General features: G+C 44.7%; 1 protein-coding gene across 1 annotated transcript; it reads left to right on the top strand.

Annotated features, from left to right (window-relative positions):
* The first annotated feature begins 28,329 nt into the window (after positions 1 to 28,329).
* On the top strand, positions 28,330 to 208,915 carry PRPS2 (phosphoribosyl pyrophosphate synthetase 2). Its single transcript, XM_085622532.1, has 7 exons — positions 28,330 to 28,681; positions 64,856 to 65,039; positions 99,288 to 99,386; positions 132,698 to 132,822; positions 157,805 to 157,978; positions 164,862 to 165,021; positions 207,600 to 208,915. Exons 1-7 carry the CDS (start codon positions 28,560 to 28,562, stop codon positions 207,690 to 207,692), a joined length of 957 nt encoding a protein of 318 aa, XP_085478658.1. The 5' UTR covers positions 28,330 to 28,559; the 3' UTR covers positions 207,693 to 208,915.
* Positions 208,916 to 288,358: the final 79,443 nt, after the last annotated feature.

The following is a 288,358-nucleotide window of genomic DNA, read 5'->3' on the forward strand; positions in this document are numbered from 1 at the left end:
CATTTGTGCAGAGTTGACATACATGGGTGCAATAGGGTGTCATTTTGACACCCTTGCACCATCGAAATTGCGGGAGCAATTTGCGAGTACCTACTGGTACTCGCAAATGGCTCCCGCAATCTCCAATTCATTCCTATGGGACTGGAGGCCCATAGGAATGAATGGGAAGACATTCCTTAATTGCGACTCGCAATTTGCTAGTCGCAATTAAGGAATTTGTGGGAATCGCTATTTCTTTAGCGATTCCTACATGCATAGGGTTTTTCTATTCCTTAATTGCGATTCCTTAATAATCGCTATTAAGGAATCGTAAAACCCTATGATGATGCATGTGCCTGTATGTGAATAATAAAAATAATGAATTGGTACAAATAATATCTCACCTAAAATTGCACCTCAGAAAAAGCTACCCCATCACATCCACAGTCACCTCATACATAGCTAATTAGAGGACTCAGAAAGCATGGCTGAAGACTTGGGTTGCCTGTATCCTTTCCCCATTGCAGAGACATTGCAAAATACACTGCACAACTATCTAACAGAAGATAGGCACTTCCTATCTTATTCTGTGTGGAGTTCCCCAACCCAGCCACGGAGTCTCTGCAGTCATTAACTTTCTATTAACTGGTGGGTTGTTGACACCAAAGAAAATGTAAACTACACAAAATGTAAGTTTACCTTTGTGAATTAGGCACACTATGTTGGGATTCCAGCTGAAGCTGTGGGGTCAGTGGTTCAAAGGGAGAACAAGTTATTTTCAAGGAGGAGTGCATAGAGTAAAGATCACACTGTGAACTGAGCTGTGGGGCAGCTAGTAAATGCGAGGGCAGGACTCATCCAAGTTGTAATTGAGACCCAGGAGGACACAGGCGGGTCGATAGTTGGTTCACATGCACAGCATGCTCTTGCGGTTGACAACAGCACTGAGGGTCCTCCAGTAAGCAAAAGCATGTATATACCTGAGAAGTAGGTAGTGAAAATGATGACTCACCTTTCACGAGAAGGGAGGGCCTAAATGGAGGTAGAGTAAGGCACATCTGCTATGTCCATGTTGGTTGCAGACAACACAGAGATTCTCTCAAGTTGTAATATTCTGATATTTTTAGGATTAGGAATTTTGTTGTATTTTATGTGCATATACACATGCCCGTATCCGGGGGTTGGGAATCTCCGGCACCGTGTATCAATGGATTGCTTCTTTCTTGAAGGATCGGACACAAAAGGTCCAGCTGGGAGACTGTGTGTCCTGGAAAGGTGTGTTGCCTTGTGGTGTCCCACAGGGTTCCACGTCGTCCTCCTTGCTCTTCAACATCTATCTTCAGTCACTCGTGGCAGCATTAGCACAACTGGAATGTCAAGTGTTAAATTACGCTGACGATACGCAACTAATACTGCAGATCGACAATTCCTCACAGGCACAGTCCAACGTACAGAACATTCTCAGGTTTACTATGAACTGGATGACTACTAACTCACTTAAAGAAAATCCTGATAAGACTGAGGCACTAGCTATCACTACAAGGGGCAACCCCTGGTCCATCTCCTTTTGGCCATAAGAGCTAGGCCCCACTACGACACTGGTGCCATTTGTGAAGAGCTTAGGCATTAAGTTGGACACTAAGCTAACACTGAATAACCAGGTGACCGCTGTGGTAGGGAATTGTGTGGGCCTTATGAGGCAACTTCGGAAACTTGCACCCCTCCTGCCATTCTCTACTATGCGCACCGTGGTGTCGGCACTAACCGTGTCACGACTGGACTACGGTAATGCACTATATATTGGGCTACCTGATAAAGTTTCAGGGAGGCTTCAAGTAGTCATGAACGATGAAGCGAGATTTATTTTTAAGGTTCCGAGAAGATCACATACTACACCATTGCTGCAACACAAGGCCCTGCATGGGACGGCACCTGACTACATCAAGGACCGTTTGAAGAGTTACATGCCAGGACTATGCCTCCGATCATCTGAGGCAAGTCTTTTATCCTACCCACGGTTTCACAAAGTCACCATGGGGGGCCGAGCTTTTTCGGTTGTGATTCCCCAGCTTTGGTACAAGCTGCCGGAGAGCCTGCGTAGGGAAGCCACTTTACTTTCCTTTAGGAGAAAACTATAGACCTTCTTGTTTATACAGGCTTTTGGACAAGCTAAGCCCTGACCGAGCATTCACTGGGATGGGTAATCCTGTTTTTTCCCTCACAAGCGCTTAGAGACCATTGGTGATTTTGCGCTATATAAATGGCAGTTAACATAACATCCACCGGGAGTAATTAAATCCTAACTTCACAACATTCCACCACAAATAACGTCCGTGTTCGACCTTGACGCCTGTTCACCATAAACTTATCGCTCTAAAGAATTTTTCTTTGTGATATTGTCAATTATATTGTTGTTCTCTGAGGGAAAAGGAATTTTTTACTTCCCTCCCTGTATGATATGTTTTTAAATCTTGTATTATATTTTTAATAAAGTCAGTACATCAATGCATAAGTTGTAGGTTTTTGTGCCAATACATGGACTGTTGGTGTTAATAGTGATCCTCCTGGTTGAATGTTTAATGCTTGTTAGTCGAACGAGGACGTTATTTGTGGTGGAATGTTGTGAAGTTAGGATTTAATTACTCCCGGAGGATGTTCCTTTTAGAGTTTCTGCTTGAATCCTAGTCCTTTGGGTTTCAAAGGGTCCCTCTCTTTTTTAAGAAGTTAACATAACATAACATAGCATGACTAGGGAGGCTGACTTAAAAAGTGGTGAGGCACAATAATCCCTGACCTCCTCTTCCATTAACTATAACCTATTGGCCGGTAGTATAGCAGGCCTTGTCTTCCCTTTGATGGTCTGCCTAGTTTGGTGAAATAGTAGCCCTCCATTCTCTTTGTTGTGTGAACTAAAAAGGCTGCTGTCATCCTGTAGCAGCTCCATACTTTGCGCCTCATCTTTCTCCAACATTTTGCCTTCCCAACGAAGCGTGAGGGATGAATAACTTAGGGAAAAGGACTATGTTGCACTGGGGCTACAGGTAAGGAGATAGGCGGGGTATTCACAAGTGACAAACAGGAGAGTACCTGAAGCTTGGAATAGAATTGCCATGCATCCCATTGTGACATTTAGCCAGGCCCGCTATGGTGACTACCTACCATACCTAACCGACACGTGTCACCCTACCATCCGCGAAGATCGTCATGTGAGCAAGTGTTACTATGTTTCTAATGTATTGGACTACTGAAAACAGATCCCTTTAGGATCCAGTACAAAATCAGGTTTTACCGGATCACAAGGATGCGCTGAGCCTTCATTGTACAAAGAAATTCTGCACACTGCAGTGAAAGAAACAAGCTAAATTAAAATGAATGGTGGTGAACAGGGTAGGGCACCTTATAGCATAAGTGAAGAACACTAGAATGGACATATTGTATTGTATTATAGCATTGTATTGCATTTCAAGTGGTACGTTTTGCACTTGTCATTACGTATCATGCGAAGTTATTTTCAGGCATGGGTGAACCCAAAGATCATGATTATGTCACACAGACTGAAGATATCACACCCCACGTTCTTTCCAAATTACATTTTCTACCTTGCATTTGCAACAAGTCTGCTCTAGCTTTGCTAGTCATGAGATTCATTTTCCTCCTTTCTAATTCTCTCTGAATACTGCACTCACAAAATCATCTTGGAACACAGATAGCACAGAGGGATTCCGATGTGAAGAATTGGCCGCATTTGGTGTGCTGCCTACCTACCTGCCACTTGCTTGCACTAGTTGCTATCTGCAAATGTTTTGTATCATGGAGATTCACTACTAGTAATTATTATTGAAAAATAAAATTGTAATCACTTCCAAAGGTACCAACATTTAAAAATGTTGAACCCGAAAAATATTTAATCAGCCAATAGATGCTCGGTGAAGTTGGCCAAATGATAATTCATAGCTGCATTGTGAGATGATGGGTGTGACTGTAATTCATGTGGGATGTGAGTTGGAGGCAAGTGGTCAGGAAGAATAATGCTCTGAGCACTTTTCATGAGGATGATCAGCATTTCCATCCACAAAACAGTGCTGTTCCTGACACTGATACACAGAAATAGTACCAAGGCTAATTTAGATACCTGCCGAAACCCTTTTACAGAGTTACAGTCCATTTGTACTGTCTGATGCCGCGAGAAGCGATACTATAGACAACATGACAAAGGAACAAGATGTAGCTTCCTCTTTAAGCGGTGCAGACTGTGACTGAGTCTTTTGCCACCAAAGCAGGTTCAGGAGATATCGTAGGTGGAGGATCGACCATTTCAAGAGATATCAGAACAACTTGGTGAATCGATGGGATAGTTCTAGGAAAAGTGGGAGGATGAGTTAGATTAAACTAGACACGAAGAGAAGTCACAAGTATGCGCTCAAAAGGTTTGGCGGCATGATGATTTTTTATGATATCTATTGGCACTTCTTTTTTGCATTGGGAAGAGGAGTAAATATATAAGGTTGCGTGCCTTCTACTCCAAGAACTGGCATGGTTGGTCTGAAAATGGCGCAAATTGTGTCTTGGCAGGAATTTTCTCCCTGTGAAGCACAACCAGTAGCATTGGTTTCAGAGGTAGAATCTTATGGCCTTTTTTGTGAAGCTGGTTTCTCTTGAGTTTCTTGAATGATTGGCAACTGATCAGCCCAGGATATCTGGCACATAGATTACAATTTCAAATAACATTTTATAAGGCGTCTAATTCCCTTTTTCATAGAAAATATACAATAGTTAATTTTCTGAAGTCAAACTGTAGATATATTTAGCCATGAACCCTAGGGGAAGGGAGTTTCTCCTTTCAATGTCCCTCAAAGAATTGAAATCATGCACTTTTCAGTGTCCTGTACATGATGAATGTTTAAGTTTTCTCACAGTTTATGCACCTGACGAAGAGACCACCATCCCGAAATGCATTGGTCTCAAAGAAACTTCATGCTAATTTTTTTTATTACAATGTAACTTTGATGATGCAATATTGTTATGCTTTGTAAAAAATGCTGTCTTTTTGTTTATGTTCAAATCAATGATATAACATTGATTGACACATTCACATACAGCTGAAAAGAGTAAGATGAATGAATGAAGACGAAACGTATTCATGTAAGAATCTGATTAATTGAAGTCAAGAATTGTGATTGATAGCAGAGACATTTAGTCTCAGACAGTAGTGCACGCTCCAGTCCAAGTTACCGTAAGAACTTGTCCCCCCTTGTACATTGTCTTGATATATGCCCAGCAGGCATTGAAGGAGGGTAGCACGCTAAACTAAATACTGAGTTCATTTCAGACAAACTTCATCAAATCAAGGAGTGCGCCATCTATTTTTCAATTCTTCTGGAGATTGATTCATTGTTTACGTGTAAGGAGAAACATTAACTGAACGTGCCTTCGTTTCTTATGCAATTTTGTGAAACTTGCATGCCATTTTCTTATGTTAGCTGAGTTTTGTAGACCTGAAATTTATTTTTCCCTGGAAGTTCTGGCTTTAGAATTAGTAGCTGAATTACATGTGTGCTGTGGAATTTGTTCTTTCTCACGGTTTGCGTTGCAGGTGAAAGAAACCCTCATGTTAGCTTGAATATTGTCTTTGTTTTACTAGTCAGGCAAGGAGGAAAAAAGTTACATGATTCGGTTTGAATGAATAAGAGAAGGCTGTTGTCCTTCGCACAGGAGAAGGCTTAGGAACCAAGGATAGAAATGGTGAGAAGAAGAGCATCGCAATCCCATGGAAAATGACCTTTAGGATGATGTCCAGAGCGGATGGCGTCACACACAAGGACTCTTGGGAAGGATACCTGTAATGATGTGATGTTGAAAGTAGGAAGAGTGCCCACTTCTCCTTCTGTCTTCGGCGATAGAGCATCTTAGCACGAGCTCTGTCTCGATAGCTTTATGCTATTGGACCCATCAATGGTGGAGAGACTTCTTAGGAAGATTCCACGTGCTAACACCTTTTATTCCTGTTCCTGAAGATGCTTAAGTAGGAATGCCATTTTAGTTCTAGTGTAGGGATAGATTGATGCTTTATTTTCATCAACCCTCGATGCAGAGACATTTTGACTCATGCTTTCTGATCCTCTGTATCCTATTTCTTGAGTTCATTGTTTTGTGCATGTTGCATCGCCTCAACTTGATGCGCAGATTTGACTTTATGCTGATTCCGATGTATTTCTACACTCTCATTTTGAGGGGTCTTTATGTTCAGTTACTTTTGGCTTTGTAATAAATAAACTAACCATACGTAGTTGTCTGTGGTTACTATGTGTCCAGAGAAATTCCTGTCGAATTGATTGGCATTATTAATGACTTCGCCCCTCTACGCTTACATGCTGCTAAAAAGAACCATCGGATTGTGATTCTAGAATACAGCCAGAACGTATGGGCCCGGCCCTTTCAGTTGGTAGCAGAGGATGGTTAGCATGTGAAGCAAGAGGAGAATCCAGAATCAATCTAGAAAAGTAGAACCTAAAACCCCAGAGCCCCAAAATAGAGCCCAATGACTGAGAACGGAGAGAGACAGACTTCGGCGGAGACCGACGGAGTCTGATGTTCGGCAAAATCAGCGGCGAATGGAGGAGTAAGTATCAATAGGGTGTATGGCGTGCAATAGATTGTGGGAATTAATGGACTGTGTGATGTCTGGTGGAGTTGGTGTGAGAGTCGAGTGATTGGGGTTTCGAGCCGGACGTGGTCCAAGGATTGAGATTTGAGTTTCAGGTCCCGAAGTGGCCTAAAATCCCGGGATATATTAAATGGTGTAAAAGACACCAAGATTTATTGTGATTGTCTGACCGAAGATTTTAGGAGATGCCGTGTGATGTCATCGGCAGTTCCACCTGGGAACTTTGTGTGAATGGGACGTATGGGAATCCTTTAGTGGACCTTGTGTAAAGAGTTGAGCTATACTGATTCAGGTGACCAGTGCAGGTCGAGGGTCACTATGCGTGTATGTTCTTGGATGATTGAATTCTATCGATCCTTTTAGATGGCAGACAATTACGGAATTTAAGACGATTGTGTGAGTGAATGTGTACTGAGAAATTGTAAAAGAGGATGAGCCTCTGTGAAGAGTGAAGGTGACGTCAGAGTGTGCCACGCTGTGATAAGTCGGTTGGTGTAACGCTGCGCTGGGATTGGTTGCTAGTCATCTGGAGTTGTTGTTGGAAAATATTGTTCCATATTCAAAACTTTGAACAACTTGCAATTCAATCATGCGTTGTTTAAGGGTGTTGCTGGATCTTTTTAGGGGTGATCAAGGGGTTGTTACTCGAGTGGGAGAGAGGAGCCGCCCAAGGATACTCCAGCTCATTACATAGCGATAAAAGTAGGGCTCCACACTATAAATTTTGCTTCAAAATTGGCATAAAATCCCTGAAAAAAGTGGGTAAATTGTAATTTCCATGTTTTGGTTCATTTTGTTTGCATTTGTTGCACCAGTTGAGAGGAGTAATGTTTGCGCTGCGACCTTTGCTTAGACCAACACAGTTTGAGGTGTTAGACACATGGATATGTGCAGCACATGGAATGAAGTGTGAGATATACCAAGGGAAGATGAGGAAAGCTTTAAGGGCATGTCAGGAAGTGCAATGGGATCCACAGCTCAAGAGATGGAGAGTGGATACTATTGAGGGATAAAGGTTGTACCCAATGTTGGCAGGAGAGGGAGATTCTCAGAATAGGAATAGAAGGGAAAATGGAAATGACAGGAGTGATACTGATGACAGCTTATTGGATGGGTTGTTATCTGAGCGTCCACCACCTTATAATCACCAGTCAGAAGAGGGAGGCGAGATCTGGTGAATGCAGTGAATATGGAAAGTGTGTTAGCACCTCAAACAGGTCCTAGTACTGGAGTTGTGGGAAGGATATTCGCAGGAGTAGGGAGACATGAGTGTCCGCCTTAGGAGGTATGGAACTAAACTGAGTTCGTGCTGCTTCACGGGTGCCATTCACCATTGGTCCTGTTGTCACTGTGTATGACTAGAGTGGACCATATGTAGAAGCTGACATAGATGGTCATCCCATTACATTCTTGATTGATACTGGTGCTACCAGTTCTACTCTGAGATCTGCATTAGTCCCAAACCGGCCCCTCTCTGGAAAGTCAATCCAAGTTGTAGGAGTTACTTACAAAAGAATTACAAACCCTTTAGCAGAAGAGGTACCAGTGAAAATCTGAACTTTTCAGGATCACCATCAGTTCATAGTATGTGATTCTAGTCCAGTCTGTTTGTTAGGGCGTGATCTCTTATGCAAATTGAATTGAACCATCTATTGCACGCCGAAGGGAATTGAATTGCAGACTAATGATGAAGATATTGCCTTCAAATTGGCACATCAGAATCATTGCAAAGCTATGTTTCCTTTACTGACAGTGGGAGACATGCCGCTAGACTTGAGAGACACCGTCACTCCCATGGTATGGGACTTCACAGGAGAGGAAATTGGCCTGATTTGAGAAGTCGAGCCAGTCAGTATACAGATCAAGCCTAATGCAGAATTCAAGAGAAAACCTCAGTACAACCTGACCATAGAAACCGTGGCAGGGATTGAGTAATTGAGTCTATGATCGCTCAGGGCACACGGAAAAAGATCATAGGAAGCCCGTGAAATTCACCCAAAATTGGATTGCAGAAACCGAGCGGAAAGTACTGCATAGTTCAGGACCTTAGAAAGGTAAATAACACGTGATTCTATGTTGTCCTGTGGTACCAAATCCATCTGTGAGCCTATTTCAGATCCCTTGTGAAGCTGTCTGGTTCACAGTGATTGACCTCTGCCAAGCATTCTTCTCCATTCCATTGCATGAGGAAAGCCAATTTGTATTTGCTTTCCAACTGGAAAATCGTGTCTTAACATGGTGTTGTATCCCTCAAGGTTATATTGAAAGTCCATCCATCTTCAATCAGGTCTTGAAGAAAAACTTCAAGAGCTTAATTTTGCCCCGAATATCAGTGCTAGTTCAATACATTGATGACCTTCTCATTGCATCTGAAACACTGGAGGCTTGTGGGGGGGATACTATCGCTTTATTGAACCATCTGGCTGATAATAGGCATAAAGTGTCTTCGAGAAAACTTCAGAACTGTCTGACTGAAGTTCAATATTTGGGTCATCAAATTGAGAGAGGCAAGAGAAAAGGGTCAAAAGAACAAGTGGAGTCGATCATGAAAATGAATCCGCCTACTACCCAGAAAGAGGTCAGGATGTTTTTGGGAATGGTTGACTACTGCCGACAATGGATCCCAAATTTCTCCTTGATGGCAAAACCTTTGCAGATGCTGACCCACAAGGATGTGAGTGATCCGGTACCTTGAGATAACAACTGTTTACTTGCCTTATTGGAACTGAGAGAGTGTCAGTGCCACACTCCAGCTTTAGGACTGCTCATTACAACAAAGTGTTTTCGCTGATCTGTCATGAAAGGGAGGATAGTGCTCTTGTTGCAGGGATTCTGCACATACACAGAACTATGTGCAGTATTATGGGACTAAGCCTACTCCTACTGCCTTAGTACCCACGAGCCCAGGTCCGACTAGCTATAGTGTCTCATTCGCTCTCCTACTCACATATGGAGAAACCAATGATTAGACACCACAGAACATAACAATCCCGGATCTCTCAGTAATCGCGGTAACAAGACACACCTTTTCGCTCACATTCTTGTACTTGTCCACAATAAGATCAGACTGAACCGCGAAAATAGTTTAAAATATTTATTTTAACTAACGTGCTCGAAAATGCAGTATACGAGCCACCCCCGGCAGCAAAATGCATAATATTAATACAGTTAGCATTGCAGCAAGGCCTTATTATAAAGGGAGATGCCATTTTATAAAGACAGTGGCAAAGGATTATAAGGCCTAACTACCCTCCCCTTGGTAAGCAGAAGTATTAAAATATAATAGAAGATCTCTGGGCTTTGTCAGCAGACCCCATACCTCAGGCCATAGATCGTATTTCTACATCACAGGTGCGGGTTGCTCTTCTCCCTAGAAATGTTCCTCTCCAAGTGTGTGTTACCTAAACATGCATCCCCATAATATCGAAGTACAAGTCTCCAGCAAAAGCAGCTGCATTGGCATGTTTTGTCTAAGTGCTAGGGCCTGACCAGAACAGAATAACAAGAGTCCGTGTTTATCGACCTTGCTCACTATGTTCAGACTAAACTCCAGGAACAGGCAAAGAACGAGCACAGCAGAGAGTTCTCATGTGAAAGACATAAACAGAGTCGTGCAAAATAAAGACATGCAGTGTCGTGCGCAAAAGCAGCATCATGGCTACCGGGCTTAAAGATGTCGATAATGTGTCTAGTAACCAAGTGACACCCTCCCCTTGGCCGAGTTGTAGTGCATAAACAAACTGGTTCAAAGAGAAGCAGAGCCAAGATGCATTGTGATCATATGTGTATATATATATATATATATATATATATATATATATATATATATATATATATATATATATATATATATATATATATATATATATATATATATATATATATATATATATATATATATAATTCAAAATATCCAAAAGATTATGTGCACTGTAGAACACAAGGCGCTCCAAAATGGCATCATTGTCGTTAGGAAAAAAGCGGGGTGCCATCCAATTGAGCAGACCAAATTAACATGTTCCTCATAATCCAATGCATCCAGAAGCAGAATAGGGCAACTTGCTTGATATTCGATGAAACTTTCCTGCAAGAGGCGCTGTGTAGCCACACAGGTATCTCAACATGCCAACACTCCAAGTGCAGCAGCATGCATCATACGGGCATCACCAGAACAGTCCTGGTCATGGGCCAGCAAGGGACCCACCAACAGATCAGAATCTGGGTCAGTGCCTGATGTAGTGCAGAGGCAGATATCCAAGGCCCAATCGAACGGGCACCGTCGACAGTGGAACACTGGTTGCACGCAAGTGAAGTAAGCGAAACGAAAGATAAGCCTTTAGCTCATACTCAGTGTGGCCAATGGCAAACATCCAAATAGCTGTTGCATTCGTTCATGGTAAAGTCGCAATAGGCCTGGTCTGAGCAGAACCACAGGATGGTCATCCATTGAGAAACAGGAGCAGAAGAACCAGCACTTCACACGCCAATAATAGGATCAGTGGAAAACCACCGACAGCGTTGGAAAAATAGACTGTATAAAGACCGGTATTACTCCAAAAATAGTCTGAAAAGATTCAACAAGACCGGAGCCGACACGTTTAAAAAAATGTGCAAGGTCTTCAGTATTAGACGCATTAACAATTGGTGAATCACTTCCCCAAAATGTAGTGGGAGATTCGTATTCAGCAGTGACTGAATTTCACTAGACATTCTAGCTACCTGCAACTCGAAGGTCTCTCGAGCAGAAGTAAGAGCGACTTCTTGTTGAAACAATAGTGCTTTGAGTCTTCTTAGTTTATTGAAGTCTGTTTTCAAAGTGGGAATGGAAGGCCATAGTGAGCTATCTACAATCCCATGCGGGGGAGGAAAAAGAACATTGCTGCAACAGGTAACTCTTTCAGTAACCGTTACTACATACGGAATCCCAGACCGCAACCCGCAGCAGTTGTGGTTATTCAGGAAAAGATAACTACCGTTAGAAAGCAATGTGAGTGTGGGAATTATTGAGGGGACTGCTGTTCCTTTGAGAAAACAGGCCAAATTAGGCGCTGATACATTGCAAGCGACGTGAAGCTGAACTTGTGTACAAACTAAAGAGTGTCCCACTGTAGAATCACAGTCCTCCCCTGTCTGAAAAACCTCTTTATCTTCACGCAAACAGTGAAACGTAAAAGGTGAAGACCACCTTTCATGTAGAAAAGTACTACCCAGGGGTTCAAACCTCCTGATAGGAAATTGTTTCCTACATGCACTAAATTGAAAGAGGGAAATTGGTAAAGAAATAACCCCATGTATTAACTATACAGAGGAATCAGTCTCCGCTATAGAAAATGGTAGTTGTTCTAACTTCTCAATATGTAACAAGGTGTATGTGAAATCTTTTATAGACATAAGCTTTTGTTTTTCAGTCAAATTAAATGGTAAAAAATGGGGAGTAGTGTTCAAATAATCGCAAGGCACTTTCCTATTTTTCAATGTTTGCAAAGTCCAGCCAAATTGCATAACAGAACCCAACTGATTTTGTCCATGATACAAAACAGACACATCATTCTGCACAATGTCAATAACAGATGAAACAATATTGTCCAAAGTGTAAATACAAGAAGAGAGAGTTTTAATGATGTTGTCTACCACATCCAAAACTTTGCACAGGTTATCCTGATCTACCTGTTGCGATCTGAATGCTGCCTCCGCTTGGGACAGCGTCCAGATTTCGCCATATGCTGCATATGCAAAACGCCTCAGACGAGGAGACCAGGGTCCTAAATGGAAATCAATGTCACCATTTAAACATGAGAGATGTTGTTTCACAGATGATAACGATGACTGCCCCAACCACTGTTGACACAATTTACCCACAGAATATGTGGTAACTGTATGTGATTGTGGAAAGCGAGGGTCAGGTCTACTGAGCAGAAACCCCCCGTTGAATTGAAAAACACAACTGGCAAGCATTAGCAGTGAGCAGCCAAATTAACTGCCCAAGGTTGCAATAGTGGTTGAATTGAGGGTACCATTGTGGACCATGCCTTGTAAATCCTCACAAGAATAATTCTGTATATTGCTGCCAGTCGTCATAAACTGCTAATGAAGGAAACAATGGAAAATGTTAATTCTTAGCAGTAGCTAAACCAAAACATGTAGTTTGTTGCACTGTCTGATTCAAAAATAACAGCTGTGATGGTATCAAACATGAACAATGCAATGATTCAGTTCCCTGCACCTGCCAGCTTTTGGTACCCCATATTGATTTCAAATTAACCGTGTCTTTCCAATAATCATGACCAATGTTTCCTCTAATTATTTTCCTCTGTGTGTGGCAGAGTAAGGTCTCTGTGCGCTGCAACCAAGGCTATGTGCGCCAAGACCCCGACCGCGCGTGTAGACCGGCTTTGAGTGGGATGAAAAAACTAGGGGGTCTTTCAAAGGGGTGTAACCGATGCAATTAAGGGTGTGGCTTAAAAGCAAATAAGCTAAAAGTATGTGCATCCATTGTGTGTCACCTGACTGATATTTTGCTGCTTCTGGATAGATGGATGGAAACCTGTATGGAAGGGTGAAAGCATGAGTGATTGATAAAAGGTGGGTGAAATGATGGGTGGGTGGGTGGATGGATAGATGGAATGGTAAAGGAAGGAGGGATGGATTAGATGAAAAGACAGAAGCTAGGAGCATGAAGAGACAGGTGAAATGGGCGCCGGATGAAAGGCTTAAAGAGTGGATAGATAAATAGACAGAAGGAGGAATGAAAGGACCTCTTCTAGGGAGGACAGGCCGTACTAGCTTCACTCTCCTGATGGCATTTGAGGTACCAATCGAATTGGGGGGTGTATTATAGTTTGCTTTTTGGCTACCCCTTTGTCCACAATACATCTTCGACAACAGCTAAAGGCTGTCTATAAGCGAGACCTAGAAAGACCTGACTAGGGAAAGGTTCAAGGGTTAGTGGCCCCTAAGCCCAGGGGCATGAGGGGCCCACAGCCATCTCTCTCTTACTACCAGATGACTGTTCCGGGAGTTCTCTTACCTCCTTGCAGAACGGTGCCCGTGGAGCTCTTGCTTTACCACTGTAAACTGTCATTTCAAGAAATGCATAGTGGTGCTGATTACATCGAAATATAGGGCCCGATTCACAGAACTAACTTAAGACAAAATCCTAAACTTACAACTTTTGGTATTCACACAAGTTAGGATTTTGTCTTAAGTTTGTCTTAAGACGAACTTAAGACAGACTTAAGTTAGGATTTTGTCCTAAGTTTGTTTCAAGTCTGTCTTAAGTTTGTCTTAAGTTTGTCTTAAGTCTGTCTTAAGTCTGTCTTAAGTTTGTCTTAAGTCTGTCTTAAGTCTGTCTTAAGTTTGTCTTAAGACAAACTTAAGACAAAATCCTAACTTCTGTGAATACCAAAAGTAGTAAGATTAGGATTTTGTCTTAAATTAGTTCTGTGAATCGGCCCCATATTTTTTATTGCAACCACAACGTGGCAGTATCTATGAATAAAATCAGCTGTGAAAGATGAAATACAGAGAGCCAAGCGCCTGGTATATCTGGTATAAATACACTAAAAAACAACTAGAGGGGAATTTCACAAAATGTTAAGGTAGTTTCTAAGCAATTCAGTATGAGTGGAACAACTGAAGCGCCACAGGGTAGGGCACTAGCCACTAAACTGCCTCCGCAAACACAAAGTGCGTCTCCCACTCTTGTTCAAAGGGTGTGGGGGATTCTTTACAGTAGCAGCTGCAAAATGTCCCAGACTGTGCTAAAATGGGATTCTGGTTTAAACAAAGCAGTCGATGATGGAGATTCTCCTAAAGGATCAGACCATGTATTCCCAGTTAGCACCATCGCTTCCCGTTACAGGGCCTAAAGGAGCTGTAATTACCTGCTTTTAGTTATTAGAAAATTAGATCTGGTCGACTGAGATCCGAGGTTGTTCCGGTATGCAGATATAAAAAAAGTTGAACACTACAAGAAACACAGCATGCATGGGGCAAAATAAGCTGTGAGGTAGTGTATCATTCTCCCTAATTAATCTGGTCCAAACAGGTAGAGTAATGCTTAACTGTGAATGCACTAGACATTGAAACAGATGTAGAAAATCCTGACCCTGCTCTGAAATAAAAAAAACATGCTCTTCCTTCAAAGCTAGGTTTAAAAATTCACAATCTACTACTCAAATGGGTGCAATTTCTGATGTTTCCTTCGTCTTCATTGCTCGATTTTGCTCCTGAGAATGTGTCACTCATAGTCATTTGATGTCACTCATAATTTCACTGAAATCATGAAAATGTCACACATAGGCAACCTGAAACCTTGGCAGCTATGAACTTCTCACAATGCTGAGGAGCAGTCACGCTGCTTTACAGCACGGCTGCAATCCATCGGCACAGTCAGCAGTGCCCATGCTGTACAGCATGAACAAAAGGCAATGGCAGAGGCAATAGTCTCAAATCTGAGGAGACCTTTTGGCTTTACATTTCTGATCTGCAATGTTATGCATTGGAGAATTGCTCATTGCGTGCAACTATGTTTTTATCCACATCACTGGTTCTTTGTTAAACTAACAAAAGTGTGAATTTGAGTACCATTCAGCTGTTCTGTAACGCATTGGCCCATTACCGTAGCAACAAGCACTGCGAGAAAACAGGAGTTACTAGCAGAGTTTTGGATGGACCGTAAAAGGACCTCTCCTTACACAGGTAACAGCCCGGAGCCATCCTTGTCAGAGCCTCACAGCTCACAGACCCCGAGCTGTTACAAATATCAGCTGTGCCCCTCTCCGGTACCAGGGAGGCTGGCACCAACTGTTATTAATTCATGTATCATTGTATCAGTCCGGGGGCAGCCATAGACGTGTCCGCTGGGTGTGATTGGTGTTTGAGGGACTGGCATCTTCCTGTTGGCAAACAGCTCCTATATCGTGCCACCTGTGCCCCTCTGCCCCATGACGCACTCGCGCGAGATTACACTGGGCCGGGCTCAGCTGCAAGGGCGCAGAGGCGACCAGAAAGCTCAGGTTGGGAAATCTCTGAAAACAAAACTCTTACCCTAGACTGTCGGCCTATAGCGCCTGGAGTCCACAAGCGCTGCAGACTACTGTTTACAAACACAATAACATAGCTCAGCAAAGCACACCACTGTACTACACCTAGCTATGTTTTTGTCTGCTGGCCTATAGCGCCTAGAGACCCCGAGCACTGAGGTCTACATTCTGTACTTTGCAAACAGCACAGCAAAGCTCACCACTGCACAACACCTGGTTGTGTATGGTGTCTGCCGTCCATCAGCGCCAAGACACCCTGCATGTTGTAGTCTACGAGTTATGTTCTGCAAATAACATAGAGCACAGCAAAGCACAGTGCTCTATAATACCAGGTTATGTATTATGCCTGGCTGTGCATACCGCCTAGACACCTGCATAGTGCAGTCTACAAGCTATGCTCTGCAAATACATATCAGAGCACAGGAAAGCACACCGCTGTACAATACCTGGTTATGTATTGTGCCTGGAAGTCTATAGCTCCAAGACACCCGGTAAATTGCAGTCTATGAGCTGCGCTCTACAGATAGTGTAAGATATGTAAGCAAAGCACACCTCTGTGCCACATCTGGTTATGCATTCAGTCTGCCAGTGAATAGCGCCAAGAGTTCCTGCACTGTGCAATCCACAAGCTGCTGTCTGCAACTAGGATAACAAAGGACAGCAAACTACACCACCGTACAACTTGTCATATGTGTTGTCTTTTTCAGTAAAAAGCGCCAAGACACCCTGCATACTGCAGTCTACGAGCTGTGCTCTGCAAATACATAACAGAGCACACGAAAGCACACCGCTGAACACCAGGTTCTGTATTATGCCTGGCAGTGTATAGCGTCAAGACACCCTGCATACTGCAGTCTACGTGCTGTCCTCTGCAAATACATAACAGAGCACAGTAAAGAACAGTGCTGTACAATACCAGGTTATGCATTATACCTGGCAGTGTATAGCACCTAGACACCCTGCACACTGCAGTCTACAAGCAATACAATGTAAACCGCGGCCTGGGAAGCGCTAAGATCGCTGAGAATGACTGGGTAACCTTTACCACCGGTCACTTCCAGGTAGAAGAGCGGAGGCATCAACAGCGACAATATAAGGTGTACAGCAAACATCGACGGAAGAGGTCCCCCTCCCCCTCAAAGCTGGCAAACATCCTATCTAATTTACTAAGAAAATAGTAGAGCAAGTTTAAAAACACAGCGTGTACTTTCAGAAGGTACACGCTGTGTTTTAAACTTGCTCTACTCTTTTGCTAGTAAAGCGCGGTGCGGGGAAGATTGTGGGCTTTTGGTTAAGTATTCATGTTAATCACAGCCCCTTCACGAGCTGTGATTAACATGAATACTTAAACAAAAGCACACAATCTCTCTCGCAGACGCGCTTTACTAACAAAAGAGTAGAGCAAGTTTGAAAAACAGCCTGTACTTTCTGAAAGTACATGCTGTGTTTTTAGACTTGCTCTAGTCTTTTGTTAGTAAAGTGCGATGCGGGGAAGATGGTGGGCTTTTGTTTAAGTATTCATGTTAATCACAGCTCGTGAAGGAGCTGTGATTAACATGAATCCTTAAACAAAAGCACACAATCTGCCCCGCACCGGAAAATACAAGTGCCTCAAGCCTAAAGCCTCCAGCCTAATGCCCCAAGCCAGCCTTACCTGCACTCCTGACTCACGCTGGCCAAACCTCAGGAAGTGCCTGTTTCTCGCGCCGCTCGCTTTTAAAAGCGGCGGCGCTAACTCTCTTGCTGAATGTCCTGCGTGTGTGCGCGCTCTACACACAGGAGTGCGCGCTCACGGGAAGAGAGGTGTGCGCACGCACCTTAATGGGAACAGTGATCATAACCTATCAAGGATAAATTGGTTATGAAATTCAAAGAATATACCAATTTAGTATGGGTCAGCATGAATTTTGTGTGTGTTTGTGCATTCAGTTTATAATACTATGATCTTGGGTCCGATGGATTATAACCCGAAAAGTAGACAAACGTATTTTTCTGTGTCTACGAACTACTTTGATATGAGGCAGAACAATGTTCCCATTGTGTATGATTAACCTGACTACGTACTGTGTTTGATTTATGTAAAAAATAATGACCATAATGTTGAAAACAGAATAAATCAGCAGAATTGGCAGAATTCAAATACAAATCCTCAGTTTCAAAAGCAGTGTAATATTTTAAATCTGAAAATAACGAATGTTCGGCATTAACATCCCAGTCGTCGAAATGCAGTCCAGGTGTGATGACATCACCTAATGAGACACGAAAAATGTATCGCATTCCAATTGTCTCCGTCGGGCCGTATATTTTGTATTGAACCTTATCCAAAACAATGCCATCTTCTAGTGGCACAGCTGAAATGTTAACGTGGGATTGATCCCTTTTCTTCATATGAGATGAGGTGTGTGGGGCCAAAACACCATCAACCAAATGTACATTAGAACGTTCAGGTAAATAATGACTATTAATCAAAAGGAAAAAGATAGTTACAAACCAAATCCACATAAATAGAAACACCGTTGTAAGAACCATCCAAATGTAGGTCCATGGAGGATCCAGATAAGTTCTGAGAAACCAGCAAAAGAAAATGAAAATCGATTGGGGGGTTGCTCCGTAGTAGAATTCGATGAAGAAGACGATGAAGGTAACGAAAAATTGTCTCTGTCCATGTAATAACCCACAGTTCCTAGTCCATACAAAGGAGGACGGTCAGCATTTAAAGATGATTGGAGAGCCCATGTAGGAATGTCCACAGTAAGCTCCATTGATGGAGAGTTATATGTTTGAGGTGTCGCCATCAAAGATGAGGACAAAACAGGCAGCATATCAATTGAGGTTTCTACTTCACACTCCTGGTTTATGGTAGTCGTCATCGAAGACCTCACAGGAAGTGAAACATCTCTCTGTGTGGGGGTTTTGGGCATACTATTCAGTATCGGCCAAATGGTGCAACTTGACATGTTCAATGGAAATTTAGGGATTCTCCTTGCGTTCAGGTAGTGGAAGCACAATCACAGTTCAAGTGCCTTTCAATCCAAGAGCTGGGACTGGCACACGGTAGGAGGGACCAAATTATTTTTTGTTCTCTATCTTCTCCCGGAGCAGGTCTCCCACTTTAGGAAGCCACCCTGTGACTGGTATGAGCAATGCTGTGTCTTTGGATGAGTGCAACTCAGCTCAGCAAGAGTGTCTTGAGTATTTTGTAGATCCTGTAACATAGCACAATGGTTATCTACGTTGAATGTTGCAGCAGCCGCCACAATGTCTAGACCATCAAGGTCTGGCACAAACATTTTGATGCCAAAGAGCATTTTGTATGGGGTCTGCGTACCCAGAGATCTTCTCGGGAGATTATTTAGTGCATGTTGAACCCCATATAAATGAGTTAGCCAACCTCTGCCAGTACCTAAGACTCTAGCTGTCAAAGATTCCTTCAAGTCACGGTTCATTCGCTCCACTATTGAATTGCCCTCAGGCCTGTATGGAGATGAAAATTGTAATATCAGCGGCCTCATCACATCCGTGTAAGCCTTAGGGGTGAGCGCAGGATCTTGGTCAGAATGGAAAGTAGCACACACAAATGTTCCGATAAAGACACGCAAATCCCTAATGACATTTCGAGCATCAGCACTACGTTGCGGCCAAACCCAAAAGAATCTAGTGCATAAATCCACTGCAACCAAAATATATTTATAGGCAGTGTCTGATGTCAAAAGGACCTCAGTGATCAAGATAAATACATCCAAATGGTTCATTTGAAATGTATAGCTGCGTGTGTGGCGGACGTGTAACCGTGGATGGTTTAATGTGTTGACAAATGTCACAAGAAAGAACATAATTACGAGTTTGTTGATATAGACCACGCCACCAATAACGCTGCTGCAAAAGAGACACTGTCGCTGAAACACCAGCATGTGAAGAAGCCATGTCTTCATGTGCAGCAATGATCAATGGAAGCCTGCGGTCCTCATTGGAATCAGACGATCCCCAAGGACGGCATGGAAGCAAAGGGAACTTGTTCCGGTGATAAATGATAAGAAAATTTAGACGGGAAACCTTGTGGGAACGCTGTCCCATCACTCGTAGCAGTTATAGCTACCAGAATTTCATTATCAATTTTAGTCATGGACCTTGTAACTGCTGCTACTGAACACGTGGGAACTCCAGATTTTTCTGCTTCATCAGCCAAAGAATTACCAACAGAATGTACTCCCACACGCTGATGGCCAAGAGTATGTATAACATGTGTGAGTGGCAAGCTTTCCTTAAGAGCTGCCCTCCGAGCCCAAAGAGTTTTATGCTTGATTGTACTACCTTTAGAGTCCCGATAATCATTTTGAGACCAAAAGAATAGATTGTCATTAAAGGACTGAACACAATAGAAAGAATCGCACACTAAAAGAGTAGGTATATCTGGATCAGCGAACTCGAGAGCCAATACTAAAGCCCGCAGCTCAGCCAACTCATCTGTGCAGTCTCCAAAAGACTGTGCGTGGACTAAGGAAGACTTAAGCACACCGTCAACCATAGAGCCCGTCACAATAGCACAGGTAGCTGAGTAAGCGTGTTTGGAACCAACGACCGGCTGTGCAGATCCATCCGTATAAACTATACATCTGTATTAGTCAAGAGGAAGCACAAACTGTGGCGCAGGATGAACCTGTTCATACTGTGAAAACTCCTACGTTTACAAGGATGGGTCAAAGATGAAAGTGACATCAGCCGATGTCAAAGAGCTCGCCCACTAAATCCAATGCGGGTGTAAGGCTTTAGAATTCAATAAGCTCGCCTTTGTGACTGCTTCTAGAATAGGCACAGGCGATACCATAAGAATGCGTTTTCCCTGAGCCAAAGAGCGTTTCTTCAGGATCGCCATCTGTACTGCCGTAAGAATTTTCTCAACGGGTGAAAAACGCATCTCGGCTAAGGTGTACAAATGTGGTTTGTTGGCAATGGGGAACGTATCGCCCTCATTGAACGTCAGGTAAGTGAAACCCACTGTACATGGTACAATCCGAATGACTAAGATAGTCGCGTTGTCACGAATTAACAAAAAGTTAGTCGCCAGCAGATCAGACTGCAAGGACCGAAGAATATATGTATGTTCTGGAATCCAGCTGGAAGAAGAAAAAGAGGGTTGTATCAACGCATAAAGTGGTTTGATACGCTGAGCATAATCAGGAATGTATGTCCTCCCGAAATTCAAAAAACCCTGCAAAGATTGTAACTTCTTAAGAGTGGAAGAAGGATGTAATTGAGCACATTTTTCCAGAAAGTGGGGGGCTAACCCCCTCCCTTCACTGTTGAGTTTGTAACCCAAAAAGAGAACCGCCAAATAGGCGATGGTCGACTTAGCAAAATTACATTTGTACCCTAAGTCTGCCATGGACAATATGATGCGTTCAACACGCACCAGACGCGGTATTAATTCATCATGCGTCAAATGTCAAGAACGTAAGAGAAAGCATCAGGATCTATGTCATGTAAAAGTGACACAACAAGCGCTGCAAACACAACAGGGCTATTCTTATAGCCCATAGGCAATCTTGTAAATCTTGTTTGATTGCCGACCGCAGTAAATGCAGTCCAGTCACAGCACTCAGGAGCCAAAGTGTGACTGTAAAATCCATTGGAAATGTTCAAAGTGGTTTTATACCTTTTACGGACACTATTGTTTATTAACACATAGCTGTGGGTGTTTTGTACGACAAACGTGCGAACCTGACTGCTCAAATTTCTATAATCCAAAACCATACGATATTAACCATCCAGTTTTGATTTCGGAAAGAGGATTATTCATTGATGAAACACATGGTTCAATTACACCCTCATATTCTAACTGGGACAAAATGTCACTAACGGACGCTTTCGCCTTGCGTTTGATCGAAAACTGCGCCTGAGGCTGTGGCATCAATCGCAAAGGGATCTCATGTGCTGGTGAATCTCTATCCCAGCCCACCTGATTGCGATACACAGCCGGCGCTAGGGCTAAAGCCCATTCCGATGCAAAAGCCTGTTTAGTCTCATCAGAGACGTAACACAAAAAACTCAGAAGTATCACGTCCTCACCTCGAGAAGAAGTTAAAACAAATGGAGGAGACAATCCGCCTCCGCCAACAAAATGTCATAAGACGAGGTAAGGTTATCCCAAAAGATACCCTTAATTGTATGTTGTATATCACCTTCAATTTGGAGGACTATCTCATAAAGTCTATCTGGGGGTGCAACTCGTGTATCAGCTGTTTCCACTGTAATGAATGTGTCAGTTGCTCTCGCCTCCAGACAAGGACGGAGAGCCTCTCGTACTATGGTAACTTCTGCCGCACTGTCGAGGAGGGTCACAGCCCATCTCCAATCGAGGAGCAGGGTTCTCACCATCTGAGGCATACTTCGCTGTTAAAGTGGCAACTTTTTTATTTTGAAACGGGGCACGATATGGCAGTTGTCCCTCCGGTTTGGCCTTTACGTCATACTGGCGCGGCGGATCACGTTGTTGTTGCGTGGTCTTGCCTTTTCTACAATCTTGACGCTCCCCTCCCCTGGACTGTTGATCCGACGAGTCCTAGAAGGAGAGAGGAGTACGGGGATCAGGAACCTGAAACCTCTCTGGCGTCTTAAGCTTAGAGCGGTCACGCAAATCATACCTACGCTCTGAAGCATCAGGTGTCGGTGAACCAGCACGCAAACCTTGCTTCTGTTGTTGTTGTTTATTCTTGTTCCAATTCTTTTTAGGAAAGAATGGCAATTCACATCTATTTTGAGGACACTTCCCCATCACTGAATTAATCGTGATTGTGCTAATTACCATGCCTCCATGTCCTGGCTGCTGAGGCGGGGCTCCAGCCGGAGCCACCTGGATCATGAGGGACATATATTTTACCACACTTCTGTGAATACGAACTAAAGATTCATGTAAGTCTCGCAGTTCTACGTGTGAAACACCAAGATAATTTGGGTGTGGTGTAAAACCCGCCAAAACGGGCCATGTGGCCCCGTCAACCGATAAAGGGCCTAAACGGACCACTGTAACAGGGTGAGGTAGGGCACCATTAAACCAGATCGTGTGCTCCCAAATTGACAACGGAATTTCAAGTGACCGATAAGGTCTATAATCCCGGGGATCCGCGGTGTGTTCATATTCATGAAATAAATTATCATTCCTTTCCACCGCCAGGAACTTAACCCAAGAAAAAAAAAACTCGAAGCGAAAAGCAGTGTTCGCTTCAACCACAAAGATAATGGTTGCTCCCACAACTGGGACTCCATGTTGCATCAAATGAGCAGTCAGTGCTGAGCGATTATGAACAGCAATAGCTATAGCCATTATCTAATGAGAGAGGAAAATAAGGAAAACGGTAGCGCAACACTGGGTTTCAAATAAGAAAAAACAAAACCTTTTATAATCCAAGTTTGAAAAACCTATAATCTCTAATATAGGAGGTAAATCCCTCGCACCACGGACGTCTCCAGTAATTGGTGATAGGGTATCATGGACAAGCACAAGCACTACTCAGGGGTCTCGCGAATAAGTACCAGACCAAACGTTGGTGGCGCCATATTGCAGGGATTCTGCACATACCCAGAACTATGCGCAGGATTATGGGACCTCAGTGTATAGGGGCTAAGTCTTCCTATCGCCTTAGTACCAACAAGCCCAGGACCGATTAGCTATAGTGTCTCATTTGCTCTCCTACTCACAAATGGAGAAACCAATGATTAGAAACCCCAGAACACAACACTCCTGGATCTCTCAGTAATCGCGGTAACAAGACACACCTTTTCGCTCACATTCTTGTACTTGTCCACAATAAGATCTGACTGAAACACGAAGATAGTTGAAAATATTTAATTTAACTAAAGTGCTCTAAAATGCAGTATACGAGCCACCACCAGCAGCAAAATCCATAATATCAATACAGTTAGCATTGCAGCAAGGCCATATATGATAAAGGGAGATGCCATTATATAAAGACAGTGGATAAAGGACTATAAGGCCTAACCACCCTCCCTTTGGTAAGCAGAAGTATTATTATATAATAGAAGATCTCTGGGCTTTGTCAGCAGACCCCATACCTCAGGCCATAGATCATATTTCTACATCACAGGTGCGGGTTGCTCTTCTCCCTGGAAACGTTCCTCTCCAAGTGTGTTTTACCTAAACATGCATCCACAAAATATCGAAGTACGAGTCTCCAGCAAAAGCAGCTGCATTGGTATGTTTTGTCTAAGGGCTAGGGCCTGACCAGAACAGAATAAAAAGAGTCAGTGTTTATCGACCTTGCTCACTAATGTTCAAATTAAACTCCAGGAACAGGCAGATAATAAGCACAGCAGAGAGTACTCATGTGAAAGGCATAAACAGAGTCCTGCAAAATAAAGACATGCAGTGTCGTGCGCAAAAGCAGCATCATGGCTACCAGGCTCATTCTAACTTAAAGATGTCGATAGTGTCTCTAGTAACCACGTGACACTCTTTCTAAACTCACCCAGACACATGGGTTGCCTGTAGACCAGTGGCTAATTTCTCAGTTACATTAGAACCTGTAGCTTCAACGTTGCCCGGATGTCTCAAATCTGTTGCTTTAACAGGTGTCAGTATTGAACGATGTGAAAGCATTGTGAAGGGTCATCCACTTACTGTATTTGTACCGCACCCAGTTGAACTACTGATGACGAGGACCAAAACAAAGCATTTGACTAATAACAGGCTGACAAGATACGAACAAGTGTTGCTTGCAGCAGAAAATGTAACTCTGAAGCGCTGTTCTGAAATCCTGGTATGCTGTTACATGTTCCAAATGCTGATGGAGAAGAATGTGAAGACCATGACTGCTTGGACGTTACTGAGCTTTGCACCAAGCCAAGACCTGACATTGTCGATGAACCATTGTCTGATCCCAACCAAGTCCTTTTTGTGGATGGTTCATGTCTATGAGACAATGAAGGAAATCTGCGAACAGCATTTGCTGTTTGTACCATCTCTGGAGTTGTGGAAGCCGATTTACAAGGAGTACACTCTGCACAAGTGGTCGAAATCGGTTGCCTTGGCCCGTATATGCCTTGTCTTTGAGCAGATCCAAGTCACCATCTACACCGATAGCCAGTACGGTTTCGGTGTGGTTCATGACTTCAGACAGCTATGGTCGCAGAGAGGGTTCGTAACGTCATCAGGCTCTCCCATATGATACTTGGTATGCATTTTCCTATTGGTGGTTTCCTTACATTGTAAACCAACATAGATAGGGGCCTAGATAGGGGCCTGGTGTGTATATCCCAGGTGGCAATTACATAGGTTCATTTAAGAGTTAGTGAGTCACCTGATACACCTTTTTAGGTCTCACCTAGCTTTGGAGCGCACATGCGCTCCTCGCTCTGCGAGGCGTATAGTAATTGATAAAATTTCAGGAGGGGACTTGAAGCCACGCCCATCATTTTGATTGGCTGGCATTACCATTTATGCTAAACGCTGTGTCATGATTGTGAATGAGGCTTCTTTGTTACCACCCTGTCTCCTTCTCGGACGGCCCATCTGGACTCGATCGATTGCTTGCGGCTTTACACTGTCTCCTTAATTAGTCGGTAGGCACTATTTTCTTTTCACAATACTTTATTTCGGAGCGCGAAGACATTTGTAATTGTCTCCTCAAACAGGCGAGTGAAAGCAGGGTATGCTTATGAAGAGGCAAACTGATATCTTCATGACACCTCTGCACATGAAACTGCCGTTCAGTAGAGCTTTTCGTAGTAAGTTGACATTTTAAACACCAAATACTGTATTTTATCTGTTTTTCTGTTTAACAAGGTACGGGCAAACATTGTACTGTTCATAACGATTTCAAGCACGTTTACGCAGATGCAATGTTTTTAAGAAACAGTATACATTTGACTCTGAAGATTACTGAATATTAGAGGTTTTTTGTTTAATCTGCTTCTTTGGTCATGAGCAGACAAACTTTTACCTTCAAGTTTGGGGATGTGAAGAACAATGAAGGCCCGGGCCTGGCTCAGGTCAGGGGACTCGCCCACTGGGCTGGTGAGCTGAGCCCAGCGCCCTTGGGACTGCCCTCCCCCCTTCTTTAGCCTCTTGCTAAAGCGGGTGGGGCAGTACGGGTCTGAACCTAGGCCGTGTGTGTACCCTGAAGTGCCCTCATTGACGTCACAGTTTAAATGCACTAGAAAGGGGCGAGGCTGTATTTGCAGATAAAGATAAGGTGAACAAAAGCCCTCTACTTTATTAACAAGCGCAGGTGACCTCTGACCTCATTGTCTTTCTTGCTGATGTATTTCAGCCTTTAAAATACTTCTGTTTAAGTCAGCGCCTCGGACAGTGTAAATCCACGCCTCGGACAGTGTAAATCCAGTGCTCGCGCTCACTCTGAACTCGATGTGTTTTTACTGTGGATCGTTTTCTGGATTGCTTTATACATTCATTCTCCTGCCCCCCTTTGTGGCTGTGCCGTGGCCGGTTGGAGCGATTCCTTGAACGGTGTAAATGGTTTGTCTTGTTAAGCGTGTGTGTTGCATTGTCCCCTGCACTTACAGCAGTGACTGATTTAGCTCTTGAAAGACCAGGAAGTCCTAAGCATTGTTCTGTGCAGAGCTGGGGTGCAAAGGCGATGCCGCCCAGGGGAAGCCTAGACTGATCCTGGCTACCCTACTTAACCACATGGTGTGATCTGGGATAACCACTTTGCTTCTCTTTGTCTCATTTTTCTTCACTGTCAAATTATAAAGCGCCTAGAACTACAAAAAGACAAAAACTTCAATTGCACGTGGTTTAAAAGACCCAACTTATTTGGCCGTTGAAACCGTGCTCATTAAAATTTAATTGCTTTTTGGATCACTCGTGGTCTTAAATCTTTCTAAATATATCTTAAGAACTGATTAATCCAATTAATTAAACTGAAGAATTTGCAAATGCAAATAATTTGATTTTTCTGATATTTACATGGCCAATCTTTCAGTGGCTCCTTGGGTCTTATGGTGCTCGGCTCTGGCTCAGCTCTTCCTATGAATTTGCTGTTCTGTCCCCTGTAAATACTTTGATATCCTAGTAACATCACGCTGTGCTGGAATAAGCTACCAGGATGGCTAGGCGTGTTAAACCCCCGCTTCTGATATCTGACAGGTCAAGCGATGGCCCTGCTCAGATGTTCATGTTTCTGATATCGATACATTGTGTACCTTTGAGTTGTGTAATAGCGGTATATATTAATAATAGCTGTTTGGAATGGGAAAACTATGGTGATAAAACAATGTATAAAGGCAAATAATTATGGAGTACAAGACACGTCAGTCCTGTGTCTGGAAAGAAGACCGCTCATAACGTGGATTAATTTGCATTTTCTGGCTCCAAGAACAACTTCCTGAGCACACAACCTACATACCCATAAAAAGGTAGGTATGCAAGTTAGCAAAGAGCTCGCACGTTTGATAGGAGGGGGTGCGTATGGGTGGAAAAGGGTATAATGGCTTGCTGAAGTGGTAATAGGTCTCGCATTTACGCGAGTGTAAGCTATTGGCATTGTAAATTACAATGCCAATAGCTCAAACTTGCGTAAATGCGAGACTTACTGCATTGCAAATGCTTGTTCTTCAAGTGGGTTATCTGGCTCAAGTTTCATGACTGGCATTTGACTCTTGGAGATGCTACCTGGTGATTTTTTCACGGTTAGCAAATATTTGGTGCGTGTTTACTCTGGCAGTTTACCATGAGGAGATAGAGATCCTTCTAAGCCACAGCCACTAAGCCTACACTTCATGAGAGAAGCCAGTCTTAAGTAGACCACAAAAGAGATCAGAGGGGAAAGCAGGCTAAGGTGTATGTGCATGTGTTTGCTGTGCTTTGTAGTCTTTAAATGAGCCCACATACATGTGAATGTTTGCTCAGTACTACTATGTGTTATACAAGCCAAAGTACATTACCATATTTGGACTTGTTCCTGTGTCAGTCGCCTAAATACTTGAATGTTATTGTTTTACCTTCAAAGATGGGTCAATAAAATTGGCCTTTTGTCCTGAATCCTTACACTCACTGTCGAGAATATGCCTCCAAGGGGGTTACCCTGCTCAGCACAAGCCCCTGAAACTTTGAGGAACCCCAACACTTCCATTGCAGGAATTAAAGCTCATTAGAACATAACATGATCGGAGAATGCCAGCTGTAATAACGGCCAGGAAAATAAAAGTGTAGGTACTAACTATCCCAGAGTACCCGTTTCTTATTGAAAGTGCTGTTACTCTCCCATTAAAACCATTGGTCCTTTTCGGAGAAGTGCGAGCACTCGCCCTTCAAAATGAAAGAAGTGCCGATACCGAGTACTCGACCGTGCCTGTCCATTTAAAGCGCTGATAAACAACTCGAAATATGGCAGTACTTCCTGCCGACTAGGAGAAATGACACATAGCAAAACATCAACCACAAGTTTCAGTTTCAATTTAAAGCAAAGCGGGTTTACAAAATTCTGCATTATATTATATACTGTCTGTGAGCATTTAATGCCACAATATCGATGTGCTTACAGCTCGGCGTCGTGACGTAAGGCATTATGGAAGGTAAGAGTAGGGAGTGAAAGGGGCAGGGCAGTGGGTGTGGAATGGGAGTGGCTGTGGGAGGGAATCCTACAGCAAATGAAAGCATCACTTCCTCCCGGTACCTTAAAGCCCTCCTCTCCAAGCTCCATGGCCGCCGCGTGACACTGGCTTGCAAGAGCTGCAGCAGCAGGAGAGAAAGAATCCAAAGGAAAGGGAGGGGAAAACAAAAACCAACACACAGTATAAAATTATAAGGGAAAAGAGATAAGTAACACCGCGCCCCTCCCTTGTCTGCCGCTCTCCTTTGCCTCTCTCTGTCCTCCTGCTCTCCGCGAGAAACAATGCCCAACATCGTGCTGTTCAGCGGCAGCTCCCACCAGGACCTCTCGCAGAAGGTGGCTGACCGTCTCGGCCTGGAACTGGGCAAGGTGGTGACCAAGAAGTTCAGCAACCAGGAGACCAGGTGAGCAGCGCGACCGGGCTTGTTGACGTGAATCCCTCGCGCCCCGGGTAACTGCTCTCGGGAGGGCGGGAACGGGTGGTGAAAGTGCTGCTTGCCCATGCTGTCTCCACCGTCCTTGAAGTAAGCCGCCCGAGGGAGACTGTGCTCTCCACACATCCCATGCTTTCATTTCATGGGTGAGAATTTGAAGAACACAAAATAAGAGGTCAAGAAAAGCGTAGCGGGGTGGAAACGTGCATGCATGATGGGTGACAGTATTTTTTAATTTAGGGGTCTGTGGCACAGCCAATTTCAAATCTTTTGTTTTGATATAGCTCACGAAATGTTGGTGCTTATTGATGAAGTGTGAGGGTCACTGATTTATACTGACTTGAACTCGTTTGGGGTTTGTCTTCTTAACCACCCATAAAAGTTAAACGATCGTGACATTTCTGGTTGTTTTAACAATCTATTAAAAAACACTTTGACTTTAAATGCATCTTTTGCGTTATGGATTCCAGCGCCAACACTTGGTGGTGTGTGGATGAAGTCCCGTGTTGCCTTTCTCTTGCCAAGCGTGGTGGTTGTGTACTAATTTGAGCTTGGCGCCTGCAGGAAGGAAGGCACATTGTGGTGTGTATGTACTATATACTTTGCGTGCAACATCTAAGTGGCTCCGGAATCGGTGTACCGTGAAGTGCCGGAGCGAACTGGACCTCCAAGTTCCACTTCTAGCCACTCTCTCGCCATTGCTTGTTTCGACCTTCTAAAGTGTGGCATCGATGCACACAGCACAGCCGGCGTGAGCGGCAGCTCCAGGCCCTTTAGTTCTTATAACGTTTATTTGGGAGGTAAATATAAAAATATTGTCTTTGGAGTTATCTCCATAGACCAGGCTTACTTGCGATGGTGTGGACAGAGTTGCCCAAAAGCTTAGCTAAATTGGACGCCCCTCCCCTTTCGGATTTTCCCGGCTTGGAGTTAAAACATTGTTGGCGGCTGACCCTCCCCCCACCTAATGCTGGGCATGCCATGCGTTCTGGCCAGATCCCTTCACTGTTGCTTCTTTTCACTTCAAAAGCAGACTTTTCCTTAGATTTTTGCTGACTGTGTTGGTATTCGTGCAATAAAACTCTATACCACAAACAGTTAATAGCATAAAATGCCACTTTAAGGCAGGTTTGTAGTTGTCAAGTAATTCACATGGAAATACACTAACAACATTAACTAAACTAATGCATGAAAAATTCTGAACACTGCTCTCCTTAAACTACTCCAAAGTATAAATATTCCCCCAAACAACTTCCCTACCCTGAAACTTAGTTCTTTTATTCTTTTTTCTCCCCTTGCATTCCCCAGTATTTTGCTCTACGAATGGCATATCGCTGGGGTGGCGTAGTGTGCAAAAAACGATGGCTAAACCCAGATCTGTGACTGGGGGGTGAATGCTTAATTTTATCACCATTCCGTCCATCATCTGTTCTTTTTGCTGTTGTAGTCCTAAGTGTGCCAGGTATGCCCAGAGGTGGGTCCCATGCTCCCAGTGCCAATAGATTCAAGCTAGCCTGGCTGATGATGAGGGGATACTCTGAAACCGGACCAGGATGCGTGTTTCTGTCTAGGGACGACCTAGCTTGGCAGTTCGGGTTGGACTGTTCGCATGGAGAGCAAGGCCAACACTGGTAATTGCATATGGCTGGGTCCAAACTGGGGTGACGAGCGAGCAAAATAACAATGGATTAAACACACATCCATGACTTGGGTTGAGTGTTTAAAAGAAGTTTACCCCTTCCTCCATTTCATTTTGTGGTATTGCTATGTGTGCCCAAAGTAGCTAAGGGTAGGCCCAGATGTGGGTCCATTGCTCGCTTTGCCACTGGATTCAAGCTAGCGTGGCTGATGGGCCATACCCTGAAACCGGTACCAGGATGCTTGTTTCGGGTCCAGGGAGGGCCTAGCTTGGCCGTTGTTCTTGTGGGGAGCAGGGTCAAGAATGATTTGCATATGGACGCGTGCAAACTGGGGTGGCATGACAATCAAAATAATGATGGATTAAATCCAGATCTGTTAAATAGGGTGGACAGTGTAATCTTGTGTCTCAATGGCCCCACTACGTCGGAGAAATCTTTCGGATGACCGAGTTAATGGGAGAGTCGGGGAGGCTACATTGACTGAAAGCTTGGGGTACCTCTTATCTAAATGATGCAAGTGAACAGAATTTGGTAGTCTGTTGCGTTCTTGTCCAGCAAGCTCATAGATCCTTATTCCATTGAGTGGGCATATGCATTGTCCATCAAGGGACTCTCATTGAATAGTTTAATACAATGTTCTGTATGTGGTTCCCTCTTCCCACTGATTGTTCTTTTTTTTTTAATGCCGTAGATCGCTGTTGGGCATTCTGGACCCTATCAACATCTTAAAGTACTCATTGCTAGGACTCGGATGTGCTTAGAATATCAGATCAGTCTAGGCTACCAAATTGCCACAGCGCAGCTTTTGATATATATATTTTAAATTGGGTCCCTGATGACTTTAGGCTTAAAGGAGCATTCTTGTGCAGGAAAAATGTCTGGGGTCTGTGGTCCTGCAAAGATAGCTATATGCATTTTGTGCTCAGTGGTCTAATGTATCCTCTCCTGGAATCTGCGTTTGGCCTCATGCTCGCAGGTTGTAATCCTGCAGGCCCTGTACTTCAGTGGTTGACAAAACGAATACCAATGAGTTGGGTAACAAGAAACCTGTTCATGAGGAGACCCAAAGAGGGAACCTGCACTTTACAAATACTAGAGTTACTTGTTCATCCCTTGCATTTGAGTGTGGCCAGACCTACTCCCACAAGGTCGGCCATGTGCGGTGACACACACGTTGCTCACTTACTGTTTCTTCTGGTATTTTTTTTTAATGGCATGTCTTCATCTAGAGGCAAATGTAAAAAGAACAATTGATGAATGGAATGCTGAACAACGTAAACATTCACCCACTGTACAGAGATCTGGTGCTAAATCCATAGTTTTTTTTTATAACACCTGGCCATTCCATATGTAAATCAGTCTTGACCCTGCGCCCCATGGGAACAGCCAAGCCCGAACTGCCAGGCCAGGTCCTCCTTGGCCTGGGAACAATCAACCTATTTCTGGCTTTGTGGTATTACCCCTCATCAGCTAGGCTAGCTTGACTCCCATTAGCATGGTGAGCAAGGGACCCTCGTCTGGGCATACCCTTCCCACTTAGGGTAATAAATGCCAAAAGAACAATTGATGGACAGAATGCTAAACCATGTTAAACATTCACACCCAGTACAGATATTTGGGCCTACCTTTTTTTTTTTTTGTTGCACCCAATGCGTTAGAAATGGGGGTCTCTAGTTGGCAGAGGTAGGTACCTTTGTCCAAGTAAGGGCTCTTGCTTCTAGTCAGGGTAAGGGGCATACACCCTAAACCCCTGCCCCCACCCCCTTGGTAGCTTGGCACGAGCAGACAGGCTCATCTCGGAGGCAGTGTGTAAAGCATTTGTGAACACATACAGTAACACGGTGAAAACACTACAGATGGAAATCACACCAGTTTAGAAAAAAAAGTATCTTTAGCTAAACAAGATCTAATGGCAAAAGTCCACAATACAGTATCAGAAATAGGCTCTTCAATGGTAGAAATAGTTCAGTTCAATGCAAGCTGTAAATGCAACACTTTTCCAACAAAGTACCTTGGATGCGTCACGCAAAACAGACAAAAGGATCACAGGGAAGGCGAAGCGTCAGTTTCTTGCTTTGGGGGAGGTGGCGCACCTGTTCCTTACTGCAGGGGAGTGATGCGTCCATTCCTTATCGGAGAGGAGGGGGTGCGTCAGTTTCTTACTGCGTTCCGGTGTACGATGGGACAAGATGGCGCCTCGATGCGTGGTGACAAAATGGCGACTTGATGCGACAATTCGGGCGATGTGTGAATGTTTGCCGCCGCACCGCAGGTGCTCCGATGATCTTCTTGGCGATGCGTCGGGACTCTGTGCAGATGCGGCGCGCTTCTTCTCCGGGACTCGGCTAAGTGTTGGGACCAGGTGCGGATGCGACACGCTTCTTCCTCATTGTGTTGCTCTTCCGGCTCCCAACAACAAACAGTCTCTGGAGGTCCTAAACAGCAGCAGGCGCATCTTTGCAGGTTGGAATTGCCAGCAAGAGAATTCAGGGGAGCTGGAGGTGAAGTCTTTGTCCCTGAGACTTCTGACAGGAGGCCAGCTCGATTTCAAGCCCTTGGAGATCTTCCTCAAGATGACAAGGCAAACAGCAAAGTCCTTTTCTCCTTTCCTTGGGAACAAGTAACCACTGCAGGCCAACTGCAAGCAGCACAGAGGCAGTAATCCTCCTTCAGCTTCTCCGGTTTCTTTTCCTTGGCAAAGGTTCCTCTTAATTTCCCAGAAGTGACCTAAAGTTCTGGGGTCTGGGTCCCCCTTTTTATACACACACATCCTTTGTCTCTGAAGGCAGAGAGGGTCTGTACCCAGCCAAAACCAGTTCTGTCCTCACTGGTGCAGCTTTCTGGCAGGATGTGGAGACAGCATTGTTGAAAGCAGACCTGGCCCAGGCAGTTGAAAGGAAATCTCCTCCCCCCCCCCCCCCCCCCCCACTCTAAATTCAATCCCAGTCCAATTCAGCCCAGTCCTGAATCATCAGACTGCTGGAAGCGCATCCCTCTCCCAGCTCCTGTCACTCACAAGCCAGACATGCAATACACAAACCTAGCAGAGGCATACTGGATGGTTAGACAGAATGTTAGTCACCCACACTAAAAGATGCACTTTAATATTCTGAGTTCAGGCATACTAAACTTTATTTTCGTATCTTGTTCCCTGGGTTATAATCAAACTGCCCATTCTGGCTTAAGGGAACAGATAGCCTTGCAATAGTGAAACGAAATTGGCAGTATTTCCCTATCAGGACGTACCACACACATCGGGGGCATGTCCTACCTTTCACATAATATGCACCCTGCCCGAAGGGGTACCCTGGGCCCAACTCCGGGGTGACTAACATGCAGAAAACTGAAGGTTTAGGGACTGGGAAGTGTGTGTACTTAATAATCCAACAAAAAAGAACTGGCAACAAGCGGCACTTGTCGTCAAATTCTTACTTTAAATACGTAGGATTGCTCAAAGGGTAATGTATGTATCTATTTCCCCTAAATCAGTAATTCTTTTCATGAACTCTGAAATGATGCCATACAGATTAATATTTAATAAATCCCACAACATGAAGAAAAAACAGCCAAGAATTGAGTCACTCAACCAGCACCCATCAATTTCGAGAAGTGTAATATCACAGAAATTGTGATGTGCCAGAAAAAAGTGTAGAGAAATAAGAAAGTATCTCACGTGTGCACCACAAGAGGAGCTGCTGGCAGGTACTCACCATTTTGCCTACGTACTTATCATCATTGATAACTTTCTCATGAAAAGAAAAAATGTGTCCAGTGTAAGAGGTGTACAAGTAATTGGAAAAAATAGAAAAAATAAGCAAAAAACCCCAAAAGAAAGAGACGGATATAGTCTCATATAAAATTGGGTTCAACTAACGTATATACTTTCAACGTCTTTATGTCACTTTATTTCCCCAGCTTGTGATGAGTTACCTTTCTCATTTCAGCATAAACGATGAAGGTGTGAGCAACAGAGGTGCTTGCAGAAGGGGAGAGCTGGTATGTGGGCCCGTGGCTCACATTAGTCCCTCTTTTAAGTAAAAAGGTCCAGGGAGGTGAATGCTGACCTCAGATGCCCTGATGAGTTTGCTGTTAATTTTGAAATAGGCAATGAAACATGTTGGCCATCCTTGATGTGGTTAACATGCTGTGTTTTTAACCTTGGGATAATTCACGTAGTGAAATAAAGACGTTGAAAGTATATACGTGAGTTAAACCCAATTTTATTTGAGACTATATCGGTCTCTTTTTTTCTTTTGGGGTTTTTTGCTTATTTTTTCTATTACTTTTACACTTCTCTTACACTGGACACATTTTTTCTTTTCATGAGAAAGTTATCAATGATAAGTACGTGGGCAAACTGGTGAGTACCTGCCAGCAGCTTCTCTTGTGGTGCGCACGTGAGATACTTTTTCATTTCTCTATACTTTTTTCTGGCACATCACAATTTCTGTGATATTACACTTCTCGAAATTGATGGGTGCTGGTTGAGTGACTCAATTCTTGGCTGGTTTTTCTTCATGTTGTGGGATTTATTGAATATTAATCTGTATGGCACAGGAGATCATTTCGGAGGTCATGAAAATAATTACTGATTTAGGGGAAATAGATACATACATTACCCTTTGAGCAATCCTACGTATTTAGAGTAAGAATTGATGACAAGTGCCGCTTATTGCCTGGCCTTTTTTGTTGGATTATAATGTGAGTGGAGCGTGGCCTGGCATCCACTACCTCTCTATAGCTCCTTGTTGGATTAAAGTGTGTGTACTTACCAAGTCGACATGGCAGTCTCAGACTGCACACAGGCTCTGCAATGGCAGGCCTGAGCCACATTTTACAAGCTGCTTCTGTGGGTGGCGCAATCTGTGCTGCAAGCCCACCAGCAGCATTTGATTTACAGGGTGCACTGTACTAGGGTCTGACAAGGAAATCAGATAACCAATTATGGAATCACTAATCCATACAACAATTTATTATAGGGCGTGTTAGATCTGGGGGTCTCTAGTTGGCAGGGTAGGTACCACTGTCCAAGTAGGGACCCTTGCTTCTAGTCAGTTAAAGGGGGATACACTGTTAAGATAACCCCTGCTCACCCTCTAGGTAGCTTGGCCTGAGCAGTCTAGGCTATCCAAGGTAATGTGTAAAGTATTTGTACCAACACTCACAGTAACACAGTGAAAACACCACAGATTTACTCTACACCAGTTTTAGAAAAATAAGGGTTCTTTACTAAAAACTTCACAAGACCAAATACTACAGAAAAACCAACATACAATTAAAAAGGTTACTTTAAAGATAGTTCAAGAGTTTGTAGAAAGTACTCCAGGATGTAAAAATCAGTGTCCTGCACAATGCGACTCTCAATGCACAAAATGCGACACTCTCGTGCCCAACAGTACCTGTAGTTGCGCTAAGGTTCCCAAAAGCTATAACAATGAAGATGGCAAAGGCGATGTGATACTCCTGAGACCTTGGGGAGGCTTTGCAGCAGCCCTGATTCGCGCAGCAGAGGTGGATGTGCCGGCTCCGATCTGTAGGGGAAGGATGCGATGACTTTGGCTTTCGTTGCGTAGGTTTAGGGGGAAGCTTCACGCACAGGTATGGTGCGACGCTCTTCGATGGGGCACGATGCGTGGCACGGCGTTGACTTCTGGCGCCGCAACCCTCGATGCGCGACGGGACTCAGCGTCGACTAACGCAGCGACTGGATACTTTTACGCACCGGCAGTGGTGCGGCCCGCAAACTGGTTCTGCGACGACCTTCGCAGTGTCAGGAATCTTCATGCACCGGGACGATGCTCGACGCACTCGGCGATGCGGGGACTCCGGGTGCTGCGATGACGCCGCGATGAAATTCTTCTCGGTCTTGCGACTCGCAACCGGATGATGCGATGGGTACCAGTTACTCTTGTTCACGCTTTCTGCTTTCCAGCTCCCAAACACAGCAAAACGACCTCCTGAGGCCCCAAGACTAGGCAAGCACTCCAAGGCAGGTCAGAACTCCCTCAGCAGATTTTCAGGGGAGCTGGTGGTGAAGTCCTTTTGTTCCTGGGACTTCTTAACAGGGAGCCAGCTCTCCTCAGGCCCTTGGAGATCAGAATTTAAAGAAGGGGACGCCGCAGAGTCCTTCCCCTCTCCTTGGCAGCAAAGCAAAACAGCAAGCAGACAGTCTTCTCCTTTTCAGGTCCTTCCAGCTTTCTCCTTGGCAGAGGTTCCTTCTTAGTTCCACAGTGATCTCAAATTTAGGTGTCTGGGGTCCTCTTCTTATACCCCTCCAAGTATTTGTCTCTCTTTGTTTCAGTGGGGGGATTCCCCTGCTCAAACCGGTTCCTGGGTGTGCTCTGCCCTGGAGCACCTGGTTCCTTTCAGAGTGAGGGGCAGGGTCGTTGGACGCTCAGCAGGAGGTGGAGCCTTCTTTGTGCTGGAAGAGGCAGAGTCCTCAGCCTGGCCAGCAGGGGGTGGAGCCGGCATTGTGCTAGCAGAGGCAGCCCTATTCAAACCCAGGGGCTACTCCTCCCACCCATCTAGAGCTGATCTCCCTATTCACCCTGCTGCTGACTCATCCAGACTCCTGGAGCCACCTAGCCCATCACGTGACACCAGTCAGCCAATCTTCACACAGTAAGGTTAAACAGGAGAATAGCTACTTTCTAAAGTGCTATTCTCACACAGTGAATTTAAATAAACATCTTTCTAAAAAGATGTATAATTAAATTCTGAACACAAAGATACCAAACTTGGATTTTCTATCTTGCCTTTAGGGGAAGATAGGCATGTAAACAGCCTCCCCCATACTGTCCTATGGGCAAGATAGCCTCTCAGCAGTGAAAAACGACAATGGCTGTAATTCACTACCAGGGCATGTTACACACCTCAGTACATGCCCTACCTTTCAGATACACTGCTCCCAGCCCTGGGGGGTACCTAGGGCCACCATAGGGATGCCTTACATGTACAGAAAGGGAAGGATAAGGCCTGGTCAGTGGTTGCACTGGCCAGGTCGACATGGCAGTCCCGGACTGCACATAGGCACTGCAAGCAGGCCTAAGACGTCATTTTAGCGCTACTCCTGTGGGTGGCACAATCAGTGCTGCAGCCCACTAGTAGCATTTGTACTACCAGCCCTGGCACTCTCAGTGCACTTTACTAGGGCCTTGCAGGTAGAACAAATATGCCAAACATATATAGCCAATTATGTCACAATTTCCCTAGGGAGCACTTGCAATTTGACACTGATCAGCAGTGGCAAAGTGCCCAAAGCATCTATACCAGTAAAAACGACATCCAGCATAGCATCAAAAATCCAGGAGGTGGGGTAACCACGCCAAAAGATGCCAGGTCTAACAGGGAGCACTTGCACTTTGGTACTGAACATCAGTGGCAAAGTGCCCAAAGCATATAGACCAGCAAACACAGATGAGGCAACATCAAAAAGTGGAAGCGAGGCTCACGCCAATGGTGCCAAGTCTAACAAAATGCCATTCCAGTTTAGATCCAGCCATATGCAAATCAGTCTTGACCCTTCTCCCCATGGGAGCAGTCCAGGTCCTCCCTGGACCAGAAACATGCATCCTGGGACTAGTTTCGGGGTATCGCCCCTAATCAGCCAGGCTAGCTTGACTCCGGTGGCATGGTGAGCACAGGACCCGCGTCTAAGCATACCCTCTGCCATTTTAGCATTTATCACCCTAAGTGGGAAGACTGATTTACATATGGCTAGGTCCAAACTGGGTATGCGTGGTGGGCAGGAAAACCATGGATTAAGCCCAGATCTGTTGACTGGGGGGGTGAGTGAATGTTTGCATTGTTTAGCATTCCGCCCATCATATGTTCTCTTCACATCTGGAGCCAGGTAACCCACATCCTTGGGAGCAGTGGGGTACCAGGTCTTCAATGAGACCATCCTCCTCAGGATGTCTATCCTGGGGGGCACGGGACACTTTTCAACCCCTGATTGTGCCTATCTTGTGTCTAGAATCTTCATGTTACAAATCGCTGCGGTCAGCAACTGCACAAATGGTTTATTTGTTCAGGGCAGCTGGAGTCTTTCTAGTTAATTTGACTTGTAGGAAAACAAGCATTTATTTGCTTTTCAGTCCCAATGGCTTTATGGTACTGAAACCATCAGCTACTTATGTTTCAAAATAAGTTTGGTGGTGTTCGCCAGAGTATTTCGTAAGTAACACACTACAGACAGACCGTTGCTCTGGGCATCATTCAGTTGCAAAATGTGTAGATGCCCACCATTATCAATGACCGACTTATTGATGAGATACCTAGAAGATGCGGTTGAATAGATGTAGCTGTACATACTGTACAGTTCATCATAATGCAAAGAGTAATTTATTGCAGCAGCCAGAAATGTGGATGCTGTAGTGTGCTTCTGACTGAGGCAGGTGCGTAACTTGTTGCTGCTCTTTGCTTAATATGTAGAAGAATTATTTTCAAGGAACACCAGAGTACGTATTTAACCTCACAATTCGATGGTTACAATTTTGTGTCTTAGCATTGTTTTAAGATGGGTCCGCTATTCATGAGAATTAATGTAAAAAGTATAAAAAAAATTCAATACAGTCTCTTAAACATAACATTACATGTGGATTTGTAAAGCGCATGTATCTTGGCCCTGGATAACATGTTTTTTGTTACCCAACTCAGTGGTACTCAGTTTATCGACCTCGGATGTATGAAAGGCTGAGTGGACCCGCTGGGATTCGAACCTGTGACCGTGAGGTCCAACACAAGCCCCTTCAGTGGATGCATTAGTCCACTGAGGCACCCTTTACGTGCTATCAAAGGAGCAATTTCAGATCTGCAGTAACAGACCTGTTGCATAGGTTGTAGCCGATGTGAATTGCCTACATGGGTCATGTTTTATTTTGCGTTCAACTGAATTCGGGTTGAGAGTCTAGCGCTTATTAGAAATGTGTCCTGGAGCATGGGGCTGTGCTGCAATTTCTTTGCAGCATCTAAACTTGACTGCCATTCTCTTTTTACTAAAACATTTTTTTTAATGAAATGTAGTATTGTATACTGTTCTGCGGTTTATAAGTGCTATAAATCACACGTTTTATTACCCAATGTATTAGTCAGTTTTGCTGGCTTTGCAAGGCTGCATTGGCCCTCCAGTATTCCAAAGATTTTATCTTAATATTGCCTACATGTCAGTGGTGAGTGTTTAGCTCACTAAACCATTTTGACGTCTGGAGCCGGCAATAGTTTCTTGCAGTCCAGGTGATTCCAGGTAGCGGCGGAAGTGCTGGCACCGAGGGCTCCTCATCAACCCCCTTCCCCCTCATGTTGACCCTTGCTCAGTCAATTCGCGTTAGGCCTTGTGACTGGCTGACCATCAGACAAACTGCGATATGTTTCTGTCCCACCCTTGGGATAGGGCTCTAACAGCCACGTCACAGGAAGAAAACGCCAATGGGGCTGCGAACATCCGCTTCCAAAAAGGGTGTCTTCTTTAGATTCTCACCCAGGCTGACACCTACTACATAATATCTCAGCCAGGCAGACTCCATAGGCTTTCCGTTATCCACCCATCCAGCCAATCCACTCTAATCAAATCTTTTGGCCATAGAAGCTGGAAAGTAGCTGTAGGCGCATCCTAACTAGGCTGTCTGTAGCACTGCCATCTAATGAAGGAGATACACTTAAGGTAGGGCTGGAAACTGTTTTCTGTTGCGCAAGGACTGTGATATGAGGTGGTAATTTGTGACAGGAAAAAAAAGGTTCTGCCAGGTGGCTTAGGGTACCAGATTTCATTGCAGTGTATATAAACACTCACCTGCCCAGATTTATTGTGTACATTACTTGCTGCAGAGTGGAGGGAAGGACGGCCTTAGTTCCCTGTAATGCGCACAGTAGACTGGAGAACACAGGAGCAACCCTTAAATAGACTTTCCTGTAAATGCGGTTTCTACCTTTACTCTGTTGGTCACGCACGGGGGGGGGGGTCTTAATTTAATAAATATAATTAAACTTACCGTTCCGTTGACTGGGTCCTGTGTTTTCTTTGCTCTCCACAGAAATCAGAAGCAGGCAGCCAGGCTCCCTCCCCTAAGCCAATAACAACGCTGCAAGCAGCGTTGTGATTGGTCATGACGGCGCCCAGCCAGGGGCTTATAGGGAGGCCTTTGTCTCCATGTAGGCTGCATTGCAGCCTGCACGGAGAAGGGTAGAGTGCGCATGACTGGTTTGGGCACTATGGAGTGGGCAGGCACACCACTCCTGCCCTGCTCTCAGAGCGGCCCCGCCCACCGCAACCGAACATACAATGGTATTAACTGAAAGTTATTACCATCTTAGGTTTCTCCTTCTCGCACTGCGTGAAAGCAGTGGGGTGATGCTCCTCCCTAGTGGAGGAGCCGCCCCTGCATGCTTTGCTGATAGCCTGAGGTTTCTGTCGGACATAGTTGGATGTTTCAGGACCCCGTGTCTCATCAAGGTAGAATGATATTGGGAACACCTCTTTGAGAGAGGTCTTGGTGTCCCGAGTTCTTTACTGGTGGTGTGCATGGGTTACAGTTGGGCAGCTGCACTCGGTATTTTATCGGGCCAAGTCCGCTGCCTGCTTGATACTTCAGGGAACTGGGCTGCAAAAGGTGGAGTGCTGCTTAAGCAGCAGTATTGGTTTAGTGGAAGATTAAGCCACTTAAAATGGATTGGCAGTATAAAGAGTGAGAGTTGCAGGATTTGCACCTTAACTGTCACCTTAAATGTAAAAGGTGGGCAACCAGTTTTCTCGGTTCTGCTTCCTTGCTCTATTGAAGCCTTCTTTGTGTGGGTGTCCATGGGTCGGTGAGATTCCATTGCTGTGTTTGGGGAATTTCCACTTTAGTAAGTATTCTAGGATTAAAGTTGGAATGGTGAATTAGTCTCCTGTCATTCGCCACTGCAGTCTTCCAAGGTTGCTTCTGAAGGCGAAGAACTTGAACCAGTGGCATACTTACTATGTGTTCTATCTGTTTTTTTTGTTTTTGTTTTTTGTTTTTGTTTTTTTTTTTAAAGCTATTTTTCAGCTTGGCTGCATATTTCTGGATGCAGTAGCAAGGAAAGGATGAATGGTGGTTGAGGTTAGCGGATGCTTTGGTTGTAGGCTACAAATGGAAGATGTGCTTAGTGTCATTCAAAGCCATATATGACTACTGCAGCTCAGATGGCTTGCAGATTCCTGCTGGTTACTGGAGGCCTGTATCATTGGGAGTCTTTTTGACTGTGCACTGACTGACTGCTTGAACAAGGAGCAAGTTTTGAGCACACACCTCTGTGGGGCCCACATCAGTTTTCAGGCCGCTGGTAGCATCCGCGTATGCACGAGATGCTGAGCTGTGACGTAGGTAGACGAGAAGTAAAAGGAGGCTGAAAACAAGTAGGAACTCCTTCTATCCAAGTTTATTTCCATAACATAAAGAAGCCCACAGGAGTGCGTGCGTCCTCGTCCAGTGTCTTCCAGTCTGCAACTGCCTGGCAGGAGCGTTTGGAACACACCCAGCGAACCTAGTCACGAGCCATAAGTCCAGCATAAACGTGTTGAACGCATGCACAATTGTGAATAACCAAGCATAATAATTCCAGAACAGATACACTAGAGGGAGAGAGAAACAAAGGATGGACAATTTAAGCAATTTTCCATCATTACATCTTCTCCTTTTTGAAGCAAAGGCAATCTAATTAAGAAACTCTGTACTTCACTGGTACAGAACTATCACGTGGTGCCTTGGAGAGAGTATCAACATTGTTAGGCGGAGCACTTGTATCCCACGCATCTTGTGAAACGCCTGGAGTGACCCCAGTAGGATTCAGATGAACTTCTTTAACACCCACTCCAGTGGATGCTGACCCAAGATGAGTGTGCATGTCAATAATTACGGAGTCCACTTTCTTTTCCTTAGTTGACAGGTTATCGCACAACAAATGTGTAAAATCATGTAAATAAGTTCCAAGCAAGCTTTTATTAGACAAAATCCTGCTTGCCTGTTCAGGTGTAAGCTCGACTAACTATTTCCTACTTCTCTGCCTTTTTATCCAAAAAGATTGAACCTTTCGATGTTTTCGAGACCTAAACAGGTGTAGAAAACACAAAGGCCATTTCTTTTTCACCCTAACTGGGCTTTTTATTATGCCCCAACCACAAAGGCCTGATCTTTTACTTTGTGTTTGGAATTATAATCTTTTTGCATATTTTGCCGTTTTATGGGGTGATGCTCAACATTTTCTGTCACATGCACAACAAGAAAAACATCTCTTAAATCTTTGACCCAATTCATACAGACATTCACCCAAGGATCCCTTTTCCTCCAAAAGGTGGAGAGGAGAGATGACCGTGGTAGAATGTGGAGTAGTTGAGTAAGATCGAGTTTTCTGTGTGAGAAGTCTCCTACAGGTAAGTTATTGGCTAAGGCTGTTTGTATCCCGTCCTTCATGAACCTGTTCATCCATTCAACAAGGCCATTGGATGAAGGAGAATAAAGAGCCATGGAAAGGTGTTTGATATGATGCAGTAAAAGGAATTTATTAATTGAGCTGACACAAAATTAGTCCTGTTATCCTTCACTTGTTCTTTGGGGCTGCCCTCGGAGTTGAAGATTCTGCTTAAAAATTGAATGACCAACAAGGTGTTGGGTGCAGACGTAAATTCAAATTCGATCCATTTTGGAATAATGGTCCACTAAAACCATCTGATACTTTTTGTTGGTAGGCAACAGATCAAATGAGCCCCCAAAATCAAATGCCAATTTGGTCCAATCCTCCTTGGGTATAGGTACCACATGCAAAGTAGTGAGTTATTTTCCAATGTTTATCAGATTAGACCGGTTTGACAATTATGAACCCATTGCAAGACATTGTCAATGTAACGCCTATAAAAATGTCCTAGGTTTTTGCAGGTACCATCAACTCCTAAATGTCCTTCGTGCCCAGCCTCCATAAGCTTGTTACGCAGAGACGGTGGGAGAATGCTGAGGTTAGCACGCATGAGTATCCCTTTAACTTGTGACAATTCATTCAAAATCTGAGCAAACGATTTGAGAGGAGATGGAAGTGAACGCTATTTGGGCCAGCCTTTTCTCACCAAGTCCATAGCTATTTGTAACACTTCATTCTTTTTAGCGGCATCCAACCAATCCTTGTAACGTATCTCACCATGAGACTCCAATATGTCATCAGCACTAGCCAAAACACATTTTACACATCCTGCATGACATCCGGTACAGTGTGTTGAAAATGCAATGTGGAGAGACAAACAGCCTTGACATTACGTCCTCCAGCGATGTATCTGATAAAATTGCATTCTTGTAAGCGAGACACAAGTCTTGCGGAGGCCATGCCTATTACATTGCCATTTAATAGATGTAATAAAGACTTATTGTCCGTAAATATCTCAAACTGAGTCCCCCCCCAACAGGAATGTTTTAAACTTTTCTACAGCCCTGAACCAGGCAAGTGCCTCTCTCTCTCTCTCAATTGCACTGTAATGAGACTCTGCTTGTTTAAAGCTTCTGAATGCAAACCCAATGGTATGCTCATTAACTGAAATCCACTGACCCAACACAGCGCTTAGACCGTATTGGCTAGCATCAACCGTGAGAAAGTTTTGTTAGCAATTTAAGAAGACTACACCATTGCATTGAGAATTCGTTTTTTCACTTCTTGAAAAACAGAATTGGCAGCAGTTTGCTTAAAATGGGTGATCAATTCGTTTGGCAAAGCGCACAGGGGCTGAACAACCTTAGCATATCCAGGTACAATTCTAGAATAATACCTCCCCCCCCCCCCCCCCCCCCCTCCCTCCCAGTGATCTTAAAGTTTCCTTATACTTGGGGAGAGACACCTCTGAAATGGCACGAGTGAGGGAAAATTTGGATTTAATTCCTAAAGAGATTATGGTGTGTCCCAAATAATCGTGACTGTCAGTTAAAAATTTGCTTTTGTCACACCCATGGTGATCTTTAAAGATGTTTAAAACCTTTTTTCAAAATTGCCAAATGATTTAGTGCTGTTTTTCAAAACATCAGGATTTCGCTTGATAGTCTTGCACACCATCATCCCTCCTAGAATGTGGTCCATTAATTTCTGAAAAACAATGGCCGCTGAGACCAAGCCAAAAGGTAATCTAAGACATTTATACTCCCCTAAGGGAGTTGCAAAAATGGTAATATCACTTGATTATGAGGGGTCAAAGGTATCTAGTGGTATGCAGACCTTAAATCCAAAAGGCTGAACAATTTATAACCCCCAATGTTGGCAAGTAAATCATGAATTTTTGGGAATGGGTGACAACCTCAATATTTTTATTTAGCTTGCGTAGGTCTGCACATAGACAAATGTCCCCACTCTTTTTGCGAACTACTACATTGGGACTGACCCACTCTGAGGAATCTGTGGGGATACTCACTTTCAAGAACCAACTTTTCTAATATTTGTTTGAGGTTGTCCCTTACACTTTGGGGTATTGGCCTGACCTTATGAGCAAGAGGAGTGGCATTTTGTTTGTTTGAGTTTTGATATGTTCAAACTTGGGTGTTTTTACCAAATTTAACCTCAAACTTCAGTTAGCTTCCTAAAATCTTTGTAGGACTTCACCAACATCGCTCAAATCTAACACTAGGGCAACTTATGAGTCATTCAAGTGAATAGGTGTCTTTAAACCTGGAACAAGTTCCAAACCCATTTGAGCTATACTATATCCTGCCACCCTACAATGTTTTTGCCCTTTTTGCTGCATAAACTTTAGTGTTCATGTCTACCCAAACACTTCCTTTTCTAGAAAATAACCCATTGTAATCTCCGTAAGCTTTGGGAAAAATATTGGTTGGTTGTAGAAGTACCTTGGAGGAACAATGTTGTGCAAAAAGTTGATCGGAAATTATGGCGATGGGAACACCAGAGTATGCCATCGTGGTCAGAGTCCAATCTCCCAGCAAAATTTGGCAAAATGTCTCTTTTGCCTTGTGAGCTAAGTGAGGAACTACACCAGAATCTATTACTCAGATGTAAGCGAGAACCACACCTGTAACATACTATACTAGATCTTTTTGAAGCAGGTTTGTTTGCCTTATTTTTAAAAGAGCGCATTAACTGACTCCATGTATAAAATTAACTGTAGAATGACTGGATGACTCATTAGAAGTGCACTTGGATGAACTATTGTACATTCAATCCCGATGGCCATATTTATTACTTCAGCACGTGATGGGTCCCTACAACTTGGAATGCACTCTTCTATTTTTTTTTTTTTTTTTTTTTTTAGTAGAGCAACTATAAACACATTTGTCCCAGAATTGCAGTTAGCTGCCAGGTTTCTTATAACCAATATGTATTCTTCAACGGTTTAATCTTGTTCATGCTGTCTCTTCATAAAATTAAATTGTTCCAACATAACACTAGGTTGTTCCGAATATTTCTTATTCAAACTCTGAATTGTCCCAATGTACACATTCCAGCCATCCGCATCACCAGAAGGAGGATTTAAAAGAGATAAATTGTCAAAAACATGTTGGCCATTGCTGCCTAAGTACCTGAAGTGTAGTGCTAATTTTCTTTTAGGTGAATATTGTTCCGCATCAATTGCCACTACAAAGTTCTTAAAAGAGCGAAACCAAATTTCCCATAGTGTCTTTGGTTTCCCAGGTATAGGTAAAAATGATGGGAGCTGAACCACTTATTGAGAAGAAGCCATACTATGGAGCAGCAACAAAATAGTCACAACAAATGGAATGAGGCAACAAACCCACCACATAGTGTCAAAGGGATGTGCAAAGAGCGTTGTCACCTGTGTAGTATTGTGAGCCTCTTTTAGCAAGACAGAACGCCTCTTCCCAAATGAAAAACGATGCAAGAGGCCAATCCAAGATGGTCGTCATGCGGGAAGACCTAAAACAGCACCCTAAACAAATTGTGTTAAATGAGCAATTGCCGATACGCCGACTGTCAAGAAAGGAGCCAGATGCACAAAGCTCCATTTCATGCAGGCAAAATCCACTTTTCGCCGAAACTGGCAGGCCAGGGCAATTAGTTGCCAGTCTCTTGAATAACACAAACGGTGGAAAAGCACAAAAATAGTGGGCACCAGCAGAAAAACCAGTTGGCAGATGTAACATAGGTGTACTAGAAGCAAAGGAGGCTGAAACCAAGGAGGTACTTCTTCTTTCAGAGTTTATTTCTATAACATACCGGAGCTTGCTAGTGTATCCAGTGTCTCCTAGTCTGCAACTGCCAGGCAGTAGCATACAGTCGCGGGCCATACGTCTAGCATTAACCAATTAAACGCATGCACGCTGTGAATAGCAACCCAATAATTCCAGAATAGATGCACGAGAGGGAGAGAAACAAAGGAAGGACAAGCAGATTACTATCATTACTTGAGGATAGAAGGGGGGGTAGCTAGAGCCATGTGTAGTGCTGTTGGGGCCCAGCCTGGGTATTGCTTTTCATAAATATGGTGTTGTGTGGCATCTGAAGTCTCTGAGGAAGGATGTGGCTTATTGCAGTGTGTTGCAGAGTTTAGATAGCCAGATACGGTTAGGGATTCCAGCCTCCTTAGCAGTCACATGATGGTGATATAAGTTGAGCTTTTGTGGAAGCAGCGTGTAATGGGCTGCACTGTTGTGAGGTGCCAGTCTATCCTGCATTGGGTGGTAGTTCTACTTTTTAGCATTGGTGTGCCTGAGTGATGTGGGAGTGGGGGGTTGGTAGGCCCTTCATCAGTCAAGCAAGCAAAGAAGGGACAGAGTCCAGGTCGAGGAGGTAACCAGGCAAGGATGCATGATGAGCTTCAGTTTTCTGGCCTCATTTTCCTCTTGACCAGCTGACTGGTTTAACCGCTTTATAACTTCTGGGATCTAAATTGGGTGTGGACTTGCATGGGTGAGTAGACCCAGCAGGGTTTTAGGAATTTGACATGATCTGTTTTATTCCAGCAGTGCACTTTCATTCCAACCTTTTTGTGTTCCCACCCTGGAAATAAGCTGGGTGCAGGCCTAACTAAGACCTTATCTATGACGAGACTGTGGATATTCAGGAGCAAGAGGCTGGGGTGAGAACCACTATGTAAAATTCAATCTGAGATGAGGTGAAAATTGGACATTCAATATGGTGAGTGGGTTCTTCTTAAGAACCCATAATGATGAACTGGTGATTTCAATAATCATCTACCTCATTTGACAGTATTCCTGCCTTCAAATGGTTGCATTTAAAGCACCCAGTGTACTAGGGGCCGATTACCGTGCCATAGGAAACTGCTCCGACCCTCTGTCGGAGCCGTTCCTACGGCATTGTAATTGTTTGTTCGGATTGTTTCCGACCGACCTATTTGGATGGAGTTGGTCTGAATGGAATCCGAACTGGACTTCCGAATTTTATTGAGACTGGCTCAGAGAGCCTGTCTGCTATTCGGAAAGCCTCCTGTAATCTCGAGGGCCCCTCTTTCTGCCCGAGGGATTACGACATCTTATTCTGACAGACTTTCTGTGCCGGCCTTCTGACACAGAAAGGCTGTTGGAAGTTGACATTGGGGGCCCTCAGCATGACCCCCATGGGTTCACGACCTCTGGATGGCGCCTGTTGATCCCTGCACCCTGTGGCAGGCACCTTATGGTGCCTGCCACGGGTGCAGGGATGAACTGCACCTCTTTGCAATGAGAGCATGCATTCCGGTTGGAATGCATGCTCCCATTGTAAAGAATAGGATTGCGACCGAACAGTGATCGATCGCATTCTATTTGCTGGTTTGGGACCGCCGACAGGTCTGTCGGTCCCACAAGCGAATCGATGTAGGGTGTACTCCAGTCCGTCCGACATCGAATCAGCCCCATAGTGTTCCTCAGTACGAAATAGTAGAGTGCAGCAGGGGTGCTTGCCCAGTGCTACATGAGTATATTGGGATATTTCTCACCACCTACCTGAGCTCTTGGAACAATAAGCATGGTAAAGACTTTTCAGTATCTTGGTCCTTCTGAAACAGGAGCCCCTCTCTGAAGTTATAAAGCAGAGCAATGTATCTGGTGCACCTTCTGGCACTTGAGCAAGAACTACAACATTTTATGAAGCTTAAGACTTTGCAGAGCTTTGTAAAGTTCGGTATATTTTCTGGGGACCTGCTGCTTTCTGTTGGTTGCTCATTGGCTGCCTTTGGAATTTGTAGTTTTTCAGTTTCCACTAGACAGATGCTCTTGTGTGTGCGCTTTTTTTATTTTTTCCTCTCCTCCTTTCCTCCTCCGCCCTCTGAGTCCTATCAGAGGAGCTGTTGTATCAAAGCCACTTCCCAGCTAAAGTCACTATTCATTTGGATACTTAATGCACTGCTCGCTCCTCTTGTCACCTTGTTCATAGGAGAATCGAGTTCCTTTATCCAAAATGATGAAGGAACTTTAGCTGGGAGGTGTCTTTGATGCACTCTTCTTCTGGTCTGGACCTCCTTGTGCCCCGCTATGCTGTATTCCTTCTCTGCTAATTGCAGCCTGATTTAATTGATTTTATATGGGATAGACTCCTCAAATTCTCGAAGTGATGAGCATCGACTGAAAATTGATGGTGGTTCTCTACCTCTGTTTTTGTCCTGATGACCTAATAAGTAACAAGGTGGAAATGCCGTCGACGCCTTCCTTTGGCAAAACCAAGAGGAAGCATATATTGTGTTTGTCATCTGACAAACTTATTTCTGTATGAATTTTCCCTCTGCCATTGTTTTTGTTTACACCTACGTTTGTACTCCTCTTAATTGTATACCTTTGTGTAACCTTGTGAGCACCAGTTTAATAATGTTTATTCTTTTTGTACTTTTTCATTAACCAATTTCTTTTGACAAACTATTGTGGGTACCTTATTTTTCATTTTCTGCAAAATTGTTCCTTGGGTCATTGTTACAATTTTCTTATTTTTTATAATTCTTCTCTGGACCCTTGTTTCCATACAGTATTCCGATTACGGGCATGAAGCACCGACCACTCTGTCCATCTTTTTAATTGACCCCTGTCCTTTGTAAAATGGTTGTTTTTCATTGGTCAATAGGCTTAGTAGTCCCTCCTTAGTACCACCTTTTCTTTTTGTAACCTCCCATGAGGACTTCCCTGTTACGTGTGTTGTTACTCAGTAAGCTTTCATTACAGCCTCCAAGCACTATTTTCTTAAATAGTTTTGTCCTGCCTGCTATTTCAGGCAGGAAATTTTCTCCCTCGACCCCTTTTTAGGGCTCGTCTGCGTGGGCTGCGCACATGCGCTGTCTCGCTGGCGAGATTTAATGACTTAGACGGAATTCTGTAAAGGGCTTCAAGCCCCGCCCCTCTTTCCCATTGGCCGGCGTCACCGCTCATGCTAAACGGTGGCCAGCCATTGGGCAAGAGTACTGCGTGACATAGACTTTTCCATTTTTCGGATGGCCCACTTGGACGGGCTCGTCTGACTTCCTCCCGTCGCGGAAGGTTTCTTTTCTTTATGGGGCCATGTGTTTCAAACACATGGCCCCATAAAGACAAGAGATCCTCATTTACTTCAGAAGGGACCGCGCCACGCTTGTTGTTTTGTTTGGTAGGATGTGTGCTCCTTATTTTACATTGGCGTATACAAGACCATAAATCCCAGAATGCTATGTAAAACGTAGCCAAGACTAGTTTCAGAGGCATGGAGCTAGAAACCTTGCGGGCTCTCTGATGTCAGCACTCTGGGGGGAGTGGGGGCAGGCTAATGCCGCTTTTATGCCCATTTTGCTGGTGTCGTGAACCTTGTCAGCACCGAAGCATATAGAATTAATAAAATAGAGCACAACGGAATCGAGGGTTAATCGATGTTCGATTTGAGGGGCAAGATAAGGTCACTCTCTAGCAGGACGGAACCTTTGTTCAAGACCAGAACTTAAGTGACTGTGCCGCTGTTTCCTATCGGACTGGTTGCGCGCACTGCAGAGGAGCTTCCGGGACAGAATTCCGGGCACAGAGCGAGAGCAGAGGCACCAGAGCTGGGGCAGCCTGGAGAAGCATGCCGTGAAAAGAGTGGTAGACCTTCGCGCAGCTGGCACTGAGAGGTGAGGCGCACCCTGGTACAAGATGGAAGGAGGAAGAAAGAGGGGTACAGGGCAACAGAGGTGAAACGGAGGGATAAAGGATGGGGAGCGGGTAAACAGTGAGGGATGGAGAGAGGAGAGAAGGAGAAAGTGTGGCCCATGGAGGAAAGATAAAGGCATTGATTGTGAAAAGAGGTGAGGGGATAGCAGGAGAAAAGATTTACATGATGAATGTTTAGGATAGAATAAACTAATTCACATAAGAGAAAGTGGCGAAGCGATGATCAACGTGTTGGAGGCACGATGAGTGGATGATGGAACTGAACAGAATGAGAAAATATAGGTTAGAAAAATGTTAGACGGGGGTATGAGGAGAGCAGATCAAGAAATAGGAGGAAACCTGATAAAGAAGGAACAAAACAAAATGAAAGGAGGAAGGGAGTTGGTGTCTCAGGGCAGTTCTGCTTTAAAAAGAAGCTAGAGAGAAGGAAAGACCGTATTGAAAGAGTGATCTTATCAATTGGTGTACATACGTGAAAGAATATTTCATGAGTAATAAGTAGCTTGCTTTAATATACTGCTGGTTTCAACGGCGTGCAGTATTATATGGCTGTCTTGGTACCACTGTATGCAGGTTATAACTCTGCCAATATCTAGTACTTTTGAGAGCGAGCGGTGTATTTTATTAATTTGATGCGTTAAACACCATAGACTAATTTACAGGTAAGCGTCGGAGACTAAGGAAGAGGACCAAAACACAGCACTGTGTATACGTGGGAGCAGTCTGTCATATTGAAGGAACGTTAGACTAACACTTGTAGGCTGTCCAAGGGATTGAAGTTCCAAAGTTTGGGGATAGCAGAGAGAATCTTGTGTTTACCCTTTTTTTAAATTTGGCAGTGGCACAGCAAAAAACGATTATTGGATCTTGGGGGGCACCCTGTCGCGTGCACATGGGTAGAATTTTCTTTACCAATCTTGCTCTTTGGGGTACGATAAAGTGCCAACACTTTATGAATGAGCACAGCTTTCATGCTTCGGAGATGAACGTCTCTAATGGACTCAAGCAATTGACCCACCCCCTCTCAGTAGCTCTTGAGAGACTGAATCAATTTACAACTGCTGACTGTCTAGAGAAGGTTCGTGATAAACCCGTGAATTTGTAAAACCATGGGATTCTGAGCAGTGGCAGCTCTTTTCTAGGTCCAGATCTATGCTGCAGAAAAGTGGTTCTATTACCTATATGAAGTTTGCATTTCTTAGTAAACAAAATACTTTTGCAACCAACATCACTTAACCCACTCTTTCCTCATAATCAAACAGCACAGCATCCAGTGAGTGTTCACCTTCAGAAACTTGGAGATCACTAAAATCCTGTTATCCTTAAATACATCTTTGCCACCTACTGGCATCCTTATTGCTAAGATAGTCAACTTGTGCCATCAAACTTTGTTTTTAATCGTTACCACTTATGCTTCATATTCCACGGGCATGGATGGATCTTCCACAACTGACACTCAGCCATCGTTGCACATCTACTGAGAGAACCAAAATGCTTCCCATGAGCTTCTATCCAGTTAGGTAACCAGTTACATAAGCCGCATCCGACCTCTTCTGATATTTCTGAAATGGCACACTACAGTTGCACTGAACATCTTTAAACTGATCACCATTATGCATAACGCTCTGATTATGAAACCAGCCATATACCTTGCACGAAAATTGGCTGAATCACCATCTTGAGTATGCAAACCTTCTCCTTAGCAAAGGCAACCTCAATCTGGAGGTTCCAGAATTTAAGAAGTGAAAGACAATTGTATTGTTTTTCTCAGGAAGTGCACACAGGGATTGGAAATCTATCGCACCATCCATTAGCACTATTTCATTCTATGATCGTTTCAAGACAGAATTGATAAACTTGCTGTTATATTTGTGTTTTGAAAACCTGCAAGCGGTGCATAAACACACACTTTGTACTTCTAGTCGTTGCTTACGAGATGCAAGGCTGGCAGTAACTGCGCCTCTTTTACTGCCGGCTATTAGTACAAACTGCTTGTTTACGGACCGCTTACAGGTTTTCAAAACACATAAATGAAAGGCATTGTCATTTACAATGACAATAGCTCAAACTCTTACAAAGGCGAGACCTATTGCATTGCAAATGCTTGTTTTTCTCAGTTATACAGCACGGCGCGCCTTGTGGGACGCTCCTTTCTTTCATCATGTGCTGGCTTTATTTTTTTTCTGTTTCTCTTCGTGGTTTAAAAAAAAGCGTGGGTGCCACAATTGCTTTAAAAGTAAACAAATAGAAAAAAATGGGAATTTTTCAAATCTATTTTACTTTTGAAGCAATCGCGACACCCGTGCTTTAGCTTAAGATGTTCAAAGCTAAAGCGCGGGTGCCACAAAGGTCTCGCATTTGCAAGAGTTTGAGCTATTGGCATTGTAAATGACAATCCCTTTTTTTAAGTGTTACGAAACTTGCAAGCGGTGTTTATACACCGCTTGCAGGTTTTGTAAACTCTTAAGTATATCTTTGATAATGCAAATAGCTCAAATGCAAGACCAATTGCATTGCAAATACTTGTTTCATGTTATTGTAAAGGGGACAAGGTGTCGTCTAGTGTGAGCCCTTGTAAGAGAGGTCATGATTTTTTTATTTTTTGGGAGGTATTTGACAACTCTGCTGATAGTCCAAGAGCATTTATGTAGTTATGATGGACCAACGGAAACCGCCAATCGTGTAAACACGGAAAATCAAACTAATTGTTTTCCAATTTGAGCTAGTCTATAACTTATTTTTATTTTTATTTGAAATGCAAGAATGTATACACTGGGCTTTGGTTCTAGGCTACTTACTAGGGAGGGAGCATGAAGGCTCCACACACCTCTCCCTTGCACAGACGACTCATCCGCTGCACGGGAGGACGTTTATTCTCCCACCTCGTCACCAAATCATAGAATACCCTCCCTCTCCACCTACGCACCTCACCCTTGCTTGACCGCTTCAGGAAGGGACTTTAGACCTGGCTCTTCGACTGAGACCCGCAGCACAAAGCCAGATACCCCCTGGTGTGATAGGTAGCACTTTACAAATACTACTTGATTGATTGGCCTAGTGTTTGATTTGGGTGTTATGCTAGAGGCGCGACATTGGACGTAAATTTAGTGTTTCTTCATTTAATTTGGATTTGTAACAACCTCTTGATAAATTGGCAGGTACAGCTAAACTGCAGATTAGGCTCCTAATTAGGGCATCTCGCTCCATGTCTTGTTTTTTTTCCAGTCGTGGGCTTTTGTGTGAAACATGATGTATTCTGGGTATTATAGTCTGATTTTTGCCTCCCTTGACCCTAGGCTAGCAATGTCGTTCGCGGTTATCGAAGGCTGAAAGCCTTGGGTTGTGAACAGTATCCCTGATTACATGGAGCAAGGTGGTCTGTATTTCTCCAGACAAATTAAATGAACACGTCTACTTATTTTTTTCCAGAAAGTTGAATTGATTCTTACCCTATTGTGACTCGAGGTAGGAAACTAAAAAAAATGAAAAAAGAAAATGAGATGTTTTCGCCAGTGTACTGTGTATTTTGCTGGTGGGAGGAGTAATCGCTCCCACTAAGTGAAAGTCCGAACATGATTGGAGAAATAGGCAAAAGGTCATTCAGGGGTTATGTAATCTTTCTAAAAAACGTCACCTCTCGTTTCCCTCACTTGGAGTCCCCTAGGTAAATACCAACAGTCAAATATGCACCCTTGTCGAAGGCCGGCCCTTCCAGTCCCCCGTGTTTGCATTCTAGATTCAGTATTTCCAGTTAAAACCGAAGAGGAGAAAAAACATAGAAGTGGCATTTTACTAACTTGGCAGGTTTACTGTTTTGGTCTTTCCAAACGGGTATTTCTTGTTAAACGGACAATTCCCTTTCATCTCTTTTCCATGCGCTTTTCCATGCGCTTTTCCTGTGTATCGCACAGCAATGTCTAGTGGGATTTATTCCCCTAGATTAGACATTGTTGTGGGATACATAAATTGCCCTGGTTTTAGTTGGGTCTGTGAGTTACTCCTGTGGTTTACCTTTATTTATTTTATTGCAAGCGTAGGGCACTAACATTAAAAGAAAACACGTTGGCATCTAAAAGTGAAGGTCGTATTCCGGGGAAATAAAATTTCATATAAAAAAGGTAACCATTTTAACTGAACATTAAAGGCACTTGGTAGCCGGCAGGTGTACTTAGAACTGGCATGGAAATCTTTTAGATTTAGTGCGCATCACAGATAAGTGGAATTCTTACTAGCGAGGAAAGATAATATTGACTTAAACTTACTGCAACTTGAAATATGATTAGGCATGTGCCCCTTCCAGTGCATGAGCCAAGGACTAAGGTGTGCTGACCCATGTTTGCTGTCGTGAGTGAAAGCTGAAATGATGATGCACGAAGAGGCCTAACCCAAAGCATATGTATGTATGTATTTTTGTAAATACATGAGCCTGAGGAGCAGGTTAAAGCTGCCTCTAGTCAGGATAAAGAAGAAACCAGCATTGGCGAAGCCAACGGGCCTCGCTTTCGGAACCTATTGGCTTTGCCAGTTGCTTTAAGCATTGGCAAACCGTTTGGTGGGGAGGAGCCAAATGGGGGTCATGCCATTCCACGATGCATGCATCTCTTCATGGAGACGGTAATCATTCAAGATAACAGGAGTATGTGTGACTTTGTATGTACTCCCATTGCCCAATTTTAGCCTTGCACTCAGTTGGCGAGCAAGAGGCAGAAATGCAGCTCTCCTGTCACTCATGACTTGCAACAAGAAACCCTACCCGATTGGCTATAATGAGAAGCAGGAAGGTGCATGGCTGCAGTGCCAGGTACTTTCAGCCCTACACTACACCTTTTGATTTTTACTTTACTGCTCATAGGATATCTTTTTTTTATGTTTGTGGTCTTTATCCTATATGGTTGGAACTAGTGTGTGGGAAAACTTAATTGTCAAAGAGTTAAAAGTTTAGCCTATTTTAGATGTCCTCAAGAATGTGGTTTGTCAAGCTACATCATAGCAAGTGAACTTAACCAAAATATACAACTCATGCAGAACAGTCATTGAACTTTGCTTATCCACAGTTGGTCGAAGAAGTAATTTGTGTGAGCAATTAAAACACTATTAACTGCATCAGCTAGAAGGCAAATGGGGTCAGCAGAGATTGGGGGAGGGTTGAGCAGTCATGGGAGAGGGGCACAAGTCATAAAATGTGCTCACAGAAGTCGCATGTAAAAGAGCATGGGAGGCACTTGGGCAGAAGAGTGAAGGTGGACCAGGGGGACAGTGGGGTGCATAGGGGAAATGGTGAAGGGGGACTTGACGAGACACTTGATGCTCTTTACTGGAGGCAAGTGGATGAGCGGTGCTAGAGGTGATGCATGCCTGCAGGGGCAGATGGGACCAGGCGAGGCACGGGGGCAATGATCAGCCGGAACTGAAGTGTCGGAGAGGGGCCATGGAGAACATGGAACGGCATGGAAAGATCCAAAGAAACAACTCTTCCACTTGCTGCTCAACCATTTTTAGGTTTCGCCTGCACAGCGCTTGCGCTGTGCTTTTGAAATCTATTGTTTTGAATATAAGCTGAAAAGGGGCTTACATCCCACCTCCTCTTTCCTAGCTTTTCATTGCCACTTTTCCTCTGTTTCTATTAGCTGGAGCGTTTATTTCCTGCATTTACCAATGCGTGTTCCTCATCTGCTTCTCCTATCAGTTTCCCTTTGCCAAAATACTGTTAACATCCGCTTTCGTGGAACTATTTTTTTGTAGTTTTGTCTTTCTGCTTTTTCGTCTTGCGGCACATTTATATAGCGCAACTTATCACCCGGAGAGATTAAGTGATATGCCCAGAATCACAGGATGTTGGGCCGCGGAGACTCAAACCATGATCCCCAGCTCTTGAGTCAGCAGCTCTGGCCGCTGCGCCACATCCTCCCCACTCCTGTGATACTTGTGAGGGAGCTCTTTCCTGCGTCCTAGTCCGTGATTGATATAAACTGCTTTTTATGCATCACATAGGCGAAATCGATGCATTCCCAATGTTTTTTTATAAATGACCATGCGCTGTGCCAATAACATTATTGATATATAATTATTGATGGGGCTTCTGTAAAAGTACCTCCTATTTGGAAATATCTGTACATTATTTATTTTTCAAATGTAAGATATTTAATTTGGCTTTCTTTATGCTGCGTTCTTGTGAAATGCAGCTTATTACCACCAAAGCCGAAATCGGGTTTAAAACTCAATATGTAATATCGGATATGTACCACTAGAGGTGCCGTTCTCCCTGCACCAGCTTTGCATCCTTGTAGAGTAGTAGGCATGTTGGAAAAGCTCATGCCGTGGAGATGCGGGCTATTGTTGGTTTTCACATAACCTACATGCTGATCCTAGCTCTTGGTATGATTATGTTGTGCGCTCTTAGTCCAATCGCTTAAATGTGCCCAGGTTTCCTGCCAAAATTTGGAGCTCTTCGATATGCGCCAATTGCCATTGTTAAGCAGTATGCAAATCGGATATGGGTTTCTATGCTTGTGCATTGCTATTTTAGTGTTGAATCATTACATTGAATATCGGGGTGCTTACTTCTCACAATAGCATCAAATTATACTCTTAAAAAAAAAAAAAAAAAATCTTGAATTGGAATGCTAATTAAAAATAGAACCGTTAAATGTATCATTGCCGGTAAATTACTCTGTTTACATGTGCAGCCTGGTTTGCATGAACAATGAATTGACTATAGTTCAGAACAAACAAATTTGGTGTTTTTGTGGAACTGTCCATGCTTTCTTCAGTGGGATATCTCCACAGTGACGTTAACAACCAAAAAAAAGTTTTACTGAATTTTGCTCTTAATGCACCAATGCATATTTGAAGACCTTTACATCTTTCGCCAGTCACTAAGCTAGTAGAGCAAATCTTTACCAACGTTCGGAAAGTCATTTTAGCATTGAGGCAATTCGCATGGTAACCCTGCTGTTTGGAAGAGCCTATTCTAGCCTCATGGCTACACTTGCCCATCTTGGGTGAAAATGTATTTGCTGGAAGAACCTAGACTTGGAGAATTTGGCTTTAAGTTAAAGGAACTCCTTGCCTCAAAATTTACTTCAGTAATGATCTTGCCAACTATTCTGTACAATTTGGATGAAAAAAAAAATGCCTTCAGATACATGAACAAGGGTTGGAAGTAGTAAACACAAGGTTCGATCTTTGTAAAATATTAAGGAAACTTTCACAAATATTTTTTTGTCAGAGGTTTGCAATAGTGACCGCGTTAAATACTGTGGCGCACATATCCATTACAGAATTATATCAAAGCTGTTTTTCATCCCCACACACTGTGAGCTGGGTCAACCCCGATGCAAGCTAGTCGTATCTTATGTTGGATATACCTAGTTACATTTCAAGGTCCACTGAAATCTAGTCCTTCTTGTCTTTTGTAGAATGGGAGGCCCAACGGGAAAGACCAGTTTCTTTGTTTTTCCCTAAAAAAAATAATTCATTTCGGTAGAGATTAGCAAACCATGTCCATGCTGCATTCCAACATATTTCACAAAAGTGTTAGTCTGATAAAGGAGATTTTCTGATAGATTTCTAGCCACATGTTCCTCAACTGTTGAATATTCCCCAGGTGTCCGATTGGATTCGGAACTTTTTGTAGTACACTAGACTTACTGCTCCTTTTTCAGCTTTGGCTGAAGTGCCCCATACCACCATACAAACAAACCACATTGCGCCTGGCAGTTTTGCGGCCATGGGGCCCACCATCCCGTGGCCAAAGTCAAGATGCCACTCTTTCCCAAGCACCACCTGCCAAACTCGTTTAGTGTGCCATTCACGGAACACAGCCACCCTGTTGGAGGCAGAATCCAAAGATTCTTGCTAGGTTGTCAGGACAGAACATCAGACAGTTGAGTCCTGCAAATTGTTCGGAACTTCTACCATCTCCCTAGTGGATGACAGAGGACCCTCTTTCTTCCTTGTGGCAGGAGATGCAAGTCCTTTTAGCCAAGGAGGCTTTTGAGAGGGTACCTGTGCTAGAAATAGGTCATGGTTTCAGAATCACCCCAAGCATTTGTCAACTACCCCCAGACTGTGGTGAATTTCCTGTCAACCTTGGGGTTTGCTATCAACATGCCAGAGTTGCACCTGACTCCTTCTTGATGCTCCCCTTTATCGGAGGCACTCTGGACATGGTACAGAAATGTACAGGAATTTATATAGCGCAAATCACCAAGCGGTCTCTAAGCGCTTGCTTAGGGAACCCATCCTGGTATTCCCCTGTGAGATAACCCGGCAGGGCATCCGCAAGGTGAAAGCCAGGCATCCCGCCGCGAGGGGCCGTTGTGGAGATTAAGCAAGCTATTGCCCAGAGTCGCAGAGTGTGAACCCATGAATCAAGTATGCACTGGAGCGAGAATTATCGAGTCCATGGACATTTTATGGACTCAAGACCCAGCCGAGGCGGGAATTGAACCCTGGTCCTGGGCTGACCTCTGCTTCCAGGTCTGCCTCCTCTAACCAGTGAGCCACACTTCTCCACTGGTTTGGTGCCTTTACCCAGTGGATTTCAGTGAGGTCGATTTAAGGCTGCTAGGATTGTTTCATGCAGCGTGCTGGTTGAGCATGCTAGGTGGCATATGCAGGCTCTGCAGTGGGATCTGAAGTCTCAGTGGGCCAACTAAACTGTATACTCCTGTTGGGACAAGGTTGTGGTTTGATGATGCACACACACCAGAATGGCCCACCTCCAGACCAAGTTATCTGAATTTGTTTTATCCCAAACCTTGCAAGGCCTTGCTCTGGACACATTTAAAGGTTAGCTTTCGGCTGTTTCTGCTTTTTTGTAGTTGCCGGACAAGGCCTTTGAGCCTCCACTTGTTATGCTCTTTTTTGAAAGTTTACATCATTTACTACCTCTCCCATTGTCATGCCACAGTAGGACCTTACATTTCTATTGTACCTTCAGTTTGAGTTGTTTCATAGCTGTTCATTACAGAATTTCACCCTTAAGACATTGCTCCTGGTCATAACATCTGTGAGCGAGCTTCAAGCTCTGTTAACCTGCCGTACACCACTTTCTTCCTAGATAAGCTGGTTTTGCGGACACAGCCATCTTTCTCCACTAAGGTGGTGGCGGTGTTCCACATCGGTCAGAACATCACCGTGCTAGCATTCTGCTCTCCACCTCACCCCTCTAAGAAGGAGAGACTCCCATCAGACCTCAAGAGAGCACTTAGCTTCTACATAGATCATACCACGAAACAGGTGCACTTTCAGCTCTTTGTGCAGTTTGCAGGGGAGAAAAGGCAAGGCTGTGCAGGAGAAAAAATCTCCCACTGGGTCATGCGCTGCATTAAATCTGCTACGCACTGGCAAAAAAAAAAAAAGCAGCTTCTGGAAGGATTGAGTGCTCGTTCTGCCAGCGTCAAAGCTGTAACTACTGCATTAGCACATGGCTGTCCTCAACATCTGTCAGGTGGCAATTTGAGTGTCTCGCCATACATTCGTGAGGCAGTATTATTTGGACAGTGAGATTTGCCAAGAAGGGCATTTTGCCACTCTGTCCTGCAGGGATTTCTGGTTTTAATCCATTCAGACCCACCACCAAATAGGTACTGCTTTGACATCTATTCAGAAAGTAAAGACTCAGTGGCTGGAATACTATCAGAAGAACAAGTTACTTACCTTGGTTAACATTCTTTCTGGTAGACACTCCATACAGCTGCAGATTCTTCCGCAGTCCTCCAATCTTCCCTGTTCTGTAAGTGGCCTCAGTCCATTAAGATCCCAAGTTTAGTAATCTGCACACTTGTCACACTAGTTTGCTTTTGTGGCGCTGCGCATTGGGGGGCTTGGTCAGTCTCAAAAGCAACCGACCGTGCGGGGGAGTGGCGCCTATATGGGCGTGCAATTTCCAGAGTGGAACAGTGTCCGTGCGAGCCACGTTGCGCCTCTTACCGGTGCACAGAGGTACAGCTGAAAAACTTCTGGATCCAGGCTGATGTCTGCTTCATCTTTATAGGCACCAACTTGGCGTGCGAATGTCTGTTCTTTTCTTTACGCACCAGCCAGCGCTGATCAGTGAAGAGCTACGCTCTGTCACTTTTTGACTGGCTTTTTTCGACGTTTTAGCAAACAGTGTTTTTATTTTTGTGTTTTTCCAACCAGTCCGAGAAGACTTCTGCAATCAAGCCTGCGGTGCCTGCCACCATGCCATGTTGGCGACTGTACCACACTTGGTTAGTCTTTGGTGCCTGGAGTGCTACCACGTGTCAGTTGTGCCCTGACTGCAGGGTCATGGCTCTGAAATGTTTGAGAGAACGGTCCCTAAAGCTACTTGGGACTCTGCACTGCATTGTTCACCAAGGAGGTTTCATTCATGGTCTCGGTTGAGACGAAGGTCCAGGCACCGCTCCAGGAGCCCCAAGTCTTTAAGTCAAAGCATGCTTCGACTTATCCCCGTCTGTCGGCCGACGCGACCGAGGAGCCTCAGCGTTCTAGGTCTCGTTCCTTGGGTCGGCTCTGTCTTGAGGCAGCCAGACCAACCCTCTTTATTCAAATCCCAGATTGTAAATAGATTTCTTAAGGGGCTTATACATATGTTCCCTTTTGCCCCTTTCATCATGTGGGACCATAATTTGGTTCTCACCTTCCTGATGTGTGTTCTATTCGAACTTCTGTGCAACAGCCCCCTCCGACTGCTTACCATCAAAATGGCTTTTTTGTGGCGATGTCTTCTGCCAGGAGGGTGAGCGAATTGCAGGCTGTCATCCAAGCCACCTTACCTGACCATCTTCCTTGATAATTTGGTCCTTCGCCCTATGGCCACTTTTTTTTTTTTTTTTTACCGAAAGTGGTAGCACCTTTCCATGTGGGGCAGTCAGTCACCTTGCCCACTTTCTATGCTCCTCCCCACCCCTCTAAAGAAGAGGAGTGACTCCGTCTGGACCCAAAAAGGCCATTGTCCTGGGACTATCTCACGATGGGTCATCCGCTGCATCAAAAGTTGCTACACTCTGGCCTAAAGCACAGGCTTCTCAAGGCTTAAGGGTTCTTTCCACCAGAGCTAAGGATGCTCGGGTGTGTTGCAATGTGGTGTTAGTGCTTGACTTTTGTCAGGCAGCATTGCGGGCATCCCTGCACACGTTTACCAAATACTACTGCTTGAACAGTCCAGTCCACAGAGACATCCTTTTTGGCTGCTCTGTCCTTTAGGACTTCCTGGTCTAAACTTGTCTGCAGTCCCTCCTCCGGGGGTGGTATTGCTTGGGTATCTATTCAAAGGTAACAAATCTGCCGCTAGATGTTTCTATTAGATAGACAAGTTATGTACCTTTAGTAACGCCTTATTTAGTAGAGGCTTGTTCCAGTCGCAAATTCCTTACTGGTCCACCCATATTCCCCCACTGCAGATAGGTTTTTAGGGTCAGGGCTGACCTTTCAAGGGCCTGGTTGTTGAGAAACACACCAGTGTCGGTGCATTTCATGGCTCCATGCTTCTGATGTGGAAAGTCATGTAAAGTAACTAATGTGGTGCCCATATAGGTGACTCGGACATCACAATGGCGGAGACGCTGCTGACGTCACACGGAGATGACCAGTGCCACCACAAGGTTATTGCTCTAAGAAACCTCTTCCTGATCCAGTCTGACGCCTGTGAAATTCAAAGGTAAGGAATCTGCGGGTAGATAATGTCTCTGCCAGATAAGGCTTTGCCGAAGGTAAGTAACTTTTCCATTAATGGTATTAGGGCTTTATTTTGATCTTGGAGGATATCTGTAATGACACCAGGCTGTTTGTTAACAAAGAGATGGAAGTATCCCTAAATTCAAAGTTGGATGTGCCTGTTCCTTATGTTTTTTCGGTTGTTAGTGCAATTTTTCTGGAAGCAGTTATTTAGATTTGGATTGCAAGCAACTTGCGTCATTATTAGTTTTGAAAGTATATAGTTCATCAAAGCGGTTTATTCTTGGAGCAAGCGTGCCGTCTGCCTTTGCTAATCTCATACGCCTTCATTCTCTTCCTTTATTTGGTAGTGTCCCCTGGTAATTACCTCAACCTCAAGGTTCTCTTTAATCCCTTAAACAAGGGTTGCAAGCTATTGCAAGTATTTGCATTTCTATTTAAATATTATCAGCGCTTCCTCCTTTAAAACATTATCTGTTAGTTGTTGTCATGGTGTCTTAAACGACATTAACCACTTCAAAGCAAACAGGCGCACAATGCAGAAACACTGAATTGAGCCCAGGGGTTTGATCCTCACAGGAGTGGACACGCCTGTTAATTAGTAAACTTGTAGTAACTCGGGTAAAACTTTAAAAATGCAGCTAAATTGATTAGCCAGTCTTAAGAGTGACTTTAAAATCGATCAATTAGTTGGATATTGAACTATTACTGGACATGCACATTACCTTTCACCCTTCCATAAAGATAATTGCCCTCTAGGAACAGGAAATACTACCTTTACGTTAATGACATTTTAGAGGAGCAAACCGAGAAATTCTGGATAAATTGACTTGATGTCTTGGCTTTAGCACGTCATACTTTGACATTGAAAAATATCTTTGCTATATACATTTTAGTGGTTGATCCATACAGAGGGCACTATCTTATGTCTGGGTGCACTATCTTATGTCTGGGCTAAGACCGTGCATGAGCTGTCTGTTGCATGACCTATTAAGCTTGTAGTGGGATTTGAGCCCACCCATTGCTTGTCTTATTTATTATTATTTTTTTTTACTGAGTTTTATATAGCGCAAACTTGACTTGAATCGGGTGTCAGAGCGCTTTACGTAGCACCAATTGCATTACATTTTTGTTAGGCACGTGGAGATTAAGTGACTTGCCCAGATTCACAGGATGTTCAGCATCATTGCCGAGACTCTAACCCAGTTCTCCAGATTCGAGGTCGACCGCCCTAGCTGTTAGGCCAACTCCTCTCCCCTTGCCATTGGTTGGCTTAATTGTCACTTATTTGCTTGCTTCCTTTTAGTCCGCCTCTGTAGCTTTCCTTTCTCTGTTTGACCCTGGAGCACGGACGCATTTTGTGTCCTTCCACTGCTCTGTTTTTCTATAAACACTGAGACAGCGTGTTTTCCAGGTGTCGCCCTAGTGTACTACATTCTCCCACCCCCCCCCCCCCCCCACCCCACCCCCTTGTGTTCTTCTTTCGCTCTCGGTTGCTATTTTTATGTCCCCCCCCTCCAGTCATTCTTGCTTTTCCCCCATTTCACCTGCCAAACCTCCATTGCCCTTTGCTCCTCCAGACCCTTCTGCCCACCCTCTTGTCAGTTTGCTGCCCCCACCCCTCCCTCCCACCGTCTGCTTCTGCATTCTCTTGCATATTCCATCTCCCAGTCGTGTCCTTCTCTACCACCCTCCCTACATGTTGCATCACTCTCCGTGTCACTCCATCTTTGTAATAAAGAAGGCGCATTAGTTCTAGACCCATCCTAACACTTATGTTTTTTTACATAATTGTTTGCCTGCTGCATAGCAGCTGCGGTGATGTACAGCTTCACTAAGTCATTAGCTAAGCTAGTACCTCCTAGGCAAAACTGTTGCTTTCCCAATTCTTGTTTACGTCTATCTGTTCTTTGTAGCATTCAATGCTTAACTTTATTTTATGGAATCAGTGTGAAGAGTACAGGGCTTTTTATTATTATTATTTTTTTTTTTTTTAACCCAAATCGAAAAAAGTGGTGTCTTTCATTTAACTAGAGTATTCCCTTAATAGTGTTGTTGGATGTTGGTAACATTTTGCTTTTCATGTCTATTAACAATCATCCAAGCTCCTACTGGTGGAAAACTACAAAAATCTTAAGAACTATGCATACCACTCTCTAAAACAGCAGATCTTCCACTGGCAGATTTTTGTTTTAGGGCGATATATCTGCAACTCAATAAGATGTGGCTTCTCTGGGTGTGAAAAACATTAGAAGGGTTATGATTTATAAAAAGGATAAGACCTTTTATGTGTTGCCTGCTTTCCCAATGGCCATACTTCTGCTATATTACTATGTGACGCTCGCGTTCTTTACCCTTGGGGTAAAATTAGGTCAATCTGTACCTTTTTACCCATATACTTGGATACTCAAAAAATGAAGATGTTCTTGCTATGTCTCCAAAGCATGAGCTTTCTGAGATTTTATGTTGTGGCATCGTTCCTTACTGTGCATCCTGGAAGAACTGTGTTCTCAATTGGTTTCCTTTTGCCTCCAATTGTAGATGTGACTTACTTTTTGTCTGTAATGTCCAGTTGCCTTGCACCACCCTTTAACCATCGGATCCTGGTTTCTGAAATCTAGGCTAGCCAAGGTCTCTTGGTCGCGTAATGCTGTTTTATGTACATCACCTTGTATTGAAGTGTACCTGCTGCACTATATAGGCTTCCTCTGCTCCTTGCTGGATTCATTTAACTTCAGGAACCTAAAGCTGATGGCCTTTTTCTTTTCCCCCTCCTCCAGTGTGGAGATAGGCGAAAGTGTAAGAGGGGAAGATGTGTACATCATACAGAGCGGCTGTGGTGAAATCAATGACAATCTTATGGAACTCCTCATCATGATCAATGCCTGCAAGATTGCCTCGTCGTCCCGCGTCACAGCAGTCATTCCTTGTTTTCCATATGCACGACAAGATAAAAAGGACAAGGTGAGATTTGACCTATATTTGTGTGAAAAATGTATGTAAGGATTAGGAATCTGTACCCAGCTATTGGAGTATTCTTCTTTTTTCAGCTCCAGATATTTTTGTAAATATTTACTGTTTGATCCTTCTTTTAAGTATTGCAAACAGGCGATTGTTAATTTGAAAGACTTTGTAAAACAACCTGGGTAACTTGAGCGTTTTAGGTATTGCCTGAGACAGCGCACATGTGCTGTCATTTGTGACAATCTGTGTCTCAAAAAAAACGTAAGTAGATTTTAACCCAGCTGTTACTTTCCGTTGGTTGACTTCATTGTCAATCTTATGTTCCTCCTTTTTACTGAGTGCGTTGTCTGCTTCGCTTCTTCCCCAGGTTTCTTTTCTTCCCTGGAGCATAGACCAAGTACTGATTAATTCTTGATTAGTAGTGTTCTGAGCTGTTTTGAAATACACTCTTCCTAGTATTTCCAAGGGTGAACTCCAGCAACTAGCAATAACTAAAGTTTGTGGCATGTGACCAATTTCTAAAACTCACATTTTGGTTGCCTGTCCCTTCAGCTCAGCCCTAAAATAATTATCCCCCCCCCCCCTTTTTTTGGTCTCGCCTGAGCCAGCGCATGCGTTGCTCTGGCGAGACATTTAGGAGTGGAGTTTTCAAAGTCCGACCACAGCTTTGTGTGGCATACAGTGTGCGGTTACGCGCACAGGCGCCATCTGGCTTTCCTCTCTCTCGACCACGCGCCTCGCTTCAATGCCCCTCCCTCTCCCCCACCACAGAGCGCGTCTCGCAGCTTGTTTTAAACTTTCAGAGCGCGCGCACGCTTGTCTTTCTCTTTACCCATCTCCCTCTTGTTGCTTGTTTTTTCTTTCCAGCAGTGGGTCCAGTGAACACTCGCAAGTTTTATCGAATAGGGCCCAACTCATGTTCAAAAGGGAAGACCACTTGACCTCCGCTTACCACCCCCCAAAAACAAATGCATGTGGGACCCCTGGAGCTGCTGTATAAGGTCATGTACGTCTTGCCCACCTACGTTGGCGCTGAGGTGAAGCATATTATGTAATGTGGTGGTGTCCGCATGATGTGGCCTTTGTCTTGTTCTCAGAGCTGGTGACTAATATACAACTGCCTTGCCCTCTGGACTTTTGAAGGGTGTTTGTTGGGGTGGCTGTTCGTCTTACTCCCTATGTACGAGGCCATGTTGACTGAGGGTGTGGCTGTCCAATGCAGCATGCTGGGGCCGCTTGTGTCCTCGTTTTAATGTGAGAGTCTCGTCCCTCTGCTTAGTGAATGCAGCCCAGTCCTACGAGAAGGGAGCCCCTGCTCGCCTGCTTTGCTCGTACGGCATACCCCGCAACACCCCACCCCCTTTTCTCTTTAGAGCGCAAGGCTCCGTGCTTCCTCCCTCCCTGGGAGAGCTCGCCTTGCTGTCCTCGCTGGGCCCCAGGCTTCCTGCATAACCTTATTTAACGCTTGCTTTTTTGTGCTCCCTAGTACGTCTTTCCTTCTAGTATCTTCTTGCGTGATGCATACAAACCCCCTCAGCGAGCTCAATGTCCAACCTGCTTGTTTGCACTTGCTGATAGACTGGCAATGTTCAAAGTGAGGTGCAATTATAAAACATCATGTTGTGTAGTGTTTACCTGTGTTTCTTGAGGGGTGCTCTGATGAGGCCTGAATGAGCTCTCATGTTCCAATTCGTAACTCTGACTGAGGCAGACTTGAGTCCTGCTTGAGTTCTGCGTCTAACTGAGGCCACTTCAGACTGCACCTTACAGAAGGCCAGGTAAGGTCTGACTGAAGATTTCGAGGCCTACTTATGACTGAAGCCTAAGCGAGCCCACTTCTCAGGCCTTCTAGTGCCGGTGGCACTTTTTAGTTCGACTCAGAAGGCACTTCTTGCGTCTATTCGTCAAAGGGAAAAAGCCCATAACGCTGTTTGAAGTCACGTTGAAGAAACTAGACCACAAGAGCAGCTGCTCAGCGCGGTGGGGGTCACAATACAGGTAGGCCTCAGTTCAAAGGACACCACGGGGGTCCTATGTCCCTTTCAAGTATGACACTCTGCCCTGCTCCGGGAAAAGCCACAACAGGAGGACAGGATTGAAACTGTTTGGATGGAGGAGGCAACTTCGTAAGTCGTATCACCCACCCTCCCCACTACAAAAAAAAACGGAGCATGCTGCTCCCTTTTTTTTATTTTATTTTTTTTTTTTAATAGATGGCTGATCATGGCTACATAGTTGGCTTCTTGACTTCCAAAACAAAGATCTCCAGATAAAGTGATTTCTTTCCAACTAGCGGATATCCCATGTCTCGAAGGCTGGTGAGGTTATTTTTCATGTGACTGACGCTGCCCCAGCCATAATCACCTTTTATTAGGCTGCAACTGACTCCTATTCATTGTTGCGAACACCAGATTTTTATGAGCACTTGCTTGACTTGAAATGTCACTCGGGCGGTGTGCACAAGTGTATTTGCCTTTTTAAATTTTTTGTACTTATTGCATAATTTCCAAGGCAATGTGTCCTAGAAATAAAAGACTACAATAAACATTAAGATTGAATAAAGACTGCTATTTAAACAATCAGTCGATCAACAATGTTGTTCTTCTGTAGCCTCTTTAAATAAATGCTTTATCGGACCCTCACATCATGATTTACGAACAGTATATTATAACAAGCATTTGCAATGCAATAGGTCTCGCATTTACATGAGTTTAAGCTATTGGCATTGTAAATGACAATGCCTTCTATTTCTGTTTTAAAAACGAAAATAAAAGGTATTAGCAATGTCAAATACATGGCTAAATTTATAAGGTCCCAAATGTGAGACTTATTGGCTATGCCAATGCTTGTTTTCAAGGCAGAGAAAAAGCTCATACTAAGAAAATGGATCAATGCCCCTCAAGGTCACAATATAGCATTTCCCCCCCCTAACTTACAGCCATGCTGCACAGCAAATGCACTGCTGTACAACATGAAGAAAATAAATTGACAAAGCCAAAAGCTCTCCCAAAGGCGAGACCTATTGGTTTTGCCAACGCAGCTTGTTCCTTAAAGCTATCCGGATCCTGTCACTTGAATGGTGCCTCCAGCCTGCTGATGTGCCTACTGATGGGAACATACGCTCAGCATTGGCAGTTCACAGGAAGATTCCCGGATATGCTGCAATTCTAGAATTTTTCTAAGTGGTGGAAGCAAGATGAAGCTTCAGAGTATTTGAGTTTCACCAGGCAGTGAGATTGGAACTCTGTTTGGTGACTTTGACTTGTGATACAAATGAGTTATTGGGAGTTTAGTTTTATAGCTAATTTTTCTGAAAATGTTTTGTAATGAGATGAGCATAGTGGTTTCTAGCTGCTACAAAAATGCTTGTATCTGAACACATTTAACATGGTGCGGAAGATATGTATGTAATCCGACCGTGGGTGGTTGCTAGTGAAGTTATTTTTTGTAATGGTGGGTTTCTTTCTTCATATTCATGGCCATGTGCTTGGGACCATTATTTTGCGTACTCCTTTATATGGATAACTGTGTTTTGGCACCTTCTTGGCCCTGGCATATTCTGCATAATTTTGGATTTGCTGTGCTTTAGAGACCTATGTGTCAAAAATACTTGGAAAAAGCATTTTGACACTTTGCAGGTATTAACAGGTCACCTTTTGCCTCCAAACAGTGTACAGTTGTTTGGCAAGGTAAAAATGATGCTTAGACCGGCCTTTTACTATCCCTGTTGTACTCTTCTAGGTCCTAATGAATTGTTTTTTTTTCTTTCTGTTTTACCTTCCGTGTGCAATCCCAGAAAATCACGTTTTTGAACATTCACTTCATATGGTGTAAATTCTCTAATTTTTAAGAAAACCTTTGTTCTACATTACACACTTCACCTTGTACAGTGACTCTTATGCACTCTGACTAGGACATCACACATGTCTTACTTTTTTGTTTTAATATATGATCTAGGTATTCGGCCTAAGGGGTTGTGTGCATCTGGCTATATGAATTCCTGCTCAGAATACCCTGCCTCAACAGTAAGTTGTTGGTCTTGAGTTGGAATCTCTGATACTTTGATCTTGGGCCTGTCTTTTATGCCCTGTCCTGTACTTCAGAGCACCTGATGTCTGTTCTCCGTTTGCTCATGCCAGGCGGTGTTTATATTTCTTGCTGTGCACACAGCTGTCTGAAAGGTGCTAATGCTTCTTGAATGACGCTGGTAAGTCATAACTACAGACTACCAGTTGTGCATGGTGTTGAGATCTGTCACAAAATGACTTTGCATGTGTAACCCTGTGAACACTGGCAACATTCGTACGAGATTCGAGGCTACTTGAAGTCCAAAGCCAAAGTTATTCCATGATCTTAAGCGGAATTTCTTTCTTGGCACTGTTGAAAGTCAGGTGCCCTATACCCAGATCCCCGAGGTAGACTAGTTTATCTTTATTCTACACCGAAGCTGTCGCTTTGTATTTGAGATTTTTTGACAGCCTTTCAGTTTGAACCGAATGGTTTTCTTTAACATCTTTCACTGGAACTACAGTGAACACCTGACGAGCGGACCCATGCCTTGTTGTTGTCACTCATTGTGACACTTTCCAGGGAGCAGCAGCGGTCCTAGCAGGCAGCCTTCCTTTCATTTGAGTAGAAGGGCAGAAGAGTTGTGGGCGCCTTGGTTCAGTTTAGGTTGGACTGACTGCTACATCTGCGGCTCGAGCGTCATGAAACTAAATTTGTTTGCAACAAGCTAGCTCACAATAGCCCCGCCTGTCCGTTTATCTCGAATATAACCTTGAAACTCTGCTTTTCTCAAGCCTGGCAGCTCACGCTGTGTCTGTGCCAGAACCGGCTTGTGAGCCAAACAAAGTGCAGGACATTTTGTTTAAGATTTTCTTCTGTGCTTTATACCCTCTGCTGCCTTGTTTTTACTTTGTGGAAGTCTGATAATACACTGACGGTCAAGTTACTTAAATGGTGCTCTCAGGTGAATTTTGACTTATTTGCACCGTTTTTTTAGCTAAATATAAAGCGGCGAACATATCGACTTGTTGACATGAGGTCTCAGCATGTCTGTCGAAGGAAAGAAGCACTCTGCGTGTGTCTGTGTGTCAGTCTCTGTGTGTGTCAAGTCTCTGTGTGTGTCAGTCTCTGTGTGTGTGTGTGTGTGTGTGTGTGTGTGTGTGTGTCAGTCTCTGTGTGTGTGTGTGTGTCTCTGTGTGTGTGTGTGTGTGTCAGTTGGGAAGATCGAATGAAGGCCTCCCTGACCAAGTCTGTTTTCTGTTCGGATTTTTTTTTTACATCCGTAAGGAACCTTTTCCCTTCTAGCGTAACTGGAGACAAGCTTTTGTTAGAAGTCTTATACCACTGTGTTCCTATGTTATAGTGGAGGAGTGCTGCAGGCAAAGTGCTTTACTCCAGGATGTTGCTAGTGACCGCTCCCATGGCTGTCTCGAAGAGAGCATGGACCTTTTGGATGAAGTGTGAATATTTGGGTCTGGTCGTCAGTTTTTGTAGCTCTTACCTGAAAGAGACTGCCTGAGGGCTTACCTAAAGTACTGGGGCCTTGTATCAGGAGAGCTCAAATGCTGTCACTGGGGTTTTGGGTTTAGGTAACGGCGCCACAGGGAAACTTCACATACGTTATCTATTTGCTTGCTAAGTAGTATGACGGTGCTAAAAGGTGGGAAGTACCGCCTGACTTCCCAGAAATAAGAGCCTTAGCTCTAAACAATTGTACAGTCAATCCTTAGCACACGTCCTCTTGTCAAACATAAAATTATTTCGTGTTTTCACATTTACAGTACATATCAGTTGGCAGAAGAAATAAGTTAGTCTCCTCTTATGGGTGGTTCTTTATTCATTAGGTGTCTTCAATGCGGTACACAACAGCCAGCCAACACGTGTTTCGTCGCAAAAAGGGAATGTAGTCCCGCGACTTTTTCAAGGCTGTGTTACAAAAGAAATTGAGAACCTATATAGTACATAACTTGAAAACATGTACTCAATGATAATGTCAAGCAACAAGGTGGTGAAACTCAAGAACCGACTAAACGCGGGTGAGCTATGTAGTCCATTGCAATATCAATAAGTGTGAGTGAAAACAATCCATTATTGATTCAAGAGAAAATAAAGTAATCAAAAAGTTTCTATGATTCTAATAATAGTGGAGAGAGCTTGAAAATCGTGCTGTAGTGGGGAAATACGCCGAAAAACAATGCTGATCCTATTTGTGAGTGGCTACCCACGTGAGCATAGTCGTGGTGTGAAGTGGCGAGTTCGGTTCACTATATTTAAGACCATACGGTGTGCGTCTCTATCTGTGCTCATGTGAAGATCGTTTTTGTGCCATATATCAGTGAAGAAAAGCGTGAACGTGAGATTGAAGGTCATCCGGTCATAGCTACCTATTTCTGGCTTGGTTAAGTATTTCTGGAAAGAATGAACATATCTATATTTAGTTCTCATGAAGAGGACTCTCAGAAACCAAATCCGATTAAATACATGGACATTTGTTAAAGTAAAAACACCTACTTAATAGGTGGTGATAATTCCAAACCACCTATGGTTTCTGTAGTAATGGCATCACTTTCTTCAAGACTTAATGTTCTTCGGTCAGGTTCAATAGATTTTTCAGTACTGTGAAGAATAAGTTTAAGCGAGTTACTTCACCTACCACACTGACTATAAACTATTAATGCTGACGCTGTGGTACAGGGTAATATATTATAAGGGCAAAAAGCTAAGCGTGGTCTAAAGAATCTATCCTTTACTATGAACAGGATTAGTCAAAGTGATATTGAAATCCGAGGTTCAGCTATGACAAAAAATGACATCTGTCGTGTTGCGAGTAAAATAACTATAATATAATGACGCGCGTTTTAATGGTGCAGGTTCATATTCAATAGAAACCGTCCCTGGCTAAGGGTCTGTTATCAGAATGCGCCCTTGTCTGTTTATTATCCGATTGTAAAAAATGGTGTGAGTTGTAAGGAATAAAAATCGAGGGTAACCACATGTAAATCACGTTGATGCGGAGTATACCCATGACGAAATCTCTATCTGTCATTAATCTGAACTGATCCTGTATACATATCAAAACAGCGTAAACCTCCAGTTTGTGTTTACCGGCCCTGCTATTTCAGCGTGAAACTACTCATAAACGGAACAGAAAACCTCATTCCAAAGTAATGGAAAAGTTCCTCAACTATCCTCTCTGTTCACTGGGTAAAAAATCCTAATACACTCAGAATCGTAACGAGCTCGAGCTACGCTTACCTTATATGACTGAAAAATCGAGCCGGAGTGATGCCCGTCTTTGGTTTCCCGGTTTGGTGTGTTTGCATGCGAGTGGCTTACCTTGTGATTATATTTCCGGTTTGGAGACGTGAAGCGTAATCACGTGACTAATTCTATTACGTGCCTCTTCCCATGCCGTGAATAGAAAAAGGACTAGGACGAGTTAACAAATATGGCGGCCATTTTGAAGCCAATTCATTGTATCATCGCGTTAGTGCTAATATCCATTGTGTAGGTCTCTCCAACTATTAGAAACAGTACAAGGATTTGACACTAATATAGTGAAACGAAACTTAGACAGTGTGAATTAAAGACAAGTTGTAAGACATCTTTACCTTAAGTCTCCATACAGTTAATAGACATAATGTGTTCAACAACTGTAAGTTAACAAAGGTTGCAAATTGAAAAAACATACATTTCTCTTATAATATTCGCATCAGGATAAAATAGATCTGTAGTTAATATCACATTTTCATTTGAATTTTTTATTAAGCACACAATTTTGTAGTTGTAGTGTGGGTATAGTAAACCCATAGCCCATTGTGTGTTAATTTTTGGCAATACGGAACTAGTGAATAAGTTTGTTGTTTGCGGTAACTTGAATTCAGATACTGGGGGTCTCCTCTTCCTAGAAAGTAGTGTAGTTCATGGTCAATGTTAAGACCATGTTCCACACTACGCATTTTTAAAATCCATTGTGCCTCTCTTTGTCTCAGTGTCAGTTCTCTGTTCCCTCCTCTGGGGCTACTTGGCACATGTTCTATTCCATAGAATTTAAATGTGCGGTTAGCTGTTTGAGTAGGGCAAGTAGACATGTGCGCCGCTAATGGGTATCTCATGTCTCCCTGTTTGATCGATCTGGTGTGTTCCCCAATCAGCCCATTTGCACGAGCTACAATGACCGCATTGTAGCTCGTGCAAATGGGCTGATGATCGTAAAACTGAATTCTTGGGACCAGGAGAAAGGAAATACAAAATAAACTCCAACATCAATTGCCTAACTAAATTTGTAGTATATATAATACATTGCAAATGTGATAAATACTACATTGGTAGCACAATCAGACCCTTGCGGGACCGCATTGGGGAACACACCAGATCGATCAAACAGGGAGACATGAGATACCCATTAGCGGCGCACATGTCTACTTGCCCTACTCAAACAGCTAACCGCACATTTAAATTCTATGGAATAGAACATGTGCCAAGTAGCCCCAGAGGAGGGAACAGAGAACTGACACTGAGACAAAGAGAGGCACAATGGATTTTAAAAATGCGTAGTGTGGAACATGGTCTTAACATTGACCATGAACTACACTACTTTCTAGGAAGATGAGACCCCCAGTATCTGAATTCAAGTTACCGCAAACAACAAACTTATTCACTAGTTCCGTATTGCCAAAAATTAACACACAATGGGCTATGGGTTTACTATACCCACACTACAACTACAAAATTGTGTGCTTAATAAAAAATTCAAATGAAAATGTGATATTAACTACAGATCTATTTATATCCTGATGCGAATATTATAAGAGAAATGTATGTTTTTTCCAATTTGCAACCTTTCTGTTAACTCAGTTGTTGAACACATTATGTCTATTAACTGTATGGAGACTTAAGGTAAAGATGTCTTACAACTTGTCTTTAATTCACACTGTCTAAGTTTCGTTTCACTATATTAGTGTCAAATCCTTGTACTGTTTCTAATAGTTGGAGAGACCTACACAATGGATATTAGCACTAACGCGACGATACAATGAATTGGCTTCAAAATGGCCGCCATATTTGTTAACTCGTCCTAGTCCTTTTTCTATTCACGGCATGGGAAGAGGCACGTAATAGAATTAGTCACGTGATTACGCTTCACGTCTCCAAACCGGAAATATAATCACAAGGTAAGCCACTCGCATGCAAACACACCAAACCGGGAAACCAAAGACGGGCATCACTCCGGCTCTATTTTTCAGTCATATAAGGTAAGCGCAGCTCGAGCTCGTTACGATTCTGAGTGTATTAGGATTTTTTACCCAGTGAACAGAGAGGATAGTTGAGGAACTTTTCCATTACTTTGGAATGAGGTTTTCTGTTCCGTTTATGAGTCGTTTCACGCTGAAATAGCAGGGCCGGTAAACACAAACTGGAGGTTTACGCTGTTTTGATATGTATACAGGATCAGTTCAGATTAATGACAGAGATTTCGTCATGGGTATACTCCGCATCAACGTGATTTACATGTGGTTACCCTCGATTTTTATTCCTTACAACTCACACCATTTTTTACAATCGGATAATAAACAGACAAGGGCGCATTCTGATAACAGACCCTTAGCCAGGGACGTTTTCTATTGAATATGAACCTGCACCAACGTGAGTTACATGTGGTTACCCTCGATTTCTATTCCTTACAACTCACACCATTTTTTACTATAGGATAATAAACAGACAAGGGCGCATTCTGATAACAGACCCTTAGCCAGGGACAGTTTCTATTGAATATGAACCTGCACCATTAAAACGCGCGTCATTATATTATAGTTATTTTACTCGCAACACGCCAGATGTCATTTTTTGTCATAGCTGAACCTCGGATTTCAATATCACTTTGACTAATCCTGTTCATAGTAAAGGATAGATTCTTTAGACCACGCTTAGCTTTTTGCCCTTATAATATATTACCCTGTACCACAGCGTCAGCATTAATAGTTTATAGTCAGTGTGGTAGGTGAAGTAACTCGCTTAAACTTATTCTTCACAGTACTGAAAAATCTATTGAACCTGACCGAAGAACATTAAGTCTTGAAGAAAGTGATGCCATTACTACAGAAACCATAGGTGGTTTGGAATTATCACCACCTATTAAGTAGGTGTTTTTACTTTAACAAATGTCCATGTATTTAATCGGATTTGGTTTCTGAGAGTCCTCTTCACGAGAACTAAATATGTTCATTCTTTCCAGAAATACTTAACCAAGCCAGAAATAGGTAGCTATGACCGGATGACCTTCAATCTCACGTTCACGCTTTTCTTCACTGATATATGGCACAAAAACGATCTTCACATGAGCACAGATGGAGACGCACACCGTATGGTCTTAAATATAGTGAACCGAACTCGCCACTTCACACCACGACTATGCTCACGTGGGTAGCCACTCACAAATAGGATCAGCATTGTTTTTCGGCGTATTTCCCCACTACAGCACGATTTTCAAGCTCTCTCCACTATTATTAGAATCATAGAAACTTTTTGATTACTTTATTTTCTCTTGAATCAATAATGGATTGTTTTCACTCACACTTATTGATATTGCAATGGACTACATAGCTCACCCGCGTTTAGTCGGTTCTTGAGTTTCACCACCTTGTTGCTTGACATTATCATTGAGTACATGTTTTCAAGTTATGTACTATATAGGTTCTCAATTTCTTTTGTAACACAGCCTTGAAAAAGTCGCGGGACTACATTCCCTTTTTGCGACGAAACACGTGTTGGCTGGCTGTTGTGTACCGCATTGAAGACACCTAATGAATAAAGAACCACCCATAAGAGGAGACTAACTTATTTCTTCTGCCAACTGATATGTACTGTAAATGTGAAAACACGAAATAATTTTATGTTTGACAAGAGGACGTGTGCTAAGGATTGACTGTACAATTGTATCAGGAGAGGGTTAGCTGGCTCATGAGTGGACCTGAATAGAGTCCCTGCCTTGGACGGTCGCTTGCAGAAATGATTGTGCACAAGCTGCACCACTAAGCATTGGGTTGGTCCTGAACAACGAGCGAGTGCTTTCTGCAGCATCTCTGGTCCCATGGCAGCACTAGTAACAAGCATTTACAATGCAATGGTCTCGGCATTGTTAAAGTTAGAGCTATTGGCATTGCTCATGACATTATTTTTGTTTGTTTTTGTTTTTAAAACCCTTAACCCCTTCAGCGCTGCGCGGATTCCCCCGCGGTGCTGAAGGGTTCGAGCGCGGGCGGGGCCATGACGGAACGGTTCCGTCATGAGCACAGCTCAACCGATGCTCACTATGGAATCGTTCCGTCATGAGCATGGAAGGGGTTAAAGTAGGTAGTGTAGGCAATTAAAGTGTGGCATACGCTGACCTTTCCCCTCACCAACCTGCCTTTCACACCAGCTTGTCAGTCTCGTCACTTTTTCATGGTATTTCTTGCCTCTCCTGCTTTCTCTTCTCTCTCTCTCTCATTTCTTAATAATCATGCCAAATTCCCCTCTTTCTCCCACCCTTGTCCCTCACCAGGCTGTTATTTATATCCCTCTATGCTCAGTCTCTTTCTAAACTCTTTAAATCTTCCTCTGCCTTACATCTCTTCCTTTCCCCTGTCTTTTCCAGCCCAAGTTCTCTCTAACTGAATGGAAAAGATTCAAAGACCTACAGATCATTAGCCTAATATATGGGCATTAGGCAAATGGTGAATTGATTCTCTCAGTGGACGACCAGAAGACGGACCCAATAAAAAAAAAATTATGTTGGCAGTCTATGTATATTAAGAGTTTATATGAGGGCAGTGTGTTCACGTATTGCAGAATTATGGAATTTATACCCTAAAATATCAGTGATTTAAAAATGTGATTCTATATTCTCGAAGCGGTTGATATGATTTATAAAAGAGAATATGTGTGGACAAATATGAAGCAAAAATCCAATAATTGCGATATTATTGTTGACACATAATTTTGGTATTTATCCCTCGCAAGTCAAAATCCTTTTGTTTAGACAAGTTCTCTCTAAGCTCCAGTCCCACCAGGTGCTCTTTAAGTCAAGGGCGGACCCTCAGAAGGGAAGCACCTTGAAGTGGCGGCCGCACTGACTGAGCATGATCACTGAAAAGATCAGATGGCATGTGGTTGAACTGTTTGCACTTACAACTTGGCTCGTTTTTGGCTTGAGTGGTAGAGAAGCACTTCAGGCCGAGCCAGAGCCAGGTATGTGGATCAAGCCAGGCTCGAGCCCGCAGGGGCTCGCCCACCTCCAGGTGGCAGTAGGATCAACACCAGGCGCACAGTTGCAGGACATCAAGTCCTGATCATGTGTTTTGCACTCATGCAAAATATGTCTATTTTTAGTGTGAAGTAATGACCAAAAGTAGGTCCATTGTGTCAAATGCAGAATCTTTGTAGTATTATGCTTAGTGTCGCATTAGAAGTGACCCATTAACAAGGCACGCTAATACTGCATGTAGTATCATTGATACAAGGTGATATTGCCATGCTGTTACTGGGCTATTATGAGTTGTGATGACATCTAGAATCGGGAATAACATGATTTTAGCAAGTGGGTTTGCACCCAGAAAGACCAGGTCACTTGTGATCCTGTTTCAGTCCAAAACAGGAGTTTTCAGACAAAAAACTGAGTTACTAGACCACTAGCAATGGAGTTCTTAGAATACTCAAGTTCTAGTCATGGGAGCTGATTACAAGGGACCCTGCGATAAGGTGCGGTAATGCTGCATAGGTTATTACGGATAATCTGCAGTATTCTTGTGGGATAACGAGGAGTTCTACCATTTTATTCTCCATTCCAGAATTAAGGAGCAGAGCTGCTGTATGAACTTCCCCCAAGTGGACCATTTTCTTGAAAATTTCTGCGAATTTTTTGCAGTTGCATACCTGCCTGGAAAAATTCGGGCACTTGCAGTCCTGGTTTCCTATTTCCTATTCCCCCCCCCCCCCCCCCCCAATTGCTCTCTCCGTTCAGAACAACTTGGAATTTTGTCACACATTTTATTTGCTAATTCATGGCCACACAATGCTAACAGTGACTTGTGCTTAAGCTTTCAGAAATGGGGTCGCATAAAAACAGCTCAAATATGTTTTACTTTTACCCAGGTTCCCAAAAAATCCTTACAATGACACTGCACAGAGAGAAAAGAGTGAGAGTTAGAGGTAGGAAGAGAAAGGGAGAGTGCTTGAGAGAAACACGTAGTTAAGGTGAGACAGAGAAAAAGTTCACGTTTCTGTGGGCCCTGGGCAAGGGTTTACTTTGCCCATGCCTCTAAAAGTCTCTGGATCGCCTCCTCAGGTTCTTTTTTGTAATTACAGTATAGAGTTAATCAAAGACGCATCTGCTCACCAGGTCCAGTTGGTTGGGGAACTGCTTGACCTTGCTGGGGCTGGCGTACTAGTTGATGGCGCTCTGGCTGCCCAGCTCGCGCTCGGCGCCCGCCAGCGAGGCGTACTCCGCCCGCTGGGGGCTGCTGGACTTCTGGCTGACCTTGATGTGGAAGAAGTCCTCGCTCTTGCCCATCTTGGAGCTGGACTTGCCGTGGCTCGACTCCTGCGAGAATCCGAAGCGCAGCAGCCCGTCCGAGTAGCGGTTCAGCTTCTTGAGGTGCGACGACTTCCGCAGCTTGTACTGGGAGCCGCGGCAGTTGCATCTGTTGAAGTTATGGCTCGAGATGAGGCTACTGACGCTCCCCGTGGCTTCACGGCGCTGCGGGCATGTAGGTGGCGCGGATGGCCCGGTCACGGAGCGCGAGGGGGGCGCTGAGGCGGCCTGTAGCAGACACCCATCTGTCTTCAGGAGCTGCGGCCCTGAGGAAAAATCGCAACAAAAATCACAACAGCAGAAAGACGCGAGTGCGAGAAACGCCACTTGGGGATGAGAGACTGAAGGGTGATCAGGGCCAGAGATATGACACACAAAAAGCAGCTGAGAGCTAGGGGCGTAAAACAACTCTCACTCCTGTTCCACAGCAGTAGAGGAAACCTCTGAACACCGCCGCCATTCTCCGAGGTCAAGCAGAAATGCCTCGGACAAACGCAGCGGCGTTTTCGGATTCAGGGGCGTGTTTTTCTTTCTCTCCTCTTGCCATTGGCTGGAATGTTTACATTCCAGAGGAGAGAGAGAGAATCAAAAAACACGCCCCCGAATCGCAAAAAGACGGGGCTTGTTTGGAGCGACAACGCTCTTCTCCAATGGCTGACCAGCATTTAAGAGGCCAGCCAATGGAGAAGAGGGAAAAAAAGGGGCTGGGTTAAAGCCCCACTCCTAAAACATTCAATCTCGCGAGCAAGACTGCGCAAGCACAGCCTTCGCTAGCCGAGACCTAAAAAGGAGGAATCCTTGGAATCCAGTGAAAGAGCAATGTATCTGGTCACCAGCTTTGAGTTACCAAGCCGTGGGTGACAAAAGGCAAGCGTGAGATCCAGGGGACTGGTCTTACCTTCATATTAGCACTCATTGGGGTGGTTGTCAGAACATTCCATTAAGAAGATTGATGCTTTTCTAGTCCGTATTGTCCTCTCATGGGTCTTTGCTTGGCTCTTTTTGGAAATAGTTTTATGGGTGATAGAGATCCCTTAAGTAAGCCACTTTTTGGCCAGCGGGTAGGAATGTTTAACCGCATGTTTTCAAAAAAACATTATTTAATGCCTTGGTTGAGTAAGGGCTACTAGAGGTTGATGCATGTGAGGAAATGGTTTCTCCGGAATATAAGTTAGTTGGTTGCTTTGTGGCTGTCTGGATGGCCACAGTGTACTAATTGCCCCTTCAGGGACTGCATTATGCATTGTGATTGTATGCGCCCGGCGCACCTTTTCAAAGGTGCGCCAGGCGCAAACATTCACATTGTTTCCTATTATGATGTATGCACTGCCCCCAGGGCAGCCACGAACTCGTGCTGCCCTCAGGGCAGCGCATTCATGTGAAAACACGGAGCAGCTGCTCCGTGTTTTCACAGTGCAGGAGGCACCCGCCTGCACTTTTACATGGTAATAGATCCCCTTGCAGGCGGGTGCAGTCAGTGACTGTATCTTCCTGCAAGGGGATGTCTGGGGGGGGGTACATGGGACCCCCTTTACCCCCTGCAGAGGGGTGCTCTTATAGGGTACACTGACAGTGCACCCACCACCTTTGAAATGGCGCACTATCGGTGTGCCTCCTGAGGGCTATTTTGACTCTGCGCCCGCTTTTGTAATATGGCGTGGCGCAGAGTCAAAGTCCCTCATTTACATAGGGCACTCCCCTATGCAAATGAGGGAACACCCTCTGATGGTAGCGCTGGCTCTTTAAATGCACGAGAGCTATCGGTATTATAGAAGGAGATGCACAAGTGTCTGCGCCCCTTCTGTGATCCCAACGTGCCCCGGATGCGCACAAAGAGGATGCAATGCCTGTTGCGCCCCTGGGGCACTTATTGTAATACAGCCCCAGCTTTGATTAAATATCAACCAGTAGCTAGGCATGCCCTACTACCCTCTGTTCATCTTCTTTTCCGGGGAGAGTTGCTTGTAGTGAAATAAGATCGGGGTATGGCACAAAGCCATCGAGTCTTTATTGCGCCGCTGAAGGTACTGCCTGGACCTTTAAATGCTAGGTGGAGTGGCTCGTGTAAATTGGAGAAGATAGCTGTGCTAGACATTTGAGGCTGCATATGGAAGCAGTAACAGAAATCTTGTGCCCGCTCTTTGGACCTTGACCGAGTGTTTGTTCTCTTGATGGTGGGGGTAGAGGCCAGCCATTTTATTTGCACAATGTTTAATATTTGTATCTACTTGTTTTGATTCACTTTGGCCATTAAGGTTGCAAAACACCTCAAAGCCTAGTCTGACCTTCAGTTCCTGCTGCTGTTGCTACACTTTATGGCAGGTTGCTCGGCTACAAGCCAGGAAGGCAGCAGCTCTTTAAAGTATAATTGCATTGTGTTCGAATGTTCTTGAAAATGTACTCTGTGTTCCCAGAACGCTGTTCTAATCCCTGCACGTAAGCACCGTCCCATCTGGCTCATTGATGTAGTCTACACTCACACCTTTTTTTAAATGTTGTTTGTGAAACCTCAGTTTAAGATGTAAACTTCAGAACACAGGTTAAAACGAAGTCTATGCTTAGAAATTTCTTTTGGCTATTCATTATATATATTTTTTGAAATGTATATAGATCAATGCTTTTTCTTTACATCCTCTCGTGGACACTGGTTTCACCGATGACCTTAAATGTATCTTTTCTCGTGGTAACATTTTGGCGTTTAGTTACCAGATTTAACTTCGCTAGCAGTTTAAAATGAACTCCAAGTACCATGATCTTCAGTAGATCCAAAAATATGTTTACTCCTTGGTGAGGCCCTGGTTTTAGCTGCCAGCATCTTGTATTTAAAATCAGATTGACAACACAGATCCATTTCATAAACAATAATTCAGATTGTTTTTAGGATTTTGATATCCAGAAGTTAGACTTGACTCTTCACGCTTCAAAATCTGTTTTGATTTTCAATTTGATCTCATGCATAGCACCTCATGTGTAATTGGGTCTTTGCAAAAAAAAAAAAAAAAAACAAGCATTGGCATAGCCAATAGGTCTCGCTTTTGGGACCTTGTAAGTATTTACTTATGCAGCACAATATCCTTGGTGCAACATCAACTGTTGCATGGTTAAACACTTACAAGATCCCAAAGGCGAGACCTATTGGCTATGCCAATGCTGGATTGTTTCACTATCGTAGCGCCTTCCATGAGCGCTAGTAACATTACACAGTGACATATTCATATTTTTTTGTAGACACTGGGAGATTAATCGGCAGCTCAGGACATTACTTGCATCTCTTTGACAAAGCTAACGTTTAATCTCCCCAAGTCCACACACAAATATGAATAGGTCACTGTGTATATGTTACTAGTGCTTGTGAAGCGCTACAATAGTAAAACAAAAAGCCGGCAGAGCGACTGAAGGCTGTGCTTTCACTGGATAAAATACATCAAGTAATGAGGAATTCACGGACTGGTGTACATGGTGGTAAAACACTGACTCTGCCTCTCTTGAAGCGCCGCTGAGAGTAGTACTCAGTCTCTCCCTTCTATGGTGCTATAGACTGCATGATCAGTGCCAGTGGTGCCCGCCTGTGCCATGGGGCTGGTGTGCATCAGAGTGTTAGTCTCTCCTGTGTAGTGTTTTCAGGCTTTGTGTAGTTAGTGAAGTTCTTCCTCAAAATCTGTCAAATGCCGTGTTTTTCGTAACGTTTGCCCGGAATCGAAGGAAGTGGAGCAGACGCAGAGGATCGAACCCTGTTCCCCAGCTCCAACGTAGGCAGCTCTGGCCGTTGCGCCACTCTTCTCTACCCCCTTCCCCCTCTCCATCATTGTAGCACCTCCTCGGCTGGTTCACTACAGTATAATAATTAGCACTGCCTAAAGCTGTCGGCGCCGTCTGTGCTGCTCGAGGCCGGGTGAGATGCGCTAGCTCTGGATACATACTTTCACTGGCAGCATCCTGATTTACCAGATGTTACCTCACTGGAGTGATTTCAATAATTTCCCAATGACGGTCCGAGTTGGCGGCAGTCATGTGCATTTTGCCAGCAGCAAGTCACCGCAGCTGTGGTGCTTGCACAGTTTGTGTGCTGCTGGTGCCAGCCTAATTGACCATGCCCCGCACGAGTACCTGCATAGCCCGGTGGGACAACAAGCCAACTGTTTTCAGAAACATTTTGCATATGTACTGGTTGAGAAGCCTGCGCCTATCTGGCCTGTCAGGGATCCTTGTGCACACCTGAAATCACAGGCTGCTATCAATAAAGCACTCTCGTAGAGTGCTTAAACACATGAAAAAAGTAGCGTCTAAAAAAAGGTGCGCGCGCCTCGGAACTGCCGCTGGTTTAAAAGTGGGAGGCACACAAAGAGTTTCCCTTGCGGGAGCGAGCAATCATATGTTGCCAAAGCTCCCCCCCCCCCCGCAAGGGAATCGCCAGACGTGCACGCGGTGCCATTGAAGGCAATGGAACGCGTGCACGTTTTTGGGCGCAAAGCTGTGCCGATGGCTAAAGGTCTTTTTCCTAGCAGCGCATGCGAGACCTATAAAGGAAAATATTTGCCAAGTTTGCAAGCCTTGCTTTTATTGTGGTAAAATGGAGAATAGCTAACACATGAGGCATTGGTACGCTGACTGGCTATCTGTGTCTATACATGGGCATTAGTGGTGAAGGTGTCCATTAGAAAACTGCTGTCTGCACAGTCTGAGACGAAATCTAGAACTTAGGTGAATAACAACCTATGTCTGATTGAAGGCGCCATGAAGCACTAGCTAAGAGGTGCTAACAAGACAGTGTAAAGTTGTCAATTTAGGAGAAATAACCTGTATGATTAGAAAGAGAAAAAGAACAAGAACTAATTAGGAAAGAGGTTTGGATGAGAAAGCTTTAACTTGGGAGGCGAGGGAGAAATTGATGAGAATCGAGTGTCGATTTATGAAGTGAGAGAACTGAGGACGGCAGAAAACACTAGAGATAAAGGAAGGTAAGAGAAGAAGCCTAAAGGATGAAAAGTACATGGAAATACTTTACAGCAGATCTAACAAGCTCAAGCTGTAGTGGTCAGTTTACATTGTGTGATTTTTATGGCTATATCGTAACCAACGCAAATCTGATGGGGGAGGCATTGTTGCTATACTACTGATCCTGTATTTCCTACAAGGAGTATAGTGATGAAAATGTATCAGGCACCCTATTTTCAGTGACTGTGAGTGGTTAATTGCTGTGCTGCTATTCCAGGCCCTCGCTGCAAAAAGTGAAATGTGATTCCGTGGAAGACAGTCAGAATCAAAGTCACTAGCATGAGAAGCGGAGTGAGGCGTCAGTTGGTGTTATCAAAGGAACAATGACGTGGCCCTCTTGTTTCCCTGCTCCTCATTCTCACCGGAAGTAAATGGAAGTCTGTGACGTTCTGTTTCTGTGTGAATTGAAGTGTGAGCCAGCGGAAAAAGGGGGGGGAAAAACAAGTTTACAGATCCTCCCTGCATCACAGATCCATTACCACACTTATTCATTCACACACGCATTCATTGGTGGGGTCCATAACACCAACATTCGCACTAACGCATTCGTATCTGCACACAGGAGGATGATGAATCCGCTGGACATGTGGGGGGGGGGGGGGTACCTTATAACCTATAGGGAAGAAAAAGTTATTTTACAGAATATACATTAACATTCGCCACCTATAGATTCCTAATCCCAAATATCAAGGCACTCCACCCACTTGGTCGACGGACCAATTAGTTGGATTGGTTGATGGTGATTTAGAACCAGCTAAAACACTTTTTAAGACTCCGAATCCTTCTCTTCAACGAAAAACCACAAACTCATAATTTCTGTTAATCAAATATTTGTTTATCTAAATTTTGTTTGCAATTAATATTAGCATTTGTTTCATCAAAAGTTTTAGAATCCCTAGATCAATTAATTCAAATCGCAGGTCATAATATTGACCTATTCTTGCGATCTGGATTTTCTCTTATTCATTTGGCTCTGCATAACCAAATTATCCGTTTAATTGTCCAAATAAAGCAGGCCAAAGCTTAAAGTCCGAAAGTTCTTTGCTCAGCACGTTAGTCAGAAAGATCTCAAAAGGACCAGAAATCATGCAAGCATCTGTCGTCACCTGTGGGGTCAAAGAGGGTGTGCAGTCATAGTAACCGCCGAATGCCAGTCCCTATTCTACTACTCTTTTATAATAAATTTCGGGATAACCTGAAACATTTTTTAGGCGAAGAAAGTCTGTGATTGGTTGATTGAAACCGTCCGATTTTTACTTAATTGAGTTCTCATGGATTTTGCTGGTTCACTTCCGTATCGGGTGTTTTATCCTTATGCTACAATGTTTAGATTAGCTTGTATGATCCAATTGTTCATTTAAACCAGTTTTTACTGACTGAGGTTTGGCAGTCCACCAAGAGCCTATCCTTGACCGAGGGCATTGGGTGTTCCGGTCGTTAGGAAGTTCACGGAGCCATCCGAGTCTGCGCAGTAGGCATTGCGCTCACGAGACGGTGGCCACTTCTGAACTCTATTTTCGACTCCATTTTAGAGTAGGTCCAAATGTCATCTTAAGCAAAACAAACCCAAAAGAATAATTAATACAAAGAAATGGTGATTCTAATGTTATACCCTCACTAATCCCTTTATGTATTAATATTTTCCTAGCATATAGCGACATTTAAAGCGATAACTTTTACCTTTAAGATCCAATCAGGAATGCAAACCTCACGTAAGCAACATAAATCATGCGATATCTAATTACCACATATACTGCTATTAATATGCGTACGTATTTTAGTTATTTGAGTTATTCTGCCATGCAATAGCAATTTCCCACGTGTAATTTGTGTATGCAAAAGGTTGACTTAATATAACACACCACACCATTAGTAAATTATAATCAGTAGGTTATATAGTTAGTCGTTAAATGCAAAATAGAGGAGGTATACAAAATGTTGTTCTACCTGCTCCATCAAGTGCAATCTCTTAAATCTGCTCCATGTACCAACACTGCGAGCAGAGTCTGTCTTCATTCCCTGCTCTGCTTTCTTCTAGCAGAGAGATCTGCAGATCACAGTATCATGCACTACCTGCTTACTGTACAATCACCGCATCAGGTACCCTTGAGCAGTAGCTGTACAATTTGTGAACTCCATTTACGATGTTCTGTTATGTCCTTAGCCATTTGACTACATTGTTTTTGACCCACAATGTGGCAGATAACAGAATTGTGTGAGTCAGTTTTAGAATGGTTGAAGGAGCCAACGTGCAATAGAGATACACATTCACAGTTATGGGCTGTTCTAATCTCTCTTTTGTGGTCCTGCTTTTATTTCACAATTAATGGTTCTGACTTCACTGAAATAGTTTTAACAAGGGTACACACTGCTATGTGACTGCCAAAGATTAAAACTGCCACTTCCTAAACCGAAAGAGCAGAAATTAAAGAAATGTCATGGATTTTAACTCGTTATTTTTAATGCAATAATCAACAGTAATCAGACACATTAAATATATCATCCCTAATGATGGAAATAAAAGTGTGAAACTCTGGTTCTTCCTGGACTCTAATTTGGATGAAAGACAGTATGTATTGTAGCCATGCTTCTCTGAAAGCAAATTCTTCCTGGGCCTAGTTGTCTAACAATTTCACATGCTCAATCACTTGGAAGATCTGAAAGAGATGCTGTAAAGGTGTGGAAAAAAGAATAAAATGTTAAAATCCTGGAAAGAAATTCCAATCCAGGAGCAGTTTATACATTAGGGCGTCGGAGCTCTACCCCTCCTATGTGCCAGCCTATTTCTAAACTTTTGGTTTCTTATATCTTAAACGTGTTACTTCAGCAATACATCAGTATCGGGCGGCCGGATCCAAAGTTCATGGTGAGAGAGCTAGGCACTGGCCCGCCTGTCGTACATATACAAATTCAACAAATCTATATGGCTGGGTGCAGTCCTCATGCATGGATTACCTCTTTACAGCCCTTGTTTCCCATAAGGAGGAGTGGTGCCGTAGTGTTGTGCATTTCTGATGAAATCAAGAGTGGTCAGAAGCTGAACTTTAAAGCTCTTCACATTATAACACAGGTCACACATGGGCAGTCACTCCACCCTTTGCATTTTTGTTGGCCTAGGCAATCACTGGCCCCTATACCTGTATCGGAGTGTCTCCACTATTTTCTCAAAAGCACACTTCCCGCTAATGAGCTGGTCTTTGCCACGCTGCGCAATGCCCACCCCAAAAGAATTGTCCAAGGTAAGGCTTTCAGCAGCAGTAAGTGACAGTTGCAAGAGAGGCAGCAAAGTTCGATCTGCTTATCAAACAGTTGGTACTTGTTGCTATGTCACCTTTTAGTCCCAAAATGGCACTCTAAATAAAAGCAGTAAAAGGCTAGATGCTGAACTAACCGAAAATAGCCAAAGATGCCTTAAAGTGGCGAGGAGCCCCCGCTCACTCACATGTACCGTTTTTTCCATCACAACTTTCTCTTTTCGGCTCTGAAAATCTTGTCCGAGCACATCCATAAAGGGAGCTGCTGGGGCCTTCATGGCCATCCTTTGAGACACACTCTTTATTCTCTTCAAGCAATAAAGTGATGAAATATTACACACGCTGACAGCAGAATACAGTGTTTGACTCCGTAAACTGTTGTCCACGTCTAAGAGCCACAGAGTTTGAGAAGAATGAGGGCGTGGTGGACTGGAAAGATGCTGGTAGACTTAACTTTGGGCTTTTCAGAATCGTGCCACTGTCCCAAAGGGTATGGAAAAAGAGCTGGAGTGTGAATTGTAGGAGCGCAAGCTCTTGGCAGGATATTTTCTTTTTACGTTACAATGACTTTTCTTAAAATATTCATTCCAGACCTTCGATTTGCATCTCTGTATTAAAGAGCTCTGGCGGAATGATTCTTTCTGCATCAGAGGTTATCTATCTCAGACAGCTGTATGAATAAACAACTTGGATGATATTTCATCAATTAACAGTTCCGTAGTATGCAGCCAAAGTAAACCAGCGCACGCACGCCTCGCGTGGCAGCAGGGGGAGGGGAGAGAGGAGGGGGCCTGCGCGATTCACCTGCGGGAGCGTGCGGCTGGTGCCGCGATAATTGATAGCATATGGCGCCAGCCGCTTGCTCCCGCAAGTGAATCTCCACATGTGCACGCGTTGCCATTGAAGGCAGTGGAACGCGTGCACGTTTTTGGCCGCAAAGTTGTGCCGATGACTAAAGATCTCTCCTACGCAGCGCATGCGCGCTGCGTAGGTGAGACCTAAAAAATCAAGGGTTCTGCTAAACCTCTAATTCAATCGTCTGAACCAAACCTCCATTTACAGGTGGTTGAAGCACTAGCAACTGTCTAGCTGTCTACCCATGGCTTCTACCAAACCTTTAAACAGTCCTGATTTGCTGGGGTGTGCATCACCAGATTGGGTATGAAACTCTGTGTCTGCTTGAAACTGAACCGTAAATGGGATCCTATTGCGCACGTTACAGTTTTCTGAGTCCATAAAATACATCACAACAGAATTCTAGCTTGCAGTACACGCCAATCTACCCAAATTGTCAAAAACATGGGTAGTAAATGATCTACAACAAATGCAACCGCTAACCATGAATGCCTACTTCAAAACAATCAGATACATGCAATGGTTTGTGTAGGACAGTCTGTCTAATCCCAAGACTCCTCATAACTTATCCTTCCACCACCACAGGTAACTGGACTATGGTTGGTGAGAAACGAGTGCCACAATCAAGTATTGAACGCTCAGATCATATCTTGGATAGTAATAACTGTCTAGTGGTTCCAGATAGTCTGCTTGATGGGCCACATGCATCAGTAGATCTGATGGCACACCTGTGCAATAACTGCCAGAAAAGGAAGTCCTCTTTCCTTTCTGATCAGCAGGAAAGCGCAACACTAACTGCATTTGTTAATTCAGTTATTTACCCTTGGAATTGGTGATCAAAATATTTTTATCACTATATATGTTCTTTCCAATCACCAAAACCAGTTCATATATATCAATATAATCTTGCAGATTACATTCCTGAGGATTGACATGGGATATTTGTCCAGATTCTGGCAAGTCGAACTCAGTTGGACTTGGCCAAATGTCAGTCTGTTTAGGTGTTCCATCAGACCTACTGATGCCTGTGGCCCATCAAGCAGACTGTATCTGGAACCACTAGACAGAAGTGGACTAATGCTCCGTAGACCGGGACAGTAGTGATACAGTGTCTGGAACCCCTTAATCGGAGCCCAAAGCCCATTTTATTGAGTGTTAAAGCGGCCCCCATGATCTGAAGCTTGTGCACTGAAAGAACGCAATGTAAGCTTTTTGCTATTCTAACCTACATCTTTCTTCACATGTCATGGTTCAGGGTTGAAAGCAGTACATTTAAGGATGCACAAGAAATGAGGTAACGAGAAGGGGAGGGAATACATAGGTTTTAATGCCTGAGGGTGCTAGGTTGGAGAGGCCTCCAGCAATACAACGTTCTTACTGCTAGTGCAGCCCAACCCTTATTAGGGTGGGTGAGACTTATGTTAAGTAAGACTTAATGTTTAGTAGCTCGTACCTCTGTGAGTACTATGGAAGTGGTGCCAGTTTGTGTTTCATTGTAACGGTAGTTTGTAGTAGAAAAAACAGGAACTGCACTAAGTCAAAAGGATGGGTATTGCCAAGAGAAACAACATAACTAACTTCTGTAGGATGGTGTGTGAAGGGTTAATGCTTTGTGTGTAAACAGGTCTCTCGTGATTTAGTTTGTATGGTCCTCCATTTTGAAGTAGCCTTTTGCTACCCTCATTACCGTGCGCTGCTCCTTTGAAGAATGTTTTTTTAAGTGGATTTACCCTGTACTTGTGCACAACAAAGTAATATCCCTCAACTCTAGCTACAAAGTTTGAAAAATAAAAAAGAATATATTCTTCTGAAACAAATGAGAGGATTTTATAGCATGCGTTATTTATTTTGCGACTAAAGGACTGTACAAAACATTACTCTGTTTTTAGAGGGGATGGGGAGTTACTTTAATGTTCAGTTGATACATACCCAGTCCCCTTTATGCATTAAGGGGTTACTCTCTCTTTTATTTTTTTTGTGAGTTATTTACTCTGGTTGTGGCATGGGTCGCACTGGTACCCAGGTTATCTCTTGTTTTTATGAGCACACTGAATCGATCTTCGAGTGCAGTAGCGGCCGCTACTGAGCGTGGGGTGCCAAACATTTTTTACTTACCTTGGTGCCGCCGCCTCTCCTGTCGTCTTCTTGCGCAGCAACAGGAAGCACACAGCCTCCCAGAATCCCCTGTCCAGTCACAATGCTGCCTTACAGCTGCGTTGTGATTGGTCTGAGCGCCGTGGTTTTGAGGCTGGGCATGTTCCCCACCAGGCTATTTAGTGCAGCCTGCTGGGTAAGATGCAAAGTGTGCAGGACTGTTTGGCCGGCCAAGCAGTCATGCGCACTTAAGGAGTGCGCTTAACAATCCTTCCCCCCCCCCCCCCCCCTACCCCCTGCACTGGCCAGCCCAGCCTCTGACCCCCTCCCCACCCCCGTTGCACCCAAGAAAGCGAAAATAACGTTGGTTAATATTTTCGTTTTCCTATTTACACTGCTCACAGTGGGGCGATGCTCCTCTGCCTTAGTGGAGGCGCTGCCGCTGTTTGAGTGTTCATGTATGCACCTCACATATAGGACATCAAAGCACACAAGGAGTAATTGGTTCTGAATCAATGGCCACATGGATTAGAGGGGGTGGCACCAGTACAGGTGCGGTCTTGGCTGTTCTGAATTTTTCAACCCCAGAACTTCCTGTGCTCCTGAAACGCTGTTTCTGGTTGCACCCTTCACAATACATGAAGCACTATACTTGTTGCTCTAGGCTCTAGTCTTTTGCTTGATGTGCTTATATTGCTTAATTGTCACCAGGACCAATTGCCATGCAGTTAAGCAATTCATTTACTGCTTCATCTTGTTGGTTAGGATGGTTATTGCATATTTGAATCCTCCTCAAATGTAGGTGGCTGTGCTAATTTATGCTAGGGCTAGCCTGACACTCGCTGCATACTTCCGCCTGCTGGTAAATTTAGATTGAGAGCTAAAACCTGCATAAACTAATTTACTGTTCAATGAAGACTGGATACCATTCCTGTATCTTGGCAAGTGTGCTGAGTGTGCATTCCTTGATTGTTCGACGGTGCCACATAGCTAGTTTGTAGTCGAATGCTTCTTACACACAAGCTACTGCTGGATTTGATGACCATCAAGAACCAGTGAATTTACTTCTGCAACTCCAGTGGAAGCTTCCTCCAACTTGCAACCTCTCATTTCATTGCATAAATACGTGGTGAACAGTGCTTGCCCTTGGTAGGGTGCCATAGTTTCCAGCTTTGTCAGAAGCAAATGAGACCCTTCTGCTGTGGTAACTGAAAATGATCTTTCACTTACTAGTGACTGCCCACAAATGCCCTGTCTTGCATTAAGTCTTTGCTAGAAAAAAAAACAGGTCACTATAAAACTATCTGTTTGAGGCATATGAGCTGCAGATCACACACTGAGGATAAGATCGCCATCTGGTGTTGGGCTCGGATGATTGCAGGTTGTTGTTGTCTTCGGAAGAAGCCTTTGGTCACGAGGTTGGTGACTCCTCCCCTGGACAACAGTGCGCATGGGCATCCACTCCATCGTCAGATTGTTTTTTTCCGCCATTGGGTTCGGATGAACTTTTTTCCGCTCCAGCAGAAAACTTCTAGCAATCATTTCAAATACTTAATCTTCATTCCATCGACGTCGAACTCAACTCGGACCGGTTCCGCAAGCGGCTGATGGACAGGACACCCTTCAAAAAATGCCCCCAGTGTGGAGCGAAGTTCCCCCACAGTGACCACCACGAGGTTTGTAACCTCTGCCTGTCGCCGGAACACAACGAGTCCACCTGTCCAGCTTGTTCCGCTTTCCGTTCGAAGAAGACCCTCCGGGACCGAAGAGCTCGACGCCATATTATGGCCAAACCAGCTCCAGAACCGGAGGACATCTTTGCTCAAGATGTTCCCGAAGACGACACCGAAGATCTCGAGATCGTGTCCGAGGCCGACTATTCCGATGACCTCATCACTCCAGGGCAGCGTGTGAGTACCACCCCCCCTACCCCTGCCCCATCCAAAAAAGCATTGGTCAAGACTCCGCCAGCTGGGCCCAGTCGCGACCGGAAATCCTCTTCAGAAGCCCCGCCCTCGGGCCCGGCTCCGAAGACATCTAAGCCTGTGGGTGGCTCGGGCTCGAGCAAACCTCACCTGATTGTGCCTTTAACACCCTCGGCACCCAAAAACCCACTGTTGGCACCGAAACAGGCTCCAAGACCGAAATCTCCTTCGGCACAGAAACGTTCCTCGGCACCGAAGTCTCCACCGGCACTGAAACGTTCTTCAACATCGATGCCTGAAAATCCATCGGACCCGAAAAAATCATCGGCGCCGAAAACTGCGTCCCCGCCGAAAAAAGCTCATAAAGACCCGAAGCGGACACCGCAGCCACCACCTTCGGAGCCAGATGAACTTTTTCGACCAGATCCTACTCCAAAGCGGATCTACATCAATCCTAACACGGGACATGTGACTGCCATCCCATATAAAAAGCGGAAGCTGGACACTACACCTCCCCCAGCTCCCATACGGAAAAAGGACTGTGCTACTTCACCACTTCGTCCTTCCTCTCCTGTTTTACCTCCTAACCCGTCCCCCCCTCCTCCTCCTGATTCTCCTTTACCTTTACCATCTCCCTATCATTCACCTCCTCCACAGGATGATAATGATGATTTAGGGGGAGGGGCGGACCCTGATTTATTTAATGATCCTGTTGATCCAAACGACCCTTTTACGTTCCCAGACCCAGCACCCATGGATGACTGGTCTTATCCTATACCTGACATGCCTGACCCCACTACCTACCCCTCCAAGCCCTCCCCTCCTGATGACCACCTAGGGTTCGGCCAACTTATAAATAGGGCAGCAACATTCCACGGCGTCACAATGCACACAGACGCCCTTGAAGAGGACTTTCTCCTTGATACCTTTGAGCAGTCACAAAAGACTGTTCACATACTGCCCATGATCAAAGGGGTTATAAAGCATGCTACTGAACTCTTTAAGGACCCTGTTCGAGCTAGGGTTCTCAACCCACGCATCGAAAAAAAGTACCGACCAACCCCGCAAGACCCTGCATACATTAAGGCCCAGCTCCCTTTAGACTCCTTAGTCGTATCAAATGCCAGGAAGCGCGCTAACTCACAGACAACTGGAGAAACGCCTCCCCCAGACAAAGAGTCTAAGCTTTTAGAAGCCTCAGGCAAACGGGTCGCCGCGCAGGCGGCTAACCATTGGCGTATTGCGAATACCCAGGCCCTGTTAGCCAGGTATGATAGAGCGCATTATGACCAACTTGAGGACCTTATGCAACATCTGCCTGAACCCTTTAAGTCCCAGGCCTCTGACCTCATCCAAGAAGGCAAATTAATATCTAATGCCTCCATTAAATGCGCCTTAGATGCAGCAGACACTGCTTCTAGAGCGGTCAATACTAGCGTCTTACTCAGACGACATGCCTGGCTCCGTATTTCCGGTTTTAAACCGGAGGTTCAAACCGCAATTCTAGCTCAACCTTTCAACCAAGAGCAGCTATTTGGCCCTGCAGTGGATACTGCATTAGAAAAAATGAAAAAGGATAATGAAACTGCCAAGTCTATGGGAGCACTGCAGTCTCATCAAAACCGGGGTTCCTTTCGTCGCTCCTTTTATAGAGGAGGCTCCAAAAACACATCAACTGAGACCACGTCCACCTTTAAAAATTCTGGACAAACATCCCCTAACAGAGGTTATTTCCGGGGAGGTTATAGGGGAAACAATAACAAAGGTCGAGGGCGGGGCAACAACAACAACACCCGCACCTCACCAGCCACCAAACAGTGACTTGCCACCACTCCCCCCAGACCATTCCACTCCGGTCGGGGGGCGACTCCAACAATTCCTACCTGTCTGGACTTCCATCACCACACACAGGTGGGTAAGACAAATTATCCAGTCTGGCTACTGCCTCGAACTCATACAATCCCCCCCAAACATACCGCCCAAACAACGTCCAATGTCCTCGCATCATCTCTCTCTCCTCAAACAAGAAGTTCAATCCCTGTTACAAAAACATGCGATAGAACCAGTTCCCCTTCAACATCAGGGAAAAGGGGTATATTCTCTATACTTCCTCATTCCCAAAAAGGACAAAACACTAAGGCCCATACTGGATCTCAGACTACTAAACCAGTATATACATTCGGATCATTTTCATATGACCACTCTCCAACAAGTCCTCCCACTTTTACAACAGGGAGACTTCCTCGCCACATTGGACCTCAAGGACGCATACTTTCACATCCCTATGCATCCCGCTCACAGAAAATATCTACGATTTGTGGTAGATGGGCAACACTATCAATTTACAGTTCTCCCATTCGGAGTAACAACGGCACCCAGAGTGTTCACCAAGTGCCTAGCAGTCGTGGCAGCGCATCTCAGAAGACAACAGATCCATGTCTTCCCCTATCTGGACGATTGGCTCATAAAAGCCAATACATACCAAAAATGCGTTCTCCACACTCATCGCACGATTCAAACTCTCCACGATTTGGGATTCACTATCAACTACCCCAAATCCCACCTACAACCTTCCCACTTACATCAGTATCTAGGAGCAACCATAGATACATCCAAAGCCATTGCCTATCCCAGCACTGCCAGGATAGCCAGTATACAAAATCTCATCTCTCAATTTCAAACTCATCCATCTCTTCCAGCAAGAGTGTTCATGCAGCTCCTAGGCATGATGGCGTCATGCATCTCCATAGTCCCACACGCACGACTTCAAATGCGTCCCTTACAGGAATGCTTAGCACAACAGTGGAACCAAGCTCACGGACAACTTACCGATCTGGTGTTGGTGGACAGTCGCTCACTCCGCTCACTGAAATGGTGGAACACCATCAACCTGTCCAAAGGGAGACCGTTCTTAGAGCCTCTTCCACAAGTTGTGCTAACTACAGACGCATCTCTCACGGGGTGGGGAGCCCACCTCCTTCACCATACCACTCAGGGCAGATGGACCAGTCAACAAAAACTGCTCCACATCAACCACCTGGAACTCTTAGCAGTGTTCCTAGCACTAAAATCCTTTCAAATTCACCTAAAGAACAAAACTGTCCTCATACGCACAGACAACATGACGACAATGTATTATATACAGAAACAGGGAGGGACACACTCTCTCCAACTGTCCCAACTGGCACAGCAAATCTGGAGATGGGCAATTCCCCAAAACATCTACCTGTTAGCAGAACATCTCCCAGGGATCCACAATCAAGTGGCCGACCTCCTAAGTCGCCACACACAACAGATCCACGAATGGGAACTACACCCCAAGGTTCTACTCCCCTTCTTCCAAAAGTGGGGACAACCAGACATAGACCTGTTCGCCACTCCCGAAAACACAAAATGCCCAACCTTCGCCGCCAGGTTTCCACACCCACAGTCGAAGGGCAATGCCCTATGGATGAACTGGTCAGGCAGATTTGCGTACGCCTTTCCGCCTCTCCCACTAGTTCCATTTGTGGTACGCAAACTGAAACAACAGTCACTAACACTAATACTAGTGGCTCCCACTTGGGCACGTCAACCGTGGTTCACCACACTTCTGGAACTATCTTTAGTTCCACATCAAAAGCTACGCCTCTCCCCGGATCTATTAACCCAGAACCATGGAGAAATCAGACACCCAGATCCTCAAACACTGAACCTAGCGATCTGGCTCCTGAGGTCTTAGAGTTCGGTTACCTCAATCTCCCTCCAGACTGTATGAATATCATAAAAGAAGCCAGACGCCCTACTACTAGAGCGTGTTATGCCGCTAAATGGAAACTATTTGCCATCTACTGCGCTAATAATGACATACATCCATTGGATGCTTCCATCCAAAACATCATTTGCTATCTACTACACTTGCAAAGGTGCAATCTAGCGTATTCCTCTATACGTTTACACCTAGCAGCCTTGGCAGCCTACTTGCAAAATAGGCAACACCTGTCCCTTTTTAAGGTACCAGCCATCAAAGCGTTTATGGAAGGTCTCAAAAGAATTCTTCCCCCAAGATTGCCACCTGCACCAGTGTGGAATCTCAATGTGGTTCTAACAAGACTCATGGGTCCCCCATTTGAACCTATGCACAAATGTGAATTGCAATTCCTAACATGGAAGGTAGCTTTCCTTATCGCAATCACTTCCCTACGCAGAGTAAGTGAAATACAAGCCCTTACACTTGAGGAACCTTTCTTACAACTACACCGTAACAAAGTGGTTCTTAGGACAAACCCTAAATTTCTTCCAAAAGTGATTTCCCCTTTCCACCTTAACCAATCAGTAGAACTACCGGTCTTTTTCCCAAATCCAGACTCGGTAGCTGAAAGGGCCCTACATACCTTAGATGTCAAAAGAGCCTTGCTTTATTACATCGACAGGACAAAACCTTTTCGAAAGACAAAACAACTCTTTGTTGCTTTCGCGCCACCACACAAAGGCAACCCGATCTCCAAATCAGGAATAGCCCGGTGGATAGTTAAATGCATCCAAATATGCTACCTCAAGGCTAAACGTACACTTACAGTTCCCCCTAGGGCGCACTCCACGCGTAAAATAGGGGCTTCTATGGCCTTCTTAGGCAATATTCCCTTAGAAGACATTTGCAAGGCAGCCACATGGTCTACCACGCATACCTTCACTAAACACTATTGTGTTGACGTGCAGGCCAAACAACAGGCCTCCGTGGGCCAGGCTGTCCTAAAAACTTTATTTCAAGCTGCTGCAACGGATACAGGCGACCACCGCTAAGGGGAGCACTGCTGTATAATCTATCCTCAGTGTGTGATCTGCAGCTCATATGCCTCGAACGGAATATGCTACTTACCAGTATGCATCTGTTCTTGGCATGTAGAGCTGCAGAGTCACACACGCCCGCCCGCCTCCCCGGGACCTGTATCTGTTCCAGCATCCGTCTTACTTAGACATTACACATGGACATCCTTTCTTTCTTTTCTATACACTCCATCTTTTCCCATCATGGCGAAAAACAATCTGACGATGGAGTGGATGCCCATGCGCACTGTTGTCCAGGGGAGGAGTCACCAACCTCGTGACCAAAGGCTTCTTCCGAAGACAACAACAACCTGCAATCATCCGAGCCCAACACCAGATGGCGATCTTATCCTCAGTGTGTGACTCTGCAGCTCTACATGCCAAGAACAGATGCATACTGGTAAGTAGCATATTCCTTCAGATGGACCCGTGGGAGGTAGCTATCTGTTTAGTTGTGGGAACAGTGAGGATTTTTTTTAATGACATTTGATGTGCCCCGTTGCTGTTCTCACCTAAAATATGGTGTTGACATGGCTGCTTTAACTGCGTTTTTGCTGCCTTTGCACTTGTGTTCTCCATCATGCCACACGGTGCTCTTGTGGTCCCTGTGATTGATGTCCACAAGGGTAAATAATCTCGGTATTTGGTGATGCTGAACCAGTCCCTCTAATTGGGAGTTTCTGCCATCAGGTTGTGGTACTCTGCTGCACAAGCCATGTCTGTTGCATTCCGGTGCCGTCAAAACTCTTCTGTGCTGCCTGGCAGCAGAAGCTCTGAGGCTCGTCTAGTTTGGGACTTTAACTCAATCTAGTGATGTGCAGAGCCTTGGTAAGTTGAATGCTTTTTAACATAAATAGCCAAGAGCCCATACCATTCTATTGAGCTGTAGTGTTGCAGTGTGTTTGGCAATTTAATTTTTTGCCAAATGAACGACTTCCTGTTAAGAGTTCATAATAAATGTAAACGACCATTTACAGAGACAAATAACTTACTCACAAAAGTGTGTTCAGAGAATTCAACCCCAAGACTTCTCTCTTCATAAAGTCACAAGTCCTTAATTTTCCGCTTTTCACATGCTGTGATAATCCGTTCGTTGCTCACATTAGTGTTGGGCGTGGTGAAAGGAAGGCTGACTGAGTGACTGACGTCGGAAGCGTTGCCCACATTTTATTTTGTAAATTAAATGTTGTGCATGTATTTTAAAAAGCGTGGACAGACTAGAACAGTTGATGCCATTCACTCAGGGCTGGGTTTGATAAGTCTGCAGTCTTTTTTTGGAACGAAACATGAATTGCTAATAATGTGAGGAGAGGGCGCTCTAATGCCCATTCAGGATTTCGTTAAAGTCTGATCCAGGAAATGAGGCGGAACCCACTGGAACGGGTTTCTGGCAGAAATTGCTTGTAACTTTGTTAAGAATCAGTTGGTTTATAAATAAACTGGTTTCCTCTTGCCGCCTAATTTGTATGCTGATATGTGTGACAAGCATGTGCTCAGACTGCATCTCCATTGAGCAGCTTGCGGGCAGACCATGCGGTAAAAACAAATGCTCACTTCACTGCATGCCACAGCATTCGTACTGTTACTTGCAGCACTGTAGGAAATATGCTACGCCGCGGTAGATATGCGTATCTATCACCGTGACCTCACCCCTTGGCCCTACAGCTTAGATCCCCCTAATCCGCCATTACGCAAAAGTACCTCATTAGCTGTACTAAAGTTATTTTACTGCAACACAATGCCGATTGATGTTTTCCTCTCTTGATTTGCATGTAACATGTTTCAGTCCATTTCTGAGCAGGAATTTAGATTTTTCTCATTCTTTAGTGTGTTTTTTGTCTAGGTTTTGACAGTGGAGCTGCCAAGTAGGCCTGGCGCTTACTGTATACATATTGGGCTTTGGGTCTACCTCTGTAGACCCCTGGCTTTGTTCAACCAGCCTCTTTCCGCCATTGGCTTGAGACTTTAAATCCTGTATTGACTCAGCAGAGTGGAGTATTCAACTCACCCAAAGCTTTTGGCAGGTTGTGGAGTATCCCACCGCTTGCACTTTAAACTGCATGAGGGACTACTTTACAACTTTAGTCCTCGGTCTCCTCTTGCTGGCTCTTTATCGTATCTCACACTATTGTGCTAAGGCTGCTTGAGTAAGCGCATTAAAAACCCAGACTTCTTGGCTTTGCAATGCTTCTTATTTTAAGACCATTTATTTACTGCGTGTGGTTTAGTGTGATATCACGGTAGGGCTTTTTTCTATTCCTAGTCTGTTCGAGACCGTAGTATTTTATTTTCTTAGTTCGATAAATTTACCGACCACAAGTAGTGTCATCCTGACCCGTTTCTTCCCCCACAGCAAACCTGTTTGAGTGAGTGCCAAGATCTTAGTCCCCCTAGAATATACAGTTCAGGGGGTGCAGGGACGTTTGTTTCAGAAATTAGGACCATAAAAGTGGCAGAGGCTCACATTATTTAATATGCATCCGTTAAAGAAGGTAGAGCCTGGAAACGAGGCCGTATATTGCAGACTTCCTCACTTTAATTCTACATATTTCCTGCCTACTCACGATTGTCTTCCTGTCACTGTGTCAATTGATCCTGTAAAAATGTTGTGCACGTGGCTAATGTCACTAGAACTCTGACGGTTTTGCTTGCCTACATTGTGTGTTCCTTAATTGCCAATTTTTCCATGGTGACAATGCACGGTGGAGAGAAATGTAACGCACGTCTTGTTTTTTTGCAGAGCCGAGCTCCAATTTCTGCTAAACTGGTTGCCAACATGCTGTCGGTTGCTGGGGCTGACCACATTATCACCATGGATCTGCATGCTTCCCAGATACAGGTAACCCTGGTTCCTGCCTGTACTTTGTACCAATTGCAAAAACAGTTGATGGACAGAATGCAGTACAATGTCATACATTCACCCCAGTACAGAGATCTGGGCCTAAATCCATCTGTTTTTTGCTCGCCATGCCATTCCAGTTTGAACCCAGCCATATGCAAATCAGCCTTCACCCTGTACCTCATGGGAACAGTCTTGCCCGAACTGCCAAGCCGGGTCCTCCCTGGACTAGAAACGAGCATCCTAGGACCGGTTTCGGGGTTTTACCCCTCTTAAGCCAGGATAGCTTGATTCCAGTGGGATGCAGAGCATGGGACCCACGTCTGGGCATACCCTTCCCTCTCGGGTGACAAATGCAAAAACAATTGATGGACAGAATGCAGAACAATGTCATACATTCACCCCAGTACAGAGATCTGGGCCTAAATCCATCATTTTTTTGCTCGCCATTCCAGTTTGAACCCAGCCATATGCAAATCAGTCTTGACCCTGTGCCTCATGGGAACAGTCCAGCCCGAACTGCCAAGCCAGGTCCTCCCTGGACTGGAATCAAGCATCCTGGGACCGGTACCACCTGTTTGCTGGCGTCATTGCTGTCTTTTTCGGTCCGCCATTGTCTTCAGCTAATCTGCTGCAGAGATAGAACAGTGGTTACCCCTAGTGTTGTAGCTGCTGCCCCTTCAGTCCTTGACTAATTACCATTTTGTGAGTCTTCCCTTGTTTTCTTTTTTTACAGGAATGTTACAGGACTCCTTACGTTGTGGTATAGAGCATATGACTCATACGGCCATCTTTGATTCAGTGTCCTCTTTCCCTTCAGTTTTTAACTGTATCATATTCTGTGACGAAATGCCATCATACCAGTTTCTTAAAGCTCTATATAGTGACTAACATTTTACTATAGTAAAATATGCTGTTTTAGAACTCTGTTCGACAAATGCTAATTGAACACTTGACCGTTTGCTTGCGTTCTGGAGTTTATGAAGTACCCCTGTAAGGTTCATTATAGCCCTTGGTTTTGTGTGAAAAGGTTAATCTGTAAATTCTCCCATACGTCTGAGATCAAATACTGCATATTTATAACCAGGCTTCGAATACAAAATGTACTAGTGAAAACACCTGACTCGGCCCTCCTGTATTTATGAAAAAAGAAAAATCCATAATTAAAAACCCGGCAATATATGTTTTGCATCCAGTGTGTCTGGTTGATAACCGCTTGTTTGTTTCCTCCGCTCAGTGTGTGTATCTTATGGTTGCTGAGCACTGATCTTTTCTCACCTGAAAGTATGATTTGCTGATTGTTGTTTGCATGGCGTGTCCCTAGATTTGCTGCCTGGAATAAAGAGAAGATTCAATAGACTTATTGCTGGAGAAAGGCACACATTTGTGTGAAGGAAAAATATACAGGTGGTGGACGGAGGACGGGCTCCCTTTTATAATAGAAGATTTGTATGAGTGACTGTAGAAAATCCACCTTTTCTGTATATTCAGCCCCGAGTTTTTGCCTTGTGCTGAACCCTAGATTTATGTTGTCTGAAGAAGTCCATGCACTTCACCTCTGCTAACCAGTAGTAATGTACATGTGCTCCCACCTTTAAACATGGTTCATTTGGCCTATTTTTAATTGGTATATTTAACTTGCCTAAATGTATATAGTATACCAAGTGTACCCATGGTCTGGAAATCTAGTGCCACCAGTGGACTGCAACACCTGTTATGCCATTCACTACAGTGGCAAAGCAAACCTGGCTTCAGGCTTACCCTGTGTAGCTTGACTACTACTGTGATAACTGTTATAACCCTTTTTGACAGGTAGCAGACTCCCTTTTAAATATTAGTCGCCCTACAAGGTACATTGTATTTAAAAGTGGGATATGTTGAAACATAATCTCATGTTCTGCAGTGACCAGGCCCAAAGAGGTATTTTAACTGTGGTAGGACTGTCATATGTTCGTTATCTTTATTTCGGCCATTCTGGTCATAAAAGTAAATTTATTTTAAAAAAACAACACCTTTCATACGGTTTTGTTATACAAGATGAAATAAAGTGCTGGACAGTGCAATACTTAAAAGGTATCAATAAAAGCATTAATGTATATAAAACTACTCCATTTTTTACAATAAAAAAATAAAAATTGTTTAAAAATTTTAGAATCCAATTAAACCAGACTAGATTTTAGTACAGTTGAGCGAACACACCACATAGAGAATAAATTGCAGAAAACTGAGTACACAATAGGGAGGCTGGTATCGTATTTTAATATCCTGTATGCCTCCCCGCAATGAGTTGTCCCAAGATTCCGGCAGACCTGTTCGGAGCCATCGGTGCCTAATCTTCTGGTATGCCAGACAGAAAAACAATACATGTTGGTCTGTTTCCGAAATATTCTCACAGACCGGACACCCCTTACACTGTGCAACACCCCAGTTATTTGTAAAGGCACGGAGTGCTAATACCCCGTGCCTAAATTGTAAATAGTTTCTGGGCTAGGGGGGGGGGGCTGGATGATGTTTAGAACAGATTCTAACCTGTAATGGTCCTTGACTTCTAAAAATTGTGCAGTCAGTGTACCAGTGGTAGTGTTCCCCTTCATCTGGTTTGTCTTGAGTTCTCTAAAAAAGCTTTATGAAAGCCTTCCTGGGAATTGTTGGGCAAGATACTTCAGCGTTGGCCCATAGGTCACCCATCCTTATAGTAACTAAGGTATTTTTGATATAGGCTAACCATGGTATTTTGCCCCCCCCCCGCAAATTTAAGACCTCCATCTCGTCCTTAAAAGCCACCAATATAACCGTATACATCATAAACTGGGCATAAGGGCAACTTCCTCAGCGATTGGACAGACCCCAAGGTCCATACGGAGTGGCGTCAGTGGTGTAATTTTTGGGAGGCCTAGGATTTGTCTAATGAAGGAATTTTCATTCCTGGAGAGGATGTCAGATGATTGATGGCCCCAAATTTCTACCCCATACAGGGCTGCCCCCCTTGCTTGTGCCTTGTAAATTTCCATACCCGGGACAACCATTTTGTGGGTGTTTTTCTCAAGCATCTTCGCCAGTCCCCCCGAAGTTTGGACTAGTCTTAAACTAGCCTTCTTAATTGGTGCGTGCCACTGCATTTTATCAGTAAGTGTTAATCCTAGATAGTCAAAAACTGAAACCTTTTCCAGAGGTTTCCCATCTAGGCAGGGATTTGGACGTGTGGAATCGCCTGCGTTAAAGACAATATATTTGGTCTTTAGAGAATTTATCTCCAAACCCCTACTTTTACAGAATGACTGGAAGATGTCTAGGGCCCGTTGGATTCCCATAGGGGTTTTGGTTAATAGCAGAGTGTCGTCGGCGAACATCAGGGCTGGAACCCTGTGTTTCGCCAACCTGGGGGCATCAACGTCCCTCCCACCAATCAAGTCCTCCACAAGGCCATTAATAAATAGACAGAGGGTTGGGGCCAAAACGCACCCCTGCCTTACCCCTGTCTATAGCTATAGGATCTGTGAGCTCACCATTTTTCCCATATCTAACTTGTGCATAGTTAGATTCATGAAGCCGCTTCATCTGATAAGAGGTACGGAGGGACCCCCATACTTATTAAAATGGACCATAGTTTGTCCCTGGAGACCAGGTCAAATGCGGATTTCAAGTCCACGAAGATCAGATAAAGGCTGACGCCCTCCAGAAGCACGGTCTTCCAATAGAGGAGTTGCAGCCTTAGAATCTGATCTGTCGTGGACATCCTTGCTCTAAAGCCGGCCTGGTAGGGGCTAAGTATGGAATGCTCCACCATCCAACTCTCCAATCGATCCAAAAGTAATCGTGCATAGATTTTTTTTTTTTTTTTTTTTTTTTTAGACATATCTATGAGACTAATTGGACGATAGTTAACGGGGAGAAGTGGAGAACCCTTCTTGTAAATTGGGATGATCTCTGCCCCCAACCAGGTGTTCGGAATTGGTATCCCCTGGAGAATAGCGTTAAATAGGCTCCAAAAATATGGAGCCCAAATAATAGGTTAGTTCCTGAAAACATCGCTTGGGATTTTCTCTAAGCCTGGCGCCTTAGCGGGAGCTACTCTGTTCAATGCAGCCATTATCTCTTTTAGGGAGATTTCTGGGGCATTGGGGGAAGACTGCTGAGAGCAAGTTAGCGTGCCCATAGCTTGACGTACTTCTTCCTTTTCCCTTGCATATAGTAACTTGAAGTGAGTCATCCAGATTTCTGCCCCAAGGTTTGGCTCTATTGCCGATTTACCCTCCTTGCAACCGGTATTAACTATGTTCCAAAAGGTTCGCATGTCCCTTTAAATTAAAGCAGCCCTCATACTTCCCCATTATCAGCCTCCCATTGTTTTTTTGCAGCATTGATTGCATTTCTATAGGATATTCGCTTGTCTCTTAGCATTAAGGACTGTCATATGTAGAAATCCAGAGTACAGATAAAATAGTAATGCTGTATCTTGGGAATAGGACCAGCTAGAAAACAAACCTGTATTTGTAATAGTTAAAAAATAAAATCCAATTCAACACGGGCATCAGTTTTTTTTGAATAAATATTAAGGAGAAGTAACTTTTGGAAAGTTACCCTTTAAATCCTTGAACTTTGTGCTTCTTTAGGCTATTTCTACTTAAAACTTAAAGTACTGTTATTGGGTTTTTGTCATTTTGATGTCCTTTTCTTTATTAAATTTGACTCTCTGATGTGGTTGGGCTGTTTGTTTTCCATTTTGACTGTATTACTGTTTTAGGATTACTTAAATACTGTTCGAGGCATATGAACTGCAGATTATACACTGTGCATAGATCGCCATCTGGTGTTGGGCCCGGATGTTTGCAGTTTGTTTTTCCTCTTGAAAAGTCTTTGGAAGTCACGAGGTCGGTGACTCCTCCTTTGGTTCGTATTGCGCATGGGCTTCGGCTCCATCCTCAGATTGTTTTTTTTCGCCATCGGGCTCGGATGTAATACTTCGCGCTCCGGTTCTGAACTTTTCCAGTTAATTGATCAACGCAAAATCCTCGCTCCTCGAGATTCTTCAGATACATATATCATCTTAATCACCTTCCCTTCGGCACTTCGATTCCGGTCGTCGACGGCAGCCTTCGGAGCCGGGATAGGCCTGGTCTTGGCTGATAGAAAGAACTCCCTTCAAGAAGTGCCCTCGATGTGGGTCCAAATTCCCCCACACCGATCTTCATGAGGTGAGCAACCTCTGCCTCTCCCCTGAACACGAGGCTCGAGACTGTCCCGCCTGCAAGTCTTTTAGATCGAAAAAGACTATTCGAGATCAAAGGGCCCGACGCAACATGGTGCACTCCTCGACCTCCGCTCCAGTCGACATCTTCGGGGACTACGGTTCTTCCGAGGCCGACGAATCAGATGTGGAGGACATCACCCCGGCGCAGAGGGTCGTGAGTACTATACCCCCTCCCACACCCACGCCGATAACCAAAAAGGCTTCCGTCACGCCTTCGCCTTCGAGCCAAGGCAAGACCAAGGACACTGCTTCTAACCACCCACCTTCGGGCCCGGTAAAGAAGCCAAATAAGCCTTCCGGTGGCTGTGGTTCGAGCCAGCCTGCCAGCGGTGCCGAAAAACACCCTGTGGCACCGAAGAAAAAATCTGCCTCCACCTCCACACAGAGCCCAGAAAAACCCTCGGTGTCGAAACCCGCCCTCTCGGTGCCGACCAAACATCATAAGGCCCTCTGCACCGACACTCCCGTGCCGAAGCCCCTCTCGGCACCGAACAAAAAATCTGAGGTCCCAAAAAAGCACGGCACAGACCAGCCTAAAGCCGTCGGCCCCGAAAACCTCGGAGCCGACCGAACAACCAGTGTCGCAAGAACTTTTTACACCGGATCCTCTACAAAAGACACTTACCAAGGATCCAAAAAACTGGACATTTGACACAGTCTTCAAAAAAGAGACATTTGGACAAACCAGCTCCACCTCCAAAGAGGAAGGACACTGCTACCTCCCCTTTCAGAGTGCCTTCCCCACCTCCTCCACCCTCCCCACCTCCACCCCTGCCTCATCGCTCTCCGACCCTGTCTCCAGACCATGATGATCAAGGGGACCCTTACTATTATCCAGCGGATGTGCCACAAGACCCCACCCCTACTGGATCCCCAGACCCATGGAATGACTATAACAATCCGGACATCCCAGATGTCCCACAGGATGACCTTTATCCATCTAGGCCATCCCCACCAGAAGACTCGTTAGGTTTTCACCACCTACTACAGAGGGCAGCACATTATCACGGGGTAGAGCTACATACTGACCCAGTGGAGGAAGATTTTCTCCTAGACACCTTCGATTCTGCACATAGGTCCACTGCAATACTACCTATGCTAAAAGGAGTAATCAAACATGCACCGGAGGTTTTCAAAGACCCAGTCAGGGCTAGGGTCCTAAACCCTCAAATAGAGAAATATAAAGCCTCCCCCACAGATCCTTCATACATTAAAGGCCCTGCACCACTGGATTCCTTAGTGGTATCTACAGCTAGGAAGCGTTCAAATTCTCAGGCGTCAGGCGAGGCACCACCACCTGACAAAGAGTCCAAGCTCCTAGACGCGTCAGGGAAGCGCACTGCGTCACAAACCGCCAATATATGACGTATCGCCAACACTCAAGCGCTGTTGGCCAGATACGACAGAGCGCATTATGATGAGTTAGAGGCCATCATGCACTAACTCCCTGAAAAATATAAGAATAGGGCTAATGAATTGATACAAGAGGGAAAAACTATAAACAATACCTCTATACGCTGTGCCCTAGATGCAGCAGATACAGCCTCCAGGGCCATAAACACCAGTGTCCTCCTTCGTCGCCACGCCTGGTTAAGGGTTTCAGGTTTTAAACCTGAGGTGCAAGCCTCCATATTAAACCACCCATTCGATCAACATTTATTTGGTCCAAAAGTTGATGGAAAAAAGATACTGATACGGCAAAATCCATGGGAGCCCTACAGACACACACTCCTAGGCGCTCCTTTCGCCGCTCCTCCTTTCGGGGCACTGGTAGAGGCTACTCCTCAGAGGGCGCACCCATGTCATATAAATCCCCTCCTCAGTCTACCTTCACAAAGGGTTATCTAAGAGGTGGCTACAGAGGCAATAATAATAAAGGCAGAGGCAAGACAACACCGCCCGCTCTGCCACACCACCTACCCAATGACTTTGCCCCGCTCCCTCCAGACCATTCCACTCCGGTCGGGGGCAGAATACAAGATTTCCTTCACGTCTGGGAGACAATCACCTCAGACAGATGGGTAACCTAAATTATTCATTCAGGGTACTGCCTAGAATTAACATCTACCCCCCCCCCCCCCCCCCAAACATTCCACCCAGGCAACGCCCAATGTCTCAAGAACATGCCACGTTACTAAAACAGGAGGTAATCTACCTTCTGCAAAAACAAGCCATAGAGCAAGTCCCCACCAATCAACAAAATTTAGGGGTCTACTCCTTGTAGTTTCTGATTCCAAAAAGAGACGAGACTCTGCGACCTATTCTAGATCTCAGGCCTCTAAACATTTACATACATTCAGACCATTTTCACATGGTGACCCTTCAACGGGTTCTACCACTCCTCTCCAAGAACGACTTTCTCACCACACCGGACTTGAAAGACGCATACTTTCACATCCCAGTACACCATGCTCACAGAAAGTACCTCAGATTTGTAGTGGGCGGGCAACACTACCAGTTCAAGGTGCTCCCGTTCGGGGTCACAACAGCACCAAGGGTATTCACCAAGTGCCTAGCAGTAGTGGCGGCACACCTCAGAAGACAGCATTCACGTCTTCCCATATCTGGACGACTGGCTAATAAAAGCCATGTCCTACGACCAATGTGTGCGCCATAACGCCGCTACAATCCAACTACTTCACCAGCTAGGTTTCACGGTGAACCACCAAAAGTCTCACCTGGTACCATCACACACAAAGCAATACCTCGGTGCCACCATAGACACCTCAAAAGCCATAGCCTATCCCAATCCTGCCAGGATTGCAAACATACAGGCTCTGCGTCAAAAATTCATACTTCCAACACTCTCTCCCTGCAAGAGTGTTTATGCAACTGATAGGGATGATGGCCTCTTGCATTTTCATAGTGCCTCACGCAAGACTCCAGATGCGTCCACTCCAAGAGTGTTTAGCGCGCCAGTGGAACCAGGCCCAGGGGCAACTGACAGATCTGGTGTTGGTAGACGGTCGTACCCATCGCTCTCTGCAGTGGTGGCACACCACAAACCTTTCCAAAGGTCGACCGTTCCTGGACCCGGTCCCACAAATAATCCTAACAGACGCATCGCTCTCCGGCTGGGGAGCTCATCTGTTGCATCTCACAGTTCAGGGCACATGGACGCCCCAACAAAAGTTACTCCACATCTACCATTTGGAGTTACTGGCAATCTTCCTAGCCCTAAAATACTTCCAGACGCAGATTTCAGGCAAGGCAGTCCTCATTCGCACAGACATGACTGCAATGTACTATATTCAAAAACAGGGGAGGCACACACTCCACAGCTCTCTCAATTAGCACAGAGCATATGGAGATGGGCAATTCCGCTGAAAATCTTTCTCCTGGCCCAACACGTCCCAGGAGTCCAAAACACTGTGGCAGATCTGCTCAGCAGACAGACGCAGCAGATCCACGAGTGGGAACTTCACCCACAGGTTCTTCACCCGTTCTTTCAGAAGTGGGGGCATCCACAAATAGACCTATTCGCCACCCACGAAAAGAAAAAAAAGGCCCAAGCTTCGCTGCCAGATATCCACACCCATTGTCCAAAGGCAATGAGATATGGATGAACTGGTCAAACAAATTTGCATACGCTTTTCCACCTCTCCCATTAATTCCATTAGTGGTGCGAAAGCTACAACAGCATTCCCTCACACTAATCCTAGTAGCTCCAACATGGGCCAGACAACCGTGGTACACCACACTGCTGGAACGCTCGGTAGTACCACACCAAAAGCTGCACCTCTCACCATGCCTCCTAACCCAGAACCATGGAGAGATCAGGCACCTGGACCCAGCTCAGCTCAAACTTGCGATCTGGCTCCTGAGGTCCTAGAATTCGGATACCTTACCTTCCCCCTGATTGCATGAATATTATCAGGGAAGCTAAACGCCCTACTACTAGGGCATGCTATGCTGCAAAGTGGAAAAGATTTGTTGTTTACTGCCACAACAACACAATCAACCCTCTGTGTCCATACAACACATCATATGTTACTTGCTCAATCTACAAAGGTGTAACCTAGCATATACATCCATCCGGTTACACCTCGCAGCAATTGCTGCTTACTTACAAAACAGGCAGCACCTATCACTCTTCAGGGTGCCTGCCATCAAAGCATTTATGGAAGGCCTCAAAAGAGTAATTCCACCCAGGGTACCACCCTCGCCTGTCTGGAACTTAAATATAGTTCTCACAAGGCTAATGGGACCTCCTTTCGAACCATTACATAAATGTGAGCTGCAGTTTCTCACATGGAAAACAGCTTTTCTAGTGGCCATCACTTCCCTTAGAAGGGTTAGTGAAATACAAGCACTCACGATACAGGAACCTTTTCTTCAAATGCATCAGAACAAGGTTGTACTCCGCACCAATCCAAAATTTCTACCCAAAGTCATTTCTCCCTTCCATCTAAACCAGTCGGTAGAATTACCAGTCTTTTTTTCTCACAACCTCAAACTGTTGCGGAAAGGGCTTTACACACACTGGATGTTAAAAGGGCCTTGCTTTACTACATCCAAAGAACCCAACCTTTTCAGAAAGTCCAAACAACTATTTGTCTCCGTCTCGCCACCACATAAAGGCAACCCTATTTCTAAATCAGGGATAGCTAGGTGGATTGTAAAATGTATACAGATTTGCTACCGCAAAGCGAACACTATCTGTCCCCCCCCCTCCCCCCCCCCAAAGCCAACTCTACAGGGAAGATAGGGGCTTCTATGGCCTTTTTAAGCAACATACCATTAGATGACATCTGCAAAGCAGCCACATGGTCAACACCGCACACTTTCACAAAACATTACTGTGTAGATGTGCAAACCAAGCAACAAGCTAGTGTGGGCCAGGCTGTACTAAAAACACTGTTCCAAACAAATTAAACGGATGACGGTGGTCTCCGCTAGGGTTGGGTACTGCTATACAGTCTATGCACAGTGTATAATCTGCAGGTCATATGCCTCGAACGGAATATGCTACTTACCAGTATGCATCTGTTCTTGGCATGTAGAGCTGCAGATCTATACACGCCCACCTGCCTCCCCGGCTACCTGTATCCGTTCCAGTCTATCTTATTTAGATACAATACACATGGGTTTCTTTACGGTTACTACTACGCTCCATCTTTCCCTGCTGGCGAAAAACAATCTGAGGATGGAGCCGAAGCCCATGCGCAATACGAACCAAAGGAGGTGTCACCGACCTCGTGACTTCCAAAGACTTTCGAAGAGGAAAAACAAACTGCAAACATCCGGGCCCAACACCAGATGGCGATCTATGCACAGTTTATAGATCTGCAGCTCTACATGCCAAGAACAGATGCATACTGGTAAGTAGCATATTCCTTACACATTGCCCTAAGTTAAGTCTGTCAACTTTGTGCTGTAGCTACGAGGGGCTTGTGCTCCTGTTTGAATGGTTACTTTGTGGATTCACCTTGACAAGGATTGTTTATTCCTTGGGTAGTCACCCACCCCAAATCCAATTTTCTACAGTGATTGATTGGTTTCTTCAGTTATGTTGCCTGGATAGAAACAGGCTGCTGACTTGTTCTATTTCAAAGAATACAGGTTGGGATATTTGATTAAAGAATACCTATGTTGTTCACACTCTGACTTGGTGCTCCAGTCCTACTGCAATATATTAGGTAATTTACCATTGATTAGCATTTTGTTACTTGTACTTCATAATCCATTTCCTTTCTCTTCTCACCATCCGTTCTTTTCTATTTTCTCGCTTTCTTGTATTAGCTCTTGATGTATCTTGCGTACGGCTCATCAATTTTTGTAAATCGGAGATTAAATGGTAAAAAAAAATAATATATCAAATTCATTGAACACTTATCAGTTAACGAGATTTAAATTGTGATGAATTGCAATTAAAAACCTTCATTAGGAGAAATGTCCTGATGTAGCCATTCCACGTTTGGGGGTGCAAACCTTTCCCATACTTTAATTATATTAGCAGTGACATACTTGTTAAATTAATGCTGGAAGTCTCCTGACATGTTCTGCTTTTCATCTGGATTGGTGAGACTTGAGGACTGGTGCTACAGTGTGAACCACGCTGTGCTATATATTTGAAAAGGTTTCTTCTGAGCAGGAAGGAAGTCCTTTATCAGCAGTCTAAGAGTACAACTGAAACAAAAATAACTGTACTGTGAATAAAGTGAACTCTATTTCCCGTAGTAGTTTGTGGTAGGATAGACGTAGCATGTGACATTGAGCCAGACCATGTGTAGTCTTTGCATGCCTGCTTCACTCATGAACCCATGTCCTTGTATTCCAGTCTTGTAGGTAACTTGGTCAACTCTGTGACATACTTGAGGCTGCCTTTTTAAAAGTGAGTCTAGAGGTTGAACTGACCAAATACATAGGGGTACTGATATGGTACTTGAAGTGATATGGGTCTTCTGGCTGAGTCTTGACTCGTATCTGAAGTGAGTTCCTGAAGAGAAGTTGCATAGTCTGGCCCAGTTCTTCATGAGCATTGTGGTGCTGCAGCGGACATGATTGTTAAGGCATCAGCTGCATATGTAACTATTCCATTTTGAAGACTCTGATTAAGTTGCCACCTTTCAGCATGGCTACTGGATTTCAGCCCAGCTCTGTGCTCAGCAACCCACTCTAAGATTTGTGTTGGTATGGAGTTCAGCCGTTCTTATCTTGCGTTCACCATACGCACACTCCAAGTGCATTAATGAAAAGTATGGTTTGATTGCTCAATATAATGGGCTAATTTTGGAGGTTTTCATGTTTAGTAGTAGAACCATAATAGTAATTGATCATAATTCCCTGTGTTTTGGGTCTCAAACAGACTTTGGTGGCGTGACCTTTCAATTGTAAACTTTTTTTTTCGGCAACCAAATGCCATCAAAAGTTTTTAGCAACCAGATAAAGATAAGCAATGTGGAGTAGACAAAAATAAGGATCCTTAGGAAAAACCTAATAAAGCTAAAATCAATACACATAATGGGTATTTTACCTTATACAGAGACAAATATTGAATTAAAATCTGATCTACCCAGAAATAACATCCTTAAGTTACAAGTAAACCCCTCCTAATGCTCCAGAAATTTAGCCACCGCCCAGGCATGCAAGGTGGATGGATCTGAACTCAAAATCCTTAGGACGACTAGATGGTTCTGTGTCCAATCCCCTGCATACAGTTTTAAGCCATTTTTTCCAGAGGAATCCTGTAAGCTGGACATGCTAACATTACATGGGCGACAGTCTCTATCATATCCAAACAGGGGGAACAGTTGGATACAGGGTTAGAGCTGGACCACTGCTTACAAACACATTGAGAGTAAGAGTACACAACCCGAAATGTATGTAAAATTTCTTTTCATTTGGGACCAAAATGGTATCAAGGCAGTCCTCCAGTACAATCAGATTTGAAATTCCAAAACTCATTCGTCATGTTATGAATTTGTACTCAAGATGCCTAGCCCACTCACAATATGTAGCTTTAACTAAGGATTTGGGGGGGGGGGGGTAAAGGTGTCTGTGTATCTAAAAACCCAGAATCCATTATCGGACAGCAACGATTTTACATTCCAGAGCCATGCAAGTTTTTTGGATTTGTAAAGGGTGACAGCCTGTTGAATTGCCAGGGCATTGGGGGATAGTTCAGGCGTAGCCCTAATTTGCCTCCAATATGACTGGGGACGAAGTCTAGCGTTCTCTCCAATTGATCTTCTACCCATATCCAACTTAAAGGAAGTAACTGGGCTTAGGGGAGCATCCACTAGATTCCTTAACTTATGTTCTATACTTTCAAGTTAATCACATCTCTCTAGGCCTCATAGTTTTTCACCCAATAGAGTGCGCCTCCCAATGCTTTCAGATCCTAAATTTGGCGTGCTGAGGCAACAATGTTTGCTGGTTCATGATTGATCTTCTTTATCGACTACCTCAACCATTCGCCTAAGTTTGAGGGACGTCAAGGTTACATGATGTTTCCAGGATATCCTTTCCGACAGTGTGATGCCCAAAAACTGGAATGTATCAACCCTCTCAAGCTAAAGCCGGCCCAAGGTAGGCCTCTCCATATGCTTTATGGGGCTTGATTGCCATATAGTTGGTTTTTGATCTATTTTTCTGTAGTAGGGGATCTCTGTGTATAGTCATAATCTATGAATAATCCCCGCCCATGTGCGGGGACCCCGGAGCAATCAAAAATATCTCTTAAGCTGTCCGCATTTGCAACCTGCAAAGACACTTAAGAGACAGACAAAATAATACAGCCTAATCACAACAAGGCTGCACTGGCCAGCACTTCCTCTGAAGTGAACACAAAAGCCAAAATAAAGTTGAAATGTCATTTTTTATTCACATTTGACATGTTCCTTTATTATCACACACTCCCTTCACCAAAATCCCTTTAAACAATAGAGAGGAAGGGGTGGACAGACAAGCCCTATAGGCTGTCATTATGTGTCTGCTAAAGGGATACCGTGCCTTTAAGAAACTCTCCAGAGACCCCCGGTATCCCAGGATGCACAGCCAACACAAGTTACTTTCAGTTCTTTTTTCCGGCTCCTGCTAGCAGGACCCTGGAGCTTGAGCTCTACCCTTTTGGGTGGTTTACTTAGTTAAAATTGGATTTTTTTGGATTAAAAGTGGTTTCATTCGACGTCTAGAGCCTTTGTCTACTACTGCCTGCAATCTGGAGCAGTTTTGGCCCACTCTCAGCATGGCTTTATTCGATAAATGCCCTGAGTGTGGGAGGAAGAAGGCTAAGACGGACCCACATGAGGTGTGTATCCTCTGCTTGGCGCCCTCACATGTCCCAGCTGCCTGTGACATCTGCGGCACCTTTTCGAAAAGGACCCTGAGGGACCGGGAGAAGACTCGCCTTCAGGGACAGGAGAAGCAGAGGACCGGTGAGACTTCAGGGCATGGAGGGTCCCATTCCCCCTCCTCCGCCCATGCTCCAGCCCCCGGAGGGACCTCCGGGCAGAAAAAGGAGCAGAAACGACGACTACCGGCTGGTAGGTCGCGTTCGACGTCGAAGGCGACGACGTCGACGGCGAGAGAGAAGGCACCGGTATGTTCGCCGTCGATCCAGGGCTCTGGGTCGCGGCAGCCTCGGCGTTCGACGTCGAGGGAGGGGCCGGCGGGACCCGGGACCGGGTCGCCGTCGCAGGTGTCGCGGTCGACGTCGACAACACATCGACGTCGTACCGAGCCCCATGGACTGCACTCGCCGCCGTCTACCCACGGCTCGATGCTGACGGAGTCGACGCCGAGATCCCGGCGCCCGCCGTCGAAGCGGAGGCGGTCGACGCCGAGACGCAGGTCGACGTCGAGACACCAACGATCGACGTCGAGACACCACCGATCGACGTCGAGATACCAACGATCGACGTCGAGATACCAACGATCGACGTCGAGATACCAACGATCGACGTCGAGATACCGACGATCGACGTCGATCGCAGCAGTCGACGCCGAGGCACCGGCGGTCGACGTCGAGACGCCAGAAGTCGGCGTCGAGGAGACAGTCGACGTCGCGGCAGACACCCCGACGACGGCGATCAAGGTCGACGTCGAGGAGACTTGGTTCGACGTCGAGAGGACGGTCGACTGCGGGGCGGCACTCGTCGTCGAGGGCGAAGAGACGCCGTTCGAGGTCGAGGTACAGTTCGACGTCCCAGACATCGGGGAATACGTCCTCGGTGATTACGATCTCCAGTCGAGGATCAGGGAGGCGCAGACGTTCGCCTTCGGTGGCTTCCCCGCGGGACAGGCCCGCCAAGAAGAGGAGAATGGCCGCGAGCCCGGACAATGATGATGGGGGCTCTCCGGCTAGAAGTGATGGGGCTTCAGACCATCTGACCCCGCTGCGTACCCAGCGGCCCCCTTTGCCTCAGGTGCCCGACCTTCCACCGGCGCCTCCACCGGTGCCTGCACTGCCTCCTCCTCCTCAGCCTCCTCCTCCTCCTCCTCCTCTTCCTCCGCCTCCTCTGCCTCCTCCTCCACCTCCTCCGCTGCCTCTGCCCGTGCCTCAGCTGCCTGCCTCACCACCGCGGCCACCGCCTCCTCCCCCGAGGGTCCCTCACCGGCAGAGATCTCGCTCTCGCCCTCGCAGGCGCTCACGGAGTAGGCGCAGATCCTCCACTCGCTCTGGACATGGTCGACGGAGGTATCGGTCCCGTTCCAGAGGGTCGAGGGGCACGTACTCTCCGGGGGCTGGCAAGTATTCGCCCTCGCTGTCAGAGACGCCTCCTTCCCGCGTCTCTCCAGTGGATGACATTGCCACGTTCCAGGAGGTGTTGCTGAGAGGGGCTGCGAAGTTGGGGATATCAGTGACTACCCCTATTCCCACTACGTCTGTGATTTTTGAGACTTTGCATAAAGTACATCTGTCGCGCCCCCTCCTCCCGCTGGTCCCAGGACTGGAGGAACCTGCGATGGAGGTGTTCTTAACGCCGGCTGTGGTGAAGCCGGCGCCCTCGAGACTGTCAAAGAAGTACAGGGCCCCTGACTCGGATCCGGCGTTCCTCAGAGTGGACCCCCCACCGGATTCCGTTATCGTGGCGGCGGCTCGTAAGCAACACTCTACGACGCCTTCCTCCACGGCTCCCCCGGATAAGGAGAGTCGCAAAATGGACTCCTTGGGGAGGAGGATGTGCTCCACGTCGGCTACTACAATGAAGGCCGCTAGCGCCTCCGCTCTGTTGGGGCGCTATGACAGGTCGCTTTGGGACTCCCTGCAACAGTTCGCGGCCTCCCTGCCCAGAGACAAGAGGGAGGATTTTCAGGAGGTGCTGAACGAGGGCATGATGGTCTCTAATCAGATCATCAGTGCGGCGGGGGACGTATCGTTGTTGGCGGCCCATGGGTACTGCCACGGCATACATATGAGGAGGCATTCCTGGCTGCGGCTGACTCCGCTCAAGCCGGAAGCGCAGCAGAAGATCGCCAATCTACCATTCTCTGGCAACGACGTTATTCGGGTCGCATGCGGATGACGAGATGGCCCGCATGAAGGCTGAGGCGGAGACCCTGAAGGCGGTGGGGCTGGAGCGGCCTAAGGAGCAGAGGAGGTCCTTCCGTTCCTCGGGCAGGCGCTACACCAAGCAGAGGGGCCAAGGGCGTCAGTCGGGCCCCCAGCAACAGCCCCAGCAGCAGCAGCAGTACCACAGGCAGCCCTTTCAGAAGCGCCAGAGGGGCAGAGGCCAGCATCAGTCCTCGGCGGGGAACAAGGGCCCGTCCGGGTCGAAGCCCTGAAAAGTTACTTCCCCCTCATCCGTTACCCGCTCCGGTGGGGGGAAGTATTCAACACTACCTGGCAGAGTGGAGGACAATAACACAGGACAAGTGGGTGCTGAATATTGTTTGCAATGGCTACTGTCTTCGTTTCACCAGTTCGCCTCCACAGATTCCACCAGTGCGCTCCCTTCACATGGTGCGGGAGCTCCAGCGGGAGGCGGACGTTCTATTAAAAAAGAAGGCGATAGAAGCTGTTCCTTTGAGGCAAAAAGGAAAAGGTCTCTACTCACGGCTCTTTCTCGTAAGAAAAAAAGACAAGAACGAGTTCAGGCCTATTCTGGATCTGCGTCAGGCAAACAGGTGGATCCGGCGAGAAAAGTTCCGTATGTTGTCCCTGCATCAGATTTACCCTCAGTTGCATCGAGGAGACTGGCTGTGCGCCATAGATCTGCAGGACGCTTACTTTCATGTGCCGATCGCACCGAAGCATCGCAAATTCCTGAGGTTTCTGGTAGGCAACAACCATTACCAGTATTCCGTGCTCCCGTTTGGCCTGAAGTCTGCGCCACGGACGTTCTCCAAGTGCATGGCGGTGGTCGCGGCACACCTGCGGAAGACCAAGGTGTTTGTGTACCCTTACCTGGACGACTGGTTGATCAAAGCGTCCACTTATCAGGAAGCCCAGTGCCATTTCAACAGGACGGCGGCTTTGCTTCACCGTCTGGGGCTGCACATCAACATGACGAAGTCAGTGCCGATCCCTGTGCAGTGTCTCCAGTACTTGGGGGCTTCAGTCAATACCTTGACCGCAAGCGTGTGTCCTTCGGAGGAGAGACGCTTATCGATCCGTGGGAAGGCTCTGCATCTCATCTCAGCCCGCTCTCCTACGGTGAGGACGGTGTCTTCATTACTGGGGTCGATGGCTTCTTGCATCTTCCTCACCCCCAATGCACGTCTGCATATGAGGCCCCTGCAGGAATGTCTGGAGGATCAATGGGACCAGAGGAGGGGGCGTTGGGAGGACAAGATCCAGTTGTCTCAGCACGCTCGGCAGTCTCTGAAATGGTGGTGTTCCCCAGGGAATGTCTGCAAGGGGACCCCTTTTCACAAGGACATTCCGGCCCAGACCATAGTGACCGATGCGTCTCTCCAGGGCTGGGGAGCGCATTCGGGCCCTCTTCAGATTCAGGGGATATGGTCGCAGATGGAGACGACCTACCATATCAACTTTTTGGAACTCAGAGCAGTACACTTGGCCTTGAAGGCGTTCCATCCCTCCTTCAGGACGTCCTCCCTGCTGGTTCAGACGGACAATACTACGACCATGTATTACCTCAACAAGCAGGGGGGCTCCCGGTCACGCACCCTGTCTCGGGAGGCACAGGCGATCTGGAACTGGCTGGTGGCCAGGAATCTGACGATCACGGCGACCCACCTGCCGGGAGTGCAGAATGCCCAAGCAGACGCGCTCAGCAGACTCGTTCAAGAGAACCACGAGTGGGTGCTAAACGACGACGTGCTAAGAGACGTCTTCGCAGAATGGGGCACTCCGGATATAGATCTGTTCGCCACGGCAGAAAACAGCAAATGCCGCAACTTCGCGTCCAGGTACTACCAGCCAGGGACGCTGGGGAATGCACTATGGATCAGCTGGTCCGACAGCTTTCTCTACGCCTTTCCACCCATTCCCCTGATTCCGGCGGTGCTGATCAAGCTGTCGCAATCCAGAGCCAGAATGATCCTGATTGCTCCGGAGTGGCCGAGACAATGGTGGTTCACCGACCTTCTTCACCGGTCTGTTCTGCCACACCGGCGCCTGCCGTGCCGGCCAGACCTCCTCACGAAGTTCGGAGGGCAGATGGTTCACCCCAATCTCTCGTCCTTGAGTTTGGCAGCATGGCTCCTGAGCTAGTGCAGTATGGACACTTGAACTTGCCTCAGGACTGTATGGAGATCTTAAAAGAGGCTAAGAGACCGTCTACGAGGACCTCCTACGCCTATAAGTGGAAGAGATTCTGCTTATGGTGCAAGGCGAAGGACTTTGACCCTACATCCTGTAAAGAAGACGTTATTTTGCCTTATCTGCTGCAGTTAGCTCAGTCTGGGCTTAATTTCCAATCTATTAAGGTTCATCTCGCAGCTCTGACTGCGTATAGGAAGGGCCCTTCTCAAACTTCATTTTTTCAAATCCCTGTGATTAAGGATTTTTTGGAGGGTTTGCGTAAGGTGTTTCCCCCTGTTAGAAGGCCTTCTCCACCTTGGGAATTGAATGTGGTGTTATCTAGATTGATGAGGGAGCCTTTTGAACCTATCCATAAGGCTTCGCTGCAGCATTTGTCTTGGAAGGCGGCCTTCCTTGTAGCCATTACATCGGCCAGGAGGGTGAGTGAGATTCAGGCTCTGTGTTGCCAAGAGCCGTATACTGTTTTCCATGCTTCTAAAGTAGTGATGCGTACCCATCCTAAATTTTTGCCTAAGGTGATATCAGATTTCCATGTGAATCAGATGATAACTTTGCCTACGTTTTTTCAGCATCCTTCCTCTCCGGCGGAGAGGTCTCTGCATTCACTTGATGTGCGTAGGGTGTTGAAATTCTACCTGGATAAGACAAAAGATATCCGCAGGTCGGATCAACTGTTTGTTAATTATGGTTCGGTAAGAACTGGTTTAGCTACCTCAAAGCAGTCCATTTCCAGATGGATTGTTTCCTGTATTCAGCTTTGTTACCAAAAAGCTAATAAAACATTAGGGGGTAAGCCTACAGCACATTCGACTAGAGGAAAGGCGGCTACCACCGCTTTGCTTAGGAATGTTCCCATTGCTGACATTTGTAAGGCTGCCACCTGGAAGTCAGTCCATACGTTTACAAAGCATTACTGCCTGGACTCTGATGCTAGGGCAGATGCGCAGGTTGGACAGGCTTCGCTAAGGAATTTGTTTGCACAGTGATTTGTTGGTGGTTGGTCTTACTCCACCGCTTCTTGTTGGTTGGGATGGGCTTGCCATTCTATTCATAGATTATGACTATACACAGAGATCCCCTACTACAGAAGGAGTAGTTTCTTACCTGTAACTCCAGTTCTGTAGTAGGGGTATCTCTGTTATAGTCATAAGCGACCCTCCCTCCTCCCCGGTGGAGTAACCTGACGGTATCAGGCCTGTTGTTATACACCTTCAAAAAGAACTGAAAGTAACTTGTGTTAGCTGTGCATCCTGGGATACCGGGGGTCTCTGGAGAGTTTCTTAAAGGCACGGTATCCCTTTAGCAGACACATAATGACAGCCTATAGGGCTTGTCTGTCCACCCCTTCCTCTCTATTGTTTAAAGGGATTTTGGTGAAGGGAGTGTGTGATAATAAAGGAACATGTCAAATGTGAATAAAAAATGACATTTCAACTTTATTTTGGCTTTTGTGTTCACTTCAGAGGAAGTGCTGGCCAGTGCAGCCTTGTTGTGATTAGGCTGTATTATTTTGTCTGTCTCTTAAGTGTCTTTGCAGGTTGCAAATGCGGACAGCTTAAGAGATATTTTTGATTGCTCCGGGGTCCCCGCACATGGGCGGGGATTATTCATAGATTATGACTATAACAGAGATACCCCTACTACAGAACTGGAGTTACAGGTAAGAAACTACTCCATCTCAAGTCTGCGCATGGCACAGAAAGCGTCAAACTGATTCAATAACAATTGCAAGCCAACCAGGGGTTTTGACACCAAAAGGGTGTCATCCGTGAATAGGAGCGCTGAAATTTTCTCCTTATTTAATGATGGGGCATCTAGGTTTTTTTAGCAGGAAAGTGTACATCGTTCAAATAAAGAGGAAAAAGGGTGGTCACCAGAACATTTTCCTGGCGAACGCACTTGGACACACTAAATGTTTCTGTGAACTGATCTTGATCTCCCCACTTTACTCTGGTGCAATTGTCTTTGTGGAGACCTACCTCGAGTGTTAGGATCTCCATGAGCATGCCCATCTCGTGTAACACACACCAAAGATCATCTCTAGGCACTAGGTCGATTGCAGATTTCAGGTCGATGAAAACGACATAAAGCCTTTCTTTCTCGATTACCACCAATTTCCAGAATAAGTGGAGGAAACCAAAGACCTGGTCAATGGTGCTTATCCACCACCAGAAGCCAGCTTGAAAGGTTCGCAGTATGCTCTGCTCCACTATCCAGTCCTAGTTCTTCAACAGCAAGTCCTGGGAGAAGAACTTCCGAACTGAAGCGATGATACCGATGGGCCTATAGTTTGTTCGGTCAGCTTTCTTGGACTTTTTCCAGGGCTGGCTTTGGAAAGTGTCCTAATGTTTTCCACCCAAATGTCCCTTTCAAATAAAAGGAAAAAGTCGCCAGGAATGCCGTCCAGCCCTGGTGCTTTGTGGCGCACAAATGCGTCAATAGAAGTGCGGCTTTCCCCCAGATCGAAAAGGTTTCCATCATATGTCAATTGGAATGGAAATATTGCAGAGGTATTAGTGACTTCAAAGTAAAGTGATGTAAAAGAGGCAAGCCACTCCTACTTCTATAGAATTATTGATTAATTGTTCCGCTCTGGTACCACCCCTTGAGTCCTTTCATGACTGAGTGTTTTCAGGGACTTCGTCATAACACAGTCGTCATAGCACAAAGCTGAACTCGTTGGTTCTGACCCACAATTAATTTTACACACAACTACACAACAAGGGAGTAATTTTAAAGTAAAACATAGTACAATCATTGTATACCTCCTGTAGAAATTAGGATAGCAAACTTCAAAACATTGTCAGTGGATGCTTAGAATGTGTATGTGCCTCTATAGTGTCCAATTGCATACATGCTGATGAACCATGCACCATGGGTGGTCTGCAATATTGCACACTGGTTAATCTGAGTTTCCCTCATTGGCTTTGAAACCCTACTTCGAATGACGTGGCACACACAAGACCATTCATCTTTTTTTTGCAGTAGCAGACTGCCTACTTTATGCATCCAAGTACCATAATTTACAGTCCATATGGAATATACTATGATTCCTACTTATGCCCACTACCACCAGTTCCAGCAGGTCAGGACTAAAGTGTTCAGCACAATGCAGCTCTCTTCTAACCGCCTAAGGAGATTCCACTTGGCACAGTGGTCTGTCGGGTGTCTCAAACTGCTCTCATTGTGGCCAATAGACAGCTTACTTGTAAACCACGTCTAATTCTACTCCAAATGAAGCTTTTTCAGGCAAAATTCAATTTTCAGACATCTATAAGGCTGACAAATAGGCTTTTGTTAACGCTATTGCAAAGCATTCTTTTGTTGACAATGTTCCACAGGCGAAGCCCTGGTGGGTCAGTCAAACGGCACTCGAGACTTTTTTGGTACACGCGCCAGGCAGGAGGGGGGGTACCTTATCATAATCTGTGATTCTGGAACAGAGCCTGCTGGTGAAATATATTCTTACCTGAAATCAGAAATGTGCAGCTTCTTAGTTTTTAAACGTGACAAAACTACTTTCCTTGTGAAACGTGCTGTCACCATGTGACTCAGGCTACCTAGATGGTGGGGAATACGTAAAGTTAGTCTGTGTGTAATTTATTTAAAAACAAATCTTTGTAGGGTGATTTATCGAGCCATTTCGGACATGCTTATGGTTGATGGTCAAAACGTTAATAAAAAAGGGCTGCCGATTTCTTTACTCCTCACTAGCTGTTGAAATGCACACTACTCCTCACTACCTGTTGAAATGCGCACCTGATATCCATCCAATACAGAGAAACTATAAAACTATGGTCACCTATAAATAGCTTTCCTTAAACAGTTACTTGGTATTTAAAATTGCTTGTTCAGGGAATTAGTTTTACATATGCCTACTTAAATCTGTAAATGCCAAATTAAAGTTGTAATGCACGCTGCACGTTTTGCTTTCTCTGTAGCAGTAAAGATGTAGTTCCAGTTTGAAAAGCTTTATTTCAGGAAAATAATAATACAAAGATATCAGCAACAGCATAAGTACAATGAAATACTATGAAAAGGCCAATATCATAAGAAACAAGCAAAAGCATTTTATAAGGATTTTAAGAGAAAAACAGGGGAAAGGGAAGGGGGAAACGAAATAAAAGAGGAAAAAGAAGGGAAAAAAAAAGGAAATAATACAATGCAATATAAAAATACTATAACATGCTTTAGAAGTAAGCGCTGTAGGCGAAAACAGTATTCAAATAGCAAGTACGAAGAACAAATATAACAAAAAATAAATCCTGCTGTGTTATTGTAAGCAGAGAAGATGTAAATTCCTCAAGGCGGGTCAAAATTTTCAGCCTTGGTGCATGATAGTTTCTTGTGAACCATCCGGTCTAAATAAGAGGTAAGTGGTAACCAAAAGAGATCCCTATTGTGAGTGGGATTGCAGGAGGAAGCAAAAGCGGTATCAAGTCTGTGGAAGTGACATAGAGAGTTCCACCAGCAGCGTATGGAGACCTTAGTAAGGGACTTCCAGTTGGAAGAAATATGCTGAAAGGCCAAGGCAAGCATAAGGTCAAAGAGACCTCGAGAGTGAAGAGGAAGAACTAACGAATCTGATAGACTGCCAAGAAAGAGGATAGGTATAGAGTATTGAGAGGAGATAGCAAAAATGCGTGAAATGTATAGCCAAACAGAGTCCCAAAAGTGAGAAACAGAGGGACATAAGAATAAGAGATGAAAAAGGTTGGCATTGGGGGAAGAACATGTCCAACAGAGAGAGTCAGCAGAGGAGGAAAAACGAGCTAGAGAAAGGGGAGATAAGTATAGCCTATGATACAGATAAAAGAGATTGAGTCAGAGAAGCAGAGCGAGAAATTTTTAGAGATCTGGACCAGAGTTTATCCCACATGGCAACGGACCAAACACAACCCAAATCCGCCTCCCAGGAAAGCTCCAATTTAGATTTAGGGCGATCAGGGTTAGGGGCGGAAATTTTTTTATAGATGAGGGAAGCTTTGGGGAAGATAGAAAGTACTTTAAGAAGAGGAGCGGAGGGAGCGGAAGAAGGGAGAGAGTAGAAAACGTCAAGAATAAGTGTCATAAGGGTTACAAACTTTTGCAAAAAAGAGCGAGGACAGTGAAAAGACTTCTGAAATTGAGGAAAAGAACAAGGAGAAAAACCATCAAAAAATTGATTCACCCATATGATGCCCTTAGACCTCCAAGTCCCCCAGAAGATGGGCCTATTTCTTATAAGAATGAGTGAATTATACCAAACGGTGGAATCCAAAAAAGATTCCCGAGAAGTAGGTGAAGGATAAAAGAGAGGCTTTAAAAGGGAAGAGGTGTGCTTAAATAAGGGAAGTGAAGAGTGAGGAGCCTTGGCAGAGAAACGAATAGCCTCTTTAAAAGAAAAAGGCAACAACAATGTTTGTTCAATATGTAGCCACAGAGGAGCAAGAGGAGAGGGAATAGAAGCCAGCCACCTGGATGCCTGACGGAGAGAAAAAGACTTATGGTAAAGACGAAAATCTGGGAAGTTAATCCCACCATTGGATTTGGGCTTGCGGAGAAACAGTAATGAGATTCTAGCCTTCCTCTTGCTCCAAAGAAATATCGACAAACAATCGATGCGTTTAAAGTAAATTGCGGGAATATGGACAGGCAACATAGACAAAATATAAATTAAAATAGGAGCTATCATCATCTTGATTGAATCCATTCGTCCCCACCAAGAAAGAAAGAGGGGATTCCAGGTGGAAAATAAATGATCAATACGAGACAAAACCGCAGACCTGTTTAAAGAAACTGAGGAGGAAATAGAGTTGGCGAACCACACTCCTAGATACTTAATTTTGGAACCATTCCAAGCAAATCCAGTAGAAGAGAACATAGAGGGGGTACAAAATTTGGTAAGGGGGAGAATCTCAGTCTTATCCGAATTAATTTTATACCCCGAAACCTGGGAAAAGGAGTCAAACTCAGACAGTAAAGGAGGGATAGAAGTCTCCGGAGCAGAAATGAAAAGAAGGATATCATCCGCATAAGCAGACAGCTTCAATTGACTAGTTCCATATGGAAAACCCAAAATAGAGTCGTTATTACGAATGGAAGACAAAAAGGGTTCAAGGGCCAGGACGAAAAGTAAAGGAGATAAGGGACAACCTTGACGAACACCCCGTTGTAAAGTGAAGTACGAAGAGACTTGACCATTAACCAGGACAGCAGCTTTGGGGGAGGAGTACAAAAGAGAAATGAGAGAGATGAAACGGGGACCAAAACCATACCAAAGCAAAGAAGCAAAAAGGAAAGACCAATCAACTCTATCGAAGGCCTTCTCAGCATCAACAGAAATAGCTGCCAAGGGGATGGAAAGAGATGGGGCTTTATTTAAAACATTAAGAAAGACGAGAGTTATCGGAGGTAAGTCTGCCTTTTACGAAACCGCATTGTTCCTTCCCAATAAGATGGGGCATAAGGGGATCAAGCCGTAACGCAAGAGTTTTAGCAAACAATTTGTAGTCCACATTAACTAGAGAGATCGGACGATAATTTTTGCAGAATTTGGGATCACGACCATCCTTGGGGATAAGACAAATGGTGGCTTCCTGGAATGTACCCTCAGCCTTACCCAACAGACAAAACGATTGGAAAAGAGAAAGAAGTTTGGGTAGTAAAAGATCAGAGAAATGTAGATAAAAATTCAACCGAAAAACCGTCAGGACCTGGGGTTTTGCCTTTGGTAAGAATATTCAAAGCCGCCGAAAGCTCTTGTAAAGAAAGATCCGCATCCAAGTCTGGGAGATTGAGGCGGGAATGTGACGGTTTAGGAAGTTTGTCAAAATAAGCCTGGACCAAAGAGGAAGGGGGGGAAAGTTTCCGCAGTATAAAGCGTAGAATAAAAGGATTGAAATTGGTCAAGAATATCCTGAGGTTTATGTAGTAAAGTGTTCTCGGGTGAGTAGATGGACTCAATAAAGGAACGTTCCTTGCGGGACTTAAGATAATTGGCAAGAAGTTTACCTGCCTTATTGCGTCCACCATAATAACGCGCACTACTGCGAAGAAGCACAGACGAAGCGTTATCAGTAGTAAATTTATTATACTCGAGCTTAGCACGAATAAGATCGGGAGGGACGGGACTATTGGAAGAAGAGTAAAACTTGTGTTCCAAAGATTTGATATGAGCCAAAGTACTTTTCTGCTTCTGAAGAAAACGCTTTTTCTTCTTAGAGACAAAGTCAATGACAAACCCACGAGCTGTGGCCTTGAAGGAGTCCCAAAGAGAATGGAGGGAGATATTAGAAACATCATTTAATTTAAAAAATTCAGTAGCAAAGGAACGAAAAGAGGAAGAAAAAAGAGGATCAGTAAGAAGAGAATTATTAAATCGCCAACGAGAAGACCTGGGACGCGGAGGAAGGAGGTCGAGATCCGTCACAATAGGGGCATGGTCCGAGATAAGTATAGGTTCAATAGAGGAGGAGATTAGATTTTGTAGTAGGGAGGGAGAAAGAAAAATATAGTCAAGACGAGAGAAAGACGAGTGAGGAGAGAAAAAGGAATAGTCAAGAGCGTCAGGGTGTGAAAGTCTCCAGGAATCAGTAAGATGTGATTGGGAAATGGTATCTACAAATTGTTTATGAGGCTTATGGGGAACAAACCGAACAGTTGACTTACGGTCAAGAAAAGGGTCCACAATCTGGTTACAGTCACCACCTAGAATAAAGAGGTAATCTTTATGCTGTATACATTTGCTCGTAATCGAGGGCCAGAAAAATAAATCGGGCTGTGTAGGGCCATAAACATTAAAGACAGTCAAAGGAACATCATTAATCAACAGTTTAGCTAATATCCACCTACCATCAGAATCAGTCTCTTGTAATAGAACTTTACATGTTAACTTTTTATGACACAAAACAGCAACACCGTTCTTCTTATTGGTAGAGGGAGAAAATAACACCGTACCCACCCAACCACGCCTTAGCTTGAGAGACTCGGCCTCCGAGAGGTGAGTCTCCTGTAACAGAACAATGTCAGGGTTATAAGAAGCAAGGTGGGAAAGAATCCTCTGACGTTTAATAGGACTAATAAAACCCTTTCCAGGAGATTACTCTGAATTTAAATGTAATAAAACATTAATAGAAACAATACCTACAGCAACAATGAAAAAGCGAGAGGATAACATATCAAAGACAAAAAATGCTAAAAGAGAAGAAAATCGCAACAGAGAGAGGGACATAGGAACAAATGGAAGAATATAAATAGCAGGACAAAAACGTGATACAAATAAAGAAGAGACAAAAGAGGACAATGGGGTAAGAAAAATGGAGAGGAAAAAAGGTAAAGGACAAGAGAAGAACAATGCAAAGAGAGACAGTACATATCCAAAAAGGATGACTGAAGATAACATACCTGAAGGGGACATAAAAAGGATGATGGGGAAGTGGAAGGATTCGAGAAGACTGACCGCCCAAAACCAGGAGGACACACTGAGTCAGGACAAAGACGAAAAAGGCAAACCATATGGAATGAAGAGGAACACATCGGCCGACCTAGATGAAGAAAAAGAGGATGTAAACAATTATGGTGAAGGAAACAACAACAAGACAAAATGCATAGAAGGAAAGAAACAACAAAATGCTAGATGAGAATAGACTTAAACCAGGGCAGGCCAACAATAAGACACAAGCAATGCAAAAACATTTTAGATAAAACCTGCAAGAAGAAAAAACAGAGTTAAGCAATCAACCACAAGCAGTAGAAGTGTCCATGCCAGTATTAGACTGAGTGTGAATGAAGTTTTTAAGTTCCGCAGGATCTTGAAAAGTCCAAGTTTGGTTCTGATGAGTAACTTTAAAGATGCAAGGATGAAATAAGCCGTATCTGGCTCCAAGAGAGCGTAGAGGGGCACGAAGACTCAAAAATTCCTTCCGTCTTGCAGCAGTTGCATTCGAAACATCCTGGGAAAGAAAAACCCTCTGGCCCAACCATGAGACCCGACGCTTGGCTCTAGCCGCAGAGAGGACCAGAAGTAGATCTGTAAACTTTAGGAAAAGAATGATAACTCCACGTGGCTTGGATGAAGTGGAGGAGCGAGGGCCAAGTCTATGAGCTCTTTGGATACTCAGAGAGGTAGTGGCAGGCAAATCCAAAAGTTTCAGGAGGAAGGAGGAGAAGAACGAGACAGGATCATCACCCTCCAAGGATTCTGGAAGGCCATAAACGCGCAGGTTATTCCTTCTATTTCTATTTTCTAACTCCTCAGTATGCTGCTGGAGGGCCAGAACTGACTTCTCTAACGAGGCTATACGATGAGAATTGACTTGGATCTCTGAAACCTGTTGCTCCACTGAAGAAACCCTGTTGTCCATAGTTGACCACTTGAGTTCAAAGTTCTGCATTTTGTTATTAGTCTCCTCAACAAATGGGTGCAAAGCACGGATTTCCTCCAGGAGCAACTCCAGAGAAATAGGAGGAGAAGGATTGTCCGGCGAAGGAGAATCCTGCTTCGAACGTTTAGAGGAAGTAGAAGGAGGAGAGATCTTACTTGAAGAGGGCTGCGAGGAGGAGGCACGATTAGGAGCTGAAGCAGCCATTTGGATGAGATTGGATGAAAAATCAGTAGCTGAGGAGGAGGGAGGCAACGTCGTAGAGGCGTTTTTGTTTGAGGGTACAAAAACCAACTTCGGGTTACGCAACTTGCCCATAGGTACCAAGAAGGCCGGGTAACACAATGTACGTAGGGGGCAGACAGGAAGCCCAGATGTGAGGTGGACAACAGCAGCAACGGTCAAGACTGAGCTCAGCAGGGTCTCGCAAGATACTCTAATTCCTGCCAAAAAAGATGAGACAGGAAAAGGTACGATGCGATAATAAGCGCTAGGGAAATAATGGACTTCAGCCAAAAACCATGAGAGCTGCCAGGTATGTGTACGTGTGGCCACCACAGGTATATCGCCCAATCTCCTAAAACCACAGTGCAGGCCGGAGGTAGTCCAAACAAAGGAAAGTCCAGTGCCACTTCACTTAATTCAAGACGTAATCCTGAAGTACCTCCTCAAAAGGAATAAAGGCAAGACAGAGGGTAAAATGCAGTGTCCAAAAATAGGTTGGTGTCACATAATGGCCATTTCCACACAAAGCGCAAAAGGGGCACAAGATATCACCTCAGCAGGAGACCACAGATGATAAACACAGTGAAGGAGCGGTTAAAAAAACCATTAAAGATCAACTGCCCATGGTATTCCTGAGTAAAAACCTCTCCAGGACCTCCTCAAAAAGAAAAGCGAAAAAAAAAAAAAACATTAAGAGGTCAAACAGGCGGCATTCGCTTTAAGTGTGTGAACGCGCTGAGCGTATAACGCATACAAGCGCTCCAAGGAATTCAAAATGGCGGCTGCGCTGAGGGGGACTGAAAGCGGCATTAATGACACATGTGGGGACAAAAAACTATGTTGCAGACCTCAGGAGATGGGCGGCAGGTTCCGGTTACGAAATTCGATGCAAACGCTCACATTGCATTTCCGAGAGCGCTGGACGCCGTGAGAAATCGTCCCGGCACAGCGGAGCTCTCGTACTAGGCGGCCATCTTCCTCGGCGTCCTAGCCACGCCCCCCAGTAAAGATGTAGTTAATTTGTTCTGTAGCGTAGATTAGCAACCGCCATTCTATGGAGTATTGGATTGTTTGATTGCATGAATATTAATGTATTTGCTGTGGTATATCGGTAATTAATTTCATAAAATGGGTCAGTGAAGCGTGCCATTTCTGATGTGTTGGGGACCTTTTTGGAATGCTGACCTTTTCGATAGGTGAGAAAGCAAAAGACACACAATTGATGGACGAAATGCAGAACAAATCAAAACATTCGCCCCCAGTCAAAAGATCTGGGGTTTTTTTCCCCTCTTCAGCCAGGATAGCTTGATTCCAGGGTCAAGACTGATTTGCATATGGCTGGGTCCAAACTGGAATGGCATGGTGAGCAAAAAAACTGTGGATTTAAGCCCAGATCTCTGTACTGGGGTGAACGTATGACATTGTTCTGCATTCTGTCCATCAATAGTTCTTTTTGCACTTTTCGATGGGCGAGCAGACTTGCTCACAGAACAACTCCAGTGTAGCCACTAGCAGAGATCAGTTTTGCCTGTATGGACTGCAGCTGTGTGGAAGTAGATGCCGTCCCACCCCTTTTTGGTGACCGGGTACAACACAGACCACTCGCTCTTTTTAGTGTGGAAAAGGCTGCTTTATTGAAACTGATGCACATTAAAGATCACTTGGCAATTTTACCTTACAAAAATAATGTCCTCGCTAATGCATTAAGCTTCAGCTACTGTTAATCCTACCCGCCACCCCTCCCCCAAAACGCTTACTCCGACCTGCACTGTATCTAAACTCTGTTTTCTGAATTAATTTAACTTCATTTAACCACAAGCCTTTAACTTCCTGTCTTCAGCAACTGCAAACATACTCCCCCTCCCCCTTCAAACTGCTTTCCTGCAGCCCAACAGCAATAAACCGATTGTACAGTGCCAACCTATGGGCAAACCGCCATCCAGGTGCCCTGCTCCTCCTTGTCCAATCTGGATTTTTTTTTTCTGTCCCCCCCCCCCACCCCCTCCACACCTTTTCTTTGCCTTCATTCATCCTGACACTATGATCTTATCTGCGAACTTGTCAGCAATCCGACCTCCATAATCTTACCCCCTTACCTGTATGAACACTTCCCAAATCTGCATCAAGTATAAATCCATACCCATAGGGGAAACATTCACCCCATCCTGGTGGAAATAACATACTTCTTCGTAGCTTAAGTCTGGGTGAACAACCATGCCAATTCCCTCCCCTTTGTAAAACTTCTGCATCTCTGTTAATCTTCCTTCTGGCTTTTATGAATGGCTGCTGGCTTCTCTATCCTCTCCAGTCTCTGTGGTATAAATTCCGTCCACAACACTGAGGTTTCTGACCAAATTGTTTTTACTTCCAGTGGAATCTGCTTCATTGCCTTCAAAGCCAGTTCATTGATCTGTCCTAGGTCATTCTCCCCTAGGTGCACTACCAGCACATCCAGACAACCATTCTCATCCAGCATTCTGTTTAGCAATGGCAATAGCTCTTGCTAGAGCATGCCCCTCCACCCTTGCATTATCACTGTACTTTATCTATCCCCACATCGAAACCCAACTGAGTTCCATGCCGTCTTATAAAGGTTTCTCTCTGCCCATTTTACAAATGTATGCCCCACAATATAAACAGATAGTTGTTCTCTCCGCGGGGCCGGTACAGAGGCTACAAGAAACAGCATAAATCCAATTAATCACCATATCCTATTCTTTCATCACCCCCCTCCCTCACATATTATCCGTCCAGATGCTAGTAGGCCCTGCGTTGAACCACTCCTGATTCCTGTTGAAATTTTGAGCCCAGATGCACCGAGCAAACTTGGTGTCCAGGGTATTTCCTCAATCTGACTGTCCTACACTCAGACCTCTGGCCAGTTTTTGACTCCTCCAGCCTTATTAAAACATTGTATCTTTCTAAGTTTGCTTCGTCCCATCCTATACCTCTGCCATCCCTTCCACATAACAATTCTGCCACTCAAAGGACTGAAGAAGATTGAGCTCATCAGCATTGCCAATAAATCTGCCTCCCAGGCATCACAACCTACCAAAGGAAGCTTCCTCCATCACCTTCTGTAAGACAGACCACACTAAGGGGCACTGCTTCATCTCCCCCCCCCCCCCCCCCATTGCCCTTTTTCCTGACCCACCCCTCCAGTATCCTCTCCACCAACTCATCTGTCACCACTTTCATGTTGTCTACATAAAGCAAAACAGTCTTGTCTATAAAGTGGTAGCCCAATAAATAAAGTGTCATCCCCAAGGAAACAATTCCACAAATGCTATGCTCCTAGCACCATTCTTCCAAGCCTGAGGCCACTGCTCTACACACCAATGCCCCTTCCAGTACAGACCAAAGCTAGCACCGCCTGCAGCAGCATCTGGAAACACCTGCATGTCCCATTCTGGTCTGTCCCCCACTCTTTCCAGGGAAAGTGTTGCACTGTTCTAGAAATGCTCACAACATCCTCCAATTTCAGGTTTTTGTATCTTGTACCGCTTACCTGAGCTTAAGGTCGGCACTCTCATTAAAGCTTGCCGCCTCGCCAATTTCGCCTCCTCACTTACTCCGGCGGCACCGCTGCTTATCTTTCCTGTAACACACTAGCAGATGGTTGGTTAGACCAACAACCCCCAGCCCTCTGCTCTGATGCTCACCATTTGCTCTCTGTTCTCAAACCTTCTGGACCGCTCTCCCCCACTTTCCCTTCAAGTTAATCCACATCATAGTCTAACATCCCCAGTCCCTTGGTATACACTGTGACCCATGTCCGCACATGCTGTATCTGATATAAATGCCTCATCCCACCAAGCTTTGTGTGCACGCTGGACTTGCCATCCGGAGGTGTCTTCACCAAACAGACCTAATACTGCTGAGGAGGCCCCACCACACTTGCCCCCTGCTCAGACCAGTATCATTCAGCCCAGCGTTCCGGCCGCCTGAAACCATTCAGTCTCTTCTCCTTGGGGCATTACAGCCACATTAGAGACTCCTGAGTCCGGAACGATGCCTTGACCTGGAACGCAAGCACACTCAGTGAAGGCTGCTGTACTGACAGTCCTTCCACCCCTGGATTAGTGTTGACCCTGCCCTGGTCCCCATATGCCCCTCCCCCCACCCCCCTCGGTTTCACTCCCATCGTCCTTCTGGTCCCCTTCGTCTCCTCTGTGGGGGCCTGAGCTCACCCCACCTGTAACCTTCCTGCTGCCTACAGAAATCCATGTGTGCCCCCCCTTTCAGCCGAGGAGTCCCCTTTTTCCTTTGCTGCCCTCCTATATATACTCTTTAGGGCTTAGTGCAGCCCCCACACCCGAACTGACTCGTCCTCCCTCTTAAAACCCCTTTGCACATTGGCTTGAAGGCTCCCTCCACCTCTGCACTCCTCTCTAGGAGAGGCACTCGGAGATGAGGCTTTCCCTTGCACTCCTGGTGCCCCCACCAGCCCTTTGTGCCCTGCCCCCAATATGGTAACTGCGGGTTGTCCCACTTCTCCATGTTCAGTACTGACTGTCCCAATCTGATCACCCACATTTGCCTATATTTGGTATAGCCTCGTGTACCTCAGGAAGGGAGTTATGAGCTTAGATTCGAAGTATTTGCTTACAATATTGTCTGCCCCAAAATTACACACTTGACTGATTTCATTCCTATGATTCTTATCCAGTTTAGTTAGAGTTTTGGGCATAGAAACTAATGATGCTGTTTGCTTTGAGGGGTCTTGGCTTTTTTTCTTAGGTCTGTTAAAATTGATCCAACAGCATGGAGATTGGTGTCTGTAGGATTTTTAAAGTCCTACCCAAACACACATACCACACCGTCCCAACACAGGCACCGCTACACTCCTTACATTGTTTACAGTGAAGAAGGCAAAAGCATCCACCAGAATTCACTGCTTTGCATGGCACCACAGGTGAAATGGTGAACTCGGCAAGAAAATTAAAGGAATTATTAAAAAGTTTGTGTTTCTGTGCATGTCAGAAGATTACACATTTAATTACGAAGGAGGGTTCTGTAAGAGGTACTCCTGAACATTCCTTGTCCTAATGTGTATATCACGCTATTGTGACCATTGCAATCTCTTGGGTTCCATCTCTTGGGTTCCATACAAAAACAATGCCATCAATACATTCTGCTTGTTGATGCAATTTAACTCTCCTTTTTTTGTTAAATTAGAAATTGGGTTTATAGACCTAGTTTACTTAGGAATTCTTTGTTTATTTTTTTTTTCATGATTGAGTGATAATGTTCCCTTTCCTAAAATGCCTTATTTCTCCCATTTCCTGGTCCTTTTCAGGGATTTTTTGACATTCCAGTGGATAACCTGTATGCAGAGCCTGCAGTGCTACAGTGGGTCAGAGAGAACATACCAGAGTGGAAAAACTCTATCATTGTCTCGCCTGATGCTGGTGGAGCAAAGAGGTATTGATACAAACCATTAGTCATCGCTTAGTTTTCCAGTGTGTACATATTACTAATTGACCGAATTGCTTGTTTACCATAACAGTGTAGATAATTGATGGGTAGCTGGACTGGGTTTATGTAAAAGTAGATTTGGCAACACAATGAATTTCCAAAACATAAAAACCCTCGGCAGTAAGGCTTAAATAATATTGAATTCGTTGGATATTAATTAAAGGAGTGGCAATAACGTACTATTGAGTTAAGTAAAGCATATTAGACAATTAGCCGAAAACAATTTCTAATTCGTTTTTTTTCTTTTGGTATCTTTGCAGTGATACTTTATTTGACCTTTTTTGTACACCTTTGAATTCGTTTTATATACAGTGCATTTGTATACTAATAAAATCAACTGAAAAGCATCGTCCCACTTGCCATTCATATTTTTCACTTTTTTCACTTTTTCAAATGATTTAAAGGATTACAAGATTTCGACCCCTATGTTAGTGCAGTGATTGTAATTTCTTTGCAAGAGTGACTGCCTGAGTGGCGGAAGCATTTCCCACGTTTCAGGTGTTAATTTAGAGTTACTGTTTTGGTGAATAAATATTTGGAGCGACAAACTTGTTTAGGTGTTCTTGTACAAAATGCATATTTTACGGGAACCTGTAAAATGTTTTCCATATTTCATGCTAATTCACATACTCCGCGGTGTATCACCATTGCGTATTGTTTAATTAGTAACCCCTTCATGAAAACTGAACCAAAGCCGGACCCCCCAGACTGTCAGATAACGGGCCCTGACTGCAATTAATTTGTGAAAGCAAGCGGCAAAACCTAAACATTCATTGTACAGTTCTGGCAAAATGTCTGCCTTGCTTAACGGTAGCTTCAACAATCTGAGCATAACAACTGCATACCCTTTAATCAGCAGTCTTGCCATGAAAGTTGAACTTGCTAATAGCAATCAGACCCCATTGCTACCTATGCCTTGCATGGCAGTAGCTTAATTCTGTGTTTTATTGTCTGAATGTGTTCTTTAAGAGACTTCTCATGCGTAAATAAGTTTTTCACTACAGACAGTGAAAGCATTCCATATTTTTTCAGACTGGAAAAGCATTGTTTTCATGCAAAATGAGCCCAAAATAATAATGTAAGCAAGCAAAAATGCAAAACTAGTAACTTATGTACTATGCCTCCACATTCCCATGTTGGCAGTCTGACATTTGCACACACCTGCCTTCAACCAGTTGGTTTGCATGGGATTATAAAAAAAATTAACGATGAAATTGGTCTATAGGGAGATATCATGTTGCACTTGGTCCTCGTGTATACCATATTCTACACGGTCATCCATAGATTAAAAAGCCTCTAACCTAAACTGCTTCCTGGAGCAGTTTGGGACATTTGTATTAAAACGCTTCACACACACACACTGTAACGTGACTAGAGTTGCGTAAAGGAAGACGGCCTGAGTTATAACTGTTGCTGATTGGGCGTCTATTTTTAATCACCATAAATACGGGTGGCTTATGTACAAAACAATTGTTTTTCTTATTTTGCTAAAAACATCTACTTGTCTTAATTAACTCTGCACTGTAGTATGTTTGGATAGGAGTCTGAAAGCCCCATGATGTTCTGAGGGTGTTGGCCTGACAGAAAGCAATTGTGAAATATAATTTGTTGTTGCTTTAAAGAGATTGATATCGAAAAGAAGTCAGAAGATGACACCTTAAAGCAAGACACTTTAAAGCAAACGCGATTTACTGCACAGGGTATTTCTTATAATTGTGCCCCTCAACAGGACCACTCTAGCACTAGTATGCTTCCTTTCTCCTTAGTGGGTTTTTTCACTCCCATCTTGTCCATGAGTTAGTAATATTTGTTTCCACACTTTAGTTCCACCTCACGTTCCCATAAGTCATTCGAGACTACTGTATTTTTGTCCGTTGGCTATAGCTACACTGGCTGTAATTTTTAGTCCTGTACTCTTTTCAGTCCTGTACTTGTAACAAATTTGTCTTGGGTATCGTTCTTTGATTTTTTTTTTTTTTTTTTTTTTTGGTGTGTTCTTGACAGTAGTGCTCTACTTTAGATTGGTGCCCGTTTGTAAAGAATAATCTGCACAAGTGACTGGATTTTATCACCACTGCATGGTCCACGTTTTTGAATGGCTGTGAATGCTGTTCCTCCATTGACCCTGGCTGCTGATTTCTGTCCTGCCCAGAAATGAACAAGACTTCATTTTCCTCAAGCCTAACGGTCTGAGGGGGTTGCAGCCAAAGTGTATTTCAACCCATGGTTATGGACTGCTGCCCCTCTACACAGGCAGATATCAGGCTAAGGAGAACCTGTTTGCAGGGGACAGACCTTTTTATCTGTACAGATGGCAGGTAGAATGTCTAGACTCTCAAAATTACTGGAAATATACCACCAGTATAGCAATTCAAAATTAAAAGCGGGGAAAAAGAGCAGAAAAATGATTCAAATCAAAAGTAGTAACCATGTTAAAACAAACCATGGGAAAACAAAATATGGAAACATGTACCCTTGGCACCAAATGGTAAACGAGATAATCAATGTTAAGACAAAAGCAGGAAAGGCAAACAATACAAATATTTAAAGTTTTGAGCTGATCTTTGCTCTGTAGAGCTGTCCGAGAGGCACTGCCCCTTTTGCCGACTTTCAATCGTTATCTTTTGGTGACTGTTTTTTTTTTTCTGAATAAGAATTTTACCATCACATAAACATTTTGGGTGTTCCTATATCTTCTGCTTGAGCAACCTGGAGTTTACGTTCATTTAGAGACTGTCCATTCTGAGATAAGGCCGAGTGCCTTGTGCAGAGGAGCACTGAGTGAACTTGAATAATTACGGTGGGAAAGCTTGCAAATCCGCTCACATGGCTGTTTGGAGTACATTTGGAGTCAATTTCTGGTTATCATATCTTGTTTGGAGAAATCCACCCTCTTGCTGTACTAAAGCCAAGTAAACAATGTAAACATCAAGGAGAAAACACTGGGGCATTTTTTTGTTTTGTTTTGTTGCTTTAATGAGTTGATGTATATGGTAGGTCAGTTTTTTGGTCTTTAAGCACTGGACATATCAGATGCTGATGTCTAATTTAATATTTAATGGTATCCCGCGTCAGATGTGCATACATCTGGGATCTGAACTTGTCTTGCAGGTCATGACAGACCTCAAAGACATCCGAGTCATTTCTGTGGCCAAAGCAATGGGAGTAGTTAAGACAAAGTATTTGAAATGCTCAAATATTTCCTAGGATGCAATAGGGGAAGTAGCCGGCCACACACAAGCAACCTTACTAGATGCACAAAAATGCTTTTAGTTGGAAAAGTGGAGTCTGAGGAATCACCTTGCACTTTCTAGGTTTCCTGAGAATCTTGAGCAAGTTTGTTTATATCAGAGCAACCAAGCCTTTAGAACGGCAAAGTTGAGAAATGATAGAGCACAAAGGGACAGTTTCTAACTGTCCTCAGATTGACACCCTAATTAACAAGTTGCCTTTAAACCACCAATGTAATTTATGTACACTGCATAGTACCGGAGTTTGGCAAATCATGTAAACAGAAAATAATATTGACAATTGGATCAAACGTTATAAGAGGGGGATATTCAATGGCTTACATAAAGCCATATGTGATACTTATGCAATCCTCAACTGCAACTGTGCACATCTGTTTGAGTGAATTGAGGTAAATGGGCACTAGGACCGATGAGGCTGTCAAAGAAGGAGAGAATTTAATAAGTTTGTCGTGTGAATCTTTTCTGGATTCCCATGCTATGTATTATTCAGCTATCTAGTGGTTATATCTGGAATAGTCTTCATGGTTTTATGTCCATCCTTCAATGATGTCGTATGTACGCCCTTGAAGCCATGTGTGTGTGACTGCCATTTCAGATTCTTTTTTCCAGCTTGGTATGGAATTAGCAAATAACTTCAAAAACACTGAAGAAAAGTCGGCCACGTGGATTGGAGAGTGAGCAGTGTATGATGCATACTTTTAGATTGTGCCCCACGTGCCAGCATAAGTTCTTCTCACAAAAACACAGCTGTGTGGGGGTGCTACCTTGGTCTGCTGAAGGACCACCGTGGATGGCTGCAGTGCCGAAGACACTGAAGATGCAGGAAAAATAGATGTTAGCACGTGCTACGCAATTGTGCAGTCCCAGCTCAAGCACTTTTCATCAAAGGACCTAGGGTTGTCAAGCACAGTAGAAAACCACAATGGAATGGAATGGAGTTGCCACAGGTAGAAGGCTCTGACATCAATAAGGTCGGACCAGAGAAGAAGCTGTAAAGTGTCAAGACAGCGACTCACAAAAGAGCAGATAACACTTAGGGACAATCCGGCAGAGTCAGAAACTTTGAACTAGAGATCTTCAGAGTACCCATACATAGGCCGCAACAGTCGAACAGTACAAATATAAGGTACCCCGCATGTCAAAGAAAATACACCACTGCTAGTAATCCCCCTGAACAAACCTGGTCTCTGAAAGTTGCAGGAGGCACAACAGCTTAGAGGACGAAGCCTCGAAGCTGAAGATAAAAGATAGAAAAAACACATGGCAGAAAAGGAGGGTATTGTAAAGAAGAAACCTAGTGTGACTTTTTAAAGAAATATCATACTCCTAAGACTGGGAAAATCCTAAGAGGAACCCACAGAGCTTGAAACCTATCCCCCATATCTAGAAAGTGCAATATGGAGCAGGTGAAGGAGGGGTGGCAGGACCTAGCCACACATTTCCCTGAGAAAGGGGGTTGAGTCATATCCCTCAAGACCCTCATCTCTTGATATTACCCTAAGTAAACGAGCAGCTGACTCCTATGGGTAGACTTGGAGGAAGAGCAGACGAGTCTTGTTCCCTACTCCAGTCACAAAACGAAAAACCTGTTTCTACCAATCCTGCCCACAGATTTGACCAAGGATTGGACGTCATTAAAGAACCAACAGCTAAGGCAGTAACGCAAAGAATAGACTCTCTTCTCAGGACCCAATCTACACTCGGGGTAATGCAGCTGCAGACTCAGTCATAGTTGTCACTGTCTACAAGAGATCGGACTCACCCACACCTGTGGGACCCCTGCCAGAAAAGGAGAGCGAGAAGGTGAAGATGGTAGGATGGAAAAAGGAAAGGGTGGATGGCAAGTAATGGTGTGCTGTGAATTGAAACGCACTTGTCCCTAAATAAGGTTTCTAAAAAAAAAAAAAAGGGCGAGATTAGAAGAACTCGTACAGCACCTCCTGAACAGATTCAAAGGACTGTTAATCAAGATTGTAAAACCATTCCAAATACATGCTGGAAGTCCCCATTGGATGTGGCGGACACAGCAAGTTATTTGCTTTGCTCAGGAGCCACCTTAAAGAGAAACGCCTGGCTAAAGGTTTCAGTGTTCAAGTCTGAAATACAGACGACAGTGGGCAATATGTTGCTCAAAGCCTGTTCAGAATTGCAGTGGGTGAATCCCAGCAAAGGAAGAATGATGGCACCATGAAAGAAGCTGGCGCCTAGCAGTCCAGTGGACCATTCAGAGGAGGCCTCTCTGAGGAATGCAGGGATGTGAGGAACACAACCAGTTACCTGCATGTGACCATCATAGAGCAAACCGCTCCCAAACTGCACCACCAGTGTGGCAGTACCCATCGTCAGCAAACAGTCCTTTCGAGGAAGAGGTATCGCTCCATTTTGAAGGGTGGGACCTTTAAATTAGTGACTTGGCAAAAAAACAAAATGCCCCTACACAACAAATAGTTAGAAATGGGATTTTTGGTTGGCTAGGGCATGGGCCAAAGTTGGGCAGAAACCACCCCTCTAGTCAGGATAAGAGAGTTATACTCCTAAAATAACCCCTCCCCACCCCCTTGGTAGCTTGGCACGAGCAGTCAGGCTTATCTTTGAGGCAGTGTGGTAAGCATTTGCACAAAACCAACAGTAATAAGCACTGCAAAAGAACACCACACCAGTTTAGAAAAATATCCAATGTTTTTATATACTTAAGACAAGACCAAAAACGATAAAAATCCACAATACAGTATTTAAAAATCTTTGTTTATCAAAATATGTTTGAAAAATAGTTCCTTGATGTTGATAGCTTCATCCGGGGCTATCACAACGTCGTGAGCAAACCAATCCAAACAGTTCTGGATGACCGTGGCGTCACACATGTTGCAGATCGATCTCCTCTCTGTTGAAGTCAGGAGCGCAGGTGTCTGGTGCTGCGGTGCGGAGTGCACCGGTGCGGTGCCCTCAGGTTGTGGTGCGAGCAGCGGCTCGCTGGCAGCGTTGGATGGCGTTGTCGGTGAAACCAGGGTCGCGGTGCGAAGTGAATGCGGTGCTGGCAGGTCGCGGTGAAAGCAGCGGCTGCGGCGTTGCTAAAGCGCTGACGAACTGGAGTCAATAGCGTCTGTAGGCCAAGGCTGTGGTGCGGGATGAGGGCGGTGCGTCGTGTAACTTTACGAGCGGTGCTCTTGAACCATGGTGCAAGCAGCGGCGTAGATTTCAGCGTGGAGCGGTGTCGTTGGGGATACCAAGGCGTCGTCGTGAAGCAAGGCGGTGCACAGTGCCGTGCCCACGGGTCACAGTGCGAGCAGCGGCTCGGTTGCTCCGTCAGCAGGTGGCGTTGGTGAGACCAGGGTCGCTGTACCTTCAGGACACTGAGTCGGCAGCGGCGTCTTAGACGTCGAGTTGCATTTCTTCTGTTGCTGCACAAAACACACATTCCCCAGTGCTGAGGGCAGAAGAGCTTGAAATCTTTCCTGTTCCTGAGACTTCTTGAACAGGGGGCAAGCTCTTCCTCAAGCCCTTTGAGAAACTCAAAGTAGATTGCAAAAAGTTAAGTCCAGTCTTTTCACTGCCCTAGACAGTAGCAGCCACTGCAGGCCAACACAGCAAAGTGGTAGTTCCTCCTCACAGTTTCTCCAGCTCTTCTTCTTGGCAGTCTTCTTGATGCAAAAGAGTTCTAAAGTTCAGGGGTCTGGGCCCCAATATTTATATCCCAAAATCCTTTGATCTCTTAGGCAGAGAGTGTCTGTGCCCAGCAAGAACCAGTTCTGCCTTCTCTTGTGCGACTTCCTGGCAGGAGGTGGAGACTGCATTGTCGGAGGCAGACCAGGCCCTTTGAGGTGCAAGGAAAACTCCCCCCCCCCCCCCCCCCCCCCCCTTCCCCAATTGCAGCCCAGGTATATTCAGCTCTTTCCTGACCCACCTAGACTATCTGGAGCCACTCCTGCTCCCCAGCCTCTGTCATCCAACACTCACAGGCAATCCACATTCCAGCAGAGGCACACAGGATGACTGAGCAAGAAAATTCCTACTTTCTAAAAGTGGGATTTTCAAACACAGAATGTAAAAATCACCTTCACTAAAAGATGCATCTTTAGATTCTGAGTTGAGGGATACTAAACTTTATTTTCCTACCTAGTTCCCAGGGCCTGTTATGTTTATAAGATGTTATTAAAAAAAACTTCACATTCTGTCCTATGGGGGAAACAGGTAGCCTTGCAATAGTGAAAAACAAAATTGGCAGTAATTCACTATCCGGACGTGCCACACACACCAGGGCATGTCCTACCTTTCACATACACTGCATCCTGCCCACAGGGGTACTTTGGGCCTACTTTAGGGGTGGCAGACATGTAATAAAAGGGAACGTTAGGGCCTGGCAAGTGGGTGCACTTGCCAAGTCGACATGGCAGTACCAGACTGCGCACAGGCTCTGCAGTGGCAGGCCAGAGTCACATTTACGGGCTATTTGGGTAGGTGGCACAATCCAGTGCTGCAGCCCACCAATAGCATTTGATCTACAGCTTTGGCGCACACAGTGCACGTTACTGGGGACTGACACATAAATCAAATAGGCCAATCATGGAAACGCCAATCCAGAACACACTGTACCACAGGAGCACTTGCATTTTACCACTGATCTGCTGTGAGAAGTGCACAGAAACACTAAGCCAGCACAAACTGAGTCAAAACCGGGTGGTCAGAAAGCAAAAACTCAGGGGAAACGTGCCAAAAGATGCCAAGTCTAACACCAGTAGGAGGCAGAAGCAGAGGACTTCTTCAGGAATGGGAGGCAATTGCCTCCGACAAATGGACATGAAACTTAATAAAGCATTGATAATAATAGCATAAGGCTAATACGAAGGTCTTCAAACATCAGGTCAAAGACCAGAACTTGCAATAAGGAAGAACAGCGGCTCTTACAAGTTGAGGTCCTACACAAGCAGGCCAGGGAGCTGCCTGCCTGCCTGATTGAGTTCTGAAACATTGTTCTGTTTCCTCTCTTAATTAACTTTGGCTGATATTCAGGCTATGATCCGTTTCATTTGCAGAAACATTTTCAACCATATTCCCCATGCAGAGTCTTGAGATACAGCAGTGCTCAACTCTTATTGGCCCCCAAGCCAGAATTGAAGGATGCCCTTTTGCCTTTCACAGTGCCAAACAATGGAATATGCTTCCTATTAGTGTGTTAATCTCCCCTACCATGGCTTGTATTGTGTCTGGTGCAAACACCAGACAAGACACTAAAGCTAATCTTTGATCTGTGTGCCTTAAACATGTTAATAAAGACACACATTTTAAACTGTCACACTGCAAGCGGTCATACTATGGAAAGGAGAATACATGTGCTCTATAGACCTCAAAGACGCCTACCTGTACGTGCCAATGAATGCTGGGCACCGAGTTTCATAGGTTGGTCTTTGACAATATACCATATCAGTTCTGGGTGCTTCTTTTTGGAATAAAGTCTGCACACTTATCTAGACGAGTGGATAGTCAAAGAAAAATTGTTCAAACCTTGCCAAGAGTGCTAAGACAGTCATGGAGACACTCCACAGCCAGAGTTCTCCCTGAAACTTGAAAAATCATCTCTAGCCCCAGAGAGGGCAAATACTTTTCTGGGAGTGAGCCTAAGTTCCAGGGAGTCCAGAGTTTATCCAATTTCGGAGATAATCTTGGCCTTTTCTTCTACCTCACTAAAAGTTCACTTTTCAGCCATAGTGACATATTCATGTGGCATTATAGGAAGATGTTTCTACAGCATAGCAATAATCAAGCTGTTCTTGGAAGAGGTTAAAAGAATAGTTCCATCAAAGTCTGCACCCACACCGCTATGAAACTTGAATCTGGTATTCATGCAGTTGTTCAAAGGACAATATTGAACGCTCAAGACGCCCTTGCTTATCGTCATCACATCCTTACAAAGAGTGAATGAACTGCAAGCTCTTACTGCACAAGAACCTTAAACACAGGTGCACAATGACAAGGTGGCGATGATGATAAATACACCGATTCTTAAAGTAATATTGAATATCCATGTAAACCAGGCTGTACAGCAACCTACATTTCCTAAAATCTGAAGTCCCAAGCAGAAACTGCCCTTAACACGCTGGATGTCAGAGGTAGTAATTTACTACCTACAGGAAACAAAGCAATACAGAAATCGGAATTTACTCTTTCCTTTGCACCTGGACTGTCGCAAGGAGGACATCACAAGGCAGCAGGGGTAGCATTAGAAGCTCGGCCAACAAGGAAGAAAGGATGTACACCAACTTTCATTGCCAATGGTTCAGTTAATAACTGTAGGAAGGTGGAATCTGACTGCATGGTTGCCCCCACTTTTTTTCCTGATGTTTGAATGGTTTTTGACTAGTCTGGCTGGGGTCCTGCTATCCAGGACTCCAGCCTATCTGCTTACTCCCTTAAATGACTGGTGTGCATACTAGATGCACTAGTGATTGGATACTGTGGTACCTTATGAGCTCCTAGTATATGGTACCCAGGGCATAGGTACTTCACAGGCCTACCAGGGGCTGAAGCATGTATTATCTCAACATATACACACACACATAAACCTATCAGTCACCCCTAAGGCAGGCTCTATCAATCCTGAGGGCAGGGTGCTTGGTTTACAATGTGAGGGGGTACCTCTGCATGAGCAGGGCCCCTCTGCAGCTGGCAGTCTATTCTCTGTGGCTGTTTGTGGATGCTGTTCAACCATATACTCTACAGTGCATTATAACCTACCGGTAAATGCTATCTTTGAATGACTGTATCATAACATGTTGTGTTTGGTGTCAAACAACTTGGAATCATACCCCCACACCAGTAACTGGTGTGGGAGTATGATCATACCCTTCTAGAGGGGACAACATGTACCCACTGTGGAAACACGGTAGAAATCTGAAAGAGCCCTGGCATCACAAAATGGATGGACCGTGGGCGGATGTATAGGACTTGGGAGCAATCCAATACGTGTCACAAGGTGACAAAATATCGGATTCCCTCCGCCCCCTCCCCCATGGGACAAGTAGTCCAATTAATTAGGGCTTCACCATTGGAAGCAATCTAGGAAGTGAAGTGTGGCTTACGCCACACCCACACAGTGGTAATATCTTACCAACGATTGGTAAGAACGGAGCCCCCTGATATTACTAGGTCCTGATGAATGCCATGGACCCAACTGGGCCGTTTGGGCAGAAACATGTCGACCATTCACAAGACGGTTAGGGGACACTAATTTCCCCAATCACCGTCACACACATTTTAATATCATATAGTTTTCAATCACATTAAAAACACTTCTGATTACTATAATGATTTTTAACCCCACTCACAATTTCACGGGCCCCCACTTAGTTATTTAGAAGTGCATCCTTGTCGTCAAGTGTATGCCCGCCCTCTATCAAACGAAGGTTTTAGAGGGCGAGGACTGGTCAATGATTAAGCATGACACCAGGTGGTGTGTGAGACCAGTCCGTAACTTTTTGTGAGATGCCCACACTCACGACGTTCTTGTAACTCGTTTTGGGTTATCACACTAGGAGCAGCTCCTTTGTGATAGACATCACAAAATGGATGCCACCAGCACAGACACTGGGCTGCCCTCCTGCTGCTGACAAACTCGCAGTGGAGGAGGCCCAACAATAGGCATCCTGTCACAGGGAGGTGTCACCACCTTTCAGACAAGATTTAGTGTATTGGGGCTGGGTGGGTGCACTCCTAGAGTGCTTTGAAGACCTGCACTGGGGGAGCAGTAGGCTCCTCTGTGCATATGCCAGCTCAAACCAGTTAAGGGGCTACCTGTCCCTGCTCTGGCGCGAAACTGGACAAAGGGAAGTGGGTGTAACCACCCCCTTCCCTGACCCTCCCAGACGAGTGGTCATAGAGCTAGTCCCCGCCTGTCTTTTAGTATAAGATAGGGAACCCTTGCCATTGCAAGTTGGATATCCCTGGACGACTCTTTACAAGAAGAATCCTGGTCCTTCGACGTTCCACTACCTTTGGAAGACGGAGGAATCTCTCTTGGAGTCAAGGAGTGACTCCCCTGCTTGGCAGGCACCAAAACTTTGAATCAACGGTCGCAAACTTCCCCACTCCCGCTGGAGCTCGAAGTCCCTGCAGCCCTGGATGCGGATCTCCTGACTTCTCGGCTGCCATTGGGAGTCCCCAGCAAAGCTGAGGCGAGTGGACCCCACGAGTGACGAGGATCAGCAGTACCCGGGTACTGTGCACTATTGTCGAGTGCAACCCCTTCAAGTCGTTCTACGAACTTGTGCTTTGGACCATTTGTGGCCCAAGCCTCCAGCAGGTTGTGCACCGAAAATCAGAGGCCTACCCTGTCCCGAGTGACAGTGGGCTCCTGTGAAGCATTTCCTCACGAGGCGTCTTCGCGATCCCTTGGCCGTTGGCTGGTGGGTCCCCTGAAGACTTTCTGATCAAACCAAAGGGCTCCCCTGGTTGCTCCAGGTCTGCCCTCACTTACCCTTGCTGGGTGAGTCCCTCAGACCTTGCTGGTCCATTGACCATTGACTTAATTCAGTTTTCACGAGACTTGCTGTTGCCAAGGTTTGTTGGCTCCAATCCGGTTGCCGACACCGCAGTCAGCTGCAGACGTCGTGGGACACTCTGAATCCAGCTGCTGGTCATAGTCGATCCCTCCTGGTCCTCGTGAGCAAAGAGTCAAAACACCCTTGATCGCCTGAAATCACCCGACATCCGTGGGCATCCATCTATCTGGCCCCGGGTCACTGGCAAGTGACTGAACACTGTCCCTTTTGCTTTCAGGTCATCATCTTGAATCCAGCCTTGGATTCCACCGGACACTTCAGTCTTCGCAAGCCGCAAATCTTCTTTGGCTTCCATAGAAAACAGCGACTCGACCCGACACCAAAAGACACCTATGCACCCGGCTTCCCTGGGTGAGGTAACTCGTGCACTCCGGTGCCCTAGTGTGTGTTGGTCCTCGAATTACTTACCTTGTAAGTGGCTTGCTTGTAGACTTCCTCGAAGTACCCTTAAACTTTAAAAATCCAACCGCGACTTGCTCCATTGAAATCAATAGGGAACCCGCGGCTGTGTTCTCGCACTGCACGCATCTCCCGTGGGTCTTTTACTTACCTGCCTTGGGTGGATTAGTGAAGCCCCAGCAATTCTACAGGCCCTAGGCCTTGTCCCCTTGCAAGTCGACTTATCTAAACCTCTTTTATAGTATATGGTCTGGTACGCCCCTAGGGCCCCAGCCATATTTTTGCTTAACTTATTGTGAAACGTTGATATTTGAAGGTGTTCCTGGCTTCTAATCTCATAAAGAGATTAGTAGAGTGTCTAGAAATAAATACATATACATTTGATATATATACACCTGTGTAGTGTCCTTTCATTTGGTAATTCAAGAGATTATAAGGTAAAACAAGCTGCTTTACATTCCTCTGCGACTTAGCCTGAAGGCTGCCCTCCACAGCTACCACTAGGATAGCTTTCTTTAAACGGTTGTCTTAAACCCATCTACCATAAGAGTCGAATTGGACTGGTGCAAGGTGGCTACTATAACTAGTGTGTATCAATAAAGGGGGGGGAAATAGAAGCGGCTGTGATCCATTCGGCTTCCAGCGAATTAGTAATAATCAAAGGGAATGGATCACTTGTAGCTGGCACCAGGGTTCGGATAGTTTCCGATATTTGGTAAAAAAAACCCTCATTCACGTAAGACAGTTCGTGGGCGGTACATCTTGGTTCTCCGCCTTGATATTTAAATACGTGACAGCATCATCATAGGGTTTTTCCCATGCTTCCTCCAACCCGGAGGGAACCACTGGACGTTCCAGTAGTGATCAGGGAAAAAAAGAGGAAAGTACAAAAAAGGTGAGAAGTGCTCAAGTGTTGTGATTGGTTAAAAAATTCCTCTAGCTACCTATATTCAATTTTATTCCATTGGGTGCAGGGAAAAAAGGATAAACAGCTAGTTGCAGAAAGGACATGTAATGGATCCGCTGCAGTTTTAGTCTGAGTGGTCGGTCGACATGTTTCAGCCCCTAAAGTGCCCAGAAGGGTCGGGGGGCTTTCTTCAGGACCTCAGGTGAAGGAAAAGTGGGATTTGGATAGTATCCAATATCAGGTGGAAGTTCTAATGTTAATCACATGAACTTCTTAAAGGTTAGTACCTATGTATAGGGGGGAACGAGGAAAGGTAGACAGAAGCGTCCTAAGTCAGTACAATGACGACAAAGTTGTTAAATGGTCTAGCTGAAATCGCAATACATAAGCAAATATAAATGGCAAATCTTTAGATACATACTGGTACACATCTTCAAAAAAGCAAGTGGAGATTCGAACCGTCTCTATTATAGACGGGTGAGTAAAGAAAACAGGTGAGTAAAGTGTGGTTAAAATTAAGATTTAAAATTAGCACAGATAGTATTGAGAACGTGGGTGTACATTTGTTAAAAGCAGATTGTTCTGTTGGGAAGTTAGCGAGTAATGATGGTGTTAGTTCTAACAATAGATGCCCATAGGTAATGGTCATGTTAGACCCAGGTCGTCGTTAAGCGTAAGTTAGTGCAATTGTGGTTGAATAACGAGGGCAAGGGAGAGACCTGTCTCTGTTGAGGAGAGCTCTTGGCGAATGTTACGCGAGACAGAAAGAAATGCGTGCCTTGGGTCGTGTTAGTCAGAAACATTATTGAAACTCAGTTAATGCAGACAATAAAAACAAACAGATAACGAGGCGCAGAGTGGAGTTGCTACTCATATGCTCCGGTATGCGGCGTATGCAAAGTAAATACCTTGGGGGTTCCGATTCAGAACTCCGTGGGGTGAAACAGGCAGCGGTATTACTGTTAGGGGAAGAAAACAAATACAAAGAATGTGGAGCATGTCAAGATGCTGAATAACGTTACGTGTCTTCTGTGGCGTTCCCCGTACCGCGCCTCTGGTGCAGTCACGTCTTGTGCTGACACTGATTTCCTGTTTATGTGGAGGACCCGGGAGGCGGGATTTAAGTACTGGGTTAGGTGCCACGGAAGAAAGACTGTTCGTGTGCGGTGGTATCAAGAAACTTTATTGAGCTAGTGGATGTCATTGGAAGCCACGAGTGTCAAAAAATTTAAATAAATTAAAAAACTTAAAACGAGAGTTATTGCCAAAAATTTTTGGTTTTCTATTGATGTACAGGTGATCGTAATAAATGTTTGGCTGAATGAGGCAGTGTTGGTATTATATATGAGAGAAAGAGTACTCGTGTATATTATTCTGACATCTTTTTGCCTTAAGATGCATATCGCCCCTGGTTGGCATGTTCAGAGGAGGATATGTGTGTTCGTATTCTGACCTCCTGATTCTTTAAAGGCATCCTGCTCAGATAGGAGAGAGGGGGTGTTCGTGTGTATTTACAGTCATGTAAACATCTATTTACACTTGTACACTCAGCCAAGGGATGTCGTCGTTCAATCCTTGTAAGTTGGTCTTCAAACGATGGACCCATCTTTGTTCCTTCTCAAAAAGTAATTTTTCTGCATTGGATGTTTTAGAGGTGAGGGTTTCGAGTATTAGCCATCTGAGATCGTTCACTGTGTGTGGGTGGTCAATATAATGACTGCTCATTTTCGTTGTTCCTCGTCTACATTTAACATTACTTCTATGCTCGCAAATTCTCTGTTTGACTTTGCGGTAGGTCATCCCGATATATCTGAGATTGCACGGGCAAGTAATCATGTAGATGGCATGGGTCGTGTTACAGTTTGTATGTTGTCTCAATGACAGGTCATTTGTGGTGATAGTTCTATGGTTTTGACAGTTTCTGTAAGGTGGCATACAGAACAATTACCACATGGGAAATGACCACTCACTGGAGGTAGGGTCCACAGGGTATTCTGGGTCAGACTCGGCCTAAGATCTGGTGGGCGTGTATGCACCAAAATGTCTTTGTAATTCCTTGTTCGTCTGTTAGCGAACATAGGTTTGGGCCAATTCAGGGTGCCTGAAGTGAGAATGCGCCAATTTTTGGTTATAATATTCTTGACTGAATTGGTGACAATGCTATATGTGGTGACACAAGTCAGTTTGTCAACTGTAGTAGTTTTCGATGTGGTCTCTAAAAGACTCTCCCTTGGCTGGTTTCTTGCTCTCTTCTGGCATTTCTTAATTATTTTCTCAGGGTAGTCTCTTTTGCAGAGTCTGGTGCAAAGATCTTGTGCTTGCGTTTTGTACTCGCTGAGTTCACTACAGTTCCTTTTTAGCCGAAGGAACTGACTATATGGCAAGTTCTCTCGCTGGGGGCGCGGATGGAAACTGTTGAATGACGGTAAACTGTTTTTGGCCGTCGGTTTGAAGTAAGTTTTTGTCTTGATGACTTCATTTTCTACATAAATAGTAAGGTCCAAAAAAATCAAGCTGTTCCTTATCTGCGTTGTAAGTAAACTTGAGACAGAGGTCTTGGTCCAATCATGGAATTCTGGTAGGTTTTCTGCTGTGCCATCCCAGAACATGATGACATCTAAAATTCTTTTCCAAAAAAGAATTTTAGAGAGGAATGGCTTCTTGTCATTTTGTATGAAGGTGCTCTCAAAATTACTCACATATAGACCCGCCACGCTGGGAGCGAAGGTACTTCCCATGGAAGTACCGTGGCATTGTTGGTAGAGGGTACCTTCATATTCAAAAAAGTTTTCAGTTAGAGCCATTCTGCAACATTCTAGAACAAAATGCCTTGGTGTGTGATCTGGCCAATCATGTTCAAAGAGTAGATTTTCGAGGGTGTTGAGTGTGGCTTGTTGTGGTAGGCTCGTGTATAAACTTTCAATATCGAGTCCTACAAGGAGCATTGTCTCGCTGGAAAAGCTTTGGTCTTTCAAGAGGTTAAGGAGATCTCGAGTGTCTTTGAGGTACGTCGGTGTGCGTTGTACCATAGGTCTTAGAAATTGATCAGCAAATTGAGAAAGAGGTTCAAGAACCGAACCGATACCAGAGACTATGGGGCGTCCTGGTGGAGGTTGCCTTGCTTTGTGCACTTTGGGAAGAAAGTAGAAGTACGGTGTTCGTGGGAGAGGGGTTCGTAGGAAAGAAGCTTCATTGGCCCAAACCTATGTTCGCTAACAGACGAACAAGGAATTACAAAGACATTTTGGTGCATACACGCCCACCAGATCTTAGGCCGAGTCTGACCCAGAATACCCTGTGGACCCTACCTCCAGTGAGTGGTCATTTCCCATGTGGTAATTGTTCTGTATGCCACCTTACAGAAACTGTCAAAACCATAGAACTATCACCACAAATGACCTGGTCAATGAGACCACATACAAACTGTAACACGACCCATGCCATCTACATGATTACTTGCCCATGCAATCTCAGATATATAGGGATGACCTACCGCAAAGTCAGAGAATTTGCGAGCATAGAAGTAATGTTAAATGTAGACGAGGAACAACGAAAATGAGCAGTCATTATATTGACCACCCACACACAGTGAACGATCTCAGATGGCTAATACTCGAAACCCTCACCTCTAAAACATCCAATGCAGAAAAATTACTTTTTGAGAAGGAACAAAGATGGGTCCATCGTTTGAAGACCAACTTACATGGATTGAACGACGACATCCCTTGGCTGAGTGTATAAGTGTAAATAGATGTTTACATGACTGTAAATACACACGAACACCCCCTCTCTCCTATCTGAGCAGGATGCCTTTAAAGAATCAGGAGGTCAGAATACGAACACACATCCTCCTCTGAACATGCCAACCAGGGGCGATATGCATCTTAAGGCAAAAAGATGTCAGAATAATATACACGAGTACTCTTTCTCTCATATATAATACCAACACTGCCTCATTCAGCCAAACATTTATTACGATCACCTGTACATCAATAGAAAACCAAAAATTTTTGGCAATAACTCTCGTTTTAAGTTTTTTAATTTATTTAATTTTTTGACACTCGTGGCTTCCAATGACATCCACTAGCTCAATAAAGTTTCTTGATACCACCGCACACGAACAGTCTTTCTTCCGTGGCACCTAACCCAGTACTTAAATCCTGCCTCCCGGGTCCGCCACGTAAACGGGAAATCAGTGTCGGCACAAGTCGTGACTGCACCGGAGCCGCGGTACGGGGAACGCCACAGAAGACATGTAACGTTATTCAGCATCTTGACATGCTCCACATTCTTTGTATTTGTTTTCCTGTTTTCTTCCCCTAACAGTAATACCGCTGCCTGTTTCGCCCCACGGAGTTCTGAATCGGAACCCCCAAGGTATTTACTTTGCATACGCCGCATACCGGAGCATATGAGTAGCAACTCCACTCTGTGCCTCGTTATCTGTTTGTTTTTATTGTCTGCATTAACTGAGTTTCAATAATGTTTCTGACTAACACGACCCAAGGCACGTATTTCTTTCTGTCTCGCGTAACATTCGCCAAGAGCTCTCCTCAACAGAGACAGGTCTCTCCCTTGACCTCGTTATTCAACCACAATTGCACTAACTTGCGCTTAACGACGACCTGGGTCTAACATGACCATTACCTATGGGCATCTATTGTTAGAACTAACACCATTACTCGCTAACTTCCCAACAGAACAATCTGCTTTTAACAAATGTACACCCACGTTCTCAATACTATCTGTGCTAATTTTAAATCTTAATTTTAACCACACTTTATTCACCTGTTTTCTTTACTCACCTGTCTATAATAGAGACGGTTCGAATCTCCACTTGCTTTTTTGAAGATGTGTACCAGTATGTATCTAAAGATTTGCCATTCATATTTGCTTATGTATTGCGATTTCAGCTAGACCATTTAACAACTTTGTCGTCATTGTACTGACTTAGGACGCTTCTGTCTACCTTTCCTCCTCCTCCCCCCCCCCCCCCCCCCCCCCATACATAGGTTCTAACCTTTAAGAAGTTCATGTGATTAACATTAGAACTTCCACCTGATATTGGATACTATCCAAATCCCACTTTTCCTTCACCTGAGGTCCTGAAGAAAGCCCCCCGACCCTTCTGGGCACTTTAGGGGCTGAAGCATGTCGACCGACCACTCAGACTAAAACTGCAGCGGATCCATTACATGTCCTTTCTGCAACTAGCTGTTTTTTATCCTTTTTTCCCTGCACCTAATGGAATAAAATTGAATATAGGTAGCTAGAGGAATTTTTTAACCAATCACAACACTTAAGCACTTCTCACCTTTTTTGTACTTTCCTCTTTTTTTCCCTGATCACTACTGGAACGTCCAGTGGTTCCCTCCGGGTTGGAGGAAGCATGGGAAAAACCCTATGATGATGCTGTCACGTATTTAAATATCAAGGCGGAGAACCAAGATATACCGCCCACGAACTGTCTTGCGTGAATGAGGGTTTTTTACCAAATATCGGAAACAACTATCCGAACCCTGGTGCCAGCTACAAGTGATCCATTCCCTTTGATTATCACTATAACTAGTGACCAGCATATGCCAGGCCAACTTCTCACTAACATTTGCAGGGCAGCCACATGGCCTTCAGTGCACACATTCACTAAACATTACTCTGGATATTCAAGCTAACAAGGAAGCACAGGTGTGACAAGTACTTAAACACCTGTTCGCAAATGCACACTTATTTCAACCCAGGGGACCACCACTACAAAATCTACTGGTAATGAAGAAACTATTCACATGGAGAAACAAAGTGGTTACTATTTGTAGGAGTAGTTTTGAAGTAATTTCTGGATTTCTCTCATGAATGCTTACTTCTGTATTGTTTTACAGGTCAAATAATCAAAATTGCTTAGAGGTCCCTGCCTTCCAATATTGGCTCTGTAGGGGTCCCCGGATTCCAATGATTCAATGGGGGCCACCAAATTCCAGTAATGATGGATTGGGGGTCCACGGAAGAAAAAGGTTAAGAACCGCTGACCTATGCCACCAAAATGGTGCACTTGACAAATGTCTGGTCTCATTAATGTCATTGCTAGCAAGGAGAGGCATGAATGTTTCAAGTTCATGTCTGAAAACTATCACTTCGATTATTTATTTAGGGAATCTTGTATAGCGCACAGATACCCCAACGGGGTGTCCCGGCGCTTCTTTGAGAGCTGATGCTGTGTCGGACTCAGTTGGTATCAACAGAAGAGAAAGGTTTTAAATACCAGTCAATGTAGTTATAGAATATGATGTATTAAGGTGAAACTTCTGCATGTTAATACACTTTTTTTATTTTGAAGTTATACCATCATATTTTTAGATGTTTGTTGCACAAATGTCTTTAATCTTTAGGAGTAGGTGTTTTTTACTCGTGCAGAACACCTTTGCTATTTTCCTTCATTTTACTTGTAAGAAAAATGCTTGCCTGTTAAACAGCTTTCTAAATGTCAGTGCGCTGTCAAGTAAACAACAACCCAGTGTTGTTGTTCACCAGGGGACCCCATCTAAAAACATAAAAATAAAAACAGGTCAAGAGGGTCCCAGTGCCCCAAAATGCTTTAGGAGTATTCCTGTGCATAATAAATGCAACCCTGTGAGGCGTTAAAAAATGTAATTGAGAGCAGATGCTGTCAGTTTCAGCACCAGAAGAAACTTTTTACTGACATCCATAATAAAATAAATTCCAGAAACATTAATTTTACTTTGCTTCAAAACAGTTGAAAGAAACTTGCTACTTCATCTTGAGCAGAATCTATTTCCACCAAAATTGTGAATCGTACCTTCAAGATTTAGCTAGACTTCTTGTCAATAGAACTCCCAATTTATTCCTTATTTCTACTCCGATTCAACAGGCTGCATTTTAGGCAGGTTTCAGATCTTATTTGCAGTGGAGGGGTAGCTGGGTTGCCCGGATATCAATTTTCGGTTTCAACATTTTAACGAGGTTGGTGTGGAAAACCTACTGTATTTTCTATTTCTATTTAGGGGGATTTTGTAAAGCGCTTGGTGACGCCCAGCGGCGTGTCCCCGCGCTGAGGAGCAGATACTTACGGAACCTACAGAAGTGGAATACCTTACTGTTCGAATAGTGCAGTTTTAAGCTTGGCTCTAAAGATTAGTTCTGACGGTTCTAGTCGCAATGCTATGGGTAGTGTGTTCCATCTAGAAGCTGCAAGATACCTAAAGGATCTTCCGCCCATCCGTGCTCTAAACACCTTGGGGATAGCCAGGAGTCCTGAGCCGGCAGATCTCAGGGAGCGGGACGGCTCATAAGACGTCAGCAGTCCTTTCAAAGGGAGAGGAGACCTCCCATTGATGATCCGATGGCACGTGCATAGTGCTTTGAATTCTACCCTGCTTCTGATCGGGAGCCAATGCAAAGACTGGAGGGCCGCTGAAGATGCGGCTCTTCTGGGTAGTCTAAGCACTAGTCGGGCAGCGGCATTCTGTAAGACCTGTAGGCGGCTCAAATTCTTCTCCAAGGTCCCTAAATAGAGAAGATTGCCATAGTCCATCTTTGATGTGACTAGTGCATGCACCAGGGTTTGACGGGCTCTTAAAGGTAAAAACTTCAATGCCTTCCTGAGACTTTTGAGGGTCCCGAAGCATGATCCGACCACCCGATTGATCTGGGGGCCAAAGGTCAGGTCAGTATCGAACCAGATGCCCAAGTTCTTTGCTTTCTGGCACGGGATGGGTGTTGGACCTAGGCATGGTGGCCACCATGCCGACGTCCATGCCGATCGGCCTCCCCCCACGACCAGCACCTCGGTCTTGCCTCCGTTAAGCTTGAGACAATTGGCGGACATCCAGGCAGCTAGATCTTGCATGCAAGCTCTGAAGATGTCCGCCGAAAAGATCGGGTGCGCGCGACAGGGAGATGACCAACTGCGTGTCGTCAGCATAAGACACCATTCGGAGGCTGTGACTCTCTACTAAGGTGGCAATCGGGGCAACAAAGAGATTAAAAAGTGTTGGACTCAGGGACGAGCCCTACGGCACCCCCTGGTCCAAAGCGATTCGCTCAGAATAATGGTCACCTTGCCTCACTTGGAAGCCTCTGCCTGCAAGAAATGAATAAATCCACTTCATCGCTGCCCCTCCCCCCTCCCCCCCCCCCCCCCCCCTCTGTAGTATTGCAGTGACCAGGCCTTTGGCAAGCACCACCTTGGTTTCTTTCGAGAGTGGATAATTGTTCTAAGCACTGGCAGAAATGTATTAGTTTTTTAACACTAGAGTGATGGTGAAGAACATCAATTACATACTAAGATAAGAAGTGCCTGGAAAAACAAGGTTCATGACCTCCATTTTAGCATTATTTAGGTTCAGAAATTCACTTTCATTAGATGACAGATCAAGTTTAAAAAAAAAAATGTGCATGGTTTGATTTTTTTTTTTTTTTTTTTGCTTTGTCCCCAAATAAGGTGGATTTGTTTCTCCTCTTTGTACTTCAGAGAGTTAGTCATTTAGATATATGCTGAAGAGTAGAACAGAATAGAGATTACAAGAACACTGTCCAGAACTAACTTTATAGGAATTTATCAGTTGGCTTTTATGGCTGAGAATGCATAAATTTCCTAGCAGGCAGGTGACCACCAATGTATTCTCTCTGTATGGTGTGGCCGTCCATTCTGTAAAATGTCGAAGAAATGATAAAAAGTAGGAATTTCAGTATGCTACACAGGCTATATTGTGGCAATGTGGGTAGAGTCACTCAATAGTGTTTTCTCTGTCTCAAAATGGATTTGAATCTGGTTTGCCCACCAGAGTCAAGTGTCTTTCTGCTCTTATTGTTGAATGTAGCCTCATTTGAAGATTTGGCTAAGGCAATCTTGAGATTTCTAGTTGCTTGGCTAACACCAGAATCAGACATCATTATTTTTTGTCCGATGGAAGAAAAGTTGACTGTTTTAGGTGGACCTTTCCCTTCTCCAGAGTAAGTACATGTAGGAATTCCTTGATGCTGAACAACTGAATAAGTTAACATAGTTTGCAGATTTTCATCACTTACTCAATTTCTATGGTCTTAAATGTAGAGAACGACACCACTAATTCAGTTAGTGGGATAAAAGGACAAGAGAAATGTTAATGGTGGTTCGTTATGGAGTCTTGAAAACGATTTTTGATTAAAACTGACAAAATAGCCCTACAATGTTGTATTGTTACACAGGGGATACTCCCAATTACTTCCAAGCTGGTAATGAAATTGTTTTCCTGTATGAGAAGTATTACAGCTTGAAGAAATTGCTGGATTCACATGTTGTGAATTATTTCACCCTCTAGTGGTTGGGTCTGAAACAGTCTTGGTTTCTACTTTCATTGTGAGTGGTTCCATGCCAATCTTCCAATGTCATTGACACAGCCAGAGTGCTCGCAACCTTCTGATTTCGCCCCCCCCCCTTGATAACTCCTGCATGCCATGTGGCCTCCTAATGATCAGATTCTACTCCCTTCATTCCAGTTCCAAATTACCTCGTTTCTCTGGGAAGTAGGATGGTCACATGTGAATATACAAATAATGACATTTTATTTAATTCAGAAATATAAAATAAAAAAACTTAAATTTTAATGTGAAATTTGGAGCTTTTCTAAATTCACTTAAGGCTACTCCTCATCCATACTATATTCTGTTTGATGAATTTGCATATCTCCCACAAATCATTTTGAGAACACTAACTTAATTTTTAGCCTCAAATTGAAAAAATCCTTAACATTTGTACAACATTTGAGTTTAAAAAAAATAATATATATTTATTTTAAATTTTGCTTTAATCATATACACTTTTTAAATCTGTTTAGGATCATTTAATTTTCTAAGCCGTTGCGGGCACTTTAAGAATTCTTTGTGGACCCCCAAAGTTCCCCAGACCACATATTAGGATTCTTTGGCCTATGTTGTTCTATTGGAACAACATTCTAGTTTATTAAACCAAACACAAGAGAAGGCTTTGACCAGCGCACACCCTGAACTCATGTATTTCAAGGTGCCCTTTTATGTGATAATTGTGAAAAAAGAGACAGTTGAAAAAAAATATTTTAAAAAAACAAATATTAAAAGTAAATGTCTATGATCACACAATTTGGTCAAGCAGGGAAGCCAGCATTGATCCTAGGTTCTCTGGTTTTACATTGTGCAATTCAGCCAACACATGCGTATCTCTTTTCCTCTCATATTTTACATCCAAAGTTAATTCTTCATCTTTAATTGTTCAGCAATAAGATTAGAGCGTGTGTGGCAGACTGAAGTCATGTGAAGGCTTGGTTTGTTTTAGGCGAGAGGATCCAAAAGAAGCTCGAGCAGAAGCAGAGGCAGGTATTTGGCTTGAGCTTGGCTCAAGCCTTCTGTGGCTTTCCCTCCTTTATCCTATAATGGTAATTAACAGGCTATGTACACTCTTCCCACCCCCTCCCTCACATTTGACCACTGACATTCAGCCTGCTGGCATTAATGTGTGCCTGGTTATGCCACAGACCATCATTTTTGGCTCCTAAGAAAATGTTTGAGTACCCCCTGATCTACAACAGTGTTTACCAAACTGTGGGTCGCAACCTACTTATGGGTTGTCTCTTTTTTTTGTTTTTTTTTTGGGTGGTTACTGAAAGTCCAAGCAATAAATAAAAATGCTCTTAAATTCTTCTTCATTTTGTCACATTTGCTGCAGGTTCAATGACTGGTCAAATGTCAGGCTAAGTCTTCTGACATTGCTGTTTTTTCTTTAACATGGGTATTGGTGTGAACAAATTCCTCTTACTTTTCAGTCACAAAGTAAAGTGAATTATGTGACGAACATTCTGGGGCACAGAGTATGTGAAAGGAAAGGCTGTCTGATGTAATTGTTTGGTAACGCACTGTACCCATTCAGCCGTTAGCAAGGCATAAATGCAGCACATTTTTTGTACTTCTTCTGAAGTGTGATGGAAACAAAGATTTTAATAGGATCAAAACAAATACACGTGATGCGCAAATTATAACTAGGCACTTTTATGTGTGAAAAATAGTTTTGTCTGTAAAACTATGTGCAAATTTAGTAGCCTTTTCAATGGAAATTTGCTGTTTTTAAATGATGGTGCACTACTACACAATGCTTTCACTACATTAAAGCATTGTCCACCTCATGTCCATTATAGCTATGTGGGTCGTAAACGTTTGTCGTTCTAAAAAGTGGGCTGTAGTTTTCAAACATTTGGGAAACACTCCTCTACAATTTATAGTTGGATCTTCAGCCTGCATATTACTTCTCTGGTTTCAGCCATTCTTGCATTGCTTTTTGTAAATGTTAAAAAGGTGGGTAATATTTTCTCCATGGTTAAATAATTCACTCGAACTGGTATCACACATATCCATACTGTCAGAGCTGCATTGTTTGCCCTCCAAAAATACCCTTTTAAATAAGATCATAGAAGGATTGTAGTGCCTGCATCAACTATCCCTTCTCTAAATGTAGAGTATGAATTGGATGCACTTTCAGAGCTCTGTGTAACATCAGTCTCTATCTAGCCTTTACTTGATAGTCCGAATGGATTAACAGAACAAGATGCAAGTAGGTATAATTTGATGTATTTTGAAGATCTAACCCTATATATGTTAGATTTGATGTGCCTAACTTGGATAGCTTGTATGTGGTATTTTATTTGCTCGTAAACAGTACATAATGTGTGGCAAAGTCATTATCCAAAATCGGGGTTATGGCTCATTTGCAGTCTTTAAATCTAAAAATAAATTATTGAACAAAACTGTTTTAATGTAACATTCAAATAATTTTAAGAAAATGCTTCTTCTGGTTACAGGGTGACCTCCATTGCTGACAGACTGAATGTTGAGTTTGCCCTCATCCACAAGGAAAGAAAGAAAGCTAATGAGGTTGACAGAATGGTCTTGGTTGGCGATGTCAAGGATCGGGTTGCCATTCTTGTCGATGACATGGCGGACACATGTGGTACAGTGTGCCATGCAGTAGACAAGTAAGTCTGGGTTGTGCAAATATTTTTGTTGTGTCCCTGGTTATTTAATCCTCGCTGAGTGCATTCTGAAACTATTTTTAGCATTTTCTCCCAAAACATTCAAGAAAGTGTATATGAAAACCAGTGAGCTGTGGTTTATATTTTGCTTTTTCTACCCGCATTTTGCAATTCTTTGTATAGAAGAGAAGCCTATAGTTTGATTTTGGTACCCTTGGTCGGGCATCTTTTAAAGTTATTTTTCTAAATGTGCTGCTAAATTTAATGCAGTGCATTCTACTGAATTAATGCAATCAATGCCACTGCAAGACATTCGCAAGAATGTCATTATTTGAGGATTCCTCCTTTGACTCCATGTATCGACTTTTTCTCGGTTTGTTTTACTCGAAAACCGGCTTTTTTGCCCTTGCACGCAATCCAAATAACTTTACAGAAGTGGCCAAAATCTATGTCATCAGTTCAGCAAATGGTGGTTCTATGCCCCTCAAGAATGACTATATTGCATCATGGTCTTTGATAAAATAGAAATTGCACGCAGCTACACTCTTGCAATATAAAGTGCCCACAATGATGGAAAACTGGATTAAAATAATTGGGCAGTTGCAAGGCATGGTACAGCATGGCAGTCCGATTAAACCCCGACTTCTACGTTTTCGGTTTGTGAATTTTACCTGGAAAGCATAGGGAAAATAATTAAGAGTTTTGGAACAAATTGGATAAAGACCTAAAACAATCTGCTGCAGTGTGTTGCATGCAAGTTCTTTAGTTACAGCTGTTTTTCAGATATTAAAAGCTGATTTAACAGAGGGTCTTGTGGAAAGCCTGGTGGAGCATTTCAACTCTGGAAAGTGGCTTTTTTGCAGCGCTTTAGATGTGGCCAAGAACTTTTGATTTTTCTAAAATAGATATATACATACATACAGTCTTATTCCCCTATTGGTCTGTTGCAGTGCCATTCAAATTAGATTTCTGCCCACTGCAGCCTACAGCATGGCACAGTGGGTCAGCCCACTTTAGCTGTTGGTAAACATCACTCTGAGTGGTAGCATCCTACTGTTTCACGAAGAGTACACCCACACACACAATACTTTTCTTCATTGCCAAGGGACTACTGCAACAATGTGTGCTCTTTGAGTCCGAAAAAATGTTGTCTTTAAGCCAGTGTGCGTTTTTAGGTGTATGTATTTTTTTAAAAAACTTGTGTCGAGGCCTCAGCAGTTCCCCCTAATAACGCTTTACAAAAGCTATGCCAAAACAAAGTGCAGCCAACACCAGACCTGATGGCTTTGCCAGTGCTTGTTATGAACATGGTACAGAATTTTTTTTTTTTTTTTTCCCCCTGTTAAAAAATTGATATTAGAGGCGTAAGGTTAGTGATCCCTAAACAGCTTGATGATAAAATACAAGCACTGCGCCCAGGTCATGTTTAAGTTTTAAACCAGATCGGTAACTTGGTGATGAGATGGTCAGAGTTGATCACCTTAAGTGGGGGGCGGTTGCTGACTGAAGATGACTTCTGCAACTTGTTAATAAATACGGTTTGGGGCATTCAACATCCAAATCAGGGTGACTGAAGGGTTTCTTTTCTCCCATACATTGCATGAGGCCTTCCTGTAATTTTGAAATGGATGATTGTGTGAGGTGGACAACAGCCTTCTGACTTGAACTGCCTTTCAGAGGTTCTAGGCGATACCAAAGGGAATGATGGACGGAGCGTTTGAGCAAATCAAACACTCACCCCCCAGTCAACTGATCTTGGTTTAATCCATCCTCATTATTTAGCTCACTCCACCACTCCAGTTCAGACATGGCCATATGCAAATCAGTCAGACCCTGTGCCTCATGGGAACAGTCCAGCCCGAACTGCCAAGGCATGTCTTCCCTGGACCGGAAACAAGCATCCTTGCTGAAAACGGCTGAAATGCCAGAAAGCGGTCCTAGGATGCTTGTTTCCGGTCCAGGGAAGACATGGCTTGGCAGTTCGGGCTGGACTGTTCCCATGAGGCACAGGGTCAGACTGATTTGCATATGGCCCTGTCTGAACTGGGGTGGCAGAGTGGGCTAAAGAGCGGTGATGGATTAAACCCAGATCAGTTGACTGGGGGTGAGTGCTTGCAATGTTCAACACTCCGTCCATCATTTCCTTTGGTTTTTTCAGAGGTTCTAGGCGGATAATTTCGCCTGAGTGTCTGGATGTCTTCACCTGCAGAGATTCTGGACCTTAATCTTTGATCTGGGTCTCCACTGAGGGAAGCTTATTGAGATTTGAAAAGAAGCACAAGGAATCTGGAGGAATCCACACATTGCTATTCAGAATGTGGGCAAGATATCGGTTTGTTTTTCTAGCTCGAGAATGGGGGCTTCTATAGTAAATGTGTAAACAGACTTGCTAATGGAATGGTCTTTCTGAACAGAACTTGCAAAGAAAACAATAACAGATGGATTTCTATCCGCATTAGTGAATCTACAATTAGATGAGTGCTTGGTTCTCTGTACTCCTGCTATTGACTTATTGCCTCTTAATCATTGAATGTGCTGCTGCCTCCTGCTGCTTCTACTCTTCCTATAACATTTTCAGAGACACTAACTGAGGTTATTTAAAGGGTCTGTTTTGTGGGCAGACCATACATTTAGATAAGATACTTTAGGATTTTGAGATATTGATCAAGCAGTTTCAACTTGAACATAAAAAGGGGGAGGTAAAGAGGGACATGAGGGGCAGCGCCCTCCACTCAACTGTAACAAAAAAAAAATGCCCCCATTCTCCTATACCCATTGAAACAGCCTACTGTTTTTTCGTCCTTTTAAAAACTTTCAAAGATAAGGGCCCAGCCACTGCTTTACTTTGCGATGTTGTCACTAGGGGTGTGTGTACAAGTAGTAAAATAGGCTTGGTGTCTAACCAAGATCCCTACAAACAAGTTTGGAATGAAAAAAAAAAAATAGGAAGTATCTCATGGGAAAAACCACCAGGAGCCTGTTGGATTGTGCTACCAACTGGCTCACTTTATCATCAGCATTTTCCTATTTGTGCTGGAGAATCTGCCTGACCTAAATCGATCTGTGGTAGGCAAGCGTAGTGTCATTTAAATTAGAAAAGCTTCTGCACTTGTCTCCTGTTCAAATGAGCGTGAGACCCCCTGCCCCCATCCCCCTAAAAAGAGCTCATGCCTCACTCTCTATGTAAACCTTAAAAATTAGCCCGAATGGCGAAATTTTTTTAATCTGTAGGCCCTCAGCACATGATTTAAAAAAAAATAAAAAAATAAAAAAAAAAAAATGTAAATGCCCAGACGATAGTATGATAAACAACCAATGTTTCATTGCCGGAATATTTTTGGCAACTTGATCAGGGCTAGAAGACCAAACTGTCTCTCCACAGTACCTACAAGGAAAAAGGAGGCGCAAACAAGCAGAAGGTAGTCCGACACAACATACACTGTTTGAGAAAGCATCTTCCTGAGACAAATGTTAGTATGTGCTTCTATTTACCACATTGCACCAGGCGAAGGCATACAAGTGGTCCGTAGTTTTAACTTAATGGACCTAAATCAACCATCTAAAAATATATGAAATGCAAAATATTAAACTCATTACAATCTAGAGCTACCTCACATGAATTAATGAGATGCCTAGTCTTTCTGCGACATGACATTAAGACTAGTAGCTCGAAGTGGCATGCTATCAAACTGTAGGCATGTTTCACGAACATGGAGAAAAACTGACCATCACTCTGCCTGTCAATCAAACTGAGGTTACTCAAACAATGAGGTCACCGATATGACCCCTAGTTTTATCAATTCAAGTTGGACATAAATATCGGGACTCGAGCAGTTGACAATCAGTCAAAAGTCCCTAAGAAACTGGTGGAAGCACTATGAACGGGACAAAGCGATCTCAAAACATACTACCATAAAAAGACTGGCTGTTCTCTACACTTTACACGTCCCAAAAGCTCGCTAGCCCCCCAATCCCTCCCTCCCCCCCCCCCCCCCCCCCTTAAAATACCAAAAGAATACTGTCCCCTGCGGTACCGGCAGATCACGCCAGTATGCAAACGCATTAAACCAGTGAGTCGCGGGAGGAAAAACTTTGTCCCCGGTGTCAGATAATATTCTCTTGGGAACACTGGTGCACGGGAACACTGGTGCACAGCAACACTACGGCAACATCTTGAAGAAATGCTGAAACTAAGGTGGTCGTTGGACATGTACATGCCATTTTGCAGCCTACATTTAATGAAGCCAAAAGTTAAAAGTAGCAAAAAAATGATAAGGGAGCCAAATAGCATGCAGGATCGTTAACTGGGAGTGAACTTGGGGGAGGGGATGATTTTGATGGAAAAGAGACGAAAGTTATGATGGAGAAAACCGGAACGTGGGAGACATAGCACATAAGACCCCTACAAAAATGGTCAAGTGGAGTTGCACCCGAAAAGTTCCAACCTAGAGATGGATAGGTCCATAGATCCTTGCCTTACCTGCCTATCTTGTTCCTCTCCATCAGATTGTTAACCCCAGTCTCCTATATTTAAGAAAAGATCCTGCGGCTTCTTTTTCTTTTAAAACCTTCTCTGCTCTCCACGCTTTTGTTCCAAACGTTTCAAAAAAGTTCATTCAAAATCCTTTGGGCCATGCCTTCTACTTGGTGCTGGGTTCATCTTGTTGTCGATTTCCCCTCTTTAAGAGAACTGATCTATTCCTGCATCCTCGTCTTCACCTTTGTGGTAGTTAAACCAATGTGAATCGAACCGCAGGGACATTTTAATCTGTAGGTCACAAAGTATGAGTTACTGTGCTCGATTTCTTCCAATGCCAGATTTGTCCATTATTCAGTATCACACTGGGACGGAGATGTGAGCTTGCTAACACTGCAACCTTGGTAGGTGTACCCACCACTACTGCAGATGGGTCTGTGTCGTGCATGAAACAGCTTCTCTTTGAGGTAACTAGTCCACCGGAAGGCGGTGAGAGTCTAGCATTACGTACAAGCGCTATTAATTTTTTTAGTGCGTCATAATGCGAGTTTGTGGCTTTTAGTTTCTAGAATACTGGCTCCTTTTCTAGGTTCGTTATGTAATATTGTATTCCCATCAGAAGGTTGATAAAAGTTAACCCGAGTATATATGTGTATGCATGTGACCCAGTGTGTGTGTGTGGGGGGGGGGGGTGGAGGAAATAGTTATTCGTGAGGTATCCGGGGCTCATGGTCTGCGTTCTCAGGCGGATTCTTCCTATGCTTGAGCCACATTTTCACACAATATGCTTTTCCAGACCCAACCAATAGATGGCAGAATAATGCAGAACATGTGACTCCAGAGTAGTCTGGGCTACTAAACTATGGTCACAAGTAGGTAACTTGATTATATCCTTCTGAAACTGTCGTGGATATTTTAGTAGTACTGCACGTGAGCAGGAAGCACTTAATTTTCCCCATCTACGAGAAAGTGGCAGTAAATTTGTTGGGCTTTGAAGGGGATAAAAAAAAATATTCTGATAACAGCACTGTCATTCGTTACTTGGCATGGACAAATTCAGGTTGAATCGTGAATTTATGTAGGATTACAGAAACTATTTACAAGATTTTTCATTCTATTTTTTTAAATATTATTTTTAAACAAATTCTTGCGATTGTGCTTGCATATACATGGTCCTAAATGACATTGCACGGCAGCTCCAGGCACTGTTGAATCCAAGCCTTGTCCATACCATTTTGCTTAAATGTATATATTTGGAACCCGGTTACCCTTTTCAAATTATACTGGTGATCTATATTTTAAATTGCTATTGTTTTAATTGGAACATTTGACTTTTAACAGAGCATGCACTATTTGTAAGGGAAAGCCTTTTTTCACTGGACTCATTTCGAAGTAGTGTCTTCAGAGCACGTAGCCGGCCCAGCTTGGATTATTCCTGTGGATCACCTCTCTGGACAGAAGAGCAACTCCCAAGTTGCAATATCTGTTGAGATAATACTTTAGTAAATCACTGCAGCGCTGTCTCCTGAGATGGGCCTGCTCCATCCTGGTAAACCTCCGGTGCATTCAGCATCTGTGGACTAGCTGTTTGCATGTCTCAATGCTCCTCCCCCAAGGGAGGTGTGTCACTTGTGAATTCCAAAATGTCAACTTCCTCAGCGCCAGGTTTTCCTTTGTCATTTTATTTTCCATAGACAAGTGCCACTGATCTGTGTGGTATCCATCGGCGTGTCCTCGCGCGACTTTGAATATGCCACTCCCTGAATAAGAAGAGTTCCACTTAGTGGGCCATTAATGAATTAAGAGCGCACCTAGCTGCCTACTTACAGGCCTGCGCCATCTAATTGCGTACTTTTCCATCTTCTCGATTCTTACCTGCTTGGAATAGCGCTTCAGTGGTAGACACGAAGTATGGATGTGAAGGGTGAGGCCAAGACTGGACTGGGTGCAACTCAGTCACAGTACTTGCATGTTGTGCATTATTATTGGACGTATATTGGGCCTAAGACTACAGATTTCTTCAGTAGAACAGGTAAGCAACATTTAAGAAAAATAGGTTCAACAGTTTGTTTTAGTTCCTCGTGTTAAGGTTTTTGGTAGGGTGCTCGATATGTTAATGTCCTTGCCAGATCTCTTCCCCTCCCCTTTTCTGTGAGTTTTTAAACCACTACTCTAACTGGTACTAGTGCTGTTGAAATGCATTCAGGTGTCCTGGTAATGCCTCGTGCCCTTTCGGAATTTTGTGGTGCAACAAAGCCTCACACTGTAGCTGCAGAAGTTGAGTTGAGCAAACATTTGCACGAAGGTTATTAAAAGCGATTTGTTAAAGATGAATGCGTTTTGATCTTTGTTTGCAATATTCTGCAAAGGTATACTTCGTTATGTATTAACGCCTTCTGCTTTTTCCAGGCTCCTGTCCGCCGGTGCAGTTAAAGTCTATGCAATTCTAACACATGGTATTTTTTCTGGTCCTGCCATTTCCCGAATCAACAATGCTGCGTTTGAAGCTGTAGTAGTAACCAACACGATCCCTCAGGAGGACAAAATGAAACATTGCTCCAAAATTAAGGTACTTGCAGATAGTTACATCCTTTAACCAGTTGCCAAGTTGTATTGACTGCAGTGGGTTAGGAGTATGAGAGGGGAGTATGAGAGCATTGTTTTTGATGAAATGTCTTCAAGAGGGAGAACTAGTGTCATACACACACACCACCACACTACCCCACACCCACCACACACACCACATCTTGGAACACTTGGCCAACACACTGATTATTCCTAACTAGGCAAAGTGCCTAATCCAGTGTGATTTCCAGTCAGGCACCCGCAGGCCTACTTTGAAGTTATGTTTAAAGCGAGGTTTCACTTTGAAACAGACAAAACGGGGAAGGAAAGCTGCAAGTCTTATCGTGGCTTCTCTGCGAGGATGTGTGTGATCTTCTACTTGTACATTTTACACTCAGCAAAGTGTTGAGGTTTTTTAGGTCGAGTGTACCATACAATGCAGCTGACTGGTTGCAGAAAGCCTATTGTGGGCCTACCATGAACCTAAGGGGGATTGCAACCCTCCCACTGCTTACAATTGATTGGCTTTGTTGCTTAGTTATCTGCTTGCTTCATTATCAAGGGCTTTTCTTTTCCCACCATGTCCCCCTTTGTTTGCCCATCCCCTGCAGCAGTAATTGTTAACCGTTTGACTTCTGTGGACACCCACTTGATAATTGCTGTAATTCTGGGAACCTCACTGAGCCATTACTGGACTCGGGGGACCCTCACTGAGCCATTACTGGACTCGGGGGACCCTCACTGAGCCATTACTGGACTCGGGGGACCCTCACTGAGCCATTACTGGAATTGGTGGACCCCCACTGAGCCACTACTGGACTCCGGAGACCCCCAATGAGTCATTTGAATCCGTGGGTGTGTGATTAAGCAATTTCGATTTGAACTGCAAAACAGTACACAAATACAGAAAGGCATTCATCAAACTAATACATAAAATATATTTTTTTTAAATTCACAAACAAATTAAAAATTAAAATTGTAAAGAATGTTGAAGCTAAATTCATTTGGCCACCCATCGTCCATACTGTACTCTGTTTGCACTATTTGCACAAATCCGGTCCAAATATAACTTCATTTTTAGCCTCCAATTTCAATTTTATTCAGACTTGCAGAACATTTTAAAATTTTAATTTTGCTTATTTGTGTACACTTTATTAATGTGTTAATATTTAATTTTGTAAGACGTTGAGTTTTATCTTGTCTAGCCTTGTAGATGAGTTTAATTTTGCTTTTAATGTATAATATCAACATAACTTGTAAATAAAACCATATAAACTGCAAAAATACCAGCATCCAAGCAGAAGCTCAAATAAATGTGCCAGCCTACCCTTAGCAGGGTCCTATCCTGCTCTTTCGCCACCAAAAATGGGCCTAATCCTACATTGGAGAGAAAGCAATTGAATGAAGATGTGGGGCCAGAAATCTACCATTCCTTTTTAAATCTCAGACCCCCCCCCCCCCCCCCCCCGAAACGTTAGCTGGACCTTTTGAACTACAGTAGTATATTTGAAAGACCACACAGCATTCTGGGAATTTTTCATAAACACTGGCATAAGTTAAAAACTTCACTGTCCGTTTTTTTTATAGTGACTGGAACCTTAGGCCTCAGTCTCCGCTCAAACTCCTCCCCTTGTGAACCCTGCCTGGTCCGTACCTCCTTGCATAGTAATTTGAAAGTTCATTCATATTCTCCTTTTAAGATGTGCGCCTTAGTCGATGCCACCAAACCTTTTTGTAATACCCATGTGAGGCAATTTAATAATCCCTCATCTCCTTACTCCCCTTCCACCATATCCACTTCATCTACTTTATTCTTTCCACCTTCTGGTGTATCCTTTTCTGATCGAGATTCCTCATCTTAGAAAATTTCCTAGGTGCCAGACTGGAGCTGGAAAATCTTCAGCAGGACCTATGCATGCTGGCAAGTGGCATATATCTTCTTTCCTCCGTTTGCATTGGAAGGGACATATGCGGTACCTTTTATAGGCACCAACCAGATGCGCTGACATCAGTTCCTTTCTTTCTGCCCAACATCACGTATCTGGAGAGCTACTTCAATAATTTTTGACCACTTTTTCCGATTTAAAAAAAAAAAAAAAAAATTTTTGTCAATTGTTTTCGAGCTTTGCTCCCAGTGTGCTAGGAACATCACTCCCGCACAACCCACGGGGTCTAAGCCATGTGCGGGATATCGCAGACCAATGTGGGGTGCATGGCTCTCGCATGCCTTCGTGCCCCAAGGAGCTGATGACTCCCCTCACTGGGTTACTGTTGACATGTTCACCCTTGTCATCAGCCAGTGCCTCTACGTTTCCTGGTCCAACCTGCAGCGCTCAAAGAGGTACCTATTTTCCTCCAACTCCGAGACCACGCCGCCTCAACACCAGGATGGCAAGAACTTGCCCAACCCCAGACTTTCCGCCCTTGGACAGACCCCCCCCCCCCCCCTTTCCTGTAGAAGGGGATAACGTAGAGGGTTACAGCCTCCTGGAGGACAACTACTCCTATCAGGAGGAAAACTTAGGAGCTGGGTGATGCCAGTGGTCTGGACACCTCTCCAGACACTAGCAATATTTCTCCTCTAGGCGCTGCTGTGGAGAAAGGGGAGTCTTTTGCGACCATGATGCACAGGCCAGCTCAGTCTCTGGACCTGTAATTACTTGCCATTGAGATCAAGACCAATGTCCTGACAGAGGTGCTTCAGCCGGGGGTGAGCTCTGTAGAGCCCCTGCTGCCTTTTAATGAGGATTTCACTGACATTCTCCCGGTGGCCTCGGCCAAGCCCTGCCTCCCCCCGCCTTCCCTTCCCAGCTGTCAAACTCCTTCCTATATCCGACTGTGCAGCCATGAAATCAGAAATCCCTTTTCCTTCCAAGGCCCCCTGCAATTTCGGACTCGCGTCCCTCTGTGATCTCTGGCTGAAAATAATTGTGCACAGCGACCATTGCTCCAAATTTAAAACTATACTCTGCCACTCCCATTCAAGCCTATAAATTCTCAAAAAGGTTACTAACCCCAGAGAGGTTTGCAGGTCTGCCTAAGGAAAATGATGGATCAGTTACAACTGTCCACTCCTTTGAAGCACTGAAACTCTGCCTATTACTGTAACGCAACCAATTGTACCCTTGCGCACCTCAGGACTGAACCACCTGCCCAAATAGCCTGGTGGTAGGCCTCCTCATAAACATATTCTCCCTCTGGCACTGTTAACTGCTGCACATGCTAGTTACTGAGTCCAAACTTGTGCTACCGTATTATGCCTTGATAACATTTCAGTTACCCCTTGGATCTGCGGAGGCCTTTAGTCTGCATACTGCTGCCGGGTCTGCCATTTGTGCCTCCTGAAGATGTCGGTTCGGATGCCAGAGCCAACTTCAGTTCAGGGCCAAAATCCACTCTGGCCCCACACTGATTGGGCAGAACAGTTGACACGAGGGTGGTGCTTCACCAGCACACTTGAATGAATTAGACAGGCTTCTTTGGCGACGTGCAAGCCTCTCTGGTGGAAATACCATTTGATGGCTCTTGTTTTTTGGGATGAGACGGCAGTATGTTAACACTTTAAAGAAAGCCAGACCATTGTGCGTTCCCTAGACCTTTCTACGGTTGCAAGACAGTATAAACAGTGTAGCTCATTTTGAGGTTACTGTGAAAGGCTGGCAAATCGCCATGGTCCACCACCCCTTTAACAAACATCCCAGTCCTTTTGGAGCTGGGGACGGATCAAGCAGACCACATTCAGGCCACCAGTGGCAATGAACTTCTGAGTCACCAGCTCCTACGGTTACAGCCTCGAAACTGCTTTGTGGCACTCAACCATCGTTTGGGAAGCTGAAGCGGACATTTCCTACAAGGAGGTGGTGCCTTTAGATCGTTCAAAGAGGCTGTGCTCTGCAGCTTCTTTTTGACACTGCTGCATCATCCACCCACATCAGAACATCTTTCGGAGGAGCACCTGTCTAACTTTCTCTGCTAAGTGCAGACTCTTGGCCAAAGGAGCCATGGAGAGGGTCCTAGAGATGGGGACTGGCACTAACTCCTGCTATTTCCTCATGCTGAAGGACCGATGCCTCTGTCCTATTTTAGATCTTTGCCCTCTGAATGCATTTTTTGCAGTGGGACAGAATTAAGATGCTCACGCTGGCCCAAGTTCGGTCTGCCCTGGATCCAGGCACTGGATGGTGACTTTGGACCTGCAGAACTGCTTTCATGTACCACCCCAGAATCCCACAGAGGCTACTTGCAGTTCAAGGTTGACCAGAGGCATTTTAAATTTGCTGTGCAGCCATTTGGCCTCACCAGCGTCCTGTTCATGAAAGTTATGGCAGTGGTCGATGCCAGTCTTCAGGGATAACCGTTTTCCCCTACCTCGATGACTGCCTGTTTAAGGTGGGCTTAGCACAGTTAGTAGAGACCATCTCCAGAAGACTGCGAAGCTCCTCACTTCGTGGAGTTCACAATCAACGAGCTGAAGTTGCACCGGACTCCTCGCCGAGGCTGCCATTCTTTCAGCTATCTTGGATACAGAGCAATTCAGTGACTTTCCTCATCTGCAAGACGTCCAGGACATTTGGGCGTTGGCCCCAATTATTCATCCTTCAGCCCCCGATCTTGATAAAAACAAGTCTAAGGCTTCTTGATCTCTTAGCCTCCTTCATCCTTGTTGATTTAAGCATGGTATACAAAAGATGTACCCTTTACAGTCTAAGCTGTCTGTTATTTTGTTCATTTTGTCTTTTCCCGCAAGGCCCTGTAGTTGGTGCTGTTAAGTTATTGATCGGGCCTTTCTACATTTGCCAAACCAGCCTTCCTTGAAATCAACAGTTCTGATGAGGTTTATAAAAGGTTTGGTATGTTTCCTCCAAGACCATTTATGATGCTGCAGTGGGATCTTTATTTGAAAACATTAATGTGTTTGCCCTTTGAGCTTATTCATAGCTGCTCGCTGCATTTCCTGACTTTAAAAACTGTCTCCCTCATTGCGATTACTTTAGCTTGTTCTATGAGAGAACCTCAGGCACAGTGTGAGTGAGGTTCAGGTGCTGTGGGTACTACCGCCTAGCACCACCTTCCTAGACGGACTGGTACTGAACTCCGTTGGTTTCTTGCTTTAAGTCATAACTCCTATCCAAATTGAACAATCCACCACACTGGCAGCTTCCTTTGCCACTCCTTACGGTTCTAAAGAGGGGCAGAGGCTCCATCTGTTGTACCCCAAAATGGGCTTTCAGGTTTTATATTTGTGAGAAGTTGGCCTGGCATATGCTGGTCACTAGTTATAGTGGCCACCTTGCACCAGTCCAATTCGACTCTTATGGTAGATAGGTTTAAGACAACCTTTTAAAGAAAGCTATCCTTGTGGTAGCTGTAGAGAGCAGCCTTCAGGCGAAGTCTGAGTAATGTAAAGCAGCTTGTTTTACCTTATAATCTCTTGAATTACCAATTGAAAGGACACCACACAGGTATATCCAATATATATGTATTTATTTCTATACAAACTCTACTAATCTCTTTGAGATTAGAAGTCAGGAACACATTCAAATATCAACGTTTCACAATAAGTTGAGCACAAATATGGCTGGGGCCCTAGGGGCGTACCAGACTATATACTAAAGAGGTTTAGAAAAGTCGACTTGCAGAATGACAAGGCCTAGGGCCTGTAGAATCGCTGGGGCTTCACTAATGCAGTAAAAGCAGGTAACAGACCTACGGGAGACGCATGCAGTGTGTGAACACAGCCGCGGGTTCCCTATTGATGACAATGGAGCAAGTCGCGGTTTGATTTTTTAAAAAAGTTTTAGGGTACTTCGAGGAAGTCTACAAGCAAACCACTTACAAGGTAAGTATTTCGAGGGCCAACACACACTAGGGCACCGGAGTGCACGAGTTACCTCACCCAGGGAAGCCGGGTGCATCGGTGTGTTTTGGTGTCGGGTCCCGTCGCTGTTTTAATGGAGACCAAAGAAGATTTCCTGCTTGCGTCGACTGAAGAAGTGTCCGGTGGAATCCAAGGGTGGATTCGAGATGCAGATGACCTGAAAATTGAAGGGACAGTGTTCAGTCACTTGCCAGTGACCGGGGGCCAGGAAGCTGGTTGCCCACGGAAGTCTGGTGATTTCAGGTGATCAAGGGTGTTTTGACTCTTCGCTCACGAGGTCCAGGAAGGATCGATAATGACCAGCAGCTGGATTCGGAGTGTCCCACGGCATCTGCAGCTTACTGAGGTGTTGGCAACCGGATTGGAGCCAACAAGCCGTGGCAACAGCAAGTCTCGTGGAAATTGAAGAAAGTCAGCGTTGCAGACCAGCAAGGTCTGAGTGACTCGCCCAGCGAGGGAGAGGGAGGGCAGGCCTGGAGCAACCAGGGGAGCCCTTTGAATTGATAAAGTCTTCGGGGGGACCCACAAGCCAACGGGCAAGGGATCACGAAGACACCTCTTGAGGAAATGCTTCACAGGAGCCCACGGTCACTTGGGACAGGGTAGGCCTCTGATTTTCACTGCAAAACCTGCTGGAGGCTTGGGCCACAAATGGTCCAATGCAGAAGTTCGTAGAACGTTGTGAAGGGGTTGCACTCGACAATAGGGCACGGTACCCGGGTATTGCTGTTCCTCGTCACTCGTGGGGTCCACTCGCCTCAGCTCTGCTGGGGACTCACAATGGCCATCGAGGTCAGGAAACCCACTTCCGGGGCTGCAGGAACTTCGGACTCCGGTGGGAGCGGGAAAGTTTGCGACCGTTGATTAGAGTTTCTGGTGCCTGCTAAGCAGGGGAGTCGTTCCTTGACTCCAAGGGATATTCTTCTGTCTACCAAAGGTAGTGGAACGTCGAAGGGCCAGGATTCTTCTTTGTAGAGCGTCGTCCAGGGTTATCTACTTTGCAATGGCAAGGTTTCCTATCTTCTACTGAAGATAGGGGAGGGACTAGCTCTAGGACCACTCCTCTGGGAGGGTCATGGTAGGGGGTGGTTACACCCACTTCCCTTTGTCCAGTTTCACGCCAGAGCAGGGACAGGTAGCCCCTGAACCGGTTTGAACTGGCATATGAGCCTACTGCTCCCCCAGTGCAGGACTTCAAAGCACTCTGGAAGTGCACCCACCCAGCCCAAATACACTAAATCCTGTTTGGAAGTTGGTGACACCTCCCTGTGAAAGGATGCCTATTGTTGGGCCTCCTCCACTGCGAGTTTCAGTCAGCAGCAGGAGGGCAGCCCAGTGTCTGTGCTGGTGGCATCCATTTTGTGATGCCAGGGCTCTTTCAGATTTCTACCGTGTTACCACAGTAGGTACATGTCGTCTCCTCTGGAAGAGTGGGATCATACTCCCACACCAGTTACTGGTGTGGGGGTATGATTCCAAGTTGTTTGACACCAAACACGACATGTTTTGATGCAGTCATTCCAAAGTTAGCATTTACCGGTAGGTTATAATGCACTTGAGTATATGGTTTAACCGCATCCACAAACAGCCACAGAGAATAGACTCTGCCAGCTGCAGAGGGGTCCTGCTCATGCAGAGGCACTCCCTCACATTGTAAACCAAGCACCCTGTCCTCGGGATTGATGGGGTCTGCCTTAGGGGTGGCTGATAGGTTTATATGTGTGTATGGTGAGATATAGGAACCTATACCTCCGTGAGTAGTGCTAACACTACCTCACCCAGGCTGCAGTAGCAGGCCTGTGGTGTCGGATTGAGTTTGCTTCCCAGGGGTGGCATAATACATGCTTCAGCCCCTTGTAGGCCTATGAAGTGCCTATGCCCTAGTTACCTAAGGTACCATATACTAGGGGCTCATAAGGTACCACAGTATCCATCACTAGTGCATCTAATATGCACACCAAGTCGTTTAGAGAAAACCGAGACTGGGGCCCTGATTAGCAGAGACCCAGCCAGACTATAGCCAGAAACCAGTGTATACATCAGAAAAAAAGTGGGGGCAACATAAGTGCAGATCCTACTCTCCTACAATATTTATTGTATCAAAGAGCACTGTTTGGACATTCAGATTTTTGTGGGGTTTTAAGCAATGGCAAGAGGGTTCTCTGTGGGGGGGAAAAGGGCTAGACTGCAGAAAAGTACTCTGTAGGCGGATAGTCCTCTGCATGAAGATCTGCTACACACTGGTCCAGAAGCAGCTTCCAGAAGGTCTGAGATCCTATTCCTCCAGGATGGAGGCTACCACTGCATCGGCGTGCCTGCCTTGACATCTGACGGGCTGCGTTCTGGGTGTTTGCATACATTGACAAAGCACTACTGCCTTGACCTATAGGTTCAACAGGAAGGGCATTATGCATGCTTGGTCCAACAGGACATTTTGATTTGAGCTCATTCTACAGATCCCAACTGGGGAGCTACTGTTTGGCATCTCTTCTAAGGTGTGGAATACGTGTTTGGAATTATTCAGCACAAGAACTTGTCTTTGGTAATGTGTTTTTTGTGCTGGATGCTATATATAACCTCAGATTCCTCACCCTCTCCCACCTCCCTGGTTTGTGGAGTGGCTTCTCTGTATCATGAAAAATGGTCCCAAATTACGAATCCGCACACGGATACAAACATGGGTTCATGCTCTGTGTGTGAGCGCCTGGCAAAGGGGAACTAATAACATGCAGGGGTGGCACTTCTATGCAGCTCAGCGGTGTCCCTTCTGGGCGAAATGGAGCCAAAGTGAAGCCGGTCCTTGCCACCTACCGGCACATAGGACCAGTGCTGGAGAAACGTTTAGGGATCCAGTCTGGTGCCTGAAGGGCGTATTCTAAGGTGAAGAATCTTCAGTTGGATAGTATCCACCAGAAAGAGGCTTAGAAAAGGGTATTAACTTCTGGCTCAGGTAGTTAGAACTGCCATCCTCATGGGGCTTAAAGAAAGCCATTTCTAATGCTTTGAATTAATGTTCAGTAGTTGCTGTTATAGTGTTCCTTTTTTAAAATTCTCATGCGCTTCTTCCGTTTTTGCTAACCACAATGGGCCCTTCTGTTGTAGTGTTGTCAAAATAATTCTGACCAGCAAGTCTGTGTTGGCTTTCAAACTTTTTTTAAAAATTTTTTTTTTCCTTTCTCATGCGAATGGGTGAGTGGTTACGCAACATTCTGCACGGCAATGCTAAAATATGCATTTTTTTCTTTTTTTTTTCTGAAGCGATCTTACTATGAGGAAGTGAAAGCAAAGCGGGTGTTAAGGTTGTGTAATCAATATTCAAAATTTATGAGCGAAATAAAATACTTCAGTTGCTCTCAAAAGGTTATTGAAAGGCCATTTAAGAACATATTCAATTGTGCAAGAGAAACTACAGTGGGAAGTTAAAAAGTGCGTAAACCTAAACTAGAGTGGTTCGAGCATAAAAATGTCAAACACAATTTTGTGAGCCGCTTTTTATGGATATTCTTGAGTACCATGATTTAAGTGGCAACACAATTCAATGTTCTTTTAATGCAATAGGAAAAATGTCATTGTGCTGCAGCTTAAGTATTGACACTTGATAATTTACTGCATAGCTTGACATCTGTACCGTTGCCTTCATTTTCTATGATTAATTATTGCTTTGTTTTGGGCTGTGAGCATTTACTTCAGTTTTTGTCTGAGTAATGATGAGAATCAGGCCTTCAAATAATAACGTAAACACAGGAATGGTCACCAATAAGTATGGAATGAGCTCATACTTCAAGGACCCTTGTTCGCAGTGTCCGCTAACGATCTACTGGGGAAGGACGATGTGGAGGCAGACTGTCTAAGCAGGCAGACCTCGGCATCGCACGAGTGGTAACTCAATGGCCGGGAAACGGAGAAACTCTTCCGGAGATGGGGAACTCCCACAATAGACCTATTTGCAACACGCCAAAATGCAAAATGCCAAAGCTTCGCGTCCAGGCAACCAGATCAGCAATCCCAGGGAAATGCCCTATAGATAAGCTGGTCGAGGACATTTGCCTACGCCTTTCCACCGATACCCCTGTTGCACAGAGTGCTCGACAAGTGCAGAACCAGCAACATGACGCTGATCCTAGTGGCTCCGCAGTGGGCAAGGCAGACATGGTTCTCACAAATTCAAGAAATGGCACAAGGCAATCCATACAGGTTCGAGAGGAGGAAGGACCTGCTCTCAATGCATAACGGAGAGGTCCTGCACCCAGAGCCAGAGACCCTCAACCTGGCGGCATGGCTCCTGAAGACCTAGAGTTCGCACACCTAAGATTGCCTCCGAGCACTATGCGAGTGCTACGGGAAGCAAGGAAACCAACTACACGAAAATGCTACAGCGCAAAATGGAAGAGATTCACTGTGTGGTGCAGGAAAAAGGGCCTGCAAAACAGAATGACAAGAGACTCAACAGTACTGAGGTACCTCACACACCTTCTAAAGAGTAACCTCTGCTCGAGCTCCCTAAGGGTACACCTAGCGGCGATCGTGGCCTACACCAGAGGTGAAAAGGGTGGAAGTTTCTTCACCTCGCAGGTGGTGAAGAGATTCATGGAAGGAGCCAAAAGGATGGCCCCCCCGAAAAGGTTGCCTCCGCCGGCATGGAATCTGAACGTGGTTCTGACGGAGCTCATGAAGACACCGTTCGAACCCATTCACAAGGCCACACTGCAGATGTTGACGATGAAAACGGCCTTTCTGGTGGCCATAAGATCACTACGCAGGGTGAGCGAGCTTCAAGCACTAACACTACAGGAACCCTACATTCAGATTCACAAGGACAGAATAGTCCTGAGGACGGACCCACACTTCATGCCCAAGGTGGTGTCGGCGTTCCACATGAATCAGAGTATTCAGATACCAAGTTTCTTCCAAAACCCGACTTCAAACGCAGAAAGGGCCCTGCACACCCTCGACGCAAGAAGAGCGGTGATGCACTACATTGAGAGAACCAAGGAACTCAGGAAGTCGAAGCAGCTGTTTGTGTCCTTTGCTACTAGCTTCATGGGTAGACCAGTGACTAAGGGCACCATCGCTAGGTGGATTGCTCTCACTATTCAATTCTGCCACAAACAGGCTGGACAGGAGCTAGCGGAGGGGCCTCAGGCTCACTCCACAAGGAAGAAGGGGGCCACCGTGGCCTTCCTGGCGAACACGCCCATCCAGGACATGTGTCTCGCGGCAACTTGGGCATCTGTGCACACGTTCACGAAACACTACTGCGTGGACATTCAGATGAACAAGGAAGCACAGGTTGGACAGAAGGTGCTTCAACACATTTTCAACGACCAACGCTCATCTACCACCCAGCCGCCACAAAATTAGGAAAACCGCTACAAAGTCTATGCACAGCATAGTGAATCCAGAAAGATTCACGCTGCAAAACGAATAGTTTCTTACCTGTCGGTGTAGTTTTGCAGCTTGAAGATCTTTCTGGATTCACTAGCGAACCCACCCACCTCCGCCAGGAAGATGAGGCTGGAGGAAGAGGGGGTAAAATGGAAAAGATCAAAAGAAATGAAAACGTACAGCAAAATGGACAAGAAGGATTAAGCAATCTCCTAGGGTTAAAAAAAAAAAAAGAGGAAAGGAAAAAAGAACCCGAAGATGGCGCCCCAAAGGTGGGACTTCCGCAGGAAGCACGAAGACGTCACGAGAGGTGCACCAAATGGTGGGTCGTCGCCGCCCACCTGGGCTACAAAAAACAAACAAAAAAAACAAAGAAAAGACTACGAATCCGGACCCAACCACAAGATCGCGGAATAATGCACAGCATAGTGAATCCAGAAAGATCTTCAAGCTGCAAAACTACACCGACAGGTAAACTATTCGTTCAGGAGGACTGGTCTAATGCCAGAATTTGCAGATGGCCTCGGTTTGTATTAACTATTAAGATGTATTGTATGTAAATGTTTTCTTTGTTGATAGCCTTAAAATTAGACCTGGGATTTCTGCTTGTGGATTAATGGTTTACTCCTGCACTAGAGACTCTTAACTTATTTTACTTTGTGCATATTGGGGACAATCAGTCCACTGGTGATAGCTGATAATCACTGTGCTCCAGAGTATTTTGGTGCTTACTTGTTGTAGGATTTTGGCTGGACCTTAGCTTGACTATTCAGTTATCTGCAAATATAGTCTGCTTAGTCTCTAGATCGTTTTTTGCTCTTGCTATTTTTAGGCCCAAATAAATGAATATTGAAATAAGTTTGGGCTGTCTCTTTTAATATGTCTAAGTCCCGGCGGGGAGACTAACACTGGACTTATTTTCATAGCCTATACTTCCTTCCTATGATGATGCATTATATGTGAATGCAGAGGAAGAAACTGAAGGAGTTTTAGGCAGAAGAGGACTGAGTTTGACTTCGCCTATTCAACTGTCTTGTGCAACATCCATCTGTTCTATTGCTGGTTTCCACAGCTCTCATATAACATATATAATGGTAAAATGTGCGGAGTGCTATTTAATTCCAGTGTTGATAGTGGAAGGGGCCATGACTCATGAGGCAAAGACTCTAGTTAAGTCTGCCTTCTTAGGATCCTGTTTGCTAGAAGAGTAGGGAAGGAGCAATCTGCAGCTTCTGAAACATCCCACGCTAGTACTGAATATATCCTCTTTGATGCTCAGCTGTAGATTCACAGCTTGCAAGTGATCAATCGGGAAAGGAAGATTAGACATGCCCGGGTCAGTTCTGCAATGTTTGCTAGAGAAATCCTTATTTCTCTTCTACATGGTGTTTTGCAGATGTATGCTTTATGTGCCATCTTTACCCTTCACATGCAACTGTTAGAGACTGACAAGAACAGGTTCAATTCAAAACCTCAGTGCGACCCCACTAAGTGGCTAATCAACTGCCTGACATTTCCATGCATATTAACATCAGTAGCAGACCTATAGATGTATTTAAGATGGGAGAGGATAGAAGACTATGCGGCAGAAAGGTAAACTGTCCTAGGTCAGCTTAAATTAGGTGTTTAGTAGCTTAAGACTGGGAGTCTCTTTACCTTTAAAAGGAAGCCCTTCTGCCATTGCATCCATGCGCCTCACCCTTTGTTGCAATTCACAAGGTGAAATGAAACCTGGTTAAGAATGTTCTCCTCTGTAAGAAAATGGGGTTCTGTTGCAGTACACCCACTCCCTCACTCACACTTTTGCCTGGCTTTTGATGCAGCTTTGTAGAGTGCGGAGTCCCTGCTGTCCAGGTTCCCAGTACCAGTGCTCTTTCCCTAAAAATATGTTCAGTCAGTACTTCTGCGCTATTGTAAGTCTCTAGTAAGCATTATCCTAGGTACTTATGACCTGGAGGCTGAAGAGGGTCATCTGGGACACCTCACTAGGACCATGCCACTGCCCCTGTGAGGTGAAAAGAAATGACCAATACTGTCTGTGCCACGCCATCTAGCACTGCCTAAGAGATGGGCAAGTCACCCCTCTAGCAGGCCTTACCAGCCCTAAGGCAGGCTGCACTATATCCCAGGTGTGTACTTATCTGCAGGATAAGGAGGAGCTGTCACCTATCCCACTTGCACATCACAAAGGCTCTGCCTGATCACACTCTCAAATAGATTGATCCCGGTCTCTTGTGACCCAGACAAGCCGGGACCAGGAAGGAAGGGGGTGCCTGACTCCTCTGGGAGAATGACTCCTGTAGAAGCTTCTACTTCAAATTGGGCACCTGATACAAATATTGGGCCCTTAGACCAAACTCTTCAGTACACGTCTGGACCTGTGGATTGTGCCAGGAAGGGCTGTAGGTGATGCTGAAATGACTGCTACTGCTGGACTGCTGCCCTATTATGCTGACCTAGCCTCCTCCTTGCCTAGGTAAGGAAGACTAGACTTGCATCTCTAAGCCCAGGACCCCAGAGTGACTCCATGGACTAGTTGGCTGGCCTCCTGAACGGAAGTTTTGTGGACAGAATAGGCTTCCAACAACCTTGAACCCAGCACATGGTCTTGCTGTTTGTAAGCCCTCAAGTGCTGCCACCCGAGCCCTGGACCATTTGAAGTGGCCTGTAGGGGCTCTGCCAGCCCATCTTTGTATTCAGCAGAACAAACACATCTCCTCTGTGGTGCATTTTCTGCAGAACCGGTGCATTGCCTTTGCGGCTCGATGCAAGACTTTGCATCACAGAACTACTGCAACACATCTCCACGCAAGAACACCTCATCCACTTCACAGCTCCCCAGAACCTTCCTGCTTGAGTAAGGTTTCACTCCTCTTCCCCCCCCCCCCCCCCCCCCCCCCCCCCCCCCTCAACTAGTAACACAATTTCTTGAATCACATTTATTTGAAAAAGGCACCTTTCTCAAGATTACGTCACGTGCTTCTGAATGTTCATTAACATTGCAACTAATCAAACATATATACGTATTAAAAAATCAAATTATATTTGGAAAAAATGAATATTGTAATATTTGCAAGCATGCTAAGACCTATATGAACTACAGTTTACCATAACCAATAAGTCTATCTAGATTCCGATTTAAGTCATTATGACAGCACCACACTTAAAATAATACATTTACTGAAAAAATTTAGGTAGGGTATTAAGGTTGACTTCATGCAAAATGTGGGGCCATTTATATCGGTGATCAAATCGTTTATTTTAAATATTGAAAGGCTCAACGGTAGCAGTATTGAAAAGTATAGCTAAACAATCCAACATTAATTTTTACCACAGATGTATGTTAGTTAAAATGTTACCAAGCACTTAAATAGACAATTTTTTTTTTTTTTTTTTAAATGAAGATATTAAGTAGGTATACAGAACTAGGTAGTAATTAAAACCAATCTATTGTAAATAAGTGCAATATTCAATAATGTAATAGTCTTTAAAAAAAAAAAAAAACTGACATTACCGCTCTAGTGTCAGCCATGCAGGTTTATCCATACTGAGACAGGTTGGTAAAAGACTCCCTCTTGCAGCGCTAGAACAGCATAATCAAGGTAGCCAAACTCCAGTAGAAATAGGGATTTGTCGGCATTCAATAAAATATTCCCTCTTTCCATTACAGCAAAATGCTTTCATGTTGGAAAAGTTGAATACAAGCACAGTGATCTCAGCTCCAAATTCAAAGTGGATACACATTTCATGAAATGATTCGCCTAAATCTGAATTCTTCGGGAATTGTGATGAAGCTGTAGAATGATGATCTGCCTTCATTTGACATCACACACATCTCATGTACAAGAATGGATATCCAGCCAGTATTCATAAACCTAAAGGGAGTTGATAGTGTTGTCATTAGAAAGGTGCAAAACGTTAGTGCTGGCATATGCTTTGTACATCAATTGGGCGGTCATCTTGATTTTGAGATTGGGCTCCTGCTGATCATTGCTAAAGTGCATATGCTCTCTCTGTAAATTGTTGTTTTGGATTGGTGTTTCCATGATTGGCTTATTTCATTTACTACTAAATCCCTGGTACAGTGCTCTGTGTGCCCAGGCCTTGTAAATCAAATGCCGCTAGTGGGCCTGCAGCACTGATTGTGCCACCCACACAAGCAGCCTTACAAAAGGTTCTCAGACCTGCCACCGCAGTGTCTGCGTGCAGTTTCTACTGCCATGTCGACCTGGCAAGTGCTTCCAGATGGAGTTTAGTATTCCTGAACTTAGAATATAAAAATGCATCTTTTAGTAAAGATGGCTTTTATATTGTTTGAAAATACTACTTTTAGAAAGTGGGTTTTTTCTTGCTTAGCTGTCCTGTGTTTCTCCGCTGGTATTTGTGTTGAACGTCTGGTTTTGGAGTGACGGGCTGGGGATGTGCAATCTCGTCAGACAGCCACTGGAGGGGTTGAGGTGTGTCCTGCCTCTCCTGGATGAGTAGGGGCTGGCCTGAATAGACCTGGGCTGCATTTAGAGTAGGGAGGAGGAGATTTCCTTGCACCTGAATAGGCCTGGTCTGCCTCACACAATGCGACCTCCACCTCCTGCCAGGACCATGGAGGACAGAACTGGTTTTGACTGAGCACTGAGCCTCTCTGCCACAAGAGAACAAAGAGAAATTGAGTAGAAATATTGGGGCCCAGAACTTTAGAATACTTCTGGACTCGAGAGGAACCTCTGGACTCAAGAGGAACCTCTACCAAGGAGAAGAGCTGAGAAAGCTGAAGAGCTGCCTTCTTGCTGTTTGCTTTCTGGGGATGGCCTGCAGTGGCTGTTTCTGTCAAGGAGAGGGCAAAGACTTTGCTGTGTATCCTGACCTAAGATCTCCAAGGGCTTGAAGTAGAGCTTACCTCCAGTTCTGAAGTATCAGGGACATAGAGTTCACCACCAGCTCCCCTGAACTTCCTTGCTGGGAGTTCTGACCTACCAAGAGGTGCCTGTTCCTGTGTTGGATCGCTGAAGGTTGTTCCTGCTGCTGGAAGCTGAGAAGAGAAAAGCAACTAAAGAAGCATGATTCATCCGTACCCTGTTCAGATGCAACACTGCTGTGCAGGAAGAGTTCCCACACATCACCATCGTGTCGCTGAAGAAACAGACGCAGTGCCTACCCGCGGATGTAGAAATCACTGCACACAGGTTCTTGTGCACCGATCTCCAAAGTCTGAGATCAACACACAGACTTCGGCGAGGGAACCTGCTGTGAGACTGGAAGAACAGACGGATCGTGGGACTGCGGCTGGAGCGATCAACGCGTTGCCGCATCCCTGAATCCCCACTCAATGCACCGAGGCGCCAAGTCTACAACAGTGCCGCGGCCACAGTAAGAAACCAATCCCCACCTCCTCTTTGGTAAGGAACCAACGCATCTCATCCCCTGCATGGCAGTAAGCAATAGATGCATCACCTTCCCTGTGCATAATGAACAGACGTATCCCCTTTCCTGCGGCTGTTTTTGTTTGATTTTGAAACCAGGTACTTTGTGTTGAAAGTGGGTCATCTATAGTTTGCTGTGGACAGAACTTTTAAAAGTCATACATTTATAACTGTATGTTGGATTTTTGTCGTTTTGGTCTTCGGTTTATATACAGATTACTTATTTTTCTTAACTGGTGTGCTGTCCATTTGTAGTGTTTTCACTGTATATGTGCACAAATGCTTTTGCACACTGCCTCTGAGATGAGCCTGTCAACTCGTGCCAAGCTACCAAGGGGGTGAGCAGGGGTTGTTTGACTAGAAGCAAGGGTGCAAACTATTGCCAACGAGCGACCCCCCCCCCCCCCATTTCTAGCAAGCGTATTTTTCTGAACCCAACCTCTAGATGCCAGAATAATGTATAGCATGTGAATCCAGAAAAAGCCTCAAGTGGCAAAACTCTTGTTACGGATAAGTAACTTTTCTGATGGAGACTTCTAACAGTATATTCCTCAGGCGTAAGACTGCATCCGGAAACCTTTTCAGCTGTACCCCTGGGTGCCTGGAGGTGGCATCGGCGGCTCCATGTTCTTGTTGTCTTATGTGAAGCTTGTAGGCCTATATAAATTCTACCCATGCCCACTAACATTTCCTTTCTTTCCGTACCAGTAATTGCAGATCTGGGGCTCCCTCTCATGACTGAGACTTTAAAAATGATACCAATTTCTTCATTGTGCAAGGAAATCTACAGGATTTAAACCCAGTGGGGAATGTCAAATAAATTTCTGACCTGCCTGTAGTTGGCCTGGGGTTGGATCAAGACTCCTAAGACCTGCAGTGATTGAATCTTGATGTACCCAAGAACATTCTAGATTGGGAAACTAAGCGCTTTGTGGCAAAGCACCACAAGTACCTACACCAGGATCAGTTAAGGTCTAATGATGATTTTCTTTTTTTTTTTTTTTTTTTTTTTTTTTTTTTTTTTACTTTTGAAAAAGTTTTTATTGAGCAACAATTCGGTCACAAGTATGGGCCTACAACCACCCGGGCCGGCCGCTAGGTACATAAGGAAATACACACATATCAAAGTTGCAATCCGTCCCCAGGGCACTGCCCCGCAGTGGCTCAAGATAGTTCTCGAAGAACAGCAAGCGTCAGTCCAACAGTAACAGAAACAAAAGAAAAACAATAAAAACAAAAGGCGAGTTACGAGGGATACCAGTGCGGTTCAGGCTCCCCCCGGGAAACTCCAGTCAGAACATTTGAGCAATCCGCTAAAGAGAGGAGTACCGGGAGGCCGGGGACGGAGGGGGGGGGGGAAAGGGGGGTCAAGGAGGATGAACGTCCCTATGTAGTTGTTACAAAAAGCGCCAGGAACCGTCGAGGGTCAGGGGGACATGGCGATATCAGTGTCTACCAGGGGGGGCGTACAGATGCCTCCGCGATACGCATTCCATTGGCCCCAAATTCTACCCCATGCCCCCGGCTTGCCACGGGCCACATACACTGTCTTCTCCCGAAACATACACCAGTCCATATTCTCCTTCCATACTGACACGGTGGGCGGCCGTTGAGCGCCCCAAAGTTGCGCTATATCCCTCTTGGCAATCATGTTCCCTAGGGCCGCCCACCGAGTCTGAGCCGCGTTGTAGTCATTGGGCTCCCACACATTCAGGACACAGCGACGCACCTCCGGCAGCAGTACAACCCCGGTGACCTGTCCCATAACCGTGTGGACCCGGCGCCAATAGTCCGCCACCTCGCGACACTCCCAAAGGATATGAAGAAAGGTGGCGCTGAGCCCGCAGCCTCGTTTACAGAGCCCGTCGTCGGAAAATCCCATCGCGACCAAGCGCGGACCCGTAACATACACCCGGTGGAGAATCTTGAGCTGTACCAACCGGAGACGAGCCGGAATGGCAACCTCCTTGGGGGACGACAGTGCAGACTGCCAGTCTTCGTCGTCCAATTCGACCCCATCCCCAGTCCAAGCCCCCCGAAGGCGCACCAGGAGATCCGCCCGGTGATTGATCAATTTTTTATAAATTAAAGAAATAGTACTATCAGGGACATGTCCGTCAAGTACGCGGTCCTCGAGGGGCGAGGAAACAGGGATCTTGGTCCCCTCCCCGAAGACCGAGAGCAGGGCGTGTCGAACCTGGGCGTAGCGGAAGAACTCCCTGTCGGTCAGCTCGTATTCGGCCTGGAGCACCGCAAAAGTCTTGACCGCGCCCTTGTGCCACAGGTCTCCCACTTTGCTGATACCAATCGTGTCCCACTGGTCAAACCCCTTGGTGGTCCACAAGCTGCCCAGGCGGTCGGAGGCAAACAAGGGAGTAGCACATGTCATTCGCTCACTCCAGCCCATGGCCGCAGTGGCAGCCCTCCAGGTCCGCACAGCAATCTTAGTAGGACCCGTAAGGGTCCGGTCAGCCAGGCGGGAATAAAGTGCCCTGTTGTAGTTCCCGCCGGGAAGCAGGAACTTGTCCATCTCATACGCCGGATTCAAGCCGGGCGCATACGTGGCGTGGTTAATGGCAGATAGCTGCGAGGCCCAATAGTACCTGCGAATGTCAGGAAGCGCGATGCCCCCGTCATACCAGGGGAGAGTGAGCTTGGCAAGAGCAATACGCGCCCGGCCGTTCCACACCAGTCTCCTCTGCAGGCTCTCCACCTCCCGAAAGTAGGCCACTGGGATAACGTCAAAGGAGTTCTGGAGTGCATAGAGGAACCTGGGAAGGGACATCATTTTAAACAGCGCGGCCCGACCCAGCGGGGACAGGGGCAGCCTGCACCACCGGGCCGTGTCCTCCCGCAGCCGCCGAAGTGGACGCAGAAGATTCTGCTCGTAGCGAGCCACCGGGTCCAGCGAAACGTATATCCCCAGGTACTTAAAGCCGCTCAGAGATATTTGAATCGGGAGCCGAGGCGGCAGGAGAGGAGGACCACCAGCGATGGGATAAACGCAGGATTTAGACCAATTGATCGTGAGACCCGAATTGTTCCCAAAGGAGGTCAGAACGTCAAAGAGGACGTTGAGTGACTGCCGCGGTGAGGTGAGGTACAGGAGAATGTCGTCCGCATACAGCGAGACCCGATCTTCAAAGCCCGGGCCCCACCGGATCCCTCTAAGCGAGGGCTCCCAACGGAGCCAGGCAGCGAGTGGCTCCAGGGCGAGAGCAAAAAGCAACGGGGACAACGGGCACCCCTGCCTCGTGCCCCTGCCGAGGGCAAAGGGCCGAGAGACCCGCCCATTCACCACCACTTGAGCCATGGGTCCCGTGTAAAGGAGCCTCACCCAGCCAATAAATCCCTCCCCAAAGCCGAATTTATCCAAGACGGCCCAGAGGAATGGCCACTCAATAGTGTCAAATGCCATCGTGGCATCCAAAGAGACCAGCACGGCCGGCTCGGTGAGGAGCTCCGCCCTGGCGAGGACCCCGTGCAGACGCCGCAAGTTAAGAGCGGTGTTGCGGTGCGGGATGAAGCCGCATTGGTCCGGATGAATAAGGTCGCACACGACACTCAACAATCGATTGGCCAGGACTTTCGCCAGGATTTTAGGCTCTGCATTGAGCAGTGAAATAGGCCGGTAAGAGGTACAGCGGTCACGCGGCTTGCCCTCCTTGGGGAGAACGACTATAGTGGCCAGGCGCTGGTCGGCCGGAAGGGAACCCGCCGCAAGAGAGTCGCGGAACATGCGGCCGAGGAAGGGCGCAAGCTTATCAGGACGCAATTTGTATAGTTCAATGGGCAGACCGTTAGGACCCATAGCCTTGCCCGAGCGAAGGGAACGAATCGCGGTCGCTATTTCATCCGACGATAAGGGGGCGTCCAGCCGCTCCCGGTCCTCAACGGACAGGCCGGGCAGAGCAATATCTCTCAATAGGAGGCGAGAGTCATCCTCGTCCCTGTCAGCCACCGGGGAGTACACCGCCCGGAGGTGGTCAGCGAAGCATTCCACAATCTCATCCGGTTCAGTCACACACCCACCATCCGCAGCACGCAACTCGGGGACCACGCGATTCACTCTCTCCTTTTTGTCCAGCCACGCAATCAACTTTCCCGCCTTGTCCCCCGCGTCATACAATCGGCCCTGCTGCTCCCTATACATAGTTTGGGCCGCGTCAGTGACCAGGGACCTATATTCGAACTGTTTCAGGCTAAGGGCATGTAGCCCGTCCGGAGTAATATTCGCCTCCAAGGCCGACTCCAGCCCCGAGACGTCAGTCTCCAGCTTCACCACCGCCTCGCTCCTAACCTTCTTGGCCACCACTATCTGGGCGAGGGCGTGTCCGCGTATAACAGTTTTAAAGGCTTCCCAAAGGGACAACGCAGACGACACCGACCCCTCGTTCTCACTGAAGTATTGGTCCATGGCCTTAACCAGGCTGTCACGGGTCACAGGGTCCCGCAGGTACCAGGGGTTAATGGGAGCTATCCGCCCTGCGGACCGCGGCCCGGTGTCAAAGAGAAGCCACAGCGGAGAATGGTCGGAGATACCACGCGCCAGGTGTTTGACCTCTCGAATCCGACCAGTCTGCGCCGCTGGCATAAGGAAGTAGTCTAACCTGGAGAGACTCCCATGCGCCCCCGAATGAAAAGTGAACTGGCACTGGGTCGGATGCAGTAGTCTCCAACTATCCACCAAGCCGAAGGTCTCCAACATCCCACCCAGCCATGACTGGGCAGCGGGGAGGGTCCTCGGTGGGTGACGATCCAGTTCACCCGAAACCACAGAATTAAAGTCCCCGCCCATGAGCAGGAGGCCGTCCGGGAGGTCAAGCAGCATTCGACCCAAATCAGCAAAGGTGGAGTTCTGGAGGCCCGGGGGGACGTAGACTGAAACCAGGGTAAGGGGCTGCCCCTCCCACCTCCCAATCAGACACACATAGCGCCCTCTGTCATCCGAGACTATCCTCGTGATCTCCACCGGAAGGGAGGTTCGCAGGAGAATGCCCACCCCCCTGGAGCCAGTTGTGAAACCAGAATGGGCTACGAGGCGGTATCCCCCTCTGTGCATCGCATGGCAGACATTGCCGACCAAATGCGTCTCCTGGAGAAACACCACATCAGGAGTCAAACGGCGCAAATATTGCAGTACAACACCCCGCTTAATACGGTCCCCCAACCCATTGACGTTCCACGACATAAGCCTCAACCCGTCTCCCCCCATCCCCTCCAATAGAGCAAGAAGCCCCCAGCCCGCAGCACCGCTCCCAAATATGGATAAAAATCAATTCCTCGCCCTGTAAACAAAAAACACACAACTAAACAACCCCTCTTCCCCCCCAACCCCACCCCAAGTCCACCGCCCCCCACCCTGCACCCCTGCGGGCCTAAGACCCCCCCCAACTTGCAGTGTGCCTGTCGCCCCGCTAACCCCATTCTACTGTGGTAAATAAAATATACCGGACTGAATTTCATACGGGATCTTAAATAAAGTAAATAGCTCAAAATAACAAGAGGCAGAATCCGTGGTATAAGAGGTTTTCTAATGGGCTTTATTCCATTCAAAATGGCCGACTCGAGTCGCGGCCTTCAGGTTCCGTCACCACGAGGGTTCAGGAAGTGAAGTACAATAATTCATTGACAGACATGTATTTTTATAATAAGTGCATTACAATGAAACGAATGTAAAAGGCGTAACATTTGATAAGAAAAATGACGTGACAGTGACATAATCGAAACTAGGCGTAACAAGGAATAAAAGAAACATGATTGGTTTGTATTATCAGACATAGGTGGATCTATAAGATAATACTTGGCATAGATGCGCGCGTAGCAGCATGACGTGTAATTGACGTGCAACTAGGGGGTGAAGGGGACTTGACATTTAGCTCTACATGTGGAGACGAGAAGTCTGGGGGTCAAGTCAACCTAATCCCAAATCATATCTACCATCCTATGTTTGGAGAACTATGTTATCCACAAGGAAGGACTTTCGGACAGAATCTATTCTATACTAACTGTGTGTGCGTGTACAAGCGTCTAAGTGTCTATATGAGATGCGAGGGGCAGAAAACTTTCCATGGCAGCAGGGCTATGAATCACTTGCAGGAGGACGGAAAGGCTGAGTCCTTGCTTGTGAGCTAAAGGAAATGTTTACCTAAATCACTGGACAGGAATGCATCGGCTGAAGAGCAAAATAGATAATTCGAAGGTGAAATACAACTTCTTGGCAGACAGGCGAAAACTGGCCGAGGCAGGCACCGTTAGCTGCACAGGGAGTAGGACAAAGTTCATGGATACAGATGCGAGCTCAAGCTGAAGCTGTCAGAGACAGAGAGCAGGGAAAGGCTTGAGGACAGAATCGGGCCTACTTGCCTGAACTGTAAAAATGGAGTAACTTAGCCATATAAAGTCGGTGGCCTTTCATACCTAGGGATCGAATATCCAGCCCATCAATGGCGGATCTGACAGAGAACATGTCGACGGTAGACACACATATGTTTGCGTCTTAGAAACTGGAACTGGAGGGAACATACATGTACTTGTAACATGCATATAGAACCGTTGGGGTCCAAGATAGGGGACATAACTGATCAGGAAAATCCACATTTCCACATTCCCTCCTTGTCCCCTTCTTGCCCTTCAAGAGACATCAATCTTCATCATTCCATCGATTTGCTCATGGAGCATCATTTCTTCTTCCTTCTTCTTCCGGTATTTTGAACGAGAACTGTGATATGGAATGCACGATGTGGCACACAGACCACAAATCGCTGGTCCACATTGCAGGCATAGACAACAACTGAAGAGCATAAGAAGGCCAATACCTAGGAAGGATAGAACTCTCCATCCCCAGGCTGATATCACACTCCAAAACCACCCGGACCACGTCCAAGTGCCTGGATTCTCGTGTATCTGGCTTACAATCTTATGAAGGCGTGTTATAGCTTTATATATAGATGGCGAATTTTCTGGTATGAATATGCAGCAGCTGGATCCGATGACCCTGCAAGCTCCGCCCCTATCGGCCAGGATGACGTCAAGGACAAGACGATTCTGGAGAACAACAATTCTCATCACTGATTGTTCCTCTGTCAGATTGCCTAGGGCGGCTATAGTCTCGTTTACTACAGCTTCAAGAGTCTTGGTGAGTCTGCGTATCAGCTTACTATTTGATATAGTACCTATATAGGGAAAGATACCTTTATTGAAATCTACATATTTGTCCCATGCTGTCTCAGTATAATCGACAACTGGGAGATCTCTTCGCTCTCTATTGTGTACTAAATGAACATTTCGATAATAATCAGGGGGAGCTAGGAAAACAGGTGGCAAAAGGAATGCTATGTAACAGGTACCATCCCAATCTAGAGGCAGACGCATATATGCCGTCTGGCCACATATGAAGTAAGAATGGCGAGAAGCTCTAAATGAAGATTTACCTTGATCACTATATTCTACTATAGTAACGCATTGGCTATGGCCCATATGTATGGAACCAACTTTTCTCACACATAATTCACCCTTAACTGGAAATACTGACATAGTGGGCAGAATTAGTTCAACTTCGGATTTGACATTCAAAATCATAAGATTAGGCGTAAAATTACCTAATTTATACACTTCATTTTCTAAATCAGTTCCTGTTCTACTGGGGTGACCCTCCTTATTGGGGTGACAGACTTTGAATAAAACTATATTCAGATTTCCCCATATCCAATGTTGTTGATAAACTGCTGTGTCTGGGTCTATGGAATTTAATAAACTAAACCATGCTCCACAGGAGCCATTGTGTGTGAACGGATGTGGAAAGAAAGGCAGAACTCCTTTGTTATTCTGATAGGGAGGGAGTCGGCCACACACCCAACAATTGGTGGCATTACTAGTCTGATGGGAATGATGTAACATACTAATGAATGTGTTATTACGCAGCGCAAGTCTATAGGACAACTCATGTGGGGGTAGGTCACTAAAAGAATGTTCATCAGTTATATTGAAAGCACGTTTAGAAACAGGATAATACATATGCAACAATATACTTGCAGTAACTATTAAAAAACTCAAGAAAAACAAAATTAATAAAGTCACAATACAGTGGCTACGCAGTGATTTACAATACGCCTGTCGTTTCAACATTTCTCGGGTATTTTCTCTACTCAGGTCCAAGGGATACATGTCGGAGACAATTCAACCGCTTCACCTTGGAGAGGACTTAAACAATCAAATTGCTCGACTGTTTGGGCCTAAGCTTTAATTTATAGTACTGAGAGTCATTCTGTTCAACAAAAGGAAGTTTTGAATCAGTCTGTGAGGGAGTGCAGGGCACAGTGTCTATATCTGAAGGTAGTCCATGAAATGTTTTGACGTGACTTGAATGAATCCACCCTTTGCGTCCCTCGATCTTCACGGCTGTTCTTGTGGTCAACAGGACCAACTTGGGTGCTTTCCATCTGGGCTCCAGTTGACTTTTCCTGTCGAAATTTCTCACAAAGACAAGATTACCCGGAACAACGTCATGAGGTTTCGCCTCAGTGTTGTCGGGAAAGGCTGCAGCTACCTGTGAACGAGAAGATTGTAGTGCAGACATCAAGGAAGCCAAGTAATCTGTCAGCATGTTAGTCAACATCAGTTATTTTACGGGGTATAGGCGTCCCCCACATATTCGGTGGTCTACCAAAGATCACCTCATACGGGGATAGCCCTGTTCTAGAGTGTGCTACCATTCTCATGTAAAAGAGTGCAACTGGTAATGCTACTATCCAGTCGACACCTTTCTCTCTACATATTTTGGACAGTCTGATTTTCAGTGTCTGGTTATGTCTTTCTACGAGACCTGCTGCCTCGGGGTGTCGGACACAGTGGAATTTCCACTGATATCCCAACAAGAGTGAGACATGTTTCATTAATTCGGATGAGAAAGGCTGACCGTTATCTGAATATACAACACGTGGTAAACCGTACCGTGGGAAGAATTCTCGAACTAGCTGCTTGGCAGTAGTCGAGGCAGTGTAATCTGATACGGGATACGCCTCTGTCCAACGGGAGAGAGCGCAGACAACTACGAGAACATATTTGAATCCTCGACAACGTTCCATCTGAATATAATCCATCTGGAGGACTTCAAAAGGATGGTCAGGAGGCTGAAATCCACCCTGCTCTACGGAAACACTCTTTCCTGGATTAAACTGACAACATATCATACAGGTACGAACTTTTTGTTTAGCTGCTGCTCGTAAATGTTTATTGAACCAAATGTGCTGAATGCTGTCTAGCATAGCCTTCTCTCCTAAATGTGCTGGACTGTGAACTGTAGCTATAATGGCTTGAACCATGGAATCAGGGAGAAACCATACAGATTTCTCCTTCGTCATCCATCCTTGATCTGTCTGGATCCCTCCTAGTTCAGTCCACTTCTTTATTTCTTCTGCTGTGGCATGTGTCTGTATGTCAATTACGTCAAGTGCGGGATCCTTAATTGTCATACACTGTGTTGGTGTCTGAACTATTGGCTTTGTCATGTCTAATGTGCGATTCTGAGCAGTCTGTTTAGCTGTTTTGTCAGCTAAATCATTGCCTTGAGAAATGGTATCAGTAACCTTCGTGTGTGCTTTACATTTCATAATCGATATAGCAGTGGGTAGATGTATTGCGTCTAACAAAGCATGAATGAGGGGTCCGTGCTGAATGTGGGCACCATGGGAGGTTAAATAACCTCTCTCTCGCCACAGCACGCCGAAGTCGTGTACAACTCCGAATGCATAACGTGAGTCAGTGTATACATTAACTTTCTTATTTGTGGCTTGAATACAGGCTTGTGTTAGAGCAATAAGTTCTGCTGCTTGGGCTGACAAAGTATCTATACAATTTGTTTCAATAACTTCAGTGTCTGTTGTGACTGCATACGCGGCCACTAAATCTCCTGTACTTGTTCTCATGCACGATCCGTCTACATACAACGTCAGGTCTGGATCTAACAATGGAACGTCTGTCAAGTCTTGTCTAGGTTTCGTCTGTATTTCAATGATTTCAATACAATCATGAGCTAGTGGGTCTGTTCCAATTACAGGTAATAGTGTAGCAGGATTCAATGTATTACACCGTCGGATCTCTATGTGTGGTTGAAACAATGTCAGTTCATAACCGGTAAGTCTTGCTATGGTCAGGTGTTGTGTTTGTGTTCGGTTCACAAGAACCTCTACTGCATGTGGTACTTGTACTGTCAATGGGTGTCCTAATACTATGGCATCGCTTTGTCTGATTGCTAAAGCTGTCGCTGCCACTGATTTCAGGCATGCAGGCAAAGCCTGAGCTACGGGATCTAATGTACTGGAAAAATAAGCACATGGCTTGCGTGATCCTGCTTGATCCTGAGTGAGTACTGACAAGGCAGTACCTTCGCGTTCTGTAACAAAAAGTGTAAAATGTTTGCTATAACATGGCGTTGCTAAAACAGGTGCTTGACATAAAGCTTTCTTTAAGCTTTCAAAAGCTTGTGTATGTTCCTGAGTCCAAGGGAGAACAGTCGATGTGGCTGCCTCCTGTGTGGTTAACTGAATGAGTGGTTTTGCTAGAAATGCGTACTGAGGGATCCACTGCCTACAATATGAAGTGAGGCCTATGAAAGCCCGCACCTCCTTCTGTGTCTGGGGTATTGACATGTTAGCAATTAACTGAATGCGATCTGGTGTAAGCTGCCTTCCCTCCTTGGACAGCGAGTGACCAAGATAAATAACTCGCTGAACACAGAATTGCAGCTTAGAAGGGGACACCTTGTGCCCCTTGTCGGCTAGGAAATGTAAAACTGTCAGAGAAGCCTTTTCACATTCTGGCTCGCTTCTTGCGGTGATCAGCAGATCATCGACATATTGAAGCAGTGCAGTATTGACTGGCATGTGGATACTGTCAAGTTCTCGTTTCAGTGCTTGGCTGTAGATGCTGGGGCTTTCTGTAAATCCTTGGGGAGCGCGTGAGAATTTAAAGCTGCGCCCATTTAAACTGAATCCGAACAAGTATTGGCTTTCCGGATCTATTGGGACGCTGAAAAAGGCATTCTTGAGATCGATTACAGTAAAGAATGTTGCTTCGGAATCAATTGCTGTCAACAATGATGATATATCAGGGACCACAGGGAATTGTGGTACAATACACTTGTTTAGTTCACGCAAATCAATAACCAATCGGTATACTGGTGCGGCAGTAGGGTCAGTTCGTTTAAGAATCGGAATTATCGGTGAATTACATATATTGGAGTCTGTTTCTATAACTACTCCCTGGGCAATCAGCTCATCAATGATTTTCAGCAAAGCCACTACAGCATCATGCGGTAACTTGTATTGTCGCATTCGTGGTAGTACCACTCCTGCTTTCAATGTAACTCGATAGGGTGTAATGTTCATGCAGCCAACATCCGTAGGGCCTTGTGCCCATAGATGTACTGGTAAAGTCTGTAGTCGGGGATCCATGTCTCTAGACACATAGTGACCTTTAAAATCACGCAAAAACAACCTTACTCCTTCCGGAGAACAACATATTATGGCTCCTAGTGCTTTCAGAGTTTTAATTCCTAACAGATTTTCTGGGCATGATTTAGTAAGCAATAAATCTGTAGTTCGTGTCAAAGGTCCTATCGTAAGTGGTAGAGGCTGTGATACTTCATTAACAATAGGTTTTCCTGAAAAACCAAGGGAAATATTTTGAGAGCCTGAGAGGGGTGCCCCTGGAACTTCACTTCGTTTTATAGTTGTTCGACTTGCCCCTGTATCGAGTAAGAATTTTCTATCTTGACCTAATAATTCACTATGTACATAAGGTCCTTCTTGATCTACAGGAATCTCGATAAGCGGTAAGTCGATTTCCCTCTCTAGGCTGGTTCATGCGTAGCGCTGATATTCAGGGTATTCATACTGTGCAGTCTGATACATTTGTCGTGTTGTGGTTTGTGTGGCAGTAGCAGGCAACGGTGGTGCAGCTGGCACAAACTGTATGGGTTGCTGTGAGGCTGGCATAGACTGTTGCTGAACTGGCATGGACTGTCCATGCTGCATAGCTCCTTGTTCATTCTGATCTTGTCTAACTAATCGTGGTCTCTCTTTTGCAATACCTGTAGCTATATTACGTTTCAGGACTGGACAATCATGTACATAATGGCCTAGTTGTTTACAGTAATTGCAGGTTCCTTTTACAGGAACTGCAGAATCACCAGAATGTGTCACACCCTTTTTGTGACCATCTGCTGGTACTGTCTGAGAAACTAGCATTTTCATTTTTGTATCCTTCATGCGTCTATGCTCGTGTTCTTGTTCATCCCTAATTCTATTGTGATGATACTGTAACATTTGTAGCATTTGCGACGGAGTGTTACTTTGCCAGGTACTCTCGAATTTTAATATTCTATTCTTCACTGGAGGCAATGCATTTTCCACCAATTTTGTCACAAATAAATGTGGATATGAGTCACTACTTGCTTTTATACCACTATTTATACCAAAACATTTTTCAAATCGAGCATAATAATCGCTTGTGTCTTCATCTTGCTTTTGTTTGCAGGCTGTGATTGCACCCCAATCTTCCTTTTTTGTAGTTAATAAACGTGGCAGTACCTGTACTAGTAAACCTGGTAACAGTTTAACTTTATCCCCGAGCCCCGAACCTGCAGTTCGGCCCCTTTCTTCCTCTGCTAATGCTGTCCAGTCTATCTTTTGGTCTCCTACTTCCCACTCTTTTTCTTTCAGTTTTTCATAAATGCCAGCAGGCAAAAGCACCTTTAATATCGTCATAATATCAGGAAAGGTATACTCTCCCATCAGTAACATGTCTTTAATTTCTCGGTGGAAACCCGCTGGGTCTTTGTCATGACTAGGTACTACTTTCTTCATTTCTAATAATTCCATTTTTGATATGGGTGTGTAAACAAATACACGGTGAAACTCATTGTCTTCGCCTTTTATTGGGTGCACTTCTCGTAAAGGATTTTGTCTATCCATATAGTACGGCGTTCTTTCTCTGCGGGGCAGCGAGAGAGAATCCGGACTTACAAAAAGGACATACTGTTTACGTGACACTAATATCTCTTTAATTAGCTTGTTACTAGAACCTCTCCATCTGTTTGTGAGTAGTTCCGTTAATATATCAGGTAAAGGACCAGGGTCAGCATGTTGGCACTTATATAATATGAGGAGTTGCTGAATCATATAGATTCCAGCTAAGCGTTGTTCATCTGTACTGAGATTGAGAAACGTGTGTGCTACGGTCTCATCACCGTATTTTTCAGGACTGTCAATCCAGTGAACGGCTGATCTGGCTAATTCTTGCTCATCCATGGAATCGAGGAGGTGGTAACCCCTTCGTTCTCGTAGTATCTTATCTGCGGCTTGAAACGAATGTTCAGGAGACTTCAGATTTATTACAGGCGTCGGATACGTTCTGCTGTTTTTTGGGCATACAGAATGTATTGGATCAGGAAAACATCTAGTATTTTCACAGGATCTTCCTCTGCCTACATAGGCTATGGTCTCTGACTGTTTTGCGGAATTCCCTGATTCGGACACTTCATCTTGCTCAAACTCGTCTGTTCCCAATCTTTCTTCATGAATACGCTCTATTTCTTTACGGATTTTTCGGCACATGGCTATTATACAATTTTGCTTATCGTGTCTCCCTTCTGATATATTCTGACTCCATCTTGTAAGAATAAGCATTGCATTCGGGTCTACCCCCGGACGATCTTGATTTCTGATTATACAGTTTATGAGGAAACGTAACAGTTCCCCCTGTATCTCTACTTTCTGGAATTCCATAGCTCTGTTAATACATCCTGGATCTCGTCCTGTTTGAACAAAATGATATATGTTATCTAGATGCGTAGTCATCCCTGGTAATCTTGCTAAATACTCTGCGGCTCGCCTGATACGTAATGATGCCAGGACCATTTCGTCCTCTTTACCAACCACCGGGTCATATCTACAATTTACAAGGAGTTCCTTAAGCGTACGTTCACTTACGAATTTAGGTGTACGTGAATGTGCTGACTCTTGAAAAACAAGTTTATTTATTCTAGGTGGTGTAAAAGTACTGCTAGCACCTCCCGTGGCCCTATCTGGGGCGTCTGGTGTGAATGGGTTCGTTGAACGTGACACAGCAACTATGGGTGTCGATACCTCTGTAGAGTCGACTGCGGAGACAGATGCGGAAACAGATGTGCTTGCCGACGCTTGTGTCGGAACTTGCTGTTGCACGGGGACAGATACCTGATCCTGACGTTGAACCCCTCCGCCAGACGGTCTATGTGGTGTGGCGTTAGCATACTCGGGAGCTGCGTCATCTAGATATGAGGAAAGAAAAACATCTTCTGCGGTTCTGGGAAGCCCCTTTGGATGTACCTTAATTGGAAATAATGGGGGTGGCAAGTCTTTTGGTATCCCTGGAGCAGCCTTAGGTAATCCTTCGGCTAGTAGGGGATACATACCATTCATAAGAGCATTTCTTTGTCTATTTACTTGTTCTGATCTCACTCGGATACCTTCCTCAATTAATAGATTTTCTTGAACTTTATTTGAACTTTCTTTACTCCTCTCTTCTTGTCTACGTGCTTTTTCTGTTCGTCTATGAGATTCTTTACGCCATAACTCAACAGCGTCTTTCTGTGACTGTCTGACCTTTCTTTTCCATAACTCTTCCTCCACTTTCATGATGCACTCTGCATCCCAGGTTCCCGCTATGGGCCACCTTTGACTTTCCGGTAATCCCTTGGTATAATCTACCCATAGATCAAGAAATAATATGGCATCTAAGCCATGTTTATGGTACATAAAATGCCCTGGAGTGTCCCTAGGAGGAATAGGAACTGCTTCTTCAAGCACCCCTTTTCTGGTAGTAATCTGTCTTAACTTCGAGAAGAGCGGCATATTTACAACTGATCTGATACTTACTCTTGAATTTTCTTAATACGAAAAACACAATAAATGAACAGTGAACAATGAACAGTCATTCATACCACAATATGCAAGACATTTCTGAATACTTTAAACATTAAACATTAAACATTATAACAATGATCGACAATGATGACAGTCTGCCTAACTAATCACCACGCTGAATTCTTGACAATAACTGAATACTTCGGAATACTTGATATACTGCTAAACAGTACATATACACTGCTAAACAGTGCAGACCGGATTTGTGTACCCAAATCCGTCTTGACCGGCACAACCTATGTGCGCGTCAACACGCCTCCCCGGCGATGGTACTCACCGAGTAGCTCCTTGAAACGGAAGGCCTCAGAGAATGGACAGGACTCTATACGAACAGCGGACCCTCTGGACATCGGGATTTCGGAAAACCTGGTGGGCCTCTGTATACCTCGGATCTTGCTCTCTCAGCTAGGCTCTGGTCGGGATACTTCGCACTTCTCACCGCCTCGTCTGGGTTGATCGCAGCCTCAGTCGCCCCCGCTTGACCGGAGGGAGCTTACAGGAAATCCTGCTGGTACGCGTTTATGGTCCGTCCAGCTGTGGCAGGAGACCGGGCCTGCAACGCACCGCCGGCGCGTGAGATGAGAAAGTGTCCCTATTCGGGCGCCATTCTGTGGTAAATAAAATATACCGGACTGAATTTCATACGGGATCTTAAATAAAGTAAATAGCTCAAAATAACAAGAGGCAGAATCCGTGGTATAAGAGGTTTTCTAATGGGCTTTATTCCATTCAAAATGGCCGACTCGAGTCGCGGCCTTCAGGTTCCGTCACCACGAGGGTTCAGGAAGTGAAGTACAATAATTCATTGACAGACATGTATTTTTATAATAAGTGCATTACAATGAAACGAATGTAAAAGGCGTAACATTTGATAAGAAAAATGACGTGACAGTGACATAATCGAAACTAGGCGTAACAAGGAATAAAAGAAACATGATTGGTTTGTATTATCAGACATAGGTGGATCTATAAGATAATACTTGGCATAGATGCGCGCGTAGCAGCATGACGTGTAATTGACGTGCAACTAGGGGGTGAAGGGGACTTGACATTTAGCTCTACATGTGGAGACGAGAAGTCTGGGGGTCAAGTCAACCTAATCCCAAATCATATCTACCATCCTATGTTTGGAGAACTATGTTATCCACAAGGAAGGACTTTCGGACAGAATCTATTCTATACTAACTGTGTGTGCGTGTACAAGCGTCTAAGTGTCTATATGAGATGCGAGGGGCAGAAAACTTTCCATGGCAGCAGGGCTATGAATCACTTGCAGGAGGACGGAAAGGCTGAGTCCTTGCTTGTGAGCTAAAGGAAATGTTTACCTAAATCACTGGACAGGAATGCATCGGCTGAAGAGCAAAATAGATAATTCGAAGGTGAAATACAACTTCTTGGCAGACAGGCGAAAACTGGCCGAGGCAGGCACCGTTAGCTGCACAGGGAGTAGGACAAAGTTCATGGATACAGATGCGAGCTCAAGCTGAAGCTGTCAGAGACAGAGAGCAGGGAAAGGCTTGAGGACAGAATCGGGCCTACTTGCCTGAACTGTAAAAATGGAGTAACTTAGCCATATAAAGTCGGTGGCCTTTCATACCTAGGGATCGAATATCCAGCCCATCAATGGCGGATCTGACAGAGAACATGTCGACGGTAGACACACATATGTTTGCGTCTTAGAAACTGGAACTGGAGGGAACATACATGTACTTGTAACATGCATATAGAACCGTTGGGGTCCAAGATAGGGGACATAACTGATCAGGAAAATCCACATTTCCACACTACAAAAAGACCCCGGAGGAGGAAAGGGACCCGAACCCGCCCGCACCCCTCACAGTCCTGGTAAAACACAGTATGCAAAAGAAGTAAGACCCAACTGTACAGTGCAAAAACGCAAAAGCAAGGACCAAAGGTCAGTCTAAGGGGACCCGTCACCTGCGGTGCCCCCAGAGGGCCCGGGCCGGCCACCCCCGTCCGGCAGCGAGTCCAGCCAGTCACTTGCGGCCACAGGAGTGTCAAAAAAGACTGTCCGCTCTCCATGCTCCACTCGAAGTTTCGCCGGGTAGAGCATCGAATACTTCAGGCCTAGCTCGCGGAGACGGCGCTTCACCCCCTGGAATCCCATCCGCTGTTTCTGGACCAGTTGCGTGAAGTCCGGGTAAAAGTTGACGATCGAGTTCTCGTAGCGGACCGGGCCACGGGTCCGTGAAGCCTGCAGAATAGCATCGCGGTCCCTGTAGTGGAACAGTTTAGCCACGATAGGCCTCGGGGGGGCCCCCGGCCGCGGCCGGCCGCCAGGAACCCGATGGGCCCGCTCCACAGCGAAGAATTTACTTAGGCCAACCGGGGACAGCTGCTGCAGGATAAGTTCCTCGACCACGAGGTCCACCGGGCGGCTGTCGGAGGACTCCGGTACCCCAATGATACGGATATTGTTGCGTCGGGCCCGTCCCTCGAAGTCCTCAAGCCGCCGGGCCATGTGGTCGTTGACCACTCTAATGTCCCCAAGCGCGGCCCGCAGATCCGACACCTCCGCACCCAAGGTGGAGGTCCGTGTATCAAGGGCCTGGACCTTCTCGTTGGTTTTAGAGAGGTCGGCCCGAATCAGGGTGACGTCGATCGCGACAGTGTCGATCTTACGGGCCAGGGCCTCATATTGCGTCGCGATAGTTTCCCTGATGCCCTCGATGGCGCCCATAATGTCCTGTAGGGAAGGTTCCGCAGCGACGGTCGTGCCTCCCCCCGCAGCATCCGGGGAGAGGCCAGCAGCGCCAGGGGACCCCCTGCCCTGGGTATAGCGGTCCATGTTGTTGCTCTGGACCGCTCCCCCGCGTAGTGAGGCCTTGGTCTTGCGCCCCTCCGGTCCCCCTTTGCCCGCCATGTGAGCGCCGTCACTCACTGGGACCTCCGATCAAGGGGTGCACGGGTGCCAGAGAAAGGATCACAAACTGTCGGTGTAGGGGTCGGAGGCGTCAGACCCGTCCGTAGCAGATGGAAGCAAACCTCGGACAGAGGCCCAAGAGGCACCCCGCCACCTTGAGCACGCACGCCAGCTGATCTCCTGAAGGCCAAAATCGAAACCGAAAGTGCTGAATCGGTGACTGGCACCGCGCTGAGGCCGCTGTTGTTCAATTGCAGCCCGGCCCCACGGGTCACCTCCACCCCGGCCTCCTCCGTCGGGTGGGTCCCAAAAGTTCCGGCGACGATAACTCAGGATTCCCAGGTCCGATTAGAATTTTGGAAAGAGATATATAGTCAGCTGGTCTTCTTCTCTCAGATTCCATACACCAACTCAGGATAGTCTCAGGATTTATTCCGAGGAGCAGAAAGGGTCCGGGGAGCCCTGTGCTCACGCGACCATCTTGGATGCGCGCTAGGCTCCTCCTAATGATGATTTTCAATCTCACTTCCAAGGTTGCTCCTGTGACTGGTGGTTTTCACACTTTGTCGTCTGAGAAGTCCAAGCGACCCTCGGTCCTGTCCTGCTACACTCCGTCCCCTGAGAAGGCTGTGAGCCGCTTCTTTTCTGAGCTGCAACCCTTTCTTTTTTTAATCCCCTGCTCCAATTCAATAAGGCTCATACAGATACTCTTTGGTACCTGGTTCTAACCGTGTTCTGGCCTGCCATTGCATTACCAGATCAGAAGACTTCATTGTTCTGCTCCGGACTATCCTGCTTTCCTCCCTCAGCACCCCATTCCTGAATGACTTTTCGTCCAGGTTTTGGCCAGCAGAATGAGTCCAACCCTTTTCCCAATACTCTTCCTTACAGTGAATCAAAGAGGACAGATATCTGGTAAAAGGCGTTTCTCTTCAAATTTGGCTCTTAGCTGCATTAAAGCCTGCTGCTTCTTAGACCATTGTTCTCATGACTTGTGAAACTCCGTGGCCCAAGTGTTGGCCATGATTCTGGAAGAAGCCCAAGTCCATTCGTTCTCAGGCCAGGCAAGATGGTTGTGATGCACCAAAGTTCTCCATCCACAGTGGACTGGATACCATGGACTCAATCAGTAGGGCTATTGGCATTATTGTGGCCATTCTCAGACACACGTCTTCCACACTCCCAACCTCTTTAGAATGCCCTTGTCGGCATTTGGACATCCTGTGGGAGGCCTATTGCACCACTTTCTGCCAGGGTTGCAGGCAAGAACTTCATACAGGTAGGTCATGCAGATTGCTCGAAACCCTGCTGCATCTACCAGCATCCTAAGAATGGCACAGAACAATCTGTTTCTTGAAGTAGAAAGTGCTGGCCCTTTTGACCAAAGGAGCCATAGTCCCAGCACCAGGAGTCTGTCGTGGTGGTGGTTCCGGCTGCTTCTGGTCCTGAAAAAGGACGTAAGCCTCAATCCCATATTAAATCATAACCTTCTCAATGCTTTCCTGAAAAAATAAAAGTTCAAGATGCTCACCCTTGCCCGGTCATATCTGCCCTCGAACCAGGAGGTTAGGTGGTAGTGCTGGACATTCAGGGTACTTATTTTAATATCACCGTCCTGCTGGTCCAGAGGCGTTGCCTGCAGTTCATGGTTGGCTATGAGCATTTGCAGTTTGCTGTGCTTCATTTGGGTCTTACAAGCTCCTCTCTGGTGCTCACAAAAGTGATGGTGGTAGCTGCAGCACATCTCCAGGGATCAGGGGTCTTGGTCTTCCTCTACCTCGATGACAGGCTGTTTAAAGGTGGGCTCTCAACAGATGAGCATCTCCCACCTCCAGTTTATGAAAACCGGGTTCACTGTCAAAGTGCCGAAGTAACAGACTCCTTCAGACGCTCTCCTTCATTAGTCATACTGGGCGCAGTGTAGTTTTGTGCCCATCCCCTGAAGCAGGATATTCAGGTTATAATCCTGATGTTTCAAACTCTGTTGTGGATACCAGGAAGTATGACTTTGTAGCTGCTGGGACTGATGGCATTGTGCTGGTCAAGCATGCCAGATTACACGTGGGCTCTAAAGTGCGATCTGAAGTCCCAGGGAGGAGGCGGCACCAGAGGGATTCTAAATTTTGAGGATAGTACAAAAGATCTGCAGTGGTGGCTGTGAGATTCTTTGGATCAGCAGCAGACCCTTCACCACACCCAGTTGCGCACAGTGATGGCCGTTTTGCTTATGGGTTGGGTGGGACCATCTGGTCCAGGTGGAGATTAGAGGCAACTGGTCTGCAGAGGCCTGGCTCCATACCATCCTTCAGGAGCTGAGGGCCATCTGCTCAGTGTCTAAAGCCTTCCTGCCCTCCATCAAAGGCTAGCTGGTGCAGGGGCTCGCAGACACATACCACTGCCATGTGGTACTGCAACAATCAGGATGTGGTAAGTTTGAGGGCCCTGTGCCAGGAGGCTTTGCGTCTGGAAGTGGCTTGACCGCTAAAGAATCTTTCAGGTTACACGCAACCCAGCAAGTACCAAGAACACATGAGTGGACAAATTAAGCTGTCAAAGCCATGCAGCTCACTAATGTGTTTCATCCGGAGATTGTGCAGGGTATTTTTGCGAATAGGGATAGCCCAGGCTCGCTCTCTTTGCAATAGCCTAGAATGCACAATGTTAGCACTTTTGCATGATGGAGTTTCCAAGGCATTTCTTGGAAACACGTCCAGTGTAGAGTGGCTCGTTTGTGCTTTTTCCTGCGATACCTCTCCTGCCCGAGTTCTGTGGAGCTGGACGAACTGGGTCCAATTCATCCTAGTGGCTCCTGGTTGGGAATGAATGGATAGTATGGTATCCCGACCTCCTGGGCATCTGTCCTCAGTGAGGTTGCCCCTTTGTAAGGATCGCTCGATACGGCAGGGTTCTGCACCCTGGCCTACGCAACCTCCACATCTGTAGATTGAGTGGCAACAGTTGAGTTCTTTTGACTTTGGTTGATCTCATCTTGGCATCAATTTTTTTTTTTCTTCTTAATGTGCATAATTGAATAAGACTCCATAGATCCGGTGACCTGAATTGGTGTAGAAGCACCACGAAAAGCAGCTGGGTTCCCATCTGGGGCTTAAGTATCAAGATAGTCTTCATTAAGCTGTAAAATAAAACCCCTTGGCATAAGGTCCCCACATACATTAGTTACTCATTTTCCTCTCCCAAAGAACCACTTATGAAACTTTTTAATGTGTATAATCGCAGTAGTACGAGCTATAATGAATCCACCACTATTCACATCCTGGATAAATACTTTCAACAGGATAATGTTAATTGCCCTTTACTTGTTGCAGGAATTTCAAGGATACCTTTGAACCCCTGAACACAATTTAAATTCTAATGTGAGAGGAGGATGAGGAATGGGATATCATTAATGCCCCAACTATGAAAAAAGTAATCTACAGCGGTACTACAAATAGTATTGTTTGCTCTACTGCATTGGCTTCGGGCTTGTAATGGACTTTCTGTATCGGGTCGTGCAACCATACACACAATCAAAGAGCAAAAATCGATATTAGATTTACGCTTCTGGGACAATGAGTGATCTGAACGTGACCACAATACCCGTTCCCATTTTCTAAAGAACAACCTGCTTGTCGATCTTTCGGACCAGCATGCCTCAGAAGCACCAATTAAGTGAAATAAACAATGCATTTTGAAACCGGACATGTACACCAGTGACTAAGTATTCATCGTGTTAATGACTAATGTATGATCTTTTCCCAATATATACCATACTTTTGTTTACTTGCATTTTGCCCAGGTATTGTGGGGTCACTAGAGCAATTGCCTAGAGATGTGTATGTGTGTATGTGTGTGTGTGTGTATGTATATATGTATATATATATATATATATATATATATATATATATATTCACTGAAAAAACCATAGGTTTCACACACGTTATAGTTAGGAATTAGCATTTAAAAAACCTTGCAAATTCACTGAAAAAACCATAGGTTTCACACACGTTATAGTTAGCTGGACATTTTACTGATAAAAAACCAATGAAATTCCCCCGTTATAGTTAGTGCAGGCAACTATAACTCACGCGACCGCAATCCTCTGCTGATGCTAATACTGTATTTAGACACTTATTTGCCCATGTCTTCTTCCATTAAATTTTAGCTATACATATATTACAAATATTTTTTTTTCATAAAGACACATATGTCATCAGCAGAGGATTGCGGTCGCGTGAGTTATAGTTGCCTGCACTAACTATAACGGGGGAATTTCATTGGTTTTTTATCAGTAAAATGTCCAGCTAACTATAACATGTGTGAAACCTATGGTTTTTTCAGTAAATTTGCAAGGTTTTTTAAATGCTAATTCCTAACTATAACGTGTGTGAAACCTATGGTTTTTTCAGTGAATTTGTACGTTTTTTTAAAATGCTAAGTTACTTTACGCCATTCGTGGCGTGCGCGCCCACTTAACGCAGTTCGTTCCGTGCGCCCACTTTACGCAGTTAGTGCCGTGCACGCACAGTGGGCACGCGGTGCGCTACGCGCACCGCGTGCCCACGTTACGCTCCATGGGCCATGTACGCACGATGCGCTTCGCGCACCGTGCGCACATGGAGGACATATTATGCGCTTCATTGTTAAAGGTATTCTATTAATTTTTAGATTAAAATATATGCCATGCACAAATGGTGCCCTGCGGGCAGAATTTGCACACGGGGTGGAGAGAGTGTGGATAATTTTTTTTTTTTTTAAATAATTTTTACCGTACGCGTACGGTAAGCGTAATCGGCGATTTTTCAATAAAAAATAAAATTGCATTTTTGGCCTTGGGAGTTCTTTGGGGACACCTGCATCAAGGCTAGGTGGTTAGGAGCTGTCTAAACAGCCCCTTTATATGTTTTTTGCCTTTGTTTTTCCTCCCCCCCCCCCCCCCCTCAGAGTGCGAGAGAGAAAATGGCGGCCGCCACTTCCTGGTTTCGACCGATTCGAATGTTTACTAAGATCTAACAGCCAATCAAGCTCGCACACGGCACCGTACGCGTACGGTAAGCTTACCGTAAGCGCACCGTAAGCTGCCACAGATATATATATTGATTTAAATGCTAATTTCCCCGGATTTACTGAACAGATTTACACCAAACCTACAAAAGGCACTTCCTTGACCTGAAGACTACCTCTCTGCCAAATTTCAAGTAACTCTGTTCAGCCGTTCGGGCTGTAGCTGTGTCTAAAGGTCCTATGGAAAAATGCATGGGAAAAACGTGTTTTGGGACCCCCCTTTTTTCTCAGCCCCCGCTTGACTAATCCCCCCGAGACTTTCAGGGTAGGAGCGGAGTGTAGCGCCCCATTAGTTTTGAAAATTTCGCGAGGATTCGTCGACCGGTGCCAAAGTTATTCCTAATAACCGGGTCCTAACTATAACTACCTACTGGCGACCGCCAGTAGGTAATATATATATATATATCAAGAACCACCTCTCCAGCAAAGAAAGGAAAGAGGCCACTCGGGGAATCCGTTTGGAAGCCTTTAATTGGAAACAGCACAGCATAATGCATTTCGGCACGACTTGCCTTCCTCAGATGCTACTGCCATCACGGTGAGTCTCCACCCACGTCTTATGAGGTATCCCGCTTGTCCCGGATTGGGTAATTAGTTCCGACCTCCAAATCATATGTCCTTTTCAACCGAAATGGTTCGAAGAGCACTGCTCCCTGGTGGGTTTTTCGTGGAGAAGGAACCACTATTCAGGGCAAAGACGTGGTAATAAACATGGAGTGTCCGTTAAAATATATTCCTCGGGCTCCCTCAGGTCCCCTTGACATTCCGGCCTCCCGTGTAAGTGCCTGCCAGGACGTAGGTCGTCAAAATGGTAGTTGCGATCCTTCGTGCGATCACGAGCTGCACCTGGCAGCGGTCCTGGCTGAAACATCATTGGAGGCGTGCAGGAGTTATTTCGATCCCTCGAAAAAAGACACAACAGCAAAAGCTGGAGCCAGCATACCTCCTGCCTCTTAGTGGAATGGGGCCTCTTGGAACACCTCTGGCTGGTGCACAAAATAGAATCAAGAGCCACCTCTCCAGCAAAGAAAGGAAAGAGGCCACTCGGGGAATCCGTTTGGAAGCCTTTAATTGGAAACAGCACAGCATAATGCATTTCGGCACGACTTGCCTTCCTCAGATGCTACTGCCATCACGGTGAGTCTCCACCCACGTCTTATGAGGTATCCCGCTTGTCCCGGATTGGGTAATTAGTTCCGACCTCCAAATCATATGTCCTTTTCAACCGAAATGGTTCGAATAGCACTGCAAATATATCACGCTCCAAGTAACACCCAGCTGCTGAACTCTTATTCGACGGGTGCTGTTCTCAGCTAGCGTGAGGGTGTAATCACGTAAAACACTACAGCTTCCAAAATGCGGAGCACTCACGGGAGGTGTTCAAAAGTTCTTTATTCGAGCATTATTCACAGAGCAAATGCATTTCGGCGTTTAGCCTTCCTCAGTGCTCATCAACGCAGCTCTGAACACAAAGCACATTTAAATAAAACCACAAATGATTTCATTGGAGAAACACTTTGTCATGCTGTAGTGTTTTACGTGATTACACCCTCACGCTAGCGGAGAACAGCACCCGTCGAATAAGAGTTCAGCAGCTGGGTGTTACTTGGAGCGTGATGTTTATTTCTGCTTGAACCGCCAAGACCGAAAGATATGAAATTCATCCTGCCAGCTGGAAGATGCTGTTAATTATATAATTAAAGGACTAAAGTAATCCATACTTTACCTGCAAGAGTGCTTAACATTTTCTGAAGCCATGGCACGGCGAGGGATGGTTACAAGGCACAAACAATTGAAAAAGAGGCACAGAGGCTGACTTCACGAAGGACGGCATCAATCATGCTGCGTGTAAGTGACATTTGGCAAACATGACTTTCCTTTTATCTAAAATGAAATGCAGCCATTTAAACATCATTCGGTATCTATCATTAGACTGCTAATTACACGCAGACATGGCAGCCATAAAGTTCAGCATCACACCATGAAATTCGAGCAGTCCTTCGTCACTGGCCATGACAAAGTGTTTCTCCAATGAAATCATATATATATATATATATATATATATATATATATATATATACACTCCTATCTTGGAGGTATTGCTTGTGTATCTATTCAAAAGGTGAGGTATCTGCATTTAGAAGTACATCAAAAGATGTAGTTACTTACCTGCGGTAACACTGTTTCTACAAGAGACTATCTGACCGTGTATTCTTCACTGACCCTCCCACCCCCGTGTTCCTTGAAATGGTATTTTAATATAAAAGATGCCAATCTAGGAGTCTGCACACCTGTCATGACCTCGCAACTGTGGGTGCCGAAGTGTCAAAAAAACTCAGCGCATGTGGGTGGCGCTTATAGACCACCGCACATCACGGCGACATTGACGCAGAGTCGCCAGCACAGTGGTATTGCTGAAAAAGTAATCCAGAGCCAGTCTGTCTCCTGGGGAAGCATTCAAAAAGTAAAAGCGATCTGTGGATGTACCAGAAAGCGCATTATCAAAGGTCAGTAACTTAACCGTTATCATTAATGGTATTGGACCCATGTGATAGTCAAGGTGAAGCATACACCGTAATGGTTTTGTTTTACTACCTTTTGAAAGGTCAATTTACAATTTAGCTACAAAGGTAAATGGCAGATTATTAAATTTACACTGGACTATCTTTCTCGATTAGGCATTCTCCCATCACATAAGTGCATAAGCAGTTTGCTGCCAAAATGAATTACAAATTATATTCAAACAAAGTTAAATTGAGAGCTCTACTAAAATATTGTGTAAGGAGTACTGCAGTTCAAGCACTGCCTGGCTTTCAGTGTTGCATAAGGATGAGCTGTTGTGGTGAAAAAGGTACATTTGTTGCAATTCCAACAAGTTGCTTAGTGTTGGATGTGAGTAAAGATGTAGCCAAGGTGTAAAGCCTCCTTCTTAGCCTATCTATTATTGTATATTGCCTCAGAACCCATTTTTTTTTTCTTTTTCTTTTTCAGGTGATTGATATCTCAATGATTTTGGCTGAAGCAATCCGAAGAACGCACAATGGAGAATCTGTGTCCTACCTTTTTAGTCACGTCCCATTATAACCAAAGGAGACTGTATCTTCCCTACCATCTGCTGAAGTAGCCTTGTGACTGTAATTTGTACTTTTCTCAATACTTTCATAAATACACTTTTGTCGTATTAGGACTATTTGGTTTGAGTACTTTTAACGTCTCTCCTTTTGAGTACCTTTATTGCCAGGGATAAATATAAAGGGTGGGGGGAGAGGGGAGGTTAGTCCAGGTTAGGTAGCCTTATTCTCATTTTTTTAAGCAAGACAAACAAGCTCCTATCTCATTTAAGTAACCGATTCAGTGAGAATAAATTTGATTGTCTATTTTGTGCAATTGCCTGCAAATCTGAGACAAATTTACTGTTACTTTTTGATAAATGGGTTGTTAATTGTGTAGAGCAAGGTGAGTCTTAAGAGGGAGAAAACATGAATGGAGAAATTGGATAATTTCTGCTGCTTAGATCCCAGGAAACATTTTTTTAGAATGTCTTGTCTGTCCAATGGGTGGATTACTGTTTTTTGATTTACATTATATTTTTAGGCTTGTTCACTTCCACAAAACGTCTAATAGGGGGTTCCCAATGGTGTTCTGTTCCTGCACTTTTCTGATCCCAGTAATACTGGAAATCTACTCAGGGGATTGTGGCATTTGTTTCTTTATAGTAATCTTCATCCTATCATCTCATTGATGATTTTTTATTTTATATGAACTAAACATGTTAGTCTTAGTTTGAAATGGCCCATTGAGGAAGCTTCTGGTCTTGATATTGCCATAGGTAGGCAATGAGTGTCATTGCTGTGGAAACCAATTCGAGTCACCCCTTTAGGAACTGCTACTCTTTTTGAGTAAAGAATTTTGACTGGAAGGGCTATTTACACCTTTTGGAGCGAACTATCATGGGCTTGTTCCTGCTAGCCTTGGTTAGAAATGTTAAGACACAAGTTAGATAAAATATAACTGTGATCAGTTAAAGGTTCATATGTGTGATGTTTATTAAAACAAAATATACTAGACTTTCATCAGTTGAGCTTAGTTTGTGAAGCACACACACATCTGCATAAAGAAACCCTCAGTAACCCAACAAGCTTGTCACTTGTAGCAGTATTTGAACTTTCAAAGGAACTAATATATGTATGTTCTTTAAATACCAAAGCTAGGTCAAATAAAGAAAGGATAATCAATATACCAAACCCCTTTTTCCCTGTTCTGTTGTTGGAAGCAAATTTACAGTTTCAATAAATATTTTTCTTTTATTTTTGCATTCTTGTTTTCTGTTACTGATTACGTTTAAACTTTTTTAGTGCTGTGCTCAAGCATGCTAAATAAACTCTGTGGTCATGCCTTTGATAAGTTTTATTACCGTTCTTATATTTTTGAATCTTGCATCTGTTAAGGTAATAGGAACTTGTAGTATCAGTTTAAGACTTCAAGCAAATTGTGAATTCTCTTTACAATGGATATCCTGTTTGACTCTCATTCAGTGGAATGCAAAAACTTAAGCATTGTCTCTACATGTGCGGCCACATCACCTCTAATGCAATTCTCCCTCTTTGATTTCTCTATCTTGCATAACATTTTTTGTTGTTGCTCTTTCATTTTTCTCATTCTCATGAAGTTCTAATAAATATAATAAAAGGACTACATTCATAGACTTTATAAATGCAATATTATCTATACTGCAGCAGTTATACTTTAGTCATGGAAATGATCTAGTTATGGCCTTGTGCTATTTTCTATAAATTTGTCAGTGTAAACTAAAGTTAGCTGCCTAGTTGTGTTGCAAAGAAAAAGCAATTATAATGCAATATTCCTTAACATTTTTCCATCAACTGTGCATCCATCACCTGCAGCTGCCAACCAAAGCAACCCCCTTTCTATTTCAGAGACTCATGCTCCTATCTTGTGGGACAGCTGAGTAGATGAGTAATGAAAAATTAGATCCTCCCTTTGTTAAACCTGCTTTTTAAAAAGGGTGAACATAAGTGTAGGATGTGAAGTATTGGAGATTTTGGTGCCTCTTACTGCTGCCCTGGTAAGAGGAGATTGGTTCGCTTCTGACAAGTATTTCACACTCCTGAATTTGTTGAAGTAATTTATGGTTTTGCAGGGTGAATAGTTTCTGGATTCACATTTTAGTGCATCATTCTGACTACTTGGTAAATGTGGCCTGTTAACAAGGATATTGCATATGTAATTAAACTGTTCTGAAGGTTGCCACTTGTAAATCAGTTTGCATATTTGCATAAGTCCCTTTTCTAACCACTGTACTGGGGTATAAAAAGGAATACTGTGCATGTACATGCATAATAAACTACGTGGAGAGCATTAATATCTCTGTAGCTAAAGGTGAGGTAGCACCTCTTAAACACATTTTTCTCATAGAAAAACAAATTTTTGTGTACCTAATGAAGGGCTCTTCCACCACAGTCTGTAGCCAACTTTGGAAAAACAGAACACTAATTACAAACGTTGAACCTGCCTGTTTGGAACTTATTGGTCGGGGGGGAAAAATACAAAGGGGCTAGAGTTAGCATAGTACTTAACATAGGAAATAGGATGTAAAAATAAAATACTGCTGAACGAAAGTACACCCATTTGTACAGCCATGTAAAGGCTAAATAATCAGTCAATATGTAATTTGCTGTATTTTTGATCTGCTGTTGGAATTCTAACCCAAGCAATTCCACTGAATCGTGACCTTTATAAGGCATGCAAGCCATCAACACACTCTCCCTAGATTTAGACCAGTTCAAACTCACTTGGTTTCAATGCATTTCTTCACATCCTCAGCCTCTTACACATACAATTATTTAATATGCCCTCCCCTATTGCTTACTGATAAAAAAAATGACATTTTACATCCTTCTCCAAGATATCCACCATTGTGGGCACCCTAACTTCATTATCCATCATTGTCAGCACACTCCAACCCCACTCTGCTGTTTCTGTATTTTTCATATTTTACTTCACGTATGTAGTCAATCCGAGGTTCTTTTTATCCAAATCACCTCACTTGCCAATATATTCTCTTTTGACTTGTTCTACTGTCTTCACCTTTGTGACACACAATGTTACCAACTCTCGCTCTTGCATTGGATTACAAATATGACTGCCTCACTGCCATAACCCACAAGTCTGTTATACAGAACTACTCAAAACTATGGTCCTTCATCTCCCTAACTTCTGCCTTTGTCCCTCCATTTTAGTTCTATCCACTTCCCCATCCCTTCACTCAATACCCTGAATTTCTACTTGAGTAGAAATATTTGTGCAATTTTCAATAGTTGAATGCACATGCAATCATATCTCTATCACTGACCGTGGTACCAAGTGTTAAACCTAACAAATATGCCCATGTCTCCTATTAATTATAAACTGCTAAGACACTCGCCAATGCCCTGGCACTTAATAAATCGGATTATTGCAACCACCTGCTTGTGAGATTGCCTCAATATTTTCTGTCTACACGGCATGGGTTTTAACACTGCAACCAGAACTGTATTCACATACCCCCACTCCCTTTTACCGCAACACTGTGGCTCTCTACTACAATTTGGTGAACGTACATGATAAATCGGTTTAAACTTGTCCACATCACGTCCCTGCACTAGCTTGCCAGAATTGTGACCTGCTGAATGACAACTAGGAATTTCTGATCCACCAGCAAGGACTTAGTAGTCTTGCTGAATCAATCATGTGCATTATCCCTATTCTGTAGTCTCTACCTATTAGGATCCGTTCACCTAAATTCAACTGCCCCCGATGGTGAAGATTGGTCCTTGCTTGTTAAGTTCAAATCCATCTGCCATTTGATGCAATCAGAATGAAAGATCTAGTAAAGTAATGATATTATATAAAAAATGTTTATATAAAATTGTACCATGCAACTTGATGAAACGTAGTCTAGGTTGAGCATTCGGGATCTCTTGTATATACTTTAGTATATACTTATATGTGTATGTACTCTGTGGGCTCAGGAGATCAGCCCTAGGACTAGTTTGCTTCTGCTTAGGGACTTTTTTCTGTTCAACTGCCTCTATAGAAAACGACCAGTAGAGGTCAGTAAAATACCAGAATTGGTTTCTGCTTAGGGACTTTCTTTTTTAAGTTTTCTGGCAACTGCCTCTATTTAACTTTCTACCAGCAGAGGCCAGTAAAATACCAGAATTACTTTAGCATTCTCTAGATTCCAGTCCATAGAAATTGTTTTCCACGAGCACACGTAGACCATTTCTTTTTTCAAATCTTGTATTTTCAGTGATACTACCACCTAAGGCCCTGATTTTATATTAAAAACCGTCTTTGGGCTAACATTTCCTGCTGAAAGGCAATATTTCTCGCCATGTGTTCCCATACCTGGCGTGTCACGCAGTTTGGTGCTTACTTTCCCTCCATGTTAAATAACAGTTGATGTTTCAGCACAGAGGCCAATGTGCTGCATATCTAAATACATATAAGGTCCCAAAGGCGAGACCGATTGCATTGCAACTGCTTGTTTTGTTTTTGCTTTTTATCCATTACGAAAGGCATTCACTCTGGTTTGAGTTATCCAGACTTCATTCGTGTCATTCGCTGCAATTCTTTCTGTATGAGATTTGTGTGAAAAGTGTCAGCGCTCAGTCCATCTCCTTGTTTGCTTTGTTTGCCCTAAGTTGGCAGGGTATAACCAGACGTGGGTCCCTTGCTCACTTTCCCACTGGATTCAAGCTAGCCTGTCTGATGAGGGATGTTACCTCGAAACCGGTCCCAGGATGCTTTTTTCAGCCTGTTTGCAAACAAACAAGAAACAGCGATCCATAAAGGAGATTGTAATGCACTAGAAAGCGATAGCAGATCCAGTCATTTAAGGAAGGTCTATCCACAGAGGCCGGGGACTCCAGAGGAGGACCCCTATCCTTAGTGATGTGTTTGGCAAATTTCAAAGCTGCCTTGGCATTTCAGAAGAAATGTTTTTAGTTTTATATAGCGTGAACTTGACCCGAATCCAATCAGGTGTCAGAGCGCTTTACATAGAACCAGTTACGTTACATGAGGACACACATCCATTTTTTTGTTAGGCACGGAGAGATTAAGTGATTTGCCCAGAATCGTAGGATGTTCAGCGTCGTTACCGAGACTCGAACCCAGGTCCGAGGTCTAGCGCCCTAGCTGTTAGGCCAACTCCTGCTTTCCCAGGTGTCTTTCAGGCAATCCAGATAGATCAAAGCATGTGGGATCTCTGCCTTTTGGAGCATCTTTGTGGTTGAAAGGGATGCTCGACGGGTCGCCTACACCGCCACCATGAAATCGGGCTAAAAAGATGTTATTTCCTTGGTATTGTATTGATCCCTCGTTCTCTAGCCAATTCCAGGACCAAATCACTGTTCCTATAGTTTAACAGTTATGCCACTATGTCTGGTAGGTGCTCCAGGAAGGTGGGGGGTGGGGGAGGGGGGGGGTGTAGGTCCCAATGAGCGATAAGCACACCACAAAGACAGCAGACAAGTCAGCATGGAGCAGAAGTTCAACATAATCTCCATCTTAAGGAAGTTGATCGTTTCTGGAACTCCAATAATCTTGAAGATAGTTGAGGCGTGAGCACGCCTTGAGATCCTTATTCTTAGCCCAAATCACCTCCAGCACTTTGTCCATTTTGAGTAATTGTTCCTGAGCCTCTGTGGAAGTAGTCTGCATCAAATACCCATTCTAGTTGGTTGATGCGGTCATCGTGTCTAGTAACTCTCTTCTTTACCTGATCCAGCTAGACAATGTCTAGTTGTGTCTCTTTTTCAGAGGCTTAAATGTACCTCATACCAAAATTTCCCTGAAGTCATTGTCCTGCTGTGAGAGCACATCATACCACAAAGGAGACTTCTTCGAGCCCATTTCGCAAACTGTAGCCTCATCTGCTTAGCATCACTTTTCCCCATAATGGTTATGATCCAGTGACACACTTAAGCACTGATAGAAATCAGTTTCCATGGCAGGGTGGGCCACGATGACAAGGGGCAGTCAGGATTCACAATGCTTGTCCAGGGGACTACGTATAACACCACCACTGGGAGCACGGCCAGGCCAGAAATCCAACTGTGGTGCTGCTCACCTGACCATCGACGAGTCCCCCAGACTGCTGAGCGGGATCCGAAATAGGCTGCTGAACACCTCTTGCCGAATGTAACAGTCTCGCTGGCACAGACCGTTGGACTGCTACACTTACACCAGGCCCTCCTGTATCATATAGTGCAAAGAAATGTTCTATTGGGCATAAAAATCCAAATTGTCAAGGAGAATGGACGAGCGGCCAGGGGGCCAGGCCCCCACTGCAGCTGATACAGTCCCAACGTCTGCCAGAAAGTCCAGGAAGGCCTGGTGCGCAAATGGAGGAGGTGGGGAGCCCAAGCACACCGTGGGTCCAACCCACTTCAAGGGTATCGGCACCCAAATCCCGGTCCCGCCGCAGGATCACTGCAGCGGCCCCATTTCTCAGCCTGCCGTATTCCTGGGAGGAGATGTAGTCTAATGCTGGCACACTGCGCTGTCCCTGGGCAGGGCAATCTGGCAGGCAGATATGTGGGAGCTTGTCTTCACTATGTGCCTCCTCTGTGACGTTCTGATCAGTACTAGGTCCTCGGTGCTCTTTATGTTGACACAAGAGACTCCCGGCCACGGCACAGCCACCACTGCAGCGCTACCTTCTCCCGAGGCCACCCAACCTCACCGGTGCGGCCTCTCGATCACTCCTGCCTGGGGCCACAGGGCCACGCACAGGCCTGTCACCCTCCACTGCCTCTCTGTCGCCCTCCACTGCCTCTCTGTCGCCCGCCACTGTCTCGCTGTGTGATCAGGAGACCACATATAGCCTTCCGCTCTCTCACTTTTGTGCCACAACGGCTCAAGTCCTTTAGGAACCCTATATTTACAGGTCTGTCATCCCAATTATGCCGGATTCTTAATGAATAGTAGACTCTGCTGGTGGGGCTGGCTCACTGTGCAGCCGTTTCGCAGCCCATGCAAGCTCTGCCCCCTGTCCCAGTAGAGCTTTAGCGCCAGGAGAACAGTGGTAAGAGTGAGCTCTATAAATATTTTGAATGCATAAATAAGTCAACATTCTGAAAATGTCACTTTTAGAAAGCTGACATTTTCTTGTCCTAACCATTTGGTGCCTGTATCCTGGGTTACATGCATGAACAGTTTCCATTTGTCTCACTGTCTGAAAGGAATGCACAAAGGGCGGGGGGGGGGCTATGGGTTGGCAAGATGGGCCAACCTGCTAGGATGCGTGGGGCGGAGCTATGCTTGACCCTCTTACATCTCAAGTGTTGCCGCGGCACACTTAAGAACTTCACACTTGCTTTTTGTCACCCCCAACCACTTGGAGTCTGGGCAGGGAGAAAGGAACTTCTGTAGTAGGGGATCTCTGTGTATAGTCATAATCTATGAATAGTCCCGCCCATGTGCGGGGACCCCGGAGCAATCAAAAATATCTCTTAAGCTGTCCTGCATTTGCAAACCTGCAAAGACACTTAAGAGACAGACAAAATAATACAGCCTAATCACAATATGGCTGCACTGGCCAGCACTTCCTCTGAAGTGAAAACAAAAGCCAAAATAAAGTTTAAATGTCATTTTTATTCACATTTGACATGTTCCTTCATTAGCTCACACTCCCTTCACCAAAATCCCCTTAAACAATAGAGAGGAAGGGGGGGACAGACAAGCCCTATAGGCTGTCATTATGTGTCTGCTAAAGGGATACCGTGCCTTTAAGAAGCTCTCCAGAGACCTCCGGTATCCCAGGATGCACAGCCAAAGCAAGTTACTTTCAGTTCTTTTTTCCGGCTCCTGCTTGCAGGCCCCTGGAGCTTGAGCTCTAGCCTTTGGATGGATATTTGGTTAATATTTGATATTTTTGGATAAATAGTTTGTTCACTCGACGTCTAGCGCCTTCCTCTATTGCATCCTGCAATTTGGGGCAGTTTGGCCACTTTTAACATGGCTTTATTTGATAAGTGCCCTGAATGTGGGAGGAAGGCCAAGACGGACCCACATGATGTCTGCATCCTCTGCTTGTCATCATCTCATGTCCCTGCTGCATGTGCCATCTGCAAGACCTTCTCCAAGAGGACCCTGAGGGACAGGGAGAAGATTTGCCTCCAGGGACGAGAGGAGCGGCGGACAGGTGGGACTTCGGGGCTCGGAGGATCTCCTTCCCCTTCCTCTGCCCATGCTTCAGCCACTGGAGGGACCTCCGGGCAAAAAAAAGGGCAGAAAACGGCGCCTACCGGCTGGTAGGTCGCGTTCGACGTCGAAGGCGACGACGGCGAGGGATAAAGCAACGGTATGTTCGCCGTCGATCCAGGGCTCTGGATCTCAGCATTCTCGGCGTTCGACGGGTCGCCGTTGAAGTCTCCGCAGTCAACGTCGACACACCATCGACGTCGTACCGAGCCCCCTGGAACGACATCGACACCGGCGACTGACGTCGAGGCACAGATTGCCGTCGAGGCACAGATTGCCGTCGAGGCACAGATTGCCGTCGAGGCACAGATTGCCGTCGAGGCACAGATTGCCGTCGAGGCACAGATTGCCGTCGAGGCACAGATTGCCGTCGAGGCACAAATCGCCGTCGAGGCACAAATCGCCGTCGAGGCACAAATCGCCGTCGAGGCACAAATCGCCGTCGAGGCACAAATCGCCGTCGAGGCACAAATCGCCGTCGAGGCACAAATCGCCGTCGAGGCACAAATCGCCATCGAGGCACAAATCGCCGTCGAGGCACAAATCGCCGTCGAGGCACAAATCGCCGTCGAGGCACAAATCGCCGTCGAGGCGAAGACAGACGTCGAAGCGAAGGAGATCGACGTCGAGACGGGGCTCGCCGGCGCGGCGACTAAGGTCGACGTCGAGGAGACACCGCTCGACGTCGAGAGGCCGGTCGTCGAGGGGGGGACGGCGATCGGCGAAGAGACACTGTACGAGGTCGACGTTCAGTTCGACGTCGAGGACCACTGGTGACACGTCTTCGGTGATCACAATCTCCAGTCGTGGATCTGGGAGAAGGCGGCGCTCCACCTCGCGCTTTTCGAGACGGGACAGGCCCGCCAAGAGGAGAAGGGTGGACGAGAGTCTGGACAGTGCTGGTCCGGGTTCTCCTGCACGGAGTGATGGAGCCCCGCAGCCTCTCTCTCAGCCGCTGCCTCAGCGTCCTCCTACACCGCCTCCTCCGCCTCCCCCTCCTCCTCCTCCTCCTCCCACTCCTCCTCCGCCTAAGACGTACGCCGCCGGTGCCACAGCTTCCGCCGTCTCCTCGGCGACCGGCGACTCCTAAGGCTACACGAAGACCGAGGTCTCGCTCTCGACGGAGGTCACGGAGTAGACGCAGGTCGTCCACTCGCACAAGACACGGACGACGGAGATATAGATCTCGTTCCAGAGGCACGAGGACGGACTCTTCTGGCACTGGACGTTTCTCTCCCTCACTGTCGGAGACACCGCCTACCCGAATCTCGCCGGTGGATGATGTGGCCACGTTCCAGGAGGTGCTGATGAGGGGAGCGGCGAAATTGGGGATCTCGGTAGCAGTCCCGGTGCCCACTACCTCGGTGATCTTTGAAACATTGCACAAGGCTCATCTGTCACGTCCCCTCCTTCCTTTGGTCCCGGGGTTGGAGTAGCCAGCCATGGAGGTCTTCTTGACACCAGCCGTGGTGAAGTCGGCTCCCTCAAGACTGCAGAAAAAGTACAGGGCCCCGGATTCGGACCCGGCGTTCCTCCGGGTGGACCCTCCCCCGGACTCAGTCATTGTGGTTGCGGCTCGTAAACAACACTCCACGACGCCCTCTTCCACGGCCCCTCCGGATAAGGAGAGTCGCAAGATGGACTCCTTGGGGAGGAGAGTGTGCTCCACGTCGGCCACCACGATGAAGGCTGCTAGCGCCTCCGCTCTGTTGGGTCGCTATTACCGGTCACTTTGGGACTCCTTGCAACAGTTTGCTGCCTCCCTGCCTAGGGATAAAAGGGAGGATTTCCAGGAGGTTCTGAACGAGGGCATGATGGTCTCTAACCAGATCATTAGTGCTGCGGGGGATGTGTCGTTGCTGGCGGCCCATGGGTACTGTCACGGGGTACACATGAGGAGGCATTCCTGGCTGAGGCTCACCTCTTTGAAGCCTGAGGCGCAGCAGAAGATCGCCAATTTGCCTTTCTCCAGCACGACGCTATTCGGATCTCATGCGGATGACGAGATGGCCCGCATGAAGGCCGAAGCGGAGACCCTGAAGGCCGTGGGGTTGGACAGACCCAAGGAGCAGAAGAGGTCGTTCCGCTCCTATGGCAGGCGCTATTCGAAGCAACGAGGTCAAGGGTGTCAGTCTGGGCACCAGCAACAACAGCAACAGTTCCCCAGGCAGTCCTTTCAGAAGCGCCAGAGGGGCAGGGGTCAGCATCAATCCTAGTCGGGGACCAAAGGCCCGGCCGGGTCGAAGCCCTGAAGGGTCACTTCCCCCTCATCCGTTACCCGGTCCGGTGGGGGGGGAAGTATTCAACACTACCTGGCAGAGTGGAGGACAATAACTCAGGACAAGTGGGTGCTGAATATTGTTTGCAATGGATACAGTCTTGGTTTCACCAGCCCGCCTCCACAGATTCCACCAGTGCGCTCTCCCTACATGGTGCGGGAGCTCCAGCGGGAGGCGGACGTTCTGTTGGCAAAGAAGGCCATAGAAGCTGTTCCTTTGAGGCAAAAAGGAAAAGGTCTTTACTCCAGGTTCTTTCTCGTCAGAAAAAAGGACAAAAACGAGTTCAGGCCTATTCTGGATCTGCGTCAAGCAAACAAGTGGATCCGCAGAGAGAAGTTCGGTATGTTGTCCCTGCATCAGATTTACCCTCAGTTGCATCGAGGAGACTGGCTGTGCACCATAGATCTGCAGGACGCTTACTTCCATGTGCCGATCGCACTAAAGCATTGCAAGTTCCTGAGGTTTCTGGTAGGCAACAACCATTACCAGTATACAGTACTCCCGTTTGGTCTGTAGTCTGCCCCACGGACGTTCTCCAAGTGCATGGCAGTGGTGGCGGCACACTTGCGGAAGAGCAAGGTGTTTGTGTATCCATACCTGGACGACTGGCTGATCAAAGCCTCCACGTACCGGGAAGCCCAGTGTCACTTCAACAGGACAGCTGCCTTGCTGCAACGCCTGGGGCTGCACATCAACATGTCAAAGTCAGTGCCGATCCCTGTGCAGTGTCTCCAGTACTTGGGGGGCCTCAGTCAATACCTTGAACGCAAGCGTGTGTCCTTCGGAGGAGAGACGCTTATCGATCCGTGGGAAGGCCCTGCACCTCCTCTCAGCCCACTCTCCTACAGTGAGGACGGTGTCTTCCTTGCTGGGGTCGATGGCTTCATGCATCTTTCTCACCCCCAATGCACGTCTGCATATGAGGCCTCTGCAGGAATGTCTGGAGGATCAATGGGACCAGAGGCGGGGGCGTTGGGAGGACAAGATTCATCTGTCCCAACACGCTCTCCAATCTCTGAAATGGTGGTGCTCCTCAGAGAATGTTTGCAAGGGGACTCCTTTCCACAAGGATATTCCGGTCCAGACCATAGTGACCGATGCGTCTCTCCAGGGCTGGGGAGCGCATTCGGGCCCTCTTCAGATTCAGGGGATATGGTCGCAGACGGGGATGACTTACCACATCAACTTTTTGGAACTCAGAGCAGTACACTTGGCCCTGAAGGCGTTCCATCCATCCTTCACGACGAACTCCCTGCTTGTTCAGACGGACAATACTACTACCATGTACTACCTCAACAAGCAGGGGGGCTCCCGTTCACGCACGCTGTCTCGGGAGGCACAGACTATCTGGAATTGGCTGGTGGCCAGGAACCTGACGATCACGGCAACCCATCTGCCGGGAGTGCAGAATGCCCAAGCCGATGCGCTCAGCAGACTCGCCCAAGAAAATCATGAGTGGGTGCTAAACGACGACGTGCTCGGAGACGTCTTCGCAGAGTGGGGCACTCCGGACATCGATGTGTTCGCTACGGCAGAAAACAGCAAATGCCGCGACTTCGCGTCCAGGTACTACCAACCAGGGACACTGGGGAATGCCCTATGGATCAGCTGGTCCAACAGCTTTCTCTACGCCTTTCCACCCATTCCCCTGATTCCGGCGGTGCTGATCAAGCTGTCGCAATCCAGAGCCAGGATGATCCTGATTGCTCCGGAGTGGCCGAGGCAATGGTGGTTCACCGACCTTCTTCACCGGTCTGTTCTGCCACACCGGCGCCTGCCGTGTCGACCGGACCTTCTCACGAAGTTCGGAGGACAGATGGTTCACCCCAATCTCTCGTCCTTGAGTTTGGCAGCATGGCTCCTGAGCTAGTACAGTATGGACACTTGAACCTACCTCAGGACTGTATGGAGATCTTGAAAGAGGCGAAGAGACCGTCTACAAGGACTTCTTACGCCTATAAGTGGAAGAGATTCTGCTTATGGTGCACGGCAAAGGACATTGACCCTACATCCTGTAAAGAAGATGTTATTTTTCCTTATCTGCTGCAGTTAGCTCAATCTGGGCTTAATTTCCAGTCTATAAAAGTTCATCTCGCAGCTTTGACTGCGTATAGGAAGGGCCCTTCCCAAACCTCATTTTTTCAAATCCCTGTGATTAAAGATTTTTTGGAGGGTTTGCGTAAGGTGTTTCCCCCTGTTAGACGACCTTCGCCACCATGGGAATTGAACGTGGTGTTGTCCAGATTGATGAGGGAGCCTTTTGAGCCTATCCATAAGGCTTCTTTGCAGCATTTGTCATGGAAAGCTGCCTTCCTTGTGGCCATTACATCGGCCAGGAGGGTAAGTGAAATTCAGGCTCTGTGTTGTCAAGAGCCGTATACTGTGTTTCATGCTTCTAAAGTGGTAATGCGTACTCATCCCAAATTTTTGCCTAAGGTGATATCAGATTTCCATGTAAATCAAATGATAACTTTGCCTACATTTTTTCAGCATCCCTCCTCTCCGGCGGAGAGGTCTCTGCATTCACTAGATGTGCGTAGGGTGTTGAAATTCTATCTAGATAAGACAAAAGACATCCGCAGGTCGGATCAACTGTTTGTAAATTATGGTTCAGTAAGAACTGGTCTAGCTACCTCAAAACAGTCCATTTCCAGATGGATTGTGTCCTGTATTCAGCTTTGTTATCAGAAAGCTAATAAGACGTTAGGGGGTAAGCCTACAGCGCATTCGACTAGGGGCAAAGCAGCGACTACAGCTTTGCTTAGGAATGTTCCAATTGCTGACATTTGTAAGGCTGCCACCTGGAAGTCGGTCCATACGTTTACAAAGCATTACTGCCTGGATTCTGATGCTAGGGCAGATGCGCAGGTTGGACAGGCTTCGCTGAGGAATTTGTTTGCACAGTAATTTGTTGGTGTTTGGTTTTTACTCCACCGCTGTTTGTTGGTTGGGATGGGCTTGCCATTCTATTCATAGATTATGACTATACACAGAGATCCCCTACTACAGAAGGAGTAGTTTCTTACCTGTAACTCCAGTTCTGTAGTAGGGGTATCTCTGTTATAGTCATAAGCGACCCTCCCTCCTCCCCGGTGGAGTAAACTGGCAGTACCAGGCCTGTTATACACCTTCAAAAAGAACTGAAAGTAACTTACTTTGGCTGTGCATCCTGGGATACCGGGGGTCTCTGGAGAGTTTCTTAAAGGCACGGTATCCCTTTAGCAGACACATAATGACAGCCTATAGGGCTTGTCTGTCCACCCCTTCCTCTCTATTGTTTAAGGGGATTTTGGTGAAGGGAGTGTGAGCTAATGAAGGAACATGTCAAATGTGAATAAAAATGACATTTAAACTTTATTTTGGCTTTTGTTTTCACTTCAGAGGAAGTGCTGGCCAGTGCAGCCATATTGTGATTAGGCTGTATTATTTTGTCTGTCTCTTAAGTGTCTTTGCAGGTTTGCAAATGCAGGACAGCTTAAGAGATATTTTTGATTGCTCCGGGGTCCCCGCACATGGGCGGGACTATTCATAGATTATGACTATAACAGAGAACCCCTACTACAGAACTGGAGTTACAGGTAAGAAACTACTCCTTCCACAACTATATGCGGGGTGGAAACTCCAGAAGCGTCTTCACTCCTGGACCTGCGGAGGACACTCAAAAGGTCCATCCTGCACTTCAAAGATTTGCCCTGCTGCTTGAGGCCTGCTTTTTGAATGTCCTGCTGCGTGAAACCTACCTGAACCCTTAGAGATTGAACCCAGGATTGCCAGAGTAAATCCAATGGCAAGTTGGCTTTCCTCCTATTCTGAGCTACAGGGGCACAAAACCTTCTATAACTTGAACCCTGCACCAGGACCCTTCCTGAAGTGAGTCTGACCATCCAAGTGGTGCCCACCCAGTGCCTGGACCCATGGAAGTGGTGCAAAAGTGCTCAAACAGCCTAAACCCAAAACTTTGGACTTCAAAATCTTCCTGCCAAATAGTGCCATGAGAAACCAGGTGAAATCAGGACTTACCTACTCACTGATACACTCAAACTGGATCGATGGTTGGCCTGATTGTGCAGTAGCTCCCATTACGTTCTCTGCAGCAGCCAATTATGTTCATTGGCTCTTTACAGAATTGGTATCCAGTCTCGTGAAACCCTTGTCAGCTACAGGCAGCACCTTCAAACTGTGGGAGATATTTGACTTCCCCAAAATTACGTGTGAATGTAGAACGCTTCACTGTGACTTCGTCCAGTGGCATCCCAACATCCATGCCGAATTATTGCACACTACCTGCTGTCTTGCCCTGCTGAACTTTACCTTCTCAGACATTATTCTTCAAAATTTACTTTAGTCTGTAGATACGCAGAAGCTGGGCCCAGTCCACTCCACTTTGTGTATCCAACCTGGGCTCCATCGCGGTCAGTAGCAACTTTCGACTTTGTCCCAGTCTCGCATGAACAGATGTTTGCGGTTTGTACTTTGATACTTTAGGGGCTATTTTTCACTTTAAAATGTAATTACTCCTTGTTTACTGATTATATTGCTGTCATTGTGATGTCAAAATAATTTATTAAAAATGTACTCCATTGTAATAAATTAGTGGAATTTTTCTCGTTTTGTTTTTTCCACTTGGTCGGCGTTTGTGTGCTGCATAAGTACTTTACAGATTGCCTCGAAGTTGAGCCTAACTGCTTTTGTTCCAGCCTACCAGATGGTTGAATAGTTTTAATTTAGTGACATTTTTATGGTCTATCCAGACAGGAATTGTGGTTGTTGCTTAGATAACACTCCCCCCTCAACCGAAAACCCAAACACCCTACCTCCCCCTTAAGTAAAATTGGCCATTGTTGATGCCCTTTCGGCAAAAAGGTTGATGTTCACCATGTAGTGGATTGGAAAATGTATCCTCAAGGATTGCAATCCGTCAAGTCATGTGGTTGGCTGCAGTACCACATCAGGAGATCCCAGATCTTTTACGAAGAAATATTGCGCCTGGCCTGCATGATGGGCTGGGTAGAGATAAAAAACTGAATATAATATAAGACTCCTGTCATCTTGGACTGGCCTCTGCAGTGGGAGGAGTTGACAGCCACACTGCTGCCTTTCCGTGGATACATTGTAACTAGTCTTCCCCAGCCTTACGTTTTTGGCAATGGATTTGGTGTCTCTAGAGCCACATTCAATGCCTTCCCTAGGGATGAATGGTTTTATTCTCTTATCTCCCAGCCTTGTCTAAATGCCGATTGACTATTATACCTGCAGCCTCCCATGCCTCACACAAGGCAAAATATTTATTTTTCAGAGGTAGTTCTTAGCTGCTCCAGTGATTTTCTGCTCTTGGTCTGTACTATGGATTGCTGTTGTACTGACAAGACAACCATGCCTTCACCAGTGGGAGATTTTGTGTATGTATGTGTGTGTGTGTATATATATGTGTGTGTGTGTGTGTGTGTATATGTGTGTATATATATATATGTTACCATGTGTTTGTCCAAAAACGAAAGAGCACTCCACAGCAGACCGCTTCTTGACAAGCTTTATTCGTATGCAGGAGCAAGACACTGCTTGAGGTTGTACAGACATAGGTGCCTAACGCGTTTCGAGTCTCCTGACTCTTGATCACAGGCTATCAGCGGCATCACGGGGCAAGCAGCAATCACGGAGATTATATCCCTCAGATGGGACCGCACAGGTGAGTAACATTTAGCGCCGTGCACTATGGGATTAGTAGTGCTGCTGTAGTTGTTGTAACCCGTCAGTGGGTTTGCTCCGCTTGGCCACACTTCAAATTTTAACACAACCCTCCAGTGGGCTTCTGACAACCAGGCAGTTCAATCAAACATCCGCTGTGACCGCGATGAGGCTGCGAGCAGTTCTGTGCCTCGGCGGCTCCATTTTACATTTCAACGGCGGTGCTGCTTTCACGGCGGGACAGCCGTCATAATGTTACCATGTGTTTGTCCAAAAACGAAAGAGCACTCCACAGCAGACCGCTTCTTGACAAGCTTTATTCGTATGCAGGAGCAAGACACTGCTTGAGGTTGTACAGACATAGGTGCCTAACGCGTTTCGAGTCTCCTGACTCTTGATCACAGGCTATCAGCGGCGTCACGGGGCAAGCAGCAATCACGGAGATTATATCCCTCAGATGGGACCGCACAGGTGAGTAACATTTAGCGCCGTGCACTATGGGATTAGTAGTGCTGCTGTAGTTGTTGTAACCCGTCAGTGGGTTTGCTCCGCTTGGCCACACTTCAAATTTTAACACAACCCTCCAGTGGGCTTCTGACAACCAGGCAGTTCAATCAAACATCCGCTGTGACCGCGATGAGGCTGCGAGCAGTTCTGTGCCTCGGCGGCTCCATTTTACATTTCAACGGCGGTGCTGCTTTCACGGCGGGACAGCCGTCATAATGTTACCATGTGTTTGTCCAAAAACGAAAGAGCACTCCACAGCAGACCGCTTCTTGACAAGCTTTATTCGTATGCAGGAGCAAGACCCTGCTTGAGGTTGTACAGACATAGGTGCCTAACGCGTTTGCCGTGAAAGCAGCACCGCCGTTGAAATGTAAAATGGAGCCGCCGAGGCACAGAACTGCTCGCAGCCTCATCGCGGTCACAGCGGATGTTTGATTGAACTGCCTGGTTGTCAGAAGCCCACTGGAGGGTTGTGTTAAAATTTGAAGGTTGGCCAAGCGGAGCAAACCCACTGACGGGTTACAACAACTACAGCAGCACTACTAATCCCATAGTGCACGGCGCTAAATGTTACTCACCTGTGCGGTCCCATCTGAGGGATATAATCTCCGTGATTGCTGCTTGCCCCGTGACGCCGCTGATAGCCTGTGATCAAGAGTCAGGAGACTCGAAACGCGTTAGGCACTATGTCTGTACAACCTCAAGCAGTGTCTTGCTCCTGCATACGAATAAAGCTTGTCAAGAAGCGGTCTGCTGTGGAGTGCTCTTTCGTTTTTGGACAAACACATGGTAACATATATATATATATGTGTGTATATATATGTGTATATATAGAGAGAGATCTATAGGGATACATATGTTCGAGTCATATGAGCTGTAGATCATATGCTTTAGCATAGATCGCCATCTGGTGTTGGGTCCTGATATGAAGAAGTCTTGTAGTCACGAAGTAGGTGACTCCTCCTTTCGGTGATCGTGCGCATGGGCATCGACTCCATCTTTAGATAGTTTTTTCCGCCATAGGGTTCGGATGTGTATTGCTGCGCTCCGGTACTGTTTTTCGGTCCCCTTCGATGCGCAATCCACTACCCTCGGTGGTATTATCGATCACGATCCACTTTGATGCATATCGTCTCACTGCGGAAAGATTTCCATCTGAAAATCTTGAGGCAGGCCGTCGGGCCTACCCCTGCCGACCGCGCTAGCAGTTGATGGAACGTACTCCATTTAAACTATGCCTGGTCGTGCTAAATTTCCACGCTCAAAGTTTGCAACCTCTGCTTGTCCCCAGAACACGACGAAAATGACTGCGATACTTGTCGATCCTTCCGATCGAAAAAGACGCTTCGTGGTTGTCTGCCGCGAAATGCAGCATCAGAGCAAACCCTATTCTGGACATCTTCGGAGAGGATTTTGGTACCCAATCTCCAGCTCCACAGCCAGAAGAATAGCAGGTCTCCATGTCCGAAGCCGACTCAGACATGGAACAAGAGGAAGACATCACTGCGGCACAGTGTACTGTGAGTACAGATTCCCCTGTGCCCATTCCACAGAAGACAAAGGCTCTGGTCCCTCCTTCGCCCTCTGTCTCAGGTCGGTACCCTCAAAACGGTCTGATGCCCCGACCTCCAGCTTCAAAACAAAAGCCTTCTGGCTCGAGCCTGCCCTGCTCCAATGCCGAACCGACGCAAGATACAGTCAGCACCGATGATCCCACCTTTGATGCCTAAAGGCTCGGAGCCGAAACCTTCCAAGTCCAAAGACTCTGAGCCGAGACATCCCAAGGCCAAAGTCTCGGAGCCAAAATCCTCCAAAACCAAAGACCTGGAGCTGAAACTTCCAAGGCCAAGGACTTTAAGCTGAAACCCTCCAAGTCCTAACACCCAGAGCCAAATTTATTGACGCCCAAGGGCTCTGAGCCAAAACCTTCGGTGCTGGAATCTCCACGGAAAGACACACTCTCCCCAAAGAGCTTCCATCTGATGAACCAACTTTCGACCCAAAACAGAAAAAAGCTGGCTATAAACCCTAAAACAGGACATATTCAAGCAACCATTCCAAAGAAACCGAAAGCTGACTTGCCAGAGGACCATCATGCCCCTCCTAAAAAGAATATGGGCACTAACCCTTCTTCTATTCCACCTCCTTCTCACCCTAACTTGTTTATTACACCCATAAATTCACCTCTAAGGTCGATTACACCGGACCCACAGGATGAAGGGGATGTAGAGGAGGATCAGGACACTGACGCTTGGGATGATTACCACACTGATAATGATCCTGATTTGTAACCCTCCAGACCTTCCCCACCTGATGACATTGGTTATCTTGAGCTCCATAATCGGGCTGCTCATTACCATGGGGTAGAACCTCAAAAGGAGCCTTTAGAAGATTTCCTTTGTGAGACACTTTCTTCCTCACAAAGAACTACTCGTACCTTGCCAATGCTAAAAGGGATGTTATAACACACAGATGAGGTCTTTAAGGATCCTGTAAGGGCAAGAATTATCACACCTAGAGTGGATAAAAAAAATACAAATTCGCTCCTACCGACCCCATTTATATTAAAGAACAGCTACCCTTAGAATCTCTTGATGTCTCCAACGCACGCAAGAGAGCTAACTCCCAAGCCACAGGAGACACCTCTCCTCCTGACAGCGAGTCCAGCTTATTGATGCCTCAGGCAAAAGAGTAGCTTCACAGGCAACAAACAACTGGCACATTGCTAATGCGTGGGCGCTGCTGGCCCTTTATGATGGGGCTCATTATGATGAGCTAGAAACACTCATCCAACACTTGCCTGACCAATACACATCTAAGGCTAATGACCTTATTAAGGAAGGGAAACTTTTTGCTAACACCTCCATTAAAGGTGCGCTAGATGCAGGAGACACAGCATCACATGCAATTAACACCAGTATATTATTACACACACACTTGGCTCAGAATCTCTGGATTTAAGCCGGAGATACAAACCTTGATACTTAATAAACCCTTTGACAAGGAGCATCTTTTCGCCCTAGCTGTTGATAACATGCTAGAAAAGATGAGCAAGGACCCGGAGGTCACAAAGTCCATGGGGGCTTTACAGTTACCTGTTAGTAGAGGTTCCTTTCGCTGCTCATTTTACAGAGGTGGCTCAAAAACTATGTTCACTGACAACGCCTTCTCCTTTTGCAAGGGCAACAATCGGTCCCCCTCGTCCAGAGGATATTCTAGAGGATGTTTTAGAGGAGCCAGTAGAGGAAGAGGTAGAATCAATTCCACATGCTCTTCTCCCCCCCCCCCCCTGCAAACAATGACTTACCTCCACTACCCCGATCATCCCACTCCTGTCGGACGTCTCTCCCAGTTCCTACCGGTCTGGAATTCAGTCACCTCAGACAAGTGGGTGTTACAAATTATCCAATATGGTTACTGCCTGGAGCTTACAAGCACTCCCCCCAAATATTCTTCCAAGAGCACACGCAATGTCACCGGAACACTTCACCCTCTTAAAACAAGAGTGTTGGACCTGGCGTTTCTTGGCTTGGTTACTCCTGACTTTTTGCCTCTACTGCCTCTATTTTTTTTATGCAGTGTTGGATTTCGCTTTACTGTCTTGGATGCTTTGGGCACTTTGCCACTGCTGATCAGTGTCAAAGTGCAAGTGCTCCCTGTATGAAGTGTTGTGGTAAATGGTTGGCCATAATTGGTATGTTTGTCTTACTAGTAAAGGGCACTATGTGTGCCAGGGCTGGTAATACAAATGCTACTAGTGGGCCTGCAGCACTAGTTGTGCCACCCATATTAGTAGCCCTAAAAAGAGGTCTCAGGCCTGCCATTACAGTGCCTGTGTGCAGTTTGTTAAACTGCCTTGTATTGCTGACAAGTGCACCCACTTGCCATGCCTTACCCTTCCCATGCACATCAGACACCCCTATAGTAGGCCCAAGGTACCCCCCTGGGCTGGGTGCAGTGTATGTGAAAGGTAGAACATGTACTGAGTTGTGTACCATGTCCTGACAGTGAAACTGCCAAATTTGTTTTTCACTGTTGCAAGGCCATCTTGGCCATAGGACAGAATGGGGAATGCTGTCACATGTTTCCAGCACATCTTCCCGTAGGCATATGATGGAGAGTTGAAGTTTAGTGTGCCTGAGTTCAGAATTTGATAACACATTTCTACAAAGATGGTTTTTAAATTGTGTGTTCAGAAACCACACTTTTAGAAGTGGCTGGTTTTTTGTCCTAACCATCCTGTGTCCCTGCCTGGTTGTGTATTAACTGTCTGGGTTTGGATGTGACTGGGTCTGGATGTGACTGGGTCTGGGGAGTGTCCTGACTCCAGAGAAGAGTAGGTGAGAACACTGGCTGGCCTGCATTTGGTATAGGGGGAGGAGTAGCCCCTTTGATGCAATGAGGCCTGTGCTGCTGCCACAAACTAATGGCTCCAACTTCTGCAGAGTGTCTGGGACCAGACCCCCACTATCAAAGGAAAGTGTGCACTGGCAGGAAGACACCCAGAACTGGTTTGGACCGGGCTCGGAGCCCCCTGAACACAAAGACTTCAAAGGCATTTAGGGGTATAAATGTAAGAGCTGAAACCCCTGAACTCTAGACTGATTCAGACTGCAATCCAGACTGAAACAGTATTGAAACTACTTTGTGATCAAGAGGAACCTCTGCCAAGGAAGAACGGCTGAAGAGACTGAAGGAAAGGACTGCCCTTGCTGTGTGTTCTGGGGCTGACCTGCAGTTTGCTGATTTGACTGAGGAGAGGACAATGGACTTTGCTGTGTGCTGTGCCCCCCTGCTTGAGAGTACTTTGCTGTGTCCTGAAGTAACTTGTCTCCAAGGGCCCGAGGAGAGCTGGATCCCTGTTGTGGAAACTCTGGAACATAAGGTTCGAGGCTTATGAGCTGCAGATCACACACTTGCATTAGATCGCCATCTGGTGTTTGGTTCGGATGCTTGCACCTTGTCTTGGAAGAAGTCTTTGTAGTCACGGGATAGGTGACTCCTCACTTGGACGATAGTGTGCATGGACTCCATCCTTGGATTGTATTTTTTCCACCATTGGGTTCGGATGCAATTTTTGCGCTCCGGTTCGATCTCCATTTCAAACATTTTCGACGCGCAAAACTTCCACAAACTCTTCGGATTCACATTGTTCATCTTTATCTTCGACTTGCTTTTCATCAGCTCTATTCCGGTCGTCGATGCGGGCCGCTGGGCCTATCCACACTAAGGCCTACGACTCATGGAAAGGACGCCATTAAAAAAAATGCCCCCAGTGTGGAGCTAAATTCCCGCACACTGACCATCACAAGGTCTGCAACCTGTGCCTCTCACCTGAACACGACGAGTCCAGCTGTCCAGCCTGCTTATCCTTTTGATCGAAGAAAACTATTCGAGTTCGAAGAGCTCGACGTCACATCATGGCGCAGAGATCAGCTCTGGAACCAGAGGACATCTTTGACGAAGGCTCGGATGTCCCAGAAGAAGATTCCGAAGCTCTCAAAATCGTGTCAGAGATGGACTCAGATGACCCCATCACTCCTGGTCAATGAGTGAGTACTACTGCCCCTATCCCAACCCCACCACCAAAACCGAAGGCACTGGTCAAGACTTCGCTTGTTGACCTCAGTCGTGACCGAAAACACAGTTCAGAAGCCCCGCCTTCAGGCCCGGCTCTGAAGAAAAAAGACAAACCTTCTGTTAGCTCAGCACCGAACAAACCTCACGTAATCGTCCCGCCAGCGCCTTCGGCACCGAAGCCAAAGGAACGCTCTGCTCTGAAATCGGTTCCGATGCCTTCCATCTCCAAAGGCAAATCGACCCCGAAAATCTCAAAGCCCGTAGAAAAGCGGGTTTCCAACGCTTCCAAGCCTAAAGATCCCGCTTCGGCTCTGAAACTAAGACCCTCGGAACCAAAAGACAAACCTAAGGACTCTACCACGCCTCCTAAGGCCAAAGACCATAAAACTCAACACCAGCCACGCTCTGAACCGAATCTGCACCGAAGGCGGTTCCTGAGGAAGAGGAACTTTTTCACCCAGATGCTGTCGATCCTAGGCAGAAAAAGATTTATATTAATCCTGAAACAGGACATGTCCATGGTGTGCCTTGTAAGAAGAGGAAGTTAGACAACTCCAGTGCCTGTGAAAAAGGACTATGCTACATCACCAATGCCGCCTTCTACTCCTGTACTTCCTTCTAACCCACTTCCACTCCCTAAATCTATTACACCACCTCTGCCTGTAACATCTCCACCACATACACCACCTCCAGATGATTATGACCAAGGAATGGGGGGTGACCCAAATGACTCGTTCACAGATCCAGATGACCCACCACAAGATGATTGGGAGTACCCTGTCCCAACAGATCTGCCAGACCTCCCAAGCCCCCAGCCATACCCCTCGAAACCATCTCCCCCAGACAATAACATTGGTTTTGGACAACTGTTTAATAGGGCTGCCGTTTATCACGGTGTTGCAATGCACTCGGACACACCAGAAGAGGACTTCCTTTTGGATACATTCGAACTGTCCCAAAAGACAGTGCAAATATTGCCAATGATCAACTGAGTCATTAAGCATGCCCCCGAAGTGTTCAAAGATCCCGTACGTGCCAGGATTCTTAACCCTAGAATCGATAAGCACTATAGACCTGCCCCTGGAGACCCTGCTTACATTAAAGTACAGCTGCCTTTGGATTCTCTAGTAGTTTCCAATGCTAGAAAGCACGCCAACTCGCAAACCTCCGGGGATGCACCACCCTCCGGATAAAGAATCCAAATTACTGGACGCTTCTGGCAAAAAGATAGGTGCGCAGGCAGCCAATCACTGGCGCATAGCCAACACGCAAGCACTGCTGGCTAGGTACGATAGGGCCCACTATGACCAACCCTATTGCAACATTTGCGTGACCAATTTAAAACCCAAGTAAATGATCTAATTCTTGAGGGCAAGCTAATTTCAAACGCGTCAATTAAATGCTCACTTGACACAGCAGACACTGCCTCTAGATCCATCAATACCAGTGTACTCCTTAGACGATATGCCTGACTGCGCATTTCACGCTTTAAGCAGGAGGTCCAGACTACCATCCTTAACCAGCTGTTCAACCAAGAACAACTTTTTGGCCCGGCTGTAGACACTGCACTTGAAAAGATGAAGAAAGACAGACTGATTAGTCCATGGGAGCGTTACAGTCTCCACAAACACGTGGCTCCTTTCGTCGCTCCTGCTATAGAGGAGCTTCCAAAAACATGGGCGCAGACCCCTCCTCTTTGTTTAAAGCCACTTCACAAACATCCCCCAATAGAGGATATTTTAGAGGCGGATACAGAGGGAATAACAAAGGAAGTGGCTGAGGTAATAACACTCGCACCTCCCCCACTACAAAGCAGTGACTTCCCTACGCTCCCCCCCAGACCATTCCACTCCGGTCAGGGGAAGATTATCACAGTTCCTACCTGTCTTCAATTCCATCACAACTGACAAGTGGGTAAGACAGATTATCCAGTATGGTTACTGCCTGGAACTTACAGCTACCCTCCCACCCCACATACCACCCAAGCAGCGTCCAATGTCTAAAGATCTCACGCTCCTAAAACAAGAGGTTCTCTCGCTGCTTCAAAAGCATGCAATAGAGCCTGTTCCCGTCCAACATCAAGGAACAGGGGTTTACTCGCTGTACTTCCTAATACCCATAAAGGATGGGACTCTTAAGACCGATACTCTACCTCAGACCCCTCAACCTATATATACACTAGGATCATTTTCATATGATCACTCCAAGTGCTCCCGCTGCTACAACAAAGTGGTTTCCTTGCCACACGATCTCAAGAACGCTTACTTCCACATTCCCATACATCCTGCTCACAGGAAGTATCTAAGGTTTGTAGTGGACGGACAACACTCAGTTCACAGTCCTTCCATTCGGAGTCACCACCGCACCCAGAGTATTAACAAAATGTCTTGCAGTAGTAGCAGCACATCTGAGAAGACAACAGATCCATGGCTTCCCATATCTGGACGACTGGCTAATAAAAGCAAAGTCATTCAACCAATGTGTTCAACACACTCGCCAAGCCATCCAAACATTACAGAACTTCGGGTTCACAATCAGCTACACCTAGTCTCATCTCCAGCCCTCTCATATACACCAATATCTGGGGGCCACGATAAACACCTCCACAGCTCTAGCATATCCCAGTCCAGCCAGCATACAGACCCTCATCACAAACTTTCAAGCCCAACACTCTCTCCCAGTCAGTGTTCATGCAACTCATAGGCATGATGGCATCTTGCATTTTTATTGTACCTCATGCAAGACTTAAAATGTGACCCTTACATGAATGTCTAGCACATCAGTGGAATCAGGCTCAAGGACAACTTACAGATCTGGTGTTGGTAGACAGCCGCACACATCGCTCTCTGCAGTGGTGGAACACAAAAAGCTTGTCCAAAGGGCGGCAGTTCCTTGAACCTGTTCCACAGATAGTACTAACGACAGACGCATCACTCACAGGATGGGGAGCCCACCTCCTCGGACATACAACCCAAGGCAAGTGGACCACATCAATCACCTGGAACTACTAGCAATATTTCTAGCTCTAAAATCATTCCAAGTACATGTACAAAACAAAGCTGCCCTGATCCGCACGGACATGACAGCCATGTACTACATACAAAAACAAGGAGGCACATCTCTGCAGCTCTCCCAGCTCCCTCAGAACATTTGGAGATGGGGCCATCCCACAAAATATATATCTACTTGCTGAAAACCTTCCAGGAGTTCACAATCGGATTGTGGATCTGCTAATTCGACAGATTCACAAATGGAAACTACATCCCCAAGTTCTTCTACCATTTTTCCAGATGTGGGGCCAACCAGACCTAGATCTGGTCGCCACACACAAATGCAAAATGCCCAACCTTCGCCGCCAGGTTTCCACACCCATTGACCAAAGGCAATGCGACATGGATGAATTGGTCAGGCAGATTTGCGTATGCTTTTCCACCACTCCCACTCATTCCACTAGTAGTACGCAAGCTCAGACAACAGTCTCTCAAACTAATCTTAGTAGCTCCCACATGGGCACGCCAACCATGGTTCACGACACTGTTGGAACTCTCACTAGTTCTGCACCAAAAACTATGCCTGTCCCCATCCCTGCTAACGCAGAACCATGGAGAGATCAGACACCCAGATCCAGGTCAGCTGAATCTGGCGATCTGGCTCCTGAAGTCCTAGAGTTCAGTTACCTTAACCTACCACCGGACTGTATGAATATCATTAAAGAATCCAGACGCCCTACTACTAGAGCTTGCTATGCTGCAAAATGGAAAAGATTTGCCATTTACTGCACCAACAGTTCTATTGATCTACTGGATGCCTCCATCCAAAATATCATTTGCTACCTACTGCACTTGCAAAGATGTAATCTATCATACTCATCCATACGTTTACATCTAGCAGCACTTGCTGCTTATCTGCAAAACAGACCACACTTGTCCCTTTTTAGAGTCCCTGCAATTAAACCCTTCATGGAGGGTCTCAAAAGAATAATTCCTCCTAGGTTACCACCCTCTAAAGTTTAGAATCTACATATTGTTCTTACCAGGCTCATGGCCCTTTTGAACCTTTACATAAATGCGAACTACAGTTCCTCACATGGAAAGTAGCTTTCCTTATTGCCATCACATCTCTTAGAAGAGTGAGTGAGATCCAGGCTTTAACCATACAAGAACCATTCTTACAATTACATCGTGACAAGGTGGTTCTCGGAACAAACCCAAAATTCCTTCCTAAAGTCATCTCTCCATTTCATCTTAACCAATCAATGGAGTTACCAGTGTTTTTTCCAAACCCGGACTCCATAGCGTAGAGAGCTCTACACACTCTCGATGTAAAAAGAGCCTTGCTTTATTACATTGACAGAACCAAATCCTTTCGCAAAACAAAACTGTTAATAGCTTTCGCCCCACCGCATAAGGGTAATCTCATCTCCAAAGCTGGGATTGCAAGGTGGATCGTTAAATGTATCCAAATATGCTACCAGAAAGCAAAACGCACATTAACAATTCCCCCTAGGGTGCATTCCACACACAAACTAGGGGCCTCTATGGCATTCTTAGGGAACATTCCCCTAGAAGACATCTATAAGGCAGCAACATGGTCTACAACACACACCTTCACTAAACGTATTGTGTTAACGTACAAGCCAAGCAGCAATCTTCTGTGGGCCAAGCTGTTCTTAAAACTCTTTCAAACTACTGCAGCCGATACAGGTGACCACGGCTAGGGGAGATACTGCTGTACAGTCTATGCAAGTGTGTGATCTGCAGTTCATATGCCTCAAACGGAAAATGCTACTTACCAGTATGCATCTGTTGGCATGTAGAGCTGCAGATCCTCACACTCCCACCCACCTCCCCGGGACCTGTATCTGTTCCAGTTCTATCTTACTTAGATATACACACATGGGCATCTTTTTCTTTCTACTAACGCCATCATTTCCCATCATGGCGAAAATCCATCTAAGGATGGAGTCGATGCCCATGCGCACTATCGTCCAAGGGAGGAGTCACCTATCGCGTGACTACAAAGATAACAAGGTGCAAGCATCTGAGCCCAACACCAGATTGCGATCTAATGCACGTGTGAGATTCTGCAGCTCTACATGCCAAGAACTGATGTAGACTGGTAAGTAGCATTTTCCTTTCCGACCATGTCTCAGCGACGCTTTGTGCGTGTGCAGCCTGAGACTGCCGTGGGGTCCGTGGTGCTGTTTGGGAAGTGCCCTGTGACCGCATGGCCCCCGCAGCTTGAATCATCGTCCACGCTGCTGCATAGCTGTTTGTGGCCTGAGCCGTCATCGTAACTGAGGCTGTGGATAAAGATTGCCGGCCCGAGCCGTGACGTGCTAAAGGATTTCGTGAAGCTAAGGAAGTTGTGAGGTGAAAGGAATTGCGATCGTGTTCGCAAGAGGAATCTGCCCAAGATCGTCTGCAACGGAGAAGGCAGTGCCGTAACCCGCCCAGCTACAGTGTTGCCAGCATCGGAGTTGTATCGTATGGCCAGCAGGACGTCGGACGAGCGGGGAGACACACACACAGAGAGGCAGCGCACCAATCCCCCCCCGGTAAGGCTTGGACTCCGGTCGGGAGCTGCAAGCACGTGTGGCCTGGCGAGGCGTGCAGGAGGAGTACAGGAGTGCTCTGGTCTCTCTCCCACTGCATCGCATCAGACACGCTGAGTCCCCGAGCAGCCCGTATCTACCTGGCAGTACCGGGGCCGCCCTCCGAAGTTCAGGACTGTTGTTTCTGTGGTTGGGGCCTAGTGGTGCCCACGCTAATTGCATCGATTGGCATGGTATTATTCCTGCATTACAAACTGCCTGATTACTTGCATTAGGGATTGTCTTATTCCTGCATTGCGGACTGCCTGATTACTTGCATTAGTCTTGCATGACGAACTGCCTTATTACTCGCATTGAGGATTGCATTAGTCTTGCATTACGAACTGCCTTATTACTTGTATTGAGGAGTGCGTTATACTTGCGTTACGAACTGCATAACATTGCATTAGGACTGCATTTGAACATCATGAACTGCTCATTAATACCGCAAGAACCTACAAGTGAATTATTGGCCTAATAACCATATGTTGGATTTTTATTGTTTGGTCTCATCGTATCCCTTTTTGATAAAGATACTGCTATTTTTATAAAAACCTGTGTGGTGTCCATTTGTGTGTGATCACTGTGTTACTGGGAGCATGATTGCAAATACTTTACACATTGCCTTGGAGATAAGCCTGGCTGCTCGTGCCAAGCTACCGGGGGGTGAGCTGGGGCTATCTGAGAGGGTGTCCCTCCTTTTCCTGACTAGAAGCAAGGGTCCCTATTTGGACTAAGGTACCTACCTCTGCCAACTAGAGACCCTTAGTTCTAACAGAGGTTCTATCTCTGTTACAAAAACACGCTATAGAACCTGTTCCATTAATAAATCAAGGGACCGGGGTATACTCCCTGTATTTCTTCCCAAAAAGGACAGCTTTCTCAGGCCTATACTAGACCTCGGACCGCTAAACCTATACATACAGTTGGACCACTTCCACGTGGTCACACTTCAACAGGTGCTCCCACTACTTCGGCAAGGCAACTTCCTATCTACTCTAGACTTAAAGGATGCATATTTCCGAATTCCCATTCACCCTGCTCACAGAAAATATCTCCGGTTTGTGGTGGACGGACAACATTACCAATTCAAAGTTCTCCCATTCGGAGTAACTACAGCAACCAGGGTTTTCACCAAGTGCCTGGCAGTAGTCGCAGCTCATCTAAGAAGACAGCACGTTCATGTCTTCCCTTACCTAGACGACTGGCTAATAAAAGCCAGATCACAAGAAAGCTGCATACATAACACTCCAAGGACAGTCCAACTGCTTCACGACTTGGGGTTCACTGTAGACCTCACCAGGTCTCACCTCCAGCCATTCAACACAGAAATGTATTTGGGAGCCACAATAGACACTCGCAAAGGTCGGGCGTACCCCAACCCAGTCAGGATTCGCAACATGCAAGCTCTAATATCAGTTTTAGCCTCAACACTTGTTACCATCCAGTGTGTTCATGCAATTGATCGGAATAATGGCTTCATGCATCTTAATCGTTCCCTATGCAACACTTCAAATGCACCCCCTACAGGAATGCTTAGCACGTCAGTAGAAAGAGGCTCAAGGGCAGTTATCAGATCTGGTGTTGATAGATGGCCGTACTAATCGCTCTCTGCAGTGGTGGAACACACAAAACCCTTCCAAACGACCGTCATTTCTCGATCCAGTTCCAAAGATAGTGCTAACAGCAGACGCATCCCTCACTGGTTGGGGAGCACATATGGGAAAACTAACCATTTAGGGCATGTGGACTCTACAACAAAAACAACTCCACATAAACCATCTCGAACTGCTAACAACTTTTCTCGCATTTAAAGCATATCAACCTTATCTAGTAGGCAAAGCTGTCCTGGTACGCACAGACATGACAGCCATGTACTACATACAAAAGCAAGGATGGACCCACTCTACAGCTGCTACGCTGCTACAGCTAGCACAGAGCATCTGGAGATGGGCCATTCCCCCAAAAATATCTTCCTGCAGAACATCTTCCAGGAGTAAACAAGTTGTGGATCTGCTCGGTCGTCAACGACCACAAATACACAAATGGGAGCGTCACCCTCTCATTCTCTTCCTATTCTTCCAAATGTGGGGCTTTCCAGAGATAGATTTGTTCGCCACCCACCTAAACGCCAAATTCCCACACTTTGTGTCCAGACATCCACATTCATTGTCCAAAGACAATGTACTATGGATGAATTAGTCAGGGATATTTGCTTACGCTTTTCCACCTCTCCCACTCATTCCATTAGTGGTACGGAAACTCAAACTGCACTACCTAACTATTATCCTAGTTGCTCCCACGTGGGCCCGACAACCCTGGTTAACAACTCTGTTGGAACGATCAGTAGTTCCCCCACCAAAATCCCCCCCCCCCCCCCCAAGTTCATTACTCTGAACCATGGAGAGATCAGACATCCAGATCCCAATTAGCTCAACCAGATCCCAATCAGCTCAACCTTGCGATTTGGCACCTGAAAACCTAGAGTTCAGCTACTTTAATCTTCTGCCAGAATGTATGAATGTTATCAAAGAGGCTAGACGCGCTACCACAAGAGCATGCCACACAGCAAAGTGGAAGAGATTTGTTGTTTATTGTAACAACAATCAGATCGATCCACTAGATGCTTCAATACAAAACATCATTTGTTATCTATTACACCTACAACATTCTAATTTAGCGTACACATCTATACGCTTACATCTGGCTGCAATAGCTGCATATCTGCAAACTAGACAGCACTTGTCTCTTTTTAGAGTGCCCACTAATAAAGCTGTTATGAAAGGACTCAAGACTCATTCCTCCCAGGCTTCCACCTTCTCCAGTGTGGAATCTTACATAGTCCTTACAAGACTCATGGGTCCACCATTTGAGCTGTTGCACAAATGTGTAATACAATTTGTCACCTGGAAAGTAGCCTTCCTTATAGCCATCACTTCTTTAAGAAGAGTCGGTGAGCTTCAGGCACTAACCATAGAGGAACCATTTTTGCAACTACACCAAAGCAAAGTGGTCCTTAGAACTAACCCCACATTCTTACCTAAAGTCATCTCTGCCTTTCATATCAACCAATCTGTTGAGTGGCCTGTGTTCTTCCTTTAACCAGATTTGGTGGCATAAAGTGCCCTTCACACATTGGATGTCAAGAGAGCATTACTTTACTACATAGAGAGAACAAAACCCTTTAGGAAAACTAAACTCTTTGTTGCTTTTGCTCCACCACAAAGGCAATCCCATATCAAAGTCGTGCATTGCAAGTTGGATAGTTAAGTGCATTCAAATATGCTACATCAAAGCTAAACGCACACTAACAATTCTCCCTAGAGCGCATTCTACACGCAAAATGGGGGCTTCTACGGCATTCTTAGGAAACATACCCATAGATGCACATTCACACAACTCTGTTGTGTGGATGTGTTTGTGCAAACTGCCTAGCCCAGACTAGCTTGTTGTTTTGCTAAAGCTATTTCAAACCACTGTAACAGCTACAGGTTAACCACCGCTTAAAAATAACTGCTTTTTAGTCTATGCTAAAGCGTATGATCTACAGCTCATATGCCTCAAATTGAAAATGCTACTTAACCAGTATGCATCTGTTCTTGGCATATAGCGCTGTAGAGTCATATGCACCCACCCGCCTCCCCGGGTACCTTTACCTGTTACAGTGATATCTTACTTAGATACAATTTACATGGACATCTCTTTATTATTTTACTAACTCCATCCTCACCCTTTATGGCAAAAACAATCTAAGGATGGAGTCGATGCCCATGCGCACTATCAACGAAAGGAGTCGCCGCCTACTTCGTGACTACAAGACTTCTTCGAACAAGAACAAAGTACAAACATCTGGATCCAACACCAGATGGTGATCTATGCTAAAGCATATGACTGTACTGCTCCATATGCCAAGAACAGATGCATACTGGGTAAGTAGCATTTTCCATCTATATATTAACTGAAAAACCCACAGGTTTGAGGGAGGTTATAGTTAGTCTGACATTTCACTCGTACAAAACCAGAGAGATTCAGCTGTTATGGTTAGCTAAGCTAACTATAACTCACGCCCCCGCAATGCTGATGACGTCACATATTCCATAACTCATGACATCATCCACTTAATATCTGATGCACCTCCTCACACCCTAATATAACCTTTCATACACCCACTCTAAAGTACAGACTATCATTTTCAAAACCATAGACACACCAATATCGGTACACACACACTCGTACAGGCGGTAACATCAATACAGCCACTGATATATGCCCTCATACAGACACACACCCATAGTTACTCACACACCTAGTCAGTCACCCAGACTCAATCACAGTGCCAGTTACTCACCAATACTGTTATACACACACTCACCACCTCACCTATTCATACAGATACTAACACATACTTAATCTCCATGTTTAGTTAACTTTATTAGCAACAAGATTGCAAAGAATAAATACAAACATTACATGTAAAATACCAAATGGTGAGGCTAATATTACTACATCAGAAAGGAAAGCTGTTTACAAATTTTTAACAAGGCTATGGGAGGGAAGGGAAGGAGAGGAAACCAAGTAAAATGTACATCATACAAATGAGGGTCCAGTAACATACAATGACATAGAATGTCTTAAAAATTGAGAAATTAATAGGTGAATAGTGGGTAGAAGTACTAGAAAGGAAGTAAAAAAAAGAGGCAAAGAAACATTTCATGGAGGCTTAAAATTTTCTTAACAATTACAACGTACATGTCGTCTTGTAACCTTATTCAAATACGAGGTTAATGGTAACTAAAATAAGTCGGTTTATGTGCGGTATACATAGAGAAGCAAATGCCACATCCAACCTATGATGATGACGACAAACATTATTCCACCAGGCTGCAATTGAAAGAGTTGAAGAGGATTTCCAATTTATTGTAACCTGTTGAAAGGCTGAAGCTAACATGAAATCAAATAAACCATGCTGACAGGAAGGTAATCCCAAAATATTAGAAAGGCTACCAAGAAGAAGAATAGGGAAGATTGTAAACTAAAAAGGAGTAAAATACGAGACCAAACATTTTTCCAGAATGTGGCAGTGTGAGGGCAAGTAAAAAGGAGTAATAAATCGGTAAAAGGGTGGCCACAGGACCAGCACACCGAAACATTTGAATGAGAAAATGAAGCAATAAATACCGGTGTGTGATATAATCTATGATATACAAAGAAATTAGTTTGAGTAGAGGGTGCGTACCTAAAGATTTTTAATGTTCTAGCCCACAGTTTGTCCCATAAGTTGATGCTCCAGACACATACCAAGTCAGGCTCCCGAGTAAGATCCAGTTTGGTTTTAGTGCGATCAGGATTTGGAGCTGTTAGAAAATTGTAAATCTGAGCAGCTTTCGGGAAAATAAAGAATCTTAAGAATACTATCCTCCGGAGGGGTATCATCAGAAGCCGGAAACGAATAGTAAACATCCAGAATTACCTCCATATGAATTGAGTATTTATACCAAAAGGAACGAGGACAATGGAAAATAGCTTGAAATTGAGGAAAAGAGTAGGGGATCATGCCATCAAATAAATCCTGAACCCAAGTTATGCCCCTGAGTTTCCAAGCCTTCCAATAAAGAGGTCAATTATTGAGAGTAATAATGCTGTTATACCATAGCAGGGACTGAAGCAAATCATTTCTAGAAAGAATCTTGGGCTGATAATTCGGCCTCAGTAAAGAGCAAGTATGTTTATATGATGGAGAAGAGGTAATGGAAGACTTAGAAGAAAAAGCGAGAACTTCTTTCACAGAAAAAGGTGCAAATAGTGTGTTCAATAATACACAATCATGGTAAAAAGGGAGAGGAGTCCGAAAGGAACGATTTTTAGGCCTGCCGGAGACAAAAGCTTTACGATAAAGACAAAAATTGAGAAAACTAACCCCTCCATTAGATTTAGCACACCTGAGAAGAGTTAGAGAAATTCTAGGTTTCTTATTATTCCAGAGAAATTTAGAGAGCATTGAATCCAGCTTTTTAAAATAGAAGAATGGAATAGGAAGGGGAATCATAGACAAAATATATAACAAAATGTGGATAATCATTTTGATAGAATCGAGAAGGCCCCACCATGAGAGGAACAATGGGTTCCAAGATGGGAGAGTCCCACCTTCATATTAATTGTGATAGTATCCGCAATAGAATTAGAAAACCAGATACCTAGATATTTAATCTTAGAATTGTTCCGAAAGAGTCCAGTAGAATTATAAGATTGTTTTACACAAAATTTGGTGATTGGAAGAATCGGTTTTATCTGAGTTGATTTTGTATCCTGAAACTAAGGAAAAGTCAGAAATTTCCTGCAATAAAGCGGGGATAGAAATATCTGGATTGGAAATAAAAAGCAAAATATCCGCATAGGCAGAGAGTTAGGTGTTGATCACCATATTGAAAGCCAGAAATAGCCTTGTTATTACGAATAAGAGATAGAAAAGGTTTGAGGGCTAACAAACAGAAGAGGGGGACAACCCTGGCGGACACCCTGCTGTAAAGGAAAGAACTGGGAAGTCTGTCCATTAACTAAGCGCGGGGAACAGTATGAAGCAGTGAACTAAGAGAAATAAAGAGTTGACCAAATCCATGCCACGTCCGAGCGTTAAGTAAAAAAGACCAGTCAACTCTGTCAAAAGCTTTTTCTGCATCAATGGAAACTGCAGCCAAAGAAGAATGAAGATAAGGAGCCTTATTCAAGATATTGAAGAACAGTCGAGCATTATCCAAAGTTAAGCTACATTTGACAGATCCACATTATTCTTTAGCAATGAGGTAGGAAAGAATATGGTCAAGTTTCGGGCAAGCGCTATGGCAAAGAGTTTTTAATCTACGTTTACCAAAAAAATGGTTTGATAGTTCTTACAATAAGCGTGATCTTTACCCTCATTGGGAATTAGTCTGATTCTGGCTTCCTGAAACGTGCCATTTGCCCCACCCGTCTCCTGAAAGTAAAGAAAGCGTTGTAAAAGCTTTGGGAGGAGTACATTTGAAAAGTGTAAATAAAATTCCACTGTATAACCATCCAGCTCTGAGGTGTTACCTTTTTTAAGAAAGCTTAATGCCTTAGACATTTCCTCCAACGATAAAACGGAATCAAGAGACGAGAAATGCAAGCTACCTTGAGGGGGAGAGGGAATATTATTGAAGTAAGAATCAATGAAAGATGGGGTATACAATTGTTTATAAAAAATTTGTGAAGTCATCCAAAATAGCCCGATCTTTAAAGAGAAGTTTCCTGTTGGATGAATGAATGGATTTAGTGAGAGAACGTTATTTACATGATTTCAGATAGTTGGCCAAAAGGGACCCCACTTGATGGTGACCCCCATAATGGCAAGCACTACTACGCAATAATATAGAGGAGGCCTTCTCAGTAGAGGACTTATTAAATGCCAGCTTAGCCCGAATAAGTTCCTGCAAGGACGTGTCAGAAGAGGTGGTTTGAAATTGATGTTCTAGGCATTTAATGTTTGCCAGGAGAGCATTATGTTGGGTAAGAAGGTGTTTCTTTTTTCTGGAAACATAGTCCGTTAGTCCGTAATAAAGCCACGAGCCACAGCTTTAAAAGTATCCTACAATAGCTGGGGAGAAGTATCAGGCGATACATTCAGTAAGAAAAATTCATTAGCAAAGGAAGTAAGTGAGGAAAAAAAAGTAGGATCTTTCAATAGAAAATTGTTGAATCTCCATCTATAGGACTTGGGATGTGGAGTGAGCAACTCAAAATCGGTAACAACCGGAGCATGATCAGAGATAACGATAGGTTCAAGAGAAAAAGAAATAAGGTTTTGAGACAGAGGCCCAGAAAGAAAAATATAATCCAATCGTGTAAATGACCCATGTGGGGGTGAAAAAAAAAATTATTCTAAGGCATCTGGATTACACAAACGCCAGGCATCAACAAAATGAGTTGGTGATTGTGGTGGGGAATTGTTTGGGAGGTTTATGGGAAACAAAGCGAACATTAGATTTCCGATCCAGAAAAGGATCAATAATCTGGTTACAGTCTTCACCTGCAATAAAAAATTAATCCTTAAATTGAATGCACTTTTTTGTAACATTAGGCCAAAATCAATGATCAGGTTGAGTAGGACCATAAATATTAAAAACAGTTTGATACCATTAATAAGCAATTTTCACCAACAGCCACCTTCCCTCGGAATCTATTTTTTTAGATAAAACTAAACAATTCAACTTTTTATGACAGCGAATAATAATTCCATTCTTCTTGGGGGGCGCATGGGAGACTAAAACTAAGCCAACTCAATTACGTTATAGTTTGGAGGCTTCCGCAAGATGCATTTCTTGCAAAAGAACCAAATCAGGGTTATAGGAAGCTAAATGACACAACATTCTCTGTCTCTTAATAGGATTAACAAAACCTTTCATGTTCCATGATATGATATGACTCTGAAATTAAAAACAATAACAATACATAAAAAACCATACGACCATCAGCAATGAGAAAAAGGGAAAGGAATAGAGGAAGGAAGTAGATGTGAAAGGGAAAGTATACTGGAACATATACTAGAGGAAATGAAAGATGGAAAAGTAGGGAGAAAAAACACAGCAAGAAGTACGGTACATGTCAAACTGACGACTGTAATATGTACCGTTTAAGGGAAAAATGAGGACAACAATAAGGAGTAGCGACAACAGATGAAGATTGCACATCCGACAAGGTGGGAGGTACCACGTCTGGACGCCAACACGACAAATAGGGAAACAGGCAACAGAATTCCAAATAACCTGCAAAGGCATAGAAGAAGGAAAAAACTTGAAACAAGTGAGAAAACAAGCATCAACAAGCAACCTGTAAGGGAAGCAAACATTAGTAAAACAGAGAACAAGTGCGTAAAAGTCAAGTGAAAGAAGGACCAGGAATTTCCATCCATGATGTAGAATGTGAATGAATGAATTTCCTTAGATCTGCAGGGTCATCAAATGTATACGTGTTATGTTATTATGAAATGTCACTTTAAAGAGACATGGATGAAAAAGTCCTTACCGTGCACATAGGGCCCGTAGTGCAGGTCTTAGTTCGAGGAAGTCTTGCCGACGTCTAGCCTTTGCTGTAGAAACATTTTGGGAAATAAACAAGTTGGCACCAGACCAAACAAGATGCTTTGTAGACTTGGCTGCATTTTTAACTAGGTGCAGGCGGCGAACTCCGCTCTGCCAGTGGAGTGTGCAGAGATTTCCCTACTCCGTGCTTTGCTGAGAATGTGGTGTAGGGGAAAAAAACTCAGACTCGGCAGCGGAGCAGAGTTAGCCAGACCCCCAGCTGAACTGGCCCCCGCCTCCACCCCCCCTCCTAATAAAATAATAGTGACAACCAAATTTAAAAGAAATAAAGTCACTTACCTGTATTGTGACGTCCGTGGGCTGCCCCTCCTCCTTGCCGTTCATCTTGCAAGAACTGCAAATGCGTGGGTGTGCCCATGCGCATTTCTTTGGGAGAAATGCGTGCGTGCATGAGCACTTCATGCAAGATGTACGGCGAGGAGGAGGAGGGCTGCCCAGGGATGCTGCAATACAAGTGACGCTTTATTTCTTTTAAAATATGTTACTAATATTTTATTAGGGGGGAAGGTGGCGGAGTGGAGCGTAGATCCACAAAGGTTTCCCCCAACTCCATGGACCTCTTCGTAGTTGTACTTTGCCAGCTCCACCCGGGGTTACATTTAATACTTGGAGAAGATCTGTGAACTGCAAGATGAGAAGAATCACTCCATGAGGTTTTGATAGAGCAGACGTAGAAGAGAGGGGAGGACCTAACCTGTGAGCATGCTGGATGTTCAAGTTAGTCGAGGGTGGAAGATCTAGAAGTTTTGGAAATAAGAAAGTGAAAAAAGCAACCGGATCACTCCCTTCAAAACCCTCCGGAAGGCCATATAAACAAAGGTTATTTAGTCTGTTCCTGTTTTCGAGATCCTCTGCTGATTTTTTTTTTTAAGCAATGAGATATCTTTCTCCAACGCTTTACAGCAGCATCCTGGACATCACTGACCCGTTGTTCCACCAAGGAAAGCCTATAGTCCATAGATGACCAATTATTATCCATCGCTTGTAACAGAGTACAGGTCTCCTTAATTAATGGGCACAGAGCACGTATCTCCTCCAAAATAGTATCTAAAGATACAGGAGTGAGAGGCTTAGGTGGAGAAGGTGGGTCTTGCTTGAGGCTCTTATTAGCTGTGGGTATTGCCTGCGTCTTGGAAGTCGGCAAAGGTAGAGGTGCTGACCGAGAGGTAGAAGACTGAGCCATCTCCACTGCAGAGGGAACAGTCCATGGAAAGTACAGACGATCAGGAGTCAGACTTAGACACCTTAGAAGTGTTGCTATTGTTTGAATGTTAATAGGCTTTTACTTCTGTCCATAAGTAATGTTGTGAAACGCAGTCAGTAAAAAGAACGCATCCAAAAGTAAATATGTATTATCTTCCCCAATCTCCCAATGACAAGGAAATAACCAGTCTGCCAGACGATGAAGGTAAATAAATAAATAAAAGGAGCGAAAAAGAAAACCAATGCGTCAGTAATGGCAGACCAAGAGGCTCAGGGCAGGTGAAACACGATATGCCCAGTATTGTGAGGAGAGAGCTGAAAAGCAGGAAAAGAGCGCCACAAACAGTCCAGGGCTGAGGAGATTTAAATATCTGGAAGACAAAATGGCGGCTGCAGTGCAGGTACAGAGTTCAGCGGTCCAAAATAAGTGAAAAAATCCAGGAAAAAATAATAAGAAAGCTGTTACTCAATGTAGGGCATGCTCCAATGTGTTTACCTCCCTGTTTCCAATGCTTTTAAGGTTGCGGAAACTGCATAATTACAACAGCGTTTCGAACACGACATGGAGCTATGGGATTAGGCGGCCATCTTAGGCGCTGCCGCTGTGCGTGCTCCTCACATTCTTACTCTTATACAATCACTGACGCAAGCACACACTCATCCATACAGCCACTCTCACAATCACTCACTCTCACAGATGGTCAGTTATTTACTCCAACACATATAGTGGCTATCACATATGTAGTTACTCACACATTTACCCCTGAGACATCCATTCTCTCAGCATCACAGCCCTCTGCACACACCCTCCCCCAAACAGCCCCTCCCAGATGCACTCATGAGCCCATACACCCAGTGAAAACTTCGCTCACACATCCATGCAGGTAGTCACACAGACACTCAGGCACCCAATCAATAACCCATATAGACACTTGTTTACCTATTCACCAACCCATGCAGCCACTTACACACCAACTGACAGACTGATATAGACGTTCACACAGATTAGTCACTCACCCATACATTCACCCAGACACGTATAATCACTCACTTATACAGTCCATCACACACTGACTGAATCATCATACATATCACATTCTTAAACTTTTTAGAAACACTCAGTCACTGGATGATGTAATCATTGATGTCACTGAACATGTCATGAGTGATGTAATATGTGACTCCTCAGCAGTGCATTTCAGGGGCATGAGTTATAGTTAACTCAGCTAACTAGAATGGCTGAATTTCTCTGGTTTTGTATGAGTGAAATGTCAGACTAACTATAACGTCCCTGAAACCTTTGTTTTTTCAGTGAATAGCTAAGGTTTTTTAAATGCTAATTTCTACCTATAACGTCCCTGAAAACTGTGTTTTTATTCATTGAATTGTATATATATGTATTCAATCTCCTCTCACACTTACAAGGAAGCATTCAGCACTCAGGTTGTAGTTTGGAAGTATTTATTCTGCAAAGGACATGATCCACATGTTTCGGCTCGTCCGAACCTTGATAACGATACAAGACGTCATTGTAGCTTCCTCATTTAAATGTACAAATGCCTCTAGTTGCCAACATTAAAAAAACGACATATTACATTAATCCAAAAGGCTGGTGGCCATATTAGCCTGGTCATGAAAATTCAGATATTCATACAATACAGAAAAGAAAACCAGTGTTAATATGCACACAAAGTCATTTCAGCGTATCTTGCCCCGTGATCGCTGTACCTGTATGTTAGTCAACGTGACTTGCTCATAATAAACCTACTTAAGATTGCAAACCTAAACAATGGACTACACATTACTTCTGGCCATGGTGCATATTATAATATTTCTTACACGAAAGAAAAGAACAAAAGGGGTGGTAATATACACACACTATACCTAAATAAAGTTCTAGCGATTATAGTTCCATTTCATTCACAGCTCATTTGAGATGTCATGAGTGATGTCACTGACCATGTCATGAATGATGTAATGTCTGAGGTCATAAGCAGTGCATTTCCTGGGCATAAGTTATTGTTAGCTGAGGTATCTAGGTAACTATAACTGCTGAATTTCACTGGTTTTATACAAGTGAAATTTGAGTGTAACTATAACGTCCCTGTAATCTTTGTTTTTTTCAGCGAATTTCTAAGCTTTTTTTTTTAACATTAAGTAAGATGCCTATTGCAATGGATGGTGGGGGGTTGGAAGCAGGGCCTGGCCTGGCATTGTGCTGCCCCATCCAAGCTTGCTGCTCCTGCCTCCCCTCTTCCTTTCATTATCCAAGTCCATGCCCCTGCTCCCTCATTATAGCCCTGTGTGGCCGTTGTTCTGCCACTGGCCTTCTATGAACAGGTAGTTTGCTGCCCCATCCACTTCTTCCTATCCTCTGTTGCCTGAATCCATATACAAGCCTCCTCCCTCCTGCCATGCATGGTCTAATCTGCTACCACGGCCCTTCATTTAGCATCATGTCCTAGTCCACTCTTCCTGCCCTCCATTGCCCAATTCTATGCCCCATCATTGACCTCCTGCTTAGCCTCTGTGTGCAGCATTGCTGCCCCTACTCTCCTCCTCCCTGCCGTCTGATGTGTGTGCATGCCCCAGCTCCATTCTTTTTGCCCACCATGTTCCATGGACCTGGCCCTCCTATCTACTTTGAGTGTTCTGTTGAGCTGCCACTCCTCTCCCACCTGCCTAGTATTGTCAGATGATTGCAACCTGTCCCTGCCACCACCACCCTGCCTGTCCACATTCCATGCCCCTATCCCCTTCCTCCTGTCCTCCATGGTCCATTTTACTGCCACACCCTTCTGCCCTCCCTGGTCTTTTGTGCTGCAACTGCTCCTCCTGCCTGCGTGGTCTGTGGTGAGGCCCCTTCCCCTGAACTCTCTGGTCTTTGCCCAGCCCCTACCCCTACCCCTCCCCTACCCTCCATGGTCCTTTGTGCATGCCCCTGCCCCCTCCTTGCCCATCATGGCCATTGTGCTGCCACTAGCCCTTCCTGCCTGCCCAGTGTGGTCAAATTGTTGCCTCTGCACCCTCCTACCTGCTTTCAATTTTCTGAAACCATACCCCTGACCTCTGCCTCTCAACAGTATCCTAATGAACAACTAGATTGCTAACATTCTATATTTATTACAAAAGTGTGGCATGCTTATTACAAAAGTGTGGCATGCTTGAAGTCCTCTAGATGTAATCAAAACTGTAATACCTAAAGCATTTCCTTTAGAAATTATAGAAACGAGAGGGTCTTATTTGAATCGAAATATGGTTAGTGCTCTAAAAAGACAGAAATTATGTCCTCATTTCAGAGTTCTCAAATAGCGACAAAGCCCTCTTAAATTATTTATCTTTGTTTTTTTTTATTCAGTTGACCATTTGATTAAATGTTGCACTTGGGGGAGAGGATGTGGTGTTACTTCCAGAGCTGCAGACTTTGCAACTGGGGAACCAGGTTGGAATTTCTGCTTCAACTCGACATTCTGTGGTTCTGGTCAAATCACTTAATCTCCCCATGCCCAAAACCAAAATGAATTTGTCCTAGTGTGATGTAACCAGTGTTCATGTAAAGCACTCCAATACCTGACCAGTCTGCACTATATAAAACTGCAAAAAAAAATAAAAAAGTGATTTGCACACGTCTGTCATTGGGCTATACGTGGGATACATCTGGGTGATATTTGTGCTACATTTGGGCACTTTTTTTTCTCTGGTGGCCATCTTGGGAGGCTTATTTGTTATGAAGTTTCCTAATTTCCTCGTTTACTGCAGTCTCCTCAGTAGGAAAAGCTTTCAGTTTTTTACTTTGATTCCATCAAGAAGGTATTCAGATATGTCAAACATTTGCCATAAATGAAATATTTCCTACTTAGCGTAAAGGAAATTTTCAATTCTATTAAGGACGCGGAGGCAAGGGTTATGCATTTCCTTTGCATTTCTTTCTTCACTTTTTATTAACAGCAAGTTCAACGGTAAAGAAAAAACATGTCACTGAACTACAACTCAAAAACAACAAAAGCGTGGAGGCACCCAGAAATAACAATGGCAAAGAGAATCACTCTAAAGTGTAAAAAGAACGCTCACTCACCAACCTAGTTGGTGACATGCTTCATCATTGGGTCCCACCAGAGAGGCTGAATGCCTCTCTGGTGTGCTACAACGCCTGATTACAGCAGAGCAGGTGAAAGTGACAGTGCAAAAAAAGTGAACCAAATGTGAATGGATAAAATTGAGTTTACCAAACCACAAGGATCATTTATTAGTGGCAAGGTGAGTCAAAATTAAAAATGTGAGATTGACGATAGACTGGATAAATTGTCCAGTCACATCACTAGTGTAACAAGAATGTGGTCAACATGTTTCAGCTTCTAGATGCAGATTCGCAGGGCTTTCTTCTGGACCTAGTGCCACGGCGGTATATACACTCTAAGGTACACCCTAACCAGTGGCGAAAAAATGTAACCGCATGACTTACGGTTTTCAGGAACACTTCAGTATTGCTGAAGGAGTTCAAGCTCTGTGAAATGAAAAAATATGCACAATAATAATAAAGTACATATACCCAATACACCCAATCGTGATATATATGTTACTGACTGTGCCATAGTTAACGAATAGGAGTCGCTAAATTATAAGACCGTCTCCAAACTATATCATACATTATGATCGCATAGTATCGCAACTAATTGTATAAGAGAACAGGCATAGTAGTCATCTAAGTTTGACGATTGCACAAAGGAAAAGATTCATTACCCAGTGCATATGCGTTTTATCACAATCCACATTATGTACAATGTGAACCTGACTTAAAAACGCAAAGAGCGTGGTAAAAAGAAATTAGGATTTTCAGGAGAAAATGGAGACAGGTGATAAAAAGAAGAAATCAATTCTTACAAAAAACGTGGTTGAATCTCACGTCATGGACCCAGGCGGGGAGCGAGGACTTGTTGTCACACTCTGTAACACAAAAAACTTCCATTAATGCTCTCACGCAAACACAGCGATTCACAACCGCTTCACTCACGGGCTGTTATGAGTACTTACTACTCCAAAGTCCAACGCTCACAGAATACCTAGAGTCACCCATCCGCAGGATCTCGATGATGTGGTCTGCCCGCATCTGTCTGTGTTTGAATAGGGTGTTTCCGCGTCATGTGAGCCGTGTAATGTGACGTTCACGTGATGACGTTACTATGTTCACGACAAACAAATGAGATGCACTCAGACAAGGTCAACTAGAACGTTGCCTCAGTAGGTCACCATTTGTCAAAATGTTTTTATCAATAGACCAGGAAGAGGCTGATACGGACAGTATGAAACATACAACCTTGTGTTGAATCAATGCCTGCAACTGACATTAATAATTACAGCCATCTAATGGTGTATATAAAAGTTAATCTCTTCAGGGGAATGAACTAAAACAGTCACTAACGCGTTGTTCGTACAAGTCTTGTAAACTAGGCAAATCATAGTATGCTAGCACTTCAATTTGAAATGCTCTAGCTTAAAATAGAACTGCAGTACATGGAAAACGGACGCAGTTTATGAACTGGCTGAAAGCATTATAACAGAATACCAGATGTTATAAAGGGCCTGATATAGGGTAGTTATAGGTCAATTACAATACCCCAAATAGAAGGGGGTTGTGCTTACCCTCTGTGAAAAGTATGTGTGACCGGCATTAGTCATTAAAAAATAAGAAAGGATCCACTCTATGAGCTCTACTAAACGTTCAAAGTAGTGACTCATCAGCTCAGAATGGCCCCCAAGGAATATTATCATTGAGGCCATGCCTATGTGTCTCTAGATGGTACATCCACCGTTGTTCTTTTTCAAACAAAGCTTTCTGGATGTTATTGTGTTGTTTGATTTTCTTCAATGATAGTCCAATTTAGATCATTAGTTGTGTGGTTCATTTGGAGGAAATGTTCCATCATTTTAGTAATGCTTTTTTTGTTACAAACTGTGCTTCGGTGTTCACAAATGCGTTGTTTAATCCTCCTAGTCATCATGCCAACAACACTCGCAGCAAGGTGAGGGAGCAAGTAGCAGGCACGAGCAACCAGAGACTGATCACCAACCTATCGAAGTTTACCTCTCACCTCCATGGAAAGTAAAGTTCTTGAAAAAGGGTTGAGGTTTGTGCCCACGGCACGGTTAGATATATTTCGTTTGCATTGCGAACTATCAAACTTTTTCAGGAAATTACTTCTGAAGGCATTTTTTGAAAATACCGCATTACCCAGTGATTCAAGCTCTGTAGGAGATACAGACCTAAGGATTAAATTCACTTTTACCCCTCCAACATACTCTGTTCCACCTGAGATTTTAACCTTCGAACAAGCGGTATTTAATAATATCGGGAAGTCTGAAGACAAAAGTGCCTACAAAAATCTGAGCGCTGCTGAATTTTAAGCACTCCAATCCCCCCAGATGAATACTGCTGTCGTTATAAAACCGGCGGATAAAGGAGGTAGTTTAGTCATAATGGACAGAGAAGACTATGAGAAAGAATGTAGATGCATCTTGAGTGATCGTAAAAACTACACCCCAATGACCAGTGACCCCTCATTATCTATCAAAACAATAATTGCTAACTTGATAGATTATGCTGAATCAAGTGGACACATTTCTAAATCAGAGGCTGATTTTTTGACTACTGGTGATGGTGTTATTCCTTATTTCTACACTATACCGAAAACTCATAAGAATAAGATGCCTCCACCAGGACGTCCTATAGTCTCCGGCATGGGTTCACTTTTAGAACCGTTATCACGGTTTTGTGATTTTTATCTCAAAACATTGGTTCAACAGACATCGACTTCTCTGAAAGACTCAAAGAGTTTACTGGTTCCACTCAATAATCTGGAGATAGACGACGAATCAACTATCTTGGTTTCATTAGACATCGAGAGTCTATATACCAGTAGGATGACACTATCAGAGTACTTGGCTTAGCGCTGGAAGAGGCTGTATGGGAACATAATACCCCAAAGCAGTTCATCATTGAATGCGAAACCTTAGCGCTGAAGCAGAACTTCTTTGAATATGAGGGTGAGTTGTTTTTACAAACAACAGGAACTTCCATGGGAAGTACATTTGCTCAAAGCGTGGCCGGGCTTTATGTGTTTGACATTGAAAAAAGTTTATGTTGTCTGAGAGCAATACCTTTTCATCAGGGATTACCTTTTGGAAAGGGTATATAGACAATATACTGATGATCTTGCAGGGAACTGAACAGAACTTGATAACCTTTTTGGAGTGGATCAATACCTGTGATCCTAATTTGAAATTAACATCCATGACTGACAAGAAGGAAATGGTCTTCCTGGACGTGACCATTATGAAAGCGGATGGCAGGCTTATCACTAAGACCTACTATAAACCAACAGCAAAGAACAATTTGCTTGAGTTCACCAGTTTCCACCCACGGCTGCTTCGTGAAAATCTCACATACGGTCAGTATCTCCGTATCTGGAGGAATTGTAGTAGGGTTGAAGATTTTAAAACAGTGTTCTGGGTTAACAACTAAACTACGCAATTGCGGTTATCCAAACTAAATTCTGAACAAGAGTTTCAAGAGAGCAAGACACTAGCATAGGGATGCCCTCTTGGAGGACAACCATTCGAATGAAGTCCCTTTGACTTGTGTTACGACCTACAGCACAGCGTCTAATGCTCTAACAAGATCCATTAATAAAAACTGGAGAGTTCTTTCTACGCTAATAAGGAATGGATTAAACCCCTTTTCTCTTTCCGTCGAGCAAGAAATCTGAGGGATACACTGGTACATACCCGACCTAAAAAACAATTTGTAATAATCCCCCATCTGTCTTGCAAGCCTGGGGTCTACCACCTATTGTGGGTCACTCCCCATGCACTGATTGTAGTGTTTGCCACCTGACTACGGCCACAAAAACACTGGCGTTGGAACCAAACAAAATATGGACACAGAGGGCACATACCAATTGCAACTCCAGTAACGTGATCTACCTTATCACTTGCCCATGTGGCCTTTGCTACATCGGCATGATGACTAGGAGGATTAAACTACGCATTTGTGAACACCGAAGCACAATTCGTTGCAATAAAAGCATTACTAAAATGACGAACATTAACTCCAAATGAACCACACAACTAATGATCTAAATTGGACTATCATTGAGCAAATCAAACAACACAATAACTTCCAGAAAGCTTTGTTTGAAAAAGAACAACGGTGGGTGTACCGTCTAGAGACGCATAGGCATGGCCTCAATGAAAATATTCCTTGGGGGGCCATTCTGAGCTGATGTGTGACTTTACTTTGAACGTTTAGTAGAGCTCATAGAGTGGATCCTTTCTTTTTTTAATGACTAATGCCGGTCACACGTAATTTTCACAGAGGGTAAGCACAACCCCCTTCTATTTAGGGTATTGTAATTGACATTTAACTACCCTATATCAGGCCCTTTATAACATCTGGTATTCTGTTATAATGCTTTCCGCCAGTTCATAAACTGGGCCCTTTTTCCTTGTACTGCAGCTCTATTTTAAGCTAGAGCATTTCAAATTGAAGTGCTAGTATACTTTTATTTGCTTAGTTTACTAGACTTGTACGAACAACGCCTTGGTGACTGTTTTTGTTCATTTCCCTGAAGTGATTAACTTTTATATACACCATTAGATGGCTGTAATTATGAATGTCAGTTGCTGTCCGTATCAGCCTCTTCCTGGTCTATCAATAAAGTTTTCTTGACAAATGGTGAGCTACAGAGGCAACTTTCTAGTTGTCCTTGTCTCGCAAATCTGCATCTATGAGGCTGAAACATGTTGACCACATTCTTGTTACACTTGTGATGTGACTGGACAGTTTATCCAGTCTATCGTCCATCTCACATTTGAAATTTTGACTTACCTTGCCACTAATAAATGATCCTTGTGGTTTGGTAAACTCAGTTTTATCCATTCACTTTTGGTTCACTTTTTTTGCACTGTCACTTTCACCTGCTCCACTGTAATCAGGCGTTGTAGCACACCAGAGAGGCATTCGGCCTCTCTGGTGGGACCCAATGATGAAGCATGCCACCAACTAGGTTGGTGAGTGAGGGTTCTTTTTACACTTTAGAGGGATTCTCTTTGCCATTTTTATTTCTGGGTGGCTCCACTCTTTTGTAGTTTTTTTTATATATTTTCAGGGGGTTTAAGAGTGGCTCCATTATTCTACCCTCTCTCCCTTCTTTGGTTATAAAAAACTGAACTACAGCTCCCATGAACACTAGGAGTAACCATGGTCACCAACAGTCCAATCAGCATACATTCTGATAGACCATATAATATTGCTGGTGATGTAGTCCTTGATCTTCTTCACTGGAGGAGGCTAAGCCCGTTGGACCTTATTCCATTTTAGCATCTGAACCTAAGAATAAATGTAGAAAGTGTTAAGAACTCTTCTTTAAACCGATCTTATCGTAGTATCCATTATGTAAAGCAACTAAAGTCGTATCAAGAGAAAAACATTATACAAGAACAGAAAATCGATAGTAAGCATGTTACATTGTAGTCACATGTTCAGCTATTAACCATACATGCCAATAGACACGATTCAGGCGGGAGAATCCTGATTTTCAAGCAAAAAATTGCTTTATTTTAGCTGTCTCCCACCTGAAATTGCATTTTCGGCAATAGAAGTCAATGGTGAAACTACATTCTCCCAATTTCTATTTTAAAATCTCCCACTTCCCTGCCCTAAAATGTTGGCATGTCTCATTAACGTACTATGTGGAATTGGGCATCTTTATCAATCCATCATATACAAACATAACTACAAACCACAATATAAAGGAAAACTCCTTACTTTTCTGGCAATCACAGGATCTCTCTATCTTAATTGTAGATCCTTGAGTGTCGCTGCATAAGCCGCCCCGGGGGGGAGGCATAAACTAAAATATGCCAGGGAGGGATAATCCTCGCCTCCGCATCCTTAATAGAATTGAAACTTTCCTTTATGCTAACTAGGACATTTTTCATTCTATGTCAGGACCGGAGATGAGGATTATGCATTTTTAAAGCTTACATACTACCAGAGCGGCTGCCTCATGGATTGGTTTAAAATAAAACTTCTTGAAAGTGGAGTCGGATTACAGTATCCTCCAATCTGCCCCCCACCTGGACAGCCTTGGAAGCCATAGCCCCTCGAGCAGTGTGTGCCCCAAACTCAGTAGCATCAATGCCTGCCTCTTACATAATCCATCTCAACCACCTGGCAATGGTAGGGGATGACACTGCTTTGAAGTTTTTTTGATTGCAATCAGCAATTGTGGTTCTCCTGGAGGCTGTACCTCCAATGTCATGTCTTCATAGGTCTTTAGGCATCTAACTACACACAACTTGGGAGAATGGGGAAAAGCTGGGTAGGATACCAACCTGGTACTCGTCTTAGTTCTTCTGGATATGTTGAGTGACCCCCTCCGGGGTAAAAATTCCAGCAGAAAGGTCTAAGGATCTCACATCTGAGGATCTCTTGCACGAGATGCGCAACATTGCCAATTTAGCCGAAATCTCCTTCCTGAACAGGAATTGGTTGTCCTGTGAAGACGATAGCAGTTGAAGGACCAGATTGACATCCCACAGGTCTGCGTAGTGAGGCTCAGGTGAACGAGAGATCCTGATGCCGTTGAGGAGCTTACTCACCCAGGGGTGTTCTCACACTGGAACATTATTCACCCGGGAATGACCCGCTGAATTAGCGGATCTGAAAGAGCTGATGGTATAGTAAGCCAATCCTTACTGAAAAAGTTCTGCCAAGAAGTTCAATTTATCTGTAACGTTGGTGCCCACGGGGATCCAGGTGTCTCCATACAGCAACGTACCCATCTCCTCCAAGTCGATCTATACCTCTTGATGGTCCCTGGGGCCCAAGCCTGCTGGATGAGGAATTCAGCTCCTTGCGAAAGTCTGACGTCTTGCCACCGTCGTCTGAAATCCTCCATGCCATGAGATAGAGATGGCCCTGAAGAACCAAAGTGTGAGTCTGACCCAGGGGGTCCACCAGGATTTCTTCATACGACGGAAGACTGGGTGGCCCAAGCCAGCTCCAGGAGAGAGGGGAACCATGCCTGTGATTGCCATATTTGGGTGATATGGATCAGCGAGGCCCTCTGTCGTCGGGCCTGTGCTGCCACCCTCTGGATGAAGTGGAAAGGCCTAGACCGGGTCCGTCGACCAGTCCTGTAGGAAGGCATCTACTGCTTCCGTCCCCGAGACTGGTCTCCAGCTGAAGTAGCTGGGTGTTCTATCTGGAGGCCAACAGATCCACCTGGCATGGACCCCAAAGAGTTGTCAGTGCCTGGAAGACTGCTGGGTCGGGTCTCCAGTCGCTGCAATCTCTGAAGTGCGTGGAGTTCCAGTCCGCTACTGAGTTTTGTGTCCTGGGGAGATATTAGACTGTCACTGAGATTTGACGTTGAAGGCAGAAGTGCCAGAAGTCCTTGGCCAGTTCCGCTAGGGCTCTGGATCGAGTGCCACCCAGAAGGTTGTTGTACTGCACTGCCTTCATGTTGTCTATCCGTAGGAGTACACAGCATGAGACTGTCCCTCGTGAATGACCGAATAGCAAAAGAGCCAGCCAGTAGCTCTAGGCAGTTGATGTGGAGGGCAAGATCCTGCTCCGTCCATCTGCCTCCCATGGAGGTCGATCCGCATCTGGCGCCCCAACCTAGGCGATTGGCATCTGATTTTATGACCAGATCCGGTTGCGAGCCAAAGATCGCCCGTCCATTCCAGGCTTCCATGTGATGTCACTGCCCATGTCATGAATGATGTAATATCTGATGTCATCAGAAATGCTTTCCGGGGGCACGAGTTATAGTTAGGTCAACTAACTATAACAGCCGAATTTCTCTGGTTTTATACGCGTGAAATGTCCAACTTACTATAACGTCTCTGAAACCTATGGGTTTTTTAGGGAATTTCTAAGGTTTTTTAAATGCTAATTTCTAACTATAGCATCCCTGAAACCTATGTTTTTTTTCAGTGAATTTCAAAGGTTTTTTAAATACTAATTTCTAACTATAACGTCCCTGAAACCTATGGTTTTTTCAATGATTTTCTAAGGTTTTTTAAATACTAATTTCTAACTATAACATCCCTGAAACCTATGGTTTTTCAGTGAATTTCAAAGGTTTTGTAAATGCTAATTTCTAACTATGCCTACAGTGGTAGGGCATGTGCAGAAAGAGTAAAGAAAGAAGAGAAAGATGCAAGAGAAATGCAGAAAGAGGCAACTGAAGTCCAGAAAGACGAAGAAAGGTGCAGAGGGAAGCAAGAGATATGCAGAAAGAACCAACAGAGGTGCAGAAAAATGGCCTTGTTGCAAAGTCATCCTGTGCCCCCAATGTTTTGCTGACTGGTACTGGTGGTAACTGACTGACTAACCAGGCCCGGAGCCAGTGCTATGGTGAGAAACACTTAGAATACAGTGAAAACACCTACGTACACTAAGGTACACTATGGGTTGGAGCATCCCTGTGATTGGCATGACCTCCCCGGTAAGGCCCTAGTACATAGTAGGGCAGGGGTACTAAAACTACCTCTAAGTCAGAGGTGCAGAAAGAGGCAAGAGAAGTGCCGAAACATGAAAGAAAGGTGCAGAAAGAAGCAAGTGAAGTGCAGAAAGAGGCAAGAGAATTTCTGAAAGAGGCAACAGAGGTGTATAAAGAAGCAAGAGAAGTGCAGAAAGAGGCAAGTGAGGTGTGGAAAGAAGCAAGAGAAGTGCAGAAAGAGGCAAGAAAGGTGCAGAAAATAGCAAGAAAACAGCAGAAAGAGACATGAGGGATGCAAAAAAGGGAAGAAGGGTGCAGAAAGAAGCGAGAAGTGCAGAAAGAGGCAAGAGAGGAGCAGAAAGAGGCAAGAGAGGTAAGAAAGAGGCAAGGGAAGTGCAGAAAGAGGCAAGGGAAGTACAGAAACAGGCAAGAGGAATGAACAAAGAGGCAAGAGAGGAGCAGAAAGAGGCAAAATAGGTGTAGAAAGAAGCAAGAGCAGTGCAGAAAGAGGCAACGGAGATGCAGAAAGATGCAAGAGCAGTGCAGAAAGAACCAAAATAGGTGCAAAAAGAGGCAAGAGGGGGTGCAGAAAGAGGCAGGAGGTGTACAAAGAAGCAATAGAAGTACAGAAAGAGGCAATTGAGGTGCAGAAAGAAGCAAGTGCAGTGCAGAGAGAACCAACAGAGGTGCAAAAAGAGGCAAGAGGGGTGCAGAAAGGGCAAGATAAGTGCAGAAAGAGGCACTTGAGGTGCAGAAAGAGGCAAGAGAGGTACCGAAAGAGGCAAGAGAGGTACCGAAAGAGGCAAGAGAGGTACAGAAAGAGGCAAGAGAGGTGCAGAAGGAAGAGAGTGGGGTGCAGAAAGAGGCAAGGGAACTGCAGAAACAGACAAGAGAGGAGCAGAAAGAAGCAAGAGAGGTGCAGAAAGAGGCAAGAGAGGAGCAGAAAGAAGCAAGTGAGGTGTAGAAAGGGGCAAGAGAAGTGCAGAAAGAGGCAAGTGAAGTGCAGAAAGAAGATAGTGAGGTCTAGAAAGAGGAAGAAAGGTGCAGAAAGAAGCAATAGAAATGCAGAAAGAGACAAGAGAGGCACAGAAAGAAGAGAGGTTTGTGCACCATTAGTATCAGTTTAACACCCACATTTTGCAATAATCTACACGTGACCATTCCAGCTTTGCAAAGGGCCTTCCACCATGCTGTAACACATGACGCTGCATTTTTGGGAACATTTGAGCCGTTTAAGGTAGAAACAAGACTTCTTTTGTTCAAATCTGCAGATTAGGCAGCAGATGATGGAATATTTGGCAAATGTGGAAAATGTTTAATTATGTGAAAATTGGTGCAGCCGAAGAGTTCTATAATTCCAGTGGCTCTGCTCATACCTCTGACTAGGTCCAGAAGTGCTCCTCAGTGGTTCCTTCTTTTATTGTGTCTCATTGAGTTTATAATGTAGCTTCTATGGAAATGAGAAAGACTAAACCTAAGGTTACCACTCCACAACACAGACTTCAATACCACATAATTACTCTTTAAAACACGTAATGCCACTCCACATAATTCCTATACATTAAATACCACATACTTTCTATTCACATAATTTCACTGCACAACATACCACATAATTCCACTACACACAACATACATCCACTCTACACTAAAAAAACATTAGTAAAAAACTTTTACATTTACAGCGTCAATAGCTCTAACTCTCGCAAATGCGAAACCTATTACACTGCAAATGCTTCTTTAACTAGTAGTCACGTTTACAGAGTGGTGGAGAAAGGGTGCTGGGCCTCCAACCAGCACTTAGGAATTCCGCTGCGTAGGACTTACAAGAGGTACCAGGAGGGCTTCTTACCCCCCAAGTCCCTCAGGAGTAAACTGGACTTCATCCCCCATCTCGTAGTCTGCCAGGAGGCGCATTTGCAGAGTGGTGGAGAAAGATGGCGTGGCCTCCGAAGACGTCTCAGCAATCCCACTGTGTGGGACTTACTGGAGGTAACAAGAAGGGTAGCTGGCCATCAAGGACATCCTTGGAGGCCAACTACCCCTCCTATTACCTCCAGTAAGTCCCACTCAGCAGCATTGCTAAGTTCTCATAGCAGGTCACGCCCCCTTGGCCCATCACTCTGCAAACATACTCCCTGGTGCGCTCTTGAATGGGGATTGAAGTCCCCTTTGCTGCTGGGGGTCCTTTGGGGCCAAATAGCCTACCTCTTACCTCCAGTAAGCCCCACACAGTGGGATTGCTGAGAAGTGGACACAGGCCATGCCCCCTTTCTCCACCACTCTGCAAACGCCCCTAGTGGCGTGCTCTTGGTTGGGGGATGAAGTCCCCTTTCCTCCTGGGGTTCCCTGGGGGCCAACTAGCCCCCCTGTTACTTCCAGTAAGCCCCATACAGCTGGATTGCTGAGAGTGCTCAAAGGCCACGCTCCCTTTTTACACCACCCTGCAAACGCGGCTCCTGGCGCACTGCTGCTCGGGGGGGGGGGGGAAAAAGTCCACTTGTGTCCTGAGGTCCTCAGGACAAAAGAGGACCTCATCACCCCACCAGCAGTGCACCTAGAGGTGTGTTTGTAGAGTGATGTATAAAGGGATGTGGCCTCGGACCACCTCTCAACAATTCCACTGTGTGGGGCTTACTGGAGGTACCTGGTGGGCTAGCTGGCCCCCAGGGACCCTCAGGAACGAAGGGGACATAATACCACAACCCAAATCGCGCCAGGAGGCACCTTTGCACAATGGTGCAGAGAGGGGGTGGGCCTCCTGCAATGCCGGCTTTTCTTTTGTCTGTGGAAGGGGGGCTGTGTGGCCCCCTTCCCTTAATTATTTTTGGGCCCTGGGGACCCCATCCCCCAGGGTCTTAGCATTTTATCTGTTTTAATGTTATTTTTTTTAAAAACGCAAAGCTCCGCGAAACGGTAAAAAATCTCCACGAGCGAACAAAAGTTCCACGAACACGCGGAATTGCTTGTCCGCCCGTTACCGATGCATTTTTCCTGTTCGCGAACGCTGTTTGTGTGCTCGGGGAGAACACGCATTTTTAAAGCGCGAACAAGCAAAACATTCTGCGAAGCCGGGGATCGCGGGATTTTTGGCAATTCCGCGTTCTCCGCTGAACCCAAAATTACCCAAATTCCGCAAGTTCCACGAGCAGAACGGAATTTACCACCCATGCCTACCCCCTTCCTTGGGCCACTTCTGGCCCCAGGGACCCTATCCCCAGGGGCAAAGCTTATTTAATTTTTGTTTTTTTTACTGGGAAGTGGGCCGCTTGGCGCCCCCTTCCCTGGGCCACTATTGGCCCTGGGGACCCTATACCCCAGGGCCTGGCCTCATTTTTTTAAAATTAGGGGAGGGGGCCACGTAGATCCCCTCCCCGTGGCCCCATCACCCGGGGCCAGCCCTCAAGTTGGGGACTGTGGGGGGAGCCCCAATACCCCCACGGTCCCTGCCGGTTCACTGACTCCTGCAGGTGCCTGCATTGCTTTTGGGCAAGGGGAGCTGCTAACATGCAGCTCCCCTTGCTCAAAAGCAATGCTGCTTTGTTTCATGGAAGCGAGAGCTGAATTCCTACTCTCGCTTTCATGAAGCAAAGCAGACGTTTGCAATGGCAGGGCGGGAGCCGTGCTCCAGCCCTGCCATTGCAAACGGCATTGTACCGGGGGTGGGCATCCCAGGACATTGCAGGAGCCAGCCCTGGGTGGTGGCTGCCACCACCCAGGGCCATCTAGGGCTCCAGGAGGGGGGCTGCATGGCCCCCCTCCCATCATGTTTTAAGCCCTGGGGAGGTAGTGGTCCCCGGGCCTTGGGGGGGCCCACCAGGCCCCCCTCGATAATCATTAAAAAGCTCCAGGGAGGTGGTGGTCCCTGGGGGGCCTGTGAGGCCCCCTGCAAATAATTAACAGAAGCCCCAGGGGAGGTGGCGGTTCCCGGGGCTTGGGGGGACCATGAGGCCCCCACCCACACAATAATAAAGCCCCGGGTAGGTGGTGATCCCTTAGGCTGCATGCCCCGTGCATAATTAAATTAAGCTCCAGGGTGGTGGCAGTCCCTGGGGACAAGCCTCTGGGAGGTGGCAGTCCCCAGGGCTGCAGGGGCCAGCAAGGCACCCGCATATATATACATATTGCCCCCGGGACCTGGCCCACCCTGGGGGCTCATTAAAACAAAGCGCGGCATCCCGCGCTTCGTTTTCTTATTATTGTCTTGGCTGGATTTGTGCACCCAGTGCAAATTCGGCTGAACATTCTGGTTTGGAGTGTTGGCAACCAATCAGAATTAGGCTCGTGCTCGGGAGGTTTCGCGGCTCCTCTTCGGTGCTCAGATATCAATATTTTTATTTTTTCAATTTCTCAGAAAGTACTGAACGGATTTACACCATTTGAAAAGAAAGGTGCTTTCTGAACCAAGAGCTACCTTTTTGCCAAATTTGGTGTAATCCTGTTCAGCAGTTCAGCCTGTAGCCTGTTCCAAAATTTCCTATTAACATGGGGAAAACGCATTTTGGGACCCCCCTTTTTTCTCAGCTCCCCACTTGACGAATCGGCCCGAATCTTTCAAGACAGGAGCTGTCCTGAGCTGGTCATTAGTTTGGAAAATTTCGCCAATATTGGTCAAATGGCGCCAAAGATATTGGCAAAAGAAAAAACACTTTTTTAATAGAAACAAGGTCCTAACTATAACTACTTACTGGCAACCGCCAGTAGGATATATATATATATACAAATTCACTGAAAAAACCATAGGTTTCACACATGTTATAGTTAGTGGAAATTTTACTGATAAAAAACCAATGAAATTGCCCCGTTATAGTTAGCGCAGGCAACTATAACTCACGCGACCGCAATCCTCTGCTGATGACATATGTGTCTTTATGAAAAAAAAATATTTGTAATATATGTATAGCTAAAAATGTATGGAAGAAGACATGGGCAAATAAGTGTCTAAATACAGTATTAGCATCAGCAGAGGATTGTGGTCGCGTGAGTTATAGTTGCCTGCGCTAACTATAACGGGGCAATTTCATTGGTTTTTTATCAGTAAAATTTCCACTAACTATAACATGTGTGAAACCTATGGTTTTTTCAGTGAATTTGCAAGGTTTTTTAAATGCTAATTCCTAACTATAACGTGTGTGAAACCTATGGTTTTTTCATTGAATTAGTACGGTTTTTTAAATGCTAAGTTTTTTTCCCTTATAATAAGCCCTGTACATTTGGTGGCCTACGGCCACCAAAAGCACAGGGGGTGGGGTAAGTGTGGATAGTGTTTTTTTCCATTGTAATAAGCCCAGCACATTTGGTGGCCTTCGGCCACCAAAAGCACAGGGGGTGGGGTAAGTGTGGATAGTGTTTTTTTTATTTTTATTTTTTTTCCGTACGCTTACCGTAAGCGTACGGTAAGCGTACCCCGCGAAATTGCCGAAAAAAAAATAAAACCGTTTTTGCACTTGGGGGATGTTTGGGGACTCCCTCAACATGACTATGTGGGAGGGAGTTGTCAAAACAGCCCCTTTACATGTTTTTGGGCTTCCGATTTTAAAAATCTCTCTCAGTGCGAGAGACAAAATGGCGGCCGCCGCTTCCTGGTTTCGGCCGATTCGAATGTTTACTAAGATCTAAGAGCCAATCAGAATCGCGCTCGCGCACGCCACCGTACGCTTACCGTAAGCGTACGGTAAGCGTACCGTAAGCTGGCTCAGATATATATATTGATTTAAAGGCTATTTTCTCAGAATCTACTGAACAGATTTACACCAAACCTACAAAAGGCACTTCCTTGACCTAGGGACTACCTCTCTGCCAAATTTTGAGTAATTCTGTTCAGCCATTCGGGCTGTAGCTCGTTCTAAAGGTCCTATGGAAAAATGCATGGGAAAAACGCGTTTTGGGACCCCCCTTTTATCTCAGCCCCCGCTTGACGAATCCCCCCGAGACTTTCAGGGTAGGAGCGGAGCGTAGCGCCCCACCTATTTTGAGAAATTCGCGAGGATTCGTCGACCGGCGCCAAAGTTATTCAAAATAGAATGTTGAGGTTTTCCTATGGAAACGTGGTCCTAACTATAACTACCTACTGGCTATCGCCAGTAGGTAATATATATATATATATATATTCACTGAAAAAACCATAGGTTTCAGGCACGTTATAGTTAGGAATTAGCATTTAAAAAACCTTAGCAATTCACTGAAAAAACCATAGGTTTCAGGGGCGTTATAGTTAGCTGGACTTTTCACTCGTACAAAACCATTGAAATTCCCTCCGTTATAGTTAGTTCAGCTAACTATAACTCGCGCGCCCGCAATGCACTGCTGATGACATCACATATTACATCACTCATGCCATGCTCAGTGACATCACTCATGATATCACTGATGACATCTCAAATGACATCACTGATGACATCATCCAGTGAATGTGTGTTTTTCAGAAAATTACATATGTTTTATCTATGAATATCTCAAGGTCGATGAAAGAATAAATGGGTATATAAGTGTCTAAATGGATGATTTGTTTTTGGAAAAATTGATTGTATAACTGACTGAGTAAGTGTATCTTAGTGAACACATGGCTTAGTGAGTAATGTTTAAATATGTAAATATCTGTATCAGTCTCTCACTTTGTGTATAAGTGGCTGCATGGGTTGGTGAGTAGCTACATGAGTGTCTATATAGGTTATTAGTTGGTTTTTTGAGTATCAGTATGAGTGTCTGAGTTACTGTATGGTTCGGTGGGGGGTATTACGTAGTGCATAGGTGCATGAATGAGTGACTCACTGTTTGTATGTGTTGAAGACAGCATGTGTGCAGGACTGTATGGGTGAATGAGTGTGTGCATGGGTGTGTTAGTGAGTGAATGACTGTCTCAATAGTGTCTTTATGAGTAACTACATATGTTTTAAACTAGTATATGTGACTATTGGTGTATATAAGTGAGTATATGTGAGAGTGAGAGATTGAAAGAGTTCCTGTATGAATAAGTATGTGTTTCTATAAGTGATTGTTTAAAAGACTAAGAATGTGTACGTTTCTGTAGAAGTAAGTGTGGTGGTGTGTGTATAACTGTATATGCAAGTAAACGGATGTTTGATTCTTTAATAGCATGAGTGACTATGTGTGTGAGTAACTCTATGGATGAGTGGTGTTGTGTAACAGGATGTATAGGTGTATGAGTACATGTGATGAGTGAGTACATGTATGAGTGACTGTATAGGATTGTTGGTGAATGAGTGGATGTGTATGTGGATCTTAGAATTACTGAATAGGTTGTTGTAACTGATATTGGTATGTCCATTGTTTTGAAAATTTTAGTTTCTATTTTTGAATGTGTCTATCAAAGGTTATGTTAGGGGGAGAGGAGGTCTGCCACTCTATCACAAGGATGATGTCATCAGTGATATCATCAGTGATGTCATTTGAGATGTCATCAGTGATGTCATGAGTGATGTCACTGACCATATCATGAGTGATGTAATATGTGACGTCATCAGCATTGCATTGCGGGCGCGCGAGTTATAGTTAGCTGAACTAACTATAACGGGGGAATTTCAATGGTTTTGTACGAGTGAAAAGGCCAGCTAACTATAACGCCCCTGAAACCTGTGTTTGTTTCAGTGAATTTCTAAGGTTTTTAAAATGCTAATTCCTAACTATAACGTGCCTGAAACCTATGGTTTTTTCAGTGAATTTCAAAGGTTTTTTAAATGCTAATTTTTAACTATGCCTACAGAGATAGGACATGTGAAGAAAGAAGAAAAAACGCACAGAAAGAAAAAAAAGAAATACAGAAAGAAGCAACAGAAGTCCTCAAAAACGAAGAAAAGTGCAGGAAGAAGGATAACGTGCAGAAAGAACAAACAGAAGAGCAGAAAGAAGCCTTGTTGCAAAATCATCCTGTACCCTCAATTTTTTCAAACGGATACTGGTGGTAACTGAGTCTGACTAACCAGTCCTAGAGCCAGTGCTATGTTAAAAGACACTCACAATACAGTGAAAACACCTACATACACTAGGGAACACTATGCGTTGGGGTCCCCCTGTGATCAGCATGACCTCCTCTGTAAGCCCCTAGTATATAATAGGGCAGGGGATTAAAACTACCTCTTAAAACGCGCCACAGGGCGTGTTTGCACACGTCATCTCAGGCCCCGTCCCCTCACTTCCCCACTGTGTAAACACGTCCTGTGGCCATTTTAAGTTGGGAGATTAAGTCCCCATGAATCCTGAGGGTCCCTAGGGTCCAACTAGACCACTAGGTACCTCCAGTAAGCGCCACAGAGCTGCGTTGCAGAGAGAAGTAAAAAGGGGCACGGCCTAGACCACCTCTCTGCAGCGCAGTGGCGCTTACTGGAAGCACCTGGTGGGCTAGTTGGGCCCCAGGGTCCCTCAGGATTGAAGGGGAATTATTTCCCCAACTTAAAACGCGCCACAGTGCGTGTTTGCACATGTTACCTCAGACCCCATCTCCTCCCTTCACTACTGTGTTAACGCGCCCTGTGACTGTTCTAAATTGTGAGATTAAGTCCCTTTGAATCCTAAGGGTCCCAAGGGTCAAACTAGCCCACTAGGTACCATCAGTAAGCGCCACAGAGCTGTGTTGCATAGAGGTGTAAAAAGGGGCGTGGCCTCAGAACACCTGTCTGCAACGCAGCTCCCTGGCGCATACTGGAGATACCTGTTGGGCTAGTTGGCCCTCAGGGACCCTCAGTATTGAAGGGGAATTAATTCCCCAACTTACAACTGGCCAGGGGGCGCGTTTGCAGGGTGCTGCAAGGAGGGGGTGTGGCCTCCGGCGCGATGCCGGTCTTTTATTTATTTTATTTTTTTAAGAAGGAGGGCTGTGTGGCCCCTCTTCTTTTTCTAATTTACTGGCCCTGGGGACCCCATCCCCCAGGGCCTGCACCCTAAGTTTTTTTTGTTGAAAAAAATTAATTTGGCCCTCCCAAGGCCTTAATCAGCCCCGGAGACCCCAACCCCCGGGTCATGGCCTTTTTTTTTTTTTTATTCTTTACGAGGGGGCTGCGTTGGCCCCCTCCTCAGGCCACTTATGACCCCGGGGACCCCATCCCCCGGGGCCGGCCTTTGTTTTTTATTATTTAAAAAATATATATATTTATAGAAACACCTAGGACATGCTGGACAAACCGTACGTACCTATCACCATGACGATTTGTGTGATATTCATTAAAAGGCGACTATGCATAGAATTAATCCACATGGAATGTATTTACACCGCTAGTGAAGCTCTGACGTGTCTGCCGCCCTACCGTGCCTAATCCCGGCGCCCCCGCCGGTGGGTACTCTCCAAGTAGACACCCTTGTCGTTTATTTATACAAATATGGGTAGCTATTGACGGGCACATTTAATATACACGCACACCAAACCATTCAAAGTGGATTCGACAAAAATTCGACCAAACTGTGCAAGAAGCCCCCCTCACGGTTAATAAAATACACATCCACCGCCGGATGTGTAATACTTTTTATTTTACTCTCTGGAAAGGAGACAAACCTCACTTGAGAGTCATAGCGTGCTCCTTTCTGAGCCCAATGCTGTGTTACACCCACCTGTGCCCGCCGAGTGCCTCACACCTCTGTGTTCTATTCCACCAGCTAGAGCGTATGCTATGACACTCTCTAGCCCATGTGCACTGTAACACCCCCTTGTGAATATGTCATGCCACACTTGCCTTCGCACGGGTTATATTGCCCCATCTAACGTGCCTTCCTCGATACCTATGTTATAACGCACAGCGCTATGCCATACATATTACAATCTGGGATCTATATCTTTGTCACAGTGCATATGCAACGTTACACTCCCCAGCACATATTTTATATTACAACTTTAGAGACTAGTTAGGTTACACAACACTGCCCTGTGCATATTACACTCCAAGGCGCATATCGCATAGCACGCGCTAGTGCCTGTGCTATCTCGCGCTTTCCAATGAATCTGTCATTGCGCAAAATGTATTGCATATTATATTTCACGCCCCGGTTCATCTTATATCACACTTTTTGGTGCATAGTTTATACCATATACTATATCTAGTTTTCATTTTCAATCGTGCTCTCAGGACTATGTTCTATATAACACTGCGTCCACCTACCCTTTTCACAGGCATTACATTTTGCGATGGGGGGTGGAGGGTGAAGGGGTGTTTCTGCCAAGTGAGCCCTGAGTCACAGTCACAAACGTCCTCTTCTTCCTGAATAAAAGTTAGATTATGCTGCATACTTGTTCATATTTTAAGTAGTTCGCATAGACACACATTTTATAAACAATAAAGTTCCTAATACCCACCTTCTCTGAACAGTTATCTTGCTGCCCCATCCACCTCCTCCCTATCCTCTGTTGTCTGAATCCATGGACTAGCCTTCTCCCTCCTGCCATGCATGGTCTGATGTGCTGCCACTGCCTTCCATTTAGCATGATGTCCCAGTCCACTCCTCCTGCCCTCCATTGCCCAATTATATGGCCCATCATTGACCTCCTGCTTAGCCTCTGTGCTTAGCTTGCTGCCCCTATTCTCCTTCGCCCTGCCCTCCGATGTCTTTGTGCATGCCCCTGCTCCATCCTTTTTGCCCACCATGTTCCATGGACCTGTCACTCCTATCTACTCTGAGTGTTCTGTTGAGCTGCCACTCCCCTCCCACCTGCCTAGCATTGTCAGATGACTGTAACCTGTCCCTGTCACCTCCACCCTGCCTGTCCACATGCCATGCCCCTATCCCCTTCCTCCTGTCCTCCATGGTCCATTTTACTGCCACACCCTTCTGCCCTCCCTGGTCTGTTGTGCTGCAACGGCTCCTCCTGCCTGCCCCGCGCGATCTGTTGTGAGGCCCCTTCCCCTGAACTCTCTTGTCTGTGCCCAGGTCCTGACCCTCCCTTCTATCCTCCATGGTCCTTTGTGCATGCCCCTGCACCCTCCTTCTTGCCCATCATAGCCATTGTGCTGCCACTAACCCTCCCGCTTGCCATGCATGGTCTTCTGTGCTGCCATGGCCCCTCCCACCTTCCCTGTGTGGTCAGCTAGCTGCCCCTGACCCCCTCCCACCTTCCCTCCATGGTCTGTGTGTATGCCATCATAGTCTCATTGTTGCTCTCCATGGTGTGTCTTGTTTCTAGTGCCCATCCTGCCTGACCTCCATGGTCATCTTGCTGCTCCTGTCCTGCCCCCTTGCCCCCTTGCCCCCAGCTCTCTGTTTCCATGTGCAGACCCCTATTCCCTCCCTCCTGGCTTGTCTGTTCCATTGTAATGCCGCGGATCCATCCCTCCTGCCCTTTATGGTCTATTATGCTGCAGCTTTCTCTCCCGTCTGTCCATTATGGTCAGCTAGCTACCATTGCCTCTTTCCCCTCTGTTCTCTGTTGTCCATGTGCATGGTCCTGTCCCCTCCCTATTGCTTTCTATGGATTGTTGTGCTGTACTCCCATCCCTCATGCGCTGTGTGGTGTATTGTGCTGCTGCAAACCCTGATGCCTGCCCTGTAGGGTCAGTTTGGTGCACCTCTCCATGTCCCTCCTGTCCTCTGTTATCCGAGTCCATGTCCCTACCCCAATTCCTCCTGCCTACCATGATCCAATGTACCATACTTGTGAACATTTTGAACTTGGTAAGAGGGAGATTTTGAAAAACAACTGGGGTATTGATATTCCCCTTTGAGTTACATTGAAAAAGAGGAGATTGTAGACAGGAGACAGATCAAATAAAGCCCATTTGAGCTTAAAAACATTGGACGTTTCCTGGCTGAAACGGGTCTGTTGGCATGTATGGTTGTACTACCACTGCCTCTTCCTTCTGCCCACAATGGTCTATTATATTGCCACATCCTCTCTTGCCAGTCCTGTATTGTTGGTTTGTTGCTCCTGCCCCCCTTTCCACTGCCCTCCATAGTCTGTTGTGCTGCCACTGCCCTTCCTGCCTACCCAGTGTGGTCAAATTGTTGCCTGTGCACTCTCCTACCTGCCTTCAATTTTCAGAGTCTGTGCCCCTAGCCTTTGCCTCTCAACAGTAACCCAATGAACAACTAGATTGCTAACATTCTATATTTATTACAAAAGTGTGGAACGCCTGATGTCATCTTGATGTAATCAAAACTGTAATACCTAGAGTATTTCCTTTAGAAATTACATATATGAGAGGGTCTTATTTGCATCAAAATTATGGTTAGTGCTCTAAGAAACTAAAATGAGGACATATTTTCTGAGTTTTCAAATAGCGACAAAGAACTTTTAAATTATTTGTAATCTTTATGTTTTTTTATCCAGTTGACCACTTGGCTAAATGTTGCACCTAGGGGAGAGGATGTGGTGTTACTTCCAGAGCTGCAGACTTTGCAACTAGGGAACCAGGTTGGAGTTTCTGCTTCAGCTCAACATTCTGTGATTCTGGTCAAATCACTTAATCTCCCCATGTCTACAACCAAAATGAATTTGATCTTGTTTGATGTAACCAATGCTCATGTAAAGCACTCCAATACCTGACAAGTCTGCACTATATAAAACTGCAAATACACAAAAAATAAGTGTTTTGCACACTTCTGTCATTGGGCTACATGTGGGCTACATCTGGGTGATATTTGGGCTGCATTTGGGCTCTTTTGTCTCTGGTGGCCATCTTGGGAGATTTATTTATTATGAAGTTTCCTAATTTCCTCATTTACTGCAGTCTCCGCAGTAGGAAATACTTTCAGTTTTTTTACTTTGGTTCCACCAAGAAGGCATTCAGATGTGTCACACATTTGCCATAAATTCTGAATGTTAGCACTTTATTATGAAGTTTCCTAATTTCCTCATTTACTACAGTCTCCTGGGAATACTTTCAGTTTTTATTTTGGTTCCATCAAGATGGCATTCAGATGTGTCACACATTTGCCATATATTCTGAATGTTAGCACTCTAGTGCATGTTTCAGTCTGCATGTCAGAATTTGTTTATGAAATAGAAGAGGATTTGAGAAGTCAAAATGTGCCCTAATTTTTTTTTCTGCAGAACTAATCATAATTTCTATGGCAAAATGAAACCCCGCATTTTGTTCCTTTGTAAATTAAATGTTTTAAGTGTTACCACTTTATTCCAATCAAGATGGCTTCAGGTGTGCCATACTTTTGTCATAAGTAAGACTGTTAGCGCTCTAGTTGTTCGTTAGAACACTCTGGGACATTCTGTCATTGGGCTATACTTGGGCTACATCTGGGTGATATTTGGGCTACATTTGGGCTCTTTTGTCTCTGGTGGCCATCTTGGGAGATTTATTTGTTATGAAGTTTCCTAATTTCCTCATTTACTGCAGTCTCCTCAGTAGGAAATACTTTCAGTTTTTTACTTTGGTTCCACCAAGAAGGCATTCAGATGTGTCACACATTTGCCATAAATTCTGAATGTTAGCACTCTAGTTGCTCATTAGATCACTGTAGTAAAGCTACTGCTCACCAGGGAAGTCTGCTGCTGGTATTCAAAGTGCATGTTTCAGCCTGCATGTCAGAATTTTTTAATGAAATAGAAGAGGATTTGAGAAGTCACTCAAAATGTGCCCTAATTTTTCTTTCTGCAGCATTAATCATACTTTCTATGGCAAAATGAACCCCCTCATTTTGTTCCTTTTTAAATTAAATGTTTTAAGAGTTACCACTTTATTCCAACCAAGATGGCTTCAGGTGTGCCATATATTTGTCATAAGTAGGACTGTTAGCGCTCTAGTTGTTCTTTAGAACACTCTGGGAAGCTGCAGTAGAACACAAAGGAATCAACTGACAGTCTCTGCCCTTGTTGGATGTACATGTTTTACTGAGAATGTCAGACTTCATTCTCACATGACTGAGAAAGATAATGTGAATTTACAGAAAATATGCTCTCAGTTTAGCTTATAGATCACCTTCCAAACCTCTGTGGGAAAAGCATGAGAAAATAGTTTTCTCTCAAACATGATTCATGATATCACAGCAGAAGGCTTTTCACATGGTAAAATCGCCTTAGAACACACCACGATTCCTAAAATGAGTATGGTACCATCAACAAATGATTTATAATGTAACTAAAGTCTTAAAACCTTCTATTAACTGCAATGCTTTTTAATGAGATGCTATCATGTATATTGGTTCCAAGATGGCTACCAACACGTCTTGGATGAAGTGCTGACAGCCAATCAGATCTCACGATGAGATGTGTGGTTAGGCTCCGCCCAGATATATATGTGATTTTACTTTTGATTTTCTCAGGAACTACTGAACGGATTTACACCATTTAAGCAAAAGGCACATGCCTGACCTGAGGACTACCTCTTTGCCAAATTTCAAGTAATACTGTTCAGCCGGGAAAATGCATGGGGAAAACGCGTTTTGGGACCCCCCTTTTTTCTCAGCCCCCGCTTGACGAATCACCCCGAGACTTTCAGGGTAGGAGCTGAGCGGAGCGCCCCATTAGTTTTGAAAATTTCCCGAAGATAAGTCAAGCGGCGCCAAAGGTATTCAAAATAGAATTTTCAGATTTCCTATGGGAACTCGGTCCTAACTATAACTATCTACTGGCGACCGCCAGTAGATAATAGATAGATATATAGATGGATATATATGCTCCTCTCCGGTCTTGCATTCACTCATGCCTTGACCCAGGTGAGAGGGTTTTTAATCCCTGCTCTGTCCCCCACCTTACTTGGGGGATATTGTTCCTTTTCATAAGTAAAATCAGGCATAGATGACAAATGCCCCAGTGCGCGGTGGGGCTGGGAACACCTGTCTGGGGCTATGTTAACCTCATTTTTATGATGGTGGTGGAGGGGCTGGGCAGCTGTCCTAGTGCCCTATTTGCAGACGTGAACAGAAAATCGTGACAGTGAACTGCTTCAGGTGCCCAGAATAAGGCTAGGCTGTGCACACCACACGTAATTGTGGCGAAGATCAACACTATTTCTTCTCTTTCTCTTCTTGCCTGCAAACACCAGAAGAGTTTAATAACACATTTAATACTCTTATGTTAAACTTGCAGTGCTCTTTAGGGAGTCCAGGCTCCATGGAGCAGTGTGACTGAGCTGGTTTATTTAACGCGAGTTCCTGCCCTCACGAACATTAGCACCCGCCCTAGGAGTTCAGCAGTAAAGGTGGGACCTTGGAGCTGTTATTTAAGACTGCTTGAACCGCTGGAATTACGATTGCCTTGCCGACCAATGAAGTTCGTGAGCTATTCAAGCTTGAGGACACCGAGCCATCAGACCTACGCCTGTGGCTACATCGTGTGTTTCGGCTGGCGAGGGGGAAATGGTGTCCAGTTCAAGGGGCCAAGGAGGCATGGTAATAAGGACCAATGGTGCACTCAGGACAGCGTGATCAGAAACTGAATCAGTCCATCAGGAATCATGTTTCAAAAATTAGCATCAAGGCACGTAAAATAAATGTATATGATCGCAGTGACTGTAATGTTGCCTGAAGGCACTTCAGCTAGAAAAGACCAGTAAAAGCAGCCTTCCGATTGGCCTTTGAATCACCAATGAGAACAGTGGTTACAGAATTTGAACCAATCAGCTAACTGGTGGCACATAGCATTCTAAACATTGATAAAGGCATTACACCGAAACGCGTCTGAAAAAATTGCCTGCCAACAAAGCTTTTACCCATTTAGTGCTTCACACTTGTGTGACTGAGCTGTTTTATTTAACGCAAGTTCCTGCCCTTGCGAACGTTAGCACCCGGCCTCGGAGTTCAGCAGTAAAGGTGGGACCTTGGAGCTGTCATATATATATAGTTGGATAGATAGATTGATAGATATATATAAAGATACATACATAGATAGATATAGATATAGATAGATTACCTACTGGCGGTCGCCAGTAGGTAGTTATAGATAGGACCCTGTTTCCATAGGAAATCCGCAACATTCTATTTGGAATAACTTTGGCGCCGGTTGACGAATCCTCGCGAAATTTTCAAAACTAATGGGGCGCTACGCTCCGCTCCTACCCTGAAAGTCTCGGGGGGATTCGTCAAGTGGGGGCTGAGAAAAAAGGGGGGTCCCAAAACGCGTTTTCCTCATGCATTTTTCCATAGGACCTTTAGACACAGCTACAGCCCGAACGGCTGAACAGAATTACTTGTAATTTGGCAGAGAGGTAGTCCTCAGGTCAAGGAAGTGCCTTTTGTAGGTCTGGTGTAAATCTGTTCATTAGTTCCTGAGAAAATAGCATTTAAATCAATATATATATCTGTAAGCGCGCTCCGTGCGCTTACTGTGCGCTTACGGTAAGCTTACCGTACGCGAGCTCAAATCTGATTGGTTGTCACATGACTGTAAACATTCGAATCGGACGAAATCAGGAAGTGTCGGCCGCCATTTTGTGTGTTTCACACAGAGAAAAAAAGGGAGATAACGTGAAAAGGGGGCAAGGAAGAGAGTTACAGACCCCCTAACATTTGAAAGGGGGTCAAAGAAGGACACAAAAGTACAAAAAAAACATTTATTAATTTAAAAAAAAATCCGGGGTACGCGTACGGTAAGCTTACGGTAAGCTTACCGTACGCGTACGGTAGAAAAATAAAATAAAAAAAGAAATAAAATTCAGATTTAAGTGTTTAGATATTAGGGGGCTCTAAAAAGAGCCGTTGTGTTTTTGAAGTGATTTTTTAGTGGTACCTACAAGTAAGTACCGACGCAGAGTCTAAGGGTCAAGAGGAAGACTCTGTTCCCTTCATCATTGAAGTGTACACCATCTCCTCTATAAATGTCTTGCATGTCGTAACGCAAGTTGTTGTGGTAAATGGAACCCATACCATAGTCTCGGAGGAAAGCAGAAACAGATTTGTTGACGTGCTTTCTTGCTTTGTCAATCTGCGGACAAAAATGATTGGACCAGTTCCATTTTTGCCTTTGGCATATGTTAGAATACACAAAGGCAGTTTTAGGGAAAAGTGAAAACAGTTGTGCAAAGGTCTCCTTCATAAGCATTTCCAGACCTACCCCAGTCAAAGTGCCTAGGTCATTGCCACCACAGTGCACTATTATGAGGTCAGGGTGTTGGATGTGCATGAAGGATTTCACCAATGGCATCAATTGGTGCCACTTTAACCCTCTCTGACCAATCCATTTAATGTCTACATTTGGCAAAGCAAGGTCTCTCACCATACCTGTTTTCTCTGCATACTTTTCACTCCAGAACACATAGCTGTGCCCTACAATCCACACTGTGAACATCTTCAAAGGAGATCTGGATGCACTCAGGAGGTGTATTTCAGTAGAAAGGGAAAAAGAAATGAAAGACAGTTTGGAAATGGAGGCATACATATTTTTTTTAAATAAAAAGAACTCATTGGCTGTTTCATACCATTCTACACTAAAAACTAGGCTGTACGTGTCAATTTATAGAAGCATGTTTTGTATTGGTACAGAAAAATGTGTTACCAAAGAACATTACTATGGATTTGCTGTTAGGTTAGAAAAGTCAAGCACTCTTGCTCTTTGAAAATGAAACATTGTGTGGTGAACTTCTGACCTGACTTCACACAGCAGTGTTCCATGAGCTGTTGCTATGGTAGCAGGCAGAAGTCAAGTTGGGGGAAGGGTACTAGGCAGAAATCAAGTTGGGGGAAGGGAACTTTTGGAAAAGGGTTGGTTTTCAACCAATAGAAATGTGTGATTACATTTGAAAAAAAGGGGGAAGCACTGAGATTTGAAATTAACATGTATATGTGTGGAAAAAGAGAGGGAAACATTGCCATTATCTGGTTTTGCTGAGTGGAGAGAGGTGTACAGAACAGAGATCCTGGCTCTGATAATCTGCTGTTTGAGTGCCACATTTCTTTCACAACTAACTAATTTTAAAGGTGAGTTATGAGTTTGAGAGGGGATGTATGTGGTAAATTAAGAAATGAAAATAGAATTGGGATTCCTTTTGTTGAAGTTGTGTTTATCATTTTGTGTTTTGGGAGAAATTTAAATGTAAGGAACATGTAAAATATTATGGACTATGTTTTTACCATAAATTAAGGTGTACTGGTATAAATGAGGAATACTTTTAGGGTTTGAGGTTGCAGTCAGTAATGCAAATACATTCAGCATCACTAAGGCTGGTTGCCCTTGCTGGAGTGTAGTCATTCACCCAGGTTACACATGTTCCTGGTCTGAAAAAGCTGTTTGGACATGTGCTGTTTTCAGAATCTGAAAAGTGGATTGAAAATGTGTCAGACTGTAAAAGTACTTATCACTTGTCAAAAAAAGAGTAGTAAGTGTGCTTTCAAATTGGCAAAGAAATTTCGTTTTCTGACTAATATCAAACCATGACTCTGTGTGCAAAGAGGAATTATAGACAGAGATTTATTGCGTATTACTCTGGTAATTTTACATTTGCATTAGTAGGAAAGGGGCAGCTATTTTTCTGCAGAAGCAGACTCTTAGCACACACCCAGGTGCTTATCTTGTAGAATCATGCATAGTATTCACAACCGAGTGGGGTTTGAGGTTGCAGTCAGTAATGCAAATACATTCAGCATCACTAAGGCTGGTTGCCCTTGCTGGAGTGTAGTCATTCACCCAGGTTACACATGTTCCTGGTCTGAAAAAGCTGTTTGGACATGTGCTGTTTTCAGAATCTGAAAAGTGGATTGAAAATGTGTCAGACTGTAAAAGTACTTATCACTTGTCAAAAAAAGAGTAGTAAGTGTGCTTTCAAATTGGCAAAGAAATTTCGTTTTCTGACTAATATCAAACCATGACTCTGTGTGCAAAGAGGAATTATAGACAGAGATTTATTGCGTATTACTCTGGTAATTTTACATTTGCATTAGTAGGAAAGGGGCAGCTATTTTTCTGCAGAAGCAGACACTTAGCACACACCCAGGTGCTTATCTTGTAGAATCATGCATAGTATTCACAACCGAGTGGGGTTTGAGGTTGCAGTCAGTAATGCAAATACTTTCAGCATCACTAAGGCTGGTTGCCCTTGCTGGAGTGTAGTCATTCATCCAGGTTACACATGTTCCTGGTCTGAAAAAGCTGTTTGGACATGTGCTGTTTTCAGAATCTGAAAAGTGGATTGAAAATGTGTCAGACTGTAAAAGTACTTATCACTTGTCAAAAAAAGAGTAGTAAGTGTGCTTTCAAATTGGCAAAGAAATTTCGTTTTCTGACTAATATCAAACCATGACTCTGTGTGCAAAGAGGAATTATAGACAGAGATTTATTGCGTATTACTCTGGTAATTTTACATTTGCATTAGTAGGAAAGGGGCAGCTATTTTTCTGCAGAAGCAGACTCTTAGCACACACCCAGGTGCTTATCTTGTAGAATCATGCATAGTATTCACAACCGAGTGGGGTTTGAGGTTGCAGTCAGTAATGCAAATACATTCAGCATCACTAAGGCTGGTTGCCCTTGCTGGAGTGTAGTCATTCACCCAGGTTACACATGTTCCTGGTCTGAAAAAGCTGTTTGGACATGTGCTGTTTTCAGAATCTGAAAAGTGGATTGAAAATGTGTCAGACTGTAAAAGTACTTATCACTTGTCAAAAAAAGAGTAGTAAGTGTGCTTTCAAATTGGCAAAGAAATTTCGTTTTCTGACTAATATCAAACCATGACTCTGTGTGCAAAGAGGAATTATAGACAGAGATTTATTGCGTATTACTCTGGTAATTTTACATTTGCATTAGTAGGAAAGGGGCAGCTATTTTTCTGCAGAAGCAGACTCTTAGCACACACCCAGGTGCTTATCTTGTAGAATCATGCATAGTATTCACAACCGAGTGGGGTTTGAGGTTGCAGTCAGTAATGCAAATACATTCAGCATCACTAAGGCTGGTTGCCCTTGCTGGAGTGTAGTCATTCACCCAGGTTACACATGTTCCTGGTCTGAAAAAGCTGTTTGGACATGTGCTGTTTTCAGAATCTGAAAAGTGGATTGAAAATGTGTCAGACTGTAAAAGTACTTATCACTTGTCATAAAAAGAGTAGTAAGTGTGCTTTCAAATTGGCAAAGAAATTTCGTTTTCTGACTAATATCAAACCATGACTCTGTGTGCAAAGAGGAATTATAGACAGAGATTTATTGCGTATTACTCTGGTAATTTTACATTTGCATTAGTAGGAAAGGGGCAGCAATTTTTCTGCAGAAGCAGACTCTTAGCACACACCCAGGTGCTTATCTTGTAGAATCATGCATAGTATTCACAACCGAGTGGGGTTTGATGTTGCAGTCAGTAATGCAAATACATTCAGCTTCACTAAGGCTGGTTGCCCTTGCTGGAGTGTAGTCATTCACCCAGGTTACACATGTTCCTGGTCTGAAAAAGCTGTTTGGACATGTGCTGTTTTCAGAATCTGAAAAGTGGATTCAAAATGTGTCAGACTGTAAAAGTACTTATCACTTGTCAAAAAAAGAGTAGTAAGTGTGCTTTCAAATTGGCAAACAAATTTCGTTTTTTGACTAATATCAAACCATGACTCTGTGTGCAAAGAGGAATTATAGACAGAGATTTATTGCGTATTACTCTGGTAATTTTACATTTGCATTAGTAGGAAAGGGGCAGCTATTTTTCTGCAGAAGCAGACTCTTAGCAGACACCCAGGTGCTTATCTTGTAGAATCATGCATAGTATTCACAACCGAGTGGGGTTTGAGGTTGCAGTCAGTAATGCAAATACATTCAGCTTCACTAAGGCTGGTTGCCCTTGCTGGAGTGTAGTCATTCACCCAGGTTACACATGTTCCTGGTCTGAAAAAGCTGTTTGGACATGTGCTGTTTTCAGAATCTGAAAAGTGGATTCAAAATGTGTCAGACTGTAAAAGTACTTATCACTTGTCAAAAAAAGAGTAGTAAGTGTGCTTTCAAATTGGCAAAGAAATTTCGTTTTCTGACTAATATCAAACCATGACTCTGTGTGCAAAGAGGAATTATAGACAGAGATTTATTGCGTATTACTCTGGTAATTTTACATTTGCATTAGTATGAAAGGGGCAGCTATTTTTCTGCAGAAGCAGACTCTTAGCACACACCCAGCTGCTTATCTTGTAGAATCATGCATAGTATTCACAACCGAGTGGGGTTTGAGGTTGCAGTCAGTAATGCAAATACATTCAGCATCACTAAGGCTGGTTGCCCTTGCTGGAGTGTAGTCATTCACCCAGGTTACACATGTTCCTGGTCTGAAAAAGCTGTTTGGACATGTGCTGTTTTCAGAATCTGAAAAGTGGATTGAAAATGTGTCAGACTGTAAAAGTACTTATCACTTGTCAAAAAAAGAGTAGTAAGTGTGCTTTCAAATTGGCAAAGAAATTTCGTTTTCTGACTAATATCAAACCATGACTCTGTGTGCAAAGAGGAATTATAGACAGAGATTTATTGCGTATTACTCTGGTAATTTTACATTTGCATTAGTAGGAAAGGGGCAGCTATTTTTCTGCAGAAGCAGACTCTTAGCACACACCCAGGTGCTTATCTTGTAGAATCATGCATAGTATTCACAACCGAGTGGGGTTTGAGGTTGCAGTCAGTAATGCAAATACATTCAGCATCACTAAGGCTGGTTGCCCTTGCTGGAGTGTAGTCATTCACCCAGGTTACACATGTTCCTGGTCTGAAAAAGCTGTTTGGACATGTGCTGTTTTCAGAATCTGAAAAGTGGATTGAAAATGTGTCAGACTGTAAAAGTACTTATCACTTGTCAAAAAAAGAGTAGTAAGTGTGCTTTCAAATTGGCAAAGAAATTTCGTTTTCTGACTAATATCAAACCATGACTCTGTGTGCAAAGAGGAATTATAGACAGAGATTTATTGCGTATTACTCTGGTAATTTTACATTTGCATTAGTAGGAAAGGGGCAGCTATTTTTCTGCAGAAGCAGACACTTAGCACACACCCAGGTGCTTATCTTGTAGAATCATGCATAGTATTCACAACCGAGTGGGGTTTGAGGTTGCAGTCAGTAATGCAAATACATTCAGCATCACTAAGGCTGGTTGCCCGTGCTGGAGTGTAGTCATTCACCCAGGTTACACATGTTCCTGGTCTGAAAAAGCTGTTTGGACATGTGCTGTTTTCAGAATCTGAAAAGTGGATTGAAAATGTGTCAGACTGTAAAAGTACTTATCACTTGTCAAAAAAAGAGTAGTAAGTGTGCTTTCAAATTGGCAAAGAAATTTCGTTTTCTGACTAATATCAAACCATGACTCTGTGTGCAAAGAGGAATTATAGACAGAGATTTATTGCGTATTACTCTGGTAATTTTACATTTGCATTAGTAGGAAAGGGGCAGCTATTTTTCTGCAGAAGCAGACTCTTAGCACACACCCAGGTGCTTATCTTGTAGAATCATGCATAGTATTCACAACCGAGTGGGGTTTGAGGTTGCAGTCAGTAATGCAAATACATTCAGCATCACTAAGGCTGGTTGCCCTTGCTGGAGTGTAGTCATTCACCCAGGTTACACATGTTCCTGGTCTGAAAAAGCTGTTTGGACATGTGCTGTTTTCAGAATCTGAAAAGTGGATTGAAAATGTGTCAGACTGTAAAAGTACTTATCACTTGTCATAAAAAGAGTAGTAAGTGTGCTTTCAAATTGGCAAAGAAATTTCGTTTTCTGACTAATATCAAACCATGACTCTGTGTGCAAAGAGGAATTATAGACAGAGATTTATTGCGTATTACTCTGGTAATTTTACATTTGCATTAGTAGGAAAGGGGCAGCTATTTTTCTGCAGAGGCAGACTCTTAGCACACACCCAGGTGCTTATCTTGTAGAATCATGCATAGTATTCACAACCGAGTGGGGTTTGAGGTTGCAGTCAGTAATGCAAATACATTCAGCATCACTAAGGCTGGTTGCCCTTGCTGGAGTGTAGTCATTCACCCAGGTTACACATGTTCCTGGTCTGAAAAAGCTGTTTGGACATGTGCTGTTTTCAGAATCTGAAAAGTGGATTCAAAATGTGTCAGACTGTAAAAGTACTTATCACTTGTCAAAAAAAGAGTAGTAAGTGTGCTTTCAAATTGGCAAAGAAATTTCGTTTTCTGACTAATATCAAACCATGACTCTGTGTGCAAAGAGGAATTATAGACAGAGATTTATTGCGTATTACTCTGGTAAATTTACATTTGCATTAGTAGGAAAGGGGCAGCAATTTTTCTGCAGAAGCAGACTCTTAGCACACACCCAGGTGCTTATCTTGTAGAATCATGCATAGTATTCACAACCGAGTGGGGTTTGAGGTTGCAGTCAGTAATGCAAATACATTCAGCTTCACTAAGGCTGGTTGCCCTTGCTGGAGTGTAGTCATTCACCCAGGTTACACATGTTCCTGGTCTCAAAAAGCTGTTTGGACATGTGCTGTTTTCAGAATCAGAAAAGTGGATTCAAAATGTGTCAGACTATAAAAGTACTTATCACTTGTCAAAAAAAGAGTAGTATGTGTGCTTTCAAATTGGCAAAGAAATTTCGTTTTCTGACTAATATCAAACCATGACTCTGTGTGCAAAGAGGAATTATAGACAGAGATTTATTGCGTATTACTCTGGTAATTTTACATTTGCATTAGTAGGAAAGGGGCAGCAATTTTTCTGCAGAAGCAGACTCTTAGCAGACACCCAGGTGCTTATCTTGTAGAATCATGCATAGTATTCACAACCGAGTGGGGTTTGAGGTTGCAGTCAGTAATGCAAATACATTCAGCTTCACTAAGGCTGGTTGCCCTTGCTGGAGTGTAGTCATTCACCCAGGTTACACATGTTCCTGGTCTGAAAAAGCTGTTTGGACATGTGCTGTTTTCAGAATCTGAAAAGTGGATTCAAAATGTGTCAGACTGTAAAAGTACTTATCACTTGTCAAAAAAAGAGTAGTAAGTGTGCTTTCAAATTGGCAAAGAAATTTCGTTTTCTGACTAATATCAAACCATGACTCTGTGTGCAAAGAGGAATTATAGACAGAGATTTATTGCGTATTACTCTGGTAATTTTACATTTGCATTAGTATGAAAGGGGCAGCTATTTTTCTGCAGAAGCAGACTCTTAGCACACACCCAGCTGCTTATCTTGTAGAATCATGCATAGTATTCACAACCGAGTGGGGTTTGAGGTTGCAGTCAGTAATGCAAATACATTCAGCATCACTAAGGCTGGTTGCCCTTGCTGGAGTGTAGTCATTCACCCAGGTTACACATGTTCCTGGTCTGAAAAAGCTGTTTGGACATGTGCTGTTTTCAGAATCTGAAAAGTGGATTCAAAATGTGTCAGACTATAAAAGTACTTATCACTTGTTAAAAAAAGAGTAATAAGTGTGCTTTCAAATTGGCAAATAAATTTCGTTTTCTGACTAATATCAAACCATGACTCTGTGTGCAAAGAGGAATTGTTGACAGAGATTTATTGCGTACTACTCTGGTAATTTTAGATTGCCATTAGTAGGAAAGGGGCAGCTATTTTTCTGCAGAAGCAGACTCTTACCACACACCCAGGTGCTTATCTTGTAGAATCATGCATAGTATTCACAACCGAGTGGGGTTTGAGGTTGCAGTCAGTAATGCAAATACATTCAGCATCACTAAGGCTGGTTGCCCTTGCTGGAGTGTAGTCATTCACCCAGGTTACAAATGTTCCTGGTCTGAAAAAGCTGTTTGGACATGTGCTGTTTTCAGATTCTGAAAAGTGGATTGAAAATGTGTCAGACTGTAAAAGTACTTATCACTTGTCATAAAAAGAGTAGTAAGTGTGCTTTCAAATTGGCAAAGAAATTTCGTTTTCTGACTAATATCAAACCATGACTCTGTGTGCAAAGAGGAATTATAGACAGAGATTTATTGCGTATTACTCTGGTAATTTTACATTTGCATTAGTAGGAAAGGGGCAGCAATTTTTCTGCAGAAGCAGACTCTTAGCACACACCCAGGTGCTTATCTTGTAGAATCATGCATAGTATTCACAACCGAGTGGGGTTTGATGTTGCAGTCAGTAATGCAAATACATTCAGCTTCACTAAGGCTGGTTGCCCTTGCTGGAGTGTAGTCATTCACCCAGGTTACACATGTTCCTGGTCTGAAAAAGCTGTTTGGACATGTGCTGTTTTCAGAATCTGAAAAGTGGATTCAAAATGTGTCAGACTGTAAAAGTACTTATCACTTGTCAAAAAAAGAGTAGTAAGTGTGCTTTCAAATTGGCAAACAAATTTCGTTTTTTGACTAATATCAAACCATGACTCTGTGTGCAAAGAGGAATTATAGACAGAGATTTATTGCGTATTACTCTGGTAATTTTACATTTGCATTAGTAGGAAAGGGGCAGCTATTTTTCTGCAGAAGCAGACTCTTAGCAGACACCCAGGTGCTTATCTTGTAGAATCATGCATAGTATTCACAACCGAGTGGGGTTTGAGGTTGCAGTCAGTAATGCAAATACATTCAGCTTCACTAAGGCTGGTTGCCCTTGCTGGAGTGTAGTCATTCACCCAGGTTACACATGTTCCTGGTCTGAAAAAGCTGTTTGGACATGTGCTGTTTTCAGAATCTGAAAAGTGGATTCAAAATGTGTCAGACTGTAAAAGTACTTATCACTTGTCAAAAAAAGAGTAGTAAGTGTGCTTTCAAATTGGCAAAGAAATTTCGTTTTCTGACTAATATCAAACCATGACTCTGTGTGCAAAGAGGAATTATAGACAGAGATTTATTGCGTATTACTCTGGTAATTTTACATTTGCATTAGTATGAAAGGGGCAGCTATTTTTCTGCAGAAGCAGACTCTTAGCACACACCCAGCTGCTTATCTTGTAGAACCATGCATAGTATTCACAACCGAGTGGGGTTTGAGGTTGCAGTCAGTAATGCAAATACATTCAGCATCACTAAGGCTGGTTGCCCTTGCTGGAGTGTAGTCATTCACCCAGGTTACACATGTTCCTGGTCTGAAAAAGCTGTTTGGACATGTGCTGTTTTCAGAATCTGAAAAGTGGATTGAAAATGTGTCAGACTGTAAAAGTACTTATCACTTGTCAAAAAAAGAGTAGTAAGTGTGCTTTCAAATTGGCAAAGAAATTTCGTTTTCTGACTAATATCAAACCATGACTCTGTGTGCAAAGAGGAATTATAGACAGAGATTTATTGCGTATTACTCTGGTAATTTTACATTTGCATTAGTAGGAAAGGGGCAGCTATTTTTCTGCAGAAGCAGACTCTTAGCACACACCCAGGTGCTTATCTTGTAGAATCATGCATAGTATTCACAACCGAGTGGGGTTTGAGGTTGCAGTCAGTAATGCAAATACATTCAGCATCACTAAGGCTGGTTGCCCTTGCTGGAGTGTAGTCATTCACCCAGGTTACACATGTTCCTGGTCTGAAAAAGCTGTTTGGACATGTGCTGTTTTCAGAATCTGAAAAGTGGATTGAAAATGTGTCAGACTGTAAAAGTACTTATCACTTGTCAAAAAAAGAGTAGTAAGTGTGCTTTCAAATTGGCAAAGAAATTTCGTTTTCTGACTAATATCAAACCATGACTCTGTGTGCAAAGAGGAATTATAGACAGAGATTTATTGCGTATTACTCTGGTAATTTTACATTTGCATTAGTAGGAAAGGGGCAGCTATTTTTCTGCAGAAGCAGACACTTAGCACACACCCAGGTGCTTATCTTGTAGAATCATGCATAGTATTCACAACCGAGTGGGGTTTGAGGTTGCAGTCAGTAATGCAAATACATTCAGCATCACTAAGGCTGGTTGCCCTTGCTGGAGTGTAGTCATTCACCCAGGTTACACATGTTCCTGGTCTGAAAAAGCTGTTTGGACATGTGCTGTTTTCAGAATCTGAAAAGTGGATTGAAAATGTGTCAGACTGTAAAAGTACTTATCACTTGTCAAAAAAAGAGTAGTAAGTGTGCTTTCAAATTGGCAAAGAAATTTCGTTTTCTGACTAATATCAAACCATGACTCTGTGTGCAAAGAGGAATTATAGACAGAGATTTATTGCGTATTACTCTGGTAATTTTACATTTGCATTAGTAGGAAAGGGGCAGCTATTTTTCTGCAGAAGCAGACTCTTAGCACACACCCAGGTGCTTATCTTGTAGAATCATGCATAGTATTCACAACCGAGTGGGGTTTGAGGTTGCAGTCAGTAATGCAAATACATTCAGCATCACTAAGGCTGGTTGCCCTTGCTGGAGTGTAGTCATTCACCCAGGTTACACATGTTCCTGGTCTGAAAAAGCTGTTTGGACATGTGCTGTTTTCAGAATCTGAAAAGTGGATTGAAAATGTGTCAGACTGTAAAAGTACTTATCACTTGTCATAAAAAGAGTAGTAAGTGTGCTTTCAAATTGGCAAAGAAATTTCGTTTTCTGACTAATATCAAACCATGACTGTGTGCAAAGAGGAATTATAGACAGAGATTTATTGCGTATTACTCTGGTAATTTTACATTTGCATTAGTAGGAAAGGGGCAGCTATTTTTCTGCAGAAGCAGACTCTTAGCACACACCCAGGTGCTTATCTTGTAGAATCATGCATAGTATTCACAACCGAGTGGGGTTTGAGGTTGCAGTCAGTAATGCAAATACATTCAGCATCACTAAGGCTGGTTGCCCTTGCTGGAGTGTAGTCATTCACCCAGGTTACACATGTTCCTGGTCTGAAAAAGCTGTTTGGACATGTGCTGTTTTCAGAATCTGAAAAGTGGATTCAAAATGTGTCAGACTGTAAAAGTACTTATCACTTGTCAAAAAAAGAGTAGTAAGTGTGCTTTCAAATTGGCAAAGAAATTTCGTTTTCTGACTAATATCAAACCATGACTCTGTGTGCAAAGAGGAATTATAGACAGAGATTTATTGCGTATTACTCTGGTAAATTTACATTTGCATTAGTAGGAAAGGGGCAGCAATTTTTCTGCAGAAGCAGACTCTTAGCACACACCCAGGTGCTTATCTTGTAGAATCATGCATAGTATTCACAACCGAGTGGGGTTTGAGGTTGCAGTCAGTAATGCAAATACATTCAGCTTCACTAAGGCTGGTTGCCCTTGCTGGAGTGTAGTCATTCACCCAGGTTACACATGTTCCTGGTCTGAAAAAGCTGTTTGGACATGTGCTGTTTTCAGAATCTGAAAAGTGGATTCAAAATGTGTCAGACTGTAAAAGTACTTATCACTTGTCAAAAAAAGAGTAGTAAGTGTGCTTTCAAAGTGGCAAACAAATTTCGTTTTCTGACTAATATCAAACCATGACTCTGTGTGCAAAGAGGAATTATAGACAGAGATTTATTGCGTATTACTCTGGTAATTTTACATTTGCATTAGTAGGAAAGGGGCAGCAATTTTTCTGCAGAAGCAGACTCTTAGCACACACCCAGGAGCTTATCCTGTAGAATCATGCATAGTATTCACAACAGAGTGGGGTTTGATGTTGCAGTCAGTAATGCAAATACATTCAGCTTCACTAAGGCTGGTTGCCCTTGCTGGAGTGTAGTCATTCACCCAGGTTACACATGTTCCTGGTCTCAAAAAGCTGTTTGGACATGTGCTGTTTTCAGAATCAGAAAAGTGGATTCAAAATGTGTCAGACTATAAAAGTACTTATCACTTGTCAAAAAAAGAGTAGTATGTGTGCTTTCAAATTGGCAAAGAAATTTCGTTTTCTGACTAATATCAAACCATGACTCTGTGTGCAAAGAGGAATTATAGACAGAGATTTATTGCGTATTACTCTGGTAATTTTACATTTGCATTAGTAGGAAAGGGGCAGCAATTTTTCTGCAGAAGCAGACTCTTAGCAGACACCCAGGTGCTTATCTTGTAGAATCATGCATAGTATTCACAACCGAGTGGGGTTTGAGGTTGCAGTCAGTAATGCAAATACATTCAGCTTCACTAAGGCTGGTTGCCCTTGCTGGAGTGTAGTCATTCACCCAGGTTACACATGTTCCTGGTCTGAAAAAGCTGTTTGGACATGTGCTGTTTTCAGAATCTGAAAAGTGGATTCAAAATGTGTCAGACTGTAAAAGTACTTATCACTTGTCAAAAAAAGAGTAGTAAGTGTGCTTTCAAATTGGCAAAGAAATTTCGTTTTCTGACTAATATCAAACCATGACTCTGTGTGCAAAGAGGAATTATAGACAGAGATTTATTGCGTATTACTCTGGTAATTTTACATTTGCATTAGTATGAAAGGGGCAGCTATTTTTCTGCAGAAGCAGACTCTTAGCACACACCCAGCTGCTTATCTTGTAGAATCATGCATAGTATTCACAACCGAGTGGGGTTTGAGGTTGCAGTCAGTAATGCAAATACATTCAGCATCACTAAGGCTGGTTGCCCTTGCTGGAGTGTAGTCATTCACCCAGGTTACACATGTTCCTGGTCTGAAAAAGCTGTTTGGACATGTGCTGTTTTCAGAATCTGAAAAGTGGATTCAAAATGTGTCAGACTATAAAAGTACTTATCACTTGTTAAAAAAAGAGTAATAAGTGTGCTTTCAAATTGGCATAGAAATTTCGTTTTCTGACTAATATCAAACCATGACTCTGTGTGCAAAGAGGAATTGTTGACAGAGATTTATTGCGTACTACTCTGGTAATTTTAGATTGCCATTAGTAGGAAAGGGGCAGCTATTTTTCTGCAGAAGCAGACTCTTACCACACACCCAGGTGCTTATCTTGTAGAATCATGCATAGTATTCACAACCGAGTGGGGTTTGAGGTTGCAGTCAGTAATGCAAATACATTCAGCATCACTAAGGCTGGTTGCCCTTGCTGGAGTGTAGTCATTCATCCAGGTTACACATGTTCCTGGTCTGAAAAAGCTGTTTGGACATGTGCTGTTTTCAGATTCTGAAAAGTGGATTGAAAATGTGTCAGACTGTAAAAGTACTTATCACTTGCCAAAAAAAGAGTAGTAAGTGTGCTTTCAAATTGGCAAAGAAATTTCGTTTTCTGACTAATATGAAATCATGACTCTGTGTACACACAGGAATTGTTTTTAGATATTTAATTTGTGATGGTGTTATTGTGATTTTCACTTGTAGGAAAGGGGTACATAGTATTTTAAGATTTGAAAAGATCAT

Source organism: Triturus cristatus, chromosome 8 (genome assembly GCF_964204655.1).
Source record: "Triturus cristatus chromosome 8, aTriCri1.1, whole genome shotgun sequence".
NCBI classification, from domain to species: Eukaryota; Metazoa; Chordata; class Amphibia; order Caudata; family Salamandridae; genus Triturus; species Triturus cristatus.

Excerpts from the sequence above, each read along its gene's own strand:
- PRPS2 (XM_085622532.1), top strand. The coding sequence starts at position 28,560 with ATGCCCAACATCGTGCTGTTCAGCGGCAGCTCCCACCAGGACCTCTCG. Across the intron at positions 99,387-132,697 it reads TGCATGCTTCCCAGATACAG|GGATTTTTTGACATTCCAGT; the intron begins GTAACCCTGGTT and ends GGTCCTTTTCAG. Across the intron at positions 132,823-157,804 it reads GATGCTGGTGGAGCAAAGAG|GGTGACCTCCATTGCTGACA; the intron begins GTATTGATACAA and ends TTCTGGTTACAG.